This window comes from Mus musculus, chromosome 12 (genome assembly GCF_000001635.26).
Source record: "Mus musculus strain C57BL/6J chromosome 12, GRCm38.p6 C57BL/6J".
In the NCBI taxonomy this organism is placed as follows: domain Eukaryota; kingdom Metazoa; phylum Chordata; class Mammalia; order Rodentia; family Muridae; genus Mus; species Mus musculus.
This window is the reverse complement of record NC_000078.6, coordinates 15552459-15786397: the sequence shown is the minus strand read 5'-3', so window position 1 is coordinate 15786397 and position 233939 is coordinate 15552459. Positions and strand designations below refer to the sequence as shown.

Sequence of the window (233939 nt, the reverse complement as noted above, 5' to 3'; positions counted from 1 at the left end):
CAAAAAACAAAAACAAAAAGCAAAAAATAAGACCTGCAAGGCTAAGCCACTCAAGTTGTTCATCTCATCTTCCTCCAGATGGACCACAGAACTAGATGAGGCTTGATAGAGCCTTTAAGCATCATCTCAGTCTCACTTTATCTATCTTGGATCTGTTGTTCCTACATGCCTGTGGACAGGTAGAAAGAGAAGAACCAATAACTCTCTTTTACTTAAAAGCCATAGTGTTTCCTAGCTGTGGATTAAATGATTATTAAAATTTTGTATATATTAATTAATGCTGGAAATTAATATGGTGGCAATTATTGCTTAATTAGTTTTTTCCCAAGTAACCACACAGAGACCTTTTATTATTTCAAAGCTTAGGCCTTAGCTGGACAGACTCTCAAGTAGCTCATCTAAGTTAAACCAACCACCTAGTCCAATCCAGTTATGTGGCTAGCTATACCTTCAAATCCTGTGATTATGTCCATCTCCTCCCATGTCTCCTGATGAAAAGGCTTTCCTTCTTCCCAGAGTTGCTCTCTTCCTTCTAGGAAGTCCCACCTCCCACTTCCCGGTCAGTTAATTGGCCATCAGATGTTTTTATTAAAGCCAATCAGAGAATGCTTTAGGTAGGCGAGGAAGAACAGAGACACAATTTCACACAGCATACCCCAACATCTAGAACTATGCTTCGAACTCTGTCTCTCAAATGATATACTCAAATGTGACCTTATTGGGGAAGAGAGACTCCATATATAGAAATAAGTTAAAAAGTTGTGCTTAATTATGGCCTCTCCTAACCAATGAAATTAGTAGTATTTGAAGACTAGGGGAGAAATATAGATGTATATAGTGAACCTTAGGGTAGAAAAAAAAGAGGTAGGGTGGTACTGATGCATGGGAAGGAAGCTAGAAGATTCCAGGAAGGATACTCCCTGAGAATCAGTGGGATGATCTCAACCTGTCACCAACTTGACTGAAAATTCTGCTGTCTAAAGCTGTCCAGTTTGCAGTATGCTAAGAACTAACATACCTTGACATCTCCTTAAGTGATGCTGTTAGATGCTAGCTAGTATCTCAAAGAAAACTGAAATTTGATATTTCAAAACATTATTTCACACAAGTTGCTTGCTGAGTTGTTCATGGTGACTCCTGTGGGGTGGGATAAAGGACCATGGGGAGAGCACATGAAGTGGCAGGCTGTCGGGCCATCAGCCCAGACACACAAGCCATGAACAAAGTCACCCCCCAATTTCTAGCCAGATTTTATTTATAGAAAATGATGCTGACAGGTAAAGCACAAGACATAGATCAGAAACCATAGGTAGTAGATTAAGGTTTTCAAGAGGAAGATAGCTGATAGAGTGAACATACAGAAGTAAAGCGTTAGGTTGGCATGTACTATACTCACTGGGCACTCTAACCATGGCGATCTGCACACTGGAGAACCTGGGCCCAATTGCTGTTCAGTCCACCATACTGGGTGCCACTGAAGTGCCAGTTCCGCACTGGGGGTCTGTGGAGTTCCTGGAGAGTGTATGACCTCCACTTTGCTTCGAAGGCAGGAGAAACTGCATTGTGATAGCAGCAAAGGATGGTGGGAGTGATGGTAACTGGATGGATGCACTCAACAGTAAGAAAGAAAGGCAGGCAGACATCAGGACTGCTTTTCTGTGATGTCTTTATGTCTAGGCCATCTCTGGAAAGTGCATCTGTCCTGGGAGAGGGTTCTGTCTCCCTTGGTTTATCCTCCTAGAAGGACCCTCACAGATCTCACTCTTGTCTCAGTGGATTCCAGATCCACTTGACACTCAAAGTGATCCATCACAGTTGGACACTAATGTAATAGGCATGCATTATTTCTAGAAATGTGGTAAGCACTGGTCAGAGTATTTATAATCAAGTAGGTTGTTTTCATCTTGACCTAAGATTCTTTCTTTTTGGAACAAAACCCTTCTTTTTCTCATATGATTATTTGTGGTTTTACTTTTAATTACTGTGGTGGTTTGAATAAGATGGTCTCCCTAGACTCATATATTTGAATGCTTAGTTACCAAGTGTAGTCTCCCCTCCCCCAGCCTGAAACCTGCTTGCTCAGGGGTGGAGCTTCCCGCTCAATTGTTCTGCCATGCCCACTGCTGGAACCTGCAGCTTTGCTGTTCAGAGCCATGCACGTGGTCACCCTGCTATTGGACCCCAAGATTAATTGGCGGGAATCGGGCCCCTTCCCCTGCTTCATAACTGCATGCGGAACAGTAAAATTGAGCTTTGATCAGAATGCCTGTCTTAGCTGCATTTCTTTCTCTCGCCACCTAGCCCCTCTTCTCTTCCAGGTTTCCAAAATGCCTTTCCAGGCTAGAACCCATGTTGTGATCTGCTGGCCGGACACAACAACCAAGAGTTACCATTATTTAAAAGGATTAGAAGAATTAAGAGGTGTGGCCTTGTTGAAGTAGGTGTGGCCTTGTTGGAGGAAGTATGTCACTGAAGGGTAGGCTTTGAGATTTCAACAGTCCATGCCAGGGCAAGACTGTCTTTGCCTGTGGAACAGGATGTAGCTCTCAGTCAGTGTTACAGTGTCTGCCTCATGCCTCCATACTCCCCACCATGATGAGAATGGACTAAACTCTCAAACAGTGAGCAAGTTCCAGTGAAATGCTTTCTTTCATAAGAGTTGCCTTGGTCATGTTGTCTCCTCATAGCAACAGAACAGTGACAATTACTATTTACTAGATATTCATGAGCTTTTTCTTCATTTGTAATGCTCATTGAGTAGGAGTCTCATTTTATTACTCAGAAGTGCTGTATGCATACTTGAACTTCAATTATTGCAAACTTTTTTGCATTAATTAAACTTCAATGGAGTTCTTGTCATACTTTGTATTCTATAGTAACAAAAACCTAAAACCTAGACAATTCTATCTGCCTTCCCTTTCCATAATTTTGGCTTTTACTCTTTATCTCACTTTGATGATTTTTTTTAAACATTTATTTACTTCTTATTTTTATGTGTATGGCTACTTTGCATGCATACATGTTTGTGAATAATGTATGTGTCTGGTGCCCAAAGTCAGAAGAGGGCATTGGATGCTCTGGTATTGGAGTTACAGACAGTTGTGAGCTGCAGTGTGGGTTCTGAGAATCAAACCTGAGTATTCTGTAAGGTCTGTCAATGTTCTTAACCACCAGTCTATCTTGTCCACTCTGTATCATTTTTATATATTTTAAAAACAGAAGTATTGAGGTACTTTTAACATACAATAAACAGAACACACCACATATCCTTGGGACACTCTTTGAATCCTAGTTCATGAAGTTTTACTACCATGTTCTTGTAGCTTTGTGAGGATCCCATTTGAGGATTTCTACATGAATGATCATGTTGTAAATAAGTGAACACTTTCACTTCTTTCTGATTGATGCTTTGTCTCTCTTTTCCTTCCCTGTTGTTTTGACTTCAAACTCTAAAACAATCTTGAATATATTGACAGGAACAAATGCCATTTATCTGGCCCTAAGTTTCACCTGTTTTATCAGTTGGGTTATTGAGAAATGAGATATTAACTTCCCTGACTGGAATCTTAGTGGGCAGGGGGATTATGCCTTTTCACAAGAATTGTTCTTCTTGTATTTGAGATATTGGATTTTAGATCCCTTACTGTTTAGGAATAAGTTTCTTTAAAGAACTGACTCGTTCATCATTTATGAAATGCCTTCCTAGCTGTTGCTGAGACTCTTTGTCCTTGGATGTACATGATTTGATGTTAGTTTTGCCATCCACTCTTTGGTAGTATTTTATGATGTATCTTTTAAAAATAGTCCCTTAATTTTATTATATTCATTTATTCATATTTATGATTTTTTGACAGGAGGCTTACTCTGTGCCAATGTTATTTTTTTTATCAAATATAACATTCTTCACTTTTAAACAAGATTTTTTTTTAAATTTATGTGTGTGTGTACATGTGCCAGGGCTCATAGGGGCATCACACCCCTTGGAACTGGAGTTTCAGCCGGTGGTGAATTGCCCAGTGTATGGAGTGGGAACTTAACTATGCACCTTTTCAGGAGCCACACATAACTCTTCACTGCTGATGCATTTGTCCAGCCCAGTGCCTGATTTTTAATGACACATAATGTGATTATCAGTGTAGCCTGTCTTGCATCATCCAGCTTTCTATTAGGCTCTCTTCTGTTTCATCTATGTTTATGTATCCTCTGTGACTTTTACTCTATTGTTCTGGTTTGGTGGAACTTTTCTTTTTTCTTTTCAAAATAATTCCAATGGATCTCCTTAGTTGGCTCATAAACTATACCCGCCTACATTATAATTTTGATGGTTACTTTAGGATTCAGAGCATCCAGTTTAGACAATATACTTGTAGGTGATAATGTTCACTTGCTGCAGAAGAACCTTACATGGTGAACTCCTTTTACTGTTTTCAGTCATTCTGCCAGACTTTTCATGGCTGACACAAAATGATGCCTGAGAAAAACAACTCACAACTCATAGTTTTGAGATTTTTTTCCATTACTGATGTCAGAAAGAGTCAAAGTAGAATAGAAGTGTTTTTATGGTGGTAGTGGAGAGAGGGGGGGGAGAGGGAGAGGGAGAGGGAGAGAGAGAGAGAGAGAGAGAGAGAGAGAGAGAAGAGAGGGGGAGAGGAGAAGAGGAGGGGGAGAGGAGAGAAGAGAAGAGAAGAGAAGAGAAGAGAAGAGAAGAGAAGAGAAGAGAAGAGAAGAGAAGAGAAGAGAAGAGAAGAGAAGAGAAGAGAAGAGAAGGGGGTAAAAGAAAATGTATAAAGCTTTTCCTTTTTCTCCTTGTTACTTCGTTCAGGCCCCCCGGGCATGGTGTGGGGCCACCCACACTCCAGGAAGACCCTCTCCCGCTTAGTTAATCCTGTCTGGAAACATCTTCAGGCTTCACAGTCAGTGTATGCTTTATTATTCTCCTGGGCAGTGTCAATTCCACCACATTGGCAAGACTAAGCCACATGCAGCTTGTATTCTTTTAGTCACACACTTTGATTTCTATGGATTATAAAACATACTATGCATTGTTACTGTTTTACGTCAAACCATTGAGTATGTTTAATATAATTAACATAAGCAAATACCTTTATAATTACATATGCTTTCACAATCTTTTGTTTCTTTGTGGACACAAGAGGCCTGATAGGCATTGTGTTTCCTTATTTGAGGTAAGAAATGAGAACTGCAGCCATTTAAACTGTCCCTAATCTTTTAAAACATTGGTCAAGCACCAGACCCCCAATCTTTTGAAGTTTTAGCTCCTGGATTTTGATTATAAATATTTTAACATAGCTCTTCAGGCTCTGCTCATCCTCCTTGAATAGCATGATATGGTCAACTTAATGGTGTACAAGGATGCTCTATGGGGAAGTTTTTAATGATCTGTATCTCTTCAGAATCCACTGTGGGAAGAAGCAGTCAATATAGGCCAGAGAAAACTAGGGCACGTATATTGCTGTCTATACAATATAGATGTCAACTAGTTTTTATTTTTGATGATTTGGTCAGAAATGAATGTGCTTGTAAAGAACATATACTATGTGTCCAACGCCATTTTAGTCTGCACAGGCACAATGATACCACATTTGGAAAGTTATCTTTAATGGGTAAATGTTTGACTGATATTGTGACTATCAACCAGTATTTCCAGGATCCATCTAGCTTCTGCAGGAAATGTAGGAGAAATCACAAATCTTTCATCCTATAAGTTTTGGGAGTGGTGCATTCCTCTGCCTAGGAATGCAATATTGCTTTCTATTTGCTTTCTACATGGGAGTGGAGTAGGTGGCTAGCCAACTTCAGAGTCTTTTATTTGGCTTCTTCTTCTACACCCACTCTGACCCAATAGGTCAAAGACACAAAAGAAGGTCTTGATTCTGCAAGTATGTCAACTACGAAATTGTAGAGAATGGGAAAATGGCCATGGTGTATGTCGGCAGAGTCTGTGGAACTGATTTGAGTTTGGATTCAGCAAGGACTCACTGTGAATAGTCCCCCGTGGCTTACTAGTGAGTTATGATAAGGGTCTCTGAGCACCAGGGTAAAATCTTGCTTGTGTCTAGGGATTCCTGAGATGTTTATATAGTCCTTTGTCCCTTGATATCCAAATAAATGGCCATAGTTTCACTAGAAAAACATGTACATATTGGAGTGCTGAGGGTCTCTTTCTGAACCTTGAGTTTACTGTTGTTTAGCTGGGGTGGCAGCCAAAAAAAGAATCCTTAACTATTGTCTTGTCACCATCCTCAGTGCTGGAGTTACAGGTATACAAGCCACACCCAGAAGTTTTCTAAGTTTTTTTTTTAATAGTTCAATTGTGTAGTTTTTGAGTATGAACTCTGTATATACAGTATTAGAAAGTTGGACACACAGTAGATACTTGCAGTTCTTCAGTGCACAGTTAAACAGGGCAGACACAATGGCAGTAGTTTCTGAATTCAATATGTTAGAAACTTATCTAGACTATGTAGCTGGGATATGAAGAGATGTAACACAAAAAGTTAACCTGATATTTATAAATGGAGGCTTTACAAATTGGAGAACCTTACATCTCTGCACATAAGAAGGAGTGTTGGTTATTAATACAGGGGGAGAAAGAATACCTTTTCAAGATGGGGGTTTTAGAATCTGGGTAGGTAGAATCTATGGGAAAATCTATGAAGATATAGCAGAGACTCGGATTTTCCAAACTATTGCCTTTGTCTTGCCGTAATGCATCTGCCTTAGCATTTAATTTTCTTTAAGGTTCTACACTGCATATTATATCTGAGTCTGAAGCTCAACATATTGTGTTTTTATACAGTGGGTTGTGTATATATGCACCTTAGTTAGGATTCTTATGCAGACATCCTACCACCTCAGGATATAGTATCTAGAGACAGATGGAACTTTTGTATTATGATAAAGAACACACAAAACTGGGAATAGTGCCTTTGAACGAGGCCAGTGACCTAGTTTGTCCTGTGTGACAACCATATAAGAACAATTCAAAAAAGAGCCCTCACTAGAGTCCAGGTATGGGCTCCCTGATCATGTACTTCTAGCCTTCAAGAATTTGAGAAATAAATGCCAGTTGTTTATAAGCCACTCCATTGAAGGTAGTTTTATTAGAGCATCCTTAGTGGACTATGATTCTTCACAGTCTTCAGTAACCCTCTGTGAGCACTAGTCTTCGTTGTCAACTTGACTACATCTGGAATCAACTAAAACTAAACACCTGGGTATGCTTGACGAGGATTTCCTTTCTTTTTTCTTTTATTCTTTTCTCATGTATTACCTCCCAAATTCAGTTTCCCCTTCCTCCCAGACCCTACCCTGACCTCCCTACCCCCCAGATCACATATCCATGCCTCATACCTCCCTCTAGTCCCCCCAAAAAGCAGACCTCCCAGGGATATCCACTGAACATGGCCTAACAAGATACAATATAAGGGCATAAACCCATATAGCAAGGCTGGACAAGGCAAACCAGTTGGAAGAAAAGGGTCCCAAGCATAGGCAAAAGAGCTAGAGATCCCTTAAACTACCCACCTACCATCTTCCACTCTCATTCTTGTTGAGAATCTCACAAGAACACCAAGCTACACAGACATAATGTATATGCAGAGGACCTAACTCAGACCCATACATTGTTTGTTTCTTCAGTCTCTGTGAGCCCCTATGAGACCTGCTTAGCTGGTTTTGTGTGCTGTGTTCTCATAGTGTCCTTTAGCCCTCTGACTCATGAAAAGTTTTTTCAGTTGGGTCATGTAAGGTGAGAAGACTCATCCTAAAGCTGGGTCACACCTTCAGGCAGCATCCTACATAAAAGAAATGGAAGAATGAAGCTTTTTATTTTTTATTTATTTTTTTGCCTACTTGCCCTCATTCTTGATGGCAAGTTCATATATCCTGTCACTGTGACACTCCTTTACTGGTGTTAAAACCTAATTCTTTGGGGATTCCAATGTAGATCCAAGACCTGAAGTTCCTTACAGCTTCTCTGGAACTCTAGACAAGATTTGGGTTACTGAGACATACTGTCTCATGGACTGAACAACTACTACATCCTTGGCCCTCCCATTAGGAGACAGCCATTATTAGACTACTAAAACCATTACTTGCAAGCCAGTGTCATAAATTCCGTGTGTGTGTGTGTGTGTGTGTGTGTGTGTGTGTGTGTGTGTGTATGTGTGTGTATGGGTATTTATTATATCAGTTCTATACCTGTAGAGCCTAACAAATTTTCTTTATTCCTGGCACTACTGAGAGGTCTGATTTTCTTTCTACAAATGGTTCTCCCACATTTACAAATATTTGAATCAAAGTGTTACTAGATTGTCTCTTAAAGCTTCCAGTGGTTGAAATTTTAGCAATGAAGCCACTAATGTTTTGGGAACTGTGTCCTACTTCTTTCCTGGTACATGTCTCAATTGCTATTTGAGTGGTTAGTGATTCTCTTTACCTATTTGTCTTGGGTCATCTTCCTGGCCTTCCTGTGTCTATAGGAATCACATGGATGGAAAATGTCTTGGGAAGAAATACCAGTGAAAGGAAGATCAAAGAAGCATAGTCATTGATTTAGGATGAACAAGTGTGTGTTAACCCAAAGCAGAGCTCCGCAGCACACACCGACTATTAAGATATCAGTAGTTCTACTCTCAGTCAATGTATAGACTATTCTGAGAACACTACAACCTCAGATATACTGAGACAAACTTGAAAGAGATGACTGCTAGGGGCTGTCAAAGAATCGCTTTCATAGTATTCTTTCTTGAAGGACAAACTGAGCCATGCCTTCCTGATTTCAGCTCCTTGTTCCACACCACCCGTGAAATGTGTCTAAGTAGATCATGCTTAGAGAATTGCAAATTCTATCCCATAGGAATAGTTTTCCCTCTGAAACAGTCTACTCAGTTCTGTCAGGATGGTGTGGGCAGTAGCCCTGCTCTGAGCTAGATGGGAACACAAAGTTTAAGGTATTTTAGCTTCAATAGGATTCCAATGTCTGATCATTTCCCATTTTAAAAGTAAATAAATTAAGGTTTCAAGGGGAAGTACACATCCTTCCTAGAACAACCCAGCCCACAGGAAGGAGTAACAATGGCTTCCACCCTTGAGATCACTCTTCCCCTCCTGGGAAGGAAGTGTGAGATTTGTTGGCCTGGACAGAATCTGAGAACATTGATGTTCTGTCTACTCTGGATGCACAAGCAGAGACTGTGTGCCTCACAAGATGATAAGAGCAGCCTGGGGAACACTAAATGTTCATCTTGGGAGGGGCACAGGAGGAAAAGAAGGGGACCCACCCAGTACCCTTTCTTTTGGCTTTGGTTATAAATATTGGTGTTCTCTATTATCTTCTGCAGGTATGACTCCTATTTTCATGGTGCCCTGGGCAGAAGAACCAAGAAGAGGAGGAGATATACCATACTGCAGGAGGCCAACCTTTCTCTGATAGCTTTTACTAAGCATCATGTTAGTAGGACTTTTGTTGCTGTGGTAGAACACATGAATCATTTAAGGGAAGGAGAATTTATTTAGACTCATGTTTTAAAGCAGTCAGTTTCAGAGGACTAGTCTATGACTCACTCTCTTATTATTTGACTTTGCGGATGCTGCTGGCACATCATGGCAGAAGGGCATGGGAGAGGGTAGCTACTCTCTCCAGGATAGCTGGAAAATGGAGAAGGAGAGAAAGGGTTTTGGTATATGATATATCCTTCAAAGATGTGCTTCAAGTGACTAACTCCCTCCAGCTAGGCACCATCTCTGAAAGTTTCCATGACCTCTCAATAAAGCCATCTGTTACTAAATCCATCAATGGATGAATACATTGAGTAGGTCAGCCCTCACTTCTCATTGATCACATCTGCCAACTTCAGACCAAGGCTTTAACGCATGAGTCTTGGGGAAGAGATGAGTACTTGATGACTAAGGCAACTTAAGGAAGGAAGAGATTGATTTTTTTTTTGGCTGATGGATCAAGGGTATAGTTTACCATAGTGGAAAAATTATGGTGGCGTCAGGAGCTTGAGGTAGCTGGTCAGAGTACATCTACTATCAAAAAGTAGAGGGAGATACATGCTAGTACTTAAGCTTGCTTTTGCCTTTTTATTCACTTCAGGACTCCACATCCTGGAATGGTCTACCCACATTGAAGGTGAGTCTTTTACTTCCATTAGTCTCATTTAGGAACCCCTCACAAATATGCTAAAACACTTGTTTCCACAGTGTTTTCTGAATTCCAGTGAGCTGACACTCAAGACTAACCATACATAGGAATGATCCTCTCTCAGGAAAATGCAGAGTTAGGGCTAAGTGCCTGGTCATTGAATTGTTAACTAACTGATGACTCTATAGAACCAGAGTTGGGAAAGAAAAAAATTATAATATGTAGTACAGAAAAAAAAAACCACTTAGCTTATGAATTATGGGCCTCTATTTCAATATTTTTCACCTAGCAAAGGTTTAGAGTTTACCTAGTTGGTGTGACTACTTGTATTAATGGAGACATTGAATATCAAGGGAGTTAAGATACATAGTGATACTTCTTCTATCAGCAACCTTCAGTGTAGCTCTGGGGCCACTTATTCCAGAAAGTCATGCTTGAATTCTTGTCTTTTTTTCAGAAATTCACATGTGTATAGCCATAGTCATGTATCATCAAATGCATACCGAGTAAATGCCAGAGGACCGAGAGATACCGTAAGGGGCCCAGCAAAAAAGCATGCATAACATTGTTATTCTGAGCATGAGGATATGGTAAGAATCCCAAGACAGAGGAAGGGTGGAAGAAGCACAAATCATACAGAAGAAAAGCAAGGGGCTATGGGTGAGCTGGAGAAGGCATGCTTTCTAAAAATGTCTCCTGACTCACTTTCTTCCTCATAGTAGACTGTGGTTTTTAATATATTAAGTCCAGCTGACAGCCAGGGTGGCATACAAAGCTATAAATACTGTACTACAACCATGATCTAATTGAATGCTTAAGCTCTTTGAGCCCGTTGTTATGGCTTGAGGTCCCATAGGCTCATGTTTGGACCTCTCTGGCTTATGGCACTACTTGAAGGAGATGTGGAGGTTAAGTGGTTGGGTGTGGCTGGTGGTTCTGTCTGTGCTGTCTGCTTCTCAGCCCTCTGCCTTATGAGGAGTCTTTGCCAAGTGCTTCCACCATTGTGAATTCTGCCATGTCTCTCCACCATGGTAGGCTGAACAGCCTTGAGACCATGAATCTTTCTTTACTGACATCACTTCTGTTGGATGTTGTGGTCACCAGTTAGCAGACTATAGGAGAATAGCTACAAGTTTTTTGAGTGGGTCAGGTAACACTGACTCTTGAGATTTCATGCAGCAACTGATCCATAGTCATTCACCAACAAATGTTTGTGCAAATAGTGAATCTTTGGCTTAGCAGTCTAAAGAATCCATGCAACTCACTTTTCTTCTGAGACATTTCCCAGGGCAACACAGATGTGATTGGCATATGAGCATAGTTCATTTATATTTTTTGACAGGGTTCACCAGCATCAGTGTGTATTCCCTGGAGACAGAGTACTGGCTCCAGGATGTTCATTGTAGGTCACATAGATTACTCTTGGAGCCACACATCTGCCTGTAGAATTATTTATTTGTGTAAGATTGACAATCTTGGAACTGTATCTCTCTAGCTATTTTTCTGACATTATCCCCCAATGTGTTTAGTTTATAGTTTATTATCATTGTAAGGGGGTGCTTGTTAACTTTTATTTCCTGTAGTTTGTAGCTCTCTCTCTCTTTCTATGTAGCATTCTTTACAAGCTGTGTGCATACCATTCAAAAATGTACCCCAAAAAAGAGATTTTCTATACTATTGTTCTCCTTTGAGACAGAGTCTCATGTAGTTCAAACTAGACTTGATCCTCTTGCTTCTACGTCCCAAGTGTTAGGGTGGCATGTGGCACCATATTTGTCTGTGTCTGCATCTGTGGCACTCCAGATCATGAGGAAAGACCATATCAATAACCCATATAGGTGAGGCACACAGAGGTTTCAGCTGTTTTGGCCATTGAAAGGCTATGTGACATCTAGTAGAGTAGGGTAGCAGGAACTTGCTGGACCCAAAACCTAGAGGTCAATGGGCTAGAACGAGAGATATTCTATAATAGAGACTAAGAAGAACTCCGTGCTATCACTCTCTCAATGTGTGTACTCAGCTGTCATTTACACTCTGAGTTCAATCACCATTTATGACATTAGAATAATGATATCCTTACTGACAACTCCTAGGATAATCTGCCAATATAACTAGCCTTTCAGGCATGGCTAGTGAAAAGTACTGCCTGAAGAGTAGAGGAATGGATAGGTTCACAAGACAACTGACCCTCCCCATCCATTAGTTTTGTCTTACAGCTTCCCACTGTCCTCATCTCAAAGGCTTCAGTATTCCCACTAGCTAATAGGCACCATTCCCAGGGAGAATGTTCTGGAAGTCTTATAGTGGGACTGCCCTGAAGTTTTTATAGAAATGGCTGCTAACCAGGTTCCCTAGTACTCTATGTCTAAGAGCAGCATACCTCCTTAGCTGCAGGTGCACAAACAGTTCACTTCATGAATGGTAAGTTCTGGAGGGCAAGCACAATTGTTAGTTGTGTTATTGCTATGTCAACCCACAACGCTCTTACATGCCTTAAGTTCACTGTGTGGCTTGACTTCTTTCTTGATAAAATGCTGTAAGGAGACAGAGCATAATGAGGGATTGCAGAAGTTGAAGGACAGTCACAACACTCTCTGAGTTACCTGTGATTTTGCTAAGCCTGATGAGTCCTGGGGCCTAATCAAGTCCATGCTGAGGTGGAGAAAGACTCTGAGTCCTGAAAGATGAGTAAGAATGTCTGAGTCAAAGAGAGGCACTGCTGCATAAAGGTATCAGAAAGTGGCCATATAGAAGATGACACTATGTCCAGGCATCTGTGACTCGAAGCTAAACACAATTGGTTGTGACATGCACCATGTCTGAGCGAATGAAAACTGTCCCTCAGTCAGAGAAAAACATACGGTTTCGTCATTAAACTTAAAGGTCCCCCAGGAATGTTCTCAGTCTTTACAGAGCACAGTGACATGACCAGATGTCCTTGGAATTGATCCTTTTAGAGACATAGCTATAGATTTTGCCTCATTGTGTCTTAGCATCCCTTCAAGGTCTTACAGAGCTTGCTCTCTACATTCAATTTGACAGCACAACATGGCAGTGAATATATGAGCTTAACAAAAGAAAACTGTTCTGTGGGGACCAGTGTGATTGCTAAGGCACACTGCCTCTAGATGGGAGCCTTCATTAATTTTCTAAGGTTAAATTATGTGCCTGAAGGGGTTTTGTGTGGCTCTTGCTGTTGAGTTTGCTGAGTGCAGTATCTCTGCCTTGAGTTCTGTGCAAATGAGAAAGGTCCATTGAAGGACAGTTGGTAAGGCTCCATCTCAGCTCAGAGATTGTGAACTATTCGTTAAATTATATATTTTTATCAATTTATTTATTTATTCATTCAGTTTACATCCCAATATCAGCCCCCACCCATCCTCCCAGTCCTCCATACACACAGCTCATCCCTGCTCCCCTTCTCCTTTGAGAACTTTTAATGGAACTTTGTCCTCTAGGGCCCACTTTCCTAATGGGTCCTAGGTATACTACAGTAACTCACTGGCAGCAAAACTCACAGTTTACATGGTCTGCACCATAGCATTTTGAGAGAATAGTCTTATTGTGAAACAAAATCAAACAAATCCTGTTTGTTTTCTCATATAAACCAAAGAAGAACAAATACCTCTAGATAGAATCTCAGTTGTGAAAGGTTCAGGTTTTAGCTTTATGTGCCTAGCAGCCAAATGAACACACTGAAACCCTGACCAAGAAATGATGTTAGGAGAGGGATTTCAATGGGAAACTCCAGACTCTGGAAGATTCCTAACCCTTCCACCATAAAAAGCAACAAAATAGAGGAAGATGCTTCCAGGTTTGGACTCTGGATCTATTTCCTTGAAGTTGAATATTAGGCAAGATACTTTTCTATGTTTCAGTTCTATATCCTTTCACTTATGGATATTGTCTACCTCATGTGCTTATGCTGATGTATGTTCATGGGATAGGCAAGAGATGTGACAGCTATTGTTATTTCTGTCCATTGTCCAAATTCTAGGAACCTTTGGGACAGATATTTGCTTAAAGCAGTGAAAAGGAAGCATAATTACAAAATGACCACAGTTGACTTTACAGTCTCTCTGGGGGACATTTGGAAAGGAGGCTTTTGTTTCTTGTACTCAGTGGGATGTTCTGCAGCAAAATGCAAAGGGTGTGCTGGGATGGGTAAGGACAGGGCAAGGGCTGGAGCCGACCTCAGGTGTCCCTGTACAAAACAGCCAAGCCGCTCAGGAGAGATCATAAGAGAACATGGCTTGCCAAGAAGTGTTGCCATGTTATTGTAGAGGATTCATCTGCTTAGCATTAAGCTCCCCTTGTTTAAACCTCAGAGGTTTTGGACTCTGTCGGGTGTGAAAATTTTTTTCTGTTTAGAAAGAGTTCCGCTCATTATTTTAGCAGACTGCACATGGGGAGAACTTGTTTATCTGCTAAGTGAGTCATCAATATCCTGCTCTATATGAGCCATGGAATGATAGACTTGGACGGGCTCTCAGTCTCACCCAGCTCAACCCCTTCATCACCAGCGGGGAGATGGATAGCCAAGAAGAGAGGGATTTAATAGAGCTGGGTCTGATGAACAGCTCTCCTAATTCCAATCTTATATAGATTCTACTAAATGAGAAAGTCAATTACAGAATATTGAAGGAACAAGAGGCAAAGGGAGCCAGGCTACCTATTATAAGTATTCCTCTTAGTAACTCTGGAAATTGGTTTTAAGAAAAGAAGCACGGTACTTAGTTGGGAAGACACCAAGAAAATTGCTTCATCATTCACAAAGCATCTGTGCATTTACATGCAGCTACTGTGATAAGGAAAAGATCAAGGAAAATCAGACAGATGAAGTAGATACCCACTTTGTCCTAACTGAGTCTTCAGTAGGGTCCGCAGATGGTTTTGTAACTGCTTCTTTAAATACTAGGGTCCTACAGAAATGTCTCAAGTTCTAATTTGAGGATATAGAAGGGATCAAGCTTGGTTTACTTTCTCCAAGCCTGCCTCCCTGTCAATCACAATAGTCCTGTTTTGCCTCTACATAGAGATTGCATGTAAGATTTTCTTTGCAGACAAGACCTTGTTGGACTTTCTTGCATTGTTCAGGAGATGCTCAGCTGTAAGCACAAAAACCTCAGATACCATTAATACAAGCAATAAAATGTACTGGACAATTTTGGATTAGTCTAGCTTTGGTCTCTTTTATGAAGAAAGGGCCAATTCTTTATCACCAAGTAAGTAAGTATATGCAAATGCAGGACTTAAATAAACATGACTTGATTTTCTCTCTCTTCTTTTTTCTCTTCCATTCATCCTTTTGCTGATACTCACATGCCATTAGTAATGATAATCAGCTTTTAGTTGCTGACAGTTTTAGATTTACACAGCCTTCCAGAAGCATTTTGTGCCCTTATGTCTATATAGCAATTCCACATAAAACTATTGTCATTTCCTCTTGGCTCCTTCCTTGTCACTGCACAAATCATAGCAGATAAGGGTATCGTCACACTCTTACTGTCAAGTTAGTGTTCTAGTGTCAACTCCTGAGGGGAAGGACAGAGCATGTTGATTGACAGTCTTAGTATGATTACAGAGAATGACAGATTAGTATTCTAGAAAGAGAACATGAGCATACACATGCAGATGAGAAGACCACATAGTCTGTACATACTTTCTCCTTAAATTGATGGACATGGATTACCTGATAACTACCATGGTTTGACCATGGATTCTTTTCCTTGAAATTTATATGAAACTTAATCCCCATTATGAGAGATTAAGAGAGGGTATCAGTTAGGATATGCAAAAGGCCATGAGGATGCTGTTCGAATGAATGGACTTAGTGGATTGATGGTTAGTGGGTGGTGATCTTAAGAGTGTGTCTGCTCTCAAAATCAGTTTGGGTAAGTCTCTAGCACACTCCTTGTCTCTCACCAGGTGATGCCTGAGACTACCTCAGAACTGACAACTGAAAGACTGTCTCCACATATATCCCTTTTACCTTGAACAAGAATCGTGATCCCAAATAAATAATTTTTCATGAAAATTTTACCCAATAGCATTTAGAGAACCAATTAATGCTCAACTGAGTGTCATATTTCTGGAGTGGAAGCAATCCAAGACTCAGTTTATGATGTCCTGTGTTTATATCACTTCCCTGTCAGCTCATCTCAGAATATTGCAGTGATCACTTCATTTTTGCCTTTTTTTTTATCCCTTTGGGATTAGAAATTGGAGTTTGAACATTCCTGTTGTATTTTGAGCTGTCTAAAGTGATTTTTGCAATTATCCCAAATTGAAACACATATGTACAGAGAGTTGAATATTATTATAAGTATTTTTTTTGTTTTCTGTTTATAACATAACTTATATTATTTTTCCTTCAGTGTCTGGTCCCCTTCATACCTCAGTGTGATGATAGGACCGTGAATGCTTGTATTAAATAAGGTCATGTTAATTGAGAAAGTCACTGTAATCAAGTCCAATCAAGTATAGAAGGCTTGGCATTGACCTTGATATGACTGAGAGTGTCATTATTATATTATTACGTTTTTACTTTTCCCAGTTAAAATGCATTAAAACCCAAGGAAGAGACAGTGTGAGTCTGCTGCATTTAATTGTTAACAATTCTGAAAGCCCCGGGATCTGGATTCTGTTTCAGGCTCAGTTGTTATCTGTTGTGTGGGCGTGTCAAAATCCTTCTCTTATTCAGACTTTCATGTAAACATCGGCAAACACAAATCCCCATTTATGACTGCCAGGACTTACTCTTGTCCTAAATATATATTGCTAGACTACAGCTCATAATATGGATTATAGAAGACTATGTTTGTCAGATGACATTATTATTTTCCATATCTTGGTTTTTACAAAGCAGTCTTAATTGATAATATAGTCCCATTTTTCCAAATTACCTTTCTGTTCATTAAAGTTTTTACTTCCCTCCCCGAGGAAGATTTTGAATCTCCACCAGCCATAGCAGTCTGCTATATATGAATAACCATCTTGCTCAGATTATAAGATCCAATGAAACACTCAAAGCTCTCACAATATTTTCCTTCCCCATAGTTTCTCTTTGTGATCTGCAGTTAGACCTGTCAGCTGTCAAGTGACCAGCTCTACCTCATTCACCTTATAAGACTGTATCTTAAAGTCAAGGTCAACTTCCCATCCCTCCAGAACAGGGGCTTGAGATTCCACATCAAACAAGACTTAAAATTGCCTAGCTAACTCTTTCCCATGCCTGAGGGTGCATATGTTGAAAACAGAGAAAGCAAGCTTTACCCAAGGAAGCTGAGGTTCTTTGCCCAGTCATGTGAAGAAACTAACTAAATATTTAAGGTTTGTTGATGCCAACATATTGTTTTTTAATTTCAATACCCTTCCACATATTAATTCATGGGACTCTCACAAACAACTCTGCAAAGACGCAGTAGTCATTGTGTCTCTTCGATTAGGCAACAGAGCCACAGATGGTCTAACTGGAGTGCCAAGACTGTTAGTAAGAAAGGGAGGGAACCAGGGCTGGCATCCAGCTGTCATCAGCCTATTGCAAGAATTTGACAAGTACTGTGTAGGAGCCCTAAGACTTAGTAGTACACAGATAAACCAGAGATCATAACCCCTATCTACCCGGTTCAGAGGTGTGAATGAATCACAAGATATTACAAAGGTCATTCACTTATTATTGTCTGACATCCAAGTATACTTTAATTTCTCAGCAACGTCATCAAATATCAAGACCTGAATTTAACAATGCTTCAAGTCCAAACAAAATGTGTTCACACAAACTGTTCCCCCTGCTTGTATTAAGTAAGCTGTAATAAAGGATCTATCTAGTACATTGCTTCTCAGCCTTCCTAATGCTGCAGCCCTTTAATAGAGCTCCACATGTTGGGGTGACCTCCAATCATAAAACTATTTCCATTGTTAAAGTCTTAACCGTAATTTTGCTACTATTGTGAATAGCAGTGTTACTATCTGATATGTAGTTGGTCTTCCGTGATCCCTGTGAAAGGGTCTTTGACCCCCAAAGGGGTTACAACCCACAGGCTGAAAAGAATGAGGTAGTGGGACCTAAGATGAGATAAATAAATTCAACCTTTGCAATTTTGGTATGGTTTGACTTTCTATTTGTAAAATGCTATGATGGTAATATTGTATTTATTTATTTGTTTGTTTATTGTGGACACTACAGATAAAGACAAAACATGACGAAAAACCTGTCTGAAACCCTTAGAAACATGACAAATCAATAATTTATAATTTTGCCTTTGTTTATGGAACATTCTTACCTACTAGAATCTTGCCCCATTCACAAGGAACTTTCCTCTTTGATATAAAGTGATGTATATGCTTAATGAGGCCCCAAAGAGGACATTTAAAAAAAATCATTTTAGTGTATGCTTGTGTGTAAGTCAGAGAATGTCCTGCCAGAGTTGCCTCTTTCCTTCTACCATGTGGGTCCCTGGACAAAACTCAAGTCATCAGGCTTTGTGGTGAGTGACTTTACTCACTGGGCCATCTTGCTGGTTCCCACTGCAACACTTGAACATTCTTCCTGTAATTATTACTTATTTAGTGGTCTCCTCTCCCCTCCCTCCTCTTCTTCCTACTCCTATTCCTACTCCTCTTCCTTTTTAAAATTCATTTGTTTGAAGTCTTGGCTCCCCACCCACCCCAAGCACCTTTGTAGAGGTGGATCTGGCTAATTCTATTAGAAGCCTTTGTATAAAAGCTGTGTTCTCCACTGCCTCTTGACTTCCATTCTTTGAAATCTACCATCATTAAAAGTTTCTGATGGTCCTTAATTTCCCCAGGAACTCACCTTTAATCCACCTTGTCCTTTGAGAATGCCTGGGTTTTATTCCTGTGATTGTTACATTGCCTTGAACCTAGCAATTGTTGAGCCCTTTAATTTATATAAAGTTGCAATGCTTGGAAAATAACAATAAAAGATTTTGGACTGAATTTGAGTTTCAGGTGAACAAATTTTATATATATATATGTATATATATACATAAATATATATACATACACACACACACACATATATATATATATATATATATATATATATATATAACCATATTTTGTGTTTCTTTGGTTTCTGAACTTGTGAGAAAAGCAGAGTAGAAACTATGACCCAAATGATAACCAAGCTCCTTGAGGGAGTGAGACATAGCCCAGGATGGCCCAGCAAGGAGTTGATAGTACTAGCAAGAGAGACAAGGCTCGCTGACCTCGGACTCTGTTTCCCCCCTCCCTGGCCTTTATTGAATGCAACAGCAAAGTTACCGTGTTTGACAGTTTTTGAAACACTTTCAGATGCATGATCTTAATTAATTTTTCCAGCAGCCTTCTGAGGTAGGTGCCATGTTTCACTTGTTTTAAGACATTTTTGTTCTTTGCTTCAAAGATGTATTTTATTGTCAGTTGTGTGTCAGCCTAATGGACAGTATTGTTTATGTTCCTCATTCCTGCATAAAGTAATGTCATTTTGGAATTGACTAAATGAAGCATCGTCTATAGCTGAGGAACAAAGCTGGAGAAGGCAGGACTCTGGGAAGGTGGCAGGCACGTAATTAAACCCTTGTCTTTCTCACCTTCTATTCCTGCGTGCCGAGCACAAATGATAGATTTTTCTCTCCATGACAAACAGTGAAGCTAGTGAGTTCAGTGAACTAAGTCAGATATAGGACTTGTCTTGAGGCAGGTGGCATAGCCTAGCATGCCCCCATTTTCTGCCATCCATGCAAACTCAGGGACAGTAATAACTCACACAGGTAATATCGACCATCTGGGAAGGGGTGGTTTGCTTCCCTTTGCCTATGTCCCATAGAGGAACCATACACAGCGGCGCAGTGATAGTCACGGCGTCCCACAGACGAAAGCCTGAAGTAAGCAATAGAACCTTCTCTTGGCAGAGTTACCGGGAGCTGAGCAGGACCTAGCCAGCTGGAGAGCACTCTTGACAAGTCTGCTTGCTCCAAGCCTGGGTCCCAGCCGGATCGCCTCATGACTCAGGCAGTACTGCCTCCGCCTCTTCCCCTTGGAACTGGGTCCACATACAGTCTAGACTGTTCTGGAAAGCGATCCCTCTTGACACTGGGCCCAAACGCTCCAGCATGTATCCGCAGAATCTCATTCCAAGTATTGGACTCCTGGGCTCAAGATAGCTAATAGCAGGAAGAAATCTTTAGAAAACAGAAACAGGTTTAGCAGGAGAAAGAAGAGAAAGAGAAAAATCAGACATTCGCTGTAAGCAGACAACTTTGAAATGGAATTGATTTGTGTGTCAGAGCCTGAGAGACAAGGGGTATCTGCTTGAAAGATGATCACTTTAAGAAAGAGGTTCTGCACAGCATAGAAATAAAGATGCTCCTTCCTTTAAAGACAAAGGGGATCTCCCAGAGCTGAAGTGCATCTGCAGACTAGGCTGTGTGTGTGTCAACAGCACTTGATAGTTATGCCTCACTGAGTCCTCAGTAATCAGTCAAAAGCTTTGAACCTGTACTTGCCAAATCAGGTGAAATCTCATGATCTTATTGGAAAGACAAACAAACCAGGGCCCAAACACCACAGTAAACTTGTTTAAGAAGGCTTAGCAGTAATGGTTGAGTCAGAAGGAGACTGTAGACTTTCTGGGTCTTAGGGCTGTGTCCCCTTTTTGCCTCAGGCAGTAGCACCTCAGATAAATAAAGGCTCATGAAGTAAAGTTGGGTGAATGTTAGAGAAAGCTTAGGGGAGGGCGAGAGACAGTGGAGGAAGAACAATACAGAGTCACAGGGCTTAAGAATCTTCTTAGATCCTGAGCTGATGGAATCTTTGGAATGCATAGGAATGAGACAGGGGACCAGCTAGCATCCAGAAAGCTGCAGTCAAATCTAGGAAGGCTCTGAGAGCTCTCAGAGCACAGGCCTTTGAATCTGAACTAGAAAGAGTTCAGAGTGGATTTTGATTTTTTTCCTGCCATAACAAAGACATTATTAAATATTAATAATATTTGCATTTTGTTAAGTATTAAATACTACTACTACCACTACTACTAAATTGTTGTTATTAATAGTAGTCCTCTGATGCAGCCAACCAGACTTTCTCACAAGCCTGGGAAGAATAGTTTTCAGAATCAAACAGTGTTGAGTGGAGTAAGACAACACAGGCTACTGTTTTTCACCTTGGTTAAGTCATTCAAGCTTCTGATAGGTGTCTATCTGGGAAGGTCACTCTGAGTTTTTTGTTTTGTTTTGTTTTTGAGACAGGGTTTCTCTGTGTAGCCCTGACTGTCCTGGAACTCACTCTGTAGACCAGGCTGGCCTTGAATTCAGAACTGCCTGCCTCTGTCTCCCAAGTGCTGGGATTAAAGGCCTGCACCACCACTCCCCAGCCACTCTGAGATTCTTAAAGAAAGGTGTCTGCTAGTTGTTCCTTTATAGACTCGCTTATCACATTCATGGATCTTTTATGCTACTGTCTCCTCTTTTCACTCTCAGCTTCTGGAAGCTCTCACATCATTTCAATTCTGGCACCTACATCAGTGTCTGGCAGAGATGAGGCTTGCTGTCTCTCCATTGAGACACAGAGAGAGAGAGTGCAAAGTTAGAGAAGGGATTTAGTGGGGAAAGCTGTATAATTTCAGTCCTGGGGCTGGGCTGACAGCTCAGGTTGTAAAGCACTTGCCCTGCTAAGTGTGAGGATAGAATTTGGATTCCCAGAGCCCATCTTTCAGCCTGGGGGATGGGGTGCATGTCAGCAAACCTGTAGCTCATAGTAAAAAAGCTAAGTAGCTGAAAAGTGAGCTCTGGGTACAGTAAGAGGGACCCTGTCTCAATACACAAGCATGACATGGGAAGACCTCCTATGTCAACCTCTGTCTCTGTATATAGTCTTACACAAGTGCAAGTGCTCCTGTATACATATGTATGCTACATACATGTGAGCATGCATACACCACACATACCTATGGAAAAACAAAAACAAAAAACAAAAAAAAAAAAAATTGAAACCAACGTTCTCTGTTTTCTCCTATTTGCTCCTAAAAACCTAGCCTTCTCTCTGGCCAATGTCTTCAGGCCTTAGTCTCTGATTCTAACTTACTTTCAGGTGACATAGAAAAGAAATGCTTCAGGGATCAAAATCAGGATGCCTCCCCTGATGCCTGAGCTCAGAAGTTCCAGTGACTGGGCTCTACTGCTCTACTGTGGTGCTCTACTGCTGGGGCTAATCTTTTGCTTTGATTCCTATCTCTTGAGTCTTGAGTGGAGGGAGGAGTGATGCTTCTATGAGGGGATGGGAAGGTACTGCTATTTGTGCAGTCCAAATGAGGTAAGTGAGTGTGGAGAGGTCTTTAGAAGCCCAGGGTTACACACTTTTTTTTTAATTATTAGATATTTTCTTTATATACATTTCAAATGCTATCCCAAAAGTTCCCTATACCCTCCCCCCACCCGGCTCCCCTACCCACCCACTCCTACTTCTTGGCCCTGGCATTCCCCAGTACTGGGGCATATAAAATTTGCAAGATCTAGGGGCCTCTCTTTCCAATGATGGCCGACTAGGCCATCTTCTGCTACGTATGCAGCTAGAGACACCAGCTCTGGGAGTCCTGGTTAGTTCATATTGTTGTTCCACCTATAGGGTTGCAGACCCCTTCAGCTCCTTGGGTACTTTCTCTAGCTTCTCCATTGGGGGCCCTGTGTTTCATATTATAGATGACTGTGAGCATCCACTTTTGTATTTGCCAGGCACTAGCATAGCCTCATACGAGACAGCTATATCAGGGTCCCTTCAGCAAAATCTTGCTGGCATATGCAATGGTGTCTTGGTTTGGTGGCTGTTTGGTCTGGGATGGATCCCCAGGTGGGGTAGTCTCTGGATAGTCCATCCTTTTGTCTTAGCTACAAACTTTGTCTCTGTAACTCCTTCCATGGGTATTTTGTTCCCTATTCTAAGGACGAATGAAGCATCCACATGTTGGTCTTCCTTCTTCTTGATTTTCTTGTGCTTTGCAAATTGTATTTTGGGTATTCTAAGTTTCTGGGCTAATATCCACTTATCAGTGAGTGCATATCTAATTGCTTCTTTTGTGATTGGGTTACCTCACTAAGGATGATATCCTCCAGATACAACCATTTGCCTAAGAATTTCATAAATTCATTGTTTTTAATAGCTGAGTAGTACTCCATTGTGTAAATGTACCGAATTTTCTGTATCCATTCATCTGTTGAGGGACATCTGGGTTCTTTCCAGCTTCTGGCTATTATAAATAAGGCTTCTATGAACATAGTGGAGCATGTGTCCTTATTACATGTTGGAACATCTTCTGGGTATATGCCCAGGAGAGGTATTGCTGGATCTTCCGGTAGCACTACGTCAAATTTTCTGAGAAACCTCCAGATTGACTTCCAGAGTGGTTGTACAAGCGTGCAATCCCACCAGCAATGAGGAGTGTTCCTCTTTCTCCACATCCTTGCCAGCATCTGCTGTCACCTGAATTTTTGATCTTAGCCATTCTGACTGGTGTGAGGTGGAATCTCAAGGTTGTTTTGATTTGCATTTCCCTGATGATTAAGGATGTTGAATATTTTTTCAGGTGCTTCTCAGCCATTTGGTATTCCTCAGGTGAGAATTCTTTGTTTAGCTCTGTACCCCACTTTTAATGGGGTTATTTGAATTTCTGGAGTCCAGAGTCTTGAGCTCTTTGTATATATTGGATATTAGTCCCCTATCAGTTTTAGGATTGGTAAAAATTCTTTCCCAATCTGTTGGTGACCTTTTTGTCTTATTGACAGTGTCTTTGCAATTTTATGAGGTCCCATTTGTCAATTCTTGACCTTACAGCACAAGCCATTGCTGTTCCGTTTAGGATTTTTTTTCCCCCTGTGCCCTTATCTTTGAGGTTTTTCCCCACTTTCTCCTCTATTAATTTCAGTGTCTCTGGTTTTATGTGGAGGTCTTTGATCCACTTAGACTTGAGCTTGGTCACACACTTCCTAAATGATAAAACCATAACCTGTTGTAAAGCTACCTGACTCCCCACCACATACCTCTTTTGATAATGAAAGCAAATGAGGCTAAAATCAAGGACAGAAGAAATGCATCCATTTCTAGGGGATGAGTTGTCTAGGAAGAGAGGACTGCACAGCCTACACTTCCTGCTTGTTTGGGAGACAGACCTTCCATCCTCAGAAGGAGAGTGGGCCCTGCTCAGCTACCACGGGAGCTGATTCACTGCAAGCCTGACTGTTTGATCAGAAAGAATGGCGTGGGTGGTCGTGTCCCAGACAGAAGACACTTGTCCAGATGGAGACGCGCCTGTACACTTGGATCTGCAGCAGACTTGGATCTGCTCAGCTTGTTTCCGGATCCTTGGGCTGCTCTCTTGATTGAATAGACTGCTGAGGTGGTGGCAGCCTGGAGCCCTGCCTTGAGGAGTTCTTGGATCTCTGAAGTAGGGCCCTGGTGAAGAGTGTCCAGAGGCCATAGCCAGTTGTGTTGAGAGAAACAGAAGACCTTTCTTTGATGAAGAGATTTGGACAGAGACAATAGTGGGCAACGGATGCTATTTATACAACACCCATCTGGTGAGCATTCTGGGTGCTTCCCTTCAGGCACACACTGAAACACAGCAGGTTTTCAGGCTAAGGACTGTCTGCCAGTGTTGAGCAGCCTAGAAGAGTGTGTTGCTCAGAACTACCTAACTATATGGAGGACCATCTGACACAGACCTCTTTTTCTTCCACATCATGTTCATCATTGTCAGACAGTGCACAGAGCCGTTCTATGCTATGTGCTAGGTGGTTTTGATATCTTGCTGAGTAGTTGTCATGCAGTCAGTATCTAGATGAGGTGGTATACATAAAGATGAAGTAACATACTCCAGAGGCATGGGATACTTTGGCTAGCTGACGCAACTATAGTCTCTGCCAGCTTTACATAGGTGGTAGGTGCTGTGCCTCTGATCTCACAGCCCAGGCAGGTTCATGCCGTGCTTCACACTCTTTGCCCCTGACTCACTGTTTCTTCCTGGAGGGGAAAAATCCTAAAATTTATCTTCCTAGAGAGCCAAGAAGACTGCTGCTCTCATTGGCCCACACAAGAGATGCTATGTCGCTTCAGTTCCCTGGAATTTGCAGGCAAATGTTACCCGGTTTTTTGTTTTTTTTTTTTTTTTTTTGGCAAAGCTAGAAGAACATGCCATATTCACAATGCCTGACTAGAGTACTAGGAAATGGGGCCCCCTCCTCCTGCCACCTCCAACTTCCTCTGCTCTCTTTCTGTCTTTCCATTCTTCCTACAAGTACCTCCGGGCCTGGCCAACGGCTTCACATCCACAGCCAAAGGAACAGCACTTCTGGCTCTTCCATGCTTTTTTGGAAGTCCCGTGGGAGTCTCTCTGGGTGTGGTGAAAACCTAAAATGTTGTCTGTCAAGGTTAGCCTGGCACCCTGCAAGTGACAGGAAGAAAAAGAGGGTCAGTACACGGTCTCAGAGCCCTTTGAAAGCCTTTCTCCAAGATAATGGAGGAGAATATTAGAGACCTCAGACCTACCTAAATCTGGAGGACCCCAGAAAAATCAGCACAATTTAGCTTTCCTGTAAGCTCATCGGAAGGAAAGCCAGGAACAAATACAGAGGGGAGAAAGGAGTGGAAGCATCCATCATTTCCTGCCTTCCTAGAGGGGATGGGTCTCTCCCAGGGACAGTGCTCTGGACTAGACAGAGAGGCAATGTAGTTAGTTCAGACTTCTCGTGGAACAGGCTGTGACTCGGCAAATTGTTTGTCTCTCTGGGTCTAAAAAAACATTCCTTGACATTCTAAATTTCCACCCAGGCCTGTTATGAAAGCCAATTTTAACTGTCAATTGATTAGATTTAGAAATATCAAGGACACTAAAATATATACCTTTGGGTGTGTCCATGAAGATATATGTCCAGAAATAGTCAACTGATGAGGGCAGACCCTCCCTTCCTTAAATGTATGGGCAGCATCATGTGTGTGGACCTTTGACTGAATAAGTAGAAGAGAGGGATAAAGTGGTGAGTGCTGGCATTCCATGGTCTTGCTTCTGAATCCATTAGGAATCAGTCCCATCAAGAGGAGTCCCAGGTCTGTGTTCCATCATGAGTAGACATAGCCTCTTTAGTTATGAACCAAAAGGAAACTTTCCCCATTTCACTGTTTCTCTCAGGTGCTTAATCTCAAGAAAGAGAAAAGAAGTTAATACAGGTAGAGAGACTCACTATAGACCAATGCATTCTCACTCTTTAATCTGAGTTAACAATAGTGGGGTCCAATGCATAGTTTTATGATGTGAACTCTGTATGAGAGTTTCTCTGCTGGCTCTGAGTTAAAAAACTTCACAGGTTCTCATTCCACCATTAGACCCCTGTTTTCTTAGGACACGAATGTGGATTAAGAAGACCATCATTGGTCAATGGTCACCTTGAGCCATTAGCACTGATGATTGGACTAAGTGTGTGAGTGGAAGAGAACAAATGGGAAGAAGAGAATATGTGAAGAGGTAGAATGGATGGCTGTGTTGTGTGTGCAGTTTTCAGTTAAGTCTTCCAGCAGGACCAGTTTGCATCATGGAGGAGAATTACATTATTTAGTGGAGTTTGGTGAAGTAACTTAGTAATGACTGTCAAGGGAGAGAGTGCTAGTTCTGGATCTACCACTAACTGACACACATCCTCCCACTTTCTGCTTCTCTACAAAATGAGGCATGTACAAAGTCTTTGCAATGATTGTCTTGTACAAGAGTGTTCTGCTTATTTCTGCTGGTCCCCTGTAGAAAAACACACGGCCACTCAGTATGCTTAAGTTGGTTGGAGAGAGAATTAAAGAAGGAAAGAAACAATAAAGGAAGAAAGAAAGGAAGGAAGGGAGGGAAGGAGGGAGGAAGGAGAGAATCAGTAGTTTCTAATGAACAGCATAGGAAAGCTGAATATAAAAGACGCTAAGAAGACAGAGAAAAAAGCAAAGAAGAGACCAAGACATGGGACAAAAGAGAAGCAAGAAACCAGAGAGACATAACACTGTGGCACTTGGATGCATTTCTAGGCAGCTGCCACCCTGCCATGCCTGGCATGGGCTCCCATCCTCATAGTGATACAGTGTGATGACTTCCTGTGAGGAGAAGCTTCTGTGCCTGGAGCTGATCACATGCCCTGCCTTTCTGCACAGTCACTGCTGTCTCTGTAGAACACTGGAAGTGGAATAATTAACACTTGTTCCCTTGCCAGTGGTGCAGCAGAAGAAACGGGCTCTGAAGCCTACTGCCTGACTGATGGATTGCTGTCCTGCTGTGCTTCCTAAGGGATTACCCGTGCATCCCCACTTCTTGGCAACATAGAGTCAACATGGGAACACTCTGGACATTGGGTTATCTAAGCATGGATCTCGTAAACAAACAAACAAACAAACAAACAAACAAACAAAAAACCCAAAAACACAGAGATCAAACTATGCCAGGAGATGTGTGAGAGAGATCATAATGAGTGTGACAATAGATAGCAAAGCTCTTTCAGAATCATCATCAATGGATGAACCTCTCCTCTAATGAATGCATTTTAGCATCACACTAACTTAATGCAAACCCTATGGGACGTCTTCACTTCCAGCAAAGAATTTAATTTTTCGGAACCTTCATGTTTTTACATACAAGGGATGATGGTCCAATCTTGTTGAAGCATAATGAGAATGAAAGGCTTGTCCTGTGCTTGTTGCTCAGGCTCTTTTCCCTGATACCAGGAGAGTCTCAGCAAATGCTGGTTCAATGTCAACCAAAGCATATATATTACTTGACCATCATCATTTTTTAAAAATTTAATAAAAAGTATAGGCTAGAGAAAGAGTTCAGATAGAAAGGCAAGTTTGAGGACCTGAAATAGATTCCAAGGCACCATATAAAAGAAGCCTACCATGGTGGCATGCTCCTATTATCCTGCTGCTGGGAGACAGAGTCATGTGTTGATCCCTGTGGCCAACCTAGCCTTCTTGGCAAAATCTAGGCCATTGAGAAAGCCTGTCTCATTGACAAAGTGGGTGGTGCCTGAGGACAGCCAAAGTTGTCTCCTGGCCTCTGTACACCTGTGTATATACACATATACAAATCTTATATGCCAAACAGTCAGAAAGAAGTAGAAACAACCAGCAGCCAGGGAGGTGCTGTGGCATTGACTCTCTAGCTGAGGGCAGCAAAATTCTTCCTCCAGGCTCTATTTTCTATTGACTTACTTAGCTTTGATGTTAGCTCAGATGTGCAAATTTCCTTCCTCTAGAGCAGTGGTTCTCAACCTGTGGGTCACAACCCCTTTATTAGACACTTACATTACGATTCATAACAGTAACAAAATTACAGTTCTGAAGTAGAAGCCAAAAATAATTATATTGTTGGGGGTCACCACAACATGAGGAACTGTATTAAGGGGTTGTGGCATTAGATTGGTTGAGAACCATTGTCCCAGAAAGATGTTTGTGGGGGCTATGGTATCCCTGGCATGATCATGTATAGCTTTTGCTAAAAATCTTTGAGCTTCAGCCTAATCGTCTTAAAGTGCAGTTTTTACTCTCTTCTGCACAACTTCTGTTTCCTCCCTCAAACTTGGAAAAGTATTTTTGTATTCTTCTATTTCCTGCCTTTTCTTACCACGTTTTCGAAGGAGAATCAGCTGTTCATACCATCTGGTCATCGTCTTACGGCTTAGAGCAGAATGTTTGGTGATATGAAATGCGGTGATTTTCACTTCAGGTACACAGCCACGGATGAAGAGAGTCCCAGACTCTTCATGTCATCTTGCTGAGTTAAGTTGATACTGAGTGAATGGCAGTCGATTACAGGGCTTACCATGGGACTATCCACATAGATGTTAACACATTTACAGTCACTCAGACAGACAGCACAAAACAAATGTGAAGTAAGGGAGATCAGGCTTCTAATTCCACCTCTGTTACTAACTTGCTGGGTGGTAGTTGAATAATTACATAATTCTATAGAGGAGGTTGTATTATTTTAATTTACAGATAACAATTCTGAGGTATGGTACTGCTAGTCTTTGCTCTGGACACCACATTATTATTGTCTTGGGCAAAAAATGTTCACATTTATTTCTGCTAGTCTCCAAATCGAGAACCCCCAAGTTTAGGTTTGAAGAGAAGGCCATCCATGTGGTTGCATCTTACTTCATGTTATTGTGACTTAGATGTGTAATGTCCCCCATAGGATCATACATTCCAGCACTTTGTCTCCCTGTGACTGGTGATGTTATGAAAATTGTAGAACCATTTAGACACAAGGGTTATGGTTGTAGGGGTGGGGCTAGGTGGTTATAGCCTGGACTTGGGTTCAGTCTAAGATCTCTGCTTTCTTATCCACCAAGATATGAGAAAGGTTCACACCCCCTGCTTCCATAGACAGGAGGAAAACTCACCTCTCATGCCTTGCCAGCATGGTAGATTCTGCTCCCTGAACCATGAGCCAGAGATTCCATCATGTGAGTCACAATTAAATTATGGAGAGATGCTGAAGAACTCTTTTAATTAGGTAGTCTGAATATGAAGTACTTCTCAAGAGTTAACTACTAAATGGGGGGTTTACAAGATAAGAGGTAACTAGGGGAAGAACCTAGGGATGCTAACTCTAGGATTTGCATGGCAATGGCTGTGACTGTAGCCTTTCAAGTGAGAGAGTACAACATCATCTATTGATGGACGAACACTCATGGAAAAGGGTGAGGGAGATACCAACCAGACTGCAAATGCCCATGTGGGCTTTATAGACAAACTAAAGTGATGGAATGTTGGGAAGTGACTATCCCCTTACTGTGAATAACATGAATTTTATATATCAATTTTCCAGAGACTGAGTAAGAAAAGATTTATAGGAATCAGGAGAAAACAGAAAACTATTTAAGGAATGAAACAGAAAAATGATTAGGGATAATAAGCTTGGCTGAGGTCATTAAAGACTGAAGATTAGGAAGCTTCCAGTTGTATTTCAAATATGCTCATGTGAGGAACAACATCCTTCTAACAATATCAGTGGAGAAATTTTAAATGTTGGAGATAGTAGCTAAAAGATGGCCTGAAGGAGCCGAGGCATGGAAGAGGAGACAGAGTAAGGGCAGAAGGAGGAAAAAGAATGAGTAACAGTGTCAGAAGACACTGAATGATCCAATCCAGTCAATATGGGGGAAGGGAGGAGAGGTTTGATGAAGGGGTGGACATGAGGATGGAGGGATATTTCCTACTGAGTGACTGAGTACTATAGAAGGGCAGTCAATGTGCAAACTATGAGAAAGGTATTGACCAAGAGGAAGCAGATAGACTGCTGGACATCTCACTCTATACAGTGTAAGACTTGGGATCTATTATTAGACCCCACACTGGAAAAGAAAAAAGAGATAGAAGAAAATCCAGGGATGATAGTACACACCTGTAATCATAGCACTGGAAAGAAGGACACTGGTGGAAGGAACCCTGGGCTCACGAGATCTCAGTTTAGCCTTCTTAGAGAACACCAGTCTAGTAAGAGACCCTGTCTCATAAGAAGGAAGAAGACAATTGGTAGATAATGACATTGCTTTAACTTCCATATGAAAACACATACAGAAAGACAGACAGACAGACAGACAGACAGACACACCATACCACACACACACACACACACACACACACACACACACTACACAGAAGCAGATCAGTGTATTATGCTGTATGCAGATCAGAAGGACCTCAGATGGTGTCACCTGGGAAATCCCCAGATAGCTGTTGTGACTAGATGAATGGATGGATGGATGGATGGATGTTCTTCTTACAGGGAAGCCCTCTTCTCCAAAGGTCACTGATCAGTTCCTCCCAGGAACCCTTTTTTCTTCAGCTGAAGTCCTCAACCTCCCTCCACTGCCCTCCTTTGTGAGCAGCCCCTATTGTGTGAAGTAAAAGTTCAGGGCTGGGGGTTGGAACAAAGCTTACTGAGGAAATGTTTGCTCTCAAGTGTTGGTGAAATGAGGGCATCACACACTTCCTGGATCTTTTTAGTTTTAAGAACATATCAGTGAACCCCCAGCATCCTAATGAGTTATGGGCTCTTGTGGTTATGTGGAAAGTGTGAAATGAAAGAATCTGCGTTTGAGTGATTTATGACCAGAGAATATCCAGAGACGGTTTCAAATCCCCCTAGGGGCATGTACAGCTCAGACATCATCTCCTGGGTGAGGCCCACCCTTTGCAAACTTGATTGTAAGGTTTCCCCAGTTATAAAAAGTATCCTCCATGCTGGCAGGATCTCACCCAACATGTATTTTATCAAGTACTCTTGATTATTATATTCTAATTTGTTTTCCTGGAGGGAGGTTTGAGAAACAATACTAAGAAGCCAAACAGGAGGAGTCCATCGGGAAAGAACTCCAGTAGTGTCCCCCAGGGACTCATGGCTCATTCCTACAGGAGATTCCATCTTTGAAATGTCTCTGCAAAACTCCCTCCCACCCTACTTGAAATTTCACAGCTGTGAGACAGAGGGACTTTGAAGGGCGGAAAGACAAGAGGAATATTTTTTCTTCCTTCATGGTCCTATTTAACAGTTAGTTCCCAAGTGGTATTAATAAACATTTGAACATCAAAAAGTTAACTTGACATTTCTATATCCTCCCCATTGTCTCTCCATTTTTGCCTTACAAAATGCCTCAGCCTTTATGATTTCTATGTTGTGCTCAGCATTCAAATAGCTTTCTAGAAAACACATGTAAGTTTGTTTATATGTCTAAGAGGGCTATAGAAATATTGGGGTGTTTCAGGTTTTTGTTTTTTGTTTTTTTGTTTGTTTGGTTTTGTCTCTTTCTTTCTTTCTTTCTTTCTTTCTTTCTTTCTTTCTTTCTTTTTTTTTTTTTTGAAAAAGTTTGTAAGCGCGACAGTACCAAAAAAAAAAAAAAAAAAAAAAAAGAATTTAAGTTCTAAAGTCCTTATGTGGGGCATAGGAATTAGCCACGCTGTGGGCACTAGCTTAATCTTGCTTATTTGCATCCCATGTTTGTGTTCTTGAAAGCCAACTATTCTGCCTCAGTTTTCTGATACAGAAAATGATCTTCTCTAGTCATGCTTTTATTCAGAGACTTTTGAGGCTCAAATTAAATGGTACATTGCACATTAGTGTTCTAATTATTATTGATTTCATAATGGTATGTTAGGATATTGTTGTTGTATTCATTGTCATTGTCATCATGACCAAACTGTCCAAGAAAACAACACACACAAAAAAAGAAATTGTCTCTGCTGCTCTGCAGTTTCTGAGATAACAGCCCACTGTGACTAAGAAGCTTGGTGAATATTGCTCTTCTCCCTATGGGAACCAAACACAAGGACAAGCAGAGGAAGAGGACAGAACAAGATAGCTCTATGAAGTGACGTGCCTTCTTTATCTAGGTCCCGCCTCCTACCTTTTACAACTACTCGATAATTCCAACAAATACTGAACCCATCAAGAGATCAGCCCACTCATTAGGCCCCTGAGAGTTCATATGCTTTGGAAAATCCACTAAAGGCAGAAATACCCTAGGCATTTCTTAATCCAGTCAAACTGAAAATGAAGAGTAGCCATCACAGATAAAATATCCACTGTAACAATAATGAAAAGGGTGTGGGGCATGTTGTTGGAAGCTATAGTGGTGAAAGAGTAACAGCAGGTAAGTAACAAGATTTTTTTTTTTAATTTTCTAGGAAGTCACTGATTTAAGGCTGGAAAATCTACAGACACAGAGTAGCGTAAAAAGGGAGCCATGGGAGACCTTGTGAGTACCCAGAAACTTGATGGTCCCTTGTCTCAAAGTCAATGACCCCATGGGAGAGGGGCTTAATCCAGGATTCTGATTCTGTCTATTAGCATGCTGCCATCTCTGCTGGAGAGGCCTTGTGAATGGCATGCTATGCAAACTTGGATCACAGGTGACCTTGACTCAGTGTGATGACGGCACTTGGAACAAGGGATAAAGGACAATAGAATCTTGAGCAACAGTATTCCACATCCTCCTGGACTTACAGTTAAGCAGAGACACGTTGGAGATAATCAGGCCCAACCATAAAATCACAGCCATCATGTTGGTAAAATTGACATAGATGGAACAATGTTTTCATGATCCCCTGAATGATGCCAATTTTAAAGTTCTCACTCACACTTGCCCTATCATCTGGCAATTTAATGCTGGAAAGAACAGCAAAGAAACAGCAGGGTTTGTACCCAGAGGAGCTTGTGACTGAATTCTTCTACCTCATTTGCTCTGTCTGTAGGAGTTTCTTTCCCTCTCTGGACATTTGCTTCCTTGTGGACTGGAACAGGCTGGGTAATCCTTGATTTATAAGATTGGCCAAGGGACTGCATTGGGAATCAAATTTCATGTCTAAAACATTAAAAGACAAAACCAAAACAACAACAACAACAACAACAACAGAGGGGCATTTTTTGTTCAAGTGATCCAGTGGAGATCCATGGGTTCCCTGGACCATGTTCTTCCCATAGATCAAGTTTTCTTATTAACTTTTCTGAAATTAGGCCCTGAAAGTTAGGAGATATGGGCTGGTAAAGCAGTCATAGACCCCCCCCCCCCATGGTAAAACCGACCTTGAAGCATGTCATTGTCCCGAAGAAAACCTTTAACTGACTCCCAACGACTTTCTGAATAAATACCATGTCACCACTCATGCTAATAACATTTGATTATTTCTAGCTTGGCATTGGCCCTCATGCCCTCCACACCATGTTACTTGCATCTCTGTCTCCTTGTAGTCTGCAGCTGCTATTTCTATATCCAGCTTACTGTATTCTGTCTCTACTTACAATGACTTTCTGATCCTGGAACAAGAACTCATCCTTTAAATCTGATATGGTTTGTGCCACAGCAAAGTCAAATTGACAGGGTGAGATGATTTTCAAGCATGAACCTGTTATTGTCCTTGGCCCAGCATTAACTGTTATTATTTTACTGGGTTGGGAGCTTTTCTACATAGTAAGGTCAGTATGTTTCATCTCTGCCTGTCCCTGCCCTAATACCTAGCATGAAAAATATCTGCTGAACAGATAAATGACTGAATAGCTTGGTTGTGAGCCCAGAACATAGTATTTCTCTATGTGTGATTCCCAGACCACCTGCATCAGTATATCCTTGGGGAGCCCGTTAAAATTGGGTGGTTCTGAGCCTCACCCAAAGTCTCGAGCTTCTCTTAGTCCAGGCCTGATATCTGCATCATTAATGAGCTTCCCAGATGATTGCCGTTATGCTGGTGGTGAATAACTACTGTAGCACCTAAAGGCATCAAAAGACTATGGAGAAAAATACTCTCAGGAAAGAGTCTAGAACCTGATGAGAGTATATAGTATATAGCCAAGTGGAAGAGCCACGTCTAGCTCCAGTAGAAGATTATAGGCTCAGGTGACAAAGGGCTAATAGGTAATCATGCTGTATCAGTTTTTTTCTCTGTTGCTGTGATACAGTACTCTGACCAAAGAAGTTTAGGGACAATATGTTTGTTTTGCTCACAATTCTAGGTTATAGTCCATCATTTCAGGGAAGTCAAGACAGCAGAAACTTGAAACAGCTATGTAGTCATAGTCAAGAAAACAATAATGAGTAAAAACTTTCCTGTTACTATTAGCTCACTTTCTTCATTTATACATATTCATTATTTATGAGCCCTGGCTAGGAAATGGTGCCACCCACAGTGGGCAGTTTTTCCTTCTTGAGGTAACCAAGGTAATCCCCCACAGGCATGTTCACAGGCCAACCAGATCTAGACAATTCCTCACTGAGACCCTGTACCAGATGATTCCAGACTCTATCAAGTTTATAATTAAAACTAACTCATTACATATAACCACAATATCACAGCATCTAGAAAAGTTGAAGCTTGTTAGTGATCTTCCTTTTATGAAGGAGTAATAATATATAGTTCTTTCAGGGGATGTTCCACCTCAAACTGTCAGAGCTAGGATCTCTGTGTGTGAGGGTTATGTGATATATGATGAATGTATACCTTTTGAGACAGTGCACTGAACCTGGAGTTACAGCTGTGGCTAGAACAGCTTTGCATTGAGTTCCTAGGGTCTGCTGGACTTTTATGGGGTTACTGGGGACTTGATATTGAGTCACTTTGCTGTCCTAGTGAATATTCTTACCATTCCCCAGTCTGGTAAAGCTAAGATTTTAAAAGGTAGAGTAAATAATTGTTTTGTTAGCATATGAGCAAAATACAGAACACTTACAGATGAACATCCTAGGAAACAATAGCATACAACACAGTAAGTACATTTGGGGTGTCAATATTTGCGTAACCACCTTTACAAAGTTCTTAGTGACTGAATCAAACAGCCTATGTGGCATTGTGTTTGATCACAGATAGCTGTATGGTAAGGAAAACAGGGTACTTAGAGCAAGCAGATCTGGGCTCTGATGTTATTTCTCTTTGCTTCTTTCTTATACCTGCTCTCCAAGACTCCATTCCTTCCACTCTGAAGTGGTAGGAGATAGTTCAATCATAGTACCCTCCTTATTAGGTTTCAGATACCTGTAATCAACTATGATCTGAAAGCATTAAATGGAAAATTCCAGAAATAACCATAAGTTTTAAATAACATTTGTTACAGCATACTGTTAGATAGGATCCACTTTACCATTTTCTAACATCTTACTGTGAATGGTTTACAAATTGCATTTGCCATGGGTATATAAGTGTAGGAAAATATACAATTTATATAGCTATCAGTGCTAGCCATGGCCTCAGGCATTCATTGGGATCTAAATTATACAGAGAATTCTGTATGCAGTTATTATGAGAACTGTATTTTATGATAGACAGATTGTAGGTGCTTTAGATATATTACTACCAAATAAGTGATTTTCCAGGTAACAGTCCTTGGCACCTGGTAAGATCTTGATGTAGTCCTTGGCTACAGCAAACAGGATAGAAAGTTTGAAACAAAATGCTCAGAGCATCTCAGGTTGCCTTCCAAACCATTTTTGGCTACACCACAGAATCAGCCAGTTTCTTTTCTCCCCAGATTCTCTTCATCTGGAAACATTAAACAAGGTTGGCTATGGGCACAGGTGACTGACATGGTAGGAAGATCCAGCTGCTCCAAGGTTGACCTCGAAAGTGACCAGGATCAAAGTGGATGGCAGGCTTTGTAGATCAAAGGCATTGCCTCCCCCGTAGAGCAACCCAGAGAGTCAATGTCAGGGCTGCTGGCAAGCCCAGGCTTCAGGAACATCATGCTCCCATCAGGTCATGCTGTTAATTAGGCAGCCAAGTGCTTTAGCTAAGGCTTCTGGGTGGTCTGCATGTGCCATTCCAATTGCTCACCATTGCTGGAGCTCTAGGGAACATCCTTAGGTTTGAAGAATGGCTGTCAGGCATAGGCAGAGGGGAAGGTTCCCACTATTCAGCTGAAGCACTAAGCTCCCAGATTGTGGTCATTAGGCCATGGAGTCGGCTGTCTTAGGAACCTGCTTTAAATTAACTGTTGGCTTTGTAATTCCATTTTAAAGAAGAGGTGCCGGTGGGAAGGGGCTGGCAAGATAGCTCTATTAGTAAAGTGCCTGCCACTCAATCAAGGGAGGCAGAAGCGAGGGCGGGCAGGGGCAGAGACAGGAACATTCCTAGAATTCATTAGTCAGATAGACTGGTTTAATTGATAAGCTACAAGTTCAATGAGAGATCCTATCTCAAAAAACAAGGGAGAGAACACTGAGAAGCCACGTGGTGGACTTCTCCTCTCCACGCCCATGTTTACCCACATGCACATGTATCCATAGGCATTAGTGCACACATTCATGCTAACAGGTACATCACACACACACACACACACACACACACACACACACACACACACTCACATGCACACGCACGTGCACACACACTGTGATCCGATCCCTCAAACAATGTTGACTTCATAATGTAGCTTTACTGGCCATAGTAAAAACAATAGATGTTTAAAAGGTTCACCTCATGAGAATCACAGCGATAGGACGCCCACACAGGGGCAGAATAGACAATGATTGAAGCTTGAAATTCTTGAGAACTTGTAAACTTTCAGTACTTGACATATGCCACTGTAATCTTCACACAAACCTTACCTGGGCTATGTCTACCTCCATTTTATTGCTAATGAAGCTGAGGCTCAGGAACACAAAATGACATGCACGAACACTCAGAAGTAGAGGTATTGGGGAATTTAAAAAGCCTCTCTGATTACAATTTGCATTCATAGCTCTACATTAGAAATGCATGAGTAACAGCCCAGATCTTTTCTGAAGAAAAACAATTGACATTTCCTTCTGCAGGATTTTCTGGGGAGAAAGAGATGTGCTTCTGATCAACTTCTGCTGCCCGAGACTGGGCTCATTCCTGTGTCTCTGGTCTGCTACTGAGCTGGCTGCGGTGTGCTTACCATGCATGGTCCTCTCTGTCTCCAGCTGAGCTTCTTTAATAGGGATGGCAGAATCCCTGGGTCATGATCAGAAGTCTGAGAAACCAGGCCTGGGCTTAAAGCTATAACACCAACGTATCATGATCGTCTTTTCATCCAGGATAAGGTGCATCGACAAGAGAAGATGGAGATTATAATTATAGATGGGAACATCTCTCGACCCACACAGAATAGTGTCATTTGGTTGGGTAGAGGTTGATGAGTTGGGCCCCTGATCGAATCATTTGATCCAAAGTTACAACCTTTACACTAGGTCACTGTGTTGATAATAGGAATAATTGGCAACTTCATACTATCTTATCATTTGCATTCACAAATGATATATAAAGAAAAGAAATCAGAATGTTAAGGTTGCCTTTCTCTTAGCTTAAGTAGCACATGTACTTAAAAATCAAAGGTGGATATAAAATTTCCACTGCATTTATTCAAACCTTTATGACAAATGGAAGAAAATCAGCTATCTGATTCTTCCACCGTGGTGCCTTGCAATTCAGAGTGAGACCTGAAGCACACGGAAGCAGTACCCTGGCTCACTGGCTCTAAGAAAAACTTGCAAGGCTTGGGTAGCTCAGTAAAGTGACTCCCAGAACCAACAGAGGAAGCGTTCCAGTAAGAGCCAAAGTGAACAACACCTGACACTATTGCCTGAGGTTGACCTTTAGTCTCCACATGTACACATACATGCATATGAACCTGCACACACACACACACACACACACACACACACACACACACACCAAAAAAACAAAATAAAAAAATTTCCCATGAAAAGTAAAGGCAAAGAGGAAACACAAAGTTCTGGGCTGTCTCTTCCCAACCACCCCTTCTTTCATGCCTACTGTCCACTCAGCTCTTAGGTCTCCAGCCACAGAGAATGGTTGGTTTTTCTCCAACACCTGTCTGCCTCACTATTTGCTTTTTCATGTGGGGAGATATTTTTTCTTTCCTTCTTGATCTCCTCTTAATCTCTAAGTTTAAGGAGCCCAATGCTGACCTTCAACCTGAGCGAATGCTTTGCTACCCATCTCACGGTTCTGCTGAGCTTTTGGCTTGTGTGAGCCCCTCTCTAGATTAAGGAGATCACTCAGGACACAGATGAGCTCCTGTTGTTTCTAGCATCTTGTACAGGCATGATAGTTAGAATATACGTCTTTGTCAAATAACCAAATACCTGCTTTGAATGTCATTTATTCTTTGAGAAGGAAGTTTTTGTGGCCTTCAATTACATAATTCTTGATGTTTTCTTTTTTATTTTACAATTGCACTCCCATTTCTTTTAAGGTATTCCTTTGCACAATCGACTACAGGGCCTTCCTTAGCAGTCGCATATATTGAGTTAGCTGGAAATACAACTACAAACAGAATGGAGGCACGTCACGGGAAGAAACAAGGCCTCCAGCTGTGTAAGATGGTTCCAGGCTGTCAAGCCCTGTCACCGGCCAGTGGGACATCCCTATGATCACACAGTTTCCTTTCAGCCTGATCTTATTTTGCTCCTGTCCTGGGCCTGTCTGTATGGGCATTGACCTCCCATTTTAGACCACAAGAAGTTCTGAATAGGGTGTGGTGTACAAAGAATGAGGGTGTGAGTAGGTGTGGACATTTCAATAAATAGTCCTATCCCAGAGGGTTTTCTGATCAGAAGCAGGATGGAGGAAAGGGAAGTCAAATAAACAAACACTAAAGCTTTGAAATAATTCCTGGGGAGGTAGATTTTAAATCACATTCTTTTCTAAGTGTACAATGAATATATGCATATGAACCTATCTACATCATTAACCAGTAAATATATATTTAACTGCATGATATTACATCTGTAACCTTGTATACAAACATACTGATGCATATCTCAGGATATGCACATACTTCTGTGCATATGTACCCATGTGTGCATGTGTGTTTGTTACTTTTGCATTGCTGTGAGCATGGTATTTGATATTTAAGATCACTTAAGGAGAGAGAACTCTATTTACACTCATTTATACTTTCTGGTGCTTTTCCATCACAATATGATTGGTTGGTTTGGTTTATTGTGATGGAAGAATATGAAAGAGGCTCTTCACATCACAGTTGACCAGAAGACAGGTAGGAACCAGGGACTCACAGAGTCTTTGAAGATCTACCCCTATTAATCTATTTCTATAAGCTAGACCGCACCTCTCAAAGGTTCCACAGCCTCTCAAAATAACATCATCAGCTCAGGGCAAGAATTTAAAATACAAGCATATGAGGGACATATTATCTTCAAATAATAGCAAACAACACATATATTCCTTGAAGTACACCAAGGCTCACTGATAAGCATATGTACATGGAAATATTATAATCAAACCTATAGTGCATGCATAGTTGTATATGTATATGTCATGTGGCAATCTTGTATTATTCATATGAAGGAATGTGCATGAATAGTTTCCATATATAGAGAAATAATGCTTATATGGAATCCTATCAAACCTTAGACTTAAAATATGTAATGTGAGTTATTTTTGTAGAGGAAACATAGTAAGAAGAAAATCAAAGACTGTGTTTAACGTTTTCTTTCAAAGTGGGTCTGGGAAAGTACTTTGCATTTAGTAGGCTTCTGGTGAGCATTTTTGTTGGTTATGTCTTTGAAAAGGATGAGGACGTGTGAAGATGAGCCTGGTTGCTGAACTAAGTCAGCCTAGAATCTCGGTGGCAGTCAGGAGCCTGCAGTGTGTGCACTTCCTTTCCCTAATATGCTTCTTCCTTTTTGACATGAGTGCACGGTGTGAACCGGCGCCAGGACTCTGTGTTAGTGGTTACATGCTCTGCCTTTCCATTCTTGGCCGTCATTAGTGGACCCAGACTTAGCCTTGCAATGCTTTTAGCAGAAGTCTGCCTAGACAACAAGGAGAGGACTGTGCAGATCAAGGTCTGCTCGATGGTAGCAGATCGAGGTCAGCGATGTCTTCACCAGCTCTTTCCTCCCCCTTGCTCCCATCTGCTCGACTACAACTCAAGGGATTTAGAATGAAGAGATGTCTAAAAGAATAGCCACAGATGTTCTCTATCTTGCCGTAATTGTCAGAGCCTGCGCTGCTGCAAGGAGGCAGAAATGATGACACAGATCCCCTTTCTTTGAGGATTCTATTTCTCTGTCACAACCATTCCCTCCTTTAGCACTGCTTATCATCCTTCCTAATGCTGCCACCCTTTAATACAGTTCCTCATGTTGCAATGACCCCCAACCTTAAGGTGTTTTCATTGCTACTTTGCAACTGTAATTTCACTACTGTGACAAGTCATAATGTAAATATATGATATACAGTACATACCCTAAGGGGGTCGTGAATCCACAGGTTGAAAACTACTGCTTTAGAGTGTGGATTAAATTTTCCTCATATGTAATATAGAGACTTGGTCTCTTCTTTACCTGCCTGCAGAGACTTATTACAAGAATCAAATGGGACCACTTACAAGCTCTGTAAAACACAGTGATTTTGTTGAGACTATGATGATAATTCAACCGTGTTTCTGCTGTTTAGGCTTTAGGGCTGGGAAGATGGCTCAGGGATTAAGGGTATATACTCCTCTTGCAGAGGATCTGAGTTTGATTCCTGGCATCCATGCTGAGTGGCTCCCAACACCTGTAACTGCAGCTCCAGGGCATCAGACACCTCCAGGCTCTCTGGTCACATACACTCACTATGCATACAACTATACACATGTGCATGCACATAATTTAAAACAAAGTTAGAAAACTGTCATCTGAGGCAAGGCAAACATGTAAGCATTGATTAATTTAGTAAATCTCAAGCAGAGTGGAAGGATCTGCCCAGCTTCTGCAAGTTATAATAACAAGCTCTAGGAAAGACCACAGAATTTTGATGCAGGGGCCAGTGAACATGGTAGATTCTAAGAAGATGTTCAAAGGAAGATGCAGTTGAGATTCACACTTAAATAATGATCCCTTTATACAGGAAATGGTACAAGGGCCCCAAAACAGATTTTGATGGCCGTACTGAAAAATCTTTTTTTTTCTTTCTTTTTTTTTTTTTTCCAAGACAGGGTTTCTCTGTGTAGCCCTGCCTGTCCTGGAACTCACTCTGTAGACCAGGCTGGCCTCGAACTCAGAAATCTGCCTGCCTCAAGAAGTTTAAAATACAGGAAGTTCAGGGCTTCTTGAGTTCTGATCACTTGAATATTAGGAAATAGCATTCAGGACTCTGAAAATCCTGAGTGGATGATAAAATTTATTATCAAATTCCAGTTGAAATATAGCACATATTTTATTTATAAGTATAGGAGAAAAAATCACAGTCTTATTTGCAAAAACTGTAAAGACAATAAATATTGCAATTTTATGACAATTTTAAAAACCAATCATTTTACTAATACTAAAATCATGATATTTATTGAATGCTTATTATATTGCTTTTAATGTCATGTGGTGGACTGTGGAGATGGCTCAGTGCATCAGAGCACTCACTACACAAACATGAGAATCTGAGTTCAGGTGCCCAGCACACACATAATGCTATGCATGGCCATGTGTGCCTGTAACCACAGGACTGGGTGGTACAGTGAAGAAGTAAAACATAAGATTGTTGGGAGTTGCTGGCTTCTAACCTAGCCAAAAAGCATCAAGTTTCAGGTTCAGCAAGAGATCCTGCCTCAAAGAGCAGGATAAAGCAAAGCACCCGTACAGATGTGTACACATGTGTACACCACAGCCTCAATCTCTCTCTCCCTCTTTCTCTCTCACACACATACACACACACCACCTCATATCAAAGAAGCACACACATTACTACACCATATATTTATTTTTAATATACTCCAATGAGATTTTAGTGTGAGCCATTTTTGTCCACATTTAAAATACCCTGGAAATTGTTTTAGGCTCCACTGCACTGCCAAAGGTACTCATGGAATGGAATCAGCTACGCGATGATGGGAATTATAATCCAATGTGGCTGAGGGCCAGCTAAGCCATGACCCTCATGTACTCAAATGTGAAGCTGGAGGTGTGATAAATGTATGTTAAACACAAAGAGGAAGGAAACACTCAACAGACAATCCCTGGTGGCAGAAGTTAGAAGTTAGGAAATGAAGGAGAATCTAGGTATATTTGTCAGTGCAGATTTCTACTTGGATGGCATTAGCCATGAGCATGTAGGCTACACTGAAAAGCTTAGATGAGTTTATTCTACTTATTGTGGTAGGAAAGATATGAATGATCAGCGGGCCAAGGTTCTCTTGCTCCAATGAGAAAGAGGTCTTGGTAGGCAAGAAGCTCCTCAAATGCTGGTCTCTGGAGGCTTTTGTTCCCCGCAGGGTTCAATACAAATAAGAGGAGGAGCAGAAGATGCAAGTAGTATTCCAGTGTGACAAACAACCCCTGTGCAGAGCTCAGGCATCCCCACCCTTGGCCCTTGTCTGCAGCCATTATTATAACAATCAGTCTAGACTCTGAGACCCTTGGCCCTGAAGACTTGACATCTCTCTGGAATTGTGACCATCAGGAAAATGACTTCTTTTCTTTAGCTCCATTGAGCCTTTTTTTTTTCCCAGCTAACCCAGGGCTTACTGCCTCTGCCTCTTCTTCCTGCCCTGGGTCTCTTTTGGTTTGGCCAGTCAGAGTCATTAAGGCTTTGCCTTGCTACTCCAGTCATGGTGATCCCTCCCTCACTAAGATGGAAATGGTTTATTGAGGTTTGTAATTGAAACTCTGGTTCAAACTGTCCTCCAGGAACCAGGACAATCAGCTGCAATCTTTTACATAGTTGTCTCAAGGCATCTGAAAACCATTCAAGACAGCTGGTGCTGGCATAAGGATAGTCTGTCTTTTACACTGACAAGCCCTTTGCTCAGTGCAACTGGGGCTATAATGAAGAGACCAGTACCCTCTGATAAGGGAGTCAAATTGCCTCTGTCTTCAGTGCATTTGCTTATTTACAGGAAAATGAACATTAAAAAATATTTAAAAAATAAATTTACCACTAATACTAATACAGTCATTTTGACAGATTTTAATTGTAGTTTTTTACAATGTTTTACAACTGCCCAGAGTCCAAAGAGAAGGGAGTCCCCTATTCTTTCTCAAAAACAGTCCTAGTGGTCAATTTAACTGAACATACTTGTGTGGACAATATACTAGTTATATGGGCATTTGCCTCTGATGACTTTGTGCTCTTATTTAGAAAACTAAATCAGAGAGAGAGAAAGGTCACATGGTGGTGAGGCTCAGATTGAAACCAATGGAGTCCATTTTCTCTGGAGTCAATTACACCAGCACACCATGTCTCCAAGTGCAGAACTTTCATGAAGGCAGAAGGCAGAGGTGCTTTTAAGGGATGACAGCATACTGCCCCTAGGTTCTTCCAACCAAGCTGCCTCCCTAACTCCACTTGATAATGGTAAAGAGACTATGAGGAAAGAGACCCTGATTCATCTGTATGAAGGGAGAGAAGGGACAACAAGGTGGAATTCCTGGGAACAGGCACGGTCGGCCTAGTACGGGGTGGCAGGGTTAGCAGAGCTTCTTGGCTGGTGGCATGTGCCATGGGTGGAAAGCACTTCCTTGATAATGACACCTCCTATTTCATCATTGTCAGCTGCATTCTGGAGTCAAGATAAGGTACCTTGTAGCATCTTGGGTGAATTGATAGCCCTGTTACCATTGTTGGCCAATTAGAAGCCACAATCAATTGTGTATATATAACAAAAAGAGAACTGGGATCTCTAGCACAATAGAAATTAGAGGCCAATCACCATCAAATTTTTTTTTTAAATATAAAAATTGAACTAGAAGCAACAAAGTAACCCAGTAACATAGTTAAAATCCATTACACTGCACATCTTTCTATTTTTACACTTGAAGTAGAAGAGTGTATGAGCTATGGTACACAGAATTGTATTATATCAAGATACCACATCAAGTTTCCAAAGAGCAAGGGACACTTTCCAGAATCTTACTTTCTTGAGGCCAAAGATGAGCACAGACTGAGATGCACACAAGACTATTGAAGGGGATGCCCACAAACATCTTCCCTCTTCACTAAGTACCTCTGTTCTTTCCGCAACATACTCAGGACAACTGATTAAATAATTATGTAAAATCTTTTAGAGCCTCAAAAAACAAAAAACAAACAAACAAACAAAAAAAAAAAAACACAAACATACAGAGAGCTCAAGAGTCAAGGCTAAAGGATACCTTTGACAAGGTTTCCTGATGTGGCTGTTGGGTTAGAGAAATCAGCAGCAGCAGTTTACTCCATCTGTGAACCCTGCATGCTACAGCTCCAGCCTCATATGTCAGACGCAGCCACTGGTGTAAACAATGGCATAATTATGTTGGGTGTATGCTGGGATGTAAGGTCTGCCCCATAAGAGGAAACTCCACCTGGTACTATAAATCTGGTCAGAAGCTGGTGGCTCAGGAAGTCAAAGGCCACGAGGAAGAACCCACTACCCTTGTTTTGCTAAATGGAGTTCTTGTTAACCTGTCTCTGAAATATTTATATTTACAACCATAGATTAGTGCTTCCTTCCCTTAGGCAGAGAAGCTTCTATTTGCAGTCAGTAACAGTTAATGCAGACTCACTGTGACTGGCCAAAGTGCTGCACACAAGCATTTGTTGAGTGGCAGGCTCTAAGAAGGACATAGGTACCACCCGCTCTAAGGCTCAGGAAACACTGAGAAGAGCAAGAGGATGGTAGAAGTACCATGACAAAAGTCCAGACATTACACATATTGCGTTCATGAACTCACTGCTGCTATGCTTGCCTGGGTAGTGAGTTCATGACCTCATCACTGTGCTTGCCTGCATAGACTTGCATGAGATAAGGCCTTCAGCAGTCCATCACAGAGCGAGGAAAGACTGCAGAAACCCACCCCTTCCCTGTATTGCTATTGGAAGGTAATGGTTGGTTGCATAGAAGGGAGACAATTTCTTCAGTGGTGTAGGCACTGGTGAGATGGTTATGCTCTAGTGAAGAATCCCACATGTATACTCATGCAAGCAATGCTAATTAAACTTGGTCTGTCTGCCTGCCTGCCTGTCTGTCTGCCTGTCTGTCTGTCTCCGTCTGTCTGTCTGTCTGTCTGTCTGTCTCTCTCTCTCTCTCATACACACAAGCATGAATGTATACACATTTGCATGTGTTTTTGGTTTGGAGATAATTTGTATGTGTACTTGTGTGCTTGTGTGTGTGTGTGTGTGTGTGAGTGTGTGTGTGTGTGTGTGTGTGTGTGTGTGTAGAGACTTATAAAGAAGGATTTCAGGAGAAATGAGAGGGGAATGAAAGAGGATAATTTGAGGGTATAAAGACCAAATTATGCACATGTATGAAATTGCTAAAGAGAAAGAAAATAAAAATAAAAAAGAAAGTTTTTCCTGTATAACTTCGCTTCATTTAACTTCCTCTTTAGCATGTGTGATGGCATACAAGTTAATAATCTTAAATCCATAACATATACATACATAATTATTAATGCCTTAGTTAATTTAGTAATTATTGAACAAGCATGTAAGTCTAAGACTATTACTTCAACTTTTGTGTTATTTAGTCTCAAAAGAAATTCCCTTCTCCATTTTGGTTTGTTTAAGGGCTTAAATTTGAGAAAAATACTGAATTCCCCCTCCTCTGCCACCACCCCCTCCTCTGCCACCTCCTCCTCTTCCTCCTCCTCTTCCCCTTCTTGGCAATAGACACATCTCTATTCATCTCATTTTTGTTAGTAATGCGCTGTGGGGTTTTAGTTAATATTCCAATGACAATATGAATACATATTCTTTTTAAAATATTTACTGTAGATCCTGTGTGTGCGTGTGTGTGTGTGTGTGTGTGTGTGTGTGTGTGTGTATCTGTATGGTGGTATGTGTAAATGAGTGCCATGTCTGTGGAATTTGAAAGAGCATGTTCCATCCCCTGGAGCTGACATTACAGGCAGTTTTGAGGCATCAGATTTGAACACTGGTCCCTGAAAGAGCAGAAAGCAAGCACTCTTAGGGGTTGAGCTATCTCTCCAGCCCTGTGAAAGTATTCTCTTCTAAATTTTACAGATATAAGATAGAAACAACATGCCTAAATGTCTTACATGATAGTGCAAATCCAAGCAAGTATGAAAACCAGATTTCAAATGCCACGTAATTCATTTCAAGGCTTATTATTCTTATCCTATTCTATATTGTCTCTCTGATATACATTACCCTGGCATATAGTAATGATTTTTATGCACCTCCCTTACACAACTGTGGTGTCCCTATGTGCAGAGAATGTAATTTATTTATCTTTGAGTTCCTCCTGCCAAATTGAAAGTCTTATTAAGAGTAAGGAATTAGGCAAGAAAGAAACAAATGAGCAAATGAATCAATAAGAGAAAGCTTCATTACTGTTTAAAACTTTCTACTGGATGGTCCATGTGTTTGAAACTAGAAATGCATTAATGTCTTAGATACACTCATTCAAGTAGATATGTGGGGTCCAACATATGGAGAGCCGGAGAATTTACCACCAGCAGTGATGAGATTCCTGGAGTCTGTTGTTTTTCCATCTTGAGACAAAGCAGGTGGTTCATCACATGGGGTGGTAGGGAATTCATGGAAAAAGAGTTCTGAGAGGATGTTAGGGTCAGAGAGAGGATGTGGAAGTTGAACCATGGTCCACACAAGAACTGGGAACCACTCCAAAGGATCGGAGTTCCAAGAGAAAAAAAAAAATCCGTCTCCTTGGGATTCCATTCCATTGTGTGAGCAATGTTTAGAGAGAGAACGGAAGAAAAGGCCATGTTTGCCTAAGTTGTTTTCCTTTTTCTATACAATAATAGGGCTTACTGTTTGTTTCATTTTATTCGTTAATAATTTGCTCATAGTATTGTTTCTAATTTATTAGGATGTTTATATTTTTCAAAAATATCCACAAGGTATGATTAAGCATACTGGGGATTTTTCACCCTCTCAGGCTTTCTTTTCCATTTGATTATAGGTTTTTCTCCATTAACATCCTCAACATAGCAAAACAAGACCCAGAGAGAGAGGCACAGACCAGGGTTTGTAGGTGTCTCTGTTATGTATTAGATCTGCACAAATTCCCTCTTCATTTCTCATTGTTCAGTATACTCAATTGTATCTAGCCCTTGAACTATAATGAAGAGTAAATCAGATAGTCACATGACAACGTCTGTAGGATATAAAATGTTCTTAGAGAGTTTGCTTCGATGACTAAGGAAAGCCGTAGTCTTTCTAAATATTTTCGGCAAAGATTGTTTTGATGGGAAGCAGTGACGGGACAGTCGGGAAACAGCAAGACCTATTTGACCTGCATCACATGCTATTGAGCAGCCTTCATGGGAGAGTAATCTCAAACAAATGTGGACTAGAAATACATCATATAAACAAGTGAGGGGAAAGCTTTATACTCATCCTACTGGGACTGAATACAAACAGGGTAGAGGTTATACGCTACACACTGTCTTGGGCTCAAACATGCAGCTAGGAAAGATACTGTCCCATGAGTTCCACAAGTCAGAAATATCTTTAGTGGGTGTGTTTGAATGTCACTGAGGAGTCCTGGACAGACAGTTCTGTGCCCAGGTCCTGCATGGTGAGCTCCTTCTCGGGTGCATGTGCAGCTGAACTTTTTGAAATGAGACCAGAAGTGTCTTAGATTTTAGTATATTTGAAATACAAGCAATGTCTAAATATGCTGCAGGAATTTCCACCTTTTGCATCATGTTGTGCATATGCATACTGGTGTGTTTTCAGTTTAGGATGTTCTACCTGAATCTTCAAGTCCATTCTTCCTTAAATCACGGGGAAAATTATACACCGTGTGTGTGTGTGTGTGTGTGTGTGTGTGTGTGTGTGTGTGTGTGTGTGAATGATAGAATGGAAATTCAGAGATTAGATATGATTGTTAAAGTAAAGAAGAAATAAACCCTGTTGAAAAGTAAAATAAAAGGCCGGCGTGGTGGCACACGCCTTTAATCCCAGCACTCGGGAGGTAGAGGTAGGCGGATTTCTGGTCTATAGAGTGAGTTCCAGGACAGCCAGGGCTACACAGAGAAACCCTGTCTCGGAAAAAAAAAAGAAAGAAAGAAAGAAAGAAAGAAAGAAAGAAAGGAAGGAAGGAAGGAAGGAAGGAAGGAAGGAAGGAAGAAAGAAAGGTAAAATAACCTTACTTAAGCTGCAGCTCCATCATAGAGCTGTTGAGTAGCACACAAAGCCCTGGGTTCGTCCACAGCACTGCAAAATTAGGTGTTATTTTAGAAGCAGGGAGCAACGGTACAGTGCATGAGCACACAACTGCAGAACATTATAGCATTTATTTAATTTATTTGGATAAATACATGATATTTTAAATACATATTTTTACATTTTAATTCTATATTTAATTTACTTTTTACACTTCATATTCCATTCCCCACCTCCCCATCCCCAATCTGACTGCTTCCCATCCCACAACTCCTCCCTACCCCAACGCATCTCCACGTGGATGTCCCCCTCTCACCTGACCGCTACATTCCCTGGGGCCTCCAGTCTCTTGAGAGTTAGGTGCATCATCTCTGAACAAACACAGACCTGGAAGTCCTCTACTGTATATGTGTTAGGGGCCTCATATCAGGTGGTGTATGCTGTCTGTTTGGTGGTCCAGTTTTTGAAAGATCTTAGGTGTCCAGATTAATTGAGACTGCTGGTCTTCTCAGCCTTCTTTAACTCAACAACAGGGTCAACTGCTTCTGTCCATTGGTTGGATGCAAATAACTGCATCTGACTCTTTCAGCTGTGTGTTAGGTCTTTCAGAAGGCAGTTATGATAGATCCCTTTTTGTGAGCCCTCCATAGCCTCAGTAATAGTGTCAGGCCTTGGGACCTCCCCTTGTGCTGAATCCCACTTTGGGCCTGTTGCTGAACCTTCTTTTTCTCCGGCTCCTCTCCATTTCCATCCCTGTAATTCTCTCAGACAGAAACAATTATGTGACTGTGGGATGGCAACCCCAACCCTTACTTGATGTCCTGTCTTCCTGCTGGAGGTGGACTCTATAAGTTCCCTCTCCCTACTGTCAGGTGTTTCATTTAATGTCCCTTCCTTTGTGTCCTGGAAGTCCCTCACTTCCCAGATCTCTGGTGCATTCTGGGGCGTCCCTCCCATCCTCCTATTTCCTGAGGTTGCCTGTTTAAATTCTTTCTGCTAGTCCCCAGGGCTTCAGTCCTTTTCCCTCACCCAGTACCAGATGAGGTTCCCCTCTTCCCCCTCCCACTTCCCCCCACACCTTCCACTTTCCCTCCCAGGTCCCTCCTTCCTTCCCCACTTGTGATTGCTTTCTTCTCTCTCCCAAGTAGGACTGAGGAGTTTTCACTTGGGCACTTTAGCTTGTTGAGCTTTTTGAGTTCTGTGTACTGTATCTTGGGTATTCTGTACAGTTTTTGTTTTTGTTTGTTTGGTTGGTTGGTTTTTTTTTTTGTTTTTTTTTTTGTTTTGTTTTTTTTTTTTGCTAATATCCACTTATTAGTGAGCACATACCATGCATGACCTTTTGGGTCTGAGTTACCTCACTCAGGATGATATTTTCTAGTTCCATCCATTTGCCTGAAAAACTCAGGATGTCCTCATTCTTAATAGCTGAGTAGTACTTCTTGACCACTCCTGTAGAAAAAGGATAGAAGGATGGATGGATGGAAGGAAGGAAGGAAGGAAGGAAGGAAGGAAGGAAGGAAGGACGGACAGATGGAAAAAAGGAGGGAGAAGAATAAATACCTGAATAAAGGAAGAAAGAAAAGTTTTATACTATATATAAAGTGGGAATGAATGGGAAACACAACATTTCAGTAACTATTCTATTAAGCCGTCTTCCTTTGAAAACATCTATTCTGACTTATACCATGTTTAAATTGATTACATATTTACTATCTCTCATTATAAGCCATAAATTCCTCAAGTATGACTTTTTTTTGTTTTTGTTTTTGTTTTTTTGTTTGTTTGTTGTTTTTTCAAGACAGGCTTTCTCTGTATAGCCCTGGCTGTCCCGGAACTCACTCTGTAGACCAGGCTGGCCTCGAACTCAGAAATTCACCTGCCTCTGTCTCCCAAGTGCTGGGATTAAAGGCATGCACCACCATATCTGGCCCCAAGTATGACATCTTTATTTCAGTTCTTATTTCTAGGCACTCTTGGGCCTACAGAAGCTCTCACTTTTAAGATCTTTTACAATAAGAATCATTTCGTTTGGTTGCCTTAGAGCATAGTGGAATGGCTGGAGAGAGGTAATTTGGGTCATACAATTTGCCTTTTATACTTGTAGAAATCTTTTACAGCATAGGTCACTAATATTGTTCAAACAGTGCCTTGTATCAGTAAATTTTAGTTGTCATTTGTAGTCAGTGTAGTGGAGGAACTGTGTGCTCTTAGTCTCCTGGAGATGGGCACTTATCTATTTCCTCTGCTATTTATTCCACCACTCTCATGTATATTACTGTTTACCTTGTTCATTTATAAAGACCAGGGATTTTATTTCGAAGACCTTCTAGGTTTGTGAGTTGTCAATGGGTCCTCCATCAGCTGGGCTGATGTCTGGGCTGGGTCCTGTGCCTCACACATCTGCTCTTTGCATCTCGGGGTGAAGGAATTGATATCCAAGGTATGTTCTTTATGAAAGAGGCAGAAGCTCTGAGGATGGAGAAAAGTCTGTGAGGCTTCTTTCAGATTTGACTTGAAGGAGCTATTATTTGCTCTTAGAGTCTTTGGTCTAGGGGAATCCTGTAGTCATCCCAAAGTCACTGGCTGAGGACTCTGTGTGGACACAGTGTGGGGTGTGATACAGGTCTTCCTTTATTTTAGAAATTCATTTTCTGTATATTTAGAGGGTTTTTTTCCCATTTGTGTTTAACTTCATTAAGTCTTGGATAACAAAACTTTGAATATCTACAGGACTGAATAACTCTTTTTCCAGATTCTTTTTTTCTGAGACAGGATTTCACTCTATAGCCCTGGCCTAGAAATCAACCTGTAGACCAGGCTGGCCTTGACCTCACTGAGATCTGCTGGCCACTGCCTCCTGAGTGCTGGGGTTAAAGATGTGCACCACCACTGCCACCAGGTTCCAGATACTTTAGTATCTGTTTTTTTTTTTTTTTTTTTAGTTATTATTTTTTATTTAGTTTTTCTAACCCACCCACCTTTGGTCTGCTCAGACTCCATCCCTGGCCCCTTCCCTCCTTTCTCCTTCCCCTCTCCTTCCTTTCCTTTCCCCTCCACTATCCCCCTCTTCCTCAGCATTCTTTTTCACTTTCTGATATTTTAAAGACTGCAGTGAGCACCAAGAACATAATTAACAGACAAAAGTATTTTAAAAGAAGGCAAATTCAACATTGTTTCATTTTTAAAGTTTTATTTTAAAAGTGTGTGTGTGTGTGTGTGTGTGTGTGTGTGTGTGTGTGTCCACAGAGACCAGAAAAGGGTATTGCATTCTCTAGAGCAGGAGTCCCAGACCTTTGGAGGCTTGGAAACTGGACTCAGGTTCTCAAGAGCAGTACATACAATCAACCACTGACCCATCTCTCAGGTCCATAAACATTGTTTCCCACTGACAATAATCATGGTAGAAATGTGAGATTATTCAACTTAAATGGATTTATAAAGCTTTAGAAACTTAACTTTACTGATTACCAAGCAATGGCACTAATATAGAAAGGATAACTATACTACACTATGATTACTAAAACTACCCTCAGTTATAACCTCAAAGATCAGGCCCAACTGGTATTGGCTTAAATGTAAATATTTATATAATGCATGAACAAAATTATAAAATCACTAGAAAAATCTAAATTAAGATTTGAACAGATTGTAGCTGAATCAAAAAATACAACAAAACCCCTCAACATCAGAAGCCTCCTACTAATACATAAACTAATCTGAATAGTCAAATAAATGGAAATGACTTCAAGAAAACAGGACAAAACATGAAGACACTACAAATAGTCACTGAACCTATTCAACACATATAATTTCATGAATGCTACAAAGTAAAATTGATGACACTTTCTAGCATTAAAATGTCATTTATTAATACTTTAGTTATCGACTGTACAATAATGACTCTCCTGATAAGCTCTCCTTTGCTGACTTGGTGGGTTAGCTGCTACCCTTGGTGACAGTGACACCAGGGCATTCTCCCATAGGAAAGTGTGCATTGCTCCCTCAAGCCAGCAAGATGCACACCAGTTCAGTCTTCTTTGATCCCCAGCATCCTCTCTCTAACAATTAAAGTTGGTGAGAAAACTTTTAAATCAGCCAATGCAGACTAGAAGCCCTGCTGCCATGAAGCTGAGTGCACTGGGGGACTTGTAAAAGAAGAACGGAGCATCAGAGTAGGCACGAGAAAGACATTGGTAAAGCCAAGACAGAACAACAGCTGAGATAGAACAACAGACATTTAAATCTCAAAGTGATCTGCAGGAAGACTGGTCCATTAGTGCTTGGAAATCTCTACCACAAGGAAATTGAATTTAAACATGATAGAGAGGAAGTCACATTTATCTTCTATGCAGAAAGAAAAATAAGAACTTGTCAATGATTATTTGGACAAAATTACAAAAACTCTGGGTCATGTTCTAAGATTGGACTTACAGTGGGCTTAAGAGCAAGCAGGCAAAGTCTTAACTTCATGTTGAGAAGAACATTCTGGTCCTACAAAGGTACTGATCTTAGAGTGAATTGGAGTTGGTTTCCTTTTTCCAATTTACGGTGGAATGCAGTTGAATTATGATTTCACGAAGTATCCCATTTTGGCTTGGAACTCACTATGTAGACAAGACTGTCTTCACATTTATGATCACCCTGCCTCATGTTCCTGAGTGTTATTAGGACTGCAGGCATATGAGGCCATGCCTAGAGGAGTTGGAGTTATCTGTCAATAGAGATGAAATACATTTCAATTATGAATTATCATCTATCAGAATAATAGCATTTGGCATGGAAAGGATGGAAACCATGATTGCAAAGGAAAATATCCAATTGCTGTAGTTATTGGACTCATTTTACAAATGGGCCTTTCTGGTTTTGTTTTGTTGTTGTTGTTGTTGTTTTTTCACAAAGCAAAAGACTTTGTCATTCCTGAAAACATAAATCATTGTTATTTCCAGTTTACCAAGGCTTCAAAGACAGTGAGGAAGGATTCGGATCTATGTGAGGAAAGTGTTCAATTTTCTTATATGAATTTGTACATTCAACTCTCCTCAAGAATGTTCCTTGGAAAAACTCTAAATGAGAGGAGTTCAGACCACACTTTCTTAGCACCTGCTGTCCTAGGGCACTTATTGAACATTTAACAGAAAAAAAGGGTTTCTATGTGGTTTTATATACCGTAGAAGGTCTTAATATTCTTTGTAATGAATGGCATGCCACAGTGCACGTGTATGTGTTAGAGGACAACTTAGAGAAGCCAATCCTTTACTTTTACAACGTGGTCCCAGGTCTCAAACTCAAGTATGACTGAGGCACCTTTACCCACTGAGTTATCTGACCTGCCACTGTATTCTTTATAATTTATGGTTAATATAGGACAAACTCCCTGGTACATATCTTACTGAAGCTTTCAAAAATGGTTGTCTGAGGTTGATTGTATTGCAGAAGACCCTGAAGTACAAGGCAAAACAAAGAACTCTGTCTATCAGCTGTCCTAAAGCCATATGATCTGTCTATCTACAGCTGTGGAACTGAAATTCTAAGGCAGCGCTATACGTGTCTCTTTCACCCCAAGGCCTATGTTACCACTTAGTCTATTTTTGTCACTATATATTAAGCATTTACTGAATAAATGAGAAAAAACAAAATGCTTGCCTCATTGGGTCCTTGATGAAATATTATTCTGTGAGATTATTGTGCATTCAGAAGACCACAGACTTCAGAATGCAAGTGACTTTCCTGTTTTGCTCCTGCTGTGTGATCTTGGCTATGTCCTTCTACCCATGGACTTCAGTCTTTTCATCCATATAACAAGAAATAGGCATTTTAGACTTGCCAAGAGGGTGAGCTGAGAAAATATGTGTTATTTGTCTAGCCAAGGGAGAGTACCTCCTCAGTGGGAAGATGCTGATGGAGGCAATGGCATAGGATCCGAAACTCACTGCGGGTCCTTGGGGAGATGAATACTTTTCTAGTCTTTAGACAGCCCTTCCACACTCAAAAAAAGGGCCAAAGCCTCTCAAAGAGGAAATGGCTCAGCTAGGAACTCTTCTCCAGCGGGTCACATTGCAGAAACAGTGTTTTGGCAAGCCAAACAAAGACACTATTATTCCCAAGCAAAGACAATGCCAAGAAGGTGCTGGGTGGTCCAGAATACAGGAGACAGATAATGTAATGGCTCCATTCATCAAAAAGGCGAGAGTGCACACCAGCTGCTTGCCAGCTGGAAAATGAAGCTCTTCTCCCTTCTGAGGGTAATTTACTTCTGCTGGGGAGACTCTGAAATATTCTTCACCTTTAAGGGACCAACCAAATTCCAACAGGATCATGTAACATTGTGAGGACCCAGCTAAGGAGAACAAATAAACCAAGGGGCTGAAGACAGTACAGTACAGCCAACTGTCCTCTTCCTTAAGTTTGAGCTATCTTTTACCTTGTGGATATCGAGTAGTTTGCAATTTGTTATATTTCTCTTCTTGTTCGGCCACCAGGAAGCTAACTGCCAAGCTTTAGCTAATCCTCAAGTCTCACTAGTACAAGAAACTATAGAGTACATTTCTGTATTAACTGTTTCTACAGCCTTTGGGAGTTTTCCTCTCCAAATTTTAAAATAGCAAATGATCCACAGTTATTAACCTCTTTTCCCTTTTCATAAAATGGGCATATCATTTTGATAATTATCCTGTGGTTAAGAACCTACAGGTTCTCCCCTCATTTAATTAATTAGTAAAAACAATGTAGCTCTTGGGTCAGAAAGGTGGATCGGTGGGGAAAGGTGGCTGCCATCAAGCTTGATGACATGGGTTTGATAAAAAGCTGACTTGCAAATTGTGTTCTGACCTTCAGAATTTCACTGTGGAACACAAGCACCTCTGCCATAAATACATATACAGATAATTTAATAAATGTATCAATTGTTTTAAAATAATGTAGTAGTGTATCTTTTCTGGGCATTAAACAATTGTTTTGTTTTGTTTTTTTACACTCAACTAATTGCATGCTTTTAAAATTAAAAAAAAATGGCAGCCACTTTGTAGATAAACTGTCTCATTAAATATTCAAGATAATCCCTTAATAAACTATTTTATTTTAGGTACTTAAATGACGTTATTGAGATCTAATACACTTAAATGATTTATCTTGTTCCTATAGGTTGAAATTGAGGGGTGTAGGCTTTGAGCCAGAATTCATCTGAAAGTAGACGCTGAATCTTGAACCATGACATTACCAATTTCTTACATTTTTTTAAATTAAAAATTTTTAACTTTTATTATATATGAGTACTGTGTTTATATCATTCTCACCAACTTTTCTTTCACCAAATCCTCCTGTGTCTACCTCCACTCCCTCTCAAATATATGGCCTCTTCTTTTATATATATAAAATGTATGGAGTTCATTTAGTGTTGCTTATATTTACATCTGTTTAGGGTTGAGCTGATGGGATTAGATAACCCATTAGGCATCTCATTGACGGAGCAAACCAATTCTCTGTTTCACCCCAGCCATTAGTTATGCCCTCTTCCTTACTCTTTGTTATTTGTAAGGCTGTGGGAAGCAGTTGATGTGAATTTGTTGATCCTAAAAGTGTGCTCTAACTCACACAGTGAAACCCACAAGCCAAGGTCAGGAATTGGGTGTTGCAGTCCCCAGAGTAAAGTAGAAAATTTCAGCGGAACATGGAGAAGCCATGTATTGGAAACAGCTACAACATTTTGGCACAGCTTTCATGCAGAGAGGAAATTATGCATGAAGGAAGCACGGGGGTCATGAGGCAAGATTCCATTCTTGGAAAGAGAGGAAGGTTGAACAGGACCTAAGGGGTGGGTTAGTGTGGTGCAGGGATCCATGCGAGAGCTGTTGACAGAATCTGCAGATATAGATGGTCCAGTTATATGAATGCTATGTACAACATTTTTTTCCAGCAGCAAATTTACTTCTACTTAAAAAATTTTCATGATCTAAAGAATTTACCACCCTCAAGAAGGAAACAATCATCATATTTGGGAGAAATTCAATCTATCAAGGGAGCGTCTGCTCAAGTTATGTTTTTCGTGAAATGATACATCTCACTCTTACACTGCTACAATGTAGCCAGTTACATACATGTCAATGCAGAAGCCATGAAGTCTATCTCCAGGGAGATCTCTTTTCATCAATACATGGGCATGATTTCTTCTTGGAAGACATTTGGACCTGTGTAGCTCCCTCAGAGGGCTTGGCACCCACTTGTGAAATTACTCAGTCTTTTATCATTTTTAGTTTTGCACATGATCCTTTTGAATCTCAAAATAACTCTGATGACAATCACAGAAATCAAGTTACTTCATTTCTATTGAACCCCCTCTCACTAACAAGTGGTCAATGAAACAAAAACAATGAAGTCAGCAGCACCGACTGTGAAGGAGATGCTCAGTGTTGGGGGCCAAGTTGGGATAAAGTAAGCTCAGCAACTGAGGGCCCCTCTCTTGCTCTCAGTGTCCTTGCTGGGGTGGGTGGTCCAGGGTTTCTTACTCCTTGTAGGCCATGAGGTTCACCACCCTGTTGCTGTAGCTGTATTCATTGTCATACCAGGAAATGAGCTTGTCAAAGTTGTCATTGAGAGCAATGCCAGCCCCGGCATCAAAGGTAGAAGATTAGGAGCTGCTGTTGAAGTCACAGGAAATAACCTGGTCTTCAGTGTAGCCCAGGATGCCCTTCAGTGGGCCCACAGATGCCTGCTTCACCACCTTCTTGATGTCTTCATACTTGGCAGGTTTCTCCAGGAGGCACATCAGATCCATGATGGACACATTGTGGGTAGGAACCCAGAAGGCCATGCCAGTGAGCTTCCCGTTCAGCTCTGGGATGACTTTGCCCACAGCCTTGGCAGCACCAGTGGATGCAGGGAGGATGTTCTGGGCAGCCCCAAGGCCATCACGCCACAGCTTTCCAGAGGGGCCATCCACAGTCTTCTGAGTGGCAGTGATGGCATGGACCATAGTCATAAGCCCTTTCACAATGCGAAAGTTGTCATGGATGACCTTGGCTTGGGGGAGCTAAGCAGTTGGTGGTGCAGGATGCATTGCTGACAATCTTGAGTGAGTTGTCATATTTCTTGTGGTTCACACCTATCACAAACATGGGGGCATTGGCAGAAGGGGCAGAGATAATGACCCTTTTGGCTCCACCCTTCAAGTGGACCCCGGCCTTCTCTATGGTGGTGAAGATGCGAGTAGACTCCATGACATACTCAGCACCAGCATCACCACATTTGATGTTAGCGGGGTCTCGATCCTAGAAGAGGGTGATGGGCTTCCCATTGATGACAAGTTTCTCATTCTCGCCTTGTCTGTGCCATTGAATTTGCCATGGGTGGAGTCATACTGGAACCTGTAGACCATGTAGTTGAGGTCAATGAAGGGGTCGTTGATGGCAACAATCTCTACTTTGCCACGTGAAGAGCAGACAGCAGCCCTGGTAACCAGGCGCCCAATAAGGCCAAATCCGTTCACACCGACCTTCACCATTTTGTCTATGGGCGCGAGGCTGGCACTGCACAAGAAGATGCAGCTGTCTCTGGAACAGGGAGGAGCAGAGAGTCGGGAAAATATTTTAAACAGATGACACTGAGTATTGAGCTCATGCAACTAAGACAAGAGGGTTTAGCTGAAGAGTGGTAGGTTAGACAAACTATCAAGGAAGAACAGCAGGATCATTCTATAGGAACAAATGCTAGTGTGAAGTAAGTCACATGGGGCATATTGTATAGTAACGAACAACACATAATTTATTAATATATTCCATAGGGATGATCTGGCAGAGAGAGAGAGACAGAGACAGGCAGAGACAGAGAGAGGCAGAGACAGAGAGAGAGACAGAGAGAGAGACAGACAGATAGAGACAGAGACAGAGAGACAGAGAGAAAATAATTCTAGAAGAGGTTAGTGTCCTGAGCAATTGGAAAAGAACAATCCTACTGTGTCATTAGTGGCCAGACAGACTGTTGACAACCACTCGTCCTGAACCTGACATAGTAGAGATCTGAGTCTGTTGTTCTGAAGTAAGGCCTGGCAGTCTGCTTTTCTCATGTGTCCCTTATTCTGCTTAAGAGAATAGCAAGAAGCCAAATACAGCAGGGCCATCCTTGCTTCTGTGCAGCTTGCCTAGTATCTGTGTCTTCTCAGTCGAGTGGCAGTGGAGAAACCATCTGTTTTGATGATTATGGAATACTTTGGGTCTGTATCCACAAACAGAAACACAAAATATGGAGGTACCAGCAACAGGCTACCCAAACAAAGCATGTACTCTATCAACACTTCCATATTGCTGTTCAATATCTGCAATCACTGGCTAATTCTACCAAAAGGGGTGTCCTGTAATTGTGCCACTATATGAGTAGCTACTGCCACTGGTATTTACATGGCGGACACTCATTTTTAATGCTCTGGTAAGCCTGAAGTTCAAACCTCAGTACTATCAAGCTGTGGCACAAAGCTGCAGTATGTCTCAGTCCTAAGCCTTAAAATAAAGGAGGAATGTTTCATGGTGGTGCTGTAGGGACAGTCCTATGTGAAGAGCTGACCTAGGAAGACCTTAGGCAGCAGTTCTTAACCTGCGTGTAGTGACGCCTCTGGGGGCTCTCAGGGTCACAAATCAGGCATCTTGCTTTTTAGATATTTACATTACAGTTCATAACAGAAGCAAGTGGACAGTTATGGAGTAGCAATGGAATAATTTTATGGCTGTGGTCACCACAACATGCAGAACTATATTAAAGGGTTGCAGCTATAGGAAGGTTGAGAGCCACTGCCCTAGAGTCTTTTCATCCATCAGTCCGTCCTCCAGTCCTTCCCATAGAGTATGTTTCAGGGACTATGATTAGAGAGTCATGAAAGCAGGGTAGGAAGGTAGCTCAGTTGGAAAAAGCTTTGCCATCTGAGAACGAGGACCTGAGTTTTCTCTGATACTCTTGGTAAAACAAACAAACAAACAAACAAACAAACAACATCCAACTGTCTTAGTGCTTGCTTACAATACAGAGGCTGAGAAGGTGAAACAGATGTGCTGGGCTGGCTGGCCAGGGAGGAGTCCCAGCCTAGTCAGACACTCTGTTTAAAAAACAAAACAAAATAAAACAAAAACAAAAACCCAAAGTGGACTGAGGTCCTGAGGAATGATACTAAGTCTGACCTGTGTATATACACATACACACACACACACACACACACACACACACACACACACACACACACACACAGAGAGAGAGAGAGAGAGAGAGAGAGAGAGAGAGAGAGAGAGAGTGTTTCTGCATGAGATGATCCCTGTATCAATCTCTGAAAAAATTAACAATTATCTCAGGGATGTGGGCAACAGAAGGAGCATCCCAAGCAAAAGACACTTAGAATGAAATATTGCTCCACAGCAGAGTTTAGGACAGAGTGGAGGTGGAGGTGAGATATCTCAGGTATAAGTGACAGTAGAAACCATCAACATTCCTAGAAGGGGAACAGGACCCATGTGGAATGATCACATCTTCCAGGTAGCTCCTAGGCCATCTTGGCTGCACACCATTCTCCTTCAGGTGATTGCCCATACCTAAAAATGTAGACATTTCTGTACATTTGTCCTCACTGGTTTCCTTTTGAAGACCCTATGAGATGACCACTGGGGGATGTGAGGAGCCGCCCTCACATTCGCCATTACAAGATGGCGCTGACATCCTGTGTTCTAAGTAGTAAACAAGTAATCTGCGCATGTGCTCTGCCTTCCCCTTGACAACAACTCGGCGGATGGGCTGCAGCCAATCAGGGAGTGACACGTCCGAGGCAGAGGACAATTCTCCTTAAAAGGGACGGGGTTTTGCCATTCGGGGTCTTCGCTCTGTAAGCTGATGCTCTCCCTCTCAAGACGCATTAAAGCTTTTACTGCAGAAGGATCCTGTGTGCCACGTCATGTAGCGTGGGACATCAGGGGGATCCATCACTACTACCTCCATTGTGTCTGACCACATCCCTTTCGAAGAAAATTGAGTTGCAAATTATCTTAGGAAAATGAATTTCAGCTACTAGAGGTTTTAAGACTTCAGAATGACTTAATAATCTCTGAACTCTTCTAGGACAATAGACATTGAATAAATGTGGAGGATGAGATTTACATACACAGATTCATATTTTCCATATCAGCAAATCCAGGCTTTCGTTTAGGGTGAAGGCTTTCGATACAGTTGCTTAGATGTGTTCTCAGAATCATCTGGAATAGCCTCTACCTGAGAAGTAAGCCCTGCAAAAAGAAAGAATGTGACTCAAATAATACAAAATTCAACACGAGAAAACCATGTCATTTATTTTATTGGCATTTATTCAGCCAAAATAAGTCTGTCTCTGGCTAGTCACATTAACCCTTTCTAAACATCTGTGGGATGTCCATGTAGCCCGGGTAATAAGCTCTACATGTGCATTTGAAAAGAGCAGTTCCCGAACACATCTGTTTTCATTCATGCACATACTGCATTATTTTATCATGATGTATTCTTTGTGGTATTACTTTAGAAATCTATTACCCATGGATCACTAGAAGATCTCGTGTCCTGTCATCTTTGGGATAATGAACACTCTCTCCACATGTGTAAATCTGTCAGGCCCGAGTCTTCCCTCGGAGAGACATTTACTCATTTACACATTAAAGGGATCACTTTAGGTTTCCAACCAGGACTGTTTTACTTTTTACTGGAGGAATGCAGAATAGCTCATTAGCTTCAACCTTAAACCAGCTCATTGAAGAGCCTATCTGGAGGAAACAATTAAATCTTTATTGCTGGTTTTAAAAATATCTTTAATATAAATAAATGTGGAGATATATTCAATTGGGAGGGTAACTGATAAAAATATTCTATTAAATTCACTTTGGAAAGAGAGAAGCCAGGATTAATCCCGAAGACACTGTTGTCGGCTTTGATTCTTCGGGTCTCTATTATCAATGTTTCACAGGTCTTACTGCTCTGTGTTCATCAGCAAGGAGTGAAAATAGATGTGCTCATCTTGAATTCTGCTGAAAACTTCTAGAAGCCTCACCAGGACTGGCTCCTGAATGCACAAACTGAGAACAAGTTTATAGTACCTTTGTAACATAAGACAACAACAACAACAACAGCAGCAACAACAACAACACAATTCCTTAGTATTTAGTATTTACTATTTTTTACACTTAAAAACCTTCTTACCTTTCTTACATAAGAAACTCATAGATGCCCTGTGACCTATTAAATGTTTATCTAATATTTGTAAAAACATACTTTTGAAAGGAAAAAATAGAATTATGTATGATTAGATTCAGAGAGAAATCTGCTTTTGAATCTTCATTATATTGTGTCTAAAAGGAGGGATCGGGTCATTGCTGATCCTGCTAATGAACTTGAAAGGCTAAGAGAATGGGTATAGACCAATCACAAGTCATCTATCATAGACTAATGATTCTCACAATGGCCTCTAAGATGGGGGTGGGGTTGGGGTGGGGAGCTGTAAAGGCTTTGTGGTTGCTAGTTAGGGTTCAATTCACTTTAATTCCATGTCACTAGAATTTATTTTTTTAAATCTGTTTATTTATATGTATTTTTATAATTGTTTATATTTATATCTTTAGTTATGATTTTTTTTGATAGCTTCCTTCTCTTTCTGTTCTCTATTAGTTCCTTCACATCCCGATTATTCTCCCCCTTTCACTATGATCCCCCTCCCACAGTTCATGCTTTTTTTAATATTTTTTTGGTACCCGCTGATTTTAACTAGGACCATCTGTGCGGCAATGAGTCTGGAGCTAGCTGTTAAATCCTGATGGGCTCAGACTTGCTTCCTAACTGTCTCTTCCCAGGAACCAATCGGTTGACAGCAGTTGAAGAGGAAGCTTTAGGGCCTCAGGAGCCCCTCTGCCCATGTGGGTTTTGACAGGTTTTGCAGGTCTAGTGCTATGAGATCATGTCTGCAGTGGCTGGGTCGTGTCCTGAGGAGAACGCTCTGTGTCTCTTCTCCTCAGTTTCTGGCCCCCACATTCTTTCCATTCCTTCTTCTGCAATATTTCTGAGCCTCAGAGGGCATGACATAAATGTCCTGTTTCAGGATAAGTACTCATCCATTATTTATTCAAAATACCTTCAGCACCCCAGTCTCTTCTCTCACTGTTGTTCACTTCAAAGAGACGTTGTTGGATTAAGAATAAAAACAGCATCTGTCTATGGATACAAACAATTAACCTGCAATATGATGCCCTGTCATTTTAGCTTATCAATAATAGGGAGGTCAGCCTTAGGACCAACAACTTCCCCAGCTTGGATGTTTGATCTAGTTTATAGCACCAAGTATGCATTCACTCTCGTGGGTCGAGCTTCACCTTAACAGAATGTAATAAGATGAGGGGTCAGAGCTATGTTTTAAAACAATGTATAGCGCCAGACGGTGGTGGCGCACACCTTTAATCCCAGCACTTGGGAGGCAGAGGCAGGCGGATTTCTGAGTTCGAGGCCAGCCTGGTCTACAGAGTGAGTTCCGGAACAGCCAGGGCTATACAGAGAAACCCTGTCTCAACCCCCCTCCCCCAAAAGAAAGACCAATGAAATGAACAGTTATATTTGAATGGCAGGAATTATTTTACCTGAGAATTTTAATCTTTTGGGGGTGATAACAAGATGAGACAAAGGACACTTATCCAACTTCACTGAGCCGAAGCCACCCTCAGTGGTCCTGACTTTTCTAAGCAGAAGCACAGAAAGAGCTACTGGAAAAGACAGAGAGTATCTTGTATGCCCTAGAGAGCTTTGAGGTCAATGAATGATGTTCAGAGAAAGTCAGGCTTAGAGTCTACTTTAAAAAGAGAGACTTTGCGAATTCTGAGTCATAAAATCATGGAGTGATTTGAAGGCAGTGAACAACCTTATGATTACTGGAGTTATGCAGAGGAAGCCTAGGCAGGTTTCATGAGGCTATTTGTGTAGAAAATAGAAGGTCAAATGGGTCATCATATTAGATGGCCTTTCTGATTCCTTCTGGATCTTCCTGAAGCATTGATTTGGCATCTATCTTCTATTTCCCAAACAGAGAGTTCAGGGGCTTCCTGGATCCTTCCTGGAGAAGTACTTTGGGATTTACACAGGAGGAAATTACACACTGTGCAGTTTCCCGAGACTCTCAGAGTCTCAGGACTTGTTAGTGCTGTGAACCCTTAAGGATATCCCCAATTCTGGGCACATAGACATGATTAGCTAGTGACAGATCAGTGCTCTGTAGGTCTCCTCAAAACCTTCAGGAATTCCATGTGACCTACAGCCTGTTCTCTGGCTGTGTTGGGTTGACCAAGGTCTGTCCTGACTTTAGTTTGTATTTCACAGTTTTCTGCCCTAGAATAAGAACGGAAACAGGAGGCTTACCATGTGTGGCCTATGTCTCCCTCTCCCTGTCCCTGTCCCTGTCCTCCCTGTCCTCCCTGTTTCCCTCTCCTCCCTGTCCTCCCTGTCCCCCCTGTCCTCCCTGTCCTCCCTGTCCTCCCTGTCCTCCCTGTCCTCCCTGTCCTCCCTGTCCTCCCTGTCCCCCCTGTCCTCCCTGTCCTCCCTCTCCTCCCTGTCCTCCCTGTCCCCCCTGTCCTCCCTGTCCTCCCTGTCCTCCCTCTCCTCCCTGTCCTCCCTGTCCTCCCTGTCCTCCCTGTCCCCCCTGTCCTCCCTGTCCTCCCTGTCCTCCCTGTCCTCCCTCTCCTCCCTGTCCTCCCTGTCCTCCCTGTTTCCCTCTCCTCCCTGTCCTCCCTGTCCTCCCTGTCCTGCCTGCCCTCTCTCTCCTCCCTCTCCTTCCTCTCCTCCCTCCCCCTCTCCCTCTCCTTTCATCTGACATCTGTTCACTAGGCTCATATTCCTCCAGGTAGGCTCCCACACATAGAAGAATCTCCTCTGGTGCAACTTCCTTTAACTTCAAGAAAGCAGGAAAACAAATTTTAGGTTGTCATCTCTTGGGTTGCCATTTGGAAAAACTGGGTAAACTGCATCCTGTTTATTCAGAAGAACAAGTGGGACATTATCCCAGCCATGTGCAGAGCACAGCTAGGGATGAGGGCCTGGATGGGAGCAGCAGGTGGGCCTGTGCTCCAGTTGTCCCACTGGCTAGCCAGAGGTGAAAGTTGCCATAACTCAGCTGAACATCTCCAAAACATGAGATTTCAGATGGCTCCTAAAGTGCACTGTGGCTCCCAATACTCAAACTGGATGGCAGAGGTACAGAAAAGTCACCCCCCTTGCCCAAGAGCACAATCATTTACTTCTGGTAGTATCTTCTCATATGGGACAAGGAAACTGTGATGGCTGGCTGGTCAACAGGGCCCTCTAAAAACTGATTGACATCTTCAGTATTTTCAGGGCTTCCGTTCTGTTCCTCTAGTCATTTATATGGCATAGTTAGTATTTGTAGATTCTTCTTGGTTCCTCTGCTGGTTTATGAGCCTTTTAGTTGCTTCGTGACTACAACATAACAACACGTACCACTGTATCGTGATAGGGCAGACCCAGTGAACAAAAGCATGTTCCACGAACAGCAGTCAACCTTGACCTCGTGCATTTGACAGCTTCATTTTATTTCATTTTACAGTGGAGCCAGAAAATGCTTTCTTTTGACCAGTTCCCACATCTACCCCGACTGTTTACCTTCCATCTCTGTTTCAGAGGAAAAGCACAACTGTGCCATGTCCATGATTCCTGGAGGTTGTTTCCAATATGTTAGCTCAGCTCCCACTGCTCTGTAGCAACAGAAATGAAGCTGGTTTAGAGGGAAGGGGATAACTATGCCCCTATATGAAATAATATCTGGAAGTATTAAAAAATAAAAGTAAAGGCAGAGTTTATTTTGCAATCCCAGCTCTGCCCGTGCTTCATTATTCCACCTTGGGAAAGTGACTTCTTTGGTTGTACAAAGGGAGTGCAAAGTTTTGTTCTGAGGGTCATGACACCCAGGGTTAGGGCACAGTGGCTGAAGAGATCATATTTTAATGCAACTGAATCAGTAACTGCAAGTATTCTGCCTGTAAAGTTGATATATCTTGTAATTCAGATGAGTGAGAAATCATGAGCGTTGTGGAGCTACAACAACCCTGTCCCTTAGAGGACTTGTTACCATGCTCACGATAGATTGTGTCAAAGCATGTTTTCAAGTTCAGGTTGCACTGGGCCCAATGAGTCATTAATTTCATGGAGTTCAACTTCCTCTTGTGCTTACACAGAAAGAGAGTTGAACTGGAGGCCGCTAGGGCTGTTTCTCACTCTGGTCTGTGTGTACTAGGGTGGCTTAGAGTAACTTACTGTATGGTGTGCCAGATCCTTGAATAAACCAACGTTTCTTTTGCCATGGTCAATGACTGGCTATTAAGGAGCTACGCCTACAACAGGAGTAGAAATCAAGATACATACCCCTCCACCCTACGGGGAGAGAGAGAGAGAGAGAGAGAGAGAGAGAGAGAGAGAGAGAGAGAGAGAGAGAGAGAGACCTTCTGTGTTACACAAGGAACCAGTGAGCAAGAGTAGAACCAGAACCCTAGCCCTCTCAAGGCAGCTGCTATCACCTTAAGTTCCTTTTTCCCATCTAGGGACTAAGTCTTATGCATCTAAGATTCCCTGAAGATACAGGAGAAGTTTCATATATTAACATTCTTTTTTTTTTTTTTACTTCAAGAAAGGAAAAAAAACCTACATCAGAAGTGTAAAATAGAAGCAAGTGAGTTCTATTTTTAAAAAACTGGACATCTAGATCTCCCTGAAAATCTCTACATCAAATACCAGCAAGGAAGGGAGTGGGACTGTCATCTCTGTGTTGTGCATGCTCAGGAAAGAGGCTTCATTCTTTAGAACTATCTTCCTCATCTACTAAAATCAAAAGACAAAAATGGCAATGGACCACTAAGGCCTGGCTTCTCTGTCCTTCTACCTGTTTCTGTTATCCTGTCCTCTGCCACTCCTCCTGGGTGGGATGGAGGTCCTGAAAGATGGAAGGGTTTCATTACCTTAATGGTGAAAGAGTCTCATCAGTGGAAAGAAAGACATAAAGATGAAGTATTATTAAACTAGGTCACATGCAGTATTTCTATTCACCTGCCTGAAGGGACATTTTCTTTATTTCACGTGCAGGGGACACTGGAACATAGGGAAGCCATTTATAATACTGTGACAGTCTTGGGAAAATGTCCCTGCAATGAGTCAGTCTTTCAGAGTTGTGTTCATCTGAAGAACACGAAGGACACGAAAAATGAGTATACAGTGTGCCCCCTGAGTCTCCAGCCCAGCAAGTATGTCTTTGAGACAGCCTTTGTATCTTAACAACCTAGATAGCGACATAATCGCCATCTGTAACTTTTCAGGGGAAGAGTGCAAGCTTTTTTTTTTATTTTTATTTTTTAGAAACTGTGTCACTCTCTAACCTCTTTGTGAGAGACATGACCTATACATATATTAATCTCTTAAAGGGCACCATGGATGTATCAGAGGGTTTGGTCCAGACTTGGTGAAGCCAATATTAATGACCAGAAGACCCAACAATAAGCCTGTCTGGAAAACATTCCTGGATGTGAGCCAGCCTCCGTTCTAACTGGTCTAGATTTGTCCTGGAAAGTACAAAGATAAACTTTCATATCAACTTTATCTCTTGTCCCCAATCATTTTCCTTTATATCTTTATTCAGAGATCTGACCAAACCTCATTGCAGTTGTGAATACTGGAACTGAGCCATACAAGAGCTCTGTAGGAGGCAGATCTGTAACTTTGGAGCCAGGCTAAATTAGCAGAAAATTTCCTGTTTGGGCATTTAGTGAATTTTGTTAGCTATATTACCATTCAATTTACCCCCCTTTAATGGTCTGTTGAAGAAGTAATAGGGACATTGCAACCACATTGCCTATTTCAGTGTAGATGTAGACGTAACAGAGAGTAAGACTATTTGGATGCTGTTTGTATTGGATGCTGTTTGTATTGGATGCTGTTTGTATTGGATGCTGTTTGTATTATTACCATCACTCCTGCTTCTGGGAAGACAGGAATAAAGCAGACTTACCTCAGACAGAGCATCAGAAACAGATCAATGAAAGAATTCAACACAACTGTAGCCGAGTACTGATAAGCTTGGATACACATGTTTTACCTTGGATACACATGTTTTGCCTGTCATAATGTACATATGCCCACCTGAAAGTCCTAATGCTGGCTTAAGACTCCATATTCTGTGTGTGAGGGTGACTCCTTTTCCACACATCTGAATGCAGAGTTCCTTGGGAGTCAGGAGCTGTGTGGCCCACGTCGTCTGTAGGCCTAGAGAAGGGTGAGGAAGGCAAGATATAAGTCTTCCCTTGTGTTTGCGAAATTCTTTAGAAGACTATATTTATCCTGGCCATGGCCACTTCCTCTATGGCTTTGTAGCTGGATTTGGCTTCCTGTCCTCTCTGTACCTCATTCCAGTGGAGGGTGGAGTTCCAGAAGTCACCACTTTCTGCTTCCCTGACACTTCCCTGTTGGCTAGAATCCCACCGTGACATGGCCTCTTCCAGCACATTGTTAATAATTCAATCACGTATTGCGCATGGGAACACAGTGGGGCTTTTACCTTAAGATTACTGCAAGCATTGTGATTTATGTGTCATGGAAATTAAAGGAAGGGAAGAAAAGAGGGAGGGGACAAAGAAGAGGAAGAGAACAGTTGGAAGGAGAAAAACCATTCACAGAAGAGAGTGGAATAGAAAGCTAAAAAAGCAAAGCTTGCTCAGATTAGGACCAGCTTCATGGTCATCCCTAGTTTAGAGACCTCACTGCTCCCTCATTCCCTGAGAGGAAACTGCTATATTTATGTTTTGCTACCGAGACTGTGACACAGATCTCACAACTCCTTAGAGTCACACATGTAGAAAATGCTAATTATATCTGAATCTCTCAAAATATGATAGTTGAGGTACACATAAGTGTATAAACCGATAATGTTAAATATCAACCATCCATCAGATTCAAAGACAGCCACATCCTGCATGGCCAAGTTCACATATGACTCAAGAGGTAGATTCCACCCTGCAGAAGCCTCTCCCACAACCCCGGGCTTCTATTTACAGATCTGGTTACAGGCCTTAGGAAACTGCTAGCCAAGGATTCTTTCTCAAGCTTCCAGCTCTGTTTTTAGACAACTCTTCACATTCTGTTTATTCTGCTACCTCTCTGTCTAAGACCTTCCTGACTGCAAGAGAGGTAGAGCCGGCTTGGTCCATGTTGAAGAACTGCTTGGTCATCTTCCGCCTACATGAAAGCACTCGGGGAGTACATTTTTAAATGGCAGTTGAAATCCAGCCCCCCAATCTCAAACATACATCCTTTTCAGATGGTTAAAACGATCTCAGAGAAGAAAAAAAAAAGTCCTGAAATCAACATACCAGAAATCATGATGCTTGCTTTTAACTAAAAACCCTGCCTGGGATCCAGTATTTTATACATGATGGTCACTTTCTGTGAGGTACTAGTTAAACTCCTGTGTCTATCATATACTATTATTCCTATCTCTTATTGCAACTACACATAGTGATGATAGGCAAAAAATCATTACTCGGTGAATGAATGAGTCTTATAACTCAGAATCTTGTGTCACTGATGTTGACTTAGTCCAGCCTGGCTAGCTGTACTAGGTCTTCTTAGACAATAATTCACTATATCAGTTCAGAAAATATTTTTCCGAAACCATAATGTCAACTTGCTTTCCTCCTTAACGTTCCAAAAGATCGTTAGTAATCCAGGACATTAGAGTAGACAGAAATGTCAAGGCATATGTACGTAGACTAGTCCAGAAGCATGGAATGCTGGGCAGTGATATGTGGGTAAATATTTGACATTCAGCTCTCTGAGAAAATGCATGTTGTCTTGCTGACAGAAAAATATATGTAGTGAACAGTTTACAAATAATAAAACATTACATCTTTGTTGCAAATTCCACACAGGGGATTGTTTCTCACAGTATGCTTTTCTTGACTTTGCTAGACCCTTGAACCCATAGACAAAACGTGGTTTCAATTGACAGACAAGGAGAGCTACAGCACAGATGCTATCTGAGGTCTTTGCTCATCTTAACATGGAAGATGAAAGCCAAACAGTGAAGAAGTGAGTCAGAACTGCACCCATTTGTTTACAGCATGAGCATTCTCTTTGCCGACTGGGTAATTGTTCTCAAATGTTGTGAGAATATTCATTCATACTGCTCAGGTTCATAATTCGCAGAGCTTCAGCTGTTAAAAAGACACATGTTTACGTTTAATCTGTATGTACATTTTTCCATAGTTTGTTTTTTTGTTTTTTCACGAATCTGCAAAGTCAAGAAAGTAAAACTCTGTACAGCATTTGCCAATTCTCATGGTGTAATGTACACCATGACTGATTTCTGTCTCCTAACATGCTGTCCCCAGATTCAGACACTGAGTGACTTGCTGTCAGTAATACACCACGACACAGCTCGTCAGACATGAAATTACAGTAGACATAAGCAAGCTCACCTGCATAGATACTGGGGAGAAACAGCACAAGAGTTAGAAAGTAATCAGCTCTGAACACTTGTATTGTTTTAAATATAAATAAAGTTCATGTAATTGAATAGTCAATGATCATTCTGCTTAAAATTCCCGGATATTTAAAAATGCCCCCTACAAGCTAAACACAAATCACACCCAAGAAACTGAGAAATAAATTTGGAGTTGAAGGTGAAAAATAATTGTTAATTTAGTAAACTTAAAATCACTTATTCCAAACTTAACCCTGCTTCCTTACTCCTGTATTTTACTGTTTCACTTGAAACAAGAATTCTCTCACAGACAGTGAGGTCATGCCGCCACATACTCAAAATTGCTGAAGGTGTATATGGATCCTCATAACTGAGCATAGGAGGAAATGCACATATTTTGTAAAATGAAAATTTCAGACATTCGAAAATTGGCTTAAACAAATATTATTTGTAAATACTGAATAATTTAATCAAAGAAACATTTAATGCAATTTTTTTTCCTTTTCAGAATTAATAATAGTGAAACTTGGGGTCTTGGATTATCCCAATATATTAGATCCTTTGAAAGAAACTTTGTTAATTAAGATCAAAGAATGGAGAGGATATACGGATGGAGAAGGACATTTAAAGAAAACACTCCATTAGAACTTTTCAAAGTGTCTAAGCTTGTGTGCGTGCATATGTGCTAGTGTGTGTGTGTGTGTGTGTGTGTGTGTGTGTGTGTAAAAGTAAATTTTAATCAAATTGGTTTTAAAATCCCATGCAGATTCAGCCTTAGGAATTAAATAAACCAAAAAATGAGATGCATAAATTTAAAAGCTGATAAGAAATATTAGAAATTTCATTGAACATAATTCAATGAATATATATGAATATTACATTTGAATAGTTTTAAATATCAGTATTTGAATATCAGTTTGAATAGTTGTCACAAACTGGTTTCGAAGAGTTATGACAGTATTAAAAGACAGATTCAACAAATAATTAGTGTTTAAGATGTTGTTCAAGGAGCCATGTCCTAACTAGAAAATTCTCCTCTGCATTTGTTTTTATAACATGCATAAGTTTCAGATTTATTAAAAGGGTAAAATGGAGAACTGTAGAATAGTTGGTCCTAATAAAATCAATAAGTTAGTTGAAAGAGACAAATTCCTAAGGAACTCATAAATTACTAAGTCACTAAAGAAGAAATTGACAACTTGAGTTGCTTTGTATTTATTAAAGAAATGTACTTATGGTTTAATTTTTTCTAAGAGCTTTTCCTTAGTGGCACATAATTTCCTTGGTAGATTACATCACAATTCCATGCGATATTTACATTAATTGTATGAACAATATGAAAGAAAACTGAGTTTCAAATAATAGTCTCAAACTCATTCTAAGACACTAATGTAATTCTCACCAGAATAAGACAAAGGCATACAGAAACATGCAACAGGAGAACATCACTCCTATACCGGAGCGCATGGGGTCTGAAAATATTTTACCTGATCAAATAGTGCCCTGGTTTAAATGAGAAATGTCTCTTATAGGCTCATGGGCTTTGAATACTCTGTCCAAGTGTGGTGGTGCTGTATGGGGAGGCTTAGAAGGTGTGGCTTTGCTGGAAGAAGTATGATGGGGTACAGGGTGTTGAGTGAGGGTCTTTGAGACCTAAGGCCTAGCCCTACTCCCAGTTTAACTTTTCTGCTTTGCACATGTAACCGGTTAAGATGTGCGCTCTCGGGTTTTTTTTCTCCAGGTCACTTGTTTCCCCACCATGATGGGGCGGTCTCTGGAACCATAAGCCCAAATAAACCCTTCCTTCTATAGGCTGCCTTGGTCATAGTGTTTTGTCACAGCAGTAGAGAGGTAACTAATACAGACAGTACATATGAATATACTGGGAATAATGTATACTTGCTTTAATATTTGAAAATAAATGTTATTAATCATGTTAAAAACTTCTCTAATTTTTTTATTGATTAAAACTCTCACCAACAAGGTATAGAAAATGTCTTATTCAATCTGAGAAAGGGTGACATTAAAGTCCTGCAACTAGTAGTCTGAACATGATGAGGTCATTGCACTCAGAAACTCACAGCATCTATGATTGTGGGTACAAAATCAGACCTTTCAGTTTTCTACCATGGCTTGGGAAAGGGCTCATAAGGCCTCACTACTCCCTAAGTTTCCTGGAGGAGGGGGTTTATTTTTCTTCTGTGACATCAGTTGTTCATGGCCCAGTAACTAAGCCTCCTTGTGCTCATGCAAACAACTCCCCCTAAAATAGCTCAGTCATATGCACAGAGGCACGCAGTCACGCATGAAACTAGACAGTCAAATTGAAAGGATGGCTTAGCAGGAAGAAATTTTGCATGAGTGGGAAGGGGATGAGAGAGGGAAACAGAGAATGAAGATTATCAAAATACATTCTATAAATGTGTGAACTGGTAAACACACACACAGACAAACACCCCCCAACCCCCACCCCCCCACATGTGTGCAAGTGTGTATATATTCCTGCAGCTAACACAATTATGGTGAAATTGTGATTTGCTACAAAGAAGAGATTGGATATCATGAATTTTAGTCAGCATTTTAATTGGGCATTTTAGCCAGTAAGATAAAACAAACAAACAAAAATATGAACTGTGACCAAATTGTGAAGCAGAAAGTAAAAAGGTTTTAATACATACTGTGGACTTCATTATCTATGCAGAAAATCCAACGGATTTTTTCATCAGAACCTGCTATACTAATAAGCTTAACTAAGCTTTAGGATGTAAGAGTTTATAAGCGTTTCACTATCTTAGCTATGGTAGTGACTGCGTATAATTTTAAAATCAGTCCCATTCACTATAATATCAACGGATACAGAGTATTTAGGGGAAATCCATGAGAAGACATGCAGATGAACTGTGTCATAGCAATCATAGGCAGCTTGAGGGAGATGAGGAATCTAAATAAGCTAAGAGATTCACAATGGACACAGAGCAGGCAAACTTTCCGTACCCTGGCTCCCAGGTTCAGTGAAATTCTATGCAAAATGCTATAGAAGTTGTTCTGCACAAATTGGTGAGTGAATTTTAAAGTTCACCCAGACATAGAAAATATTTAGAACATTAAGGCACATAGACTTTAATTATTAAGTTTGTTTGTTACTGCTTTGATTGCTGTTTTTATATGTATTTATTCTGTAGAGTTAGTATTTTGTTATGGTAGCTTTATAAAATCTTAAGTCATATTCTCCCCCCCCTCTGTGTGTGTGTGTACATCTGTGTGTATTTACACATACAATGTTGTATGCTGATGTCTGAGGACAGCTGTGGGAGCTGATTTTTTTTTTCCTTCAAACTTGTGGGTCCCAGGTTGAGCTCAGGACATCAGTCTTGGTAGCAAATGCCTTTAACTGTTGAGATATCTATCTCACAAGCCTTATTAAGGGCATTTTAACATGGGATTGAATGTGAAACTCAAGAGGGAAAGAAAGATTTGGTCTACAAAGTGAGTTCTAGGACAGCCAGGGATATACAGAGAAACCCTGTCTTGAAAAACAAAACAAAACAAAACACAAACAAACAAACAAACAATCCATCAAAATACTGACAAGCATGTGTGCAGGCTTCCCAAAAAGGGCCGTGCTGGAGCAAAGAGACTAACATAGCAAGTTATCATAGGGGAGTTCAGAAATCATACAGTAAAGAGTCAACTAATTTTTTTGACAAAACGCAAAGGTATAAATGGAAGTATTCTCAACCAACCAAGATTGAAATTTTGTATATTCACAAATAGAAAAAAATGAGATGTGTTGCCTAAAGTCCAGTGAAAGCAGATTATAAACCTAGAATAAGCCTCAAACTAAAATGCTTCTAGCAGCAAACCAGAGATGAAACCTGTGTAATCAAGAGAGTAGGTAAAACATTTCTTCCCTAAAATGCCAAAGGATGGTCAAAATTGTCATGGAGTGCATCAGTATGAATACTTGCTCTCAGAAAGTCACTGCTAAGATAATGAAATGACAAACTGCAGATTGGGAGAATTTATCTGCAAACCCCATAGCTGAAAAATGCAATGTATTAAAACAGTGCTGTAATCCAGAGCTGCGGGATAGCTCAGGGGTACAGCATTTGCCTAGCATAGACAAGACTCTGGGTTCCATTCTCAGGGTCACACTAACTAACTAACTAACTAACTAACTAACTAACTAACTAACTAATAGTAATTAAATGTAGGGAGTGGTGGCAAGGCAGATAAAAGCATTTGCTGCTCTTACAGAGAACTCTTGTTTTGTTCCCAGAATCCAAATGGTGGCTCACAAGTGTACATCACTGAAACTCCAGGGGAATCTGACACACACACACACACACACACACACACACACACACACACACACTTGTGTGCAAGTACATTCATAAAATTAAAATTAAAATCCTTAAAAATAATACAGTTACTAATGATAAAAAAAATCCCTAAACAACTCAAAACCCTCTTTTACCACATTACATACCCATTCAGTCCTAGGTAATATTCCCCCTCTATAATGAAAACTGGAGAAATATGTACATGCAAAGCCATATACATTGCTATTTACCCCAATTATATTTGAAATAGTACAAAATTGGAAGTAATCAAGTGACCATGCTTAGGTGAATACACAAACATTGCAGTATAATAACAGATTCTATAAATTATGAGTAAGAAACAGGGTATGGAAATGTATTTCAAAATTATCACACTAAATCAAAGGATTCAGATTACAACCTGCATGTGTCCATGTTTTTAACTTTCTAAAACAATGTAAAGTGAATGATACACAAGAGATGAGCAGTTGCTGGATATAGTGTTGGAATAGGTCAGCAAGAAGGATTATAAAGAGACACAGAGAGAGACTTCTAGCAGTGATGGCTGTCCCTGTCACCTTGACTGTGATACACTCATGTTTGTGTGGTGAGCAATTCCATTGCACATTAGTTATATTTAGGTCATGTGTGTAAATTACACCCCAAGAAGACAATTAAAGTAAAATGAGCAAATAATATCCAATGAATTTCATCTCCAAGGCTGAGGATATGGATCAATTGGTAGCATATATAACAGACTGTGTTCAATTCCAAGTGTGGTGCAGCAGGCTTATCACCCCATCTTCAGGATGTAGAAGAAGGAGGATCAGCAGTCCAGGGTCATCCTAGGTTTCATTGGGAGCTTCAGGGAAGCCAAGAACCCTTGAGACCCCCCATCAAATCTTCAGCTTCCTTCTTTATTTTTTAATTGGATATTTTCTTTATTTACGTTTCAAATGTTATCCCCTTTCCCAGTTTCCCTCCCTCCCAGAAACACCCTATCACATCCTCCCTCCCCCTGCTTCTATGAGGGTGTTCCTCCATCCACCCACCTACTCCCACCTCCCCACCCTCGATTCTCCTACATGAGGGCATCTATCGAGCCTTCATAGGACCAAGGACCTCTCCTCCCATTGATACATGGCAAGGCCATCGTGTGCTACATATGCAGCTGGAGCCATGTGTACTCCTTTGTTGATGGCTTAATCCCTGGGAGTTCTAGGGGGTCTGGTAGGTTAATATTGTTGTTCTTCCTATGGAGTTGCAAATCTTTTCAACTCCTTCAGCTCTTTCTCTAACTCTACTATTGGGGACCCCACGATCAGTCCAATGGTTGTCTGTTAACATCTGTCTCTGTATTTGTAAGGCTCTGGCAGGACCTCTCAGGAGACAGCCATATCAGGCTTCTTTCAGCATGCACTTCTTGGCATCCACAACAGTGTCTGGGTTTGGTAACTGTATATAGGATGAATCCCCAGGTGGGACAGTCCCTAGGTGGCCTTTCCTTCAGTCTCTGTTCAGCTTCCTTCTTGCTTCTGAATTGCTGTAGCAATAGATATTTTGGGGGGCACACTCTTTATTTTGGGTTACATCAGTCATTTTCATTTTTAAAAATATTTCTTAAGAGATTATAAATATAATTCTGGGTCTCATAAGATAAAGCACAGGTTAAGAGGTACTTCTGCTTTGTCGAAAAACTGGAGTTCAATTCCCAGCTCTCATGTTAAGAGGCTTACAACGGCCTATAAGTCCATTCTCAAGTGATCCAAAATTCTGGCCTCCTTTGATATCTGCAATCACATGGTCACATTACTGCTTCCCACATACATATAATTAAAAGGAAAAGACATCATTTTTGACCCCTTTCTATACCCTCCATATGTACAACCAGAGCTTGCTTGCTTGCTTGCTTGCTTGCTTGCTTGCTTGCTTGCTTGCTTGCTTGCTTGCTTGCTTGCTTGCTTCCTTCCTTCCTTCCTTCCTTCCTTCCTTCCTTCCTTCCTCCTTCCCTCCCTCCCTCCCTCCCTCCCTCCCTCCCTCCCTCCCTCCCTTCTGTCCTTCCATCTTTCCTTCCTTTTTTTCTTTGAATTGCAAGACAACATGCTTGCTTTTTTGTTGGATACCAGTGCCTTGCATAGTTGAATAAACATTTCTGGTTTCCTTTTTCTAGCCTCAAGTACAGATCTGGTTTCCTGGGTAGATTCTACAGTGGGGGCAAGGATATTCTGCTGATATTCAACACTTTTACACCAACAAAAGTATGTTGTGTTCACTGCTTGAAATTACCATCAACAGAGATTGTCCTTGATCTGAGTAGTTTAAGCCCTCTGGGTCTTGGCACAATTTGTATCCCAGATTAATTAGTTGATGTGTATAAGGCACTTTGAAAATGGAAAACTTTTTGAAAGTACAAAGTCATGTAGTAACAATGATCATTATATACAGATGAGTTCCAAATCTAGCCATCATGCTTGGACAAAGAAACCTGGCTGCAGACTGACAGTGGCAAGGTCCTGGATCTAAGGGTTCCTTAAAAGGTATACTATGCAGCTATTCTCTTGCGACCTGAGATGCGTTAGAGATACTAGAAATCAATGTAGTATTCCTGCTATCTGAAATATGTCTAAGATAATAGACAAAATATATTTTCAAACTGTGGTGTGTGTGAATGTGAGTGTGTGTGTGTGTGTGTGTGTGTGTGTGTGTGTGTGTAGGTACATATGGAGATCATAGATCAACCATGGCTGTCATGCTGCCTACCTTGTCTTTGAGACTGAGTTTGTCATTAGCCTGGAACTCATCTAGTAAGCTAGGCTCTCTGATTACCTAGTACCCAGGGATCAATTGATCTCTACCTCCTAACCACTGCTAGGACTCTAAGTGTGTTATTGGTGTGCACAATTAATTGTGTTAATTACTTTTCTGTAGCTGTGATAAAACACCACGGCTGATCATGATTTATGGAAGAAAGAGTTTATTTTGGCTTATGATTCCATAGGGGGAGTCTGTAATGGTAAAGAAGGAATATCATGGGGCATGCAGAACAGGAAGCTATGATACCACAACCCCTCCCCCCTCCCCCCACACACTGAGAGATGGAGACACACACACACACACGCACACACACACACAGATAATACATCTTGGGTCTGAGGCCATATAAATCTCACAGCACAGCCCACCCCAATAATGTACTTCCTCCAGCAAACCTAACACTCAAAATGTGAGCAAGTAGGAACCCTTTCTCATTCAAAGCACCATATCAGCTTTTGTTACATGGATTCTGGGAGTTGAATTCAGGTCCTAATGCACTTTAAGTATCTGAGTCATCCTTCCTGCCCTAGCTACACCTTCAGTTCTTTTCAAGGCCATATTAAATTTACTTTTAGTTCCTTTCCTTTCAGAGATGCCCGTAATCACCTTTGTCCCAATGGTTCTCATTAAAAGAAGGAAAAAGGATTCCATTTAATGTTTTCTTTTGTTCTGAGCAGCCCTCAAGGCTCTCAAAATTTTTTGTCAGTGGCCTACTTAGTCCATAGACTGTCTCACTCTGAGAATAAACAAGGTCCCTAAGTTCTCTAAAAGCAAGCAAATTATCAGAGCAGCCGAATCTTGGCATAGTGTCTTGGCCTTCAACATGGTGGTTACAGGCACACATCTCAGGTTCCTTCCAGAGTTAAAAAAGTCTTGTGTGGATCCTCTCCATCAAGTGACAACTGACAACCAGCTGATGCTGCCAGCCATAAGGCCATCTCATTCATATCCACCCTTCCAGACCCTCTCTGTTGGTGAACTCACTAGAGCCTTGGGCCCTCTCTTCACCATCAACCTACAGTGGAGAAAGTGTGGATTGAGTCCTCCGCTGGCACCTTAAGGGGAAGTCTTTGAAGAGCCCAGTGTGAGTCATCTGTAATTGTCATGACTCACAAGTCAAGTTCAGAGACCAGGCTCCCTTTAGTACATATTGTCCCATCAATAGCCTGAATTGGCCAATAGTTAATTTGCAAATTGCAGGACTCAGAAAGGCGAGACAGTAAAGACAGGGCAATTAATGCATTATTTTTTTTTAAAGGCGAGGTAAGTCTATTCAATTCTCATTCATTACGCCTGTGAGACAATCTTTTAATCTCCTCCCTCGGGGCTTAAGAGAGTCAGTAGTCATCTCAATTCCCTGTTCTGTTCGCTGAGGCTCACAGGCCTTGATCATAGGAATCTTACTCTTCCTGGTTAGACCATGAAGAATTCCATTTAATGTTTCTTTTGTTCTGAGCAGCCCTCGAGATCATGTTGTTCAACAGGACACCATCTTTCTAAGAGATTGTCACCTGTGCTCCATCTTAGTTTCTTTTCCTGCTACTGTGATAGGACATCCTGATAACAGCAACTTGAGAGACAAGGTGTTCATTCTGGATCAAAGTTCAAGGGCACAGTCCATTATGGGGAACTCAGGGTTTGTAAAGGCTGCCCATATCACATTCACAATAGGAAAGCAGAAGGTGGAGCTAAGCTCACAGTCTCCCTTTTACAGGATTCCATGCCCAGGGAATGGCACTCTGGACAAGAAGATGGATCTTCTCACATCAGTTAAAATAATCAAGATAGTCCCCTACAGGCATGCCTAGAGGGCCTTATCTCCCAGATGACTCTCTATTCTACCAATTGACAGTTACACCCTCTCAGCTTGCTTTGCCACTTAGCTGGCTGCCAATCAAAAAAGGAGCCCTAAGAGCCATTCTAGTTACTTCATAGTTTCTGAGTTTATTTAGTCTTCAGTTCTTGTCTTCTTTTTTCTGATGCAGTTTCTCTACCACTTGAGTTTCTTAGCTTGTATGTACAATATAGTGTTATCCACCAGATGATTCGGCCTTTAAAAAGAAGACATGTCAGCTGAGGGCACAACAGAATGTGACCTTATTTGGAAGTTGGGCTGATGCAGGTATAATTAAAGCATATGATGTCACTCTGGACTGGGGAGGATTCTTCATTTAATGTGACTGGTGTCCTTATTAAAAAAAAAAAAAGGAGCCACATGGGGATAGAGTGCCAAGGGACAAATGTGCAGACAGGGTGGCAGGCAATGTGGATGCCAAAATGTCTAGAAAACCAACAGAAGAATCAAGGAAATCTTCCCTAGAGGAGTTCAGAGAGACAACAGCCTCAAAGCCATTGTGATTTCATACTCTAACCTCCAGGGTGGATGTATGTATTTCATTGTTTCTGGCCATACAGTTTGCAATGTGAAGTTAGAGTGGTTCTAAGACACAGTGCAATGGCAGAAATGCTCTTTTCTAAGGCTGGAGCTGAAGGATAAGAACAGAACAAAACAGCAAATGTAAAGTTAGGCAGGGTTTAAAATGTGCCCTATTTGATTTGTGAAAGATACATCTTCAAGTGTCATATCTCGGTGCAGGTATACACTTTGTATACATCTGGACAAACATCAGGATGCCTTGACAGTTGTCAAAGGTCCACAGTCTGAACTACCAAGAGATAAGGAGTCTGAGTCCCAAGAGTGAGGGGATGGTCTGTACCAGGAGATTATGTTTAAGAACTCTGGCTATGAGGCGCACACAGTAATGGCACATTACTTGGGCAGGCACATTCAGACATGAAATAGGCAGAAAGGGAGAATGATTGAACTTAGTGATGACATAGCCTACTGGGTCAAGAAAGGCACCCAGAAAGAAGATATGTACAATACTGATGGATGCAGGGACTTGAAGAGACAGGGATGGGGATGAAGAACTCCATAGATGTGGAAGTCATGCAAGTAAAAGCATGGGGGGAGAAACAGAATGGTACACAAGGTCCAGTGAAGAAACTCAGCTGGTAAGAAGAATGGGCCAACACACCAACTCTTTGGGGGAGAATCAGGAGACAAAAATTAAGATCTTTATTCTCCCTCTGGCTTGACTGACTTTGGAAGTCTTAAAGTCTCTTTGTCTTTCTCCCCATCCTTCTGAGTCTTCTGTCCTCCCCTACTACCTTCCTCCCCTTCTCCTTTTCCTTCCTCTGTCCATTTCTTCATTCCCTCACCCTCTCTCTGTCCCTCCCTCCCTCTATCGTTGCCTCTTCTCTCTTCTTTACTTCCGATCTTTCCTTTCCCCTTCCCTCCCCTTCTTTTCACCTTCCTATTTTCATCTCCTTCTCTCTTTTTCCCTGTATTTCACTCTCATCCCGTTGTCTTCCCTCCCATCAATATTTAGCACAAATGCACTGATTGTCTGTGTCTCCAGCCCTTTGGTAAGCTAGAGATACAGAATTATTTCCCACAGTCTCTGCTTGGAAGGGGTGCTCATAGAACACTGCTGTGCTGGGGGCTGAGAGGGAAGGATTGGGAATACAAAGCCTGACCTATGCTTGACATATATCCAGGAAACATAAACAGCACGTATTGACAGGCAGACATGGTCCAAGGGTTTTTATACACATGATCTCATCATATTGCACTAACTGGTGGAGTGCTTATTATTTTGTCTAATGCACACATGAGACTTAGAAAAAGTAAAGAAACAGTTCCAGTCACACAGATAGTATGTGGCAGAACTCAATTTCTATGTTCCTAACCTTTTATTTGTGCTCTATATGCCAAGTAATTGAATCTGCACAGCCTCACACAGGGATAATGATGTGGTTAGCCGTGGTATTTTTTTCTGGGTGCTTTGTAGCCATTAAATTCTCACTCTGTCTCATATCTCTATATATCTGTCATATGCATTATGTATGTATGTATATATGTATGTATGTATAGATAGATAGATAGATAGATAGATAGATAGATAGATAGATGGTAGATATGCTTAAAACAAAGCCAATCCTCTCTGAAATTCCATCTTTTCCCAAAGGGAAGCATTTCTACCTAGAGACAAACACTTGTGACAGAGCAGGTCTTCCACGGTCCACAATCCTTGTCCCTGATTCAGCACATAGGGACTGAAAGACACACTGACTAAGAGCAATGGTGGCTAGCTGCAAACATACACTAACACACGCTAATCTCATCTCCTGCCTCTGCTGGACGCATCTCAGGAATGTGGGAGGCTAGCATGTCAGATAGGCAATTACTGGCCGGACGCAGCATTGCATAATGGGATGATGACTAGGGCTTCCTGCTTCAGCGAGAATGCAGCCAGCTTGCCAGAAAGGATTTATCTTCCCAAGAGAAACATGCCAACTTTAGGAGGATATGAAGTAACTGTTATTATGGGGAAAAAAAGACAAGCTTAATTTGAAAATACTCAAGGTCCCTTTCAGCTTGTGCTCTGTCTGCATGTTCTCCTCCTCCTCCTCTTGCTCCTCCTGCTCCTCCTCCTCCTCCCTGCCCCAGTTCTATCTTCTGGTTTTCTTCCTTGCATGTGACCAGGTCTCCGAGTCGAGTCCATCTTTATATTTCTGTGGCTTTGTTGCCATACTTGCCTTTTCTTTACCCTAGTTCAGTGTTGAAGAGAAGGGTCTTAATTCTCCACAAACAAAAATCCATGGTGCTGATAAAATTAAAAATGTGTCTGTGGTGTTGTTGTGTAGGAGGACCTCGCAGACTGAACATTAGTTAGAAGAGACTCAGTTACCTAATATACAACATCCTGGTAGGTCTTTCATGATAACTAAGCAATCTAACTGACCATAACCTTCCCTTGCTGGCAAATGTGTTCATAGTAGGTGCTCTGTAAGCCCCTTGGCTACCATAGGCTCCTATGAAACCTGGACTCACCTCCTCAGTGTGCCTGATTTGCTGCATGGAGGGAAAAAAATCCTTGCACAAAATTAGATAAAAGAGTAACATACAGAATTCTTATAGACATCCCTGGTTAATGACTTTTCCCCCACCTGGTAAGGATGTTAAAATACAGGATAATAAAGTCATTGGCTTAGAGGTTCCCAGCATCATTTAGAACCTCTGCCACTAAAAAGTCAATATTTCCAACTCTTCATTTTACTTTCTAATCATGCATCCTGCTCCCTTTCCTCCTGTTAAATCATTTTTATTACAACATATAAACATGGCAGCTAAGCAATTAAGGACATACATAACATAAATGGATATACAACATCCACACTTATAGAGAAAGCCTCAGTAGGTAATTATTATTGTCTAGAATTGCCATGTGTCATAAAGAATCTGTATTATTTACTACCCAGACTAGTGACCTGAGTTCAATTCTAGGAACCCTCATAATAGAAAGAGAGAACTCATCCCTGCAAGTTGTCCTCTGACCACAAGGGTGCCATGGTACACATACGCCCCACCAATCAATCAATTAATGTAATTAATTCACACACATACACACACACACACACACACACAAATGAATAAAATTGTAAAGACTTTTTTTTTTTTAAAAAAGAAGACAGAAAAATATATTAAATTAGAGTTCACTGTCTCATGAAAATCCTGCTTGGAATTTAAAGGGGTCAAAATGAATTTCATTCACACCTTTCAGAGTGGTTAAGCACTTGGGAACAAACAAGTGAGTTAAGTACTTTCTTACCTCTCACAGATTCTTGTGGTGTTTCATTGTTTGATTTTTAAGGATGAAGGTCAAGTTCAGAGAGGGAAGCACAAATTCCCCAAGGCCATTTTGAGCAAAGGAAGCAGGAAGTTGCAGGGAAAGCTGAACCCCATCCGCCTGACTCCAAATCCCTTCCCCTTTTACTTCCTTCAGTCTTCATCATGGATCACCAGGTCTTCCAGGTACAGAAGAAAGCTAGAACTTCCTTCATTTTCATCAAGGAGCTCTTTCTTCTATCCGATGAGCTCAAAATTCTGAGGGCATGGAGATATGCCTGGTGAATTTTACATCATCACAGTGAGATCCACCAACACACTAGGATTCCTCATAAATGCCCACAGCCACTGCATTCAAAGTCCCAATCTTCATGTTTTCTTTCCAAATAGCATCTATTCTTCCATCATCCCAAGACAATTAACAAGGTTTAAATGTGGAAAGCAATGATCTCTGGGTAACAGAGGGTATCAATCACTTTCCTTGATTAACTAAAGCTTACATTTTCTCCATGTGGCATTTCAGCATCTCACAAACCTGTGTATCTGATGGTGATTCAACCACAGCTCATTAGGTTTCATTTTATGTTCATCAATAAAATAACCATGTGATGGAGGTTGCCAATCCCTAACTCCTTATGACTGAGTTCCCTTTTGAGTCCTGAGATTGAAGTGTAGATTGAAGCCTGAGATCTGAATGTGCTTTGTTGACAAAATCTGTGTTACTGCTGTCTTGGCAAGTCTTGGTGCCAGGCAGCCTTCAAGCATCCACTGTCACCACCAGGGGCTCACCATTTGTTGGGCCCTATTTTGGTCCTGGTTTGGGCTTTGAGGACAAACCTGAGCCTACCTCTAGTTTCTGTGGCCTCATGGGAGAGCCTAAGCCTGGCTCTAGTTTTGTGACCTGTCTCAGTCACTTCCTTATCAGGGTGACTCAGCAAGACCTGTTTAGCCCCACCTCTGCCCTGCCATTGCTGATGTAGAGCTTTGCCATTGGCCCTGTCAGTCACTCCATACCCTCCGTCATCCTTCCCCACCTCCTATGTCATCTTACCCCACCAAAACCCCCTCCCTATGTTCTGAACTTATATAAAGGAGAGTTTGATGTCATAGAGTTGAGTTTTGCTTTGACAAGACTCCTTCCTTGGTGTGTTTCTTTTGGGCCTGGATACTTGCCATCTGCTCAGCCCCAGAGAGACCCTGGAGGGACCAGGATCTCTCTCCTCTTGTCTGGACCTGCAGGCAAGGAGCCGGCAACCATCTATCTTCCTCCTTTTCTACTTTCCTTTTTTCTCTCTCTGTCTGTCTCTATTCTGTCTCTTGTCTGTCTCTGTCTCTGCTTCTGTCTCTATTGCTCTCCTATCCTTTATCTCCCTTTCCTCTCGTTGTCATTCTTTTCCTCTCCTCGCCTTTCCTCCCCCCACCCCCATATATTTGATGTCAAGTCTAGTGACCTGAGTTCAGGTCCTGCACATAGACACACAGACACAGACACCCTCCCCCCCCCCCCCACACACACTTCAGAGAGTTCAAGTAATTTGCCCAAGATCACAAGCCCAGGTACAATTCACATTTAGGCTTAGCTGCCTGCAAAAGCCAAAGCTTTAATTACTTCAAGCCCCCTTGTAGTTGGCTACCTTCTAGCTGGCCACCTAGCATCGACATCTGTTTAAACCATATTTTTCTTGTTTTTGTTTTATGGTATCTTGAATCTCCCCGGTGGCTACACTGAGTGTAGCTATTGCAACAGATTCCACCAGAATCGTGCACTTTTCTGGTTTCCCTTCTTTCCCCATCCCTTAACATCCAGTTTTAGTGTTTCATGTCTAAGATCACAGGACATCCTAGATCCAAAAGTCTCAGAGTTAAAGAATTTTCCATTAAAACAATTATCATTGACTTGATTCCTAATAAATCTCTTGTCTCAGAACAGATGACTTCACTGAAAAGTTACCTACTTAATTACGTTGATCCTAGCTGACACTGGCCATTCCAACTCTACTCACAAAAGACCAACTTACTCAGCAGTCTTTGGAAACACCTACAAGCAGACCCTGGAGCCCCAAGTCTACAGAAAACCCCTTCATGTTTCCTAATGTGATTTCATGCCAACCCCAGCTCCATGTTACTCTAATCCTGTCCACAATTGGACCCCGTGTCAGCATTTGGCCTGCTTGCAACTCTTAAGACCTCTCTCACTACCTGGTCCCTGTCCATGTTTCCTTTGAAGGGGGAGGTTGTTGTGCCTCAGTTTCCTTAAAGATTAAAACCTTCCATCTTGGAATCCTACAGAAAGCCCCTTAAATCCAAGAAGTAAATAATTTACAAGAAGTAAATAATTCAAAAGCTTCAGCAATCGACCAGAATTACAAGGTCTCTTAACCCTCGACCCATATATACATATGCAATAAGGCCTGCTTGAGACACTCTTGGACTACCTGGGCTGCCTATAAGAGGCTCACACAAGTGGAGGAGCCTAGAAGAAACCAATTAGCCAAGGACCCAGAAGAGGCTCTGACCAACTGAGCTGTCTGGAAAGGATACTCTGGCTTGGATCCCAGAATCATTTCTATGGGAGGCAAGGGTATGAAGAAAGGACTCACACAGAGACACACATACAATGGAGTGGGGGTCATTTTGAGTTCAACTACTGCAACCTGGAACCTCAGCATGTTATTAGGTATGGTACTGGAGAGGTAGCTAGTCTCAGAAGGAAATCATTGTAGGTGAGCAGTCTCTGACTGCAAGAATGGGGAGGAGATTGCTGCAGTTCATTGTCTTTGCACACACACTGAACTCATCCATAAATAATCAAACTCCTGAAGATAACATTGCCATTCATCTTGACTTTGACCCATATGGATAATGGCTTTGCCAGTTTATCATGGGTCAGTTTTTCTGGGTCCTCAACAGCTAGTGCCTATGTCAAAATATACATTATCTGAGGATTTCACCTATTCAGGGATTCCTCCAGAGCTCCAGCATGTTGAGCTGCCTGGAGGCTGTGATACGAGCTCTAGGTTTCCAGCTTTCATGAGCTGTCACTCATACTGGTGTGCGGCTTTCGAGGATGCAGCTGCCTTTGAGTCTTTTCTGTTCCTGTAAGTGACCTAATCAAACTCATTGGTTCACCAAGTTGGACTGTGGTGGCATCCATACTTTGATCTGTCTTTGGTTTCCTGTCTGGAGTCAATATTTGTTCACATCTCCCTAGGAATAAATGTTACCCAACAAGTTCAATGATACTTTTATATTTCTTTAATGACAGAAGAAACTCAGTATCTTACTTAAGTCACTGAGAAGCAAACAGTTGTAAATCCTTCCATCTTCCCATGCACTAAAGAGCTGAGTTTCTAATAACGTACGGATACAGCCAATCACCATAAAATGGGATTCAGAATTCCTAAACCACCATTAGACACAAGGACTGGCCTAAAGACTTAGATGAAGCCAGATGAACTGGTGTGCCTTTCCCATCCACTCTGACTTCACTGGCTTTCAAGTGATTGTTTCCACTTGTTTCCTCCATCTGGAGATGCTAAACACATTTCCTATCTATCCAGAGGCTGCCCACAAAAACTGGTTCTGACAGTCACTGGTCCTAAACCAGGGAAGCAAGAGGAAGTTCTCAGAAAGAAAAGATGAGGCCCACCTAGGATCTCTGTTGTCATAGAATGCTGCTGAGTTAGTTAGATATACAGAGATTTGTTTTTAACCTCTCTAGGCCCTATCCCCCTCCTTACTCTGGAAATGAAATTCATTCTGAGCGTCCTTTGCAGGATAAAGTTAAGGAAAAGTAGAATGTTGGACTGGATTGGAAGCTCAGGGCTGGTGCAAATAGAGAGACATAAAATACAGACAACACAGGGGTCATCATGGTGGTTGGAGGACAAGACATGGCAGGGTGTGATTTCAAAAGGGGGAGTATTGAGGTGACACGTGGAAAATGAGTTATATATAAGGGGATTTTCAGGACTGTGGAGAGGAGCTCAGATCCTGGCTGATTGACCCATTCTCTAATTCCTGGGGAATCTGTTCATTGCAGAGGAGAGGCTGTGCAAGAGACATAGCTTCCCCTCCGTGCTCTGAATTCACTACTTCCAGAATGTTTACAGAGGCTTCAAGGAGTGAACCGAGTTATTAAAAGAGTAGCAATTAGGGTGGCCCATCCCAGCAATTTAAAGTTTCCTGTCTCAGGAAGCATGTGGAGGCCAGAGGAGGGGAAAGGGAGGATGCATTCCTGTCTCTTGATTGGATCTCCCCTAGATTCCAATTTCTGCGAGTAGAAGCAGGAGGGAGGGAAAGGTTGCCTAGTGCCAGCTCTGCTCCCCAAGGATGGACATGCCTCCACAGATGTTGCAGCAGCTGGTTAGGCCACTCCTCAGAGTCGAGTCTTTAGCTCCCTTCTTTTGGGGATCCTGGTTTAGTTTTTGAAGGTATTTTTTTCCTACCTACAGAAATGAAGCTCTCCTGGAAGCTGGTTGAGGAGTCAGGCTGTGCACCTTGGCTACAGGGAACATGTAAACAGAGGCTGCCTAGTGATTTACAGCTGCTGTCCAAGAGGGCTTCTCCAAACACCAGCTCAGCCCAGCAATGAGAATGCTCACTCTGTCCCCTTCAGACCTGCTCCAGTGGAGAAGGAGGGATTGCTTTGTTCCGATGCTCTTGGCCACCTCTCCTGCAGCCTGGAAGGGAGTTGCCAAGTTCATTTCTTCCATGCAACCTGAGCTTCCGAACAAAGGCTAGAGAGAAGGGCTTTTGACAGGCACACTGGAGTCAGTCCTAGGCAAAAGAGATTTTTTTTTTCCTGCTAGGAAGTTACACAATGCTGGGTAGGTCCTGTGACCTGTGGTCACGGTTCTCCAGAATCCCAAGGGGCCCATCCAAGAAAACGCCCATGTTTCTAGCCTTACAATTTGCATTCTCCCCAGAGGACTTCATTTCTCTGACATGGTACAGAACTTGGTGCAAGTCAAGGGCCCTAGGTACACTGGGGACAGCTGTTATTTGAGGCATGAGCCCTTGCACATTATATATATATGTGTGGGGGGTGTGTGTGTGTGGGTGTGTAATTACATCCTGGCTTGCAGTTCCTCAAAACAAGGTCACGGACATCTTCCAGTGTTCAGGTTTCAGCTTTGGGCTGAGAGGATGATGCCTTACTTTGATAAATTGACATTTCATTTGAACCTAACAATTGGCAGAAAGTAGGAATACGAGTGAGTACCCAAAAACATTCAATGGAGTGCTTTGGTGCTGTTTTCTTTTCTTCTGTGTATTTTTCTTTTTTTTTTTGAGAGAGGTTCTGTTTTTCTTATGACCATCTTTTTTCACCCAACTTTTTATATAGTAAGCCCCAAAAGGGTACTTCAAAAAAAAAAAAAAAGTATGAGTAACACTTTAGAAGCAACCCTCTACAGGTTACTTTCCACAGTGAGTGAGATTTGGAAGTGTCGCTTTCCGATGCCTGCGACCTCTGCTTTGGTGGAGGGGGTGTTTGCAGCAGGGCGTCAGTCCTGGGCATGGATAGTGTTGGTGGGCTTTTCACCTAGAAAGAACACAGGGTTCTGTTTCGCAGGTTGATGTTCTCCCCAGGAAGGTGAAACACTGAAGGACAAGCCACATCTCGAGCCAGGGGGGAATGCACACTTACTTTACCTTCCAGCAGTAGAAAGCCTCTTTCATCCCAGAAGAGTAGAAACTTCCTCCCGCCTTCAGGAATTCTGCTACACTTCCTCTGTACCATAGGGCTCCTGTTGTCCACACTGTGTCTTCTTCCAAGTCTTGTTCATGCAACTCTTCAATAGCAAACATGAGCAAACACAGTGCAACTGACGAGACATTTAAAATGGTCTTCTCCCCCTGGAGTTCACGGTTGCTTACAAACAACACAAGTGTCCACACTTTCACACATCTTGTTCCCAAGGGTCACCACAGATCCTAGCCTTGTACTTCTAGTGTTCAGAAAAGTAGCTTCCCTGGGAAGAGAAGTTAGTTACGCAGTATTACTGTTCTCTTTCATCTTTCCAGATAACACTTCACTGGGATTCCTCTTCATATGCACGCACACTTATGTGCACATGAGCATATATGGACATGTGCATTCAGATGCCCACATAGGCATGTATATACTTACACATGCACATATTTACTCATGCATTTGAAGGTATATAATAACACACGTGCCTATTCCTTCACATGTGTTCAAACAGGTCTACTCCACATATTTATTCCTACATGAACACATCTATATGTGCGCATATATGCATACAGAAAGATACACTCATGTAATTCTCTGCCTCTCATCTCTCTCTTTCAGTCTCTGTCTGTTTTGTCTTTTTCTCTCTGTTTCTCTCCATGCCTCCAAATAAGTCAGTATCCTCTGCTTTTTTATTCTGATGTAAAGAGTGCTCAAGCCATAGTATCTCTATACATCATCCTGGTGTCTACACAAATGCAGCCTGCTCAGCATTTTGGAAAAGGAATTAAATACAAGTTCTTTAACAGACTGTAAGGGTCAAGGATGTAGGGAACAGGAAACTAACTGCCAATAGTATGTTCTTTAGATGTTATTATCAACATCCCTGTGACCATGGGCAATTATTTCTTCTTTGTAGTACTTTGTACTCATTTAAAATATGAGAGAACTGGGGCTAGAGAGATGGCTCAGCCGTTAAGAGCACTGACTGCTCTTCCAAAGGTCCCAAGTTCAAATCCCACCAGCCACATGGTGGCTCACAACCAGCTGTAATGGGATCCAATGCCGTCTTCTGGGGTGTCTGAAGACAGCTACAGTGTTCTTACATATAATAAATAAATAAATTTTTTTTAAAATCTGAGAAAACTGAAGGAGATAACTTTTAAGGTCATTTTAACATTGATATTTATTTCACATGACCCTGAATTCTTATTGCTTCCAGTCCATCCAATAGCTCCACTGAAGGAGACAGAACATAGCAAGTCTGAAGTTTATGGAGTCAAAAAGACATCAAGAGTGTAATACTAAATAAAGCAAAGCACAGAGAGGTGTCTCTTCTCTCTTGGAATCCTTGTCTACAGCACAACAGTTCCATTACAAGCATGCAAGCCACCAGCATGCACATGGATAGCTGCTGGGAACATTCATTAGCAGAAGGATGGCATTGATGCTGATGAGAACCATAGCCAGACTTCATCTCACACCAGACAGAGCTGCTGTCATCACAAAGATGAAACTGTGAAAAAACAATGAGAAGGGAACCCATGTGTACTGTCAGCACATGTGTGACAGTGCAATCAGCATGGAAAACAGCATGGAGGTACCCTCAAATCTGAAAGCAGAAATACTGGATAATTTAAAAAAAAATCTCACTTCTGGGTTTTTATCCAAAGGAAAGGCAGTTAATATGTGAAAAACAAATCCCCTCCTCCTATGCTCTTTGTGACATTCTGGACATGGAGCCAACTCAGTGACCATCTGAGTCAAGGGTGGTGATGATAATAGTGGTGGTGATGATGGTGGTGGTTGTGGCAGTGTTGATGGTTATAGTATGGGGTGCATGTCTATGGTGTGTGTGCATGTGTGTGTTACCATCAGCTAGTTAAAATTTGTTTGCTTTTCATGGGAATAAATTTAAATCAGACAAGCCTTTGGTGGTCCCTGTTTTCTGAGCACTCAGAAGCAGCCCCAGAAACTTATGTCCAAGCCCTGGTAGATAAGGGCCCACTACTCTAAGTTTCAAGGCCAAAGACTTGGGGCTATGTTGCAGTAAATCTCTCCAACCCAGATATGCCCCGGCAATGAAAATACAACACAGTTAATATGATTACATGCTATGCACCTAGATTGGGCAGATCTACCACTACACTATCATCTTCCGTAGCTTATGAGACCCCTTAGAACTTTTAGTTTCTCCAGGCCATGTGCTTCTGCTCAGATTTTCTCTTTCTTCCTCCTCCTCTGCATCCTCTCCCTCTTCCATTTTCTCCTTCTTCTCTCCCCGCCCCATCACTTCTGCTCCAACTTCCCTGTTATCTGCCAAACCATCAGCTCTCCTTTATTTTATAAATTAAGGTGGGAAGCAGGTTTACAGGAAATCACCTGAGTGCTGACTCATTCCTTGTTTATAACCACTCACAGGAGAATGGAATTAACATCAAATATAATTAGCCCCAGGGCTATCCACAACATTTCCCCCTTTCTGTCCAATTAAAAGACTATTTTATCTCAGATATAATTGAACATAACTATTACTATTTTTGTAATTTATAAAGTACAAGAGACCTAACACCCAGTCCATCATGTTTGTTAATTAAACAAAACCTCTGTCATCTATCCTTACTTAAAAGACTTATAATTCTACATCTGGCTATGTCTTGGCTTTAGATTGAATGCCATCTGAAAACCATCCTCTCAAAACTGTTCCTCTCAAAATAAAAAGCCTGGGTTGGCTAGGAGACTATGTAGTCTTTCAATCCCATCAGAAATCCAAGAACGACTGATATTAACTGAAAATATATAGGAAACCTAAAACAGCTTCCAAAACTTAGACAATCCATTGAGACTGCTGATCACCTGGACAGTCCCTTACTTTAACATGTTGGAGCATCGGTCTTCAGTCTACTGGCCAGGGTCATCTGACAGACTTAGAAAAACCGGAATATTAAAGACTAGCCTACTCTTGTCTCGGCAGAATCAAGCTGTCCTAACCTGTAATTGTGTCCTTTCTTTGGACAGAATTATGTCGTAGATGAATGAGACAATTGTTGCCTAGTGGCTGTTTCACCACATCTGGAGTAACTCGAAGATGCTTTTTTGAATCCAAGACAGGGAAAGCTGTCAGGAGCAGACTGGTCTCAACAACAAGTGAATAAATAACATTAAACGTCATATTCTGTGGACTTCTGACGTTTTTGAAAACCAACTATCTATGTAAAGTAATCTAGACTTGTCTGTTAACTACTCTCAGCCATTTCTCATTAAAATAACTGAGAACACCCTAACAATAAACTCAGAACCATGAATTTACTATTTGGCCCTTAACTCACGGGCTTAAACATCTCAGATCTATTTATAATAACAGCGATAGAAGGACTGGGTTCAAGCCTTGTACTTCAAAATTTTTAGTATCAAAGACCACCTATAATAACCACCCCCAGTCCCAAAGCTTAGGGAACTGGGACGAAGACGCTTCATAACTTCTTCAAGCTGAATATGGGCATTGAGATATTTTAAAGAGAGGGAGAAGGGTAGGAAAATTTGGGAGTTAGTTGGCCTTAAGAAGGCCCCACCAATGATTGTATTGGTCTCTGATGTCTGTGTCCTGACTGGATCCGGATGAAAAACCAAGACATCAGGAGTTCAAGCAGGTCAGTTCAGCATGTCTGATGATGAAATTCAAGTTGTCTATTCTGTAATATATAAATCTCAAAACAAAATTTTAGTATCATCAAGATAAACATTTTGTTTTATTCTCTGGAATCTAGTTCTTAGGGGGTCTCCCTCTATCAAATCTGATCCATATAACACTGGAAGGGGTAAATACCTTAATCACCTTTTCCACAAACACAAAGACAAAACCTTTTCCTGAAATCAGCATATCCTTCAGCTGGTAACCTGGAAAACCTGTAGCTTGCCCTCTGTCCCAGAGGAACAATAAAACCACAATACTCAAAATCACACACATTTTAGCCTCTCTAGGCCTTTCTAATTTGTCATGTCAGGATTAAAACCCAAAATTCCCGTGGAGCCCACATTAGACAGAATATTAGTCTCCTGCAGACTTTATTGTAATCTTTAAACAATTAATTCACACTTCTATTTCCTTTTCCCTTTCCTTTTCCTTTCCTCTTTCCTTTTCCCTTTCCTTTTCCTTTCCTCTTTCCTTTTCCTTTTCTCTTTCCTTTTCCTTTCCTCTTTCCTTTTCCCTTTCCTTTTCCTTCCCTCTTTCCTTTTTCCTTCCCTCTTTCCTTTTCCCTTTCCCCTTTCCTCTTTCCTCTTTGCTTTTTCCTTTCCCCTTTCCTCTTTCCTTTTCCCTTTCCTCTTTCCTTTTCCCTTTCCTCTTTCCTTTTCCCTTTCTTCTTTCCTTTTCCCTTTCCTTTCCCCTTTCCTCTTTTTTCCTTTCCTTTCCCCTCCTTTCCTTTCCCTTTCCCTTCCTTTCCCCTTTCTCTTCCTTTCCCCTTCCCCTTCCTTTCCCCTTCCCCCTTTCCTTCCCTTTCCTTCCCTTCCCTTCCCTTCCCTTCCCTTCCCTTCCCTTCCCTTCCCTTCCCTTCCCTTCCCTTCCCTTCCCTTCCCTTCCCTTCCCTTCCCTTCCCTTCCCTTCCCTTCCCTTCCCTTCCCTTCCCTTCCCTTCCCTTCCCTTCCTTTCCTTTCCTTTCCTTTCCTTTCCTTTCCTTTCCTTTCCCCTGCTTATAAGAAACAGCTAGTCAAACAAGGATTTAGCCCTCAAATTCCCATGGAGCCCATGTTAGACAGAATATGAGTATCCCATAAGACTTATTAGTGTGCTCTCTACCTTGAGTCATAGACATTTATTTAATTAATCCCCATTATAATATCTATCTGTTATGCTCTCTACCTGGAGCCACAGATTTTTATTAATTAATACCTGTTGATAGCAGCCCATTATCACTGCTCTCTCTACTTGGAGTCAGTGGCTAATATTCCCTGTCTAATTCTGAATGTGAAATTTCTCATAATTAATAAGCTGTCTGCCTAGAGCAGCCATCCTGTCTGTTGTGCTCTCTACCAGGAGCCACAGACATTTATTTAATTAATACCTATTATAATATCTATCTGTTATGCTCTTTACCTAGAGCCACAGACTTCTATTAAGTAATACCTGTTCATAGCAGGTGATTATCATTGCTCTCTCTACTTGGAGTCAATTACTAATATTTCCTATCTGGTTCTGAACCACAGATGAAACTACACCTACTTATAAGAGGCAGCTTGTCAAACCAGGATTTAAACCCAAATTTTCCATGGAGCCCATGTTAGACAGAATATTAGTAAGCTGTAAGGCTTATTAGAGCATTATATCTTTATACCTGATTCAAGTATCAAAAGGTTATATTTCTCTTTTTATAGAAATGAATTACCTGATCCAGAGTCCTTTGTACCTTTATCTCCCAATTATTTACTCATAGGGAGAAGCTGAGTGTAAAAAGATCCAAGTTGTCTGTGTCCCTGTTTGGAGGTGGGAGATGCAGAGTGGGGAGCGAAGGATACAGGTAAGCAAACACAGAAAGGCTCTCTGAAGTATAGATGCCTCTCTGCTGTTCTCTGTAGACCCCTTAAATCTAGTCAGTTTTAAATCCATACTATTATAGCCTAGGTCAATGCCTAAGCCCCATTCAGGGGTTGGGGGTCAATGAACTTTTATCTCAGGTTAGTTGAATTCAAATCAATATGTTGGGTGCCATTTTGTTGCGGCAAATCTCCGCATCCCATATATGTCCCGGCAATGAAAACACAACACAGCTAATATTATATGCTGTGTACCTAGATTGGGCAGATCTACCGCTGCACTATCATCTTCCACAGCTTATGAGACCCCTTAGAACTTGCAGTTTCTCCAGGCCATGTGCTTCTGCTCAGGTTTTCTCCTTCTTCCTTCTCCTCTGTGTTCTCTCCCTCTTCCATTTTCTCCTTCTTCTCCCCCCACTTCACTTCTGCTCCAACTTCCCTTTTATCTGCCAAACCATCAGCTCTCCCTTATTTTTATAAATTAAGGTGGGAAGCAGGTTTACCTGAAATTACCTGAGTGCTGACTCATTCCTTGTTCACAACCACTCATAGGAGAATGGAATTAACATCAAATATAATTAGCCCCAGGGCTATCCACAACAGGGCTGTAGGTCCTTGTGTTAGTGGCTTGTTGCTCTGTTAGCAACAAACAGCTCTGTAGGAAAGGGTCTTATAATGCTGGGTTCCAGAAGCTTCATCAGGGAAATATGCTGATGTTCCAGCTCCTGGGTGGGTGTTGGGATCCTCCAGTACTACAGAGGCTAGGGTTGTGCTATTGGAGCTATGGTAGGATGTTGGGACCTTCATTTCTTGTCAGTGGCTCATGATATGGAGAAGTCTGACACAAGCTGATTGAGGCATTTATGGCTAGTGTTGATCCCTCTGGAGTCAGAGCTATGTTCAGGAAGTAGATGTAATATTACTACAACTTTTTCAGGATGTTAGTGGTGTTTTTCAGAACAGCAAGGCTAACATGGGGACAGTCTAACCAGCTGTCTAAGAGGGGCTGCATGACTGATGATCTTTCACTCAGGGCAAGTAGGCATCAGTAAAGAGCTCAACAACTGTTAATGAGGAAGTCAAGTTTTCCTAGCTCTCAGAATCTTAACATGGCCATACTGTAATAGTACCTGATAGTGTGCTGATCTTAGCCAAAGATGAACCAGCTTTACACTGTAGTATAGATAACTTCTCCTCTCTCCCCGTCCTTTCTTCAATCCATTTATCCCTCCTTCCCCACCTCCCTCCTTTCTTTCCTTCTTCCCCCTTTCCCTCCCTCCCTTTCTTTCTGTCAGCCTACAAGATTGAAAGCCACATTTGTTTCTTTAACACCAATCAACTCAAACTTGGTTGTAGTTGAGAGAGACAACTAAACGCTTTTCTTTCTGATGAACTGAGTTTTCCATAAAAATGAAAAATAGTGCTTACTATTCATCTCTACATTGTTCTCTTTCCTCAACTTCCTGGTGAGGAGTCACCTTCTCGCCTTATCTTTTCTTCTCACTCTGCATTGAAATTCAGTGCTTTCAACATTGAGTCCCATGGTGGGGTGTTGGATCTCAGCTTCACAGTGCTGAGCCTAAGCAGACATTTCTCATTCATATCATCTCAATCATCAAGTACTTAACTCATTTCATCAGCAGCATCTGGGTATCTAGGGGGTCCTCTTCACGGGTAGCTAAACCAAGCTTTCAACTCTCACTTGTGAGGCTCGTGCATCCTGATCTCAGCTCTGTTCAATTTTCATCCCATTTGCTTGTCTTCAAAGCAAATGGTCTCTCATAGTGACAATACCACAGTCAGAAAAGCTGTCCCATTAAAAACATCATCTTTGTTTAATTATGTATGTGTGTGTATGTGTGTGCGTGTGTGTGTGTGTGTGTGTGTGTGTGTGTGTGTGTGTGTGTATGTTGAAGTATGGTCACACTGTGTTTCCATGGCTAGCTTGTTACTCAATATGTAGCTCATCTCAGTCTTGAACTCATAGCAGTTCTCTGGTATCAGCCTCCCCAGTGCTGGGAATGCAGATATGTGTTACACAATTTCCTGAAGAGTTGTATGTTTTCTGCGAAGTTGGTCTGGGATACAGGAAAGCATTTTTTTTTTCAAGATGCACAGAGGGTATAGTTATAACTCCACTGCTGGCATAGTACAATCTTAGGTGTCTGTTTTCCCATCCTATAGGAAAAAGGTTGAGTTGAGATAGGACTTTCAAGATCTCCTTCAAATATATCCTGATGATTATACTGCCCAAGCAAACTTGCTTAAGATTCAGGGACTTTTTGGTATAAGATCCAGAAGGTAAGCCACACTGAATTGTGAGGTATTTTTTTTTTTCTTATGCCCATCCTGTCACTGGCATAGGTGGTCCTAAGACCTATTTCTATCCTGTTTCTGGAAAGACAAAGCTTGGAGACCTTTTTAAAATAAAATTTGAATGATTTGAAAGCAATTCAATATTCTTTGAGGCCTGTTCTAAAAGCTGCCTCCCTTGTTCAGAAAGAAGTCAGCACTGACAGCTGATAAAATTTGAGACCCTGTAAAGACAGATTACTAGATCCTGAGTGGGAGATCAGCCTTGATTTCTAGAAGTGACCACGGCAGTATGGACAAGCATGGAGCTTGGGCTCAAATCTGTGTTGTTTTCAAGTTTTACTCTTAGTCCGTTGCAACAGCTTGCCTTGATGGTAGATTTTTTTTCCCCAGAGGATACTTTTATTTATAATATAAATAATTTTGGTAAATTTAAAATTAAGACTGTTGGAGTTAACGTGGTTTGAAACTCTTGGTAAATATGACCTGACCACCAGAGTGTTGGGAGAAATGGAATAAGAATTTAAGGTCATATGATGGCAGTAAATTATCCTTGTTCCAATGTTAATCCACATGCTAAAATCTTTGCACTCTTAGTATCCGATCTTAGTCTCCTTAGATTTCATGGTTTTAGAAATTGGCTTGACCCAGGCTCCCAGCTGGGGGATGCTGAGCCAGAATTCTGGTCCTGAAACAGGGTGTGGAGTAGAGAATGCTGTCTGTGAGTTGCTTGGTGACATGATAGAGGTTGAAAGATATTCACCCCATGGCAAAGAGTTTGAGATGGTAGTGCCAGAAAAGAATAAGAAACAAAATGAAGGCCAAGGGAGCAAGCAGGAGAAGACTTGAAGGGGATGAAGGGGCAGAAGGTTCAATCAAAAGAGCACTTCAGGACATTTATAGTGACAGTGAACTGCCTGTCACCTTACACCTCCTCTTCACACAAGACCACACTTTTGTGATCTGCACTCACCTTAAAAGTCCCAGATATTTGTTACATCATCAATGTAGGTAACAAAGAATTTAAAAAGCTGCTCACCTATCAGGAACTGGCCAAGGCCTTCCTACTGAGAAAGATATTCTAGCCAAATCAACCCTGAAGGCAGGGATAGGATAATTCAAGCAGCATCGAGGCTGTGGAATGAATATGCTAGACAATGTGGTGATTCATTATCCACCCTCAGTCCCTGGATTTAAAAGGAGTGTAGCTGAAGAAGGAAAGCAAGCCATCAAGTCAACTGAAGAAAAGGGAATCGTAATGATGCTTTGCAAAAGGAAGCTGCAGATTAACTGAATGAGATTGAATTAAAAAGCCATTTTTGCCTCATGGCAAGTACTGTGAATGTTTCCACATTGCTATATTTGGAATAAATTCAAGCAGATGGGTCAGGAGTAAGTTGGATAAAACACAAGGAGGATATTATTTTGATATGAGCCAGTTTTTTGATTACATCGGATCTTTTTGTTTGTGCGATGGTTGAGTTCTGAGTTACGTGGGCTGGGTGGATGCTCTCATCGACTTTCTCTGCCCTCTGCAGAGCTCTGTGCTTTCAAAGGTAAAATGTGGCAATACATATATGTTTTTAGTAATCTTCAACTCAACCAGAATTCTCTGAGGATGGAGAAGGTTTTCACATAGGATTTCCTAGGTGAAGAATTCACGAGGCTCTTCCCATATTAGTTACTTTACTCTTAGCTGTGACAAAATTCCAGCAAGTCCAAGTAAGGGGAGGCACTCTAGGCTCACTGTTCAAGAGGATACAGTAGACCATGGTGGGGGAGTCATGAATGTAGAAGCATGTGTAGTTGGTCACTTTGTACCAACAGGAAGCAAAGAGTGACTAGGATGTGAGTTCTAGATAACCAACTTCAAAGCTTATCCACAGTAAGCCACTCCTTCAGGTGAGGTTGCACAACCTAAATCAATGGTTCTCAACTTGTGGGTCACGACCGCTTTGGGGGTCACATATCACATATCCTGTGAGTCTGTTTTTACATTATGATTCATAACAGTAGCAAAATTACAGTTACGAAATAGCAGCAAAATAATTATATGGTTGGGGTCACCACAACATGAGAAGCTGTATTTAAATAAAGGGTTCATGAAATTTAGAAGGTTGAGAACTACTGCCCCCAAATTTCTACAACCTTCCTAAACTATATAAGCACACGAGTTTACAGAATACATGTCTCATTTAATCCACAACACTAAGTTAGATGGATTTTTGAGGGAAAAAATGTCCAATAGAAGTGTCTGGAAGGATAAAAATGGTCTGCACTATTACTGGCATGTGAGTTTTGAGCACGCAGTGTATAGCTAATGTGAATAAGAAACTGGACCCCATTTTTAATAGGATTATTTGGTTCTCTAGAGTCTAACTTCTTTAGTTCTTTGTATATATTTGATATTAGCCATCTGTGGGATATAGGGTTGGTAAAGATCTTTTCCCAACCTGTTGGTTGCCATTTTCGTCTTAATTACAGCGTCCTTTGTCTTACAGAAACTTTGCAATTTTATGAGGTCCCATTTGTCAATTCTTGATATTAGAGCATGAGTCATTGGTGTTCTGTTCAGGAAATTTTCTCCTGTGCCCATGTTCATGAGGTTCTTCCCCACTTTCTTTTCTACTAATTTCAGTGTATCTGGTTTTATGTGGAGGTCCTTGATGCACTTGGACTTGAACTTTGTACAAGGAGATAAGAATAGATCGATTTGCATTCTTCTCCATGCCCACTGCCAGTTGAACCAGCACCATTTGTTGAAAATGCTGTCTTTTTTCCACTGGATGGTTTTAACTCCTTCATCAAAGATCAAGTGACCATAGGTGTGTGGACTCATTTCTGAGTCTTCAGTTATATTCCATTGATCTACCTGCCTGTCACTGTACCAGTACTATGCAGTTTTTAATTACAATTGCTCTGTAATACAGCTTGAGGTCAAGGATGGTGATTCCACTAGAAGTTCTTTTATTGTTGAGAATAGTTTTCACTTTCCTGGGTTTTTTGTTATTCCAAATGAATTTGCAAATTGCTCTAACTCCATGAAGAGTTGAGTTAGAATCTTGATGGGGATTGCATTGAAACTGTAGATTGCTTTCGGCAGGATAGCCATTTTTTACTATATTAATTCTGCTGATTCATGAGCATGGGAGCTCTTTCTATCTTCTGAGATTTTTGACTTCTTTTTCAGAGACTTGAAGTACTGGTCATATAAATCTTTCACTTTCTTGGTTAGAGTTACACCAAGGTATTTTATATTATTTGTGGCCATTGTGAAGGGTGTTGTTTCGCTAATTTCTTTCTCAGCCTGTTTAGTCTTTGAATAGAGGAAGGCTGCTGATTTGTTTGAGTTATATCCAGCTACTTTGCTGAAGTTGTTTATTAGGTTTAGTCATAAGGGAAATGCAAATCAAAACAACCCTAAGATTCCACCTCACACCAGTCAGAATGGCTAAGATCAAAAACTCAGGTGACAGCAGATACTGGCGAGGATGTGGAGAAAGAGAAACACTCTTCCATTGTTGGTGGGATTGCAAGCTGGTACAACCATGCTGGAAATCAGTTTGGTTGTTCCTCAGAAACCTGGATATATTACTAACAGAGGCCCCAGCTATACCACTCCTGGGCATATACCCAGAAGATGCTCCAACATGTAATGAGGACACATGCTCCACTATGTTCATAGCAGTCTTATTTATAATAGCCAGAAGCTGGAAAAAACCCAGATGTCCCTCAACAGAGGAATGGATACAGAAAATGTGGTACACTTACAAAATGGAATACTACTCAGTTATTAAAAACAATGACTGTGTTCCATCCAATAGCTGACTGTGAGCATCCACTTTTGTGTTTGCCAGGCACCGGCATAGCCTCACAAGAGATAGCTGCTAGAGAAAGTACCCAAGGAGCTAAAGGGGTCTGCAACCCTATAGATGGAACAATAATATGAAATAACCAGTACCTCCAGAGCTCGTGTCTCTAGCTGCATATGTAGCAGAAGATGGCAGGGGTTGGGGGGAGGGTATGGGGGACTTTCGGGATAGCATTTGAAATGTAAATGAAGAAAATAGCTAATAAAAATTGGAAAAAAATAAAAACAATGACTTCATGAAATTCTTAGGCAAATGGATGTATCTGGAGGATATCATCCTGAGTGAGGTAACTCAATAACAAAAGAACACACATGGTATGCACTCATTGATAAGTGGATATTAGCCCAGAAGCTTGGAATACCCAACATACAATTCACAGACCACATGAAGAAGAAAGACCAAAGTATGGCTAGTTCAGACTTTCTTAGAAGGGGGAACAAAATACCCATGGAAGGAGATACAGAGACAGTGTGGAACAGAGACTGTTGGAAAGGCCATCCAGAGACTGCCCCACCTGGGGATCCATCCCATATACAGTCACCAAAACCAGACACTATTGTGGATGCCAACAAGTGCTGACAGGAGCTTGCTATAGCTGTCTCCTGAGAGTCTCTGCCAGTACCTGACAAATACAGAGGTAGATGCTCTCAGCCAACCATTGGACTGAGCACAAAGTCCCATAAGAGGATTTAGAGAAAGGACTCAAGGGGCTGAAGTGGTTTGTAGCCCCATAGGAGGAACAACAATATGAACTAACCAGTAACCCCCAGAGCTCCCAGGGACTAAGCCACCCACCAAAGAGTACACATGGTGGGACTTATAGTTCCAGGTGAATATGTAGCAGAGAATGGCTGTGTTGGACATCAGTGAAAGAATAGGCCCTTGGTCCTGTGAAGGCTTGATGCCCCAGTGTAGGGGGATGCTAGGACATGGAAGTGGGAATGGGTGGGTTGGTGAGCAGAGGAAGGGGAGATGGGATAAAGGGTTTTCAGAGGGGAAACGAGGAAAGTGGATAACATTTGAAATGTAAATAAAGAAAATATCTAATAAAAAATAAGAAGCTGATTCTTAAGTTGGATTTTAATTTACATTAGCTCAACTTTAAGGAGTCACATGTGTTCTACTGATGACATGTGAGAAAGGCAGATCCTTATCTCATAATCAGAGAACTAGGGACTCTGAAAGTGAAAATGAGGCAGTTTACTTTAAGGGCTTTTCAAGCCCAGACATTAGCCTGGGATGGCAAGTGTGCTGGCTCCAGGGCAGAAAGCAGCTTCCTGGAGCCCCTATGTCAGGCGCTCCCTTTCCATGTTTGCTGAGTAATCAGAGGGCACAATCTCACATGCGATCTACGTCATGGTTTCCCTCTGCTGCATGTGTTTCTTTTTCTTAACAAAGAACTTTCGTGACTTCATCTCTACACTTATATCCTGTTTATTTTAAAGCTTTGGGATCATTACCTTGCCATGACTGCAGATTGCTAGGCAAGCTTCCCTATTAGCAACTCGTACTCTACACTTCCAGTTTGGGTTGGGGCAGTTAGACTGGCAGTGTGTGTGGGTGGGGGGGGGGGGCGCATGACAAGGATAAAAGACTCTAGCACAGGCCCAGTATTTCTATCCGTCTCTAACAGGACTTCAGAAGACTCAAGGCACACAGGAAAACGAATCATTATTTTATTTCTTACCGTGCAGAAGTGGATGGCACACTTCTAAGAGTGTTGCTGGCTATGATAATTTTGTTTTTATTCCATGAGGAGAATTGACTCAAAACCAGAAGAAGATGGGCACTGTGTTTGGGAAGCAAATGCAGAGGTCTCTGGACCATACTAAAAGTGGGTGTGGACTGAAGAGTACAGATAAAAGTCAAAGCTGATGGGGAAAGGAAGTGAAGCAGAGGTGCCTGGGAAAATGAGGTGGTGCTTTTTGGACAGTGATTATAGACATAATTCATCTCACAGGCTCTTCTTAAAATGTAAAGTGTGCATTCTTTATGAGAGAAAGAGTCTTCCTTTTGTTCTTAAATTGAGATTAGGGTAGTATTTTGTTTGCTTGTTTATTTTTACATTACCACGATGTCACCAGGATCTTCTAAACTTGGGTCATAGCATGTCATCTAGCTTGAGAGAGAGAGAGAGAGAGAGAGAGAGAGAGAGAGAGAGAGAGAGAGAGAGAGAGAGAGGAAGAAAGACGTCCCAGCCAACAGGTAGTTTCAACTAGCAGGGTACAAATGGTGGTGCCTCTGGAAGTGCCCAGCATCTGGGCCATAAAATTGTATGGTAGTCTCTAAGCTGAACAAGTAGCTTAGACACAAACTTTTAAATATCAATGCACCCTCAAAGCACCTATCTTTTTATTTTCAGGAGAAATATTTTGGAGAAAGCTAAGCATGCCATAGGCATTCCTTTATGAACCATCATTATGATTCAAGTTGAACATGTTCAATTGTGTTATCTGCCATTTTAATCTTCAAACATGTGCTTTATAATATTGAGCTAAACATGTCCCCAAATCAATATGCCACTGTTCCTTCTTGAACTATGAGCTTGAACTTGACATGTTCAAAACTATATTCCTTAACTGACCATGCTCAGGAATGTGCCATAGCCAAAAGTTTTCCTGTGTGAAAATCTATGGGCTCCCTAGAAAAAAAATCTCTACTTGTCCTTGGTTTGAAGAATGCATTGCTTAGAAAACAATTCCTTCCTTACCTGTCACCAGTAACACCCCTTTTCCCTTTATTTCTTAGCTGTGTTTATTTTAGCATCTATTCACCAAGATCCAATGCATCAGATCCTTTCCAGTCATTGACACAGCTCCAGATAAATTCCAGATAAATTGTAGTGAGCAAGCAAGGCTCACTACAGCATGGCCTGCCGGAATGCCTGAACCCTCAGATTCTATATCTATATATTATCTATATGTATATCTATATCATCTATATCTATCTATATCTATATGATTTAAAGAGCACTGAATGTCAATTTCTTTTTTCAGTCACATGGCCTGTAATATGAATGTGTTGAGAACATTGAAGGAAATTAATTTTAAAGCTTGTGTATATTTCGATGGAGGGAGAGTGCTAGAAGCCTCCTCAGTTCCAAGGAAGGAAACCATAATGAGCAGCAGAGGCAAAAATTGGAGCAAGCAAGGGTAAGGAATTGGAATAGATAGGGATTTGCTGGACTTGGAGATAAAAAAAAGAGTCTTTCCTCTAGGAGGTGTAGGTTGGAAGCAAGTGAATGAGAAGGCACAGGAGAAAAACAAAGCCCATGGAATTTAGCACAGCAGATAGGCTGAGAATCTAGCTTTACAGAATACAGTGTTTTATAGGATCTTGCCTGAAAGAGGCTGAGCATAGCAATGTAATGGCACCTACTGCATACTACTGAAGAATGAATCCTTTAGTGATTTTTTTTTCCTTAGCCTGGAATCTCTTAAAATGCTTCACTATGACCCCTCACTTTAGCATGAAATAAACAGCTAAGGATGAGGGTTTGAGCCACCCTTTTAAGTCTATTTCATGCAAGTCCAATAGCAACCATATATCAAATAATCTCTTTGAAAAATACAGAAGGAATGAAGGAGAAATGAGCAGTCAAATTACATCTGACCCAATTGTTCATACAAGTAGAAAAGTGGAAACAAAAACAATTTGTTTGTATGAATGGAGTGGGCTTATTTTTCATGCATGATTCACCAGATTCCTGAGCCGGTTATTTTGGGAGAATACAAATGGGAGAATTGTGCTTATTACTTCTGTTGTTTTCCTAAATCTGAGCAAATCTATGTGTGTATATATAAATGTTATATTTCTGAATCGTGGCAGTCATCAATCTTTTACTGCCACTCATTTTAAATAATTAGCTCCAATAATGGATCAGTTTTCCACGCTGGATACAAATGCAGGGAAAGGCTGGCCTGTTTTACTTGCTTGCTTCCTCCCACCCAGTCTCTAAATAAGAGTGAAGCATTCTCTACTACGCATGTGGGTGGCAACTCTTCTCTTGGAGCAGGGAGAAAAGAAACACAGGCAACTATGAGAGACATTTGAGAGAATATTGTTATTTGGCATCTTGCATTTACAATAAGCCTGGGACAGAAGTGTAACCCAGTCAATTAATGTTAAAATATATTCAAGTCAAGAGCACTTGGCTATTGTTACCCGAGGCTAGGCATAGAGTATGCACTCATTCCTGCAAGCTCTCTACTTATTTTGTGGAAAGTTTAAAAGTCTAAGAGTGGGTGCCAATGATATAAGTGGTAATATTTTGCAATCTTTCTTTTTTTTTATTGCTATATGCTATTTACAGTATCTCATCAATGTTTTCACAAATTGGAGCGCTTAAAATAAGTGCTATTAAGGGTGAAAAAAACTGACTGTATTTGTAAAATATTTAAAGAGACTATATATACATATACATACATAATATGAATTCAGAAGTACTTATAATCTTTTGGTAGAGAAAGATTGTGAGGGATTGAAGAGGACTGCAGTTAGCAGCCATGGCTACTCTTGCAAAGGACCTGGATGCAGTTCCCATAACCTACATGTTGGCTCCCAGCTCAAGGGCCTGGTTCTTTCTTGGGGCACTGCACACACATGGTACACAGATACACATGCAGATAAAACACCGATAAACTCATAAAATGAAAAAAGGAGAAAGTTTCATGCAGTGCCAATGGGAGAAGAGAAATTTAATTCAGCTAGGTGTTTTTTATAGCCCCTTTGGTGTTTATGTAATCAAACTTAATTTTACTATTCGAGGAATTAACCAGTGTGGTGTTTGCCACCTGCTATCAGCTAGCTGATTTTGCAATTATGTTCCTTATTGTTCATGCGTAGACTTGTTGGGGACTGTTTGTAGCCAACACATACACACACACACACACACACACACACACACACACACACACACACACACACATACACACACACTTATATACAATACACGCACATACATATGTGTTATGATTTTATGCTTAAATGAGGCAATCAGTCTTTGGTGGACTCTTCTCTAATTCTCATAGTAACACAGTTTCTGGATTCTATTATACTTTTATGTAATTTTGGCTCCCAAAGCCCAAAGCTTGCAATTGCTGAGGCAGAATAACAAGGCTTCTAAATGTATGCTACCTAAAGAAAATTGGACATGTTAATTTTCCCAGAGGCCCTCCAGTTAATTTCCTGAGGAATTTCGCTTTCTAGCACCCTTTGGTCCAAGCAGTTGGCAGCTCGAGAGTTTGCAGCTGATGCAAACTGTGGTACTGTGCTGATACAAATATCTCTTTCCATAAACAGCCATGATTGCTATACCTTCAGAGGGACGAAAGGAACCTAAAAATGCCTGCCTAGAGAAGTAACTCTTCGTTGTTGAGATGGGTGACCTTGACTTCAGTGAGAAATAGTTCTGGCTCTTTTGGAGTTCCCTCCCTGAGTAGACTGCTTTTGATCTTTCTCCTATGCAATCATCTACTGAAGGTGTTTGTGGATGTATTTGATTTCTTTTTTTGATGTGTGTTTCTTCATAGCAATATCTGTGCCTCTTGATCATTTGTATTTATACTACATTCTGCAATCCAAAAATAAATGCAAAAGCAAAATTAGGTGGCATATCATTATTGTTTTTCTGCTGTGATGAAATTAACACGACCAAAGCACTTTATAAAGGAAGAAGTTTGACTTACCTTATGTTTCCAGGGAGCTACAATCCCTACTTTCAGGGAAGGGAAGGCATGGCAGCAGAGTAGGAAGCTGGCTACTTACATCTTTATCCACACACAGGAGGAGAAGAGGGCATATTGAAGATGGGGTGAGGTTATTAAACTCTCAAAGCCTGGCCCCAGTAACCTCACTCCAGCCAGGCTGCACCTTCTAAAGGTTCCATAACTTCTCTGTATATTCCCACCAACTGAGGACCAAATTTTCATAGAGAAGACCTTAAGAGGGACATATCTTTTCCAAACCACCACAAGTATCAATAAAAGTTAAAGGCATAGTAAATATAGAAAACTGATTCTTCTATGCCATGCCTGAGACTCAGCTAGTTTCAAGAGAAGATGAATTAAGTGTTTTCTGCTCTCAAGTCTCTCAACACACATGGTGGCATAGTCATGAAGCAAATAAAAAGCATCATGGTGAGTAAATGTGAATGATGCTAGAGATTTGGAGTCAAATCCGGAGTCATCTTCATGCCATGCAAATGTTTTATGACTGAGCTACCTCCCCAGCCCATAAGGACTCTCTGAAGTATGAAGAAGCTGCAGCTCAGAAAGAGAACTAAACCCATTTTCTAAGCAGTTGGGTGTACATAAGAAAGACTATTATGAGAGCCAATTTTGAAAGGTCTGTGGAATACGGAATGTCATCTAAAAAGAATGACATGGATTGCATATGTCACTATCCGAGTGTTCAGAGCTAGCTATGGAAGGTCAGAGGAGGCAGCTACTGCTGTGCTTGAGGAGGAGAGGCAGAGCTGGATACATGATGGTGGTGTGTCCTTGTTGGTTTCATGCCAACTTGACCCAAGCTAGAGTCATCTAAAAGGAGGGAAACTCAGTCAAGAAAATGCCTGCATAGAATCCAGCTGTAGTGATTGATGTGGAAGGACCCAGGCTGTTTTGGATTGTGCCACCCCTGGGCTGCTGATTCAGGGTCTATAAGAGGGCAGCCTGAGCAAGCCATGATTAGAAATCCAGTAAGCAGTATTCCTCCATGGCCCCTGCATCAGCTCCTGCCTCCAGATTTCTGCCCTGTTTGAGGTTCTGTCCTGGTTTTCTTCAATGACAAATTATAATGAGGAAGTATAAGTCAAAGAAACCCTTTTTCCCCCAACCTGTTTTTTTGTCATGATGATTCTTTGCAGCAATGGAAACTCCCGATTAAGACACGATATAAGGCTAAGAAACAATGTCTGACTTTAAAAGAGATACTGTGCGTGGAATTCAAGCACCTGCAAACTATGCCATTTTCAATGTTATGTAAGTAAGCATACTACTTGGTGATACATAATATAGACATGAAGAGAGGCAGTGGCTATGATGAGCTCAGCCCAGCTTAATAGAAATGTTATTGGTGATTTTAATAAAATAATTCTTTCTCTCTCTTGTAAGACAGCAAAAAAAGGATCCGCAGGAGCTGTAGGGGTGGATTGTGATGGAGAGTGCTTACAGTGTGAACATGAGGACAAGAGTTCATATCCCAGCACTCATGCAACCAGCTGGGCTTCCTGCAAATGCCTAAAATTCCAGCCTTGAGGGATCCAACAATGTTACAGCTTCACAAGTGCACAGTTATGCATACCTGCACACACACATGCAGGCATGCACACATACACTACACTACACTACACTACACTACACTACACTACACTACACTATACAAAGGATTATGCTCTCCCTGAGATGTATCTATTTTTCTCTTTCTTTGTGTCTCAGGTCCTTAAGAGATAATGCCTAGGTGTGGCTGGTCATTATTAGCAGATACCTTTCTTATACCCATGCCGGGCCACAAACTCAAGACTTGGTGTCTTGAAACAATGTCACAGGACCTGTACTATCAGGAGATCTGGGATGGGCTTGAATTGGGTCTCTTTGTATAAGAACACATACAGAAGTCTTCTGAATGAAATAGAAGCATAGGACACTAAAAACAGGCAGTAGGGATGGGAGGGTGGAACTTAGACCTTAAGACACTTGCTAGCACTATGAAAGCCATGGATGTCAGGATTAAAGACTTGGGAGTCGCTGTGAAGGGACCTCAGCAGTAAACCATAAATGTTGCTGTGAATCTGCAGGGATGGCATTTTTTATTCTGGTACATTTGTGTGGTATGAAGAGAAGGAGGAATGAGGATGTAGGATGTGTGAATGGTGCTTTATAGTGGACTATTGTGGCTCAGGAAGGAGGCTAAGCATGAGAGAAATGTATATAATGCATTAGTGAAGGCCTTGAGTAAACTGGGTGAAATGTTTGAGCTCTGTGTGGGTGAGAGAAGCATGGGAGCCTTTACTAGACTTGCTTCTCAGCCTTTGCTGTTGGGTGACCTGGTTCTCCCCTTTCATGCCAGGCTGTTTCACATCTCTCTGGCAATTGCAATGCTAGGTCTACTCAAGGTATATAACCTTATGAATCTGTTGCTTGGAGTTATAAGACTGGATACGACCTCTCTTAGGACCCAGAGAGTTTGAAATCTAGTAGATTAGAAGAAAAGGATATGGCATAAAATATGTTGCAAAGTGAAATATTGAAAAAAAAAAGGAGGAAGAAGGAAGCCACTATACACAGAGAGCATCTCTGTTTTAGGGTCTGTATGTAGTTCATTTCCTTTAAGGCTCACAGCAGCCACTGAATTACACACAGTATCCATTTCTCAGATGAAGATGAAGTTCAAAAGATCAATGTAGCTTTTCCAAAGTGACAGAAGAGTCACTAGAGAAGAGATAGAGGTCGCTTTCATATCTAAAGTCTCATTGTTTCTGACAGATTGCTCCAGGACTCAACAATGAAAGAACTCATACCCAGAGAGATAGAGGAGGTGAAAATCAAGAAGGAAACATCTTGATTGAGGAACAGGAATCCAGAGAAATGGGGGCTGAGGAATGAGGATGGTTTCAAGAAAACCCAGTAACGACACAAACAAACATAGCTAAAATGGTTCATGCCAATAATCTCTTCAAAAAATAGTACATATGGGATAGCATTGGAAATGTAAATGAGGAAAATACCTAATTTAAAAAAAAAAGAAAAAAATAGTACATGGTCCTATTTCAAACAGCATGGCAAAGGACTGTTGAGAAAGTACCCAAGACTGGCTAAGAACAAAACAGAGGACAGAGGGAGAAATCAATGAGGAGTGGAGGCCATATAGGGTTGTGTATTGAAGGTCTGCAAGCCAGATGGTTGTGTTGAGCCATACCTATTGATATTTGTTCGAATATTTTCTGGGTACCTGCCATTTATATTTCTTCTTTTTCTGTTGTATGGATGCAACAATTATGTGCAGTAGGGCTTCCAAGATTAGCAAACACACAACCTGTTTTGGCCATAGAACCAAGTCTAAAATTCTATCTCTCTGGGCTATAGATCCCTGGATTGTATTGCATAAAGTGAATAAAAGAAATGAGGACAAAATTAACTTTAAACACATTTTTATCTGTGATTAGAGTCAGGCAGAGTGACTAGTTCCAAACAACACAAGGGATTAATGCTAGAGTCCATTTGGAAATTCAACCTCCCACTACCAGAGCCAGAACAATGTGGAGATCAGTTTTTGTTCGGACCTTTGAAGGCAGGGGTATACAGTTATCTTGGGATAAGCATGGCTTTTTGTGTTTATTGTGCTCTTGTTTTGAGAATTCAGTGTCTTTCTAGAGCTGACACGGGCAGTCAGAGGCAGCAGTTGCTTTCTTGTCATAGGCTTGTCTTCCAACGAAGGAGACCACTGTTTCACTCTCTGGTGGATCAGCAACAGGCAGATGCCCAGTGCTGGCCACATGTGATAGGGACTTTTTCCTGTCTCCGTGTGAGGTCAAGCCTTCTTGTGAGCTGCCAGTTGGCAGCCTTAACAGCTGCCCATAGCAAACACATCAGGAATAACATGGAAGGAAATGACTGATTCATGTTCCAGGAGCAAGTCCCCACACAGACAGCCTAGAAGCAGTACTGCAAATTATTCTTCAAAGTATTCCTTTTGATAATTGAATGTAGGCTTTTAGATTTTTTTTTCTTCAAAAAACGAATACCTTGTGTAACATACTTCTTTGCATGGAGGAGTGAGACTGGGGTGTAGCTGGTGTGAAATGGGAAACACAACATTACAGTTAACACAAAAGGCAACTCAATACAAGTAATGGGCCTGGAGCTTGTTAAATGTACTAGATCATCACACACAGAAAAGGAGTGCTTGCCCGCAAAGTGATTTTCTGGAGAAGTCACTACTAAAGTGTTTCTAGCTGTCCTTTTTCACATCGTCATAGCATAGCTGCCAGAGAACCCTGCATCTTGTCCCCAGTTTCTTGTTTACTGGGTCCCTGGCTAGCAGCCACAAGGGTCAATTCTGGTCTGGTCACCTGCTCCTCAGAATACCAATTAGAGAGAAGTAGCATTGAAAAGCAGAGGTTTAACCACATATACATACTGATATTGAGGTCCAGTGGCTTCAGTTCCCCATTGGGGTATTGATATGAGCTTTAGGTATAAATAGAGGAAGAGCTGGAGCAGGGACAAGTGGTATGCATAATGAAGTCATTTTGCTCAAGGTGTACTGCGGTTGATCATTACTTACCCCCCCCCCCCCACCTCTTGATAAATGCATGCTTTTCTTTGAAATCCAATATACCTCAGGAAATCATTTTAGGGCATCACAGCTAACTTTCTTATTAGGGAAGACCTCAATGTTTGGATGGTCTTTGCTACAAGATTTCAAGCAAGTATCTATTCATTTGTTTATTCTCTTAGTTACTCATCACTCATTCACAGAGGTTTTTACCCATTTCCCCACACCGGGAGCTCTACCAGCTGAGGCCAAAGCCCCAGAGGTGCAGCCCAAGCCCAAGTCAGGCAGTGTCTGCCCTGATTACACTAAAAGATGGGCATGCAGCTTATTTCACAGATAATGACACAAGACCATAGTAAGGGAAAGGAAAAGGGGATGAAGAGAGCTGGGAGGGCGATTCAGATGCAGCTGGGACAGCGTAAAGGGCAGCTGGGGAAAGAGATGGCTGAGTCAGACTTGGTTAGAGGATGTGCGCAGAGAAACAGTGGGAACAGTGCCGGGATGCTTAGGAGCTCATAGCATTCATAGCAATTACAACATGGAAGTTCAGCTCTTCCATGGGCTCAAGTGGGCTCTGTAAGACGACTTTGGTACACAGCGCTTGGTGTTATAATAATGCTTTTGCTTTTTCACAAGTGCAAAGATTTAATCTGAGAAATGATGCAAAATCATGGGTGTTCCAAGAAGGGTTTGCGCTGAATTGATATGGGTACCAGAGAAGGCTAATTTGGGAGTTAGACATAAATGAAAAGATGCCATGGCATGTATATAAGAAATGTGTAAATTATAATGCATTCAATTAAAAAAATAAAATTGAGAAAGGAAAACTTGACAATTATTATGCTGAGGTCTTCTTGAGTAAGGAATAATAAACACTTGGATATACAGGTAAGGATTACCTATAAGCTACTGGATACAAGAAATTTAAGTCGTTAGCATTTCCGTTCTATCTAATAATTAAAGTTTGGAATCATCCTTCTTCATTAAATTTTCTGCAGAACAGATATCACACATAAAACCTTTACAGTATGAAAATTGTTATAAATTCATCATAAGCCAAAATAATATTGAATATAATGTACTATTTTAAAATGTGAGTCACAATATATAAAGCATGTTTGTATCATGCATGTCTTTTATATACTTTAGAGTAGAAAAAAATTATACTCAATAATCTTTATGCTCAAGAAGACACTAACATGTTGAGAACTTCAAAAATACATGAAACATGTAGAAGGATAATGAAATTAAACAATTATATGTCTTAGTTCTTTATAGCCAAAAGGTTTCTATACAGAATTCAACTGAAATAATTTTGCAGGACTTTTCTTGTTCATGGAACCCTTGAAGACACATCTCTTAAATTGTACATCACCATTCATTGTTCCATCATCTGATTTCTTGTCACTAACCAAAAAAAATAGAAAAAAGGTTAAAAAGAAAGAGAAGAAGAAAGAAAGAGAGAAATGAAGGAAGAAAGAAAGGAAGAAAAAGGAAGAAAGAAAGGAAAAAAGAGAGAGAGAGAATGGAAGACATGTGAACTGTATTAATTTGAAATGTTCAATACCTTTGGTAAAAATTTGAGTACATTATCTATACCTTTGCATAATATAATATCACTGATAGATACAGTGGCCTTAGACAGACCTGAATTTAATATGGCTTCACTTCCTAGTGGCACTGTGACTTGGGACAAGTAACTTGACCCACTTAAACTCTAGTTCCATTGTTGACATGATGATAATATGAATACTATTGATGTCTTGAGATTTGGAGCATTCAAAAATGCAATGCTAATCAAATATTTGGCATGACAATTAACATGAACATTAAGTAAATATTAGCAACTATCACCTTTGCCTTGGTAGATGTATGGTAATCATTAATTTTAGTTTTTTATAAATAATCCCCATTTATCTCCTTTTATACAGTCAACATGATCATTCCTTATGGCTGAGTTGAGGAATTCTCTCTGGTCTGCTGGACTTGGCACCCAGGTTGAGAAAAGTCTAAGAACATATTTTTGAATTATTGAAAGAAAAAAAGAATACTGTAAGGTGAAGATTTTGTAAACTAAAAATGTTATACTAAATTATATATTTATATGTTATAAAAGGAAGGGAACCAACTATTCTTCTTTATCCCAGGCATTTTGTTTATTACATTACCTAAATTTATTACCAGGAAAGTAGACAAATGTCCCTTGTTTTCATGAGCTGCTGCCTGTGGGAACAAATGGGAAATCCCACTGGAACTCTTAAAATGGACTTCCTCTTCATGCATCACAAAGCAGTTAAATTCAGCTTTGGTGGGAACAGGGATAATGGGTTAAAAACTAAGGCCAAACATCTGTAGTGCCTTTCTCCAGAAATGAAATAAGGACAGAAATGGAGATAATGCTGATGGAAAGCCGACACTGAATGACAAGGTCATGGGCAGTAGTTTTACATACCTTTCCACGAAGGCTTTTGTGTAAAACTGTACTCTAACACCCATTTGGTGAAATCTCTTCATGCAATGTCAGTATAAATGCACAGGTAGTTTTCAATATCCATTTTTAAGAGATGTAAATGTGTTTCTTTACTTATAACCACCTTCTTCTAAATAGGAAGGTCTCAATATGTGGAGTGAAGAGTTTTTTGTTTTGTTTGTTTGTTTGTTTTTATACCAGGTTAGGCTGTTTAGTAAGCAGGGTATTTCAAAATAAGAATGCAATGAGGTAGAAGAGTCTCATCTTGTACTGGTGAGGACTTTAGATGTCCATACAAGACTGAAAAAGAGTCTAGGGTTGCAGCTCAGTTGAAAGACTCCTCATCTAGCATGTAAAAAGCCTTAGCTTCAATCTCTACTACTAATAAACCAGAGATGGTGTTGTGTGCTTGCAATCCCAGCACCCATGAAGCAAAAGCAGGAGGATCAGAAGTTCAAGGTCATCAGGTTCAACGTAAACTTGGGATACAAATGACCCTATCTTAATATGGGAGGGGGTGGGGAGGAGCAAAGAAGGAAAAGAGCTTGTGCCAGCAGGAATAGGGACAACGGAACCCCGCCGGATCAGAGGCTGGGATCCATTCAGGTTGGGGCCAGCCCCGCCATCTTCCTCGTGAACTGGGCCTAGGGCTACAGAGGACTCTCCACGCAGCAGGACCCCTAGCACATCCAGGACCTTGTGATCACAGGAGAGCCCGTGGGTGACAGAAGCAACAGAGCTTCTTGGTCAGGGTCCCTTCAGGCCTTCATCCTCAGCCAGGAGGCAGAGCTGAAACCTAGATTCCTGGGCACCCTCCTTGCCAGAGGAGAGTCAGCCTACAGGGAGGGCTCTGACCCCAGGACTCAAGGGGTGGACCAGAGCTCCAGACTTCTGGACACCTGCCCTGTAAGAGGAGAGCTTGCCTGCAGAGAGTGCACTGACCACTGGGACTCAGGTGAGAGTTGGGCTCCCAGGAGTGCTGACAGAGGCTAACAGAATCACAGGAGGAACAAGCTCCCGCCAGAGACAGCTAGAACATTAACACCAGAGATTACCAGATGGTGAAAGGCAAACCTAAGAATATTATTAACAGAAACCAAGAACACTGGGCATCATCAGAACCCAGTATGCCCACCACAGCAAATCCTGGATACCCCAACACACCCAAAAAGCAAGACTCAGATTTAAAATCATATCTTGTGATGGTAGTAGAAGATTTCAAGAAGGACATTAATAATTCACTTAAAGAAATAGAGGAAAACACTGCTAAACAGGTGGAAGGCCTTAAAGAATTACAGGAGAACACTGCAAAACAGGTAGAAGTCTTTAAAGAGGAAACACAAAAATCCCTTAAAGAATTACAGGAAAACACAACCAAACAGGTGATGGAACTAAACACAACCATCCAATATCTAGAAAGGGAAGTAGAAACAATTAAAAAACAAACAAACAAACAAACAAACAAACCAAAACCAAACCAAAAGGGAACAACTCTGGGATTGGAAACCCTAGGAAAGAAATCAGGAACCATAGATGCGAGCATCAGGAACAGAATAAAAAAGATGGAAGAGAGAATATCAGATGCAGAAGATTCCATAGAGAACATGGACACAACAATTAAAGAAAATTATAAATGCAAAAAGATCCTAACTCAAAACATTCAGAAAATCCAGGACACAATGAGAAGACCAAACCTATGGATAATACGAGTAGATGAGCATGAAGATTTTCAACTTAAAGGGCCAGCAAATATCTTCAACAAAATTATAGAAGAAAACTTCCCAAACCTAGAGAAAGAGATGCCCATGAACATACAAGAGGCCTACAGAACTCCAAATAGACTGAACCAGAAAAGAAATTCCTCCTGACACATAATAATCAGAACAACAAATACACTAACTAAAGATAGAATATTAAAAGCAGTAAGGGAGGTCCCTTCCGGTCCACATCAGCACTGGGGTACCTTGGGTGCGGAGTCTCTAGACACCTGCAAGGTATCACAGGACCCTCCATGGGATCTTAAGACCTCTGGTGAGTGGAACACAGCTTCTGCTCCAATCCAATCGCGTTGGACCTGAGACTGCATTAATTAGGGAAGCAGAAAACCTGGCCTGATCAGGGGCACAAGTCCTTTCTTGTTCATGCCAGCACCGGGGTACCTTGGGCATGGAGCCTACAGACACCCACAAGGTACCCACAGGACCCTCCATGGGATCTTAAGACCTCTGGTGAGTGGATCACAACTTCTGCCAGGAGGCAGGTTCATATACCAGATATCTGGGCACCTTCCCTGCAAGAGGAGAGCTTGCCTACAGAGAGTACTCTGACCACTGAAACTAAGGAGAGATCTAGTCTCCCAGGTCTGCTGATAGAGGCTAACATAATCACCGGAGGAACAATCTCTAACCAGAGACAACTACAACAACTAACTCCAGAGATTACCAGATGGCGAAAGGCAAAGGTAAGAATCTTTTTTTTTTCTTCTTTTTTTTTTATTACATATTTTCTTCAATTACATTTCCAATGCTATCCCAAAAGTCCCCCCCTCACTCCCCTACCCACCCATTCCCATTTTTTGGCCCTGGCATTCCCCTGTACTGGGGCATATAACGTTTGCCTGACCAATGGGCCTCTCTTTCCAGTGATGGCCAACTAGGTCATCTTTTGATACATATGCAGCTAGAGTCAAGAGCTCTGGGGTACTGGTTAGTTCATAATGTTGTTCCTCTGATAGGGTTTCAGATCTCTTTAGCTCCTTGGGTACTTTCTCTAGCTCCTCCACTGGGGGCCCTGTGATCCATCCAATAGTTGACTGTGAGCATCCACTTCTGTGTTTGCTAGGCCCTGGCCTAGTCTCAGAAGGGACAGCTATATCACCATCCTTGCAACAAAGGCTTGCTAGTGTATGCAATGGTGTCATCGCTTGGAGGCTAGAAGGTAAGAATCTTAATAACAGAAACCAAGACCAATCACCATCATCAGAACGCAGCACTCCCACTCCACCCAGTTCTGGGCACCCCAACACTCGAGAAAAGATAGTCCCTGATTTAAAATCATATCTCATAATGATGGTAGAGGACATCAAGAATGACTTTAATAACTCACTTAAAGAAATACAGGAGAACACTGCTAAACAGGTAGAAGACCTTAAAGAGGAAGCACAAAAATCCCTTAAAGAATTGCAGAAAAACACGACCAAACAGGTGATGGAATTGAATAAAACCACCCAAGACCTAAAGAGGGAAGTAGACACAATAAAGAAAACCCAAAGTGAGGCAATACTGGAGATAGAAAACCTATGAAAGACATTTGGAACCATTCGAGCATCAGCAACAAAATACAAGAGATGGAAGAGAGAATCTCAGGTGTAGAAGATTCCATAGAGAACATTGGCACAACAATCAAAGAAAATACAAAATGCAAAAAGATCCTAACTCAAAATATTCAGGAAATCCAGGACATAATGAGAAGACCAAACCTACCGATAATAGGAGTAGATGAGAATGAAGATTTTCAACTTAAAGGGCCAGCAAATATCTTCAACAAAATTATGGAAGAAAACTTCCCAAACCTAAAGAAAGAGATGCCCATGAACATACAAGAAGCATACAGAACTCCAAATAGACTGGACCAGAAAAGAAATTCCTCCTGACACATAATAATCAGAACAACAAATGCACTAAATAAAGATAGAATATTAAAAGCAGTAAGGGAAAAAGGTCAAGTAACATATAAAGGCAGGCCTATCAGAATTACAACTGACTTTTCACCAGAGACTATGAAAGCCAGAAGTTCCTGGACAGATGTTATACAGACACTAAGAGAACACAAATGCCAGCCCAGGCTACTATACCCAGCCAAACTCTCAATTACCGTAGATGGAGAAACCAAAGTATTCCACGACAAAACCAAATTCACCCATTAACTTTCCAAGAATCCAGCCCTTCAAAGGATAATAACAGAAAAAAAAAAAAACCAAAAGCCAATACAAGGATAGAAAACACACCCTAGAAAAAGCAAGAAAGTAATCCCTCAAGAAACCAAAAGGAACAGCCACAAGAACAGAATGCTAACTCTAACAACAAAAATATTAGGAAGCAACAATTACTTTTCCTTAATATCTCTTAATATCAATGGACTCAATTCCCCAATAAAAAGACAGAGACTAACAGACTGGCTACACAAACAGGACCCAACATTCTGGTGCTTACAGGAAACCCATCTCAGGGAAAAAGACAGACACTACCTCAGAGTGAAAGGCTGGAAAACAATTTTCCAAGCAAATGGTCTGAAGAAACAAGCTGGAGTAGCCATTCTAATATAGGATAAAATCGACTTCCAACCCAAAGTTATCAAGAAAGACAAGGAGGGACACTTCATACTCATCAAAGGTAAAATCCTCCAAGAGGAACTCTCAATTCTGAATATCTACGCTCCAAATGCAAGGGCAGCCACATTCATTAAAGAAACTTTAGTAAAGCTCAAAGCACACATTGAACCTCACACAATAATAGTGGGAGACTTCAACACACCACTTTCATCAATGGACAGATCGTGGAAACAGAAACTAAGCAGGGACACAGTAAAACTAACAGAAGTTATGAAACAAATGGACTTAACAGATATCTACAGAACATTTTATCCTAAAACAAAAGGATATACCTTCTTCTCAGCACCTCATGGTACCTTCTCCAAAATTGACCATATAATTGGTCACAAAACAGGCCTCAACACATACAAAAATATTGAAAGTGTCCCATGCATCCTATCAGATCACCATGGACAGACTAAGGCTGATCTTCAATAACAACATAAATAATGGAAAGCCAAGATTCACATGGAAAATGAACAACACTCTTCTCAATGATACCTTGGTCAAAAAAGGAATAAAGAAAGAAATTAAAGACTTTTTAGAGTTTAATGAAAATGAAGCCACAACATACCCAAACTTATGGGGACACAATGAAAGCATTTCTACAAGGGGAAACTCATAGCTCTGAGTGCTTCCAAAAAAAATTAGAGAGGGTACACACTAGCAGCTTGACAAGACACCTAAAAGCAAAAAAAAAAAAAAAAAAAAAAAAAAAAAAGGAGCTGGTTGTTTGAGAAATTCAACAAGATAGATAAACCCTTAGCCAGACTCACAAGAGGGCACAGGGACAGCATCCTAATTAACAAAATCAGAAATGAAAAGGGAGACATAACAACAGATCCTGAAGAAATCCAAAACACCATCAGATCCTTCTACAAAAGGCTATAATTAACAAATCTGGAAAACCTGAATGAAATGGATAAATTTCTAGACAGATACCAGGTACCAAAATTGAATCAGGATCAAGTTAACGATCTAAACAGTCCCATTTCCCCTAAAGAAATAGAAGCAGTCATTAATAGTCTTCCAACCAAAAAAAGCCCAGGACCAGATTGGTTTAGTGCAGAGTTCTGTCAGACCTTCAAAGAAGATCTAATTCCAGTTCTGCACAAACTATTCCACAAAATAGAAGTAGAAGGTACTCTACCCAACTCATTTTATGAAGCCACAATTACTCTGATACCTAAACCACAGAGAAATCCAACAAAGATAGAGAACTTCAGACCAATTTCCCTTATGAATATTGATGCAAAAATACTCAATAAAATTCTTGCTAACCGAATCCAAGAACACATTAAAACAATCATCCATCCTGACCAAGTATGTTTTATTTCAGGGATGCAGGGATGGTTTAATATATGGAAATCCATCAACGTAATCTATTATATAAACAAACTCAAAGACAAAAACCACATGATCATCTCCTTAGACGTGGAGAAAGCATTTGACAAAATCCAACACCGATTCATGATAAAAGTCTTGGAAAGATCAGGAATTCAAGGCCCATACCTAAACATGATAAAAGCCATAAACAGCAAACCAGTAGCCAACATCAAAGTAAATGTTCAGAAGCTGGAAGCAATCCCACTAAAATCAGGGACTAGACAAGGCCGCCCACTTTCTCCATACCTATTTAATATAGTACTTGAAGTCCTAGCCAGAACCATTCGACAACAAAAGGAGATCAAGGGGATACAAACTGGAAAAGAATAAATCAAAATATCACTTTTGCAGATGATATGATAGTATATATAAGTGACCCTAAAAATTCCACCAGAGAACTCCTAAACCTGATAAACAGCTTCGGTGAATTAGCTGGATATTAAATTAACTCAATGAAGTCAATGGCCTTTCTCTACACAAAGGATAAACAGGCTGAGAAAGAAATTAGGGAAACAACACCCTTCTCAATAGTCACAAGTAATATAAAATATCTTGGCATGACTCTAACTAAGGAAGTGAAAGATCTGTATGATAAGAACTTCAAGTCTCTGAAGAAAGAAATTAAAGAAAATCTCAGAAGATGGAAAGATCTCCCATGCTCATGGATTGGCAGGATCAACATTGTAAAAATGGCTATCTTGCCAAAAGCAATCTACAGATTCAATGCAATCCCCATCAAAATTCCAACTCAATTCGTCAACGAATTAGAAAGAGCAATCTCCAAATTCATCTGAAATAACAAAAAACCTAGGATAGCAAAAACTCTTCTCAAGGACAAAAGAACCTCTGGTGGAATCACCATTCCTGACCTAAAGCTTTACTACAGAGCAATTGTGATAAAAATTGCATGGTACTGGTATAGCGACAGACAAGTAGACCAATGAAATAGAATTGAAGACCCAGAAATGAACCCACACACCTATGGTCACTTGATCTTTGACAAGGGAGCTAAAACCATCCAGTGGAAACAAGACAGCATTTTCAACAAATGGTGCTGGCACAACTGGTGGTTATCATGTAGAAGAATGTGAATTGATCCATTCCTATCTTCTTGTACTAAGGTCAAATCTAAGTGGATCAAGGAGCTCCACATAAAACCAGAGACACTGAAACTTATATAGGAGAAAGTGGGGAAAAGCCTCGAAGATATTGGCACAGGGGAAAAATTCCTGAATAGAACAGCAATGGCTTGTGCTGTAAAATCGAGAATTGACAAATGGGACCTCATGAAACTGCAAAGCTTCTGTAAGGCAAAAGACACTGTCAATAAGACAAAAAGGCCACCAACAGATTGGGAAAGGGTCTTTACCTATCCTAAATCAGATAGAGGACTAATATCCAATATATATAAAGAACTCAAGAAGGTGGACCCCAGAAAATCAAATAACCCCATTAAAAATTTGGGCTCAGAGCTAAACAAAGAATTCTCTCCTGAGGAATACCGAATGGCTGAGAAACACCTGAAAAAATGTTCAGCATCCTTAATCATCAGAGAAATGCAAATCAAAACAACCCTGAGATTCCATCTCACACCAGTCAGTATGGCTAAGATCAAAACTTCAGGTGACAGCAGATGCTGGTGAGGATGTGGAGAAAAAAGAACACTCCTCCATTGTTGGTGGGATTGCAAGCTTGTACAACCACTCTGGAAATCAGTCTGGCGGTTCCTCAGAAAATTGGACATAGTACTACCAGAGGAACCCACAATACCTCTCCTGGGCATGTATCCAGAAGACGTTCCAACTAGTAAGAAAGAGAGGCCCATTAGTCATGCAAACTTTATATGCCTCAGTACAGGGGAACGACAGGGCCAAGAAGTGGGAGGCGGTGGGTGGGGGAGTGGGTGGGGGAGCATGTGTGGGACTTTTGAGATAGCATTGGAAATGTAAATGAAATAAATACTCCCCCCCCCAAAAAAAGATGGCCTTGTTGGCCGTCACTGGAAAGAGAGGCCCATTGGACATTCAAACTTTATATGCCCTAGTATAGGGGAACGCCAGGGCCAAAAAGTGGGAGTGGGTGGGTAGGGGAGTGCGGGGAAGGGTATGGGGGACTTTTGGGATAGCATTGGAAATGTAAATAAGGAAAATACCTAATTAAAAATATAAAAAAAATCAGTAAGGGAAAAATGTCAAGTAACATATAAAGGCAGGCCTATTAGAATTATTGCAGACTTCTCACAAGAGACTATGAAAGCCAGAAGATCCTGGACAGATGTTATACTGACACTAAGAGAACACAAATGCCAGTCCGGGCTACAATACCCAGCAAAATTCTCAATTATCATAGATGGAGAAACCAAAGTATTCCATGAAAAAACAAAATTTACACAATATCTTCCAACAAATCCAGCTCTTCAAAGGATAATAAAGGGGAAAAAAAACAGCACAAAGATGGAAACTACACCCTAGAAAAAGCAAGAAAGTCATCCTTCAAGAAAACTAAAAGAAGACAGCCACAAGAACAGAATCCCAACTTTAACAACAAAAATGACAGGAAGCAACAATTACTTTTCTTTGATTTCTCTTAAAATTAATGGATTCAATTCCCCAATAAAAAGACATAGACTAATAATTGACTGGCTACACAAACAGGACCCAACAATTTGTTGCTTACAGGAAACCCACCTTAGGGAAAAAGACAGACACTACCTCAGAGTGAAAGGCTGGAAAACAATTTTCCAAGCAAATGGTCTCAAGAAACAAGCTGGAGTAGCCAATCTAATATCAAATAAAATTGACTTTCAACCCAAAGTTGTCAAAAAAGTTAAGGAGGGACACTTCATACTCATCAAAGTTAAAATCTACCAAGATGAACTCTCAATTCTAAATGTCTATGCACCAAATGCAAGGGCAGCCAAATTCATTAAAGAAACTTTAGTAAAGCTCAAAGCACACATTGCACCTCACACAATAATAGTGGGAGACTTCAACACACCACTTTAATCAATGGACAGATCGTGGAAACAGAAACTAAGCAGGGACACAGTAAAACTAACAGAAGTTATGAAACAAATGGACTTAACAGATATCTACAGAACATTTTATCCTAAAACAAAAGGATATACCTTCTTCTCAGCACCTCATGGTACCTTCTCCAAAACTGACCATACTATTGGTCACAAAACAGGCCTTAACAGATACAAAAATATTGAAATTATCCCATGCATCCTATCAGATCACCATGGACTAAGGCTGGTCTTCAATAACAGCATAAATAATAGAAAGCCAACATTCACATGGAAACCGAACAACTCTTGGTTCAATGATACCTTGGTCAAGGAAGAAATAAAGAAATTAAAGACTTTTTAGAGTTTAATGAAAATGAAGCCACAACATATGCAAACATATGGGACACAATGAAGGCAGTCCTAAGAAGAAAACTCATAGCTCTGAGTGCCTCCAAAAAGAAACTAGAGAGAGCATACACTAACAGTCTGAAAGTACACCTAGAAGCTCTAGAAAGAAAGGAAGCAAATTCACCCAAGAGGAGTAGACAGCAGGAAATAACCAAACTCAGGGATGAAATCAACCAAGTGGAAACAAAAAGAACTATTTAAAGAATCAACCAAATGAGGAGCTGGTTCTTTGAGAAAATCAACAAGATAGATAAACCCTTAGCCAGACTCACAAGAGGGCACAGGGATGCATCCCAATTAACAAAATCAGAAATGAAAAGGGAGACATAACATCAGATCCTGAGGAAATCCAAAACACCATCAGATCCTACTACAAAAGGCTATACTCAACAAAACTGGAAAATGTAGATGAAATGGACAACTTCCTAGACAGATACCAAGTACCAAAATTAAATCAGGATCAGATTAATGATCTAAACAGTCCCATTTCCCCTAAAGAAATAGAAGCATTCATTAATAGTCTCTCAACCAAAATAAGCCTAGGACCTGATGGGTTCTATCAGACCTTCAAAGAAGACCTAAATCCAGTTCTCCTCAAACTATTCCACAAAATAGAAACAGAAGGTACTCTACCCAATTCATTCTATGAAGCCACAATTACTCTGATACCTAAACCACACAATGATCCAATAAAGAAAAAGAACTTCAGACTAATTTCCCTTATAAATATCGATGCAAAAATACTCAAAAAAATCCTCACAAACTGAATCCAAGAACACATCAAAATGATCATCCATCATGACCAAAGAGGCTTCATTCAGTGATGCAGGGATGGCTTAATATACGGAAATCCATCAACATAATCCACTATATAAACAAACTCAAAGACAAAAATCACATGACCATCTCCTTAGATGTTGAGAAAGTATTTGACAAAATCCAACACCACTTCATGAAAAAAGTCATGGAAAGATCAAGAATTCAAGGCCCATACCTAAACATAATAAAAGCAATCTACAGGAAACCAGTAGCCAACATCAAAGTAAATAGAGAGAAGCTGGAGGCAATCCATTTAAAAGTAGGGATTAAACAAGGCTGCCCACTTTCTCCCTATCTATTCAATATAGTACTTGAAGTCCTAACCAGAGCAATTCGGAAACAAAAGGAGATCAAGGGGATACAAATTGGAAAGGAAGAAGTTGAAATATCACTATTTGCAGATGATATGATAGTATATATAAGTGACCCCAAAAATTCCACCAGAGAACTCCTAAACCTGATAAACAGCTTCAGTGTAGTAGCTGGATATAAAATTAACTCAAACAAATCAGTGGCCTTTCTCTACACAAAGGATAAACAGGTTGAGAAAGAAATTAGGGAAACAACACCCTTCACAATAGTCACAAAAAATATAAAATACCTTGGTGTGGCTCTAACTAAGGAAGTGAAAGATCTGTATGACAAGAACTTCAAGTCTCTGAGGAAAGAAATTCAAGCAGATCTCAGAAGATGGAAAGATCATGCTCATGGATTGGCAGGATTAATATAGTCAAAATGCCTATCCTGCTGAAAGCAATCTACAGATTCAATGCAATCCCCATCAAAATTCCAACTCAATTCTTCACTGAGTTAGAAAGGGCAATTTGCAAATTCATCTGGAATCACAAAAAACCTAGGATAGCAAAAACTATTCTCAACAATAAAAGAACCTCTGGGGGAATCACCATGCCTGACTTCAAGCTTTACTACAGAGCATTTGTGATAAAAACTGCATGGTACTGGTACAGCAACAGACAGGTAGATCAATGGAATAGAACCCAGAAATGAACCTACACACCTATGGTTACTTGATCTTTGACAAGGGAGCTAAAACCATCCAGTGGGAAAAAGACAGCATTTTCAACAAATGGTGCTGGCACAACTGGTGATTGTCATGTAGAAGAATGCGAATTGATCCATTTTTATCTTCTTGTACAAAGCTCAAGTCAAGTAGATCAAAGAACTCTACATAAAACCAGAGACACTGAAATTTATAGAGGAAAAAGTGGGGAAAAGCCTCGAAGATATGGGCACAGGGGAAAAATTCCTAAACAGAACAGCAATGACCTGTGCTCTAAGATCAAGAATCGACAAATGGAACTCATAAAATTGCAAAGCTTCTGTAGATCAAAAGATACTGCCAATAAGACAAAAAGTCCACCAACAGATTGGGAAAGAATTTTTACCAATCCTAAATATGATAGGGGACTAATATCCAATATATACAAAGAGCTCAAGAAGCTGAACTCCAGAAATTCAAATAATCCCATTAAAAATGGGGTACAGAGCTAAACAACAATTTCTCAACGGAGGAATACCAAATGGCTGAGAAGCAGTTGAAAAAAATGTTCAACATCCTTAATCATCAAGGAAATGCAAATCAAAACAACCCTGAGATTCTACCTCACTCCAGTCAGAATGGCTAGGATCAAAAATTCAGCTGACAGCAGATGCTGTTGAGGATATGGAGAAAGAGGTACACTCCTCCATTGCTGGTGGGATTGTAAGCTTATACAACCACTCTGGAAATCAGCCTGGAGGTTCCTCAGAAAACTGGACATAGTAGTACCAGAAGATCCAGCAATACCTCTCCTGGGCATATACCCAGAAGATATTCCAACTGGTAATAAGGACACATGCTCCACTATGTTCATAGCAGCCTTATTTATAATAGCCAGAAGCTGGAAAGAACCCAGATGTCCCTCAACAGAGGAATGGATACAGAAAATGTGGTACATTTACACAGTGGAGTACCAGTCAGCTATTAAAAACAACGATTATGAAATTTTTAGGCAAATGGATGTATCTGGAGGATATCATCCTGAGCGAGGTAACCCAATCACAAAAGAAGTCACTAGATATGCACTCACTGATAAAGTGGATTTTAGCCCAGCAACATACAACACCCAAGATACAATTTGCAAAACATAAGAAAATCAAGAAGGAAGACCAACACATGGATGCTTCTTTCCTCCCTAGGGTAGGGAACAAAATACCCATGGAAGGAGTTTCAGAGACAAAGTTTGGAGCTAATACAAAATGATGGACCATCCAGAGACTGCCCCACCCGGGGTCCATCCCATAATTAGCCACCAAACCCAGACACTATTGCATATGCCAGCAAGATTTCGCTGAAAGGACCCTGATATAGCTGTTTCTTGTGAGGCCATGCCAGTGCCTGGCAAATACAGAAGTGGATGCTCACAATCATCTATAGGATGGAACACAGAGCCCCCAATGGAGGAGCTAGAGAAAGTACCCTAGGAGCTGAAGGGGCCTGCAACCTGCAAGCTGAATGTGGAACAACAATATGAATTAATCAGTACCCCCAGAGCTCGTGTCTCTAGCTGCATATGTAGCAGAAGATGGCCTAGTTAGCCATCATTGGGAAAAGAGGCCCCTTGGTCTTGCAAACTTTATATGCCCCAGTATAGGGGAAAGCCAGGGTCAAGAAATGTGAGTGAGTGGGTAGGGGAGCAGGGTTGGGGGAGGGTATAGGGGACTTTTGGGATAGCATTTGAAATGTAAATGAAGGAAATATCTAATAAAAAATTTTTTAAAAAGAAAGAAAAGAGCATCAAAAAGAGTAAAAAGGGTAGAATATGGGCATTATCACGAGCCCCCTCTGTTAAGGACCCACAGTAATGAGAAGATGTTTGAGGAAGATTTCAATTTGCTATTGGCTGGGCCAATGTAAACCCTCTGTTGGCTCCATGCAATGTGAGTAAATTACACATTACTCATGAGTGCTTTTGTGTGAATGGATTATTTTAGCAGTGAGCATGAACTGAACAAAACCGGAAAAATAGCTAATTTTTTCTCCTTTCTGAAACTAGTAAGACACATCTTTAAATGAGAGGAAACAAGAGATTATAGGGTGGAGTGACTCTGAGCAAAGAAAAGTCTTTGTTTTCTTAAGGAGGAAGGGGAAAGAAGGCGATAAGAAAGCCAACATAAGAGGAAGAAAAGAAAAATTAATCACAACTGTGCTCTCCCAGCCTTGCTGTCTGTCTCAAGCTATCTGTCTGGGCAGATTGCACAGGGGAGGGGACAGTCCATATGCAACTTCAAAGAGAAATGATGACACTTCCCATTGCTCTGGCCTGAACTCAGCATCCTTGCCTCTGAATACAAGACTAATATGAATGGTTTTATTGCTTCAGGGGGAAACAATCCTAATAGAGATTTCTGTTAGAGAACTGTGCTACATTAAGATGCAGCAACGTGAGATACATATATAAATAAGCTCAGTGGTAGAACATTTGTCTAGCATCCATGAGGCCCTAGAGTCAATCTACAGCACTGGAAAAAATAAACCAAGCACGATGAAGACACTGTGAGGGTTACAGTGAGAATACAGAGATGGTTTGCATTCTGAGCCAGTAGCCAGCTGTTTCTTCCAGCACCCACACTGACTGCAAAATTCCATGCTGACAGGCATTTGGCCACTCCTAAATTTTCTTATATTCACATATGTTTTTGACTCAGTGCTTTTATTAGAAGTGACAGCTAGCTATCATCAGTTCAGGCATGTCTAGTTTCACCATTAATGATGTATACAATACATCTCACATAGAACTACACACACAGACACACACACACAGACATACACACTCACAAAACACACTATTACACTCATGTACAAATACATGCATGCACACACATTCATGCACACAGACATGCACGCGCGCACACACACACAAACACACACACACACACACACACCTCACATATACACACACAGGCACACATAGACTATCTTTACTTCTTGATTCTTATTTCTTTGGCATATCTAAAAATTTTAACACTAAGTGTTCAAATTGAAGCAACGACTGACTTTTAAACACCAAAATTTTCATAAATTTTTTCCCACAACACAATGCCATCTTCTTAGGGGGAATTTGGGAATATATTTGAGAGCTTGCTTTTACAACCTTGGAGATATTGAGGGAATCTACCACCAAAGACATGAATGGGTTGCCAGTGAGAAGACCATTTCCCTTGATGGAGAAAAAAAAAATATTACCTAGAATATCTGTGGTTCTGTCTGAGGCAACCTAGCCAGATGGTAAAAGCATTTCACCAACTGCCTTCTGTTTCTTAGCTCTGCTTTGCATATGTGATAGCTCTATCCTCATTATTACTACAGCCCCAGGTACAAGACTCTCTCTCCATTAGCTTAAGGAGACATCAGATTCTATTGAGTAGCAGTGGCTCTGGATGACCCACCTACTAATCCTGCAGGGTAGAAGGGTACAGTCTGGGCTTCCAAGCCCAAGGTGATGATCAAACTCTGAGGCACTGAGAGGAATGAAGGAGGAGTCTTTCAGGAAAGTGCTTCCCATGCGATAGGTAAAAGGTAAGCAGAGAGGAAGAAATAACACCCATCCACATGTGGACAGCTCCAGCTTCTTGCTTCCATTATTTTACATGCTTAGGTCCTTCCATAGACCAAACATTTCCACACTTGGTTCTCTTGTCTCAGATGCATTTTCCTTGCCATATTGTTTTTGCTTTGCAAAGTTCTACGTATACGTTAAGAGCTACACATCACCTCTTCCCTAAAGGTTCCCAGTTTTGTGCTCCTGCAACCCCCCTTCCTCCATGCACTGATAGCATTTTGTGCACATATTCACAGAAAGGAAGTAACTAGTTAGCATATGCAAGAAGCTGCACAATCCATGTCCTTTTGAAAATGGAAGGCATGTGGCGTTAGATGACATAAGATCCAACAGCAGAGAGTCAGTACTACTTCCTGAGTGTGCACCATGCACGGGGTCTCCTAGCAGAACCTTTGGTGAGTGTGTTGAGAATAATAGGCTTTGAAGATCTTGATTTCTTGAAACTTATCAATTGCAACCACTTCCTTACTCGGATCAGGAAGCTGAGGCTGAAGTGGGTTTCTTTCCAGCTCTGACAGTAAATGGTCTGAGCCACCAAAAGGAAGGACAGATTGACCCAATTCTTGGCTGAGAAACCACAGGTATTTAGCTTAAACTTCCTGTTTTAAATGCCATTGTAGGATAAAGTTGTGGTCTACATTGCCACAACTCAAAACTCTCTCTCCCCTTCTCCATCTCCTTCTCCCTTCCCTCCCTCCAACTCTCCTTTCCTATCCCCTTCACTTTTCTTTCCTCTCTCCATAGCCCTGGAAGGGCCACCAACATCAGAGCTGTGATTCACACTCTGCTCTGCGTTGCTCCTGTGCCCTCTCAAGTCTACCATTTGTGCCTCACTGCTTAGTGAAGGGACATAATAAATCTTGCTGGGAATTCAAAACACACAACCAGACTGTCATGGGAACTATGGGGGACTTAAAGCAAAGGGATAAAATTGACTCTTTGTGACAAATATCCTTCTATTTTTATGGCAGTATCTGCATGGACATTCTCTTTGGAGCAGGTCAGAATTGACCAGGAATAGAACTACACGAATCCAGTGATACTCAAAATGAAAAGTGGAGCCTTTCTTGGATTCCTGCCAGGTAATACTCAGGCACAAACATGTAGGAATGGCTCACAAAGAGGTTTTATGAAAATCCACAAGCCCCTTCTTTCTACTGTGTGAGTCATGTGTAGATTCTGCCTTGTCTCCACATTTAGAGTGTCTTACAGGCTCAGCCGCACTCATCACTCTCCCTTCTGCTTCCTGGTTTTATAGAACGTATCACTGCCCTTTTCAGAGACGCTGCCTTGATTGTATCTGCACTCGTACTGCAGCATTTATACCTATATTCATTGTGCCAGACCATCCTTGCTTGGCCAGCAAGCTTTGCTCCAGGTAAGAGCTGAACATGAGGTAGAACACACAGGTATGAGAATATCAAGCACTACATATGTGAGCTGGCCAATGCTATGGAGCAAAAAGAAAGTCAAGGTGGTAAATATGCCAGAGAGTGGAAGTGGAGAAAACCTTGTAGTAGATGGGAAAAGATGCTCTTCGAAGATGATGTGGAGACATGAAGTAACCACTGGGAACATCTTGGGGTTGTCTTCTCAAGCAGAAGAAGGAAGGAGCCTTGTTGACTTGTGAGAGAATTTCATATGAAGAGGCAACATGGAAAGAGGATATGTTGGAATTCTTGCAGGTAGCAGAAGAAAAGAAGGGAAGTCTCTGCCTGACCACAAGCCACAGATGGTCTGTGTCTTCCTGATTAACTACTTTTCAGCTGTGTAAGTTTGTATGGCATACTCATGTATTTCTAATCGGCATGTATGCTATGTTGGTATAGATGCAAGGATGTGTTGTGTATGTGTCTATGTGAGTCATTGTGTGTATGAGTGTGTGTGTGTGTGTGTGTGTGTGTGTGTGTGTGTAGAAATCTAGGCCAGAGGTCAGTGCTTCCTTCATCACTGTTCCTCTTATGCTTTGGTTAAAGGCAGGGTGGCTCACGGAACCTAGCACTTCAGATTTAGCAAGACTTCTAGGCCTTTGAGTTTTATGAATCCTCCTATCTATGCCTCCCCAGTGCTGAGATCACAGACACCTGTCACCATGCCTGGCTTTTTATGTGATTGCTGAAAATCTGACCTAAAGTCGTCACATCTATTTGCTGACTGAGTCTGCATGGGTTTGTTTATGCTCTTCCTCCTCCTCCTCCTCCCCCTCTTTCCCCTCCTGCTCCCCCCTCCCTGCCCTAACTGCTCCACAGAAGTGATGGGTAGATTATATGCAAAAATAAGTCATCAAATACATGACTGTAAAAAATGAATATGTTTGAGAAACATATTGAATTAATTAAATTCCTTAGTTCTGGCAAGTTTTTCTTGCAAAGCAAAACAAAACCTTAACCACACACAAATTCAGCAGTGATGAAAACTGAAAGAGGAGCACAAATTTTATCTACTCCCCAACCAAAGAAATTCTACCATAACAGTTGTCCAAGAAGCCCTGCATCAATGGAGTCTAGAATTTCACTACTTTCTATCTTTTCTAATGATTCTTGATTTGTTATAGTCACAATTTCTCTCTGGAAGGTGGCTTGTTGTCTCAAATTCTGATTGTCAAGGTATGAAAAAAAATATATGAAAAGTTTAAGTTATGTCCAAAGTTTGCTGACTTAATTCAAGTGTTACTACATTACTACTAAGAGCTAAGAATTTATTTTTTAAAATATTTTTTATGGTTGAAAAAGTCTATGGAGCAATAGTATTCTGAGACAGATGTACATTACAAAAAGTTCAAGTTTCAGGTGCCAAAAGTAAAGCTGTATTGTAACCTAGATTCCCACACTTTCTCTTCTCTTTCTCTTTCTACTGTCTGGGGAGGCTTTTAGGACACAGGAAGTTGGGTGGTTTGGAGAGGTAGCTATAACCTTCACAGCCTAGAATCCTAAAGTACTAGCTTTCTGGTCCCTCACAGAAAGACCTTAGTCAAGCACATTCCATTCCTGTATTCAGCCTACACGTTGGACATGTGATCAATTCTAGGCTGGCAATAGTGAGTTGAGTAAACCTGGTCCTTGACACTAAGAAAAGAGGATCCATTATAGAGAAAGATAAGTAACCATGTTTTTATAAGATCGCATTCAGCCCCAGAAGAGGTAGAAGGGGAGGGATTTCTCTGGCAAGCTGAGGTCAACCTGGTGGCTGGTGGTTGTACGAGTTAAATTCTATCATTGGTGTGATAAAATACCCAATGAAATCACTTAAAGGAGAAAGCTTATTTTGTCTCTTTGGTTGAAGGTATAGTCAGCCCATTACAGTGGGGAAAGGCTGTCAACAAGACAGCCTTTGACTCAAGTGGTAGATGTACTAGGGGCGAGTCACATTGTATCTACAGCCAGGAAACAGAATGACATCAATGTTGATGTTCAGCTCACTTTGTCTTTTATATTCAGTCCAGGATTCTACAGGGACAGTGTAACCCCCATTCATAATAAGGCTTCCTTCTTCAGCTAAACCTCTCTGGAAATGTCCACACTGATGGAGCCATAGGTGTGTGTCCTAAGTGACTCCAAATAATTCAAGTTAACAGGAAGATTCACCACCCCAGTGGTTCTACTGCCACTCTTCTGTCCGCCCCAACCGTTGCCCCTTCCTCTACCATCTGTCCCCTGGTACACCTGTTCCAGGCTCTTGACAATTCTATGCATCAGGGACAACAGGTGCAAGGCACAGTTCCTGGAGGACAGCCGACCTTCTTATAGTCATGACGCCTAATTTCTAAGCTTGGCTGTGTTTCCCTGAGACTGGCTATTACCATGTGTGAGGCTCTTTGGAAGCTGGCTGGAAGCAGCTGTTAGAGATGTCCCAATACTTATTTCTACAGTTACAACTGCTCATTTTCCAGGACTCATCCTTTGTATTTGTGGCCCCTAGAATATTGGTCCCATGAGAATCTCCTGCCTCTCCTTCAGTGCTTCTCTACAAGCGTTGCCACCAAGGCAGTCATCTTCAGATGACACATGCCAGAGGAGCAGATGCACTGATATCTCCATGCCTGTCATTCTCTAAGCTGTTCTGAACATCTGAAATAGGAAACAACTAAGAAGAGGTTAATTCGGTAGCCATCACAGATATTATTCTTAAAGGGGAGACCCATAACACGACAAGCTAGATGAGTGACATTTTACTGCAATACTTAGGCAATCAAAACCAGGACAAAATTTAAACTAAAAGGAAAACCTTCCAGGAGGAACATTATGTGTGAGAACCAAGTTAAGAAGTGCGGAAAAGCCATTTTATTTTCTTAATAGCTAATTCCAGAAAAAAACACAGAATAGGGAGAACATTCTTTCTTTTTATTTTTTTCTTGGGTTTTGGATACAGGGTTTCTCTGTATAGTCCTGGTTGTCCTGGAACTCACTCTGTAGACAAGCTGATCTGGAACTCACAGACATCTGCCTGCTTCTGCTTCCCAAGTGCCAGGATTAAAGGCATGTGCCACTGGCCAGCATTTTTGAAGCTGGATCCCTGTGGAGTTTTAGAAACAGCAAGTGTGCTGTTTGAAAGATAAAGGATTCTTGTCTGAGCTGCCTTACCTTGTGTGTTTTTAAAAACCACCACTTTCCCCAGGGTTTCAGTTTCCTCTATGGAAATGAAATAAGGCAGATCAAATGCTATTGCAGACTTATCCTTGATACGTGAATGCTTTGTATACAAAACTTTGTAGACAGAATTCCACTTGGAACTGAGTAGCAAACACACACAACGGATGTGGATCTTGCTCCTACAGCCAGCCAAGGTGTGACAACAGACATTGCACAACACTCTTTGATGCAATGTTCTTGTTTGAGGGGGCAGGAGGTGGTTGGGAACTGCCTGCAAGCCATTTCAGTCACTGGGACATGAGCTCACCATTTCCAGACAAGAAGCTTCTGAAACCATTTAGTCTGCCTTGACAGTGAGGTGTTAGAGAAGAGGCTGGCCGAGGAGCAGCTGCAGAGTTGACGGATGTTTCCCAATGGGAGCCGTCACTCCACCGTGTACGAAAGTGCTTGCACCATCCTGTTGCAGTACGAAACCCATGCCCTTCGTCCAGCTGGCAAGCTCTAGCCCATGCAAACAAATGTGTTTAAAGATAGACTGCTCATTTTATGATGGGTGTATGTTGAAACAGGACTCCCTGGCTTTCCATGAAGCCTAAAGGCACAGTCTGAAATTTTAATCACACATGAAGATATTTAAAGGGGCAAATACAGACAACTCTTTATCTGTTTATATGACCTAAGGACATTGCATTTACTACCTAAAAACTACATTTGTAGACCTTTTTGCTCTTGAGTTTAAGTTCCTCAAAAAATGGCAAAGGAATGCAATTATTTTCTGCATTCCTTGCACGGATCATGAACACAGGTTCAAAATGCAGCCACGGTATACTAGTTGGAATTAATCTGAGCTCATGCAATCATAGAGAATAAGGCATCATGGAAATAAATCCTTTGTATAGTATCTATTCTATAAGGAAGGAATCAGAAGTCAGAGTTTCATAAACATTTAGTGGAAGAAAAGGTAAGAGGATAAAAAGTATCTTGATTTTTAGTTTTAAGTGTGAAACTTCTGCACAAATACTAGGTTATTACCTTGTCCTAAGTGAGACATTTCCCTTACTTCCTGCACTTGATCTGCCAAACAAACATGGCTCTAACTTCTGAAAGATTCAATTCTATACAAGCAGGACTTTCTTTCCTTTTTCACTAAAAAAAATATATGCATTCCTACAAAGAAACACATGTCTAAGCAAAACAAAATGAACACAGGATAGTCTGAGTGTAGTCCTACACATCTATGACCCTAAGCAAGAAAAGAAATGTCCCATCGTCTTCTCATTCAACTCAGCAGAAAGAATTGTATTTTGTTTTGTCTTGAGAATTCTATAACTGCACATTTGTAAAACTCTAATATGAAGTAAGCTGAAAGGGTCAGAGCTCTGTTGGTCCTTTTTGAAGTGTGAACCTGAGAAGGGAGCAGGCAGCACAATGGCTAAACGTGTGCACCCTTAATGTCCCTTCCTGTCAAAGCTTTCTTTGAGTGCCAATAAAAGTGTGTGAGGGGACAGGAGACCTGCTGGGGCTTGCCATGTGAGCCAGAGGTGAACAGGGTGGCATTTTCCTTAGAAACAATTAAGGAATTTCCTAAACAAGCAACCCACTAAATTCTGCAATCCATCCTTCTCATCCAATCTCCCCATTCTTGTTTCAGTGACTCATAATTTTAGAGTCCACCTTTTCCTAGTACTCCCTTGGGGATGATAGCATTAGCTTAGGAATAGTAAATTGTTGTAGTTTGCCTCTCGAATGTTCTCCCAAGGCCATGTATCAATGTCTTGGTCCTGGCCTATGAAGCCACTGGAAGGTGGGACCTTAAGAAGATTAGTGGAAATTAGCTCAGTGGGGAATTCATCTTTGAAGGGATATAGGTACCTACTCATTCCTTTCTTACTTTGCTTACAGCTTACTTCAAGCTGACCTGAGGAAAGAAAATTGGTGTGCTGTTGAATCCTGCCTTGTTGTGATACTTTGCCCCAGATTTGAAACGGCAGAGCCAATCAATAGACAATAGACAAAGATATCAACATTACCAGCAGCTGCTCACTTTGTGAATGACTGGCAGCTGGATCCAATCATACCAAAGCAATCTCAACCTAAAGAGTTTCCTTCCCTTCCCTCCTCCCTTCCCCTCCCCTTCCTTTTCCTTGCCTTCCTTCCACCTCTCTCCCCTTCTCTCCTTTCCCTCTCTTCTCTTTTCCTCCTACCTTCCTTCCTTTCTCATTTGTATTATATATTGTGTACACACACACACACACACACACACAGACACACACATGTTGGATGGCTGAATGCTGCAATATTTTAGTTCATAGATCTCCCTTAGGACTAGCAATGATTTGCAGAGTCAGTTAAAATATAACTGATTCGCAGATAAACTTTGGGTTTCCTAGAGGATGCACAGTCCAGAGGATGAATTCATCATGAGCAACGGTGGTTCTACAAAGAACACTAGGTTCATAAACTCTCTCCACTGCCACACTCCTGCCTAGATGTGAAGTCACAGTTCTGTTGTAATCTTCAGATCTGTGTGATTGATCTTGTCTACAGTGAGGAAATGAAATGCCTTTGGAAAGCAAGTGTGATTAGAAACATGTCTCCAGCTGCATATGTAGCAGAAGATGGCCTAGTTGGCCATCATTGGGAAGAGAGGCCCCTTGGTCTTGCAAACTTTATATGCCCCAGTACAGGGGAATGCCAGGGTCAAGAAGTGGGAGTGGGTAGGTAGGGGAGTGGGGGGGGTATGGGGGACTTTGGGGATAGCATTTGAAATGTAAATGAAGAAAATACCTAATTTAAAAAAATTTTAAAAAAAGAAACATACATGGAATAGGGCATCTCATGCTGTGGTAAAGTTCAGAAGAGCCGACTTCATTGTCACAGAGTATTGCAGCCCAGTCCTTTCCTCTGTAGTCTTATGGCTTGCTAACTCATAATCTTCCCACCCTTTTGCAAGGATAAGGTCCAGTGGTGAGCGTATTCATTTAGTACTTGGAAGCATCTTTTCCTACTGCCTATAGCCTTCTCTCGTTTTCTATGCATCCTACTTTAAACCAAGTGCCATATCCCGACTATCACCCACCTCTGTTCCTATGTTCTTCATCTCCAGCCTGCTGTCTTTCTTTCTATGTCTTGAACTCACAGCACTACTCCTGTCTGGGAGTCTTAATGCTCTCTACAGTGTACATTCTCTGATCTCGTGTTAGCTCCATACATTGCAGCTCTTACCTCAACACTGACACTCTAGTAACTATTCTTGTCTCTTTGTCTCATACCTAATGGCACTGCTTTCTCATTAACTCTGCATTATTTCTCTTACATATCATCAGGTATTTATATTTACTTATTCTTTGTCCCCTGTTGCTAGAATAAAATTATCTTGGGGGCAGGGCTATTTTCTCTCTCTAGCCTTATCTTTAACACCCAGAACTCTCCTGATATAGTAGTTTCTCAATTAACTGTTGAGAAACTATTTGATACACCTCTCATTAAAATAACGAATTTGGTATCAAGTCTTGGAGAGGTGTCATCAACTGGAGAATATCAGTGGTGTTGGAGGTATCAGTCTATGTTCCTCAAGTCCCACCTCCCAAGTCCCTTAAGTCCCAGGCCATCATTCTTTGTACTAAGCACATACCAGGTCGAGTCTCCACTGCCTAAGAGAGAAGTGTGACCTCTGCTTGAATGGAGAAAACTTGTGTTTAAAATAACTAGGGTCACAGCCTTCCCTGAACCTTCTTCCTTCCTGTAAGGCCTGAGGTTGTTCCCATAGCCATTCCCAGGGGGATGTGCCGTGTATCTGAGGGTCCCTGGGAAGACAAGAGCTCAGCTTCCTAAGATCATGTGAGGAGCCGAGTCCCAGGGTCTGTCTGTTCTCACCAGAGGAAGTGTCTGCCTAGTGATATTTCAAGAAGGATGGGTCATGGGAGTTGTGTCATGGGCTGATTCTGTCTGCTGCAGGCGGCTAAGACACTGTGGTGAGAAGCACTTTGGACAGCACTCACTGTCAGTGTATAGTGGTTTTCTGCTAGAGTCCATTCCATGTTCTAGCACTGCTCTGGTCTCTTTAATACATGGATTCACTGACAAAATGGCAATTTCACATCCCATATCCACTTAGCTCCCTATTAGAAAAGTATCCTGGTGCCTTTATTTATGAGCAATGGTGACTCCATGCCTATCTCCAACAGCTTAACACAAAAACAGTGACTAAAAAATGACACATGGATGTGCACTGTGATGTAGAATGAGATAGCTATCTATCTATCTATAGATATCATAGATAGATAGATATCAGAAGGCAGATTTGAAGATTTGAAAGCAGCACATCAGGTTCCAGAGGTTATTAGGTCCTAATCTCTTCCTCCTCCTCCTCTTCTCCTCCTCTCCTCCTCCTCTTCCTCCCCCTTTCCTCCTCCTCCTCCCCCCTCTATTCCTCTCCCTCCCTCTCTCCCTCCTGGCAATTAAGCTTCAGGATTATCCTGATTAGTGGTTCAGAAGTGTCGGTTGATAATCCAACCACATTGCTGCTGTGCCTCCTACAAGAGGACATGTGTCCTGAGTCCAAGTAGATTCAAGAAATACCATTGTCTGCAGGTCCCAAAGTGGATGATAATTCCTAGTCTAAATGTACAAGGAACACTTGGTTCCCACTTGGTGTTGCTCTTTGGAGAGATAGTGCAGCCTTGCTGAAGGAAATGCACCACAGGAAGAAGGCTCTGAGAGGTCCTAGCTTCACTTCACTTCTAACTTGTTTTCTCTGGGTCATGTGTGTCATTGAGGGAGTAATCTTCCAGATTCTTGCCTCTGCTGCTATGTCTGCAGTGTCTGCCCTGTTTCTCTACCATGATAGATTCTTATTCTTCCAAAACCATACGGCAAAACAAAGTCTCATTTATAGCATGCTTTTGGCCATGATGTTTTAGCCCAGCAACAGCACAGTAACTAATATACACACCCTTTCAATGAGCCGGTCTGCATGGGGAGTGGTCGTTATTCTGTTGTTTATCTCAGATCCCTGGTCTTGGAAGATCCAGGCTTCTTCACATGTTCTTCCACAGCAGCGACAGGATAGTCTCGCCAGCTAATAGATTAGCTGCTAGAGGAAATAGCCTTCAGTGTACATGCATGCCCTAGCTTCCCTCTCTTTCCTTCACTCTGTACTTTTGTTTCTGTTCTTAAGAACGTTGGATGAGTGAGAAACAAGAAGACCGATAGGAAGTAGCAGAGGCTCTTGCTACAGACTGTTACAGAAGAACAAAGAGCTTTCTCTCACCTTTCCCTTCTTCCCTGAGCTTTTCCAGGTGAGAAACCAGAGCGAGTCCCCATCACCTTTGCCTCTCCACTGCCAGAGAGAATGGGGGTTTAAGCTGCTCTTTATGCCATTCTGAACAGAGCAGTAACATTGTTCATTTGACTGTGAGCTCCTAAAGGAGAGGTTTAGGCATTTTTAAACCATGGCTTGCGATGCAGCCTCAAGCAATGGCAGCAGCACTGTCCAGTGTAGCAGGGAGATCACAGAGCAAGATATTGATGTGAGCAAGTGCTGACAAGCTGGATTATCCAGATTGCCCCGTCTCCCTCTCCATGTGAATGAATTTTTTTGCAGGGCTGAGTTTCTAGTAGCTTTCTCAGAAGTGTGTCACAGTTTCTAGCCTTTCAGCCCTCCATTGAGGATTTTATTTTTGGTGCATAGAATGTAGCTGAACATGACTGGCACTCATACAAGTCTGTTTTAGTTCTCTGAAGTTGGAGACAGTTGCAGGAATGTAATGGTGTTTATTTTCACCATATTTATGGGTCAGTGAGTTGTCTAGATGAAAGGAAAAAAAAGGATTTGTTTTAAGCTTGGTAGTTTGTTTGGGCCACCTGCGGCTTTGGTTTGTGTCTGAAACCACATGTCAGCTCAGTTGAAAAAGTTGTCCTCATCATTCAGTGATGAAGTGGACATGGATGGGTGGAAAGATAGGGAAATAGTGCCTGAGACTCAAGTAGTTTCCATGCTTGGTTTGCACTGATCACACTGGATTAAACTCAAGAATTAGAAAGATGCAGAAGACTGACCCACGCCATGAGGAAGACAGAGAGCCCTGTAGAGGAAACCTCATAGAGTGTAACTAGGCAGTGGCATGAGTTCTCAGAAGTTAAAATTCTCTGATAACCACAATGCATTACTGTTACAATATCCAAACGGTACTTAAAAATGAACTATATCATCACTTAAGGGATGGTACTCAAACAGAGGTAATGTGCACCCTGGTATTCTATCACCTTCCAAAGTAAGGAGAGGGCATGGTCACTACATCGATTTATCATATACAGATCTCTTTTTCCTAGGTCAATGTGGGATGCTGTGTTCTCTCTGCCACCAGCCTTCTATAACTGCCTTTTCCCCAAACTAAAACCTGCACTTTCCCAACCATTTTATGATTTGTTTTCTTGAAGTATAAAATGATTTCCAATCACCATAAAAACATTTAAAAATATATCTCTTCAAGGAGGAAATCCTTTTAGAGAATGTAAAGAAAGAAGGGACCAGATTAATAGCAAGCACTGATGGTGCCCTCACCCCGTTCCCATTTCTGTATCTTGTCAATTACAGCCCCTCATCTTCATTATATCTGTCACCTGTCTGTCTGTCTATCTATCTTTTGGTCCTCTATATAGACGTAATGACAGTATGTATTTATAATTGCATGTATGTAAATATATATGCATGTGCCAATCTTATAACCTATGTATGCATGTGTTAACAAGCTAGCTATTATCTGTATGTGTACTTCTACTTATATATTATGTATATATCTATCTATTATCTATTATCTATCTATCTATCTATCTATCTATCTATCTATCTATCTACCTATCTATCTATCTATCTATCTATCTATCTATGTATCATCCCTCTATCTATATCTACTTACTTTTTCTTAGACTAGCAATTCAAAATATGTTTGATAGAAATGAGTATTTGTCATCCAGCCAAATCTTTGGTGTGAATATGTCTGGATGGTACACTTGCCTCTTCTTTCTTTGCATAAGCAAAGGTGGCTTCCTTCTGTTGGTTTTGGGGGGTGGGGTTGGACACCTGCTCCTCCTCAGGAATGGAGCAGAAATGTGAATAGGATGGCCTAGACTTATTGGAAACATATTTACAGCAGAGAAACAATTTGAGTCTTTTAGAACATATGGCAGCCATTTGTAGAAATGCACACCCTTGGTATTCAAGGAGACCAAGAGAAGGAATTAATTGTAAAGAAAATAAACATTGATCTAAGTTACTCATAAAGGCATTAGTTACTGTATTTGCCTGTTTCAGGAAAAATAAACAGCAGGCTTGGAGATGCATGACGTGTTGGTCCTTTGTACCATCCAAGAGCCCCCAATCTTTGTAAACACAAAGCCAAACAAACTGCCGAAAAGGAACTCACCGACTTCATTGCCATTGTCACTGATATTGATAATTGGCTTGTCAGTAATGATGGCTTGTTGTTTAAACACTGTTACACATTCTCCACCATCAGCATGCTTTTCACTATCATTGTATATTTGGGAGAACGTCTCCATGTTATGGATGCAGAACTCTGACTCAGACACACAGTACATGGTAGGACACTGTGCAACTTCACATGCTAGAAGGCCCTGTGCCCAAAGATAAAGATAGGTAGAGGCAGAAACTTTGAGCTCATTTTGACCTTGTCTGCAAAGCTGTTTTTTTATTATTATTATTTTTTTCATGGAGTCAGATATTCTGGTTTCTTTCATAATGATACTTTTATTGAAATGTGAGGTGAACATGAGGTTTGAAGGGAAACAACAGAATTTTTGAAGCTTCCTTGCCATCATGTAAGCAGCATAAAGACTGAAAATTTGAACTCCATATAAGCTTTTACATAAAGAAGGTATTAGTAAGAAGGTGGGGATGAAGGAGGGTTCCAGGTGTTGACAAGGAGCTGTAGGATTATATGAGCACATGGAGGATTAATATCGACAAAACTTAGGACCGAAGGAAGCCACTCATATCCCTGGAGCAGTACTTTACTAAGACAGCCGCAAGAGCAGCTGAGGCCATCTGTGGGTCAGAATCCCTTTGTGTAATGTTGGATTTTCCCTGGACATTTGTTTCAGGTCATTCTTGGTGAAAAAAGATTCCACACATGTGAAACAAAGAATGAGAAGAATGAATATGCTGACCAGCTGAAGTGACATTTGTGTTTGGTGGCCTTGAATATCTAGTGCAGATGTGTTCAGAAGTCCCACTTGGCCTGCCTTCTCTGCTACAGCAAAAGGATAATAATATAATTATTTGATTCACTGCTGAGACAAACTACCTAACAGAAGCAATTTAAGAAAGTAAAGGTATATTTTGGCTCAAGATTCTATAGGGCACACTCTGTCACCACGGGGGTGGGGTGGGGGTGGGGGTGGGGTGGGTGATGGATGCTATGAGAGTAGGAAGAGGATTCAGCTGTTCACATCTGCCCATACTTGGGAAGCAGAAAGAAATGAATGCTTCTGCTTAGATCTCTTCCTCTAAAGACACCAGTCTATGGAATTTTGCCAATCACATGAAGGGTCACTCTGTCCATGTCAATTAACTCAATCTAGAAACTCCCTCACAGACAAGCCCAAAAGTTTGTTTCCATGGTATTTCTAAATCCTGTCAAGTTGCAAGTTACATGAAGCAACATTGGTGGCTTTTTTCTTTTTCTTTTTTAAGGCATTTTTTATTAGATATTTTCTTCATTTACATTCCAAATGCTATCCCCAAAGCCCCCTATACCCTCCCCCTAGCCTTGCTCCCCAGCCCACCAACTCCTGCTTCCTGACCCTGGCATTCCCCTGTACTGGGGCATATAATCTTCGAAATATCAAGGGCCTCTCCTCCCATTGATGGCCGACTAGGCCATCCTCTGCTACATATGCAGCTAAAGACACAGCTCTGGGGGGGGGGGGGGCGTACTGGTTAGTTCATATTGTTGTTCCTGCTATAGGGTTGCAGACCCCTTCAGCTCCTTGGGTACTTTCTCTAGCTTCTCCATTGGGGGCCCTGCGTTCCATCCAATAGATGACTGTGAGCATCCACTTCTGTATTTTCCAGGCACTGGCATATTCTCACAAGAGAGGGCTATGTCAGGGTCCTGTCAGCAAAATCTTTCTGGCATATGCAGTATCATCTGGGTTTGGTGGTTGTTTATGGAATGGATCCCCAGGTGGGGCAGTCTCTGGATGGTCTTTCCTTCTGTCTCAGCTCCAAACTTTTTTCTACAGGTTCACAGAGGTCAGGAACCTGCTCTCATGCAGAAGATGGAAGGCATGTAAGGAGGATGTCTAGATGATTGCTAGTGTATTTGCAACAGGAAGCTCATGCCAGCCTTGCAGAGCACGTGGTGGGGATCTATAGGAACGAATGAGGAGGCGCTGTGGTTTTTTTACTCTCTGCAGGACAGTACAGTAGCAGTGATAAACCTTCCTTTATTCTTTGCAAAACATTTTTGGGTTCTTCCCCATCCCCCAACCCCCCACTCCCTGCCCCCACCCCCAGGTTTCTTTGTATATTCAGACATTTATAGTAAGCAGGGATTAGTTTCTGTTAGCCAAATGTAATTGACAGGTGGTTCTAATTAACCATGTTTTAAAGAGAAAAGCGTTAAGAGCACCGTGAAGGTGATTTACCCCGAGTAGATTCAGGCCTCCATTGCTACTGCTGACAGCTGGCCCCTGCCTCTCCGCAGTCTCCTTTTTTCCTTCTTTCTCATAGTATTTTCATCTTTCCTTTTAAATATCGTCGGAGCAAATGTACACATCCTAATAGTTTTTAGCAGCCTAATATCTGTAAAAAAGAATATGAACTCACCAGAACATCTTTTAGAAACCTAGATCTAGGACCTATCTGATTGACAGATATTTTGTGGCATCTGCAACAGATGGGAGCAATATAGCTTCTATTAACTGATCTTGTACGAGGCCCCTTATGTCTGTGTGAGCTGTTCTTTCAGTTCCTGCCCCTGGATACTAGGTGATGGTGTTGCAACGACAGCATTTGACATGATGCCAAGTAGAGAACCACTAGTAACACAGACTGCTCCTGACCTTGGCTCTGCCGTGTGCTGAAATCCATGGCTCAAAAATCCAAGAAACAATCTGGAAACTCTATGAAAATGTTGGGAGGTCATATAGTATTTAGGAAGTGTTTCTTATCCTGATGGACCCCAAGAACTGGACAGAGGTCAACCAAGAGCACCTGAATGGATATCTAATCTTTTGTAGCAAACATATTCTGTTGTTAGCAAGTTTTATACTTAAATCTAGGATTCTAGTTCAGAGGTCTCTCTCTCTCTCTCTCTCTCTCTCTCTCTCTCTCTCTCTCTCTCTCTGTGTGTGTGTGTGTGTGTGTGTGTGTGTGTGTGTGTGTGTGTGTATGACATGAAGAGGAAGGGCAGGCACTCAGTCTCCATTTCATAATCAGGTTGAGGGAACTTCTCCAGGCAGAAAGTCAGGCTATATGAACAGTTTACATGTGTGTTACACACCTGTGATATAAATGCCATGCTCATGCTTCCCAGGTAACTCAAGAATGTACCCAAAAGACAGAAGTCATTTTGAACCACTGTCTGGATTTCATTAACCCAGCATACAGGAAGGTGTTTAAAGTTCTACGTGTTGATGGCTGTTTGAAACGGAGAACAATCAGGACCCAACTGTGGGACCCAAATATATCAAGTCTGAAACATAGTAGCTATTAATATGTTTTCACATTGCTCATTTTCATAGATGTAATTAAATTTAAAAAATTACAATGAAGAAATTATTCTGGTCAACTTCATTAAAAGAGAGCCAGAGGGATTGAAAAGCCGGCAAAAGCAAGGTCCTCTGATGAGGGAATCCCCCTTCTCAAGTGTCATCACTAAGCTTGGAATATATCAAGTGAGTGCAATACTGTGTTACATTTCTCTAGGTCATAGGCGCATCTTGTATGAGAGCATGAGAGGGGAGATAAGATTGCTGGGTGTGAGTCTTGGTTGCACAGTATTTAGGGTAACAGGGCTTCAACTTTACTTCACCAAAAACCTGTATATGAAATACTATTAAATGCTGTGACTTCCATGTATGCACAGCACTGCCAGTTTGCACTGTCAGCCTGTCCTGCCAGTTTGAAGGGACTAACACCTCAGTGTGTGCCTCTGAGGATGCCATCAGAGAGAGTTAATTGAGGAGGGAAGATTAATTCTCAACTTGGGCCAGGTGCACAGACTGAGGAAAAGGAGGAGAGGGGAGAGAGAAGTGTGAGCAGGAGATTTCATCTCCCTGCTATACACATGCTACACCAGGTGTAACATGCCATGCCATTCATGCTTTTGCTACAATGGCTGCCATCAATCTTGCCACCACATGCTCCTCATTACAAGGGACTGTCGTTCCCTCCAGCTGTGAGCCCAAACAAACTTTCTTTTAAGTTGCTTTTGTCAATGTTTTTGTCTCCACAATGAGAAAAAACAAATAATGATGGTGGTATACATCTTAGTAACACTGAAACCTTAATTTTCTCAGTCATTGGTTAAATGAGGTAGACATGCTGGGGTTGTTTGAGGATTATTGGATAAGAGAGAAGAGAGCTAAGGGAATACCTTGCTCCCTTAGCTCTGAATTGGGGACTGGTTTGCCTAGCCCCTCTCTCCAAACAGATGTTGACATTTTAACTCCCAATATGTCTGAAATTAGAGATGAGATAGGAAATTTCAGTGAAGTCAATAAAAATATTAAATTGGTTGCACTGGTGTCATAGTGGGACGAGAGCAGGAGGTTAGGAACGTTCACACATGGAGTAAAGCGCCCTGAGGACACAGCTCAGAGAGGTCCCATCAGAATTCAACCTCACCAGCACCTGGACAGGTGGCTTCCAGATCACTACTGAGAAGTCCAACTCTGCTCCAGGCTGTGGGCTGCAGTTTGCAATAGCATCCTGTGATGACTGACAGGACCAGTGACCCTGGATCCTGCTTTACCCCTGACTCACTGTGGTACCAGCATCACTGCAAAACTCCGTGCTGGGTACAGTCTGTATGCTAACAGGCAGCTAGAATTATAGACACAGCACTGGGCTTTCCTGTGTAATAGTGTGATGTAAGAAGAGGGCAGGAAATGGGCATGGAAACATGGGAGACTGGTGGGAATACTACTACCAGCAGAGGTAGCAAAATTCAATAGACACTAGGAACATATGGAAAGCAGGATTCTCTGGTGTCAGCTAGTCTACTTTATCATTCAAAGGGGTTTTCCATCATTATTCAATTTCTTTTCATTGAACACTGATTGCCTTGGCAGTGTCTAATACATTTCTGTTATACAGTTTTTCACAGTAACAATGCCACTCTGCCGCCCCCAGTGTTGATAGAATAGGAAGTCTGAAGATAGTAGTGTTCTAAATTTGGGATTCATAAAATAATTGGAGGGAAATCTAGGGAGTGACCAGGATTTAATAATAATAATAAATATAATAATAACAACAATAATAAATCCATTATATTTATATGTTGTATTTATAATTATATTTGGTTATATTTATCTATATCTATCTATCTACATTTACATCTATATCTATATCTATAATAACTAATGAACTCTAGGAATCCATTGTGATCATCTTACTAATAGTGTATATCTTAGCTAAAAATCCTTGAATATGAGAAGCCCCACCGAGACACCCATGCTGAACCCTTCTGTGCTAGCTTGTGACTATTTTGGGAGATGGTAGAAATTTCAACAGGCAAAGCCTAGCTGGCAGTGTGCTTTGGAAGAATAAACCTGATCCTCCATCGCTTTTTCACCCACTGCTTCCCAGCATCTATGAGGTGAGCATCCCCAGACACAGTCAAGCTACGTGATGAACTGTCAAACCTGAGGCTAAGAATCAATAAAATCCAAAGAACAGGAATTGAACCCTCAAAACTGTGTACTGAAATATAGTTTTTTTTTTTTTTATTTTAAGCCATTCTTTCTAGTATTTCACCACAGAAATTAAAAACTGACTGACAGAGGCATCCCCTTTAAGAAGTCTCATTAAAGAAATGGTTTTTAGTAACAAGGAGAGGAACTGTCATAGTCGAGATGGTCTGCACTAAGACAACCAAGCTCTTGACCCCTTTTCCAACCAACAAGGCAATATCAAGACTCTTGTCTTCTTGGATATTTGACTTTTCCCTCTTTTTATAATATATACCCTGATTAGATTTACTACTTCCTGCAGCTGCTAAAGTTGGGGTTTCTTCAGCATCCTTGATCACAGCTCTCTCCTCAGTACTGCTTCTGCACTGAGTTGGTCATGCATCCCGGGCCTCTCCTTTACGTGTGCTCTCTCAGACACTTCCCTTCTTGCTCTTCTGTTTCTCTAGGGAACAGGAAGTTCTATTTCATTTCCTCCTCTGACGCCTGCATATTACTTATTATTTAGATTTATAAGCCAAACCCGTTTGCAATAAAGTCACTTCAGGGCACACACACAAGGTTAAAAGCTTTAGGTCAAATACACAGAACTATAAAAATAAACAGCCGGAGCACACAGTAGAAATATTATTTAAGGCAAAGCAGTGACTTCAACAGAGAGGCTCTTTCAGTCAAAGTCAAATGAAAAGATACAAAGATGAATGAATCGCATGGTGCCTTCCAGTTGTTTAATTAAGGAATTGGAAAAAAACAACCCACTCCTCAGAATTTTGCTTCAAAACTTTAGTTGAGCCAACCAAGGCAGACAGCCAGACCTTCACTAAATGTTCATTAAAGTTTCTCAAAACAGCAGTATGCAAGAAAATCCAGACATCCCAGAAATCTAGGAGCCAGGATTATTCAGTGCTATCTCATGCAAGTCCTCTGGAAAGGCAGCATTGGAAATGCTGTGGTGTTTGTAGAATGAGCTTATGCGGGCCCACTGGGAAAGCAGTATTGGAGACTATGTTTGAACAATGAGCCACTGAAATCTTTTTTGGCTATTTGATCAAGATATACCACTCCTCTTTGTCTGCCTCTCTTCCCTCTACAGCATCTCAGAATTATAGACTTGATTTCACTCTCAATTCATGTGCCTGTGTCCTCTGCTAGGTCTGAGATTTCTACAATACTGGCTTGTCTATACTGTGTCTACACATACAGCTCAAGGCCCATTCGCTCTTGTTTATTATATAACAGGACAAATGGGAACTGGATGTGAGCCCTTTTTCACCAGCGATGCTTTCTGCAGAGCTAAAATTATTAAGTAGGATGTTTGTGTTTCAACAGGCTGTGATGCTTTGAAAACAGGAACTCACTCAGGAGGATTTGAAGCAGCCCAAACTGGCTGTTTGCATTTGGGCTTAACCAAGTGTCAGGCTGAGCTCACAGAACTTTAAAGAGAAAATGCAGAGCAGGAGCTGAGAATATTCCAAGGCTACACATGGGGAACCAGGTGCTCTCCACCCTCTCCGTATTCTGGGCCCCACATCTGACATCAGCCTGCGGTTCAGCTTTCCCTTCTTCCAGTGAATAAATTGTTAGTTCCAGGACGTCCATTCACTCAACAAAGGGTCATTCATACACAGTGGCTGAGTGGAGAGACTCTGAAACTGAAGGAAGGCCAGGTTCCTACCTCTTGAAATCAAAGTGGCTAAGAGCATTCCTTTTGAAGCCCACTGCCTCAGCTATCTCTTAGCTTTGCATTTGTTAACAATGGCTTTGGGTAAGTAGTGAAGCTCCTTAGAGTTCACATGAGCAAAACAAGAATCATCTTTGTATTCCTCTCATACCATTTCAGCAGACATTAGTAGACTTGTGGATTACAAGGCTGTGACACTAAGTGCTAAATACATTTTGTTTGTTTGTTTGTTTGTTTTTCGAGACAGGGTTTCTCTGTGTAGCCCTGGCTGTCCTGGAACTCACTTTGTAGACCAGGCTGGCCTCGAACTCAGAAATCCACCTGCCTCTGCCTCCCAAGTGCTGTAAATACATTTTTGCTTTTACTTTTATGTCTGTATCTGATTTTGTAGTGTTATTTTAAAAGACTTATTTTTAATCTTTATCCATGGGTCTGTGTGTGAGTATGTGCATATGTGTGCTGGTATCTACAGATGCCAGAAAAGAGGCCATCATATATGCCAGGAGCTGGAGTTATTAGCAGTTGTGATCTGTCCAATGTAGGTTCTGGGAACCAAATTCTATCCCTTTACAAGACCAGCAAGTACTTCTAATTACTGAGCTATCTCTATAGTCCCTCGAATAGTATTAATTATACACTTGTAATGATGATGATAAGGCAGTCATAGTAAAAACACTGTAACAATACCCTATTTTGCAGATTCCTTAAGTTTACTGATAGGTAATTAATAAATAATATGAAAGACTGCTTACAGATGTTGGTCTCAATGTTTCTATATATTTTTTAAAGACAATGAATAGCTAAGCTTCCTAGACCAGTGTTACTATGAGATAAATGGGCCATTAGCTGGAGCTTGTGATACAAGCAAGGCTCTCAGCTGCAATCATAGTCTCCTCTTCTCATGGTCTTTTAGCATCCCTGATGACTATTCACTTTGGATTTTAAGAGTTGGTTTATAAATGGTGACAGCTCTGCATCCATTCCTTGATGGGATTCACTGCAGGACAAACATCCTTGTCACCAACTTGATGTCAGACTTTTGGACTTATGTACTTTGAGGAAACAAACTTGTGTAGTCCTTAATAACCTTCTACATCAAGGCTGTAAGAGACCACATTGGGAGGGCAGTGTCTGATATGGATGTACAGTTCAACATAGGCCCAAACATCTCTCTTATTTCAAAGGAGAAAGATTTAGTAGAGCAGTAAAGGCACTGTATGACTGTTTAAGCGCTTGGTATTTCCATGAATATGGCTGCCGGTCATAGACATTTCTGACACACCTAGCTTCATTTTATAATGAGAAACACATGGGATAGTACAGCTTCAGTATATGTAGTAGGCAGTGTTCTTCAAGAGATCAGGACCAAGAGAGTACATATAAAAAAGAATTTACCAGAACAACTTATAACATTGGGGGAATAGCGATCTGGACTCTAAAAAGGCTCGTCTGCCCACACAGCTCAGTGCCTAAGAATTCCCCAGCTAATGCTGAAAGCCTGGAAGATTCTTGGAGATCACTGGTCTTCAGTCTATACTGGGATGCTTAGGAAACTGCTGTGAAGGATGGTGGCAGGCAAGCAACACTGCTTTTTCCTCAGAGTTTTTAATATATTTGGATTATCAGGTGGAAGGAACTGCCTGCTCCAAGGTTAATCTTTCCTCTCAGTTAATCTTTCCAGAGAATGCTCCCATAAACACCAACTCCCCAACACATACAATAGATGCCTACCTCTTGATTCCTGGTCCTATCAAGTTGATAACAATGATTAACCATCATTAAATTCTCACAACATCACTTTGGAATTGAGTCTAAGATTTTGTTTAATTCTTTCTTTCTTTTTTTTTAGGATAAAATACCTGTAATGCTCATTAGTTGTGACTTACTGAGGTTCAGTTTTCTTTATGAGTCCATGATTCTGTACTTAACAATTTATATCATTAATGTGCTTTGATATCCCAAACACTAATGCAGTATGTTGTATTACCACAGGACCAGAGTGAAGAGATAAATACACTTATCTAAGGTGCTCACAGGATTGGAGTAACTGAGGAAGAATAGTACCGGTTATTTGGGTACAAATGCTATGCCTCCAATATGATTGTAATTGCTGAAAAGATGAAACCACCAAGAGGTGGTTGTAGAAGTCAGTAATGTACATATTTCTGAGTTAGCAACCAATATTTATTTTTTCATAAATCCATGGAATTCCATAGAGAACTTTTTTTTTTTTTTTAGTCAGGCCAGCTATTCATAAGTGCAGACTCCACAGAACTCAACATAGACCTTTTATCTTGGGCCTGCCTCTAACACTTATTCCCCTTTATTTCAGCACCTACTAACAGACACTGGAGATTAGAGAGCACACAGTCTTTCTTGCAATAATTACCTACCCTGATTATCTTAAAAGACTTGCAGACTGCTAGACACTTTTTTTTTCTTTCTGAAGAGTGGTGGGTGGGATAATCGGCCCCAACTTCACTAAGTGTTATCCTGTTAGAAATAATAAGACCCAAACAGCAGTCTTTATGCTGCTGCTGGAACATTAGTCATCCCAAGAAATGAACTCAAAATGTGAAGCCTTTTGCCTGATAACAGTTGTGTGGGCTGTAGAATCATTTGGTAGATGAACCTGTAAGTGGATCTAATGTTTTCATGTGTCTCTGGTTGTAGAGAAAACATTTGATTCTTTTTTCAGTGGAAAACCAACGTAAGGTTGATAGAAACAGTTTGCACGTGCCTGTGTAGACTGCGACTTGGGAAAAGACATGACTGCGGGGCACATTTGAAAATGTGTGCCACTAGAAACCCTTGCTACTGCCATCTTTAAACCCTCAGCACCTTTACCACTGAGGACTTCCTGAAGAGAAGGAAGCCTAGCTATGGTGGTTAGCATTTATCGACTGGACACAACCTAGAATTACAAGGCATAATAACCTCAGTTGAGGTTATTAATCTAGTTCAGATTGGCCTATGGCTGTGTGTACGGAATCCAACTCACTGTGGGTGGCATCATTCCCTAGGCAGAAGGTTCTGAACTGTGTAGGACAGGGGGAAGTAAAATGAAAGGAAGCAGACAGCATGGGTATGTTCATTTCTGTAGGCTCTGTATTATAATGTAATAAGCCATCTCAAGCGCATGCCTCCATGTCTCCTCTCTAATGATGGAGTAGTAAGTAAAAAAAGAAAAAAAAAAAACCATCTCCATTTCCCTTCCATTTAAACTAGGTGAAACATTACCCATTTTTCATAGAAGATAGAGCCTGAATGAAAGACACTGCCTCAAAGCCAGTACCATGGCACCCCTACCCTCCCTCTCATGCCTTTCTCCATTTTCTTTACAAATTTTCATTTTGAAATGGTAACAGAGTTTTAGGAGATTGAAAAGTCAATAATGTGCCTTGGAAAATACCCTCTGACCAATTTCTTCTACTGGCAGTGTCCAGAAGAACTGGAACAATGTAACAACCAGGAAGTTAGGGGACTGACTCAGCAACTTTTATCAGGTCTCATCCATTTTGTATGAGTGAATATGCACGTATACATGGTTGTACATGTGGGTCTTCTGTATCCTTTTGTCACACATATATGTCTCTAAAGGATAACACAAAAAGTCTTTCTCCTGCTTCGTTTATACACACACACACACACACACACACACACACTACACTCAAAACAACACTGCCCTTGTCCCTCACCTCTAGTGTTCATTCATCTGTTTGCTCTCTCTCTTTAGATATATAAGAGTCCAAACCAAGGGCTGGAAAGATGCTAGTGCATTTGCTGGAAACTCCCAGTACAGCTCTCAGCACCTATACGTGGTGGTGCAGAACCACCTGAAACTCCAGCACCAGATATCCAATGCCCTTCTCTGGCCTCTACAGGCAACCGAACTCACACACACAGATTCCCATGCAAATAGGGATGAATGTACGTAATTAAAGATAAATCATTAAAACTTTAATCTAACTCAATGAATAAAATGGTCATCTCTATTTCCAAAGCTTTCCACTTTAGGAATTTTAGCTGGATGTCTTCTCTAATTGAAGAACAAATGTGGGAATTGTATCAAATATGACATGTCTGCCCTTCCATTCTTCCAAACTCACCCTTCTTTCCTATCTAACTGTTGCTAGAGAAGTAGTGTAAACATTTTTGGGGTATGTGTGTGTGTGTGTGTGTGTGTGTGTGTGTGTGTGTGTGTGTGTGATTTTTCCATGAGTACAGGATTCATTGGTTCTGGATGAATGCTCAGAAGTACAGTAAGTCTCAATGATAAGTGTATTATATGATGTCATTCTTTAATTTCCAGGGTATTTCCAGGGTAGTTCTAGCATTTCAGATTCCCATCAAAACTCTCTCCAGTGTCTCTGCACTGGACATCTAGCTCTCTTGGTGACTATATTGTCACATGTTGTAATTCTTAATTTGGACTTTTATGCTGGTTCATGATATTTAGGTATTTGTTTTTATTTTATTCAATTATCTACGTTATCTGATAATTATTCACGGATTTTGTTTATGAGTGGATTTTATTCTTTTTACTGTTGAAATTTAAGAGTTCTTTTTAAATTTTTATTTGTTTATTTTATTTTGATATGCAATCTCACAGTGTTGATCCAATTGGCCTGGACCTTACTATGTGGTGAGAGCTGGTCTTAAATACAGAGATGCTGCCTTCCTAATGCTGAGGTTAAAGGTGCATATTGATATACCCAAAATAACTCTTCATTTATTTTAGATCTGAGCCTTTCCCCAAACATTTGCTCTACGGCATTCACTTCTTTTAGAATAGTTAAAAAAGAAACACATCAAACCCTGTCATTGCCTCATCTCTGCCTCTGTCTCTCCTCCTCCTCTTATCAAGAAAATGTTTTCCCTTCCTGGTAGGTAGTGCTTATATTTGAGACAGCACAGCAAGGCTCACTATTTGGATTTTCACACATAAATTGATGTGCTTGGAATAGAATCCAATTTTCATCCACATTATCTCCCTTTCAGGAACACAAAATAAACACAGCCATACTTGCTTTATAGCACAATACAATATGGATAGCCAGATAATTGTTGATGGCTTTTGTGACCTTTTGAATATTTGGAACACTAATGTAATTCCAAGAATTATGAAAGTTATACTGCCAGCTGGATAAGTGATTTTATTGGTAATTCATCCATTTTTTAAAATTGTTTCTAAACTCTCTTCAAACCAAAGGAAGCTATGAAACTCCTTGGTTGTAAGGAGTGATTTCCAGGCCTGAAGTGTCTGCTTAAGCCATGGAAGCTGTATTTTGGTAGAAGATGAAATCTGTTTTCCAGCCTTGTATTCTTTTTTTTTTAAATCCTTTTATTTTGTTTCAATTTTTTTATTAGATACTTTCTTCATTTACATTTCAAATGCTATCCGAAAGTCCCTTATACCCTCCCCCTGCTCCTCTACCCACCCACTCCCACTTCTTGGCCCTGGTGTTCCCCTGTACTGAGCCAACCTTGTCTTCTAAGGTAGCCATTTGCTGAGATATATAGATAGAGTGGTCCCTAGAATATTGGATGAAGATTGGAAGAACGGAAAACAGAGTGGTAAGGTGTTGAGACAGTGTTAGCACAGGGGTTATCATGATTATGAGCAACAGGGACTCTTTTCCTTAGACTATGAACAGGAAGTAGATTCCTTTTTAAAATTTATGAAATAATTCAGACACAGAAAATAAAATGACATGTACTTATTTGCAGACTTGGCTATCATGAGCTCGCACCTTGTATAAAGTAGGAGGCTTGCTGTCTCCCAGGTTGAAGCAACTCCACAGCAAGAAATGGTGATTATGCAGGTGAACTTATCCATGCCCAGAGAGAACTCAGTCTCAATGTCCAGGTAGAGGTGAAGATCGCTGAGAGCCAGCAATGCCTCTTTCAGAACCAAAGAACTATGTCTACTCTACCCCTCAGCTCTTCCTTGCCCAAGGTCCTCATACACACTATGCATTAGTCCCATAAAATATAATGGGTCTCTGTCATTAAACTTTAGATGAAAAGTCTCAACCACATTTTATCGTGTTATAAGCATTTTTTTTAATTTACTAATTATAAAACTGCACTAACATAGAGAAATAAAGTTAGGGTACTAGCAACTGGCTATTCTCCACTTCCCATGTGCTGGGATATGCTCAGTATTTTGGACTCATTACTTCATTCAGTCAGTAGCTTTTGGTTTCAGTGCTTTGGCGTATCTGTCTGCTGGGTATAAGTATGGAATGGGTGAATATGCCCATTTCTCTGTGGGTTGTTTGCATCCCAGAATGTACTCTTTGATCCCTTCTGAAGAGTCTTCAGAGGGTAAATTTTATAGGTATGCTTTACAACATTCTTTCTGTTTTTTTTAAAGATGTATCTTATTTTTAATTACCTGTCTGTGTATGTGGGTTTGTACACGTGAGTGCAGATGCCTATGACAGCCAGAAAAAGGAATCTAGATCCCCTAGAGCTAGAATCACAAGAGATTTTGAGCCACCTGAAGTGTGTGATGGGAAAGGATCTTGGGTCCTCTGCTAGAGCAGCAAGCACTCTTTTAACTGTTGAGCCTTCGTTCTTTTTCTAGCAGGGACCTGTTGCACCTTTTCATCATATGTTTCATGAATGATCCCTTTTCTTTAGTCCTTATTAGTGACATTTCTTCCTTTGTTCTAGAAGTAATGAATAAGTCCAGTTCCCACTATACTGATATCTTACCCTGTTTAGTGTCGTCTGCATTTCATCTGCCCAGAGAGGTTTTCACTTCAAGGATACTTTTCCTTTCTCGGTATTCTGTTCTTCTCTGCCAATCTAACCCCATCCTTGCCACCAACACACTTTAAAAAAATGTGTCAATCTTTGCTTGATGGGTTAACCGTCTAGTTTCATGGTTGGCTGTTTGCTTCAGTCACTTGCTTTAGTGACTAATTTCCATGGACCTCAGTGCAATCCTCCTGTTTGTATTCATTCTCTTATGTTCAGAAAAGATTCTTTCTCCATGCATTTTGTAATAGTTAATTGTGACTTGCGATTATGAAGACCTTTTTATCTCATTCCTCTGAGTCAGTGGGAAACCCATGGAAGACTCTGTGGCCCAATTCCATCCCAAAGCCTTTCATATTTATTTCTGCCTTTTGATTGAGGTGGTACAAAATTGTAGTCCAAATCCACTCGAGGTATCAGAACAGAGTTAAGCTTCACTACTCATTCACAGGAGAGAGGGAACATTATTTTCTGAAGTACTGCCAACTGGGAGATGTGTTGGGAAGACTATTAGGGCCCCTGTCATACCTCTTGTCTCATTTGGGTCCTAGGATTCATCTCCAGGCTTCTTATGCTTGCTGCCATTCAGTAGCCCATTGCTCTGAGTTTAGAGCAAGGTCATCTGCATCCTGTATTGAGACAGCCTGGCTTCTGGTTTCAGTGAGGGTCCTGTTCCTGCCCCTGCTCCTGTTCATCTGTTTCCTCTTGATTCTACTTCTACTGTTCCTTCTCTTCCTACTTTTCATCTTATTTTCTGTCCACCTTCTACTTCTCGTCCTCCTCGTCATCCTCCTCCTCCTCCTCCCCGTCCTCCTCCTCTTCTTTCTCTTTCGGTTGCTCCTCCTCTTCCTGCTTCTCCTCCTCCTTCTGCTTCTCCCCCTCCTCTTGCTTCTTCTCTTTTATTCCTCCTCTGGATGCTCCTCTGGAAACTACTTCTGCTCATTCTCCTCCTGCCCCTCCTCCTACATTTTACATTATTGCCAACCACTATCTTGTTTACATTTTTGCCAACCACTATCTTGTTTACATTATTGCCAACCACTATCTTGTTAGAATCTAAATTCAAATTTCTTTTCTTTTCCCTTTTCATTGAATCAAGGTTTCAGTATATATGTTTGTCTGGATGGAAATGTACTATGTAGACCAGAGGAGTCTTACATTTTCAAAGAGTCTATTGCCTCTGCCTCTCAAGAGCTAGAGTCACAGGCATGAACCTCCATGCCAGCTTAGAAGGAACAATCTTCCAGTAGGATGAAATGATTTTATGTGCTACTTTAATACAACATGAAAGTACAGTTTAAGCATAAAGCTGTCAGAAGAAAAAAGATACACAGATGCTACTCAGATTGGTGACAACATTACAACCCATCCCATGCCTATAAGGAAGGAAGGCAGCTGATAGAAATAATAGACTTGACATACTTCTTGTCTTCAGTGTGATTATAATAAAACCCAGGGAGAACTTGAGATGAGTAAAAGTCAGTGAGATGCAGAGCAGAATACCGAAGACGTAGCCCGAGGCATGGATGTCATGGATGATTTATAAAAGATGTGTACTAGCACAAAGGCCCTGCAATCAGGTCAGGTTGGACTGGAGAAGGAATTTCTCTGATTTGTTTGCTTCTTTTCACTAAATGGAACTATCTGTCTATCTGTCTGTCTATCTATCTATCTATCTATCTTTCATCTATATCACCTATCAATCTATCTAACTACCTATCATCTGTCTATCATCTATCTGTCCATCTGTCTGTCTATCGCCTCTCTTTAGAGACAAAGAGAGACAGAGATACATCTACCTATATATTATTTCTCTGCCTAATTATCTATCTATCTATCTATCTATCTATCTATCTATCTATCTATCTATAATATATGTGTATCATATATCATCTTTTATCTATCTATACGTTCATCCATCAATTTTGGTTTTATTCCTTTGCCTATTTATCAACCATTTACATTTATTTGATTTGTGTGGCTGTTTACATATTAGAAGACTCAGAAAACACAAGTATCTCTTGAAGCCCAGTGCTTTACAGGTGGAGAAAGTGAACTTGGGGGGGGGGGAGAGGGGAGGGAGAAGTGCATTCTTCTAGGACACACAGAAATCCTCCCTGCTGTCCTCCTAAGCCTACCATTTCCCCAGTTATCTCCTAACACAGCTGAGAATTCAGCTCTCTTCAAATTTCTTTAACATTTTCTTTCCCATGATGAATGAGTTTCCCCTGGGAGGAGAAATGAACTTGTTTAAGGTCTTCTTTTTCTCCAGGGTTTTTGGTTTTGAATTTTAAATGTCATGCTGCTATTTCGTTCTGACATGAGAGAGTAGGAAGATTTATGCTGAGCCAGCAAGTCTTCAGAGACCATGCTCCTGAGGAAGGCACCCACCTTACTGCTCTTGTTAGGCGGAGGGCAGAGAAGCATCTTAAGTTCACAGGTACACTCTGACTCTGCAGACCACCAACTGTGTGAACTGGTTGAGCTATTTATGTTTCCTATCATTTTTAGGCCACTCACAACTAGAGGGATAATAAACGTATTCTGCAAGGTTGTCCTGCAGTTTATAAATTCCATATTTAATGATGCTAAATATTATGAATGAATACAGGGAATTACTGAAATTGGACATGATCTAGATCACTTAGGAATGCCTTTGAGGAATGATCTCTTTACTAATGAGGGATTATGTTCAAATCCTGCCTTGCCAACAAGGTCAGATAGCCTATTTATATTCCTCATTTGCTGTCTGTGGTCTGAGACCACATTTATTTTTAAAGGCGAGTAAACTGGGAGGACACTGAGGATCTCCAGGATGCTTTGCTGCTACATGGTACTCAACATTATCTGCACTTCTGACCTGGAGTGTCATAAATGAGGCCCCTCTCTCAAAAATACCTGCTATATGAAGTAAAATTATGTGTGCTAAAGAAAGTTGTTTGATTTTTTTTAACCAACCACTGTCTAGATTGTAAATTTTTTTTCTTTTTGCAAATAGCACAGTCCCATGACCTTCCAGAGGTAGTTTCATTAGACATCCCAGAAAGGATTAGGCTAGACAAGTACCATATGACTGCATATTTTAGAGCCTGAAGTAGAATACCACTAACAAAGATGTGTTCTGAACATAAGACAGATAGAGGACATAATGAAGCTCACTGCAAGGAAAGAAAGCCAGCATGTTCTTTCTGAGAACTTATCAGAGAAGACATGAAATCAAATCACAACAAGTCTGGGGTGCATGTAGCCAGCTGCACATGTTTCTGTAAGATGTCTTACTCTCCTGGAACAAGCCAGGGTGTGGGGAGAAACATTTTGATTGAGGGAAAATCCAGAATTCAAACTTCAGCCCAAATAAAACTAGCATTCAGAATATATATATATATATATATATATATATATGTGTGTGTGTGTGTGTGTGTGTGTGTGTGTATGTGTGTATATATATATGTATATATATGTATATATGTGTGTAAATATATATAAATATATATATTTAACCTAGACTAACAGCAATGAAACATGATATCCCAAATACTAGGAAATTATAAAACAGAATACATTGTTGGTGGGGAGAGAGTAAGCTTGTTAAACCATGGTGTAAAGCAAGAGTTCAGGGCAATGATGCCAGAAAAATGTCCAGGACACTGCACACAGTGTACTTGTTTGTAAAACTTAAGAAACACTCAAAGAAAAAGAAAAATATTGGACAGATAACGATATTTCTTTTAATGGGTGGGAGGCAAACATTACATTTTAGCTTTGAAAGGCTTAGATTTGAGTCCATTTTTAAAAACCACCCCCTTTCTTTTTCTCCAGGATATTTACCAAGTGGCAATAATTTTACAAACTTAAGAATCATGGAAATGGGCTGGGGAGGCGACCTAAGCCACAGCAGCAGCGGTCGCCATCTTGGTCCGGGACCCGCCGAACTTAGGAAATTAGTCTGAACAGGTGAGAGGGTGCGCCAGAGAACCTGACAGCTTCTGGAACAGGCGGAAGCACAGAGGCGCTGAGGCAGCACCCTGTGTGGGCCGGGGACAGCCGGCCACCTTCCGGACCAGAGGACAGGTGCCCACCCGGCTGGGGAGGCGGCCTAAGCCACAGCAGCAGCGGTCGCCATCTTGGTCCGGGACCCACCGAACTTAGGAAATTAGTCTGAACAGGTGAGAGGGTGCGCCAGAGAACCTGACAGCTTCTGGAACAGGCGGAAGCACAGAGGCGCTGAGGCAGCACCCTTTGTGGGCCGGGGACAGCCAGCCACCGTCCGGACCGGAGGACAGGTGCCCGCCCGGCTGGGGAGGCGGCCTAAGCCACAGCAGCAGCGGTCGCCATCTTGGTCCCGGGACTCCAAGGAACTTAGGAATTTAGTCTGCTTGGGTGAGAGTCTGTACCACCTGGGAACTGCCAAAGCAACACAGTGTCTGAGAAAGGTCCTGTTTTGGGCCTTCTTTTTCGGCCAGGAGGAGGTCCAAATACAAGATATCTGCGCACCTTCCCTGTAAGAGAGCTTGCCAGCAGAGAGTGCTCTGAGCACTGAAACTCAGAGGAGAGAATCTGTCTCCCAGGTCTGCTGATAGACGGTAACAGAATCACCAGAAGAACAATCTCTAAACAGAGTCAACTATAACTACTAACTCCAGAGATTACCAGATGGCGAAAGGTAAACGGAGGAATCTTACTAACAGGAACCAAGACCACTCACCATCACCAGAACCCAGCACACCCACTTCGCCCAGTCCAGGGAACCCCAACACACCTGAGAACCTAGACCTAGATTTAAAAGCATATCTCATGATGATGGTAGAGGACATCAAGAAGGACCTTAATAAATCACTTAAAGAAATACAGGAGAACACTGCTAAAGAGTTACAAGTCCTTAAAGAAAAACAGGAAAACACAATCAAACAGGTAGAATTCCTTACAGAAAAAGAGGAAAAAACATACAAACAGGTGATGGAAATGAAAAAAACCATACTAGACCTAAAAAGGGAAGTAGACACAATAAAGAAAACTCAAAGCGAGGCAACACTAGAGATAGAAACCCTAGGAAAGAAATCTGGAACCATAGATTTGAGCATCAGCAACAGAATACAAGAGATGGAAGAGAGAATCTCAGGTGCAGAAGATTCCATAGAGAACATCGGCACAACAATCAAAGAAAATGGAAAATGCAAAAAGATCCTAACTCAAAATATCCAGGAAATCCAGGACACAATAAGAAGACCAAACGTACGGATAATAGGAGTGGATGAGAATGAAGATTTTCAACTCAAAGGTCCAGCAAACATCTTCAACAAAATTATTGAAGAAAACTTCCCAAATCTAAAGAATGAGATGCATATGAACATACAAGAAGCCTACAGAACTCCAAATAGACTGGACCAGAAAAGAAATTCCTCCCGACACATAATAATCAGAACATCAAATGCACTAAATAAAGATAGAATACTAAAAGCAGTAAGGGAAAAAGGTCAAGTAACATATAAAGGAAAGCCTATCAGAATTACACCAGATTTTTCACCAGAGACTATGAAAGCCAGAAGAGCCTGGACAGATGTTATACAGACACTAAGAGAACACAAACTGCAGCCCAGGCTACTATACCCAGCCAAACTCTCAATTATCATAGAGGGAGAAACCAAAGTATTCCACGACAAAACCAAATTCACGTATTATCTCTCCACGAATCCAGCCCTTCAAAGGATAATAACAGAAAAAAACCAATACAAGAACGGGAACAACGCCCTAGAAAAAACAAGAAGGTAATCCCTCAACAAACCTAAAAGAAGACAGCCACAAGAACAGAATGCCACCTTTAACAACTAAAATAACAGGAAGCAACAATTACTTTTCCTTAATATCTCTTAACATCAATGGTCTCAACTCGCCAATAAAAAGACATAGACTAACAAACTGGCTACACAAACAAGACCCAACATTTTGCTGCTTACAGGAAACTCATCTCAGAGAAAAAGATAGACACTACCTCAGAATGAAAGGCTGGAAAACAATTTTCCAAGCAAATGGTATGAAGAAACAAGCAGGAGTAGCCATCCTAATATCTGATAAGATTGACTTCCAACCCAAAGTCATCAAAAAAGACAAGGAGGGACACTTCATTCTCATCAAAGGTAAAATCCTCCAAGAGGAACTCTCAATTCTGAATATCTATGCTCCAAATACAAGAGCAGCCACATTCACTAAAGAAACTTTAGTAAAGCTCAAAGCACACATTGCGCCTCACACAATAATAGTGGGAGACTTCAACACACCACTTTCACCAATGGACAGATCATGGAAACAGAAACTAAACAGGGACACACTGAAACTAACAGAAGTGATGAAACAAATGGATCTGACAGATATCTACAGAACATTTTATCCTAAAACAAAAGGATATACCTTCTTCTCAGCACCTCATGGTACCTTCTCCAAAATTGACCACATAATAGGTCACAAATCAGGCCTCAACAGATTCAAAAATATTGAAATTGTCCCATGTATCCTATCAGATCACCATGCACTAAGGCTGATCTTCAATAACAAAATAAATAACAGAAAGCCAACATTCACATGGAAACTGAACAACACTCTTCTCAATGATACCTTGGTCAAGGAAGGAATAAAGAAAGAAATTAAAGACTTTTTAGAGTTTAATGAAAATGAAGCCACAACGTACCCAAACCTTTGGGACACAATGAAAGCATTTCTAAGAGGGAAACTCATAGCTATGAGTGCCTTCAAGAAAAAACGGGAGAGAGCACATACTAGCAGCTTGACAACACATCTAAAAGCTCTAGAAAAAAAGGAAGCAAATACACCCAAGAGGAGTAGACGGCAGGAAATAATCAAACTCAGGGGTGAAATCAACCAAGTGGAAACAAGAAGAACTATTCAAAGAATTAACCAAACGAGGAGTTGGTTCTTTGAGAAAATCAACAAGATAGATAAACCCTTAGCTACACTCACTAAAGGGCACAGGGACAAAATCCTAATTAACAAAATCAGAAATGAAAAGGGAGACATAACAACAGATCCTGAAGAAATCCAAAACACCATCAGATCCTTCTACAAAAGGCTATACTCAACAAAACTGGAAAACCTGGACGAAATGGACAAATTTCTGGACAGATACCAGGTACCAAAGTTGAATCAGGATCAAGTTGACCTTCTAAACAGTCCCATATCCCCTAAAGAAATAGAAGCAGTTATTAATACTCTCCCAGCCAAAAAAAGCCCAGGACCAGACGGGTTTAGTGCAGAGTTCTATCAGACCTTCAAAGAAGATCTAACTCCAGTTCTGCACAAACTTTTTCACAAGATAGAAGTAGAAGGTATTCTACCCAACTCATTTTATGAAGCCACTATTACTCTGATACCTAAACCACAGAAAGATCCAACAAAGATAGAGAACTTCAGACCAATTTCTCTTATGAACATCGATGCAAAAATCCTTAATAAAATTCTCGCTAACCGAATCCAAGAACACATTAAAGCAATCATCCATCCTGACCAAGTAGGTTTTATTCCAGGGATGCAGGGATGGTTTAATATACGAAAATCCATCAATGTAATCCATTATATAAACAAACTCAAAGACAAAAACCACATGATCATCTCGTTAGATGCAGAAAAAGCATTTGACAAGATCCAACACCCATTCATGATAAAAGTTCTGGAAAGATCAGGAATTCAAGGCCAATACCTAAACATGATAAAAGCAATCTACAGCAAACCAGTAGCCAACATCAAAGTAAATGGAGAGAAGCTGGAAGCAATCCCACTAAAATCAGGGACTAGACAAGGCTGCCCACTTTCTCCCTACCTTTTCAACATAGTACTTGAAGTATTAGCCAGAGCAATTCGACAACAAAAGGAGATCAAGGGGATACAAATTGGAAAAGAGGAAGTCAAAATATCACTTTTTGCAGATGATATGATAGTATATATAAGTGACCCTAAAAATTCCAACAGAGAACTCCTAAACCTGATAAACAGCTTCGGTGAAGTAGCTGGATATAAAATTAACTCAAACAAGTCAATGGCCTTTCTCTACACAAAGAATAAACAGGCTGAGAAAGAAATTAGGGAAACAACACCCTTCTCAATAGCCACAAATAATATAAAATATCTCGGCGTGACTCTAACTAAGGAAGTGAAAGATCTGTATGATAAAAACTTCAAGTCCCTGAAGAAAGAAATTAAAGAAGATCTCCGAAGATGGAAAGATCTCCCATGCTCATGGATTGGCAGGACCAACATTGTAAAAATGGCTATCTTGCCAAAAGCAATCTACAGATTCAATGCAATCCCCATTAAAATTCCAACTCAATTCTTCAACGAATTAGAAGGAGCAATTTGCAAATTCATCTGGAATAACAAAAAACCGAGGATAGCAAAAACTCTTCTCAAGGATAAAAGAACCTCTGGTGGAATCACCATGCCTGACCTAAAGCTTTACTACAGAGCAATTGTGATAAAAACTGCATGGTACTGGTATAGAGACAGACAAGTGGACCAATGGAATAGAATTGAAGACCCAGAAATGAACCCACACACCTATGGTCACTTGATCTTCGACAAGGGAGCCAAAACCATCCAGTGGAAGAAAGACAGCATTTTCAACAATTGGTGCTGGCACAACTGGTTGTTATCATGTAGAAGAATGCTAATCGATCCATACTTATCTCCTTGTACTAAGGTCAAATCTAAGTGGATCAAGGAACTTCACATAAAACCAGAGACACTGAAACTTATAGAGGAGAAAGTGGGGAAAAGCCTTGAAGATATGGGCACAGGGGAAAAATTCCTGAACAGAACAGCAATGGCTTGTGCTGTAAGATCGAGAATTGACAAATGGGACCTAATGAAACTCCAAAGTTTCTGCAAGGCAAAAGACACTGTCTATAAGACAAAAAGACCACCAACAGACTGGGAAAGGATCTTTACCTATCCTAAATCAGATAGGGGACTAATATCCAACATATATAAAGAACTCAAGAAGGTGGACCTCAGAAAATCAAATAACCCCCTTAAAAAATGGGGCTCAGAACTGAACAAAGAATTCTCACCTGAGGAATACCGAATGGCAGAGAAGCACCTGAAAAAATGTTCAACATCCTTAATCATCAGGGAAATGCAAATCAAAACAACCCTGAGATTCCACCTCACACCAGTGAGAATGGCTAAGATCAAAAATTCAGGTGACAGCAGATGCTGGCGAGGATGTGGAGAAAGAGGAACACTCCTCCATTGTTGGTGGGATTGCAGGCTTGTACAACCACTCTGGAAATCAGTCTGGCGGTTCCTCAGAAAATTGGACATAGTACTACCGGAGGATCCAGCAATACCTCTCCTGGGCATATATCCAGAAGAAGCCCCAACTGGTAAGAAGGACACATGCTCCACTATGTTCATAGCAGCCTTATTTATAATAGCCAGAAACTGGAAAGAACCCAGATGCCCCTCAACAGAGGAATGGATACAGAAAATGTGGTACATCTACACAATGGAGTACTACTCAGCTATTAAAAAGAATGAATTTATGAAATTCCTAGCCAAATGGATGGACCTGGAGAGCATCATCCTGAGTGAGGTAACACAATCACAAAGAAACTCACACAATATGTACTCACTGATAAGTGGATACTAGCCCAAAACCTAGGATACCCACGATATAAGATACAATTTCCTAAACACATGAAACTTAAGAAAAATGAAGACTGAAGTGTGGACACTATGCCCCTCCTTAGAAGTGGGAACAAAACACCCATGGAAGGAGTTACAGAAACAAAGTCTGGAGCTGAGATGAAAGGATGGACCATGTAGAGACTGCCATATCCAGGGATCCACCCCATAATCAGCATCCAAACGCTGACACCATTGCATATACTAGCAAGATTTTATCGAAAGGACCCAGATGTAGCTGTCTCTTGTGAGACTATGCCGGGGCCTAGCAAACACAGAAGTGGATGCTCACAGTCAGCTAATGGATGGATCACAGGGCTCCCAATGGAGGAGCTAGAGAAAGTACCCAAGGAGCTAAAGGGATCTTCAACCCTATAGGTGGAACAACATTATGAACTAACCAGTACCCCTGAGCTCTTGACTCTAGCTGCATATGTATCAAAAGATGGCCTAGTCGGCCATCACTGGAAAGAGAGGCCCATTGGACACGCAGACTTTGTGTGCCCCGGTACAGGGGAACGCCAGGGCCAAAGGGGGGGAGTGGGTGGGTAGGGGAGTGGGGGTGGGTGGGTAAGGGGGACTTTTGGTATAGCATTGGAAATGTAAATGAGCTAAATACCTAATAAAAAATGGAAAAAAAAAAGAATCATGGAAATGCTATCGGCCAATACTTCAATTTTAAGTTATATTATGGTGATATGTGATCATGAAAATCATTCACCAACCTAGAAGCATGGAGCTGTGAATACAGATAAAAAATGTCTCTCCATCAGAATTGCAAATAAACCAAATAAGGGCAAGAATAAGCTGTAAAGAAAAACTTGTCATAGCAACAGTTTCAGAGATTTACACATTGAAGAGTTAGTAGCCTTTCAGATATATTTGCATGGAAAAGCTAAAACAAAATACATTTTGAACTAAGCTTGACTGTATAATACAATGGGTAAACATCAATAGGTATGTACATATATTATGAGTTTTTATGATCCTGACCGACACAAGACAAATAGAAAGGATATCTGAGCTCCCGGGGGTTTGTTTGTATATCCTCTTACTGTCATAAATTCTTTATACACATTAGTTTTATAGGCAGTAGCTTATTTTTATTTTCTTAATCATGGAATCTTTTCATTGAGAGGACTCTGGATTCACTCACTTGGCCAGCATTATGCTTTTGAATGTACCATGTGTAAGGATGAAGGAAGATAAAAGGAGACAAAGCTAAAATCTCTATTTTAAGAGAGCTCAAAATTATGTTTATATACATATGCATTATAACAGGTGCAAAATGATAAGTGGAAAATGTCCGGTAGAAATGATCAATAGCAAACAGAGGCATTAAAAATACATGGCTGGTGTCATTGGTTATGGCTTGATGGGGCAGTGAATGGGCAGAAGGACTGGGCTAAGGTGGGGAGATCTGGTTCCTTTATGTTCCTTCTAACAGGCTAAGCAGGTGACTCTCCAGCATTAACTGTCTCTTTGTGTGCTCCTCCATTGAGTCGTAGCTTCTCACAGACGTTGGAGTGTATCTGTTACATGTAAGGCATGCCACTCGATACCAAGAGGACATGAATGAGAAAGATGTGGTTGCTGTCTTGCAGGAAATTAGTCTTCCATAAAGGGAACATGGAATGTTGAAAGAAAAAGGTGGAAGAGAACATTTGAAAAGTCTTATGTGCCTCAGGAGAGCGAGAAGGAGTTAGCTTCAATTTCCTCTCAACAATGACAACCATGTCTAGTTACTGTGAGAATAAAACAAGATAATAAACACAGTGGCTGAGTTAACACAGAGTTAACACCTTAATAATCTCAATACCTGTTATCTGGCATTCCAGATCAAAGACAGTGCAATGATTCTGTTTTCTCTTATCCTCTAGTATTCTATTGACTATATACTTTTATCACTTCCAATGTGTTACTATATTGTTATAATGCAAGTGACATTTTTTTCTAAAAGATTAAGAATAACCCACTTAGACAATAGCCCATAAAACAAGAAGGTATTACGATCATTATTTTTCTCTTCTTCTTCCCCCTCCTCCATATCGTCATCAATCATCGTCATCATCCTTTTGGGTATAAAACTCAGGATCTTGTGCACACTAAGTGAGGTAGTGAGCTCTGTAGCTCTCTTTTACATTCATCTATACAGTGCTAAAGTTTGGATAATACTTCCAAAACTCCAATTTATAACTGTCACATGATAATATAAGCATAGTCTTCTCTAAAATATCAAAGCTAAAAAAGAAGAATCTCCTCATAGATATTGAAAACAGAAAAGAGCTTATATCCTGGCTAGTATATTACCTTTGAATAGATAAGTTTTTCCCACTTTAATTCATAAACATAACATTGACTTAGAAGAAAATGATCATGATTATTCTGACGCTAATTATCAAGATGTAGTCTGATTAACAGAACAGTGATAAATAAATACCAAACTTTTCATAATTCCATAATCGCCTCATTTTTTATATATTTGGATATATGGTGGAGCTTAAGGTGGTTTTCACACATAGCAACCTTATTACAATCATTATAGGAAGTATAATGGTTTTAACATGATCAATGGGTACACTTGGGCCTTTGATTTCTTTCTTCAAGATTATACTCTGCTGTCCTTTTGGCAAGAACACATGTATCTTCACAGCATATAAGGTGTTTCTGGAGATATTTATTTATTTATGTGTAACTATGTGCATCTCAGTACATATGTACCCTGTGGATACAGACTCCCACAGGACCAAGGGGCGGGGGCCATAGGATTCTTTGGAACTTAAGTTACAGGTGGTTAGGAGCTGAAGTTATGTTCTCTGCAAGACCAGCCAGTGCTCTTTACTGCTGATGTATAGCTCCAGCTTTTAGGGTATTTTTTTCCCTGAAGTTTCTAGAAGAGATAAATTATGTTGTGTGTTGACACTCAAACCCCACTAACAAGAGCATTTGGTGCTGATTTTTTCTATTTTTTTCCCCAGTGCTCTTGTTGTGCTTCCAGTACGTTCTCTTTCTCTCTGTGTCCTTCAAATGCCAATATGCTTAATTTAATGGAAGTATTTAAATAGCTCCCCAGTTTTCCATTATTATCATGACTCATGGGCTATTTCCTAATATCCTGAAGTTTGCTCATATGCAATGCTTTCAAACTTTTGTTATTTTGGACATTCCTAAGTCAATGACTTAGAAGTAAAAGCTTTTGCTATGTTTCTAGTGATTTCCTTAGGACTAACTCCCATAAAAGAGAGAGCTATAACTGCATTGTGAATATTTTAGGACAATTTGTATATATTGACAAACTTTCCGCAAAATAGCCTAACCTTAAACCTTTCTTTCTCCCCAATATGAACTTTATGTCCGGTTTTATTACCGGATGTGAATGGCTAGAGGGGTTTTGGCCATGAGGGGAGGATTTACAGAGGTTTACACACAGAACATTTCAAAAGCTCCAGTCTAACAAAAATGTGATGACAGACTTGGAATGGTTTTCAAAGGTCTCACAGACAAGGATATTGATATTTTTTTCATTCCTGAGCTCTCAGAGGCCAGAGTGATTTCAAAGACAAGAGGACATTTATAGAATGCCAAATGAACTCAATACAAGAGAGAAATTATTTTTAATAGTTCTGTACTTAATAGCAATGTGATTAGTTAACTATAGACAATGGGCAGACTATTATATCTCTGTAAATATCTAAAAGGAGAGGTTGAATGTTCAATTCTAGGTAAAGTTTTGAAGGGACACGCTTATGTCTGCTGAAGGATATAACTCTATGTGATGTAAAGTCACTTCATGTTTGTATCATGTTGTATATCTTGCATCTAATATATAGTGATACCATGTGAACCTTCTCTACTCACAATGCTTTCAAGAATTATTAAAACTACCAGAACATTAGTTTGATAACAATTTTTAGCTTTAGTTTTTTCTTCTGTTTTTGAGCTTCTTCCCTGTTTCATATTGGACATGTGAAGAGAGCAAATAATACAAGAGATCTCAGTTTTGAGACCTATATATGCTATATAATGAGTTGATGTATTAGTTATCTTTATGTGTCACCGTGATAGAATATCCAAGAGACACAACTTACAATGAGGAATTATTTACTTGGCTTACAATTTCAAAGATTCCAATTCATAGTTGCTTGGCTGTGTTGCTATTGGTCTAGGGTACCATGGTGCATGACAACTGTGAGAGATGGCAGCAGAAATCTGCTATGCTTTATATAATCTGAAAGGGAATGGTTAGAGGAAGAGTCCAGGCCTCTAATATCTATATCCTTCAAGGCATTCCTCTGTGACTTAACTACCTCCATAAAGATTTTACCTCTGAATGTGTTACCACCTCCAATAGGTCCATGGGGATCAAGGTTTTCACACATCAGCCTTTGGAGGATATTTCACATCCAAAATTATATTAATCAGGAGGTAGAGATGCAAAGATCAGAGAATTGGGGAATGGAAAGGCACAGAATGAGACCAGTGACACAGAACCACGTGTTTCTCATTTGAACAAGGCATGGCACAATCCCTGGTGTTGAGAATGAGATATGAACCCATCCCCTTCTCCTTCCCACTCTCTGTCCTCATATTAAGCATGTGCTAGACTGTTTTCATTTGACAATATGAGAACTTGGCCTCTTGGGCAACAATGTGGGAGGATCCATTTGCCTTGATGAACACTGCATTAGAAGATAGAAATGGTCAGAAAACACTACATTTTTTGAACAAATTCACGAATGTTTAGAGGTGGAGGTGGAGGTATTTCCATATACTCCCATGGACTAAAATGAATACAAATTACCAATGGACATTCTAATGGGAAACCAGACTGATAAGGAGTATGACTCTCAGCTAGCTGTGAGATTTAAATGCATATTGGGACTTGTAAACAGGCTAGATCTTTTGTGTTTAAATAGCAAGAAGTAGGTCAGTCTTGGTCATTAGATATTCTTATAATATAATATGGTTAGTAATAAGGACCATGTGAATCTACATTAGACCCAGAAAACAGATCTCTGATCCCCAATTGCAATAGTTACTCACTTGGGATGCAGACTTAGAAACAACCGGAAATTCTATTAAAAGAGGCATTTAAAAAGGGGACCATTCCCCAAGAGCACATTTTCTAATCATCTTGGCTGTCCCTTTTAGGCTCAGTAAAACAAACTCATGCAGTGTAAGTATGTTCAGCAATTGGGCCTGTTCCCAGGTTGTGAGACATTCAGCAAAAATCCAGAGTTATTATTAGATCTGCACGCAGGCTTTTGTCAAAAGGCCTCTTGAACTGTTAGGAAATCAGAGTGCAAATTGATAATGACACACTACACATCTCTGGCCTGGCAGCTCCCTCAAGGCTGCTGAGATACCCCAGGACCAGCTTCCATGGTTTCATGCCAGCAGCCTGCTGCTCAACACTTGTCCCTTCCCTAAGCCAGTGTGACAACTGCATTCTTCTCTTGCCTAGAAGAGGCAAAAGGAGATGGATTAAGGAGGATGTTTGAACTGAGACTATTAATTTCCTTTTAGTGTGCATTCAAGTCAGAGCCCTTTATAAGAGAACCTTTTGTGGTTTCATAAAATTACAACGTTGGCTATTCGGCTGCCTTTCCCAAAGCACAAATTTGGATTCTAAAGAAAACGTACATACTTTGTATGAAGAAAAGAGGGGGGGGGGGAGTGAGTATGCAGTTATCTTAAATATATTCATTTATGTAATCATTCTGTTACCACAGAAACAATTACAATATTAGCTTTTTATTAATAAAGGAGATCATAAAAACACAGTGTTCATAAAACTTATAAGGCTTCTTTGATAGTTTTATGAAAAATAATAGTAAAAAATAACTTTCCCTTATAATGTATAAGTGATTAAAATGCTTTTATAAGCTTTCAGTTTAAAACATAACATTGTCCTTTTGCTACTATAGTTACAGTACGTTTTCATGGGTCAGGGTTGGCCAAGAGATCCAGGAATGTGTGTGATGTCTCCCAGAGAAAGTGGGAAAAGATTCCTAAATGCCTTATCTTAACATACCAGATTCCAACAGCACCCTTCAAGGGAGCTTGGAAGCCATGTTAATGGAAGACTGCTCACAAATGGCAAAGCTATTTTAGACTCAGAGAGCCCACAAAAGCTCTGCTACTTAACACATAGTAGGAAATTCATTTTCTGAAGGAATTCTTAGACATGTCACCTGAGAGAAAGAGAACATTTCACTTAGTCTAATGAAGACAGAAAATCAAACTCAATCTCAGAGCCATTGCATATGGGCAGCTTGGTCAATCTCAGTGCCATTGCGTATGAGCAGCTTGGGTTTTAGACCATCCCATGTTCAGGAATAGACTGCCAACCTGGGACGCAGCAATCATAGGAACACTTATGTTATCTACCACCCTGCCTCTTAGCTTTATGTGCTGTGTGTTATTAACCCACCTTCTTGCCTTCTAATTTGTTTTCTCTCTTAGGTCAATGGTTGTCCAGCACTACAATGCAGCTTTCAAAGCCTGTGCACTGGCAACTCTTACCTAGATTGACTACTTCATTCATGACAATGTATGTGGCTAAGCTGAATGTTTTAAACGAGTTTGGCCATGATACAAATGAAGCTACCTTAAAGCTTCTGAGATGCTGATGGAGATATGGACGAACTGGACTCTTCTAAACATGTGGATCCATGTAAAATGTCAGTAGAAGGACCTGAGTCCCTCCCTCTATAATATATGTCTATCTATAGACTGAGATGTTAATGGAGACAGGAATGGTATAGACTCTTCTAAACAAGTGGATCTTTGTAAAAGGTCAGTAGTAGGACCTGGGACCCTCCCTCTATATTATATGTCTATCTATAGACTATCTTTACTGTATATGGACCAGAAAGACCTACAATATTGAAGCCTGAGAACACAGACTTTCAGGCCCTACTTGAGCCAAATAGAGTCAGACCATCCACATTAAAGCAAAGTGTAACAAGTCAAACATCGGAAATGACTGGTCTAGATCAGAACTTTGTAGTCTTGCTTGACTCTCTAACTCCTACTACGCCCCCCCCCAATCAAATTTTAAGTGACTCATGGTATACAGTCAAATCAAGTAAGCATACAAATAAATATTGGATATTTTAATACAATTTATGGGCATGCACATGATTCTATTATTTACTAAGGACAAAAGGAAGCTGGCATGCAAATGAGTTAAAGGTGCTTATTTGTTCTGACATAAAGACTTAGATCTTGGGTGCAGAACCCAGTGTTTACAATGCTTTTCTGCCTTATCCATATTTCCTATCAATGTTGATGTGCCACTTTTCATCAATATGTGCTAACAATTACAGATGTATGGTCAAGGCTATTTTAGAAGTTGTTGGAACTTCTGCCCTAATCCAAAAGCAAAGCTCATTTAAAAAGATTTTATGAAACTCAAGTCAGCAAGTCAAATGATGAACTAATTTGATATGTACTGAGGAATGGTAGTAGGAAAATATTAAGCCTTTGTTTTCCATAATTAAGCCACTATGTTCCACTGAGAGCACAGTTTTGTTTTGATTTTTAAAGGGAAGAAAGGAAACCATTGCAGCTCATTATATACAAGTCTCTAATCTGTGCCAAGGTGTTTCATAAAACATTCATTGGTGGGTTGGTGCATTGGCATATGTCTTCAAAGTGTACATCTTGTGTGTTCAGAACCAAGGTTGAACCAAGCCATACACATAGGCAAACACTGTCAGAACAACTTGACTTCATTACACACTTGATTTTGGTTTTGTTTTCCTTTATGTGAATTTGTGTGTTCTTACATATAGGTATGTGCAAGATACTGGATGCCACAAGTGGGCATCAGATTCCCTGAAAATGAACTTATAGGCTGTCATGAGCTACAAAAATGTGAGTGATGGAAACTGAACCTTGCTCCTCTGTAGGAACAACAAATGCCAGTTTTGAACCAAATTTTGATAATTACATGTTCAGAAAACATTTACTATTGCCAACTTTTCTGTGACTCCTTATATTCAATATATGACCCTATATGAGGTTATGATAAACAATTTAAGAAAAGGAGCCTAGTTGATTATAATAACTCTGGCTGGAATGCATATGACCAGGCAACTATCTCTGTGTCCATCACCTTTCCTTCTAGTCTCTTTGACTCCCCTAGTACTGATGGAGCCTTTCGTTGGGTGAACATGTCTTGTCTGGTTATATACATACACCACCGGGTATATTTTCTTTTATACTGAAAACCCTCCCCAGCTCATCCAGAATTGCTTACCCGTCTTTCATGAAGCATAGACTGACAAACTGTGGTTCACTATTTCCAACAACCACCCATGCCAAGTTACGTGCTTGTTTGCCATGCATCTCTCCCTTAACATTTAACAGCTAAATTAGAATTGCCTAGATGCTTCTTGTTAAAAAAAATATGTCTGATTAAGTTTTTTCTCACCTTTGTCAAGCTTCCTGCTATAAAATACTCACATGAGCTCCTTATCACAGTCTCAGGCTGGCACAGAGACCACAAGTCCTTTACAATAGCTCTGTTCTTTCTGTTGGGACTGAGTCACAGGCCCTTATGACAACTCAAGGCGATGTCCTACAATAGCCTGGTGCTGTCTCTCTTAATGATTTTAGGGTGTGTTGGGACATGAGAACTCTTGAAGGCTCAAGACCCCAGGATGAAGCAGCTTTGGGGGGGGGCTGTCTTCAGAATAGTACTGGAAAAAATGAAAAGATCACCTATTCTCTTTATTTCTTTGTTCCTGATAATTGTGACATCTGCCACTCTGACACTGTTTCCCAATGGCTCAGAGTCAAAGATAAAATAGACCATCTCCATAGGCCTGGAGATCTTTTAGCTGTTTCCCGGGCTGCCTGAGAACAATTTGTATCCTGCCCAGGCCCAATCACATTTAGTTGTTAAAGATCAGACACGAGTATTTTCAAAGCCTTGTGAAATCTGCACTCAACATGGCATGGCTTGATGGATGTGGGAAAAGTGGGAGGGTTGATTGCTTTTCCTTCCTATGGCCGACACTGGATGTTTCCTGAGAAAACGTTGGTAGTAATGAGCTTGCAGTGCCTTTCAACATAGTTTGGGGTTTCTATTACATATTAGACAAAATCTATTGGGCATCTCATAGGCGTTTGCTTGTGGATCAGGTGCCTAGTGAGATGTTAAGAAGGCTGATTTTAGTGAATCACAGAATATGCATGGATCTCCTGAAAACCTCAAAGACAGGGCTGAGTGTTACCCTGAAGAAAGAGGCAACATGGCTCAAAATACTGTTGTATTTTGTCTTCTTGATTTGAGCTAGATTAGGTTTGGTCACCTATCATGTTAAATATACATATTCCATCATTTAAACGCAAGCTCTAATCTTTCTATCAAATCATTATTCAGGGATGATCTGACTTATACCCTGGTGTTCTGGAAAACACTGGGTTAAGAAGTGAAAGTGACATTACAACATAATCCTACTCCACTGTATCCACTGTATCTCCTTGACTGAGCTGCAACAAAGATGATGTATTATGGCAAGTGGACCAGGGAGTAAGACAGGTGAGGAGTCAAAGCTGTAAGTAAGGAGTCCTCTGGAAGGCAGTGGGGCTAATCTAGGCTTAGCAACTAGTCAGCTCTATGACACTGAATTACTCATATGCTTAATATGAACTTTCAAGAAAGAGGTAAGATAAGGGTAATGGATGGGGATGGAGCATGAGAGCGAGAGAGCAAGAGAGCGAGAGAGCGAAGGAGAAGGAGGAGGAGGAGGAGGAGAAGAAGAAAAGAAGAAGAAGAAGAAGAAGAAGAAGAAGAAGAAGAAGAAGAAGAAGAAGAAGAAGAAGAAGAAGAAGAAGGAAAAAGGTAATAGGTTTATTAAGAAAACAAGATGCTGAATCATGAACTATAAAGTTCATAGTTCAAAGGTGAAGATTTTTCAATACAGGACAGTATAATGGTCTCTTATGAAAAGGTTTAGTTTCTTATCAAGAACCCTGTTTTGGGGTTAACTATAACTATTGGTTTTATTTATTTATTTTTTTATGATTGGTACTGGAAATAAATTGTAGGGCCATGCTCATGGTAGGTTCAAGCCCCTTCATTGAGCTTTCAAGCCCTGTTCTTGATATCAAGATTCTTGAGTCATTTATTAAGGAAGAATACAATATGGAAAATACGTCTTCTATTCCTGGTTAAGGAAAGATTTGTTTAAATCCGTCAGGATACAATCTTTTCTTGGCCGTACATTACTCAATAGATGGGATTATATTATACTTCTAACCAAGAAGTCTTTAAGGGCTTCTGAGAAAGTCTTTTGTTTACTTTATAAGTAAGATAAAGCTCTGGTGGGGGAGTATCTTTCCCTCTTGCACCCCTTTTCCTTCCTCTAACCTAGCGGCTTGAAGCTATTATGTTTAGAATGGGTAGTGACTAGCCAATACAGTATGGATGGCCGAGACGAACCTGGGTCACTGATAACATTGTTTTGCTACTGCCCAAGCATAGTGCTGCCCACCTCCAGATTTCCTGTGACGTGATAAAATTAAGCATCTTTAATGCCATTGGTCACAAAAAGCATTATAAATGATACATGGGCCAAGAAGTAATTGCACCATCATTAACGACTCAGAGAGAGGTCTGTTCTTTATTTCTCTTGAGCAGACTTTTAGGGCTATTCCTGAGGATTTATTTCCAGTAATTTGAGAAAGACATGGAAGGAAAACAGCTTCCCCTGAGGAACATTTTAAGAAGTGCTGGATGATTGCATGTAGCCAGAGCCCACAAAGAGACAGGCAAAAAGACAAGAAGGACTCCATCTGCAGACCAGGGTGGGAAGAGGAACAGATGGGTAACATGGTGGATGCTGGAGGCATCACTCTACCTAATCACTTGCCTACCATGATATATAAGGCCCTGAGTCTGTTGCCATGAATATGTGAGTCTTGAGATGGAGAAAAGCTGTAAAATTAATGATAAAGACCATGTTGTCTACTCAGATATATCAGTAGGTCAATAGCTTATTGTGCAACATGAGACCCTGATTGATCTTTAAAACCAATGTTAAAGAAAAACAAACAAATGATCAAACATACTTGGGAGTGGTAGTCTGTGTTATATTCCTAGTGCCAGGGAGGCAGATAGGCACATTTCTAGGGTTCAAAGCCAGTCAGCAATCTAATTGGCAACCTCAAGACCAGTGAGAGACCCTGTGGTAAAAAAGAACAGGCACCAGACAGACAACATTTGACATGGACCTCTGTTCTCCAAATGCACATACATGCACATTCAGACACACATGAACACACACACACACACACACATATGTACACACATACATAAGTATACATAAATACACATGTACACAAAAGCACATACAGGAGCACACATTACATAGACTCCAGACCCATATGAACTTAGACACACAAGACAGATTACTAAGAAAACCAATAAAGAAGTTGTACTAATATGAAATGGACTATCTTATCACATGATAATAACTGTGGCAAATTAAAGAAAGTTCCTCCGTCTCACTTCGTAGGAATATTTTGTCTTTGAGAACAATGCAAACCTTGGCATGGCAGCCACTTAGTTTTAGTAATGAAGAACATTTAAGCATTTTTAAGTTTCACGAATGAATAGATGCCCTAAAATCATATAAATACAACTTGTGGAGTCGATTTCTAGACTAGTATGTGTGGCTATTTAAACACATAAATGGATTATCCACATTGACAATGGAAACAGAGCTGACATGAAGCACAAATTCATATCAGTTCTCTTCAGTTACAATCTAATAATTGTTATTACACATTGATCAGCACAGACAGGATGGGAAAAATTAAATTAGAAATGATAATGTGAAATATTTTGGTAATTGGTGGAAACAAATTCTACAGTTGAGTAAACCCTTTGTCTTTCATATTGAATGATTTCCTCCATGAAATTCCACTGAAGAATTTCTGAATAAAATTTTAAAAATTATTACATGCATTTAGTCCGTGTGTGTGTGTGTGTGTGTGTGTGTGTGTGTGGTCATACGTGTCAAAGTCAGAGGAGAATCTGAGGGAGTCTGTTCTCTCTGTCCAGCGTGTATGGCACCACAATTGAGCTCAGGTCATTAGATTTATTGGTGAGCACCTTCATGCACTGAGCCATCTTGCTACTCCACTGCCATGTTCTTCATAAAACGTGCACAGGCACCTGCTTCTTTCCCGGCTCTGGTGTAGATGCTAAAATATCAAGATGCCCATGAGCATTCCTCAAATGGACTGGTGCTTTACAGGGAGAAAAAGAGCAAAGTCTGGTTATGAAAATTAACAAGGAGATAGTGTTACATCAGAACTTTGAAGGACACATCTTAGAGGTTAAGTGTACAGATCCACACACCAGGACTTAATTTGGGCATTTGGCTCCTCTTTGAAAGTAACAGATGGTCCTGGGGTCGGGTGTGAAAGGAAGGGCAGGCAATGCATTCTATGAACTGGGGTGCAAGGTGCAGAGAATGCCGCTGTCCTGGGCACTTGTCCTCCTGTTGTGATAAAAGAATTTTAAAGAAAGAGGGGATTGTTTGACCTGACAGGTTGAGGGAACCCTCAATCCTATTAAGGAAGTCAAGGACCTTGATATATCTAATTAGGAAACAAGGGATCCCATGGCACTGGGGTGCAGAGAATTGGGAGGTAGAAGCTAAATACTGGGGATTCAGGGTCTGCATTGTGAGAAACAAAGATCCTCAATATTATGAGCACTGGATCTAAAAAGGCATGAATACGCTATGCAAAAATATGAGTATCAACCCCTGGAACAGAGAGTCATGTAAGCAAAGCAGTGATAGCTGCTGCTGTTGTGCCAGCGCCTGCTTCCTAGAGAGCCATTTGTACCATCTCTGGCTTTCCTGACTGGACCATGTGCTATTTAGGATGCAGACATATTCGGTTTGCCTTATTTTTCCTGCAGAAGTAGATCATTGGTACAATGATCAATGGCGTCTGTACTGCTTACTTCACAAACCATCTAGTCCAACCGCTGGCTCAATTAAATTTGCCAGTGAAAGCCAAAGGATTTTGAATGACCTATTTCAATCACTGCATGATAGCATCCCACCCTATACGCTAGCATCCACACAGCATATCCAACCCAGGTTTCCTGACACTCACTTCTGTCCAGTTGCTCCTATTCTGTCTATGCTGCCCAATTTAATCTAAAAATAAGCAACAGTTTGAACATGAGAAGAACCTGGAGATTGGAGACAGACATCTACTTATAAAATCAGACTTTTACAGTTGTAATGACTCATTTGTATAGCAAAGTGTAAATCCATGGGAACTTTGTATAAACCTCTCCTCATCGTCTCGACAGAGCAGAAGTTAATATATGATCTTAACGACTCAGTCTCAAAGATACTCTGCTCTGTAGCAAGCTTTGGTGATCTTGGGAGGAGTCCCACCTCAGGGTCAGAGGTGCAGAGGCTCCGTATTGCTGTCCTATCTGCTGGCTCACCTTTCCCATTAAGAGACTGGAAACATAATTAGGAGACAAGCACCACAGATGCTACCATTTACAACATCCAGAAGAAGCCGTTGAAATGGGTAAGACATGAAAGGATAATTTTGCTTATACAAAATAGCAGACTGCAAACTAACACCAAGAAAAACAAACAGGCAGATGGAAAGAGTGGAGAAGACATTGGCACAGCTGTGTGCAGGATTTAGACACCCAGATGCGATATAATTTTTTTGGAGGGGGTGAGTAGTATCTAACAGAATATTCTGAAAACAAACAAAACAAACATATTGAAGAGTACTGAGCCCTTCATCTTCCCACGCACAGGTTGATCTTTTCCACAGGCATCTATTTCCTCATATCATGGTTTTAGAGGGTCATTTCCTGGGGGATGGATGAAGAGAGCACAAGGACAGTCAAGATAAATAAGCGTCCATCCTAGCAGAGAAAGCAGCAGCAGTAAAATCAACAGCTGTGATTGCCATGGGAGAAGAAAAATGTAATGTTATCTAAAAGACAGTGAACATCGGGGTTAGTGCTATCAGCTGTTCTCTTCACATAGCTGCACAAGTGCATGGCTGCCTTATTTTCCACGGGGGGAGGGGGAGGGAGAAAGGGAGGAAAGAAGGGAAGGAGAAAGAGAGAGAGGGGGAGGGAGAGAGGGAGAGAGAGAATGGGAGGGAGGGAGGAGAGAGAGGTAAGAAAGGAAGGAGGGAGAATAACCTAGAGAAATAGAGGAAAAAAAGGGAGAGAGAGAAAGTGGAATGGGGAAGCAGGAGGGGAAAAAGGAAGGAGGAGGGAGAGGAAGGGATGAGAGAGAGATGGAGAGGGAGTGAGTGAAGGAGAGAGAGAGAGAGAGAAAGAGAGAGAGAGAGAGAGAGAGAGAGAGAGAGAGAGAGAGAGAGAGAGAGAGAGAGAGAGAGAGAGAGAATGCTCAGACTTGAAGAGGGGACAGGAAGTGAGATTCATCACTCACTGAGAGTTTCCACTATTTCTAGGCCGCTGGGATGGAAACTGCAAATATCATCTTCATTAAAGCCTACTCTTTAAAAAATGACAGCAAATTAACAAAACAACATAATAACAATAGCGCCCTCTCTGATGAACTGGCCTAGTTATATCTCAGAGTCCAGAAGCTGAAACTGTAGGAGGAGCATCAAGGGTTTAACCTGGGGTCTCTGCTATACCCTAGAGAATACACTTTAACCAGGAGAATCATCAGAAAAATACTTCTGCTACATGAAACCAAAGGGAGCAGCAATAGTTATTTTGTAAAACTAAGCAGGAAGTTCTGTTAGGCAAAGGATCTGCTTGGAAGGTGCGTTTACTATCAGGCCACTGTAACAACCTGTCCTTCACTACTCTTAAATTTGGCCTGTCTGTCTGTCTGTCTGTCTGTCTGTCTGTCTATCTGTCCGTCCATCCATTTTTGTTTTCCTTTTATTGAGAGCCTCTGGAATAAAAGACATTAAAACTTTCTCATCTTCGTATCAATGTAGGAACGCTTAACTCTGCTTGGAATTCCTGCTTGGCCAGTCTGTAGGAGGCCTTACTTATAAGAGTTCAACGTACAAAACAGAGCAAGCCCAGAATACATGATGGTAAAGAGGTGGTCTGGCATCTGCCAGCCAGTATCTAAGCAGTTCCTCATCAGAACTGGTTCTTTTGTCCTTGAAGTCTCAGGATGCTATTTGGCACTTTCCCATCGCCGCCTTGTATGCTCACAATATCCTATGTTTCAGAATGATGATAGCATCCATTCCCAGAGCTATTTTTACTCAGGTATGTTTTTGTCTCCTCTTCCTTGAAGTGGTCTGGCCATGTGAAGTGAGTCCTTATTTTAAACAAAATAGAATGGTTCTTTCTAAACTAAGATTTTCTCATCTGTAATGTACAGCTCTTAAAGCTTCTTGCCCATGCAGTAGATGCTAAGGAATGTTGCTTCCTCTGTCATCTACTCTGTTTTCCTTCCCCAGAAGAGCACAGCACTGGAGGCCAGAGAGTACCAGGTCCTCTGGGATGGGATGTGTGCTGACCCATGGGTCCCCTGCCTGGTGCTACAGCGGGGGAGGTAGAGTTCTCATATCTCCAAGTATGCATCCTTTCATGGGAAGATAGACATTGTAACTTGTGCATTCTGCATTCCAGTTCATGAGTTGTTCTCAGCAGCTATTCTGGGGAAGGGGAAAGAAAATCTCACAACACTTTCCCTAGAGAAGAGATGCCAATGTCAACTGTTAGAAAATGTCATTAAAGCAAATGAGAAACGGGTTGAGGACATTTTTATGAGCCTAGAATACTGAGCTTGGAGGTTTTATGGAGACCACAGGAAGTCAGAGAGACAATCACACTCATAACCTTTTTTTAGAGTCTGGCAGTGATCAATCTTTGTGCTCAACAAGAGTGTGCTTTGGAAAAGGGAAGTTATCATTGGGGACCACATAGACTTTTTCACAGAGCTGTGGACTCAGTAGAGAAAGAGTTTTCCAAGACGAGTTACTGTGGGCTCATTAACCAAATCCTTTCAGAATTGCAGCAAAAGCCCTCCTTCATGATCTCAGCACACACCAGGAACTAATCTTTGGAGAATGCTCTCTGCTGAAATCAAAGTGTTTGTCATGTGACACAGATAATCTCTGCCTATCAGTTTTCTTCTTTCTTCGTATGACAAAATGAAACTCAGAAAGTCCAATGCTTTGTCCTCATTCAGAAATAACAAGAGGTGGAATCTGGATTGAACTCATTAGTCTCTCCTTAATCATACTCCCTCCCCAGCCAGCCCTAGAGAGGCAGACAAATGGCAAAAGTGGGAAATAAAACTATACTTACGGAATTGTCCCGAAGTGAAATTCCAAGGGTTTATTCTTAGGGTCGCAAGGTCAGCATGGATACTTTCCTTTATAAACCAGGAGTTGCTCTGAATATATTCATGCACAGGGAGATAAATTCATTTCTAACGCTTTGTTTTCTGGCTTTAGAGTCTTGCAGATGTGTTTTCCCTAGAGCCTTGGAAGATGATGCAGAATATTCCTGAAATGCTTTGCTCTCCTATTTACACTGACATCTCGTGGTAGCATTCTGTGACTGCAGTCTTCATTGTCTCAGCTGTCAACCTTTGCATTCCATCATCAATTGTTTAATGCATTAATTGAACTAGAAGTATTAATAAATACTTGATAGGTACCAGGAATTGTGTAGAGCATCAGGCAATGTTAAAACCTGATCATAGAAAAACTGTAAGAAAAACCAAATAGGAAATTATTCTAGGAACTCAACATTGATAAATATAAGACCTATAATCTAGTCTGCATGCCCCATGGGTAATTCTGTAGATTCATTAATAATTGTACCATTTGGGGGAATTTACTGTCTTTTCATTGACTGTAACTTGCAAGGATCATCACACAGATTTTAGATTTGAAACAACCAAAACGAAATCATCTCATTTAGAAACACAAGAATAAGGCTAGGGTTTTGAACTTTAATTTTCACCAAATATCAAAGTCATAAGCTTACCTCATGTGATCAGGCAACACTGAAAGATTCATTCAAATGATTGGGTGCGGTTCAAATGGTTCCTGAAGAATAATTGAATCTACTCCTAAAGAAATGGCTCTGCTGTTAAGTGTGTTTGCTGCTCTTGCAGTTAACCTAACCTGTATATTCTTGGTCCAGGGAATCTGATGCCTTCTTCTGTCCTTAATGGACACCTGCACGCAGGTGCGTATGCCCACACATCAACATACACACATACACACATGCAAAAGTAAATCTTTAAAAGCAACAAAACTCTATACCATGCTATTTAGGCCATAAAAGAAAGGAATTATCAGATCTCCTGTGTGGGTGACATCTCCTGTGTGGTGACATCCTCTTCATCTTACTTTAATGCACCAACCTAAAAGCCCGCTATGTTTGTGCATGTGTTTTAACTCATTTTCTTCTACAAATCCCTAAATACATGAATACATAAATAAAAAGAAGCTCATGGTATGTGTACCGTTTTGTAACTTGCTTATTTTGTCAAACTTGCTAGTTTTCTTGCTGTATTGCAACTTATTTGGACCATATTTGCAGTATCCAAGCAACACTCACAGTTACATGTGTGAAAAAGAACACCAGGCAGGCTGGGCTAGTGTTGCTGTTTAGGATTCCACAGGAAGGCAAAGCCCTGCACTCACCAGGACCCTGTGTAGAAACGGCCCCAAGCTCATTCACATGAGCCAAGATTTAGATTGCCATCGGACTCAGGACCCTTTTCCTGTGGAATGCTTTTCAGGGACAGCTTTTAGGTTTTGAGGCTGTTTGGAGGCCTCTCTTAGGAATCCATTTGTCTGAGAGATCAGGATCCATGGCTCATTCCCCGATGTTCTCTTCTGCTGTTATCTAGGGACATATCTCAGCATTTGAGGACTCTTGTCACTACATTAGACCTTTAAAGCCCACACAACTAATTGACCTTAGTTACATCTTTAAAACCCCTTTGACATCCATGGAGATGGCAGCAGGGGGCACTAGTCATGGGCTTCTGTAGAATTCTGTAGGAACTAGCACTCTTTTGGGGCTGCAGGCTTAGCTCTGTTTGCAGAGTTTTTACTTAGTACACCTTAAGTCCAGGTTTCCATCTCCATTACCACATAGATCAAGCATAGCTACCTAGTGCTGTGGTCCCAGAGCTCTGAAGATGGTAGAGACAGGAGGATCAGAAATTCAATAGTATTTTCAGTTACTTAGAAAGTTTAAGGCCGCGCCAGGGATACTTTAGATGATGTCTCTAGCAAACAACCCAAGGGCTATCATCCTCTCAACACGTGCGTGGAAAGAGTCTACTCTGAGCTCCATAGCCACAGCAGTCACTCACCATCCATGGAGCTGATATGCTAATACTGGAGGAAGGCAAGTGTCTTCTATGTCATGTTATTAAGCATGCCTGGTGTCTTTAGGCTTGTCGGTCATCTGCTCCTGTTCTGACATACAAGACTTCAAACATGTCCTCAGCGACTGAACATGTCCTGGTCCTCTCCTATCTTTCTGATCCATTTCACTTGAGACCCCACCTGCCAACTTCGTTCATCAGCTGGGCCATTGAGAATGCATCCGGCTTTACCTTCCTGTATTTCTCCACTCAAATCTCTTTACTATTTCACTCCAGCTTCCCATGGTAACCTAACACCTGCCTCAACATTAAGAGTCACGTCTGGCATCATCTAGACTCTCCTCTCATAAGCACAGGGAGAGCAAGCTAATGACATCTGCCTGTCTCCTTATGCAGTCACTATTGCCAGTTCCAAGGATGCTCCTGTGCTCTGGTGATGTGTTTAAAAAGATACACGTTTTTCTGACAGCTTGGCATAGGTGAATTCACAGTTCCTATTGAGCAAGAATCATAGAACAATCTAACACATCTGTGCTTTCATGTGCTCTAAATCCTATTTAACTCACGCCCTTGCTTTTATCTGTATACACTTCCCTCCTTTAGTTTCCCCTTTCTTGTCTTCCACTTTGATGGGAGCCCTCAAGCCAATTGGTTCTTTGCTGTAGAGGATAGATGATACTTCCTTTCAGGATAGTTTTCATACTAGTTAATCGCAGCACAGGATGGGAAATTTTTTTCTCCTATTGCTAATTTTAGCATCTCAAAACTAAAAACAGTAGGACTTCTTTTACTTTTCTAACTGAAAAGAGTATCTTTGCTACTGTTTTCATATGCACGAATTCTTCCTGGAGACCAGGGGCTATAGTTCCTGGGAGAAAAGAAGGAATTTTCATTGAAAGTGTTCTGCCTGGCTCTGCAGACCTCTCTGAAATTAACTTCACATGTTATCCAGGCCACTCTATGTTGCCACGGAAACCGACATGTCAGCTCAGCAAAAAATAAGAAACAGATAAGTAAGAAACCGCAGATGCTACAACCTTTTTTTCAATTTCTCTTTTGTCTTTGTACAGGTGTGTGTGTGTGTGTGTGTGTGTGTGTGTGTGTGTGTGTGTGTGTGTACGTGATATGTTTATAGGCATAGGAGTGTGCTTCCTTTTCAAGTATAAGCCTGAATGAGAGCTGATTGTCAAAAAACCACATTGGTATGTGTGTGTGTGTGTGTGTGTGTGTGTGTGTGTGTGTGTGTGTGTGTATGTGTGAGATTTTTCCTGGGACCCCTCTATCCTGCATCCTGTCTTCACAACTCTTGAAACTCCTTTAGATAGTTGGTCCAGGCTGTGGGACTAAAAAGAGAAACTTTTTTCTATTAATAACTAAATGATGTTTTAAGAAAAGAATTAAAAAAAATGGTTATATAAGAAGAAAGCCCACTATTGGCCTGAGAACTAAGCCACATTCCACAGAAGAGAAAACAAAAAAGCCATAGTCAGTGTTTAGCTAATGCCTCCGCTGTTAGGCCAGGTCTGCTGCAGCCCAGAACCAGGGAAAACATTTCATTGAGTTCTCAGAGAGTTGTGTAAAGGTTCCTGTTTCAGCCATGTCAGGGAGTTACCCATTAGACAGTGCAGTCAAGTTACACTTCAGTTTGAAGAAAGGTCTATTGAAAAGGCCAGTACCTGCCTTATACTCACTGAATTATTCATCTTAAGAGGGTGGCAAGATGGGACAAACTCTGAGCTCCCCATGTGATCTCAGCAGCTTCATCTGCCCTGGTGAAATGTACTTACCCGGGTGTGTATAGCTATAGCTGAAGCCTGGAGTCTCAGTCCCTTAGAGACGAAGTAAAGCAGTTAGTTAGTTAGAAGTTAAGCAGAGAGTGAGTGTATACTAGTCACTGACCCAAATGCTACAGGAATATGATGTGCTACCCAAAGATTATAGACACAGACCTGAGACCCAGTGGGGGTCAAAGATGAGGTCACAGAATAAGAGGCTGGTATGAGGTTGCTGGCCACCATGTCCTATGCTCCTTTCTCCAGTGCTCATTGTGTGTCATTTCTAGAGGGACACACACCGTTGTCCAGGTGCCCTACTTTTCACTCTGTAATTCTTCCCTGGTATTCTCACATGTATAAATGATCTGCAAAGAAACCACTAGAGAAAGTGTCAGGGGGTCCGGGAAGGGCTATATCTGTTTACCAGGCAAATGAGCTACCCATTGAAGATGAGCCATGGGAAGAGCATTGAGACACAACTTCCTTGTTTTCTCCCTCCCTTCCTCCCTCCCTCCCTCCCTCCCTCCCTCCCTCCCTCCCTTCCTTCCTTCCTTTCCTCCCTCCCTCCCTCCCTCCCTCCCTCCCTCCCTCCTTCCTTCCTTCTTTCCTTCCTTTCTTCCATTTTCCTTTTATTATTCTTTCTTAATGAATAATTTTTGAAAATTCATTCTGTTTCAAAAAAACTTCTGCTCTTGAGTACACGACTAAAAAATGCAAGTGCCTATACTTTGAATTATCTTTTTGTTCATCTTGTTGACATAGCAGTGTGAGTGCTTGTGTGTTTGTGTGTGTATATGTCTCTGTGTGTGAAGGTGTGTGCATTTGTGTATTTATGTGTGTACATGTGTGTGCATGCATGTACATGAGTACATGAGTGTGTGTATGTGCATGCACATGTGTGCATATGTTTATGTGTGTGCACATGTGCACTTGTATGTATCCATCCATGTATGGAAGACTGCATGCATGGTTCTTAATATTTTTTAGTAAAATTAATCAATATATTCCCCAGGTAATGTTAGACGTTTAACATATGACATGGTACATAGAATGAGTACCCTATCATGAGGACTGCACAACACTCTATTATTTAATTTATTTTAAATCTTTTTTCTTCTTTTTAGGGACTACCGATGTTGTGACTCAGTGCCTCTTACTGAATGTATCAATGGAGTTTTATTGCTTTAAAATTCATACCTATTTACTTATATGAACATGCATTAATGCACATGCATGTGTGAATGCTGCAGATGCCAGAAGTGGGTGCTTGACCATAGACAGTTAGGAATCATGGAATGTGAGTTGAACTCCAGTCCTCCTTAAGAGCATCATGCACTCTTAGCCAGTGCACCCTCTCTCTCCAGTGCCATGTTTTAAAGTTTTGCTACTCAAATATTAAGTCTCAGTCCCTTAGAAACTTGATTTTTGGTTGGTATTCTGGAGTAATTCAACGTCTCTTCTTTCTAACTAAAATGAATAAATACACTTCTAGATCCACCTATGAAATCTTTCACATCCCTTACTGATCTGGAAGACAGGAGACAGGGCTGCTTGTGTACCTGGCCAGGGTCCATCACATCTTATCTAATCTCTGGTTATTCTCACAAGGTCAGATTCCTCAACCATTGAGAAGTGCATTCTGAATGTTTCCTTAATAAAAATTTTATGCCATTGATTTCCCAAATGCGTTCTGATCCATGATCATAATAAACAGGACTCTGCTGCCTTTAGATGTTAATAAATTATTTTATGGTCTTTCAAAATGACTTCTTAATGTAGAGCTCTCATGATTACTTGAAAATGATGCCTTTTTTGAAATCAGTAGGATTTTGCACTCATCAGTTCAAAGTGACACTGTTTGTGCTTTTGTTTGCTTTTGCTTTCTGTAGTTTGAAATACATAACTACACTTATGGTATTTCACTTAACCTTTGATTGCTATTTTCCAGCTTATATATAAATGGTTTACTGTTTCAGCAGTACTTATGTTCTTGGCATATATTCTCCTATCCTTGTACTTCCATAAGCTATAATATTCATAGCTGGTAGTCTCACAATCTATTTCTTTAGTGTGGAGTAATACATTCTTCACCTTTCCTTTCCTTTCCTTTCCTTTCCTTTCCTTTCCTTTCCTTTCCTTTCCTTTCCTTTCCTTTCCTTTCCTTTCCTTTCCTTTTTCTTTTTGTTTGTTTTTGGTTTTTTTGAGGCAGGGTTTCTCTGTGTAGCCCTGGCTGTCCTGGAACTCACTCTGAAGACCGAGCTGGCCTTGAACTCAGAAATCTACCTGCCTCTGCCTCCCAAGTGCTGGATTAAAGACATGTGCCATCACTGCCTGGCCATTCTACTGCTTCTCAAATATTTCATTTCGTGTTGAATGGTTCTCATTTCTCCACATTTTATTTTTGAAATTGATTAAGTATTCATCATCTGTGCTTGGATAATTCTGCTGTTTCTCATTGCCACTGATTTTCACTGATGGTTTCTTTTTGGATCTTATGTTATTCTAAGTACATGTTTTTTTCACACTATTTTTGATGATTATTTGAGACATTGATTAATGATGCCTCTAAAATTTATCTTTCCTTATTTTAGTTAAATAGTGAATATTAACAGTACTATTTAAACTTCTGAGTCCTGCGGATTTGGGAGTAATTTTTTCCTCTCTGCTTTTCTGTGTCTGTGTGAGTTTCAAACCCAGGGCTGGATTAGGGTCCTGAATTCTGCTGGAATGGCTTCTCTTTCCCCTTCCACCCAGAGCTGATTGCTCCCATTGCTCTGAAGGTGAACTTCTCCCTTGATTCCTGAATTACTTACTGTCCTCAAATCCAGTTTCCTTCATATGACATCTCAGAACATCCTCTAGTCCTTCTGGGATAATTCCCTGTATCACATCCTTTTGTTCCTGCTTGGTGCGCCTCCCTCCTTACTTTGCAAGTTTTTATGGGTTCGAGTACCCATACCTCATTTTGTTTCTGCTTCCTGGGGATTTTTCTGCAAAGTTTTCTTTTTGCTCTTCATTTTGCTCACAGGAGCTAAAATACCCACCTTGCCCGGGTGAAGCAATGCTTCCATTATCAATGCCTCAGAGTTGTAATCATCAGGGTAATTAGTATAGTTGCACATCAAGGACTTTTTCAAACAACGTTTATATGTCAACATGGGCGATTTCTGTAATGACCTAGTGAGATTAATAGTGAAATCTTTTTTATCTTATATACAAAATAATGTGCAAAGAGAGAAGCTGTGTATTCTTGTGAGGAGCGGGTGTGGCAGCAGTCCCAAGATGGTGCCCGGGACTGCAGCCAAGTCTTATGACTTGCACTTGACTTCCTCATACACCTGAAAATAAGCCGCATCCATCATGAGAACTGCACAGGTGCGCCATGATGCAAGATAGGACCATATGAGGAGTGATTATTCTGGCCAATGGACTGCTGTTACGTGGACTGGGCTGATGGGGCGTGGCTGAGAGGATATATAAGGGATTGCGATTGGGGGCGGGTTCTTGTTTTTTCCTGGAGAGATTGATTTATGGAGAGAGATTCATGCATGATGTTGAAAGGTTCCTGAATAAACTGCTTTGAGAAGAACGTAGTGTTGTCGCTCTTTTCTACTGGTCGGAATAGGAAGTGACATATTCTGATTAGCAAACATGGAGTGAGTCAAGGAGAAATTCAAGATGGAAATTCAAGTGTTCAAGTCTCTCTAAAGCAGCAAAGAAGTAATGCTAGTGTCAGCATTTAGATGGAGGGAGTGACAGTTTCCAGGACCGAGGGTGAGAGTTTCCCATGTACATGTTTGGGACTAGAGGCCAATGGAAGGCTTCAGAGTCTTATTGCATCATGAATCAGTGATAACATTAAATTAAAGTCAGATCATTAATCACTCTCCACCAGGGAACTGGGAATTCTATGCAGTCATTTTTCCTTTAAGTTATTTTTCTTGTTTGTGATATAAACAGCTTGGCTCGCAGATGTGATTCTCTTACCTATGAATTCACCACGCGTATAATTCCTGAACACATAGGACTTGTGTTTTAATTAGAAAGTGTAAATAAGGTATTGTGGAACATGACTATAATCCTAGCATTTGAGAAATAGAGGCAGAAGGATCCAGAGTTCCAAACTGTCCTTTTGCTGTTAAGATGGCTCAGTACTTAAAGGTGTTTGCCAGCAAATTGCATCATTTGAGTTTGATTCCCAGGATCCATGGGGTGAAAGGAGAGACTTCCGAAAGTTGTTCTCTGGTCTGCAGTGCCCCCCATCCCATTACATAACAGCTTAACAGATGCAATAGTTTTCCAGGCATGTAGTACTTGCCTTTAATCCTAGTACTCAGGAGGCAGGGACAAATGTATCTTTGATAGTGTGAGGCTGTTCTGGTCAACTCAGCAGGTTCCAGATGAGTCAGGATTAACAGTGAAATGTTGTCTAAGCTATGGAGCACTCACAAAAAAGGAACCTATCATGACTGCCCCTAAAAGACCCAACAAGCAGCTGAAAAAGTCAGATGCAGATATTTGCACCCAACCAATGGACAGAAAAAGCTGACCCCTGATGTTGAATTAAGGAAGACTGAAAGAAGCTGAGGAGAAGGGCGACCCTGTACGAGGACCAGCAGTCTCAATCAACCTAGACCCCCGAGATCTCTCCAACACTGGACCAGCAAACAGGCAGTATACACCAGCTGCTCCCAACATATATACAGTAGAGGACTTCAGGGTCTGTGTTCATTCAGAGATGATGCACCTAACCCTCAAGAGACTAGAGGCCCCAGGGAGTTTAGAGATCAAGTGGGGTGGGGGTTGGTGGCATCCATGTGGAGACAAGGGGGTGGGGAGGAAGTGTGGGATGTGGAACAGTTGGAGGGTGGACAGGGGTAGGGAAAAAAGAAAATGAACAAGGAAAAAAGACAAAGTGCTAAGATTAAGTGAGTTAATTTATTTTACATGCGTCATTCCCTGCTTTCACATATAGGATAACGATACACAACAAAAATCACAAAAATGGAAATGACAGAATGGGTCCTGATAATATAGTAACTTCCCCTGTCAGATACATTGTCCCTGTCTTTATCAATTTATACAAGTCAAACATTTCTACCATTGTCCAATTATATATACATTGTTGCAAAGGCAGTCTTTTTCTAGGTGGGCTAATTGATGTAAGGAACACAAAACAGGGACTGGAGAGAGAGATCAGCCCTAAAGGCTAGGCTCACAACCAAAAATATAAGAATGCATAGTGTCTAGAAATAAGTCTGACAGTTCCTCAGAAAATTGGACATAGTACTACCTGAGGATACAGCTATACCACTCTTGGGCATATACCCAGAAGATGCTCCAACAGGTAATAAGGATACATGTTCCTAATAAGGATACACTATGTTCAGAGCAGCCATATTTATAATAGCCAGAAGCTGAAAACAACCCAGATGTCCCTCAACAGAGGAATGGATACAGAAAATGTGGTACACTTACACAATGGAGTACTACTCAGCTATTAAAAACAATGTCTTCATGAAATTCACAGGCAAATGGATGGATCTGGAAAATATTATCCTGAGTCAGGTAATTCAGTCACAGAATAACACACATGGTATGTACTCACTGATAAGTGAATATTAGGCAGAGTATGGAATGCCTACAATACAGCTCACAGACCACATGAAGCTCAAGAGAAAGGAAGACCAAAGTATGGATACTTCAGTCCTATGTAGTATGGGGAACAAAATAATCAAGGAGAGTAGAGGGTGGGAGGGACTTGGGAAGAAGAGAAGGGGGGAAGAGGGGCAGAATCAGGTGTAGGAGGAGATGGAGAAGATGTACAGAGGGTTAGGAAATTGAACAGAGGTGTGTAGCAATGGGGCATAGTGAACTGGGGATAGCAACCAAAAAGTCCCAGATGCCGGGAAAGCAAGATCCTCCCAGGACCCCACGGGGATGACATTAGCTGAAATACCCCACAAAAGGGAGGGAGAACCTGTCAAGACCACATCCAGAGGTTAGGCAGGTACCCCTGGTGGAGGGATGGGGCCACCCACCCATCTTCAAAATTTTAGCCCAGAATTGTTCCTGTCTAAAGGAAATAAAGGGACAAAGAATGGAGCAGAGACTGAAGGAAAGGCCATCCAGAGACTGCCCCACCTGGGAATCTATCACACATAGATACTAAACCCAGACACTATTGCAGATGCTAAGAAGTGCTTACTGACTAGGGTCTGTGTCTTAGTCAGGGTTTCTATTCCTGCACAAACATCATGACCAAGAAGCAAGTTGGGGAGGAAAGGATTTATTCGGCTTACGCTTCCATGCTGCTCTTCATCACCAAAGAAGTAAGGACTGGAACTCAAGCAGGTCAGGAAGCAGGAGCTGATGCAGAGGCCATGGAGGGATGTTCTTTATTGGCTTGCCTCACCTGGCTTGCTCAGCCTGCTCTCTTATAGAACCCTCTCTCTTAAGACTACCAGCCCAGAAATGGTCCCACCCACAAGGGGCCTTTCCCCCTTGATCACTAATTGAGAACATGCCTTACAGTTGGATCTCATGGAGGCATTTCCTCAACTGAAGCTCCTTTCTCTGTGATGACTCCAGCTGTGTCAAGGTGACACAAAACTAGCCAGTACAATCTGATACAGCTGTCTCCTGAGAGGCTTTGCCAGATCCTGACCAATACTGATGAGGATGCTCGCAGCCAACCATTGGACTGAGAACAAGGACCCCAATGGAGGAGTTAGGGGAAAGACTGAAGGAGTTGAAGAGATCTTATCTGTCATCAGTGGGAGGGGATGCCCTTGGTCCTGTGAAGGCTTGATGCCGCAGTGCAGAGGAATGCTAGGGTGGTGAGGCAGAAGTGGGTGGGAGGAGGGGAGCATCCTCACAGAAGCAGGCTAAGAGGGGATGGGATAGGGGTTTGCAGAGAGGAAACCAGGAAAGGGAATAACATTTGAAATGTAAGTAAATAAAATGTGAAATTAAAAGAAGAATGCATAGTGGCCTTCCAGGGGGCCTGAGTTTGGTTCCTAGCAGCCATATCTGACTGCTTACAACCACCTGCATCAACAGCTCCAGGAGATCTGAGACATTCATCTACCCTCCATGGGCAAAGTCATACATGGACACTTACCAATTCACAGATAAATATACATATATACATATAATTAAAAATAAAAACAAATCTTTTAAAAAATGTATGCAAACAGAGAAGTAAGCAACAGAGCCAATTTTGATAGCAAAAGTCTTTAATCCCAGTACTGAAGAGATTGAGGCAGGAAAATCAGGAGTTCCAGGCTAGCCTGGACTACATGGCAAATTTCACACGTGTGGGCTTTGTGAACCTGAAGGGATAGAGAGAATATATTAAATTTTACATTAGTCTGGGATTTGAGAACTTGGAGAGGGAGAGGGAGAGGGAGAGGGAGAGGGAGAGGGAGAGGGAGAGGGAGAGGGAGAGGGAGAGGGAGAGGGAGAGGGAGAGGGAGAGGGAGAACAGAAAAGCAGTCAAGTTGCAAAATTTAATAGAAAGAAAAATATTGTCCTCCCATAGTCAAGTTCTCCTTTTGTTACTCATCAATGTCTCCAGTGAAAAGTCACAGGCAACAAGCAGAAAGGGAAAATATAACATGTCTGAAATTAGAAACTATTTTTTAATCTAAAAAACTGAGTACAAAAGGTCAGAAGTCATAATCTTTCATATTTGCTGATAGCTTGAAAACATGCAAATGTTTTTCCACTCACGAGTAGGTGAATGAATAGATATGCAAAGTTGGAGGGAATTCTAGGGCATGTAAGGGCAGACATGGGCATCAGAACTATTTATAGTCGCTCTACAAAGCAGCTTCCCCCATCCTTGAATAAGAGAGGCTTTTAGAATCTGTTCAGTTGTTTGTTAGAGCAGAACCCTCTATCTTCAAAGCAATGTTCCTATAAGTGCCTATGCACAAACATCTCCTGTCCTCTCTGACAAGGGGCTCAGAATGGATGCTGTGGAGCATTCGAGGAATTTGTAACAACATTTCTTCAATGATCTCTGGTGTATATCTCTGTCACAGCTTCTTTCAGTACCAGCAAATCAAGAACCATCTTGGAGGAAACTTTGCAAGTGCCCTGTGTCTTGCACAAGTCTGTCTCCTGTCCCTGAACTTGCACCCCCCACCCCAGCTCAGAATTTGACCTTTACAAGGGAAGGAATCACACATTTTCTTTTGAATTGTTGTTTTCTTAGCAGGAAGTACAACTTTACATAATAGGTATTCGGTACACACCTGCTGAATGCTGGAACCTAAGATGTAACTGACTGCATCACACATTCAACAAATGGCTCTCCTAGTATTCTCTGACAAAATATTAGCTTGTAATGAGTACCTTCTAGAGTTAACACAAGCTGGGCTAAGGTAACACTTACCAAGGCAATTGCATAATTCTCTCCAGCCATTCAAATTTTATATCAATGGTCAAAAAGGCACAGTCAAGTAAAAAAAATCTTTAACTATTAGCTAACTTGGAGGAATTCTTTAACTGAATTTTGGGAGACACATAAACATTTTATGGAACAAATTATCTGAAGAGGCTCAGCTATTTTCTTTAATTGTAATTATGTATAATACCAATATCTCTGGTAAGATGAATTCTGCTAATAGCTTCTAATTTCTATTTGGTCAACTGTGATTTTGTTTCTGTAACCACAGGATGTTTGCAAAGGGGTTGGAGACTATCACTATAGGTGAGAAAATTGTTGGTGTTTCGAGGCCAGAGGAACTGCTGATTGTGATCCTGCTGACAAGCCAACTTTCTACACCAGAGAGTTATCCAGTCCAAGGCATCTGACAATCCTGAGAAACCATAAGCAATCATTGCTATGTCTTCATGTCTGTCCTCTTACCCCACAAATTCTCTGCTTCAATGACTCTTGGCCTTGATCTCTAGTCATGTGTTGTTTCCTGTTTCCCCTTACACACACACACACACACACACACACACACACACACGGAGATAGGGAGATGGAGAGGGAGAGATTTGATGATTAGGCGATCAAGCAGAAGCAGTCAGGTTATTGGTGGTCCTGGCCTTATTCTTTAGAACCAGGACGACCTTTCTCTTTGTAATGGAAACAACATTATTTGTGAAATCTTGCCAACTTTTTTCCCCGATCTTTCCTCTTTCCTCCCACCTCATCCACTGCAATCTTATTTGCTTTTAGCATGCTAACCCCTCACTTATTTTCAGTCCTCTAGTTTATTGTCCATTCTGTGGACTTGGAATTACTATTTGATTTCCTCAGTTATACATTATTAGAGTGACTTAATATGATATATCTAGGCAATCTATTCTCCTCTGATGAAATTCATTGCCTATAGTCTCTTCACACTCCACTCTTACATATGTGGCTAGTAATTAGCCTCCAGGAATCAGTGAGCCCAAGCACATAGTGATGACAGGAAGTGTTAGGGTTCACATGTCAGAACCGCACTAACACAGATTCCTCCTTTGCATCAGAGAAAGTCTGGCCACATGGGTCACACGGAACTGCACAAATTATGCACAACTATGGAGCACAGGTAGATTCTAAGAGTTAATGAAACCTTTGTGTAGATTTATTTCCTTTTTCCTTGACACCATCCACAGTGGCTGAAGTTTAAGATTTAGCTGTAAGTTTACGGTGTAAGTTAAATAGTTGAGCTAAGTAGATCTGCTCCATAATTGCTAAATGTGACAACTTCCAAAGCCTGGGATATGGGAACCAGCCTTCTCCATCTAGCTGCCATCCCATACTAAACAGTTTGGTAATCTGTTTATTAGCTTATCAACAGTGAGGATTCCCAGAGGGAAGGGTGGGAGACACAAACTACAATTGTCCTGCATAAATCCTGCAACTGTGATCAGTTATGCAATTGTATACTTTTGCATTTCAGAGCTATACATGCATGGCAGTGTCCCTAAAGACAAGGGATCTTGTGAGACTCCAGCTGTACCAATGTTGCTCTTGAATTTCTTAGAAGTAAATGAAAGTCTTCTGAGTCATATAAAGTCAGATATTGAGTCATATACATATAGACAGTCTTGTGGTCCATTCTACTTACAAAAAGCTTTATGCAGCTTTACTTTGTCATATTTCAGTCTAAGACAAACATTCACATACAGCCATCATCCAACCAGTATAAAATATTATGTGGAACCCCCAAATCACCTTCTGTTTTGCTCTGAGGCATTGCCACCACAAAAATGACAGAGGCCTTTATGATCTTTGGAATCACAGGTTAGTTGCAATTCCCTTAAACTTTTTATAAATATAAATGATCTCTTTCCTGTCACTGTGTTCTTTATAATACCATTTATTCACATTTCAGGACCAGAGCTCATTCTTCAGCAGATAGTCATAGTAACCCCTCTCTGTTGGCATCTTGTGTATTTCACGGAATTTTGTGTTGTTTCTTTTCTTGGGTGCTTTGAAATAACATTTAATGCATTCTAGGGTAGTCTTTTGTTATAAGTAAGCAAGGATTTTTTTTTTGTTTCTTAGGATCATAACTAACTAACTAACTAACCAACCAACTAACAAGATACTGGCTATTCAAAGGTTCGGTAGGTACATCCAAATAGTTTTCATCATGGTTGTACTGATCTTTACTATAACAAGCATCACTATATTTTCTTATCAATTTAAGCACTCACATTATGTTTTTTATTGCTTTTCTGGCATCATTTAGATGTGTATTCTGAGTCCTCTCTTTTCTATACATTATATGAATGTATTATCCATATGTATATATTATCCACATATATCCAAGTGGCTCTTGGTTTTACTTACACTTAGTTTATTGTCTTTGCAAAACTGTGAGTAAATGCAGTTATTAATTCATAGCTATTATTTTCCATAACTACTTAGGCATTCTATTTGTTCTCTTACATCCTGTGTATGATCCATCTGGCATTTGTTTCTGTGTAGAGAGTAAAGCCTAAGACAGGTTTTATTTAATGTGGCTTTACAGTTAACAAACACCCTGTTGAAAAATAAACCTTTTCTGGTGTCAGAATGCAAGGTTCTGTGGTCATAAATTAATCACTGAAGGTGTGTTAGCTTATTTCGTCGGAGCTCTCTTTTCTCTTCCATTGCTCTCTTAGTCAGCTCGGAGTCCATGTGCTGCACTGATTAATTACAGCAGCTGTGTAGAACTATCCACATCTGGTAATGCACCCGAGTTGATCTTTCTGATCTTTTTGCTCACTAATATTTTGTGCTCGTGGTCATTTACATTTCCTTATAACATCAGAGTTAGCTCATTCCTTTTTACAAAATTTCTCCAGGTAATTTGTTTGGAATTGTGTTGAGTCCAAGGGTCAGTGATATGTGTTTGAAAGAGCATTGTGAGTCTATTTTAAAATCCTATTGCCCAGTTTTAGAGCTGAAATAGGGAACTGGCTCCATTTTTGGTCTTCTACCCCCAGTTCCTTTCTTTCCCCTCTTCCCATTGTCTCCTCCTCAGTCTCCCCATCTTCTCCTCTCTTTATTTTCTTTCAGTTTTCTCTCTCTCAGCCTTGAATTAGAAACTAGGGCTTCAGGGGATTGATCGTGCTGACTGCCACTGAACTACGTCCTAGCCCCAGACACTATCCTTTGTTATTAAACTCCAATCCATAAAATCAGTGTGAGTCAATGACTCCTTATAGTGATTTAATAATTATTCTGTTCCGGTTCATACATCAGGAAGATGGGAGCATCCTTACTTCCTCAGCTTTAATCTTTAATTTTCATTATTTTGGTTTCCTTTTATATCTGCATAAGATCTAAAAATGTGATTTTATTTAACTCACACTGTGACTCAGTCTGGGCTGTGACTCTCTATGGAGGCCAGGCTGGTCTCAAACTTACAGGAATCCTCCTGTTTCAGTCTCTTGTGTGTTGAGATGACAAGTATGAGGCACCATGCTCGGTTTCCAGTTTCAATGAGATATGAACATTTTACATTGGCTTTGGCATTGTCCTAATAAGAGGGGAGCATGAAGTAACTCATGCTACCCCCACCCCTGCCTACCTCTCTCCCTGTCTTTCTGCTCTTTCCTCCTCTCCTCCTGTCTTCCTCTCTTCTCCTCTTTTCTTCTATGCTTTCTGTTCCTCATCTTCCCCTTCCTTTCTATTTTACTTTTTTATTTTATCTTTTAGTTTAATGTCTTGGGACTGAATCTGTGTCTTACCATGTTACAGAGTAGGTGTGCTTCCCCTCTTTCTATAACTCAGCAATTGAAACTTGAAATGAAGTATGAACTATGTTACCAAAAAACAAAACAAAAACAAAAACAAAAATAACAAAAAAACAGAAAGCTGTACAGAGGCATGAGGGAACTAAAAATACTTAAAGTAACTTTGAATTCTACCTTAGCAGACTCTCTAGTCCAACTTATAAGCCCTAAGCACCAAATACTTTGGCTTGTTTCACTTTTCAAGGAGGTTCTTAATATGCACCCCTCACTGGCCTGGAATTCAGTATGTAGTCCATTTAAGACTCAAACTTGCAGTGATTTTCTGATCTTCCTCTTCTAAGTGTTATGATTGCAGGCATAGATTCCCATACCCAGGGATTTTTCTACTTTCAACATTATATTGTATCCAGCAAAGGTAACTACACAAGATGAGAGAGAAAAATTTAGATGGAATCCAACAGTTTAAAGCTTGTTTGATGCTCTAGTTAGACGAACACTAAGACCACTTCACAGGTGGAACAGAATGGAAGCAAAGGAAGTTGAAAAATAAAGCAGAGTACAGTAGGTTAAACTTATGGGTTCCCATTAAATCACCCAACTGCCTGTAGGTAAGTGATATTATTATAATTAAAAAATGCAAAGAGCAGTTATGGAATTTGCCCATCTTTGGATGGTTCAGTGCAGTAGAGTGAAAGTTTTTATCCAAGCCTCTCAGACTAAAAAGCCATGGAACTTTCTTGTTTGCTCTCCAAAAATTGTGAGAAGGAGGATTGTCAGTCACTTCAGAGGTCCAAGATATGATGGTCATTCATGATAGTTCTTCAAGACCAGTGATCATGTGGTTTTAATGTGAGATGCCAGCTTGGTTTGCACAAAATGAAATTATTCATAGTCTCATCAATGGAGAATGTAGATTTGATTCTTCTTGATCCAACAGGACTCAATTCAATATAAGACAAAATTACTTTTCAAGCATCATTTATATAGGCAATTATTTTCTGAGACTCTGCTGAAGCTACAGAGGTACATGTCTGTATTGTGCCTTTCAGAATCTCTTGGGTAGCTAGAAATACAATTAACAGCCACAGAATAGTTCACAGGCAATTTCACATTAGCCTGATAGCTGATGACAGCAGCGGACAACTTTAAATCAGATCTCTAAGGCCCTGGATACATGCCTTAACCCCCCTCTACCTCAATAGCTGTGGAGGATTCTCTCATGTATAAAATGTGGATTTAAAAATTCCTCAGGAGATTAGTTTCAGGATCAAAGACATTGTTGCCATAAGGGGCCATTTTGATTGCATGTGAACCTTAGAGCTTGAGCTATGCTAGAGGATGAAATTCAATGCGAAGGCCTTTTCCTCCTCCTCAAGATGATTTTCACTCATCTGTCTCCAGAAAATAAAAAGAGCTGTAACCTTGATTTCTGACGCCCCAAGGCAAAGTGAGGCGGTTGCAATGTATTGCTACTGTATAATTCATAAATCCCCAGAAAGGAAAACTCAGAGAAGGCAACCAGAAGATGACTAGGATAATCTGAGATCCAGCAATCTTCTGATACTCCCTGAAGGAAATGGCTAGCTTGTGCTGAGGCCACTTTCATCCAGAGATTAAACTCTTAACATCTGGATCACAAAAGAATTGAATATTTTCTATTCAACTGTGGGGAGCCACAAGGACCTTGATCATGTAGGGTCTATACACTCCATCTTCCAACAGAAAAAAAGTTGGCTTAGTAATCCCCATGACCAATGCAGGAGAGAGGAAAGACCCAGAACTGGAAATTCGTGGTGAGACAAGGCTTTATTTGGACGATTTTTTTTAACATCTTTATTATCAGTTCTATTAGATTGCAAAGTCCACTACTAACAGAGATGGAGACCACAATCTCAGAGTTCCACCACTGGCAATGCAGCAATGCCAAGGTCATTACAGTTTTATGTTTGTTAGCAGCCAGGTGCCTGGGTTCTGCTCTAAAGGATCAGGTAGGCTAATGGCATCTTTTTCTTGTTACTCTTAGATCTCCTGGGCCCTGTGAAAAGTTGTATTAAGGCATCCTTTGAAACTTGGGAAATTTTTTAAATAAAATGGACAAAAATCACAATTTTTAGTGAAAGTTAATGTCAGTAAGACAGAAGTAAAAATAAAATAAAAGTAAAATAATATACATTAAGGGATTGTAGTTAGGGGAGTCAGGTTATAATGAAACTCAAAAAGAACGAAGACCAAAGGATACTTCGTTCCTTCTTAGAATGGGGAACAGCGGAGCAGAGCCTGAAGGAACAACCATCTAGAGACTGCCCCACTTGGGGATCTACCCCATAAACAACCACCAAACCCAGACACTAGGCAGATGCCAGCAAGAGCCTGCTGACAGGAGCCTGATATAGCTGTCTCCTGTGAGGCTCTACCAGTGGCTGGCAAACACAGAAGTGGATGCTCACAGTCACCCATTGGATGGAGCACAAGGTTCCCAATGAAGAGCCAGAGAAATACCCAGGGAGTTGAAGGGGACTGAAGTCCCATAGAAGGAACATCAATATGAACTAACCAGTACCCTCAGAGCTCCTTGGAACTATACCACCAATCAAAGAAAACACATGGTGGAACTTGTGGCTCTAGCTATATATGTAGGAGAGGATGGCCTAGTCAGTCATCAATGGGAGGAGAGGCCCTAGGTCCTGTGAAGGTTCTATGCCCCAGTATAGGGGAAGGCCAGGACTGGGAATGGGAGTGGGTGAGTTGAGGAGCAGGGGAAGGGGGTAGGGGATAGGGGTTTTTCGGAGGGGAAACTAGGAAAGGGAATAACATTTGAAATGTAATAAAGAAAATATCTAATAATAAAATTTTAAAAAGAAAAAGAAAAAGAAAGTAGAATTACACTGACTTCCCTTTGGGAATTACTGTAACCATGAACCAGGTGGACTCCATCTCCCAAGAGCATTTCCTCTTGTAGCAAACAAATCACCAACAAGTAGCAGTCATCTCTTTTCTGTCCAAGAGAATGGGGCAAATGGCAGGTTTTCTTCCCTCCCATTGACTGACTGACTGACTGACTGACTGACTGACTGACTGACTGTTGACAGAACGAACACACTGCCTTGGGTTACAGGGACTCCCCATGAGTGGAAGTGATGATGTTTGTCTGGCGTGGGCATTTTACTGCTTTTTAAACCCAAATCATGTGTTTGGAAACCAGACACGGGAATCTCCCTTTGAGAGCACAGAGTGCTTTTCTTGCAGGTGCGTGGCTCAGTTACACATTGAGGAAGTAGGTTTCTCTCCTTTTTTATTTTCTCCTCTTTACATATTTCTTTTATCTCTGCCTCCTTTTCTTATCTATATTTTTTCTCTATTTCTCTCCTAGTTAACCTCATTTTAGATTGAAATCTTGAGTTTTATTTTCTCTTTTAAATTATCTTCTGCTGCCTTACCTGAGTTAGTCTTTTGGTCCTAGGCACTCATTTTCCAAATCAAGTGTTAACACCTTCTTCCTACTCAGGCATGACCTTGGAGGGTAATCAGCACTGCAGTTGAACTCTGATCTGACCCTAGACCTGCCTTGGTTTAAAAGCTCAAGTGATTTTGAGAGGCTGGAATTCATGTTATCAAGAGTGATGCTAAAATATCTCTAGAAGGTATGTGGATTATTCACTGTCATGACTTCTAGTGGCAGAGGTAATTTTCTTAAATGAAGTTAAGTTTTAGGGGGAGCATTGGGGTTTCAGCAGTCAGAGCACCTCCTTATTATTCTTCCTTTCATCCTAATGGCCTGTTCATCTTTTTTATATGCACACCCCCCACTGTGTCTCATGCTGGACACCCTCTGTATGAGAGCTGCTGCCGCCTTCATCTTTCAGAGTAGGCTTAGTCCAGTGGGTCTGTGCTGAATTTGTGGTGACCACTTGAAGACTCGCTGTTACTGTAACCCTGCTGTGTTGTTTTGTTTTCAATCTTGGAGATGTTGTAAGATGGAAAACTGCTGTGCAGATTCTGACCTTATTATAATGATTTTTAATGTCTTATGTGGAAATAGACCTGACTAACACGTGTGTCTCAAAATTAATTTTTTCTACTTACCGTTTTGCTTGTGAAAAAGATGTCTCCATCCCTACAGAACATGGAGATTGGGCTAGGCAGTATTCTTGCTGGATAGACACAGTTGAAAATAAATATGAAAAATAATGAATAAACATTAGAATAAAAAATAAGCATTTGAAGTATAATTCAGTGGGCTGAATGAAAGTTTATAAGGTAGGGCTTCATATGTTACCATAGACTAGACAATCTCTCTAAATAGTGAAAAGGAAGTTGAAACTTGAATATAATAATCCGATGCAAATCATACCACAGCAAGTCATGCATTGCTCCTGTGCCAGGCAGATCACACTTTCCAAAACCATTTAACAGCTCCCAGGGAGCTGTGTGCTTCTGAGTGATTTACCTAATTAGAGATTTGATAGTTCTATGGCAGCCAACTCTTGCTTTGCACAGACTTTCTATAAACCCAGGCTCTACATCAGGAACAGATGTACACTTCAGACTCCAGTAGCCAAGGAGGGAGAGTGCTTTGTCTAAGGCACTTGCAGAATTACAGTTGTAGATTATACTCTCCATGTTCTTCAAAGACAGGCTTCCAGCTGGTCAATGCTGAAACACGGAGCCTGAGCATATGTATCAGCCTTGGATCTTTTGACACTTTATGCTTCATTTTGTTTTGGGATTAAATTTTTGTAGAAAGATGGTCAAATTGTGGTAATAGAATGAGTTGGTACTGTTAAGCCCACACAGATATCAGACAGAGTCATTCTTGTCTTACATGGGCTGATCATGATTAAGCATGGGGTTCCGAAGTTACGGGTTTCACTAGGTCTTTAGTAGTATCATTAGTTCACAGCATTGTCTTAAATCCCTACTTAACTGCTGATATTTATGTGAGGCTTATCCTTTGCATGAGGAAGTAGTCTGTCTCTGTGTGTCTGTCTGTCTGTGTGTCTTCCTGTGTGTATGTCTCTGTTTCTCTGTACCTGTCTCCCTTGCCTACTCTCCTCCCTTTCTTGTTCTCTTCCCAACAAAGTTTTCATTCTTCTAAAGGACTAGAAGGAATATTTTAAAAATAATTTTTGAAAGAAAAGATCACTTCAGAATGTATTCCTAAATTACAAACATGTGGATCACTGCACACTTCCTTTATAGTACTGTTAAATCAACTAAGCAGAGGCAGTTTGAGTCATTTGAGGGTGTTCTTCATTATCACTCCATGCTTGGTGTCATCTGGGCTATATTGGCAACATTTGGAAGACCCCAATCAATGAGTGCATCCCATGGATCTCTGGACATCTTTAGGCCGGATGTCATTGCTTATCCAAATCTTATGTGGTACTGATGCAAACTAAGCATCTGTGAACTGTAAAATTCCAGATGATATAGATGTTTGCCCTGCACAAATGCAGGAGTTACGATTGAGAAGGAATTCCAACTGAAGCTTTGTAGCCACAACACTGAATGCAAACACAGTGACTGAGGCCTTGGGTGGGAAGCCTGGCCCTTACCATATGAAGCAGCGCCAAGTGTGCTGAAGGGACAGATGGGACCGCTTAAGCTTGGGAGATAGCTGAATCACACAGACACTTCTTACTCACACTTAAGCCAATTGCTCAAGTTAGGGGACTAAATGACTGTTCCGCTAGCATTTTTTTTTCTATAATAGTAAATATCACTGAACTAGAACCAAAGATGGTCTAGTAACTGCCCCTGATAGTTAGTACTGTCAGCTTAACAGGAACAATAAGATAAGCTTCTAAGCATTCCATGGGTGATTATCTTGATTATGTCAATTGAGATGGGAAGACTCATTCTAAAAGTGGGTAGTACCACTTCCTGGACACAGGTCCTGAAGCGCATAAAGACAAGAACTCCAGTCTGGCATGCTCAGTTGTAGCTCTCTTTTTCTCATTTACGACCACATGTGATCAGTGGCTTCAAGATCCTCTGATTTCTACTGTAACCTTTCCATTTCCAGAATTTAGCTCTTCCATTTTTGTTCCTTCATCTTGAGAGAGGTAAGAGGTAATGTGAATTGGTAGGGAGAACATCAATTTAGTGCACATTAGCCATTTATTCAAATCTTAGTTCCTCAATATACTGCATAGTGTCAAATTATTTGTACCTTTTAGCCTCAGCTTTTTCTACTCCCCAATGATAAGCTACTTGCACTTAAGTATTGTGACAGCTATCAATTGAGATAAAATATTAAGGGTTGACTGCAATTTCATATTTCTTCTTTCCATTTCCCTTTTCTTCCAAGGTACCCCACTGGAAATATCATCTAAGGTTATATCTAAGCTTTGCTTTGCAATGCTGTTGTTCAAAACAAGTCTTCAGCCATCCCTTCTTTCTTCTGAATCCTTTAATCTCTATACAGTTCTATCAACCTGTCTTCTGGCTTTCAGGTACTCCCCCCCCCACCCCACCCCCACGCACTGCTACCATCAACAAACCAGATCTTCCTGAGAAGGGAAATTCCATTCATTCAGAATTTTATTCACTGATTCGTTAAGCAAATGGATATTGATTCCCTGAGAAGCACAGTTAAAGAAGGAGATTCAGCCTATGTGGGCAGATCTAGCAGAGAACAAAAGTCAGGAGTTTAGAATACTGTGGTAAATACTAGACTATAGAAGCCATGGGTTCTTCAGAGCCATCAACCCACAGCTTTAGAAATGGGGACTTGCTTTACTTCATCTCTGTGTGCTTTTCTTTAATAGTGAAAAATTTTAGCTACTCTATAAAGGCCCTTCTCTACTGATGACAATATCTTAGAATGAACACACTGATCACATCTCTAGTTTCTTGGAACAATGTAAATGAGTAGCCAAGCTAAAATGGCATAATAGATGGGCTTCTTTGTCAGTGGTAAAAGGATGAACAGTGAAGAGAGAGAGAGTACTGGGTGTATAGACTTACAATTAAATCCCTGGGTTGCAAAATACCAGCTGCAGGGACTATAAATAAGATGTCATGGCCCCTTCAGAAATAAGTGTCCTTTGTACAGTGAGTTGGATAAACTATACCAACAATTCTTGTATTAATTAAAATAATATAAGTACCAGGGTGGTGTGTACATATAATATCAGTACTTGGAAGAATGAAGTAGGTATATGTGTTATTAATTCACTAGTGGCCTGGGTTACATGCACTTAATATGTACTAAGACCCATCTCAAAAAAAAATGTAAGTTAGATAAACACAGTGGGTACTAAAATTTGTCAGCTGACCATGGCCCCTGTCTTTCTTCCTGGAATCTACAGAAGTAGCAGATATGGCAGCTCAAGCTGCCTAGAACCTAACTTGAACCATTTAGTCTCTCCTTTTATCCTCCCTACTCTAATGCTGTGACTGGGCAAGCAACTGGCACACAGTTGCACTTCTCCAGGGCAGATGCAAGACAAATCAACACATATCAATTGGCCCCCAGCCCAAGCAATATTCAAACTCATTTGTCTGAGAACTTTGCCTACCAAAGACCTTAGTGCTTAGAAACCACAAATCAGAAAGTACATGAAATCAGCTATCAATTCAAAAGTATATGGACCTCTGGTCTCATTATACATAGAATTACTAAAGCAAATATATGTGTGACCCCACCTTCTTGTGTGTACTCTTCACTTTGCTTTGACTCCTTCCTATAAAATATTGGACAAAGACATTTTTCTCATCCCAAGTGCATATATCTTTTTGAATATTTGTTCTGATTTCATTGCAATGTTAACTTTGCCTCAGGCTCTCAAAAAAAATGAATTCTCAAGAATGTTAACCTATTTTTTTTTTTTTTTTTTGCTTAGACAAGCAGGGGGAAAAAGGCTTGTTTCCAATACCAGGAAACTATGCTTTGTATTCCTGAGCTGAAATGTAATTTCAAGTCACAGGGTATTATCGTGACATTCAAGAGGTGCATGTGAGGATGGAGGACTTTCTGTTCAGGTCATTGGTCTTACTTCTTGTTGTGGAAGTAATTTAACATTTCCACAATATCTACAAGGATTTTGAGGCCCTTGGAAACTCTTTACCAAATAGTTTTCTTACAATTAAAAACATATGTCTAAACTGCAGGCTCTGGAAATATATATCTTATATTTTATATTTTTCAAATATTAAGGCTATAAATTTTCAAATAGTGTCAGAACGAGAGCTGTGGCTGGGAATAAGTAGATGGCCACATGGCTGGAACCTGGCTTTCTCTGATGCCTGAACTATCAGTGTTCAGCCTGGGGTATTTGATGTGTAGTTGAAAGAAAAGGTAGGCCAAGGTGAAAGCTATGCAATTGAGTTTTGGGACTATATCGGTCTTAGTGTCAGTATGGGTATCTTAGAAGAAATTATTTGATTCTCTCCTTGTTTGTATCTTTATTTGGATTTATTTCCTTTTCTTTCCATCCAAGTTGAATTGGTACTTCAAAAGAATAATAATCCAATGTTCTGCTACTGGTACATCAGGTGATTGCCCCACAAAACACCTGAGTCCATTTCCAGTAGAACAAGAAAGGGTCATCCCCCGGCCCTAACCCTGAAGGGAAGATGTGTCTTGAATCACATCACATTTTGTGTTTAAGCACAAAGTACATAGCATGTTCTTTTACTGCCTGGCTGCCCAATATAGTCTGGCATAAAAATAGCCAGTGCTCACTTCTGCTTAGAAAAATATTCTTTGCTCTTCTTGACATCAGGCTTGATGTTATCACTACCAGATTTCCAGTCAGCTTGGCACCCTTCATCATGTGTGTCAGGGAGTTGGAAGGCTTGAACTAATCTCTGCATCTAATGTACACTTTTAGTGATCTTGGGAAGATAACTTTATTGTCAACAATAAAGCAACCCCTGAAAGGGAAACCTTCACCTGCCTTTAAGCCTCTGTGACCCTGAACAATGGCATGCTCCGGATCTGATACCAGAGAATTATCCAAGAGCCTCTTGTTTCTTGGCTATATTGATCCATACCAGATGACAGAAGTGAGAATCCACAGGAGCACCAATCACTGGGCCATTGAGTTTCTTAACTTCTCTTGCCCTGTCACTGGAAGCACTGGTCTCCATGAGCACTCAAAAGAGAGCCAAGAGGACAAGTGAAGAGCGTTTTCACTGTACCTGATAGCTTAGATTTGACCATCTGGTCACAGCTGTGGGTTTAAGTTAGAGGCAGAATGCCCAATTGTGGCATTTCTTAAAGTCATCTTGCTATCAACAATTCATGGGTCTCTGAGACAAGACCACAGGAAGATAGGAAGAGGACTCTATTTGGATTTGTTTTTAATTAGCTGACATTTAAATCCTTGTGCATATTAACTATGTAATCTACCTTTGAGCTACAACACAATTCTCAATTTTATTGGTTTTTTTCCCTTTTTTACTTCCTTTCTTTCTTCCTCCCATCCTTCCTACCTTCCATCTATTTTGTTCTTTATGGAATCCAGAGTAACTATAGCACAGGCTAGCCTCAAGATTTGGCCCACACTGATTTCTAATTTATGATCTTTCTGCTTTAACCTCAAGAGTCCTAGGATTGCAACAATAAGCGAGAACTAAAGCTATTCCATTTCCCATCTTTTGAAAGTGTTTTCAATCAGTTCCTAAGCACTGAATAAGTCCTATGTGACAAACACTCTGAAATGGGAGAACACGCACAATGATGTCATGGGAAAATGGAAAAGAAGTGATTCCCCAAGTCTCTGACGAGCTGCTGGAAGACAAATGTATTGTTTTTCTACTCTTTATATTTGTAGTTGCCACAGGGATTCAGATATGCACTTACGTCTGAGTTAAAGCCTAAAGGCTCATAAAAAGAAAAGTTTAAATACCACCAAAGAAAGCACAGCTCACTAAGAAAAGTAAAAGTGAGAATATTATGGTTACTTCAGTATGGAAAGATCTAATGTAGGTCACTGAGAGATGTCCCTGTGAGTAGATGAGCAAATTTGAAGGAGGGAGAGAGAGAGAGAGAGAGAGAGAGAGAGAGAGAGAGAGAGAGAGACCTTTTTTTCTTTCTCTGGGGGATTGGCTACCTTTCTGATGTTCCTTGCAAAGAAATCATTGGAGGCAGAAGCCCAGGCCTGTATCTGGAGGGAGTTTTGTGATGTGTATAAGTAGTCCATATCTTAGGTGAAAGAAGATCTAGGTACTAGCGTGGTCTTTAGTCAGATTGACTGCTATGTAGGTCTGTTTGAGAGGGATCTGCCCTGGGATTAGGGTCTGCCTTCAGTTGCAGGTCTTTTCACTTGAACCATCACATTGCCCAGAAAGTCTGCATTAAACACTTACTGTTTTCACTTTTGGGGAACTCTTAAGTACCCCTCTTCTTGGGGAATTATTTTTCTTGTGAAAGCCACATATGATTTGAATAAGCCATATTCCTCTAGAGCAAAGAATTCTGGCCCAGAAATGGACTCCTCACTAACCTGAAAGTTATTATATTCAGTGGATTTGATTTTCTAGTCATGAAGTGTCTCAACTCCAGAATCATAATTACCAAATGCTCACAAGCTCTCTGACACATGAAGGAAGACTTTCTGAAGTGAAGTGCAAGAGAAGAAACACAAAGAGAACAGAGTCTTTAGTCTGGTTCTGTCCAAGTTCAATACCAAACCACAATTTGTTAATATTTCTATAAGCTTCCATTTACTTTTTATATGTGTTCAAGCTCACTCATTGTCCCTCAAATTTGAGGCATTTCTGACTCTTGTGGAGATGATCCTGTGGATGATATTGAATACTAATGTAGTTCACTAAACTACATTGTTAGCAGCTCATACTTAGGATATTCCTTGTTTTCAAACAACTCTTCTACTTTTTTCCTATTTGTTAGAATATGATCAAAGGACCACATCTAGCTGCAAAGAAGAATGAGCAATATGGTAGTTATTTTGTACTCAGTGAAACCCTGGATATATCAAGTGGAAGTGAGGGAGAAAACTAGAGTGCTTGTTCAAAGATAGAGTAGTAAAATATACTTTCCCCTTCCAAAGCTACTCATGATTTTTCAACATTGTAGAACAGTAAGGAATAAGCAAGTAAGTGCAAACACACAGAAAATGCAAATGATATCCAGCATACCCGTGGTGGAATCATTTCTATTACTACACAAGCTTCATTGAGTATTCAAACCCATTTAGGTTGGACAATAGATAATGACATAGTAAAAGAGGAAAGTCATATTGATTTCAGTAGCAACTTTTTTTTTGGGGGGGGGGGGAAATGAGATCTCATGTAGCCCAGGTTGGCCTCAAAATCCATCCATAGAAAAGTTGTTAAAGATGATCTTGAATTTCTGGTCTTTCTGCAATCTAGATGAGAAGTGCTATGATTATAGGAATGGACCATTACACCAAATTTATGTGTCTCCAGAAACTGAACTCAGACCTTTGTTCCTGTTAGACGGGGCTGCATCTCCAGCACAGAAGTTCTTTTTGAAAGGACAAATTCATAGCAGAGCTAAGCATAGGGGGGAATGATCTTAAGCTTGAGAGTGATTAGCAATGGAAGTCCTCCCAACATACGCTTGACAGGGACACACTGAGCTTCCTCATTTGCTTGGTTCTGGAGGTCAATAGCCCTTGGAGAAAAGTAAGAAAACAGCAAAACCAAAAGTGTTTTCTTAAGGATTGAGCAAAGCTTTTATGATATAGTTGTATGATAAAATAACAATGATCCCAAGGATCAATCTCAAGGATCAATACAAGTTCAACAGAGTTGCTTGAAACAAACTATCCAAATGCAGTTAATTTCAAGATCAATAGACAGTTAGGGAAAAAACTGGTATTTACCAAAGAACATAAAGTATCTAGAAGTGAAGTCAGACGGAGATAAAGCATGGGTTATTTCTAATTTGGGGTTTGACATTTGGTTCTCTTAATGAGATCCCTAAATAAACAGAATTCTTTTGCTAAAGCAATTAATTAAATTTCCTTTTCCCTACAGTAAATGCCTTTCAGTCCTTGTTTATAAAATCCTTTCTTACTTGTAGCCATGGAAATGTTTTCAATTTTATTTGAAAAAAAAAATGAGAACAATTTGCTCACTTCTTATTAAACCACATTTTGAACACTTTGGGTTTCCGCGGATCATCAGCAGCCTTCTCAATGCTTCCCTGACATACTTCTTCCTTGAGTGATTTCTCTGGACACTTCCCCGGGATCTTATTCAAAACAATTGTTCTGCTTCTCACACAAAAACTGCCACGCGATTTTTGATATTCTCTCTTATTCTCTTTCCTCAGCTGTCATGTTCACTCTTCACAAAACTACCTAAAAGTTCGCCATCATTCCCTGCTGACTTGGCTAGAAAAGATTGCAGAAGAAGAATAAATATTGAGAGCATCTGCCAAAATGACCCTTTTGTTTTCATAATATGTTGCTTGGATTGATTAATGACTAAGGAATATAAAGAAATTGCTAAGGTATCTACATGCAAAAGAAATTAAACATGTTTTGATCAGGAGAGGTCTGGTGGTACCCAGGAACTTAGAAGTTACAGGAGAACAGGCAGCAATCTCTGGTCAGAAACTCAAAGGTCTAAGATGCCTTATGGTTCTTCAGAATCTCAGAATCAATAGAATGAATGAATGAATGAGTGTGTGTGTGTGTGTGTGTTGTGTATACTGAGCATATATTGACTGAATATATCTATAAATATGGAGTCTTTATTAGAATAGTTCAAGTGTTAGGGACCTGCTAGTCCCTAACAGAGGTCAGCTGCACCCTGAATCTAGAAACAGTAGCTGCTCATTCATGAGGCAGAATGCCTCAGCTGTCCTACTCAGATGCTGGTCTTGAGAGTGTGTTGGAAGGATAACCCATCTGGACTCTTGAAGGTAGCAAAAGATGTAGCAGCAGGATAGATAGGCTTATTAGCAAGAGAAAAGCCAAGGCAAACCAGCTGCATTGCTTTTCCTGTGGACATCTATATATCTGGTCTGCTTTTGAAATGTACTACCCTTTCAGGGGAGGGCTTTCTCTCCTCTGTTAATCATTTCTGGAAATGTCTTCAAAGACCCTACAGAAAGGTGTGGATTATAGACCCAGTCAGATTAGTAGTCAAGGCTATCATCACAGGAGCCTTCTCAATGAAAACAGAGAAAGATAAGGGTGGGCCTCACCAGTCTTTGCAAACTTTCCAAATTTTCATCCAGAGCCCTTCCTGTGCTGTGTTTCATACAATCTACTAAACACTGGTTTGCCCTGAAAACAGAGAGCACTTTTCTATTTCCAGTGGGCAATGGAAAGAGTTGTCCTAATATGTCCAGTGTTCTTCACTCAGTTCTAAGAAACATTTTTCCAAGGTACAATTCTTTTTTGATAAAATGCAATTCAAATTTGCGCCTGGAAAAATACACACACTTTAAAAAAAATCTCAATCACTTCTAATTTTTTAAGATGTAAAATTGAACTCTCCTTTAGAGAATATTTCATGTGCTTGTGTATTTTGGATTCATTCATATCTATGCACCACATGGATGCTGGGGCCAGAAAAGGCCTTTAGATTCTCATGCCTAAAGTTATAGAATGGCGTCTGCTGCTATGTGGGTGATGGGAGCCAGACCCAGGTACCCTGGAAGAACAGTCAGTGCTCCTAACCACTGATCAATCTCTCTAAGCCCTGGAAAATATTTTCTTTTTGGCTCCTGAGAACTTCTTGCATGTTGGTTCCTTATGGTTTCCTTATATGTACAGTTCCACCTGAAGTTGTACTTATGGTTTCCTTTGGGTTTTGTTTGTTTGTTTGTTTGCAAAGGAATCAGCTTCCCAGAAAAATTACCGTTCTCAATTTTTCCAATAGAAATGCTTTCTGTGATTAAATATCACCAATGATTTCCTTTCTTAATTTACCCACATGAACTTCAAAAAGCCAGAAATTGTCAATTCAGCCTAAAGACTCCATCTTTCTGGTTGCTATTTTTCAGGTGAGTTTTGTGGTTTCTTCCTGGATATAATCTGGAAATAAGTTGAGCTACTTGGTATAGAGCCTTCTGTTGTTCTACGTAGACAGATCATATATACAAGCTTTGGATACATCATGACTGGGGAATAAATGAAAGAGAAAATGCCACAGTGAAGACAGTTTTCCTCATTTCTACAGGAAAATGCAGGATTTAAGAATAGAGAGGAAAGAGTGGAGAAAACAAGGGGGAAGAGGAGGAGGGGCAAGGGAGGAAGAAGGAGGAGGAGAGAGAGGAAGAAGGGGAAGAGAGAAAACAAAGAAGGAGAAGGAGGAGGAGGAGGAGGAGGAGGAGGAGGAGGAGGAGGAGGAGGAGGAGGAGGAGGAGGAGTATTTGCAGCAGTATAGGACCACAAGAGGCAGTTTGTGTTCTGGTGGAGCAAGGCTTACTCCGGAAACCCAAATGAAATCCTACAAAGGATAGAACAGTGAGCTATGCCCCCAGATAAACGTTTGGCACCATCGTCCTCAACTCCATCATTCTGTGGCCTTCAGTCATGTAGGCTGTCCAGACTCCACCCTCACAGTTACCTGACAATAGCCAGGTATGCTCCTCCTCACAGTTACCCTGCAACAGCAAGGTAGCTCAGCTCATTACAAAAGGGGCTGCTTGGCTCCTCCTCCCTGTCTTGCTTCTCTTGTCTCTTCTCTTACCTCCTGCCCTCCTTCTTCCCCTCTCTTCTCCCCTCTCTCCATGTGGCCATGGCTGACCTCTACTTCTCTTCTCTTCTCTTCTCTTCTCTTCTCTTCTCTTCTCTTCTCTTCTCTTCTCTTCTCTTCTCTTCTCTTCTCTTCTCTTCTCTTCTCTTCTCTTCTCTTCTCTTCTCTTCTCTTCTCTTCTCTCTCTCTCTCTCTCTCTCTCTCTCTCTCTCTCTCTCTCTCTCTCTGTTTTCTAAAGAGCTGCATCTAACCTCCCACCAGGAGGCCAGACTCTTGTCTCTGTGGGAATAACCCAGAGCCTTCTCCCACTGCACCATTCCCCTTTGGCCCTGGGGCAGACTGAGCAGTCCCCAGGCCCCCCTACCCATTCTCAGCTCTTTTAAGGTGGCCAGTGACATCCAAGAGCTAGAACCTGTTGTCCCTGACTTCTGTGAGGCCCAGGGACTCCAGACTGCTTCCTCTCTACCACCAACCTCCCCCCCCCCCTGCAAATTGGGGTTCCATGGCTTCCCACAGCCAGACACCCAACTGGGTGGTGTGGAGAGCATGTAGCAGTCCCCACCATCTGTCTACCCAGAGCTCTGGCAGGATGTGGGTCATCTCTCCCACCCCCTTTATTTCCCCATGACTGGGGCCCCACATAGTAGTAGTAGTAGTTTGGTTTTTTTAGCCCAAGAAATCTTGGCTAGATCTCAAATACATTACCTTAAAACTAAACCTGACCCATTCATTATTAAATCAAATCACTGGAAAATTCTTTATATTATAAAGTTTTCTAAAATATGAGAATTGTGTGCTGGTTTTCTCTATTGAGAAGAGAATGGAAGTTGTGTGTCTGTGCATGTGTGTATGCATCTGTGTGGAAGGAGTGTGTCTGTGCATGTATGTGTGATGTGTGTATGTATCTGTGTGGAAGGTGTGTGTCTGTGCATGTGTGTATGCATGTGTGTGGAAGGTTTGTGTCTGTGCATGTGTGTATGCATGTGTGTGTAAGGTGTGTGTGCACATGTGTGTGCATCTGTGTGTAAATTGTGTGTGTGCACGTGTGTGTAAGGTGTGTGTGTGCATTTGTATGTACACGTGTGCATAAGGTGTGTGTGTGCATGTGCTTGTAAGGTGTATGTCTGTGCATATGTATGTGCATCTGTGGTGTGCCAGAGGAGGGGGTTGGGCATCTTGCTTTGTCACCATCCACCATATTGATATTCATCACAGTTTTTCAAAAATGCAGACTCGTTTTTCTTCAAGTACTTCTTCTAGAATTTTCTCTATGTCACCCTTTGGAATTAAAGTTACTTGCGTTTTAGATCACTTGAAATTATCCCTTAAGATTTGGATATTCAGTTCTCCCTCCCCCTGCCCTTCATACTTTCTCTTATCTTTAAAACCTTCTTTTAGGATTCGGCATGAGTCATTTTTATTCTCCCAACTTCAAGTTCCTTATAGAATTTCAATCTCGCTGTTTCTTTATCCATTCTCTCTCTTGGCTGAAATCCTCCATCTAGTTTTTATAGCCTCTACTGCTTCCACTGTAGTCTGAAATATATTAGCCAGTCTTGCTCTTCCATTACCTCTCTGAGGGCTCTGAAACTTCATGTCCTGTTTCTATTGTCTGCTCTAGGCCTTACAACTGCTGTGCTATTTTTCTTCTTTTTATTGTGTGGTGTGCAGTTTCTTTTCCCCCTGAGAGCCAGAAATATTGAATTGAAGAGTGGAGTGAGTTCTTTTGGTCTTGAAGTTGACATTTTCTTTAGGCATGCCTTCCCTACATCCATATAATTGTACATATACAAGACTCAGACGTGGGTTAGTTTTAAAGTTTTGATTTTACATAAGTGTCTCATAGGCCTCATGTCTGTTATAATACCTTGTATTCAGGGTTTTAGAACAGAACCTAATTTTAATGCTGTTTTTGTTTTTCATTCTTTTGGTTTTTTCTCCATGTGCACTTCACCCTGTGCTTTCAAAATTCTCTCCTTGCTCTTCTGGGAGAGTGTCTGTAAGCTGGGGTGTCTCACGGGTCCTTGTGGAAATATTCTGTCTTTACCTATGCCCAGGACTGGAGTCATTGTTATCCTTTCTGTTCTGATTGATCTCAGGCAAGAATTGTATCCCTTGGTCTCAGGAGTATAGACTTCTCAATACTGTAGCATAGAGAATCTGCCATGAGCTGCCAATAATAAAACTGTAGCCATTGTGTGTTTCTGCCCTGCCAGCCATCAGAGTGATTTATCTAGGCTCCTCACTAGCTGTAACAGATCTTCCCAGTGCTTCAAAGCAGCAGTATTTGGGGTGTTTCTTTCCAATGGAAGGCTTCTGCTCTGAGGAAAAGATGGGATGAAAATTTGGGAAGATTATTTATACCTGCCTCAGAGAGGAGGCTCTTTCCTCTTCCATGTTTATACTATAAGAAGCATGCTTTTAAAAATAGTCCCTCGCCTCTTTCATAAGGGCCTCATATAAAGAGTAGAGAGCAAAAAGCAAGTAACTGACTCCACTCCACATTGCCTGGAACCCTCAGATAGACTCCAGGCATGGTGAGCATCTTTCACTGCTTTCTTGCTGGTACCCTGTAAACGTGTATACGTTGCCTTTCTCTGCATGCCAGACTTCCTGTGGAGACTTCAGGCTGACTGGTTATGTATGACTTCAGGTTAAACTATCAAAAAACATCATCATGTACATAGTTTCCCTTCCCTTCTCTTGAGGGTGGTAAATTCTGTGCATATCTCTGTACTCGTTACTTGATTGGCAGCAATGCATACTGATTAATAAATTATAGAGGTCAGAAAATAAAGAAGTTTTAACAAGCTTTCATTTTAGCCACGATTCCACATGCTATTATTCCTTTTGCTTCTTGTCCAACTGTAGAATAAATTTTATCATTTGTTTTTCATCATGATAAAACTATGGAATCATTGTAGTCTTTATTTTATAATTCTGAGACAGAAACTCAGTGTCTAAATGCATCTTCTAGGTCACCTAACTGGTAAGTACTGTAGCTGGAGGATAAAATCAGGTCTTGCTCATTAGGAAGACAAGATGCTTGATCATTAGCATTGGAGTGGATGATTGAATTTCAAATGGAAGGGCTAAATGTCATCCTGACCCAATCAGGGACCTTTTGTTCTGATGCTATCCTTGACTTTCAACTTCAGCCAAGACATAATTACAATTTTTATCTCTTCAAGAGTTTCTAATTTCCTGAGAAGAAGACATGTCACCTAAAGACCTTGTGTTGTGTTGTGTTGTGTTGTGTTGTGTTGTTTTTTAATAGTTTATACACTCAGAAAAATACCACAAATATAGAATACTGCCTTCTAATTTTACCCTCACTAACCTCATTACCCTCACCTCACCCCTATCACCGTTACCACCACCACTCTACCAACTCCACCCCACCATCGTTACCATTACCACCACCTTACCACTATTACCATAACCATGATCACTCCTACCACTCCATCCCTGCCTTCTTCCACTCCCACCACTTTATCACCACCATCACACATCCTAGCCTGCAGTCGTAACTTTTGGTTAAGAATTTACGGAATACAGAGTGGAGAAAGATAGATCACCTTTTCTAAGTTAAAGGACATTCAACTAAACAGCTATCCATTTTAGGAGGCGATCCAGAGGTGGGAGTGAATTTCAATGAGAGAATTTTGTCACTTGTTAGAGAGAAGAAAGTGGTACCTGCTCCTTGCAGTATGAGCTGCTCTGTAGAGAGCATAGCCAAGGCTACCAGAAGAGACACATGGAGGCTAGCTGTGGCACTACAATAACCAAAACATATTTTTTAGTATCTTCTCTCTCTGTTGTCCTTTCTCCTTCCCCTTTCTTCATTTCCTCTCTCCTCTTACCTTCTTTTCTCATTCTCTAAACCCTACATTTCAAAAATGTCTATTAAATTACATCTTGCCTCATGAGAGAGGCCACATCTGAGAGAACAGGACTCACCACAAAAGCTGTGAAGCAGCAATCGCTGAGCGAAGCTACAGCTACAGCCTATGCCAGAGCAGCACCCCTTTGGAGAAGGGAGAACCTCAGATTTTCACAGCTTTGGACTCTACCTCAGCCTTTCCTTCCTGTGTGACAGTGCCCCAAAGTGAGTCAACCCTGGCATCTTAGCACTTTCTCAGGTCTTCTCTGAGCATGCATGCAAATGTGAGCATCCCTGTGGGCCTTATGATTCCTGCTATGCCTTTGAGCACTGTGTAGAAAGCCCTACCCTCCCATGTGAGTGTCTTACAAGAACCTTCAGAGGGATGGTTCATGAGAATGGGGTCTTAGAAATGGGGTCACAGCCCTCACATAACACAAGCACTTTCTTTCCCTCAATAAATGAGGTATGTCTATTGAAAAGGACATTCTTCCTGTATACTGCCTCTGCCTTGCTCTTACATGTCCCAGCTACAGTTACTCTGAAAATACTTTTATATTACGTAACCCACACAGTTTGTGGTCCACTATTCTCTCATCCTGAACCCACTGAGGAGAGTCTTCATTAAATGCAAAACTGTTTTTAATCCCACCTATTTCCTTCCTTAGATGCTTCATTCTTTTCTATGTTTACTGCTGCAAATTGCCCCTTGCCCAAAAGAAAGGTCTTAACTAGTCCATGTCTTTAAATGTGCTCAGCAGAAAGGACTGAAGAGGCTGCTCCATCCACTCTCTTGTGAGAAGAACAGAACAAAGACCAGCACCCAAGGGGATTCCTGTTGGCTAAAAACAGATAGGCATAGTTCCTAACTCAAGATCGTGTCCATATTGCTTTTTCTGCAAACCAGCTGTACCAGGAAGGTGGGCTGCTATCCTTATGTTAGCCTCCCCAAAATATTATAGACTGTGGTACATAAATGTAGCAGATTTCTTCCTTCATTAAGTATGTTTCTTGGTTATATTTTTACATTAAGTTCTACATTTTCAACAAAAGTTGATTTTTGAGGGTTTTAAAATCTCTTGAAGTAAGAAATGTCCTATTTCTAACAGACAGCAGTTTACAATGAGAAAAACTAAACTGTTGAGGACATATGGGACTGAGAACCATAAGCAATTCTTATAATGGAGAAAACAATATCATACCATGGTGAAGTACTTATAGCATAGGTTGATTTGTATTCCTCCTTTATACATACATATATATATATATATATATATATATATATATATTAGATATACCAATAATAAATAAATAAAACTAAGAGAATCCTCATACATTCACGTTATCTCTAATTCCTCAGAAAATGGCTATATTTTGAAATGATACCTTAAGGAGCTTATTAAATAAAGTAGCGTCTGGTGAATGAACATTTGCCCAGATTTTCTATATTTCTGCTAGAAATCAGTAAGATATACCAGGGAAGAAATGCCCTGGGAAGGTAAGGTGAGAAGTTTTACCAAACAAGGCCAAGACAACAATGACAATAAACCCACAAAGTAAACAACAAAACAAAACCCAAAACAACAACAAAAATCCTACAAGTAAACAAAATAATCTTCTGATCTTGAATTTCCATACTGTAAGAAAATAACCTTTTTATTGTTTAAATGATCAAGACTCAAGTTCTTTGTCATGGAAGAGGTAGGAGATGAGTAAACAAAGACATGGACTGAGTGACTGATTACATATTTAACTTCCTAGACCACCTAAGAAAACTGTATAAATAATAGTAAGTGGATGTGTTCAAAGAGAATGTGAGAGGCAGAGGCAGGAGAATCATTAGTTCAAGGTCAGACTGAACTAATATGTATTAGTTACATATGTAAGACTTGTCTCAAAAGTCACCCAAAAGAGAATGATAAGAGTAAGAAGGTGAGACAGTCACAAAAAGCAATGAGGAATTATAGGAATTAAGGAAGTTCAGAGGCCCAAAAGCACCCAAGTCTATCTCTACTGTATCAGTCAGAGGATTCAGAATCACTGACTCCAGCACTGTCTCAGAAGATAAGAGTGATTTGAACCTGAAATGCTGGCATAAGCTCATGGGTCTAATACCTGCTGCCATGAGTGGTGGTATGTTTGAAGCTTATGGGAAACTCTAAGATACCTGGTTTGCTGCAGGAAACACCTTTGGCAGTTCTACCTGGTCTCTGTTCCCTCATTCTCCATTTCCCATCTGCGTGGGGTAAGTTTTTCCATTATAGGTCTCTGTCACTATGACATTCTGCCCAAGTTGGGTCAAGCAACTATAAAACTGACCCTCTAAACATATGAGTCACATCAATCTTTTCACCCTTGTATGATAAAATCAGGTAGCAAAAAACAGCTTTAAAAACCAAGGCCCCATTCCTGTGCTTAGAAAGCATTCCTACATGCAGTACCCATCCCATTGCCTGGATTCCAGTTACCGCCATCCCAAAGCACAGAGATTCACTCTGCAAAAATAAAACAGTGAGACTTGTGTCTCGTAGACAGATTAGAATGATAGATAATGTGAGGACGCAAGGCTCATCATCTGCAATGCTGGGGTGGAGTCCAAGATCTTGGTGGAGTACATTATCTCAGACTGAAGAATCTATGATGAAGAAGGTGGGCATCCGTGGATGATAATGATGTGAACACCCATGGATGATAATGATGTGGGTAATGGTAATGATTTTTTAAATATACACGAATCAGAATTTCTCCTCAATTATCTTAGATATTAAAGTACAGAATGTAAGTGAAACTGTTCCAAGTTCTTTTTCATTATGGAATTTATATACGAGTGAATTATCATCTAAGTGGGAAGAGTGAAGCCACTTACTCCATCAGTTGTGCTACCTTAAGGAGGAGGATCCGCTAGTAGAACTGAAAAATGAGAGTCTGAGCTGAAAACTGAAAAGGATGAATAGTTATCATCCTGAAGCAGGGAAAGCAGACACAGAAGAGAATCAGCTGAGACTGGCTCAGTGGTGAAGAACACTGGCAGTCCTTCCAGAGGAACAGGGGTTGATTCCCAGCACCCACAGATCAACTAACAACCATTTTAACTCCAGTTTCAGGGGATCTGATTCTGTATTCTGTTCTCCAGGTATGCATTGCATGGACATGGTGCCCAGACATGAATACATGCAGCACAATGATACACATAAAATATACACAAATGAATCATTTTTCAAAAGAATCAAATGAAATTATAATGGTTATGTATCCCTGTGAACTGAAAAGGATTTTTAAAATTCACTTTAATGGAACTGCTTTATAATTTCACAGATATGTAATATAAATTTTAAGAAATTCTATTTTATCTTTTAATTATGTATAAGTAAGTATCTAACTGTAAGTATGTACAAGCGAGTACAGGGGCTTACCAGAAATCAGAAGAGATTATCTGATTCTTTGAAACTAGAGTTACAGGAGATTGTGAGCCATTATTCTTTGTAGATGTTGGGAACTGAGTTCCACTCCTCTGGAAGAACAGCAATCACTCCTAACTGCTGAGCTATCTTTCCTGAGATACATTTTATAGGAATAAAACTAATTCTGTGTATTTACCAAAATTGGATGTTACATTGTTAGCCTTGGCAGGAAGAGAATATGCCAAGTCTACTTGAAACAGTTGTCCCATGACATGAATTTAATCAAAATACATACCTTGCATATAGCATTCCTAGTGTTGGTATCAGGACCTCTGAAACCAGTAACATCACATAGGTGGAACCTGCAGACCTGTTGCCAAGGCAACAGCCACTATATTCCCTGAATCCCCTTGGCTCACTTCCCACCTTTACCTGTGATTATGTCACCCCCCCCTCCCAATCTCTCTCTCTTTCCCCCTTCTCTTTCTGCTACCACCTTGCTCTTCTCTCTCAACAAACCTCATGTGTAACTGTTTGGCCTGGTGGGGTCCTTCTGAAGTTGCAGAACCTTCAAGGTCATAACATTGTTGCCGAAACCCAGGACGGCCTATAGCTCGGGAACCTTGGATAAGTCATTGTCCTTGCTGTGTTTGAGGTTCCTAGTTCAAAAAATGGGGTTGGGAAGATGGGCTGAGGATGAAGCATGCACAAGTCCTTGGGTTTGTCAACCTTCACATGTGAAAAGCTCTGGTTGGATCCCCTACATTGTAAAACAACAACAAAAGAAAGAGAAGGAAGGGAAAATTTACCCAGGTTGAAATCCTTTTAGAGAACTCTGAAATGGGTCTGGAGGAATGGCTCAGTGGTTAGGAACACATCCTTTCAAAAACCTGAGAGTTTCTTTTCCAGAAGCCAGACAAGTGGCTCACAGCAACTCTACCTTCAGCTCCAGGGTACCTGAAATGTTCTTCTGTCCTCTGTGGGCAGCTAGCTACACATATATGTCAGATACTTACATAGACAAAGACATAGATTTAAATAAAAATAAGACAAATAAATATTTTTAAATCATTTAAAAGCCCCCTTTCAACACGCTCCTCTAGGCAGTACTAATTGAATTTAGTGATTATGTATGACAAGATGAAGTTTAACGGTTTCTATTTTTGCAGAAATGGAAGCTAGAGGAAGAAAGAGAGCCTAGATATGGCCATAATTAATTGCTTATGTCTATGAAATTCTCTGAAATAAAATATTTTAAATCCTTAAGATTTTATTAATACATTTAATACTTGCTACAACTTCAGAGCCAAGCTATAGGGACGCTGTTTTTGGATATTGTTAGAATTTGAGCTCTAATTTTAGGAAGTCACCACTAGCCTGCTGTGAAAGCAAACAAACCTGCAGTAGGATTCCAAGCTGTTTTCCTGCTATGATGAATCTGATGAAATGGAGCTTCAAGGAAAATGTACATTTTACATTTCCCCACTCTTGATAAAAGGTCACCGTGACCTCTATTTTTCTTCTTAGAGACTGATAAAGTGGCATAACAACTTTCCAGAACAGGTAAAACCACAGTGATCAGCAGAGAGTCTCTCAGGACATGGCAATCAGGTGCCCCTTAGGCACTGTGGCAATTCTGCATCCATAAATCTCCACAGCACCTGCTCTGTAGTAGACTTTTCAGTAAACGCTGTGTTATAGGGTCATAAAACCACAGTATAAAGTTTGGAGCGATTAAGAAGAAAAAGCTTTCCCAGCGATGCCTACCACACTCCACTTAGCAACAGACGTTTGTCCTGGAGAGAAGCATGAATGTCCCCTTCAGTCCCCTCCCTCCTCATGGGGTCTGATGCAGCTGCAGATGCCTCTGGCTGCTCCCTGCCCCTTCTTACACTGCTGCATTGCTCTGAACTAGGCCTTTGTTCTTGCAAGGGAATCAAAGGGAACTTGGAATTGAACTTGCGGATGCTTGCTGGCAGGAGGGAGAAAGAGGAGAGCCTGGGATTTTGGATAGTTTATGTGACCCTTATTTCCTACCCACCCTCCACACTCAACTCAATTAATCTCAAGTTGAAACAGATTTATTTATATTTTCCAGAACATTCTAGCGATGTTGTCTTCATTTGGGCCAGTTTCTAAGTGTTTTCTTTCCTTTTGTTTGAAAAGAAACATGAGACTGGTCCCTATTAAAAAGGAAGAAAGCATCATGGATATCCAGCTTCCCTCCAGCTACCCTGAATCTGAGCAGACTGCATGACTCATCTTTCCTAGAAACACAACAATGAGGTCATCCTGTCTGCTTCCTTCCCACTCTGAGTACAGTTGAATTGGGTTCCTCTGTTCTCAGAGGGTTTTTTTTTTTTTTTGAAAAGCCCTCTGCTTGTTAAAATGCCTGAGTTTTGTTATATAATTGGAGTGCAGCAAGAAAGAACACTAGCAGTGATTGGCATTTTTTTTTTCACTCATCTCAATTCTCATCTACAAAACTAAAATTGTGTAAGTGGTAGGAAAAAAAGTTATATCTCAATATTGTTTTGTTATTTTTCTCTTGTCCTGGAAGCTCACCACTTTCACAGACAGTTACATGTACATTGAACAACTCCCCTAGACTAGGTTCATTTGCAGAAAACTAAAATCTGATGCTTGTTGCCAGCCACAATTTTGCCCTCTACCATGCCCGTCTCTTTTTCGATCATTATCATGTGACGGACCATCCTCCGCTCTATGTCTGGGTCTGTCAGATATGGTTCTTGACACTTTAAATGCTTAGTTGTGCTGATTGATTAATAAGTTAGGCTGAACTCCAAATAAATTTAAATATCTGGCTACATATTCCTGTAAGTAGATATTCACTAAGCTGACAAGTTGCCATCATAGAGTAAAGAAAATACCTGGACAAATACACTGTCTGGAACCCATCAGATAGTCTGGTATCGTTATTATACAACCAGAATCTAGGCTATGCTTATTTTTTTTTAAGTAATTATAGTTTTCAAAATTTCTGACTCTGTTGCTGAAAATGTTGCTAAGGTCAAGACACTAATTCATGCATAATTAAATTATGCAATCATCATGTCCCCACTTGGCATTGATTGTCTGCAAATAGAATAGTCTAGGAGAAGAGAAAGGACTACCTGGAAGTAGAAGAGACAGGGAAGCAGAGGAGAGTACTGGTCTACTTAGGGAATACACTCAAAGTATAGTATGTCCTTGTATTAAAAAATAGCACACTGTATCTGTATTAAACCTGTAAAAAGTTGAAGGAGAATATTATAAAAAATTGTATTTTTGTCTATTTTACAATTTGTATATATCTAAGATATTAATGTTCAAAGATTAGCTTATAAGACCTCTCAACTTCCTTTGAAATAGAATAAAATGCATTTCCTACTGCATCAAAAATAAATTTAAGAAACAAACAGATGAAAGGAAAATACAGAGAGATAGCATAAGATACCATAGGAGTTCTAGGTGTTTTATATGGAATAGACATTATAGTTTTCCATTTGGGTTGAAGGTACTATAGGTACTTTCCAGACAGACATTAAAAGCACAACATCCCAGAATTTACAGCTAAAATAAGACTCTAGATGTGTAAAGAATCTTGTTCTCACAGCTAGCAATGCTTGAATTGTAAGTAGGTCTTGTCTGTCATTAGCTGGACCCTGGTCTGAGCAGGTTCACAATGCAGAATGATTTCTTGGATTGAAGTGAAGAGAACAAAGCTAACTGGAGATTAATTGGAATAGCCTGGAGAAATTTAAATAAATATGACAAACTACACGGGGAGTTCTGTGGTGTAAAGCACATGTATATTTAAAAAGGTTGACATGTACAGGGCCAAATAATCTTATTATTAAAAGATAGCTTGGGAAACCCAGATACTTTCTTAAATTTCCAATAAAGTGACATATCTCTGTTGTGCCCCAATCCCTGCAACCTATGTATGGACTATCACTTTATACTAAATTTTCATGCCATTCCTTAACTAGTCTTTTTGGTCCTGTTTCTTCCTTCTTAAAATAGATTTCTTTATTTACATGTGTGTGCATATGCAAGGCCAGCAGGTGTTAAATCCTCTGGAACTGGAGTTATAGGTAGTTTCAAACTACCTGATGCGGTCAGTAGTGAGGCTAAACCTTAGTTTCTGGCAAAAGCAATCACTGCTCTTAACCACTGAGCCACCCCCTAGCCCCTATTTCTGCCTTTGAGGTTTTTCCTTCTAGATTTTTCTGTGCAGATTCTAATGTATGGACACCAATTGTCAAGTCATATTTGGGAGAATTGTCCATTTGCCCTCTAGCAGTAAGACCTATATGAAAAGTCCTCTGGACACATTTGGGGCACATTCTGTTTTGACTTCCAACCTTGTTATCTTCCACAGGAAGGAAAAGTAGCCATGTCTTCCCGATTCTAAATTAATTACCATCACACCTCCGAGACATTCCCCAAGCTACTTCCACAATACTTGCTCAGCATCGATTCGCTATTAGCTTATCACTTGTCAAAATGGTCTTCACATATCTTGGGGCAAAGGTTCATTCAAAGATGTCACCAATTCAAATTCAATGCTGAGCTCAGAAAAATTGACTTTGACCCGTGCTAAGATTGGACTGCTGAAATTTTCAATGGCCATTATGTGAGTTGAAAATTCTTTCTTGCGTCCTCAGAGAACAGCTGCTTATTTTCAACCTGCTCCAGGGGAGCAGCATCCTTAGGACCAGTTGCTCTGACTTCTGGCTTTAGTGGATCAAAAATCTTGAGACTGAAGAAGATTGGTGCTGGACTGACACTTCCCCATTATTCTTTGCAGTAATGGCTGGGAACTCACCCTATCTCCTCCTGCGTTCATATAACTTGCCGTTCTAGATAACTCCAACACTCCAGCCTTTCACGGGGCCACTTCTTCCAGGCCTAGTAAATGCCTCTAGTTAATGCCAGGTCACAGAGTTATGATAGACACGGAAGGTGATTTTGTCCATGGCTTCTTTTAACTCTACTCATACATCTGTAAAGATGCCATTTAGTACACACCCTTGGCTTTCTCCTCTAAATGAAGATATCACAATGGATCAAAGGACATGTGAACATTTTAGAGATGAACATATTTGATGTTTTTCAAGTTGTGTTTCATATGGGACAGAATACCTCTCCTCTGTTCCCACTACAGCTGCAAACTAGTTTTGAGATGTTGCTATGGTTACTTATTCTGCCAGAGACTCATCTGGAAAATGGGGAGAACACTTAGTTTAACCTCACTGTAGAAGGTGAAGAAAGTACTTGATTAACTGTCTGCTGCTTTTTCTTGAATTATTATCTCATTAGTTTCAAAAGCATTGTGCAAGTAAATAATGAATGTATGAAATGTCCTCCTGGGAAACGATCTTTTCCAGGCAACTTCCCAACATCTCCTGGATTTACTCTTTCTTTTCGTCCTTCACCTTCAGACACCAGAGGATTCTGTAAACAACAGCATTTGTCCCCACAGTGTGGGTTCAATGAGTTCAATGCCTGTGCTTGTGAAGACCACCCAAGCTGGGGCGGCCCTCTCTGGGGAGAGTATCTGTTTCCATCCACCCACCCTCAGTGCCCACACAGAAACCCTTTCTTTATACGTCTTTTTTTGAGAAGCAGTTAACTGGATTGGACTGAGAGCCTTGTTTAACTTTGAAACTTGCCTAACTATTTTCTGAACTTTTATAAAGAAGGCCTTTTCTGGCTGCCCCCAGGTTGGATTGTAAAAGGGTTGTACTTATAAGATCTCCATTTCCACTGCTCCATAAGTATGCTCTCTCTAATGTGTTTGGAAAGGGCAAGAAACGAAAGCCTAATGATGCTTTACTGAAAAATGGGAAGCAGAAAATTTACTAAAAGATTAAACTCCAACATGTACCAAATGCCATTTAATAAAACTTCCCAGATTTAAGCCAAATTAGAGGGGATAAGATCAGGATTTTCCTACTTGGGTTGACTTGAATGGCTTCAGAACTCAGGATCCCATAGCACGCTCACTGTTTTTCTCATTTGAAAGATGCAAGCAATAATGGGGACCTCAATGAGCAAGTCACTGTGATGAAGCACATTAGAACCATATGCAGGGCCACCACATATGGAAAAGCACACAACACAATGACCACTAGTAAGCCCTTTGGATGGAGTTCAATCCACTTAAAATTGTTTTGTTTCATAAAGTATGCTTGAATATGCTCTTTTTATTTGCTCCTGCTCTACATTGGAGCAATCACAAACAACACTCTTAATAGACAGTATTTCTGAATACTTCTTTGGGTTTTCCATGAATAAATGAATTCATGAGTCATATGCATGAAAATCATAGCTTTCAAAGCTGAAAGATCTGTTCAGAATTCATGTGTGCCTGTAGACTGACTTTGAATGTTCTCCCTCCATTCAGGAAGCTACATAACATTATATAGATGATGATGATGATGAGAGGAGAGAGAGAGAGAGAGATTGGCAGAGGTCACTACTCACTTTTAAGCCCTAGGGTCCTCATGACATAGATGTAATACAGCTGTTTAAACTCCTATTACCAAATGAGCAAAGGGAAGGCCTGGGGTTCGCCTTCTCCCCATTGACACAGGCTGAATGATATTTCCAAACACATTCATACTCTGATTCTTTAAAGCTCTGAATATGTCGTGTTGAGTAGCCAAGAGGAGGCTTTGGTGATGTGATGACACTAAGTCGTTTGAATAGGGGAAATTAGATTCTCTAGGAAGCTCAAATCTAACACAAATGTCCTTAGGAAAGGGAGACAGGAAGACTAGAGAAGATACTGAAGGCTGAGGTCAGCAACATGACACTCGTAAAAGATAGGAAAAATGATTTTTCTACAGTGCCTTCTGGAAGAGCATGGCGCTGTAGAGACTATGGGTCTATCTTTTCAAGCTGATGTTAAACTTGAGGCCTCCACAAAGAGACAATTTTGTGTGTGTGTGTGTGTTTTAACCTTATGGTAGAACAACATTAAGAAACTCATAAAGCAAGGGACACACTCAAAACCACAAAATTAGCTTAGGGATAAAAATGGTCAAAGCTAGAATTCTCTTGAAGGAAACTATTCATACTGGAATCATCACATTAAATTATTAAACATTACTTCTTTCTAAATTTGCTACCATATACCCACCTAATATGAATAAATGATGGCTATTTCATAAAACACTAGAGATAACATATTATCTTAAGTCCTAAAACATGATAGGATAAAAAATAGTCCTTAAAGAGACAGCATGGGCTTCCTTATTTCTTGAACTGGGATTCCTTATGATTTGCAGAGAACATGCAAAGATGATAGACACTTCGAATTCCTCCTAGCTGGTCCATGTCTATCTTGAAGTGCCTTTTCAGTCACATGACCATGCTCAGTCTGGTCAAGTGAAAGCTAAAGGTTGTCTAGAGAGAACCAAAGACCAAGCATGAAAATCAGAATGTTTTGAGTATCTTTTTAATTTAATTTTATTTTATGTTATTTTATTTTGAGGTTGAATCTCTTTCTATATCTCAGGCTAGCCTTGGACTTATGGTAATCAGAGTGTCTCAGCTTTTTAAGTGTTGAGATTGCCTGTGATTAAAACACCATGTTCAACCCACTATAGGTAATTTTGCTATAGCTGAATGATTGCCTTACTGCAGACATATTGTTAAGCAAGGGAATGGGACAAGTAAGCAGCTTAATTGGTAGAGGGCTTGTCTACCATGAAGGAAACCATGGATTGAGTCCCCACCAATGTATAATTGGGTTGTTCATGCCTGTAATCCTACTACTTAAGAGGTGAAGAAAGAGGAATTAGGAACTTCAAGGTCATCCTTGGCTACATAACAGGCTCAAGGTTAGTCTGCCTCAAACAAAACAAAACCAACCAAACAGCAACAAACCAAGTAGTAGTGAACTGGTAATCTAGCCTGAATAATTATGAGAAATAACTGCCTTATTGCTAGAATCCACTAGTTCCCCAGCTTAGTAATAAAGCAACAGATGACAGATATGTGGTTGTGTAACACATCATCCAAGATAAAACAATAGTCAATTCTAAAAAAAAAAAAGTTTCTAGAAAATCAGCAAACTGGTTTTAAGCTGACTGAAACAAATCTCAGCTCCCTGCCTCAGTATCTGGAAATTTATGAATGGTGCTATCTTAATAGCTATAAGGATGTCAGGTGTCCATGTGCTAAATTTTTTCAACAAATGAGTCAGAGTTCCCATTTTAAGATAAAAAACAACAAAACCATACAAAAACCATACCAGCCCAAACAAACAAACAACAAACAGCAAAATGTAACCAGACTAGAGGCAGTCACTGGTCTGAAGTTACAGAGTTAAAAAGAATCAGAGAAGGACTCTTAACCCAGATCTGTCTCGCACAAAAGAATATTCTTTTCCAAATCTTGTCTGAAAATGTTCCTAGCAGTCCCTGTAGACACAATTTTGCTCTTGTGAATACGTCCAGCTAGTTCTCATCATTTAGTGAGAAATAGCCAGGACTTGATATTCTCTGAATTCTCTCTTAACATTCAAAATCCACTGGTAACTGTTGCCAGGCAAATGCCTTCTGCTAAAATTGCCTTTCTTATTCGAAGTTAAAATAGTTTTAAAGAGCCTTCTCCTCTCTTGATGCATTTTATCGTTAGCTTTATTCTTCCATCTCCTTCTCAAAGACAATGTGAAAAAAAAAACCAAGTCTGTCTTAAAATAAGAAGCAATGGTGGTGTAAATGAAATGAAAGGCTCTTAAGGAGCAGAGAAGGAGGGCTATATGCTAGGATGGTTTGTTATTCTAGAAAATTCCATTTGGAAATATGAACACACACACACACACAGGGCCTAAGGAAGGGATGACCTTCTGTTTTCTGTCATTTTAGCTGCCTTTCTTGTCATCACTTTCTATGGATGGAACACAGACTCCTTTCACAGAGGAATGACAGTATCTTAACAAACAAATAAACAAACAAACAAATAAACCAAAACAAAGCCCCCCTCTCAAGGAGAAGGTTTTCACAGCCTAGTACTATAACTTGTCTGGTATTCTTTATCATCATTACTATATTACAATGATTAATTTTTTTCTTCCAAAAAGGGATAATTTCATTCATAGTCCCTAAATTTAGAGTCTAAATTAGCATTAGCATTTTGAAATGTTGCTTTATAAACTTTAACATTTTTCTGGATACTTCTAAATTAATTCATGAGACAATTTTCCATTTTTATTTTAATTGGAAATTACTTAACCAATGAATTAGAAATAGTCTAAGCTAGCCTCAAACTCCTTGGGAAACTAACGATGAGCTTGAACCTATGACCTTGCCTCTGCCTCTGAAGTGCTGAGATCTCATGCATGTACCACCATTTATAAAGTTCTGGGAACTGAGCCTGTAGTTTTGAATACTCTAAGCAATAACTTCCCCAATTGAGCTGCACTCTGAGCCCTATAGGTGAGCTTTTAACATGGAGTTGTACCCTTCCTATGTGCTTGGGGATTTATTACTATAATTTTGGGTGACTACCTATTATAATGAAAGCTGAAAATTCTACTGGCTTTTAGCAGCAGAAGCCTAAGAATGTGAATCCTCTTTAATGTTCAAGAATGTCCTAATATTCATTGACTTTCTTCAAGTATACTAATGCCTGGAAAAATGATACAAAGCATGTAATATTGCTTCTATTGTACAACTCATTCATTGCCAATGAGAATTCAAAATGGTACATCCTCTCTTGAAGATGCTTCATCCTATATTTACTAAAGTTAAAATAATTGATCATATGCTAGAACAACTTCAGTTTTAGCTATCCATTTAGGCAATTGGAAAAGTTACATGGGCAATAATTCCACTCATGAATATTTCTATGATTTTTACTGATGATAATAAAAACCTGCAAGTATAAAAGTTGCCCCTCAGAGAAAAATGTGCATACATGTAGTGATGCATGCATGCAGCACAATATTGGGTCATATGAAGGAATAAATTACCACATCCATGAAGACCTAAGTGAGTCAGAAATACCTGTTAAATCCAGAGACTACATAGAGAGGGGCTTCAATTTCTGGACCTTTCTAGAAATGCAAGACTATATCTGCAGTGAAAATACCAATGATTTCCTAGTGTTGGCAGGCAAGGCTCAGGAGATTTTATATATATATATATATATATATATATATATATATAATGAAAGTACTCTGTAAGACATGCTTGTAATAGAAAAATGAAGTCATGTATTCATCAAACTAGTAAAACTTCCTTCACTGAGCTCAATGTGTGGCACATGAAGGCATAGAGCTGTAAAAGAGTAATCCAGGAGAGGAGCACAGAGCGTGGTGGGATGCAGAGATCCAGAGTGTGGATGCAGATGAGGGTGGAAAAGTTGTGGCAATGAGCAAAGACCATGAGAGTGAAACCAAAGGACCTGGATAGAAGCTTTGTAGTTCAGTTGGTTATGTCAACTAAGCAAATTGCTGGGGAATAGGGGAAACCAGCTTCTCACTGCTTGAGTGACAGCTTATAGGCGAACCAGAGAAGAACATGGAACTGCCTTACACTGAACTACACTAGCATGGCCAACATCAGTAAGAGCTTGGGGTCAGAGGTACATAGACAATATCACTAAGAAGTGAAGATATGCATACATGAGTAGTGTTAATACATGTACACAAATACACCATACATAACACACACACACACACACACACACACACACACACACCGTATAGACCATATCATATAGCCCACACCACATAGAAGTTACACCATACACATTACATACTATAGGCTCTACACTACCAAAGTATAGATACTATAACATGCCCCCCATCCCGTGCCATGCACACACATGTCTTTAGACTCTCACTAGTGTATTGAATTCTTACAGTAGCAGAATATCATATAGGAGATGATTTCTTATGTGGATCATTAACAGAAAGAACTGAATTCATTCAAGAAATGGCAGATTCTAAGAATGGGTCAGAACATACACAGCCTAGAATATCTCGTATTAGCAAGTAAGGAAGGACAGGAGGGGAAATGGAATGGAGAGAAGATGGAGGAGGAGGAGAAAGGAGTGGTGTAGGAGGAGGGGCAGATTATCAATTTTGGAGGGCAATTCTGTTGTCATAGTGACTTGAACTTAGTGAGAAAAGACCAGGTCTAGCCCCAGATGGCCTCTGATGTGGAAAACAGTCTCCAACAACCACTAGTCCTTAAAAATCTGCAAACCACCCAGCCCCACATGGCTAGATACTCACAGAGGCTCTGAAACTAACAACTACTTATAATTATTTTGGCATATATTTTCAAAACAAAATAATGTTTCCATGAGTTTGATGAACAGTATATGAGTGTATTTCTGGTTTATATTTAGGGAGGATTATAAATTCTTTTGTTCAGAACTTTATTAAGACTTGTTTACTATATTGGAAATTCATGTGCCCAAAGGCATTTGTGCTAATGGAATTTAGATGTGTAATACCAAATGCAGAATTTGTTTTGTGTCTTCAGTTATTTCATGCACAACAATGCTACATATAAATGCAAAATGTGAGATGGTATGTCCTTTACGTAGTTGTTTTTTGGTATGCATGTCTTGAATTACTATTGCTTCTTTTAAATTTATACCTTCTGTTATATAAAACCCAAATTTAAAAAAAACTATGTTTTATTTAAAACTTTTGTGCAGGTAGATGACATACAACATTTTCCCTGATGGTAGAATGAACATTCAGTTGTTTATGTTACAAATGAAGCATTTGCATCGGATTGGGCTCAGTATAAGTAATTTAAAAACTGGACATCATGCAGAAACTTTTGAGGTCACAACTATGCAATTAAAATGTTGAGATTTTCTATCCATAGTACATTGTGTTTTCTGGGAAGTGGGTGCCCCAGAGTTAGCTGTAATGTGACAGCTTACAGCCCGTTACACAGACAGGGGATATGCCCTTTCCTCCTTTCAAATACAGAAACAGGGATGGCCAGACTTAGGGGGATGAGATACAATCCAGAAAACTCTGAATTGTATAACATCCATATAGGATCTCAAGAAGAGAGTAATTATCATCTGTCCCGATAAGTCACTGGCATTTAGGGGACTTTTGTTATAGCAGCTATCATTATCAAATGCATACAAGAATCCAAGTCAGTCCTTACTAACTGGAATGAGTCCTTCAGCAGTCTGAGTCTCTTTTTTCCCATCATCTCTATGGAAAGATAAGAATAAAAACAGTAAAAATAGTAGTCTTATGCAAAAGTTAAATAAGACCAATTTAGGAAAACCACGTGTATTGTTTAAGTCCTAACTAAGTTATTTTGGATCCTTTTTTCTTACCCCAGTTTGTCTATTAATTAACCAACAAATTAAGTTCTATGAGCCCACTAGACTAAAGCACTAGACTTCACATTCATTTACTCATAGCATGTTGCACTAAACGCTTCACAGTGAGTCTTGTGAGTTCACTGGATGTCATACTCTCTGTTTCTACCAGTTACCATCTTAAAAATAGCCATTATTTCTCCTTGAACCAAATCTTGCATAACAATCACTTTGTTGTAGAATTTGGTTCACCCATTCTTCATAAAAATGCAATGTTCATCTCACGATCAAAATTGAAATTATTCCTGGTGTTCATTCACATTTCTCCCATTTGTGGAGCGTTTGCATCATTGATGTGGAGTGGACGCAAGAGAAGGTCATGGTTCAAATCCTGTTTAACCCCTGCGTAAGTTTCCAATGGGACTTCCAGATGTTGTAGTTTTGCCCTCTGTGAAATTGTGAACATTTTTAAAAGTTCACATAGACATATAAATATGTAAATGCTGCAAGCTGGTGACGCCAATGTGCCAGCCAGTCAGTGTTTAATCTCAGGCTACTGCCCACAGACCCAGTGCGCTGGCCACATGCCACTTCACGAAATGCCACACTGCCAGGCAGCCCAGTCACCAAGCATTTGCAAACAGAGCACTTTGTTTTCAAATAATACCTTCTTCAAGACTTCTCAGATTACCAATTTTTTGAAGTAAACACCCAACTTGCCAAATTTTAATGAGCCTGCACACGCAGCCAAAAGTCTTTAAATTTTTCTAGCTTATCACAGAGTACTTTTTTGAACACCATTAAAACAAAAATTGCCTTTAGTGCTATTAATGACATGAAAGCAAATGATTTAACTGGATGTGAAGAATCTCCAAGGCCCTGCCTGGCTGCTTTTCTCATCTGAGAACGTACAAACGCTACATTGTGGCCTATGAAAAGAGATACAAAATGTTTGAGGCAAAGAGTGGCTTTAAAAAGCCCGTCATAGTTTATTCTATCATTGACCTCCACCAATAATTATACACCTCTATATTTGTAGCATGAAGGGTATTTTAGGTGGCTGTGGACATGTCTAGGCACACGTATCTACGAGGAGATCCATTAGGCTTCGGGTTAAGCCACATGCTCTGCTCCTTCATCCACTCCTTAGTTCCTCATCTCTGCTCATTTGGCTTACTACATGTTAGTATTTCTCATCCATTGTAACTTTTACTATGGCAGGGGCTATATACAATCAGAACTTTTACAATTTTTTTTTATATTTTATTTAAAACATTTAAAATACTTCATGCTTTTAAAATATTTTTATATCTCATTTCACTTGATTTGAAAAACCATCTTCCCCAAACTACCCATCCCCTTAAACGTAGGCATCCCCTAAATGCCAATGACTTATCATGACAGATGATAATTTCTCTCTTCTTCGTCCTATGTGGATGTTATAGGATTTAGAGCAGATTTCACTCGGCCCATTTTCTGGCTTCCTTCTATGGCCCTACTTAGGAGTTTGCCCACTTATTTTTTTTTCCATATCACTCTGCTACGTCCATTCTTCCTCTCCCTGACGCAAGGCTCAGGCTCCGCAAGCAGTTACATTAAAATATCTATCATGTTTTATAATAAAAGTAGAAATGCTAACTAGAACGCTGTATATTTATGAGCAAATGAAAGTTCTCACTTCTGCACCAAAGGCAGAGGTCAGTGTAAGTTAGAGTCACTGAAAACAAAATTAAGTCTGTTGGGGGCTGCTTTTGTACACTGTGTGTTCCAATGCTGATTGTCATGCCGAGAGGTCTGGTTGCAGCCCAGATGTTGGCGTTGCCATGATATTTGCATCTCCTGTGTCAATGTTTTGTAAGGTTGTTTTCTCTCTGGTCGGTTAATAAAGAGTGGATTCAGAGAATGGCTGGACAGAAAAGAATAAGGCAGGACTCCCCATCTCAGTGAGGAAAAAAAAATAGAGAGACGATCAGAGAAAGAAAGACCAGGGAGAGAAGGAACTGGGGGATTTCTGCCATGAGGTTGTAATAGGAGAGCAACCAGGAGGACACGCATGAAACAGAACACGCCAGGGTAAGACTTAGATTTCAGGCAAAGGACCGTGTGGCTCAGAGGTAGGCAGCCGTAGAGGGTTAGAATAGATGAGTATCTCCCCAGCAGACTGTCTGCTGCTTGTTAATAAATCTATTAGGCTTCCATGTAATTTATTCAGGAACCAACATGGGCCAGAGTGTATGTAGAAACACCCTGTCGTTATTTGAGGGTAAAGTGGAAAAGACATGTCTCCCCACCCCCCCCCCCCAAGAATGACATTGACGTGAGTCCTAAAGTGCCACATGGCCACAGCACAGTGAGCTAAACTATTCAGTTAGTTCACTTTCAACCAAGTAAGCAGCTGAGCCTATAGGACTTGAGCAACGTGTCTGGGCCAGATGGGAACAGCATAGCCAATAAGGACTCAGGTGATAAATGGACACCAATTTCTGTGGTGCTCAGCAGTCTTCAAGGGATAAAGCCGTGCTACATTCAAACTTGTTGAAAAATAAATTAAAAAACAAACCTAATAAGCAGAAAGGCTGCGAGGAGGCCCCAGGGAAGAGTGGGTGGGTTGTTTTCCTCATTAGGTGTGGGTATCAGAGCTTATTCTTCACAGATCTCCCTCTCACAGTCAGAATAGTGAATAATATAAACGTCAGATTAGGTCTGTACAGTGCAACCTTTAGATCAAGCAGATCTTGCTCTCTCCTCCCCCACAACAAGCCCATTACCTCTCCAGCCCCTGGAGCTCCTCTCCACTACCAAACTGTGATAAGGAAGGTTAGCAAAAAAAAAAAAAAAAAAAAAAAAAAAAAAAGGAGACAAAATGCAGAACACGTATCTTCCAGTGGGTAGAATGCTGGGTATATTTCACTAGCTATCCTCAGTTTTCCATCTATTGTGCTACTCTCTCACTGGACTGAAAGTGGGAGAACATGGGAGGCTCTGTGCATAACAATGATGGTGTTCATAGTGAATACATCCCATGCCATTAGTTAGGTCTGTGCACATGTTTGCCATGGCCTATGAGTTCCTTGCACACAGTACCTTATGTTTGCTTAAGTTAACTTCCTGACAATTTCTGATATAGTTGATAATGAACGTCCTCAGAGAAACAGGAAGGTTTTACTGCACACTTAATGTAAACATGATTCAAAGCTATTTCTGTCAATAATAAGCTCGTTGCTTTCTTGGAAGGTTGTTATCTCCTCGTGCAGATAGCAACTACATGTAATTACTTAGCAAGCAATATAAGGTGAAATGTCACTATATCCTGGTATTAAATTGGGTTGTTCTAAACAAATACCATGGGATAATGACTTTAATGATGGAATTTTTTTCTTATCGTTTGGAGTAGTGATTCTCAAAGCTTCCGAATGCTGACTTTTTAATATACAGTTCCTCTTGTTGTGGTGATCCCAACCATAAAATTATTTTTGTTGCTACTTCATAAGTGTAGTTCTCCCACTGTTATGAATCATAATGTAAATATCTGATAAGCAGGATATCTGATATGTGACACCTATGAAATGGTTGTTCAACCTCCAAAGGGGTTGTAACCTCCAGGTTGAGAACCACTGGTCTGGAAAGCAGAGTCCAAGGTCAATGCCAGTGTTTCTGGGACCTGATTGAGTTACCTGCTTCTGGTGTACAGACAATAGTCTTGTGTATGGAAGGAGATGTAACTAATTCATGGTTTTGTCTTCTAAGGCAATAACCTCATTCCTGGGGGCCCCC

General features: G+C 40.7%; 1 long non-coding RNA gene and 2 pseudogenes across 1 annotated transcript; all 3 read right to left on the bottom strand.

Annotated features, from left to right (window-relative positions):
* On the bottom strand, positions 57191 to 58320 carry Gm4804 (predicted gene 4804; annotated as a pseudogene).
* Gm40287 lies at positions 59522 to 180065 on the bottom strand. The gene is made up of 6 exons (XR_872503.1): positions 179895 to 180065; positions 83119 to 83393; positions 67970 to 68092; positions 65447 to 65538; positions 60933 to 61053; positions 59522 to 60369 (listed from the first exon to the last, which is right to left on the bottom strand). It is a non-coding gene; the product is annotated as a predicted gene, 40287 (long non-coding RNA).
* On the bottom strand, positions 204600 to 205144 carry Gm17915 (predicted gene, 17915; annotated as a pseudogene).